Below are 243,793 nucleotides of genomic sequence, written 5' to 3'. Positions count from 1 at the left end.
AGTTCATTTTCAGGTTATATATATTAATATATATTTCAAAGATTTATAATAGCATTTAAATTAAATTTCAGAATGAGAAATCTCAAAGAACATCAATTTTATGCAGGTTTAAAGAGGATTTAATAATAATGATAGAGGAGTCAGCAATTAACTCAAGATATAATAAAGATCCTCCATCATCAGAAAATCAGGCTTCAAAATTAAGCATGTCTGTTACTAGGATACCAAAAAAATTCTATAGAATAAAATGAGTAATATTATACTCTAAGGAATTAAAATAGTATGGATAATAGTTTGAAAGAAGAGAAAATCAAGAAAGTTTTTTTTTCATTATGTTTGTATCTTGAAACATACATAAAGTTCATATTCTTTGAGAGTTTAGATACTATTATAAATGTTTGAAAAAGTATATATTACTATGTATTGAACATTGAGCAATTTTAAATTGATAATAATAGATAAGCAACTTAAACTAAATTAAGTAGAATTGGCTCTCTTCCAAAATTGCTCCATATTAAAAAGCAAAACAAAAAATTAAAAAAAAAGTATAATGTATGTACCAATGACGAAATGAAATATATTCTAAAATCATGTAAATTAATCAAGTAGTTTTATTTTTGTAAAGAAAATCATTTTAAGCGATTAATGGAAATTTGTAGACATTACAGCATAAATCTTACAGGTTTGAATTATGTTATTTACCTTTGCTTTTTTTTTTTTTTAGATTCCTATCAAAATTGCAAGCAAGACAGCTGCTCTTTTCTTACTCAGAAAATTTGATTTTATTATTTAAAAATAAAACTACTTAATCAATTTATGATTTTTTGGAACATAATATTTTTGTTTTGACATGGGTACATACATCATACAGATTTTTCTTTATTTTTTTGTTTTTTTTAATATGGAAGAATTCTGGACAAGAACCATAGAATTTTCTCTGTGTGTGCGTGTGTGCAGGGTAAAAGTGTAAAAATTTATGATAGAATAGAAATTCCCTTTCACCCGAAGAGAGAAAAAAAAAAAAAAAAAGAAAAAATAAGAAAAAAAAAATTATCACACAATCATTTTTCCTGGTAATAAAATTGTTGCCAAACTATGACCAAAGCTTAGAAGACTTCTATAAAATGGAGGCAAGATTTGTAAAAGCTTAGTGTAGAGAAGACTAGGATCTGATCACACTAATTGGAAAAGAAAATAGCATGTTGAAAGATCTGAAATTTTCATGGAAGTCAGGAAAATGACAAAGCTGATAATTCTTTTTTTCTCTCTCTCATCGAAAAATCTTTTGCATTTTGCAAAATATTGTAAGCATAAAAATTAACACTTCCTTTTAATTGGTCAGATGATCATTAATTTTAAGAAATAAAAATAAAAAGGAAAGAAAATATGTGCATCATCCGTGACATGTCAATTGGAGACAAGCAGCTACAGGTGCTTTATTTACGACTTTCGCTAACAATACGGAGAATGTAGAGGAAGAGGTTGATGATATCCAAGTAGAGATTGATGGAAGCAACAATATATTCCTCAGGTGACAGCTTATGCATCATCATGTGAGTGTCATAAACGATGAAGAGTGAGAAGATGATGGCACCACCAATGGCTATCAAACGGTCCATCATGACGGTTGGGAAAAACATCTGTGAAAAAAAAAAAAAAATGATAAAAAGTTGATAGCAAAGTAAACAAAAACGCATTTTTATTTTGGAAATTGTGGAGAAGCAAGATATTAGATTAGGTAGTAGTGATAGGATGATTCTAATATTTTCTCCCCGCTCCCCCAATTCCAATGCAATTACCGATTCTGTTCTAAATGCCTGCTTCTGATACAATTTCAGATCCTTTTAAAATTTCTAAATATTTAATTATAAAGTAGTTTTTGTTTTCAGATTACCATTAAAAAAAAAAGACACGTAATATGTGTATATATTTTTGCAAATATAAAAATACACTTGTATCGAGGGATATATAGATCTTAGTTTTACTGATAGTTTAAAATCAATACTTAACATTTTATCATTAGTACCAGTTCCATCCTGAGCCCAATTTCATTCTTGATCTTTGTCCAAATCACATTCTTAGATCATTCGTAGACATTTATGCAGACGACACTACATTCTATGGCAACACTTCAAAGGCCAGCAATGACCAAAATCTTTCTGATTCTCTCTTTTCTGATCATGAGCATGTGGTGCAATGAGGAAAAAGGTGGCAGGTTAATTTTAATGCATCTAAAACGAAGCTTCTTTCTTTTCATCATAATTGCTCTCACCCCATCTTGCCCCCAATTAAAATGAATGGCTCTTGTCATGAGGAAACATGTATTGACAAGCTTCTGGAACTGACCTTCACTCCTAATCTGAAATGGAACACATGCATCAAATGTGTTGCCAAGATTGCTGGAAAAATGATTGGATCATTCTACCGCTCCAGTAGGTCTCTCACTGCTGATGTAATGTCCCAAACTTTCACAAAACACCCAACTAGCCACAACCATTATCAACAATTTCCCTCACTCTCTATCTGTGCTTAAATCTAAACGCAGATTCTATGAACAAAGCTTCTTTTCTGGAACTGCTTACCTGTGGAACACTGTTCCACTGACCTGCTTCCTATCCGATTACAATATGGTAGCCTTCAAGTCCAATGTAAACAAGTTCTTGTTGAGTCCATTTAAATAATCCAAATTCTACCCAATCTACACCATTAACAATTACTACACTATCACCTTTCATTCATTAAACTTTATCTTTGAGTGGCCCTTGGGTTTTGATAAGTGGTGACTCCTTTGTGAAGAAAAAAAAAATTAAGTTAAAAAAAATTGTTTTTAGCATCAAAAATATGCACCAATTTTTCCAATTCCGATAGCAGAAAATGTTCTGATTTTTTCGATTCATGATCACACTTAATAATCCTAGCAGTAATAGATTGTGTCCGCGAGCTTGTTAATGCCAAACTTTTTTCTGACAAACAATATGGATTTAGGTGAGCCCGTTCTATTGAGGGTATTCTAAAGATCATCTCTAAACATCTATACCCTACACAACACAAGGCTGGTGAAGCTAGAGTGGGAGACCTTAATATACTCGGAATCGGAGTCAGATAAAAAATTCCGACTCCTAGTACTCTTAGAAATCTGACTCCAACTGACTACAGCTAAAACCTCCAACTCTGCAACCCTGATTACTAGACAAATAATCAGATCATTCTTAGCAAAAAAAAAAAAAAAAAAAAAAAAAAAAAAAAAAGAGCCAGTTTAATAAACACTCTTCCTAATTCAATTGTGTCCAAGATAGGTATATTTGGTGATGACACCACTATTCCCAACATGTAGGCAAAACAAACATGCACATATCCCAAACAATGACTGAAGAATCCTTAGAAAATGACCTTTAAGTTTTAGTGGAATGGAGACATAAATGAATGGTAACATCCATTGCCACAAAGACAAAGCTCTTTCCCATTAACAATTCTAATACACCTTCTCATTCACTGATTGCCATGGCTAATAGCACCTACCTGAGAGTTTATCATTCAAACTCCTTGGTTTAACATTTACTAGTAACATGAATTGGAACATATACATAGAAAACATTGTCAATGCTGCTGCAAAAGAAGGTGAGCTCCCTTTAATGTGCTAGAAAATTTATCCCTCCTGCCTGTATCTTATGTTTTTACAAGGATACCATTCGCCTATATCTATATATCTATAAAAGTGAACGTGTCTGTCTGTCTGTGTGCGTGTATATTTCCCTACGCAATAACTGTCAATTTTAAGTCTACAGACTCGAAATTTGATATACAGGGTACTGAGATTTGGGAAAATCTTTGTAATCCGTTTTCGGACAGAAATTTAGCTGTTAAGGGGTCAAAGTTCAACGATTTGACCTTTGAAAACGCTACCAAACTCCTCTGACAATTTTAGGTATAAACACTTGAAATTTTAGATATAGGTTCCTTGGACATGAATGTAACTTAATAACTTGATTTGAGCCCAAAACAATAAATGTTAAGGGATCATAATAGAGGTGAAAGTTAAAAAAAATTTGACCTCTGCGGTCTCTACCAAATTACTAAAACAATTTCTGGTCTAAACATTTGAAATTTTACATAAAGGGTATTCAGAGATAGGGCAAGCTTTTTAATTGGTTTGGGTTGAAAATTTTTAGTTACCAATATATAAATGTATGTATGTATGTTTGCATGTCTGCCTAAAACTTTCGACAGAGGCGATGGATTTTTACAACATCAGTATCATTTTGAAGTTCGACCTTTCAGACGACAAATATTGAAAAATTGGCTAAAAACATTGATATCTTCACCTTCAACTGAGCACTTTTCTACAGGGGGGTGGGGTCTATTAAGGTGCAACATTATCTACTAAGCTCCAGGCCCCTGTCTTATTGTCACAGTGTTGTATTTTTATGGGTTTTTTTTTCAAGTATTTTAATGGAATGTGCTCCAATGAACTTATTGCACTAGTACCCCGTCAATATAAATACCCCCAGCAGACCTAACAATCAGCAAAATTCCACTCTCTCACAGTAGAGTTCCCCAGATGCCAGAAGGCTTTTTATTTTAATAGCTACTTTCATTAAACTGCCAGCCTTTGGAATTCCCTCCTTGCTTCGCTGATTGTACCAACATCTTGTTGCGCAACTTCCCACTTCAGATGCCCTTATATGTATGGCTCCTAATCTACAGTAACTCCTTTCGCTTCAGTGGTAATGAACTTTGTTTAGAGCAAATTAAAGTAGAAAGAAAAAAAAAACATATTACTGATAGACTACTGACTATGGAAACTCTCCTTCCCTATGGTGAATGTGTGTGGAGAAGGTGGCACAAAAAAATAAATAAATAAAAACAACTTGGCTGATAAATAGTACAAACATGTTTAAAATAATTTAATTAGTGAAATATTAATTTTGGTAAACAAAAAAATGAGCAAATTTACAAAGAAATTAATCGTTAAATTAATTGAACCGACTGATCAGTTTTTACCGAGAAAGTTAAAATTAAAAGAAAGACATTGAGTATGCATGTGGGGGGGGGGGGGGAATAGGATGTCATTCTTTGAAAAACAAGTTATCTAACTTCCCTATCTCCATCATGAATTGTTTGAAATCTTAGCCTTAACATTTTCGATTTTCAGAGAGAACTGTCATAACAACGTAAAAGAAAGCAAGTTCAGACAAGACAGAGAGATGAAGAGAAGAGGAAAAGAGAAAAAAAGAAAAAGAGAAGTAGTAAAAAAATACAGCAACCAAAAAGAGAAAAGATGGAAAGCAATTTGGTAGAAATGTTTTTTCCTGCAACAAAGAAAAAAAATAAATAAATAAAAATATATATAACTCGTGGCTCTATTAATTTAAATAGAAATATACATTTTCTGGCTTAAAAAAATGAACTCACATGCCTGCTTTTATTGTGTTTTTTTTTCATTAGTGAATTCAATCATTTATATCAATGAAAAAGATTTGTACAGATCTTTTCCAATAAAAAATATTCCACTTGAAACAAAACTGTTAAATTGGTAAAGCTGCATTCTATTGTTTTTAAACATTTTTTCTTCAAATTGTAGTTAATAATTTTCTCAGTTAAAAGTCATGTAATTAAATTAACTTGGAAATTAGTTGTTGTCTGCTTCGTTTACAATGTACAAAGAAAGTTGTATTAATAACTATATAAAAAAAAACAACTTTTATACCTGCAGAAAGCCAGCCAGAATCAAGACCCACAAAACTGCAAACAGGCTGAAAGGACAAAAAATGAATACTTAATTAAAACCACTTATAATACCTTCTTCAGTTAAAAATAAAGCACAAAGTCTTTACATTAATTACAAACAATTGTTCTCATTTACTTGCTGCTATTTTCAGGTTTCCACTATTATACAGGGTGACCCTAAAACAACGGGCTCCAACTCTAATTAGGCCCCGTTTCTTAGTATTTTGTCCGAATGAAATGAAACTTTGGTCATAACTAGTTTATTATATTCAAAACATCACATCAAAACACTAGGGTCTTTGGCCTTTTTTTTTTCTGTTCTACAGCATATGTTCTAGATGGCCTCCATTTAGCTTTTGTTTTTTTGGGGGTCACCCTGTATATATTTGTCTTCTTCAAGCATCTTTTAAAGTTGTCAGTTACTGTCTGGAAACTTTCCAGTTGAACACATTATTTAATCCAAACAGGGTAGACTATTCCCATGTCCAGTATCAATTCATTTTCCTTATGCTCCTTCATCAAGGATTTAACTAAGCCAGGTTACCAGTGAACAATCTATAGTGATTTTTCTTAGGGTTGAAGATACAACATATTGAAAAAAAAAGAAAAAAAAAAAAATTGGAATGTGCAATGACAATACCTCTGTAAAAGAGGCTGATTTAGAAACCCCAAAAATGTAATTAACAATGACAAAATAAATATGAAAAGTTCATCAAATGGAGTTATGCCTAGCCAAAATAATTCCTGTTTACAAATGTCCCTACCCTCCCTTTCTGACAATGGGAAGGTGGGAGACAGGGCGGCAGATAAATTAACTTTAAACCTACACAGAAAACTTAACTGCCTCTAAAAATTGAAAAATTTAATGTTAAATTGATATACATAATTGTTGTAGAGAAAGTACCGACACTCCTTTTAATTAACTATTTAGAATTATATAACAAAATCGATGATGCTAGCACAGTAGAAAGCATGGAGTCAGGCAGATATGTTTTATCTATAGAATTAAGTTGTCCATGTAGAAAGCAATAGTAAAGATGATTGTTCTGACACCATTCTGGTGAGATTGCAGAATAAAGGTCTCAGTGTGCATGAAGTATGGAATCAGCTAGACATAGACATCATGCACTACAATGGTTGTCACATTTTTTAATGCTGGTCCACAGGTGCAGCTACAGGATTTTCGATCTGTCAGCTGCTGCTACAAGACACTGCACATGTGATGCAGCAGCTAATCAGTGATTTTGCCACCTCTGGCCGATAATAATACTGCCCTGTTTAATCTGCAAATCAAACAGTTTATGGATGAATAGAGCATCCAATTCCAACTATACTATGCATACATGTCATCTGCAAATGTTATCATAGAGAAGTGTCATCAGACAGTAAAATCGATTGCTGCATAAAAGAGTTAGCCCATTATGGAAGCTGTGAATTGATATAATCTGCTCATTGATCTGCAAATCCGAAACGGCCTGAAGTTTCCTTCAGGGGACAGATGAAATTAATTTACACTCTGGAAGCTAATTGGATCAGTGTGTGACCTGATCAGCTTCCAGAGCATATTAATTTCATCTTTCCTCTGAAGGATTTCTCCAGCATGTTTTAGATTCAGAGATCAGTGAGCAGATTGTTCCCTGGCAAAAGCCAAGAGTTGATTTTAACAGCCGATGCCAAAACCAGAATCAATAATATGCATACATTTACATTATGACTACCTCACAAAATTAATACCATAAATATTTGAAGATATCAACAATTTAAAGCATAAAAACTTTTACTATAATGACTGGATTCAGAATTAAATAAACAGACGTGTTGTGATAAACAAAACTAAATTTTACTATAATGGTAATATGGTGTCTATTTATAACACTTTGTCAAAGTGTGCCTGCAGCAGTTTAATTTAGTGTTGCGCCTGAAACGTAAAAATAAATCTTATATACCTCAAGTTATGGGCTTAGAAAACATTTTAGGCCAAAATAAAAGGAATTGTATATAAGAATAGAAAAGCTAACAAGAGAAAAAGAGAAACATCTGGCCATAACTTACCTTGGTCCCCAACTGCTGAAATCTCTTTTACTCTGAAAGGTGTAGGCAGTAAGGCCGAGGGTGACAGCACATGTCAAAGCAAATGCTTCCATCACGGCTACTTTGTCATAAAAGGTCACTAGAAACAAGATGAAAAAATAAAAATTAAAACGTCCCTGCCAGAAATAAACTCAAGTGATTTTAGAGAGAGAGACTTTTCGTCAAATAAAATCTCCCTTTCCTAATGTGAGAGAAAAGCCAATACTTGGAACACAGGAATCAAACAATATCACCATGATCAACAACTTCTGGTGAACTCACCTTTTCCATCTGGGTTTTTTTTTTGTCAGTTGAGAATTGGTGATCGAACAACTGAGATCTCTTATATGTTATGAGACCCTTCTTTGGATTAAGAGTACGAGCCTTGGGAGTCTGATGCTTCAGCCTGTTCCTGTGACCTCATAATTGTAAGCTTGTTTTTGGATGAGGGCTTTATTGATGCTAGCCCCAAATGTTCTTACTTGAAACTTAACATTCAAAATTCATCACAGATGCTACATCATGCTACATCATATAGCTGCAACGTTGTATACAGGCCATACTTCTGCACCATGCTGCAGAGTAGTTACCTCCCTTACTTAATGAGAAAAGGTGATACCGTATTGAAAGGTGGAGATTGAAAAGTCAGCACACAAGAAGAGAGTTCATTCTGATCCACAAAACTTGCTTCAGTAGCCCCATCAGCATTTTCTGGTAGCAATAAATTAGTCCTTTCTCAAAAAGTAAACCCTGGGAGGTTGGATCTTTTAGAACTTAATAGAACCATACCTCGGCCTGACAAAAGCAAGGTTATCATTTACTCAAAAATAACCCAGACTGTCAGACTAATTGCCAAGGACATTCTTGACTGCAGAATTGGTATACTGTGCATTTGATTTCAAATGTTTGGTTTTTATTACATCATAATTTCTGTTGGAGTCAAAAACCTCACACATGATTGCCAGAATATAAAAATATTTATCCTTACAATATATATTAGAATACCCATGCTAGAGCAGGTAAAATTAATTCTCTAAACTAATTATGCTCTGCATGAGGTTTGAACGCATAGACTTTCTCTACGAACCACATGCTAAAGACCAAGTACAAGATAGTGCCGCTATTCATTCAATACATAAAGCAGATCCCAAATAAAGTTTGAACTTAAAACCTTTGTTTTTAAGTATGGTGTGCTAAAGACAAATGAAGAACTGTTTTCTCCTCTTTTTTAACCAGTGAAATTAAGAAAATTAAAATAATAGCCGGTGATAAGGGTGGCAGTATTAGGACTTCTGACTGTGAGGGGAAGAACTCCAACTCTTTATGATTAATAAAAAAAATATTTATCAGGATTAAATATTAAAATTTATGAAATCAGTTGAAAATAAAATTTTTTGTTTTAACAACATAAACTTATTTAAATAATAAATCACTGGAGAAGCAAATTTTATGTAGCTGGTAGTAAAATAAGCTATTGATGACAAAAATATAAGGAAAAAACATCTTTATTTCATGTATAAGATTTACATGTATGAATCACCTAAAATATAAAAAATAGTATGTATTTTATGTTTTCATAGTTTAAATAATACCTGTAATCTTATATAAGAAGTAATATTTAAATCAAAATTTATTTTTTGTTACTGAAAGGCACGGAGAACCTCAAAGTTCATGATAATTGTTGTAGCAAAATTAGATAAGTGTATGAAAAAATAGTGTTAAAAACTGTATTTTCCACATGAGATTAGATTAAGCAGAGAAATGGAAAATTCTATTAGAAGATAAAAGATTAGAATTAGGGCTACGTGCCATGGACAGAAAGTTCAAAGTGATGAAGACAGCAAAACTTTCCTATTTTGCAGGCAAGCTTATTAGATTTGAATACTCTCTTTTGGGGAGTGGGCAATGCATAATATTTAACTTTACAGTGCTGTAAAAAAGTTGAGCAAGTTATTTTCATCTTTTTTTTTGGTTGTTACCTTATTACTATGAAGCAAAAAATGGTGACAGTTTGTAAAACAAGAAAAAAAAAAGAGGAAGACAGAAAAAGTTCTGCTGCTCTATTGCAACTACAATGACCACCATTGCCACTTTTACCGAGATGTCAGTACCCATTGAGCTGACTACTTATAACATGTCAATGAGATGACACTGTTAAGCTGTTTATGATAGAGTCGAAGAATTGAGTTACCATTGTTATAGCCAGGCTAGAAATTGAATTATTTAAAAAATGATAAAATGTTTTTTTTTTCATAGTGGAGTGATTCCAAAGCAGTAAAAATCACTCAAAAGTGGATGATTGAATTAACAATGTTCAACAGAATTCAATAACCTATTATATTGTACTAAATGTCGTCAAAAGTATTGACACTGACATTTTGTTTATGTTTTGTACTGGTGTTTTTGATTATAAATTCAAGATTTTGATCTCCTCCATCTTTGTTGAATGGATTTTTAATATAACTATGTTTGATTCAATCTTAATTCTTTCCACCAATCTATATCTCATCTCTTGTTCTATTTTTTTTTTTTCTGTAAACATGTGAAATGCTGTATGTTTAATAAGATGCATAGTTGCAATGCATACACACAATAGACCTGCAATGAGAAATATTTAGCTAAGGGAGAGACCATCTAAGAAATGGATGACATCTTTGAAACAGTAATGTCCTCTTGAATACTGGGTTCCATGTGATATGACCCATTCGAGATTTTCCAAAGTAATATTAATACTAGATGATTGACCTGATGCTAAATTGTTTTTTTTTTACATCTATAGATTAACAGTTGATAATCTCAAGTGATCTTATAATGTAGTCCAAGTGATGTCTATATATATTCCAGCAGAAGGACAAAAATGATTTTTATGGATTTCACAGACAGATGGGCCTTTAGGTCCTAAGCTGAAGAACAACATTTGGTTGGCCTTGGGTTTTGATTTTGTCAGGCTAGGAGTTCTAATTGCAGGCCTGTAGCAACTGAGATCACATGATTAACACTGTGTCTGACGTTGGAATTAAGACAAAGAACAGACTCACAGCCTGTGCAATGAATAGACACAGACATGTTTACAGTTCTTTTTTCTTCTTCTAAACTACATATTGAGTATGATGAAATTCCTAAAAAGCCATTGTATGGTATGCAAAGTACAGAGCCATTTACCAGTGTTATTATATGGTATCGAAAGTGGTAGTGTTTATACTAGTGTTGCATCAAAGTTAAAATTCTATTATTGTAATAATCCTGCCTCGTACCTCAGGTTATAAAGTTACCCATCATTTCTTTTCAACAAAAATCAAGCAAATCTTAAGTGAGAATAAAAACTATTAAAATAAAAATTTAAAAAAAAAAAAAAAAAAGTTTTGTACCGATGACTCCAACTGTATAAGCTTCCATTGCAGTCTGAAAAGAAAGAAGAAAAAAAAAACGATTTTTAATCTTTTTATATTTTGCAGCAAATAATTCTTCATTCCTTGAATTCTTCAATAACTTTGGTAAAACATTCTTTAAATCATGTATTTTATACAGAATTAAATTTGTAAAAAATAACAATAAATCATTCCAATTTGTACCTTTGAAATTTTATAAAATTCTATGATATCATGATGAAGTCAAAGTTAAGGAAAGGATGTCCATAAAAAAAAAATGAGAGAGGCATGAAATCAATAACCTAAACACACATTCCAGCCTAAGATCAAGGTATATATGTTTAGCAAAAGTTATAGCCATTGGCTTAGAATGAGTGCTTTATGCCAAACTTAAGGTTGAATATGATTAAATTTGTGGTGGTGGTGAGAGGGATTATCTTAATGAAATTTTAATGAACAAAAAAAAAAAAAAAAGAACCTTTTTTTCTTTACTAAGTTTTTTATTTTTTTCAGCTACTTTAAGTTAGGTTACTATTTTTGCTGACAGGCAATTTATTTTTCCATGAAAGAAATGTTGGTGTTTTTTGAATTTAGTGTGCACTTTATTGTGTATATCTATACATATGTGACACTATATTCGACTGAGAAGTAGGAAAATAAAAAAAGATAAATGACAAAAGAAAAGGAAGTAGATTTAATGCAGTCAAAGAGAAGTAAGGGTAGTTGAAAACTTTAGTGAATTAAATACTGTAGGAAGTTTTTCCCTATCATGAAATTGTGGTTCTGTCTATTTAGTTCATGGTCCAAATCTGAATTCCTTTTTATTGATTTTTTATTTAAAAGAAAAATCTAGCTCAATTTCTAAAGTGTTATGAATTATTAAGAGTAAAGATGTTAGTTGATGAAATTAATCTTATATGAACAGTCAAAGTTGAACTTCAGTGTAATTTTTGCTTGTTTTTTTTTTTTGTTAGGGGTAAATCGGATTCTACCCAACATATAGGCTAGCTTCATCTAATGATTACTGCTTTGTTATTAATTTTAATTTACCACAAGATGACATTACATTTGTACAGATTTTTCACTTGTTCAAAGCCTATATTTTTAGTCAGATACCAGAAATTGACCTATAGATCCAATAGCACACAAATGTTTTAATTTCCAATGAACTTTGAATGGCAATAATTTAGTGGCTAATTGTACTAACAAAATAAATTTTGTGCCATTGTTTGTTTGGAAAATATTTATGTTCTGATATTAAAAGTTTTTTTTTCTTTTCTTTTTCTCTCTATAGATATGAAAATAAATTTTTATTACAGATACTTAGTGGTATCTGTGTCATCAGTTAAAACAGGAAAAATTCTTGACTGGGACAATTTTTATTTTTGTCTCAATCCAAAGAGCAAATTTATGAAAAATTAGAAATTCCTCCTTATTAAAAAATGATTTTGCATCTTACATTGTTCTTGTGGGCAGTAAGTCGACTTTGAATTTTAAACAGGTCCAATCTAAGAAATCTACCTTTTTTATTTTTACTAGTAGTAATTTATATATATCTATAAATATAAAAACGAAAATGTTTGTGTGTGTGTGTGTTTTCGTGTATGTCCAAGAACGGCTTTTTTCCAAGAACCGATCGGTCGCCTCACAACTTCTTAAAACTTTTTATATCGCACCTAAATGATAATATCTACAAGTTAACAACCGGGGTTAACTGTCTATTTAATTTACCCGACTTTCAAAAAGATAAATATTCAATAATTTTCGATCGCCGCATGTGCATTAAGCTTTTTCGTATAAAAAAAAGAAGCCAACAGACTCGCGGTAAATAAAACACTGTCCCGCACTCAAAGTTCACATCATTAACTTGACAACAAATGGGCACCTGCCAAGTCGCACGTTTTTTTTTTCACACTTTATTATTTTCCAACAGTGCGTCAAGGCTTCGTTTTTTTTTAAAACAACCAACGATTTCTGTTTTCATTTACCCAAAAACACACACACCTACAAACACCCGGGCAACGCCGGGTACTCCCCCCCCCCCGCTAGTCTATATATACGTAACTCGGGGGGGGGGGGAGTTTACTATGTCTTAGAAGTGTTTATATATCCCCTAGATCATAATATGTGCAATTTGCGAACGCGCGTTGCGTCTAGATTTATTTACGTCAATTTTTACAAAATTCTTGCTATTTCAGCCAGTCTTGTGTTCGTTCAGCTTTTTTGTATAAAACAGAAACTAATTCAAAGCTAAGGCACTGTTTCCGGCAATCGCACAGTGGAACGTCCAGTAGCAATCAGTTTTGATCAATGTGGGGCCAAACTCCTTATATCAGACAATTGCTATTCAATTTGGACAATCCCCTTTTTATGGGGAGCTGGTCCCCCCCCCCTCCCAACATCTTGGGGAAACAACCAGCCAAAGTTGGGTAAACAAACCCAAAAGCTGCCCTGCAGTAAAATTTAACTCTGCTACTTCTATTTGACCTCATTAATGAGGTCAAATAGAAGTAGCGGAGTTAACTTTTATTGCGGGCACGTGTCAATTCTGTTTTTAATACTTAAATAAATTCATAAGTGTCTAAGTTACTCTTTCCTGCTGGCTGAGCGGGTAACGTGTCAGGTTTTTTACACACTTTATTTTCCACCTTCACCTCAAGGCTTCGGGTTCGATCCTAACTACTTACCAAAACTGTTTTTTTTTTTAAGTCCCCCCCCCCCCCAACACAAACACCCGGGCAACAATTTTTTTTAAAGAAGTTTTAACATTGTTTTTTTTTTATATATATAATATTTAAACAGAGTTATTACTTTGCTTATTCTTTTGTTTTGATCCTCCCTCCCGCTCAACACACACACCTCTAAACACCCGGGCAACGCCGGGTACCCCCGTTAGTCTAATATACAAAGTAAAGTCAGTCTCTTCCTCGATTTTTATCATTTATAATATTCTTCTTACAAAGTCACTATATAATTCTCATTCGTTAGATCTTTTGGTGGGTTGTTAAGATAAAGTATAATTTGATTTAATTCCTTCTAGAAAATTCTTTGACTGGGTTAGAATTATTGTCATATTTTTATTGTCACTAAAAAGACTATTCGTCAATACAGAATTACTTCTTTTGTTTGGAACAGTAAAATAGTATAATTAAAAAAAAATTATAAATAAAAACACTAACAATAAATGCCATGTAGGTATAGCTATTACTATATAATACTTATACTATTTAGATTTTAAAGAAGATGAGGTTTTCAAGGCATCGTGAATTAAATGTTTTCAGGATTTTCGATGCGCAATGTTTAAAGAATTCAATAATATAAAAAAAAAAATTAAAACCTGCTTTTAAAATCAATTTGTAAATTGGTAAAACCCATTTAGTAATTCTCTAATAGAATAATAATTATAATAAGAAGTAGTTTAGTGTTTGCATTGACTAGCACCACATCAAATAGTTGAGAAGGGTCTAAGAGAATAGGAAGACCGAGAAAAGAAACCACTAACCAGATCTCCACTGGATGGGTGCAAAGGAGACGTGGACCTTGGGGAGGCTTATTGCTACCCAAATTCCAGTGAAGACTAGTGGTCATTGCTAGCAAGAAGTCAATAGCAAACAGCTGTTGCAATAATGCAAATTCATTTGCAAAGATTATCAAAATAGGTGGAGAGTACTGGAAACCTGGGGAGACTTGTCACCCAAACTCCAAGAAGCAGCACTGGTTGTTGCAGTGATTAATCTCTAATGATGAGATGTGAGAACTAATAATAATACATATTGTGCCTGTTTCAATATCTATATGCATAAATAGCCATTCCTTGTGTGCAACAACAAAGGAAGTAATCCAGTATATATTCAAGCAAATGAAACAAGGAAGAAAACAATATAACAAAAAAAAGAGGAAATAAGTTTACCAGCAGAACAATGAAGAGGAGGTTGTCCAATTCACAGAAAAGGAATCTTACAGAATTGTTTATCAAGGTGTGGCAGATGACTAGAACAAAGAACCAAATATACTCGTGCTGGTCAAAAAAATAGAACATCATGTTTTTTGGCGCTAAATTCTTATTGTGGACAATCTGTGAGATGTAATTGGTGCTAAAATATCCCTATCATGCTAAACTAACTGAAATAGTTGTTTTACGACATAATTTTTTTTTTCATATCAACTGCAATGTCGATTTTTGAATATTTCGTGTTTCAAAATAATAGAACAATGCAGGTAAGTAAACAAAATAGTTTTTTTATTAACACAAATACAAATAAAATTAATCAATATTTAGTAGCAGCACCTTTTGCCTTGATAACGGCATCAATTCGCCGGGGCATGGAATCAACAAGCTTCTCGCAATCATGTGTAGACACTGAATCCCATGTGTTCTGGATTGCAATCTTCATGGCTGCAAGGGTAGTAGGTTTTTCTTTTCGGAGCTTCCTCTTCATCTGGTCCCATAAGGCTTCAATAACGTTCAAATCTGGCGAGTTTGCCGGCCATTCAAGAACAGGGATTGATCGTTCTCGCAGCCAGGAAGACGTGGTCTTGGCAGAGTGTGCCGGTGCCAAGTCATGTTGAAAAATGATGTCTGTAGCCTCCCTGTCAAACTGGTTATCCAACACTGGCAATAAATTAGCTTCCAGTATATATTTGTATACTTTTGCGTTTACAGTTCCTTTGATGAAGCATAAATTACCAACACCTTTAGCACTCATACAGCCCCAAACCATGCAAGACTGCGGGAACTTCACAGACTTCTTAACGCATTCTTAGTTATACCGTTCCCCGTGGTTCTTCGCCAAACACGTGGCCCTTGGTCGCTGAAGGAGATACAAAATTGAGACTCATCTGAAAATATCACACGCCGCCATTCGTCTGCAGTCCAGGTTTGGTGAGCAGTTGCCCATCGCAGCTTCTTCAACATCTGCTTCTTGTTAAGGAGCGGTTTGGTGGCAGCTATACGATTTCGGTATCCTAGTTGCCGGAACCTTCGGTAGGTAGTACTTCTCAAAACGTCAGCACCAGAAGCCTGTTTCCACGCTTCAGTGATGTGACTTGTTGATTGGAATCGACTTTTCTTTGCCACCTTGTCCAATGCCCGCTCGTCTTTCGGTGGTGCCTTTCTTTCGTCCGCATTTCTTGCGATTGCTGTTGGAAACACCCTCAGTACCTTTCCGGAGCACTTTGGTCACCACTGATCTTGAACATCCTACCTTGATTACAATTTCCATGTGCGTCTTTCCTTCTGCCCGCAAATCAAAGATACGCTGCTTCTCAGGCAACGATATGTCTTTAAAGCGACCCATAATGATAAAGTATTATTAAATCGCTTTCAAAATCTTTTTAAACATGTAAAGCTCGCATAGAGCGAGAGCTTCTTTTTTTCTGACTTGGCAAAAAACAAATGGCGGCCTCCAATGTTTCAACTTGTAACCAGACTCAGGAAAAGTCACCCTCATTGGTATCTTTGCAAGAGGAGTCCATGCTACTATCATGATGTTTAAGGGGGGTAACTGGTTGGTCCTCTACAAAACAATAGTTGCATTTTTTTTTAGTTTAAGATTATTCAACGACAAAATGTTCTATTAAATTGAAACGTTGACTTTTCTAATGTGACAATAAAGTACTCATTGTCTGCCATATGCACCTCCTCAAATTATTAAAAATAGTTGCAATTGTTATTTACATAAGATATCTCGCCTGTACAATTTACAAGTCGAAAATTATCCCAAACGGAATGATTTTACAGTTTTATACATATGTTCTATTTTTTTGACCAGTACGAGTAAAGGTCAATGAATTTTGCAACAGTTAGGGATGGTTTGTGGGCAGTCTTCAGTTTGTAATGGTTGATGACAGAGTTAAGGACAGTTGCGAATTGGACACAATAAGAATGCAGATTTTTTTCAGAGTAGATAGGGAAATGAATTAATCAACTGATGATGAAGAGGCCTTGGCAGATGACTAAGATGTGGATCTTAGCATTCAGAGGTTTGATGGTGTCACACACACACTGCAAAATGTGTTGGAGTTTAAATTTTTTTGTGCTTTATTTTTTTATACTTGTGAACACAGGTGCATCCCCTTGACCATCGTTAATAGGAGAAATGATGACACGGCCAGAAGAAAAAAACGAAGGGGAAGACCAAATCACACAATGTTGGAGTTGGCGATCTTGTCGAGTAGGGGACCACCTGGTCTTATCACACTTCCATTAAGATTTGAAATATTTTTTTCTACACAATGAAATATCTGCATGACATAAAAAATTAGAATTGTATTTCTTGACCGAAGAGTTTTTTTTTGTTTTTTTCAAAAAGCACCAAAAATCATAAAAGACAACTTGTTTTATTTGTGAATTTTAAAAGAAAGGAATGAAAAGCAATTTTTAACTTACAAAAGCCATGAGGAGGATGTAATTTGTGGGTGTTTCCCTTTGCTTAAACATCAAAGCAAACATGATAAGCAATGTTCCAAACATGGCCACCATTAACATCCAGCTACTGAAGAAGATAAGACAAGTACAGGATTGTGATAATTTTGTTTGCATATTATATGTCAGTTTAGAGATTAGATGCAAATCATAAAAAAAAAAAATCAACTATTTTAAAATTATTTTTTTTTTAATTTGTGTTAACTGTTTATATATATTCTATATAAGATGTTTCATTTACATGTAAAGTGATAGAGCATTGTTATTGTTGTAATTTGAACAATCTTACATGGTTGATAAAATAAACAAATTTTACTATCAATATTTTATTTGCAAATACAGGTTTTGTACAATAAATTTTACTTGTTTGTTGATTTTGAAAGAATATATAAAAGGATATAAATAATAAACTTTATCATGTTATACAACAAGAATAAAACAAAATTAGAATTCAACAAAAAATAAAAAGGAAAAAGCAAATCAACAGATGTACAAACAGAAAGTGTTGCATTGATTCGCCTTTCTTTTCAATATTATTATCGACAGTTGATGTTAAATTTGCTATTGTAGTAACTAATAAGTTACTTGTAGCAATTTTTTTTTGTTCGGCAGAGTACATACTTGCTTTTAAATTGTCTGTCATTGGAATAAATCTTTCTCTTAAGAGTACTCTACTGAATCTCAACTGGAGTTAAGTCACGGCTCTTTAGTGGCCAGTCCATGTACGAATCCTTTTTTCTTGTAACCATGTTTTGAAGTATGACTTGGGGTGTTGTCTCGCATAAATATCAACAATTTCCATTTGGCTAAGGTTGATTATACAATCACTCAAAGAGATTTTACTTTAGAAAATCACAGTAACTTTCAGTTCATTTTCATTCCCTCCAAAACCAGCATTGTACAAAGGTTGAAAAATGGAGTTCTGCCAACAGCATTACAAATTTGCCAAGACTGCTGCAAAGAAGGTGGGTTCTCTCTACCATGCCAGAAAATTACTTACGTCTGAAAGTATCGTGTACCTCTATAAGGCCACCATTTGTCCATGTATGGAGTATTGCTGTCACATTTGGGCTGGTGCATCTGCTGCTTGTCTCCCACTCCTGGACAAGGTTCAAAAGAGAGTCGCCAATCTGATAGATCCTGAACTGTCATCTAAGCTTCAGCCTATGTCCCATCGACAAAATGTTGCATCCCTCTGCCTGATCTACAAATACTTTAATGGTGGCTGCTCTGACGAACTGCAAGCACTTGTACCTCCTCGACGTGACTACCCCCGACAAACCCGACAAGCAACTAAGTCCCACCCCTTTACAGTAGAGATCCCTAGGTGTAAGAAAGCCTTTTATTCCAATAGTTTCTTCCCCAGAACTGCAAGTCTTTGGAACTCCCTTCCGGGATACTGCTTTCCCAACTGTACTGATATGCAGAAGTTCAAGTGTAATGTGAACAAACATCTTTCTACTCATCTACCTTCATAATGCCCCCAAATTGTCCCCGATAGTAGCCCCCTACTTCAAAGTGGCACTTGCCTTGTTTGGGGTGAAGATTGAATAAAAAAAAAAAAAAAAATTGATTTTTTTTTTCATTTAGCTTATAGTAATTTTATTAACTTCGGTGAATAGAACTGTATAAAAGAAGTTCAAGCTCATTTGAATTATGCCAATATTATCAGTGGTTCAAAAGTTATAAGAATTTTAAGTGACAAAATTTGTTTTTCCTTGAATAAATCTAATTTATAAAACCCACTATGTCTGTCTGTCTCCATTTGTTCGAAGTAAATCTCCTTCGAGACGCGAGGTTATAAAGTGATGTGAGGCAGATCAAATGATTTCATTTTTTGTAGACCATTCTTTTATGGGTTTTCAGCTAGTAAAAACAGTTCATAAGGGGCCAAAATTGAAAAAAAAATTGTTGGAACTTGGCAGGTATAAGTCAACTTAAAGTGCTCTTGTACACATGTGCAAATATACATTTATGTTAAAGTTGGTTTATTTTTTAACTATTTCTTATTCATCTGATGATAGCTCAAATGGTAACAAATAAGGCTGAAGCACTAAATGTTTTGGTTTCGATTCTAGATGATGGCAGTAAAGTCAGTTTTTTTTTTAAACTTTTGGAATCACTACCATATATTGGGTACAATATAATAATTGATAGAAAATTCTCTTTATATATTGAATTCTGCATGAATTAAAATATCATATTTAAGTGTATTTTATGACCTGCAACCTACTAATATTTCGTTAAAATTTGAGCCAAAATATAAATCTCATCATTTTAAGAAATTTGATAATTTCTCTACCATTTATTCATTTTTGAAGCTATACTCATGAAATTTGATACTCTTATCTAAAATTATGTACCCTTTCTGATTATGCAGTTAGATTTTCTGTATCTCTTTACTTTAAGCTATGAATTATAAATAGAGATGTGTAGATTTCAAAGTGAAAGTGATGATCGGTAGTTGTAGTGTTGGAAAGTTCCCCTGCTTAGTTTATGAAAAGAAAATTGGTGCAATTCAATTTTTTTTTTATGGAGTCTGTAAGCATTAGGTACACAAGCGCAGCGGTTGAGAGAGAATAACCAGTTTATGTGCAAGAAGCGTAAAACAATGGAGATGGCTAAGAATTCAGATGTGGAGTAAGTATAGCTGAATAGTGAAGCTATTGAGGTTGTCAAGAAGTTTTACCTTGGTGATATCATTGGAGCACATGGTAGAGAAGATGTTAGTGTGGTTGCAAGAATTAAGAGTGAATGAAATAAATTCAGAAAACTTCTGCCATTACTAACCAGCAGAGTATTACCACTGCTGATAAAGGGAAGAATCTATCAAGTATAGTGATGCATGGAAGCTAAACCTGGCCAGTGAGGGTTGAGAACATACATTGTATGGAGAGAAAGGATATGAAAATTATATGATGAATGTGTAATAGGAGTCTTGAAGACAGGCTTAGGAAGATTAAATCTGGACAGTATAGGATGTGTGCAGAACATGAGACTTTGACGGTATGATTATGTTGCAAGAATGGCGCACAGTATTTGGGTTAGAAAATGTAAAACAAGGTAACAAATTCAGTTCGTAGGGGAGGGCCAAGGAAAACACAAGAAATGATAAAAACGGACTTAAGAGAAAGGTAAATAAAGATCTAGCCAGAGATAGGTTGGTTTGGAAATCAATTTCTTATAGCATGCAAGTATGTAAACTGGACATTAAACCGATGATGATGAAAGAGGTCGTAGTGAAGAACGAGAACTACATTAAGATTTAAATAAATTTTATATTGTTTTATTGATTTTTTTATGACCTGAAATTTTTGACAAACTTATATTCCTGTAAATGTTTTAAAATTTAAAAACAAAAGTTTTATTTCAAAATCTTTCAAAGGAGAATTGATAGTTTGTACTATTTGGACTATTATTCTCATCTTTACTGTTATTTTCACACTTCACATTGAATAAAGGCAGTTCTAAGTGATAATCTTCTAGAGGCTTAAGTTTCAATTTTTACTAAAAATGATAATATCCAAGAATAACTTAATATCTTTACCTAGTCAGGGCTAATAGAATGAGAATAATCTACCACTGGAGATTAAATAAAATTCTATGTAGATTCCAGTGTTTTAAAAGATACAACTGAAGAAGATCAAAGGTTAAATCAGCAGAAGCAATATGTAAATAACAACCAAAACGAGAAGAGTAGTCTTGTGATACTATCAGTATCACCCCCCCCCAAACACACTGTCAAGTGTTGAGATATAGGGGAAAAGAGGAAAAAAAGTATGACAAAAGAAATGGGAAATGGGCTTATCAGTAAAACAATGGAGAGGAAATTGTTCACCAGGTTAGACAAAGAAAGCTAAATGGGATTGTTAGTCAGGGTATGGCAAATAAAAGACGGGTAGATATATTTAGAGTTAATTGTTTGAAGTGTGGCCGTGAATTTTGCAAAAGTCTTTACGACAGTCTTGGGTGTGACGGTTAAGGATAGTTGCCAGTTACAGACAGTTGCGAGTTTGCCTTAGTGGAAGGCAGATCGTGGATGAGGAAATTAACTGATCAACTCACTGGCGAATACGGTATGGACAGATGTAGATGTGGACCTTAGCATGTAGAGGGTTAATGGTGTCTCTCACTCACACTCAGAGAATGCAACTAATATTTACAGAAAGTGTAGCAGCTTGCTTTTTTTTTTGAGTTTATGTTCTATTTTTTTTATGTTTGTGAACTCGTGTGCGCCCCCTTGACAGCCACCAATGTGAAAGATGATGACACAGCCAGAAGAAAAGACAAAGTAAAAGACCAAAGAAAACGTTGAGGTAAACGTTATTGTCAAGGGTGGAATACGTAGCATCACAGTCAGTTTAAAAACCTTCCTTTTCAATTATCAATTTGACTACATCTTTCTATTACAAGTGACCATTCACCACTCACAACATTAACGAATCAGCTAAAAATCTCTACTCTTACAAGGTTCACAATCATAATGGTTTAGTCTTTAATAACACTTAAAAAAATAAAAAAAATAAATACAATACTCAACAAATGAATTTAAAAAAAAAAAAAAAAAAAAAAAAATGATGGTACATACTTTTTCTGGACAAACATTTTGGTCGGTTCATGAAGGATGAAAAATGCTCCAGTCAGCGTTGTGATCAGGAGTTGTGTTGATAGAATGCCATACACTTTTCGCAGGAATCCTAAAATTTAGAAAGACAAGATATTGGATTAATTTTATTTTATTGCGGACTATTATCCTCATCTTTTCTTAGTTGTTTCCCAACGTTTCGGCCAACTATTCCTCTGGCCTTCGTCAGGTGGTAACCGCGACAGAGAGGAACCCTGAATCTCCTGACTGCATTCACTGCAATTATTGCCTTCCATGGTTGTTGTAGTCTCACCACATTTTTGGCCAAGTAAGCCTCTGGCCGGCTTTGGGTAAGATTGAAACCGCTATCATCAGATAATTCTCACCTGGAACCGTATTCCATGAATGAATTCCAATTAAAATAATAAGATATTAGATATTTTTTAAAGTAGAAGGATTTAATAATTACAAGAAACTCTTTCAACTACTAGTTGTCATGGCTAATGACACATTAGCTAAAAGTACTTAGTTCAAACTCCTTGGTTTAACATTCATAACCAATATGAATTGGCACAAATACATTGAGGTCATTGCCAAGAACATGGGCTCTCTCTACCATGCTAGAAGATTACTCACACCTAAAAGTATCTTGTATCTCTACAAGGGCACTCTTGCTTATCCACAGAGTACTGTTGGCGCATCTGTTACTAGTCTCTTGCTCTTAGACAGGGTTCAAAAAAAGTCACCAACCTAATAGGTCCCTCACAAGCAACCAAACTGTCCCATCGCTAAAATGTTGGATCTGTGTTTGTTTTATAAGTATTTTAATGGAATGTGTTCCAACGAACTCAAAGAACTTGTACCCCCTTAACGTAAATAATCCCAATTAACCCAAGAAGCAGCAAAAACCCACCCTTACACTGTGGAGATCCCTAGATGCCAGAAAACCTATTCAAATAGTTTCTTTCCTCAAACTGCTAGACTTTGGAATTCCCTCCCTGATCACTGAATCTCTGACTTCACTGACATTCAGAAATTCAAGTGTAATGTGAACAGATATCTTGCTGCTCAACTCCTTACATAGTATCCCTGTAAATTTGCTCCAAAATAGTAACCCTTTATGTCAAAGTGGCTCTGTAACTTGTTTGGTACTTCTGCACTTCAGTGCATGTTTTTCCATGATTCTCGCTCGGCAACATCCATCGAATGGGATCATAATGAGCAAGCAAAAAAGAGATGCGAGCTAACAGTAAAAATTGGAAGAAAAAAAGAAAGGAAAAAAGTTTAAAAGGAAAAGAAAAGAAGGCAGCATACCATTGTGCTTCTTCAAGCATAAAAAAGAAAAAAAAAAAAAAAAAGCCAAAGAAAATGCATCAATCCAGGCTGGAAATAATTTGTAAATCTACAGAAACCATCCTCGCATTTTGTCAGGAAAACCAGCTGCTGGCAATGGAGAGGAGGTGCAAAACATGTCGTCGAAAGTGCATCATGAAAAAAACGGAGCGTAACCAATGGTTTCAGCTGGAGGTGCAGTAATGGTCACTGTAGACATTGAACCTCCTTGTGCCATGGCACCTTTTTGGAAAAGTCCCATGTCCGGCTACCTATGATTATACAATTTATATATTTGTAGGCATACAAAGTGGCTACACACAAAAACCAATGGTGAGAATGTGATATCGAGTCAGATCACACTCACCGACAAGAAAACTTCCTGAAGAATATTTCCTTAGGAATCCCCAGCAGATCGGAGGCCCAGGGCACACAGTGGAAGTTGACAAGTTCATTTTAATAGACGGAAACAATGTCAGGAGGGTTGTCGAACTGCTCTGGGTCTTCGGAGGATACAACTCTACTGAGAAGGAGGGTTTTCTTATCACAGTCCCAAATAAAGCGAAATAAAAGAGAGTGTGGAACCAACTGCAATCTGTTTTACAGTTATTTTAGTGACTTTAAGTGGAGACAAAAATTCGGAAAAAATTTTTTTGTCTATCATAAAGCATATAGAGGAAAGCTACCCGGTTCAAGAACTTCCTCCTTCTACATTCTCTAACAACCTTTCTCAGCCTACTTTGCCATTGTCGGCTACTTTACTTCAACCGGTAGAAAATACTATCCTTAAGGAAATAGTCTATCCTCAGGAAACCACATGTTGCCCAAAAAAGTATAAGCCTAACCTATAATAAATAACAAATGTTAATACAAAAAATTTTTTAAAAACAAAAACCATGAAATCACAGTTATTTCCAGGAAAATCTTTATTTTTGCTGAAAAATTCATGAAAAAAAAAAAAAAATTTTTTTTAAATGCCGTCGTCAGTTGCCCCAAACTTTTCTTTGGATAAAAAAAAAAAAAAAAAATTTTTGTTAAAACAAAAAGTACACCTGTTTCATTGAAAACAAATATTTAACAAAAAATATTTATATACCCCCAAAGCAAACAAATGTGTAAATACTTTTTCATTAATTTAATGAATACAATACCAAATTAACTTTCCATACACAAACAAAACAAAAAAATATATTTGTTCACTAATTCAAAGAAACAAAACTTTTATTACTCCCACCAAAACAAAAACAGAAATAAGCACAGTTGCCATAAAAAAATAGTAAAATGTATGAAATTATTATGTTAGGTTTTATTTCCTTTTTTTTTTTTTTTTTTTACTTCCGTTCGCTTGTTATAATCCGCCAGTTTCTGCTGTTCGCCGGGCGTTGCTGAGCGAGACACACTGAAAAACAGACACTAAAGTGCAGAAGTACTACTTGTTTGTGGTGAATTAAGAAAAAAAAAAAATCAACAGAGAGATAAGTGATGAAAAATATTGCTGTGTTTGTTATGCTCTCTCTAACATGAAGCCAACTTTTATAAAATACAGGAAGAGTCGCATATTAAGTTTAGATGTTTCATGCAGAGTTAAAATTTAACTCCTGTGAGTTAAGGAATCAACATTTGATTATTCGTGATTTTTACATTTTAAATTCACTTTCATTTAAAATTCTCAATGGCCAAGAGGAAGAACTCTAGTTTATAAAGTCATGGTTAGCTTTGTTGACTGGGTTTGAATCTCCGGACCAGCAGTATCCTGCACCAATGATTGTGTAAGCATGAAACACTAGTGTCTGTAGGTGGAAAAAAAATATAGTTTTTATATATATACTTAAGAATAAAGTAATGCAATAGATCTGCTGGTATGGAAATCTAGTGATTATTGGTCTTATAAAATATTATTGGCTGTAATATAATTATGATTTTCTATGTCTATTGTTTTTAGCAAATTAGGTATAAACCATTATAATATTTGCTAATATTTTCTCCTCTGAGGAGATGGGTAGACATAGAAAACCTATAGGTCAAGAAGATATACTTATTGAAATGTATTCTTTGTCTTGCATATAATAAAAATTCTAGATTTAAAATTTAACCATTTCACGTCATAAAATTTAAATTACTAAATTTTGAGATATCTCTATACAAATAAAATGAACTCATTTTTTCCCGTCGGATTTTGACATTAATAGGATTAAAAATCAAGATATTTCATGCAAATATAATATGCACAAACGGCAGAACAATATCTGAGGTGTGTTATAGGCTTATTATTTCTCAAATTCCTCGATAATCTTAGATTTCTATACTTTTTCTGCTGAGAAGTCACGGCCAAAATCAGTTAAGATCAATGGAAGTGGTAAAATATTTTCTCTCTAATAAATTCCTCCTCCCCCTGCCACCACTTAACACCGTTTGGGGATCGTTCACAAGGAACAGTTGAGAAGAGAACACCGGTTTGGCTTCGTAGTTCTTTCATGTGAAGTTATTTAAAATCACTAAACTAAGCTGCAGTGCTCTGTGGCGTAGTGGTTAGCGTGCTGGACAATTCACATTATATTTTCGCGTTTGCGCCTACCTACCGTAGTCGTTTTTTTTTTTTTTTTTCTAAACAACTGGAATGGACTTTTCTTGGTGGCCGAACTGTTAACGTTGCAGATGTTTTTTTTTGTTTTTTTTTTCACACTTTATTTTCCTACTTTTACTCATGAGTCCGGGTTTGATCCTTCCTACTTACCTACCATAACATTTTTTAAAACTCACCCCCCCCCCCCGTCCCGGAAACAAACACTCGGGCAACGCCGGGTACCCCCGCTAGTATATATATATATATATATATATATATATATATATATATATATATATATATTGTGAACTTTACTATTTAGGACATGTTCTCCTAAAACTGTACCCCACCCCAATAAAAAGGGAAAAAATTAAAATCAGAAACTAATGTTTTTGTCACAGAGTGTATAAATACTCAAAGGCTGATTGAGATGTCTTTAGATTTTCCATCTCTAAAATTTAGAGGAATTTATTTTCAGAATATTTTTGTGTTACTTCCAATATCTTTGATTGATTAATCACTGTGATTTTTCTCTCACAGTAAGAAATGGGACACAAGGGTTGGAAAGTGATATTGAAAAATCAACAACTCCTGTAAAAGATGCCTGGGCAGACAGTCGGCATTCCCCAGTATAGGTGCTTCAAGCGATTAGCAATAAACTAACCCCTTCTCAAAGAGAGAAGGCAAAACCTGGGAAGGTGGACCTCTTAGAATTGTACAGGACCAGCGTTAAACCACAGTCAACAGGGAAAAGGTTATTATAAGGATGATCAAAACTATTGATTTTGAGTCTCCAAGGGGGGGAAAAAAATTTCTGATATTTAAAGTTTTATACCCTCCATTAACAAAGAACAAACATCAGCCATAGTACAGTTTTGAGTGGTCTATTGCCATTGTTCACAAAACCTACCATTCCAATAGTTGTCAAAAGAAGATGGCTTAAAACCAAATTTGTCTTTAGAATTGCCCACAACCTACCACAAATGTGTTATAGGAAATGCCAAAAAATACTATCCCTAATTTGTTAAGTTGAGATTTTGTTTTAGAAATTTTTAGAGAATAACAAACTACGTAGGATTTCTATTCTATCTTCTATTAATAGGCCAGAGCCGATTTCCTTTTGGCAAAGAGATTTGCTTCAAATTCCACCCTTTATGACCAAGGCCATCTACTTCCAGAATTTCCCCCTATGACTAAAAATACTAAGTTATATTCCTTTTTTTTTTTTTTTTTTTTTTTTTATTACATTTTCACCCCAAACAAGGCAAATTGCCACTTTGGTGTAGGGGGCTACTATCAGGGGCAACAACTACTGGGGTACTATGTAGGGATTTGGGCAGCAAGGTGTCGGTTCACGTTACACTTGAACTTCTGCACGTCAGTACTGTTGGGGAAGCAGGGACCTGGAATGGAATTCCAGAGTCTTGCGGTTCTGGGGAAGAAACTATTGGAGTAAAAAGATCTTTTACATCTAGGGACCTCTACAGTGTGGGGGGTGGGATCTAGTAGCCTGTCGGGTTTGTCGAGGGTGCTCGCGTCGTGGGGGCACAAGTGATTGCAGTTCATCAGAGCATTCACCACTAAAATACTTGTAGAACAGGCAGAGGGATGCAACATTTCGTCGATGGGACAGAGGCTGAAGCTTAGATGCCAGTTCAGGGCCTATCAGATTTGCGACTCTCTTTTGAACCTTGTCAAGGAGCGAGAGACTAGTAGCAGTCTGTCTGTAATGTTGCCAAACTTAACATTGATGCCAGCAAGGCAGTTGATCCTGACAACATTCCAACCATTGACCTAGGAATCTACTGCTGGAAACAAACTTGCTAGGTATGGAATATCTGGCAATATCGTCTTGACCATCAAATCTTTTCTAAGTAGCTGTTGATGGGCAGAAGTCTGAAGCACATTTGTTCTTTTTGTGGTCATGTTCACCTAAACCAAGGCATATTGCAATGTAAACATAAGGGGCTACTATTTAAGACCATGGTCAGAAGAGATGAGTGAGATGTTGGTTTACATTACATTTAAACTTCTGCATGTTAATACAATTAGGGAAGCAGTTAACGGTGGAGGAGAAATCCTTTACGACTAAGACAATTTTTATTTTTGTACCTTTTCTCCACGTTAAAAAACGACCCTGGTGTCTAACTCTGTCCCGTGGGGAGGCATAGTAAATAGGTACATAATAATAGTATCCAATATTTGTAGCCTATAGCAATAGTGTTTTTTTTTTACTAATAACACAATAGCAGTTGTTCAACTTGATGAATTTTCATAATTTTTGGATATGTTACTATTTTTGACAACAAAGTTATATTGCTTTTGCGTACAATGATATACTGAAAAGAAATTGATAATGCAATTAAAAAGATGTTGACTATTGCAAGTACTATTTCAAAACAGACAACATGGCCACCAATACGTCATGTGACTTGTGTATGTGTAAATATGACATTGGGAAAAATGAAACAAAATATGTTTTAATAGTTTTTCCATCTTGCTTCAATTTTGACTTATACTTTGTTTTAGATTAAAAAACTGAGACAGGACAACTTTATTTTTCCGACATTTAGATAAAAAAATTTTTTTTTACTTGGGAGTCACCACTTATCAGGCCTAAAGACCACTAGAGGATCAAGGTTAATGAATGTAAGGTGGTAGTGTAGTAATCATTAATGATGTAAATTGGTTAGAACTTGATAATTTATGCGGACGGCTCAACAAGAACTTGTTTACATTGGATTTGAAGGCTACTATGTTGTGTTCAACTAGGAAGCAGGCCAGTAAAACAAGGTTTTTTGGGTTTTTTTTTTTTTTTTTTACACGGTGGTCACCACTTCTCAAGGCCCGGAAGCTACTCAGGAATAAGGGTTATTGCAAGTACAGTACGTTAGTGTGGAGATTTGATGAAGTGTTTACTTAAGGGGCGGTTCATTAGGAATTTGTTAACGTTGGACTTGAACACATCCAAGTTGTAGTCCAGTGGGAAGCAGGCAGACGGAACAGAGTTCCACAGGCGTGCAGTTCTAAGAAAGAAGCTTTGTTCATGGAATCCACGTTTTGATTTAGGCACAGATAAAGAGTGGGGGAAATTTTTCACAGTGGATTCAGCTAGACGGGTGTTTTTCGTGAAAGATTGGCGAGGAGGGACCAGAGATTGGAGCTCAGACGAGCACCTACCATGGAAATAACGATAAAACAAGGATAGACTCGCAACGTCTCTTCTGTGAGAGAGAGGTTGCAGGGTAGAGAAAAGAGCATCCCCACTAAGCCACGAAGTCTATTTTGTACTCTGTCAAGGCAGGATAGGCTGTTTTTAGCAGCACCTGCCCAGATATGGCAGCAGTATTCCATCCTTGGACATACTTGGCTTTTATATAGATAGAGAATTGCATCAGTAGTGAGATATCTTCTGGAGCGGTAGAAGGATCCCACCATCTTTCCAGCGACCTTGGCAACAGACTTGATGTAAGTGTTCAATTTCAGATCAGGAGTAAAGGTCAAACCCAGAAGCTTGTCAAAACACGGGGCTTCTCCTAGACGAGAGCCATCCATTTCAATTGATGCCAGATGGGGATCAGAGCGTTGATGATGTAAGGATAGGAGTTTGGTTTTAGATGCATTAAAGGTAACCAGCCACGTCTTCCCCCACTGAACCATGCGCTCGAGATCAGAGGAGAGAGAATCAGAGAGAACTTTGTCATTTACAGCCTTTGATGTGTTGCCGTAGATGGTCGTGTCATCAGCACAGATGTCAACGAATGATTTAAGTATGTGTTTAGGGAGGTCATTGATGTAGATCAGGAAGAGAGTTGGGCCCAGGATTGACCCTTGAGGGACTCCAGCATTAATACTGCAGGCCTCTGATTTTTGTCCATCGACCACTACTCTTATGAGCCTATCGGAGAGAAATGATTTAATGATTGAGAAAACATTTCCAGTTATACCGTAGCTGGAAATCTTGTGAAGTAGACCCTTATGCCATACCTTGTCGAAGGCCTTTGATATGTCAAGAGCAATTGCCCTAGAAAGGAAGCCTTTGTCAAGAGATTCACTAATACTGTGAGATATAACCATTAGCACATCTGCTGTAGATCTTGCAGAATGGAAACCATATTGTGTGTCACTAAGAAGGTTGTTTCTGCTGAGGTGGTTGACTATTTCTCTATTTAATATGGATTCCAGCAACTTACTCATAACACACAGGAGACATTGGTCTGTACTGAGAGGGAGATGACTTATCACCTGAATTCTTAAATACAGGGCAAACTGATGAGGTTTTCCAGGGAGTCGGAAAGCACTTCTCCTTAAGGCAACGCTTAAACAGTTTCCTAAGTATGGAAGCAAGTTCTGGTTGAAGCTTTTTTAACACTATAATTGGGATGCCGTCAGGGCCAGTTGCTTTACTGGAATCAAGGTTCTTGATTAGCTTGGCGACCTCATGCACAGATAGCGTGTTCTGTGTTATGGGAGGAAATATGGGGAGTTGATGACCTTCGTCGCATAGGGTAGAATTAGCTGCAAAGTTCTTTGCAAATAGTTTGGCCTTGTCTGATGCTGACGAGATGACCTCTGGTCAATTGATAATGATTGGGATAGAACGCACACTTCTGTTCAGGATCCTATTTGTTATTTGCCAAAACTGGTGGGATCCAAGCCGCTGATCAGCTACTTTGGATTGACAGACTGGGCATATAGCTCTCTTGCATTTTTTATTACTCTTTTACAGTGGTTGTTAGCGTTCCTGAAAGCAGCTTTAGTCTCAGTGCATCTATTACGTTGGTAGTTATGGAAAAAGTGATTTCTGTGCGCAATAGTAGCAGCACATTCTGGGGAAGTTTTTGTTGGAATTTTTTAGATGGTATGAATTGGTCTATGCCTACAATTAACCATTCGGTCAGATCTGATACTATAGAGGACACATCCTTTTTAAACATGGAATGCAGAGGTAAATCAGATATGAATGTACGGAAACTATCCCAGTCAGCCATAGAGTATCGGTATACAGTACGGTGGAGGGGTACGTCTGGGGACTTATTACATCTCATTTTTATCTTAACTGATACGACGGAGTGGTCGGAGGATCATAGAGGAGAATGAACGGAACATGAACATAGCTCAGGGGAAGTTGAGAGAAAAAGGTCTAGGAGGCTTGCATATTGACCAGGTGTATCGGGTACACTGGTGGGTTCGCGAACAATCTGAGTGAGGTCATAAGCAATGGCAAAATCATGACAAAACCTCCCCTCATCGTCTGTCTTATTTGAATGGGTCAGCCATTCCACGTTATGGATGTTGAAGTCACCACAGATGTGGATGTTAGCCGAGGAATGTGCAGACAGGATGTGGTCTATTTTCTCAGATATGCTCTTAAAGATAGTAATTCCGCTGTTGTGGGGCCAATAGAGGGCAAATATAAATGCAGTGGTGTTAGCAAGTGCAACCCGGAAGCACATATAGGGTAAATTAGGATCTTCTCTAGAGATAGCCCTGCCACTCGGGAAGCTATTTTTAATGTAGGCACATATTCCATGCCCATGGCGATCGTGGGGGTCAGATTCAGCTGTTAAGTTAGAGTATCCGTTAATTATGAACTCATCTAGGGAAGTGGTCAGCCCTATTCCAGTTTCGTTTAGAAATAAAACAGTGTTCCATAGGTGGGCAGTTCTAGGAAAGAAACTTTGTTCATGGAATCTGCATTTAGATTTAGGCATAGATATAGAGTATATAATAGTTGTAGTTAGTTGATTCTGTTTTGTGAAAGTTTGGCAAGGGGGTGGGAACCATAGATTGTAGTTCAGTCAAGCACACACCATGAAAATAACAATAGAGCAGAGACAGGCTCGCAATGTCTCTTCTGTAGGAAAGAGGTTGCAGTGAAGAGCAAAGGGCATCACTTAGTAGGTTTCGAAGCCAGTTTTGAACTCTCTCAAAATTAGGGTGTATTGAGCAGTTCCTGCCCAGATGTGGCAACAGTACTTTATTTTAGGATGTACTTGGCTCTTATACAGATAGAGGATTGCATCGGTAATGAAATACCTGCTCGAACAGTAGAGTGATCCAACAATTTTGCCAGTGATCTTGGCAACAGATTTGATGTATGTGAACCTTTTCATATCAGGCGTGAAGGTCAGTCCAAGAAGCTTGTAAAGACATTAAGCTTCCCCAAGATGAGAGCCATTCATTTCGATTGAAGTCTGATGGGGATCAAAGCAATTATGATGAAAGAAGAGAAGCTTGGTTTTTTATGCATTAAAATTAACCAGCCATGTTTTTCCCCATTGCACCATGTTCTCAAGATCAGAAGAGAGAATGAGAAAGATCTTGGTGATTGTTGGCCTTTCAAGTGTTGTCATAGATTGTGGTGTCGGTCGTCTGCATAAATGCCTACGAATGATCTAAGAATGTAGTCATTGATGAAGATCAGGAAGAGAGTTGGTCCAGGATGGAATCTTGAGAGACACCAGTGTTAATACTATGAGTTTCTGATTTCTGCCCATCAACAACTACTCTTATAAGCCTTTCAGAGAGAAAGGATTTAATAATTGAGAAGACATTCTCAACTAATTTATAGCTGGCGATCTTATGAAGTAGACCTTTATGCCATACTCTATCAAAAAAGCCTTTGATATATCAAGAGCCATTGCTCTAGAATCAAAGCCCCTGTCGAGAGATTCCCTAATCCTGTGTGATATAACAGTACATCAGCTGTAGATCTCACAGAACAGAAACCATATTGCATGTCAATGAGCAGGTTATTTTTGCTGAGGTGACTGACCACTTCTGTTTCTCATGGATTCCAGCAACTTACTCATAATACACAGGAGACTGTAATGAGAAGGAGAGGACAGATTTCCGGAATTTTTAAATAAGGGCAGACTGATGAAGTTTTCTAGGGTGTTGAGAAGTATTTCTCCTTAAGACAAGGCTTAAGCAGCTTTGTAAGTATGAGAGCTAGTTCCGATTGAAGCTTTTTGAGCACTATGATTGGAATGCCATCAGAGCCAATTGCTTTACTGGAATCAAGGTTTTCGATAAGTTTGGCAACACCATGTATAGATATTTGTATGTTGTATAGTGTTTTCAGTTACAGAAGAAAATACAGGGACAGGCAGCCCAGATCGCAATGAGTAGAATTTGCTGCAAAGTGCTTGGCAAAGAGATTTGCTTTGTCAGATGCTGACGAAATTACCTCAGGTCCATTGATGATGATAGAGGGTACACTTCTGTTCAGGACCCTGGTTGTTATTCATCAAAACTGCTGGGAACCTAGCTGCTGCTCAGCTACTTTAAACTTTTAATGATTTCATTGTTATTTTATGTCACTAAATCTAATATTGAGTTGATTGAGAGAAAAAAATCTGTAGGCATTAAAAAATCTTTTTATGTTAAATATTATTACATGAGAAGTCATTTTGAGTTAATATTTATTTTATTTCAAACATCTAAACACAAGAAATATACCATTTAAATATGTAAACATTACTAAAAAAAAATGGGCATACTTAATTGTCATCGAAAATAGTAATATATCCAAAAATTACGAAACTTCGAGTAGAACAACCGATAGTGTTTTTAGTATAAAAAGTTTATCATTATAGACAACAAACAAGTAATCTACAATTTTCATTCCGAGTTATGTCCCCTCTTCAGTTTACTTTAAAATGTCTAAGAAAAACGCAATTTTATCACAGCCTATATCTATTTTACCCAATTTTCTGTAAAAATTACTTTTACTCAATGACTTTTTATAATTTTTAGATATATTACTATTTTCGACATGAAAATAAAGTATGTGATGTGTTTGTTTAAAAAAAAACGATCTGTCGACTCCATTTTAACAAGTACCAAAAAAAAAAAAAAATTAACGCTTCTACAGAATTGGGATAAGATTTTGTAGCCGATAAATGAAATTTTCAGATAAAAAACAATCGTTTCAACTGATTTTTTTTTTGTCAATTTTAATAAGTAATAATAGTAGCTTCCAAATTATTCAGTCGGAATTACCTGAATATTACTGAATTGTTAAACAAATTAACTTTAATCATATTAGCAGGTGAAAAACTGTGGTCATCTTGTTTAAATCGAAACGGAAAATTACCTCCCTTTTGGATTATGTTTTACGATCGTTTTCACCAAATTCTATTATTTATTATTTTAATAAATAATTTTCTACCTTATCGATTTTCGTAATTTTGGGATATAATCACCTTAAAAATATGAGGAGTATGTTGATACCATTGTTTTCATGTAAAATTCAGTATTACGATATCCGAAATTTCGTCCCAATAGTGCAGAAGCATCAAATTAACTAATGCGGACATCTTGTAAACGCTTCCTATCGAAACTAACAGCCTTGACCTTCTCGAGCAAAAAGACAAAACGGCCTCATTTGAAACAGGGCTGACGTACACGAGTGAGGCCCCCATAGTGAAATACACATCGGCTCCAATATTGTACGCAATGTGTTCTAGGGATCTCTCATCAATCTGAAAAGAAAGGAAAGAATTTTGGCGTGTGTGGCCTTGTTTTTTTTATTATTATTTTGGCTTGGACTTTGCGCTTTTCGGATTATTTTATTATTATGTTTTTTGTTTTTTTTGCTGGAGATTATAGTCATAGGTAATTATTAACAGGAAAATTGGTGCAAGATCAGATTAGCACTTGTAGCGATAAACAAAAATAAACAAAAACCTTGTTTGTCAAACCAAATTTATATTTCAATGTCATCGCTGTTTTTTCTCATATCGAAAAACCGTGAAATTTTATTTTGTGCTAGTGCACTTATTGATCTGCGCTATTTTTTTAAATAGTTTTACAATATGTTTTTATTAAATTGTTAGGGGTAAGTACAGAATAGGAACACAACACCCTCCTGTCCCCATGTTAAGAATGGCCTTCTAAATAACATTATTTCAGCACAGATCAATAATAAATATTTTCTTAAATAAAAAAAAAATACTCTATGAGAACACGACTGTTTTTGTTTTAATAATCATTTTTTATTAAAAAATAATTAAAAATTTCAATTGTTCAAAACATGTTTTTTCCCCAAAGCTTATTGGGATTTTTTTGATTTTTTTTTTTTTAATTACTATATTTTTCATGAACATGCTCTAAAAATGTTTCAAAATTATCTAGTATTTTTTCGCTTTTCAGGTTTCATTTCTAGTGCTCTCTCTCTGCTCTGCTGCTGATCTCGATATGTATTTTCAGTGTTTACCGCCCCAAGTGCTGAGCACTTGAAGTGCTCATCTGGACTTGCACCAATTTTCCTGTTAATGATTACCTATAATTATAATCTCCAGAAAAAAAAAACATAAAACAATCCAAAAAGCGCAAAGTTCAAGCCATAATAATAATAAAAACAAGGCCACACACGCCAAAAAATCTTTCATTTCTTTTCTAATTAATAAAAGCTACCAAGAACACGCTCCTGCGACGCTGGCTGCGTACAACATCGCTATGGGGTGCCTTTCACTCGTGTACGTCCGCCATAAAATAAAGTTGTTTAATTTATTATTTCTGATACACAATAAGTGGTTGTGTGGCTTCAGATTTTATTGTTGCTTCAAGTTTTCAATTTTGGCTTGGCTCATATTCCGTTTTGTCTTCTCGCTCGAGAAGGTCAAGGCTGTTCGTTTCAATAAGAAGTTTCTACAAGACGGCCATGTTAGTTAATTTTAAAGCAATATTTACATATCGAAATCGTTTATTTCTCGTGTTTAAATGTTTAAAATAAAATAAATATTAACTCTAAATGATTTCTAATAATATTTAACATTAAAAAAAAAAAAAAAAAATTTTAATGCCCACACAGATTTTTTTTTCTCGCAATCAGCTCAATGCTAGATTTTCTTTTTGGACTCAAAAAATGTTCAGATCGATAATAAAAAATAATATATATATATATATATATATATATATATATATATATATATATATATATATATATATATATATATATATATTAATGATTTCATTGTTATCAATAACTTTACTTTTCGGCTTAAAAAAAAGGGGGGGTTGTATTACTGTACACATAGATTCGAAAAAGTTGTCAAAAAACAAATATATAACAAATATTATCAAAGGCAAGATAAGTTACTTTTCTACCAAGCTGGATATATTTTTTGTTTTTATTCAATGTAACATGTTTATTCAGCTCGAAAAACATACATTGTTTACCGATGTATTGGAAAATTCAAAATGGCGCCCGACACTCTTTAACATGGTAAGTTTGGGAAAAGGTGTTATAAATAATAAACTAGATAAAATACTATTTAAAAAACACCGAATATATGTCAACTTATGTCACGGTAACATATAATGAGGGAATTTCTAACAGTATTTTGTGTAGTTTATTATTTATAACATCTTTTCTTGAACTTACCGTGTTAAAGAGAGTGTCGGACGCCATTTTGAATTTTCCAATACATCGGTAAAAACTGTATGCTTTTCGAGCTGAATAAACATGTTACATTGAATAAAAACACGAAGAATATATCCAGCTTGGTAGAAAAGTAACTTATATTGCCTTTAATAACATTTATTTGTTATATATTTGTTTGTTTTTTTTACAACTTTTTCGAATCTATGTGTACAGTAATACAAACACCAAGGATCGTTTTTTAACGTGGAGAAAAGGAACAAATTTTTTAAATTGTCTCAGTCGTGAAGGATTTCAAAGAGAACACGAAATTAAAGTGTAGCATCTGAAGAACAGATACTACACTTTGAGATATAAGGCCAAAGCGAAACGTTGTAAAAATGGCACTCATTGATGAGAACAGTAGTCCGAGGATTCCAAATAATACGAATAACCAATCCTCATCTCAAAAAATTAAAAAATGTCATGGAGAAAAAAAACCTTTAAAATGGGCGTTTTAAACTTTAAACTATCCTTTTTTTTTTTTAAATACATAATTCACGACAAACATTATCAATCTCATAACTAAATTATTTAAGGAACAGAAATATAAGCATTTTAAAAGAAACTTCCATGTTTTAATTAATGACTCACTCACCCATGCGAATATAAATATGTGCTGTGGCAACATTCGATCCATACATGAAATCATCGACAATTGATCCTTTATGATCCGTCGAAGGGTCCGATTTAAACGGACTCCCAACTGTCGTCATTCTGACTGCGATTGAGAAATAATTAAGAGAACAAAAATAAGCAACGAGTTGTCTGGTATATTACGACTTCTAATACGGACACGAAACAATGAAACTATTCTTCCTCCTTTATCAAAAATGTGAGAGAGCGTCACTTCTCGAAAAGGGAGGTCACTCTGAACGACTTCTCAAATCTTCAAGGAAACAAAAACTTTAAATTTTAGTATTTTTTAGAGGAATCTATTTATTGATTAATATAGGACTATTTTATCGTTTTTGTCCCAATCCAGAAGAACTTTAAGGAGTTCTGTATATTTTCACATTAAAAACTAATCGCGTCGAACTTTGCTTTCGTGGGAAGGCAAGTAAATAGAAACTTCATTAATTTATATACTATTTTTTATTCAATATTTTTGATATTTAATGTACATTTGTTAAAATAGAAGAAAAGGTTTTCTGATATGACGGGTGCGTACTGCGTCTCTCTAAATTAATATTTTCTTTTGGTTTTGGAACAATATTCAGTGGAATAATAGCATATTTCAGTTTTACTTTTGAATTTGTAATAAAAATATAGCTGACATCTTTTTATTTGATTACGTAGAATTTCTGCTGATATACATTTTTTTTTTTTTTTCTTAATCAACTTTTTTTTCTTTTCAAGAAGCGGCCCCTGGATCCGTTTACTACATTTAAAGGTAATTTTATAAAACCACTCCCGTCTCCAATTGGGAGTTTTTAATTTTAATCATATATTTTTTTCCCCCTGGTGCAATTGCGGTTCCGACTATGAACGGAGAAAGCCGAATCAAGTTCTGTCGTTTTAAATTTTACCGAAATATAAAATATTTTCTTTTTTCTTTTTTTCTACCTGACGATTTTAATTAATCAAAACGATCAATTTCTTACTTTAATACTTCTAACACTATTCATTTTACATATCACTTACATGTATTTTTTTTTTTTTTTTTTTTTAGATACTTTCGCTTGCATCTTTAAGATTTTTGTTTGTATTCCCAATTTTACCTTCCCTTTGCACACTGAATAAGATTTTGTGAAGTTCCGACTGATTTCGCTATGCATCAACCTTAATCATTTTTTAATCCATTTTTTTTTTTTTTTTTTTACACTTAACAGTTAAGTCTAAAACGTCAGTACTCAAAGATAATGCACTGGAAGTGGACTCTGTTACCTAAATATGAAACTGAAGTCACTAAACATTAAACGGAACATTTCATGCAGTAAAAAGTTAAAAAGTTTTGGTGCTTAACCGAAAATAGCTGTTGCGTAGGTTCGCAAGAATTATGATACATTTGGGTAGTAGTAGTAGTAGTACTACTATGATATAGTGAAGTAAGTTTGTCGTACTGCGAGTGCTTCGCCAGCGGCGAGGGGGGGGGGATACGCCCACTTTTAGTTGTGATTGATGAGCGGGGATATTGTACTTATCCTATTTTCTGTTCAATTTGATTTATTTTTGTTCTTAAATTAGAAATTGGGTATTTTACATATATCTCTACCAAATAAAATATAGTCAAAACGATAAATAATATATAAACAGATTAATTACGGTATTAATAAAGGCGAATCTTGTCAGCCGAAATAGCTCAGTTGGGAGAGCGTTAGACTGAAGATCTAAAGGTCCCTGGTTCAATCCCGGGTTTCGGCATCCTGGAGGCTGACCCTCATTTTTTTTTTTTTTTAAAATTAAAGCTGTTTATTGCTTAAAAAAAAAACGAATTTCGATGTTTTAAAATCAAAAGAAATGAAAGAACTCTGTGAATCTCCTACACAATCATACTTACATATGTATCATTTTTTGACTAAAAAAATAGTTTTATTTATTTACTATAAATTAAGCTCTAAATTGCAAGATTATAAAAAGAATTATGAATTTTTTTTTCAAACTTATGAAAAAGGGAGGGGGGGATTACGAAGGTTCAGATCAGTCTGCCATGTAAATTTCTTGTAAAATGCTCCTCAACTAATTTCAAGGGAAAGCAGTATGAGGAAATAAATTATTAGAGTAAACTGTAATCTCTGAACGTATATACCATTCACTATGCGGTAGCTCTAGATATATCTAAGGCTTTTGACAGGGTATGGCATCAGGGTCTCCTCAGGAAAATTAGATCATACGGTATCACTGGCAGAATACTTAACATAATTAAATCCTTCTTAGATAAGAGAAAAATCCAGGTTGTCCTCGACGGTTGTACATCTAAACAATATGATATAAATGCGGGGGTGCCCCAGGGTTCTATCTTTAGACCTCTATTGTTCCTGATATTCATAAATGACCTCCCCGACAAAATTGCCTCTAAGATGGGTATATATGCTGATGACACTACACTCTATGGCAGGCACGACAGGAAGACGAATGAACACATTTCTAAAGAAATGGCAGAAACACTAGAGGAAGACCTCCAATCTGTGGTGGAATGGGGACAAAAGTGGTTGGTCGCGTTCAATGCCCCCAAGACTAAACTAGTTTCATTCAATAATTACAAGAAACCCTCTCTACCACCTATAGCAATGGCCAACGACTCTTTATCTGAGAGTACATCTTTCAAACTCCTTGGCCTAACATTCACAGAAAACATGAGTGGGAATAATTACATTGAAGGCATTGCCAGGGCCGCTGCAAGAAAGGTGGGCTCTCTCTACTGTGCTAGACAACTACTAACACCCGAAAGTGTCCTGTACCTCTATAGGGCCACCATTTGCCCATGTATGGAGTATTGCTGTCACATCTGGGCTGGTGCATCTGCTACTAGTCTCTCGCTCCTTGACAAGGTCAAAAGAGAGTCGCAAACCTGATAGGCCCTGGGCTGGCATCTAAGCTTCAGCCTCTGTCCCATCGACGAAATGTTGCATCCCTCTGCCTTTTCTACAATCTGCAGTGAAAGGATGGCGTGTTGCTGCTTATCGCATTGGTCTGTAGTATTGAAGACGTTGAAGAGATGCAGTAAGTTTGTTGGAAAAGCCAGTTAGGGATTTTTATCCTCGGGTTCCAAAACCAACAGAAATTAGACCATTCCTGTAATGACCTGGTTCCTGTTGATTGCGGTGTAAATGCTGGTTCTCTGCAGTTTTAGGAGGTCCATCCTCCCAGGCTTTGCCTTCTGTTTTTGAAAAAGGATTATTTTATTACTAATTGCCTGATGTGCTCTTACTGGGGAATGCCGAAGGGATTGTCCAGACACTTTTTGCAGGTCAGTGTGCCCCTCCTGTGCAATCGTCCGTCAAGTTGAGGCAGCGATTTTGGAAGATCGGCGCATTACTATTCGCCAAGTAGCCCAAGATGTCAAGATTAGTACAGGGTCTGTGGAAACTATCATTCATGACCATTTGCATATATTGCGTATAATTGGTCATGATTGATAGTTTCCACAGACCTTTTACTAATCTTGACATCTTGGGCTTGTTGGCGAATAGTAATGCGCGAATCTTCAAAAATGGCTACCTCAACTTGACGGACAGATGCCTCATCAATGGCAGAAGGGGGGCGACCAGGTCTGGGAGCTGTTTCCACAGACTTCCGGCCATGTTTGAATTCACGATGCCAGCATTTTACAAGGTCATATGATGGGGCCTTATCACCAGAAGTTTCTTTCATTACATCTAAAGTCTCCTGTGGTGTGCGTCCTTTCAAATACAAATCGGAATCACTGCTCGACATTCAACAGGCTCCATTTCACACCTGACTCAGTTCAAACACCTATAAAACAGAGACCACAATTAGTTCAGAGCTGTAATTTGACACATAACCCGTAGAGATAGAAATCATTGCACATGCAAAATTTCAGCTAGATCAGACAACTGGAAGTGGGTCAGGAGCATTACTTATTGCACACCCCTCGTATTATTCAAACACGGTGGTATTTGAATATATGGTTAAATGGCAGTTTTAGTCATTTAGAACTGCTTTAACTGAGTATTTTTTAAATGCTCACTCATTTTTTGACCAAATTTCAAACAATTATTACAGTTTATAGATCACCTTCTCAACTATATTATGAAAAAAAAATTTTCAATTTTCATTCAGTAAAACAAATATTATGTTCAAAATCATAAGAATATGTAAGGAGATGAGCAACGTTTTTTATGATTGGTTTCCATAGCAACCACGTTGCTTCAGCGACTACTATTGCTACTGATTCACTGCTGTCATGAAAAGAGAAGTAATAAATGAAACAGAGAGAATGAAAGCATGAAAGAGAGATAATTGGGGGAATTTTATTGAAAGCAGACGAGTGCCATACATTGTTATTACATATGTGTTTATGGGGGCAAAAAAATAAGATTGAAATTAAACAACAAGTGAATTTACTGAAAGCCTGGAAAATCATGGATTACAATAGAAAAATACGAGCATGAAAAGTAATATTGTTAAGCTTAAACATGGAAAAGTAAAGGACTAGTTGTTAAAACTGGAAAAGAAAAGGACAAGATATTCTCGTAAAAAGTATTGTAATAGCTTATATTTAACAAAATAAAGATTGTGTAATTACAATGTTTTAATATTGGGATAAAACTGAATAATAGCCCGGTTGTAAAATATGCTTAAATATGATATTTTAATTTATATAGATTTCATATATATTATTATAGAGTTAATGTTCTATCGATTTTTATATATTATAAAGTTGCAATTTCAAAAATAAAAATATATATCCATATGACTTGGGTTCATCAGTTTGAATTGAAACTGAAACCAAAACTTATGAAAAAATATATGCCTATATATATAACTTGAGTGCCGTCAGCTATAATTGAAACTGAAACCAAAACTTATGAAGAATTCTTGATAAAATTATTCATAAAAAATGATTACTAGAGTGCCATCAGCATAATCGAAACTGAAACTTATGAAGAATTCTTGGTAAAATTATTTATTACAAGAAATGGAAGTCCATCTATTATATAAATCTCACCTGTCTGTTTAAATGTATGTCTGCCTAAAACTTTTGACAGAAGCGACCGATTTTCATGAGATCGGTATCATTTTGAGCTCGACCATTTGGACGACAAATATCAAAAAATTAATTCTTCACCTTCAACTGGCCACTTTTCTACAGGAAAGGGTCGCTTTTTCAACGATATTTTCAAAAGTGATCCCCTCTTTTCAGTTGACTAGTCTTAATTTAAACCTTCGCCACGTCCGGTTTGATGATGGACGCATCGGCAAAGACATCATGTTTTTTTTTCCACATTCTTTTTTTCCTTCACGGTACAGATTCGAGCCTACCTGCCTACTACCACTTTTTTTTTTTTTTTTTGCTCAACACACACCTCCAAACACCCGGGCAATGTCAAGCATCCAGGCTAGTCTATATATATAAAAGGCAAAATTAGCTGAGCGTTTGTGTATGTCCAGGAAAGGCTTTTCAGATCGGGGTTCCGCTGTCGGTTAAATTCAGCGAAAAGCTTTCTTATATTTTCAAGATCATAATATCTGAGATTCGCAAACAGACACTGTTTCTTTCCTTTTTTTGATTGAGTTAAAAAAAATTCCCACCGTGTCGTCATCTCGGGTGTTTGTCGTTTGCATTCAAATAGATTTGCTTTATTGCAAATCTATTTGAATGCAAACGACAGGCCGGGCTGATGCTGCACTTCGCTTAAGTTAATTGGTTCTCAGTCAATGTAGGAGGAAACCCTTTATACTGAGATAATTACTATTTTTTGGGATACTGCCAGAGTGCCCCCACATTAAAAATGACCTCGTGTCTAATTTGCTTTTGTGGGGAAGCAAATAAATAAAATGTCAGGAAGCTTACCTGGCCCCCGGCCAGTTTTAAAAGTAATGTTCATTTCTGCGCATGCGTGGTGACTCCTATGATTCTTAAGTTAATTATCGACTCTCTGAATTCACTATCCTTTTTGGCCTAATGGTTAGTGAGGAAGACTAATTATCCAACATTTTCAAGTTCAATCCCACCTCTCTCTCTATCTTTTTAAAAAAATTTTTTATTTCATCCTTGTGCCAATATCCTCCACCCAGGCAAAAGTTAATAACTAACTCATTGAATTCACTATCCTCTTTGGCCTAATAGTTAGCATGGAAAACTATTTACTCACCTCTCTCACTATCTTTTTTATTTTAACTATGTGGAAGCCATTCTTAACATTGCTTCGTCCTTGTGCCAATATCCTCCACCCGGGCAATGCCAGGTACTCCTCACTAGTTACTATTAGACAACAGTCACTTGGATGTAAGTATGACACAAAAAATAAATAACACATATGCTATGTATATATATATATATGTATAATATATAGATTATTATTAGAAATCTATTCTTAATATGTGGAGGGAAGGCTTTTTTTTATTTTGTACTTTGGCCTAACAATTTAATAAACAAAAGATAGCGTAAAAATTGAATTTAACTTGAAAATCCCATATAAAAAAATACCACCGTCTGTAAACTGCATAAGCATCTCAATTATATATAAAACATATGTACAGTTTTGGCATAAAATAGTCAAATAACAGTTGATATACAGCAACCAACCAAGATACAAAACATTTTTTCTTTCAGCATCAACCACTCATCGCACTGCTTTGCATTTATTAAGTGGGAGTTTAAAACTTGTTGGTCTGGATGAAGAGTAATGAAAAGAGACAATAACATGCTAAGGGAGTGGTGATGGGAAGTGACCCCGGGTAACCATATTGGAGGGCGGGAGACATCCAATCATATTCAAATTATCTCCCTTTCTCATAATACTTCTCAATACTAGGACTTATACTTGAGTCTTTGGGACATACAATCAAGGATTATTAGACCATCACTAGACATATGTAGCGGAAACAAATGGAACTTTTTTCTTTTAACGAATCAATGCCGCTCCCCTGTGCTATTTGGCCACATACTGACCAATTAGGGGTACGGCACATTGATCCTTTCTATCCCCTAAGGAATTCGGCCAGCATCTGGTTTGAGAAATAAGAACTCGTCCTTACTGAGAGAGACACCAAACAGAACGGACCTCCCTTTTTTTCTCTCTCTCCACCTCGGCGATTTCTAACGGTATCGACGATTCCACGGGGAATAACTACCGTGATAGCACCACGTAGCTGGAGTCCAGCTTTTGACAAAGAACATACCACATTCTCCTTAATAAACCTTTTCTTTGTTACATTTTTGAAGTTGTTGCGTTCATCATTTCAGAAGCTTGTATTGAATTATTTATTTTATTAGGTTGTGCCCTAAAAGCATTTAAAACCCTAAACATCTATACGTGAATGTCTAGATGGAATTACAGTGACTTCTTTGGGCATAAAACGTCCATGACCTGTAAAAATTCCCTTTTTACCCATAATACTGACCCTAGATTTATCATTATAGTATTTTAAGATTGTTAAAAAATAAATATCCGTCTTTGGCAGATAAATATATTTTCTTCTGCATATCCGTAGAGATGTCAGACATTTTATGTCAGAGGACTGCTCTTATTAAAAGTGTTGAGCAGCCAAATCTAGAAGTGTTGATAAGATAAAGAGGCTATTACTAGAGGATCCTTTTCTCTTTTTGCCATACTCCAGTGAAATCACTTTTTCGTTATTCTGTCAAGCCTACAAGGCAAAACATGAGAAATTGAAAGATAACTTGATCTGTAATAAGTATCCATTGAAAACAACAGAAAGGAGAAACGTTAAAGTACAAGCCAACATTGAAACGACTAAACACAATGCCAGATTTGCAAACAACAATTTATTATTACACCGCTTTGGGCAGATCTTCCTTTTTAAATATTTCTTCAATTCAACCTTTAAAGAAGTAGACAATAAATTGGATAAAACTTTCTCATGACGAAAAAAATATTGAATTTTGTTACAACTGTTAAAACTCTCACTTCTCTTATTTTATCCTTTAGTTCTCAAATTTCATGAGCATTGTTTCTGACAAAGGAGAATTGCTGTTTTCTGATCATTGGCTATTTTTTACCTTGAAGTAGTATTTTATTTTTTAGCTCCTTACATCAAGTGGCTTCATGCCTTGTCTGGAGTGATTTCCATAAAAAAATTAATTCTTTGGATTTCAAGCATTCAAATTTTTTGCATCAAGATAAAGTAATATCTGAAATACCGAATTTTCTGATAACTTTTCACCTGCAATATTTGGGCTGAATGTTCATTGACAAACCAGATGTGGGGAGGCAAGTTTTGAGGTGCAACAAATTCAGTCTCTCAAGGTTCTTCAGGTATTGACTCATATTTTTGTTTTCTCCTCCTTTCATGATCTTAGTACTCTCAGCTGATGGCCTTGTGCCATCCAGTTAAGGAAGTTGACTTCTTCAATAATTCCATAGGTTTCTTGCCATGTCATTTAACTGACACATTTTCATGCCTGCTATTGTTGAACACAAATCAAGAAGTGACAGAAATCATTTTTTTTCCCCTTTCAGGTTCCCACGTGGTGCATGGGTGGTATGTCAAACTCCAGCAGGTCTTTGCCTACATGATTCAATCGCCTCTTGTAATGGTGGCTGACACTTTCCACCTCAAGCCTCTTTGCTTTCGTCTGGCGCATGCGCATGACTATAACAAGGGTCAGGGGAGGACACTAAGTGGAACTTATGATTTCCAGGTGAGATCTTCTTTCCCTCTCTTAGTTGTTGAAACTTGAAGGAGAAATGATATGTTTATGTACTGTCTCCAAAATAGGGGCAGCAGACGTGAGGCAACTGGTAGAGTGAGACAGGCTATCTGTTGATCTATCTATCTCAACTTTTTCATTTTTACATGCATGCAAAGTTTCTTTTTCTCTCGTTTTATAAGCAAAATAAACATTTTATAAACAAAATAATGAATGTTAACATAAGTTTATTAATATTTATTTATAAACTACCTGGACTTATAACAATGAGTGGGCCAACAACAGTAACTGCACTGAGGATGGTATATATGTATTGGTATATAAGATAAGTTCTGATGACCAACAATTATGCAATGATCTCATTTTGGTCTATAATCTTCTCAATAGCCATTACGATCTCCTTCAGAACCTATTATTCGTTCCTGCACTAGAAAGGGGTTTACAGAAACTGCTTCACCACCAATTTTGATTAAAATGAAGATGGGTTGCTTTCTCAATCAGGATCCCAGAACCTTGAAATGAACTTACAGTAGATGTGATAAATGCACCAATAAAGTAACCCTGTAATGGACTATTGTGAATTAACCACTTATGTTGATGCATTCACTGGTGATGCAAATTTCTGCACAGTAAAAATGCAAGAATGGAAACAGCAAGGAACAAATGTATCCATTCTGCACCTCAGGAAGGCATATCTTTAGATCCATGTTGAATGATTCTTTTGGCATTACCAAATAGTGATATTTAAAGGACAAAGATATTGTCATACTAGGTTAGGGTTTGGCTTAAATATGGCACCTCTGCTAATGCAGACTGTGTTAGCCCAGAATGAGAAGATAAATAGTGCAGCATCAGTGTATATTGATGATGTGGCATGGGCACCTGTATGGACTCACAAGTAAGGATTCAGAAAAGTTTCAAAATGGTGCAAGAGTACTAAGATTAGAAGTTTGAGTGGAGCATGGGCGACTGTGATTTTATCTAGATAAAAAAACAGGACAGTCATGTGATCATTGTAAAAGCAAATGAACACGGACAACTGGAGTAGGGTCTAAGAGCATTTATTTAACACGTGCATGCTGCTCGCGCTATATATTTCGAAAGTTCTTTTTACACCGTTTCTGGTAGGGAAGTTAACTCTCTGTTGTGGAGAGTGTTCAAAGGGACATAACTGGGTAAAATTAACAATACTTCCCCCTTTTTCTTATCTTTTAGATGACCACTGAAAAAGAAAGAAAAAAAAATTATTTTTAAATATCAGTTTCTTTGGGTTCAGATACAAACTCAAGTATCTTAAATGAAGGGACTGCCTTCTTGGTTAAGCAGTCAGCTACCTGTCTATTGGTAGGTAACCAAGAGAACTCTGCTATTTCTTTTCTTTCCAGCATTTCTCTCAAAATAGCCATCTCAATACGAAGCCTTTTATCTAGTATTTGAGTGGACGAATGCATGGAGTCAAAGAGACAGGAATTGTCTGTTTTGCAGATTATTTTTATATTTTCGGGTTCATCCTTTAATTGCAGTATTTCTAATAGTAGTTTCTTATAAAATAGACAGGCCTTCGACATGTCAACCATGGCTAGGGTTTCAGCAGCCAGTGTGCTTTTGACCACTCTTCTAATGCGCTTGGACTGCCAGATTATTGGTGTATATTTGTGGTTATTGCCAACTAAAAAGATTATGTAACCACCTTGAGATTCTCTGTCTGTCAGGTTGGCGAATGAGGCATCACTGTAGGCAACAATCTTGAGATGATTGAGATCTCCTAAGTCAGGAATATCTACCTGGGAATTTTCTTTCTTGGCTTTCTTTACTACTCTATTGGCATGTTTTATACATTCCACATTGCTTTGTTTGAGGATGGAACTTAATGCACTGACATCGTAGCTGAGATCAGGTCTGATCTGGGGAACCAGCCAATTGTTGGCTGATAACTTGCCTGATTTCAGAAATTTCCGCTGTGGATATTTTGTCGTTAATATTCCTGCCAGTTTCCACTGGGATATATTTCAATTTCTTTACTCATTCTGTCCGAGTTTAATATTTTCCCCATTCTGTTTGATGTCTAATCCTATGTACTGAAAATCTGCAATTTCTTCAGATTTAACTGCAAATACTTGATAGATTTTGCCAATAACTTTTCTATGAAAAATTTCTGACCCTGCAAAGCAAAAATCATCTACATGGGTAGCAATACCTTGCAATTTGTTTTCGAAATGCCATGTAAATATAGCCTGATCATATTTTGAAGCTATAGCTCCTGACTTCATCAATTCCTCCCTGAGTGTGAGATACCAGGACCTAGAGGCATCGGTCAAGCCATATACACATTTGCCTTGGGGTATATTAGCTTCTTTGGGAGGATTCAGATAAACCAGTCAGTCCAACTTCTTGCTTTGCAGAAATGCTGTTTTGATATCCATGGATTTACATACGCAATGGTTGGATGCCATTATAGCTAATGCTATGCATAAACCTTCTTTGGAGCATGTAGGAGAATCATTTCTTAGATTCTCAGCATCTTTATCCTGAAAACCTCGGGCAACGAGTCTGGCCTTGAATGTTTGTTAGTTATTGGAATTTTTGCTTGTGTAAATCCATCTGGTGGAGATTTTTGGTTGATCTTGATCCGGTACTAGAACATAGACTTTATTTTTAACCCAGCTCTGAAGTTCCTTTTGCTTAGCTTCCTCTAGTTCCAGGCTATCATTGACAGAGGTGATCATTACTTCTTTGTCAGTGCAAGAATCATAGTGCTCTTCATTTTCTTCAGTCTCATCAGTTTGTCAATCGGAAACTCCATGTTCAAAGTCCAACCAAAAAAGTTCACCCTGTTCCATAACTACATTCATCAAATGTTTATTTTTACCAGTGGCTTTGCCTGCTCTACTTATGATATTTAACTTCTTCCAGTCTGATTCTGTGTCATTCACAAGCTTGCATTTGATGATTTGTCCAGGTTTGGGAAGTTTGACTTTCCTGGTGGTAGTATCGCATTTATTGGTTATGTCTTGAGTTTCCACAATAGGGCATTGTTCAGTGTTGTCTGCTATTTCTAAATCTTCTTCTAAAATATTCTCTTCAAAGTTTGACACTCTTGGGGATCCTTCAAACTCTTGTGGAGTGCTCAATTCTTTGTTGTTACCCTCATTGTGATTTTGGTATGTTTCGGGGTAGAAAGCTAAACGAGACAGATGTACTCTAACATAGGTGCCGCCATGCTTGACAAGCACCTGTTTGTTCTCCCACCCTATGAAAATAGTACTTATAATATCGGAGCTCTCTTTACCCGGAATTTTAGCTGCAACACTGTACCTGGCACCATGATCAATAAGGTGTAATACTTTGTTACCATTAATTTCTTTCATGTCCATGGCAATGCTCTCATTAAAATATGTTCCCAGTGAAAACCCCACGACAGGTCTGGGTTCAACCCTTTTGTATCTCATGCAAATTTCACAAGAATTGGGAATTTCCTGAAGTATCTTAATGAATTGCTTGTCTTTCATTTTCATTCTGGTGCTCCTGACTAAGTCACATAGCTTTTTACCGGTAGGGTGACTAAATTGTCTATGAAATTTGGTGGCGATTTTTATTTTTTCTTGCCTATATTTTTGTTGGAAATTTCTTTGGTAAGCAAAATATGTTTGAACTTACCTCGGTCTGGTGTAGGTCTTGTTATGAGAATGTGGTAGTGCCCTAAAGAAGTACATTGCAGTGGGATTTTTTTTCCAAACATGGTGACACTGTCATTCTCGAAATTGAGGCTTGTGCTGGCTCTTTTCATTAACTTTTTGCTCAGTAAAAGCGGTATTTCGGTGTCCACCATGTCAGTGATAATACTGATTTTAATGCCAGCAATGACACATGGTAAAGTTGCTGTATGAGTGGATTTAATGGTGTTCCCATCACCATATTTGTAGCTTTTCCCTCCACCTCAAACTTTTATTTTTTGTTTTTCTGGCAGGGTTTCTAGAAAATACTCAAACCATTTTCTTCCACAAACTGTCCCAGACGCACCACTATCCAAGACAGCAGAGCCGAGCGTTTCTCCCAAAAATGTGCTGGTGCTGCCATATTCTTCACGCTCGTTCATGAGGACAATGTTGGAAACGAGCAAGTGGCCTCCTTTTTCGGTGTTGTCGATTTCGTCATACGGACAGTCGTGAACCCAGTGGTATTTACACTCACACTTGAAACAAACACTGCTGCTGCTGTTGCTTTCAACCTTGTGGTTTGAATTTCTTTTGATGTTGTTGTTGTTGTTGTTGTTGTAGTGTGTTGAATTTTGGTTGGGACCCATCTGCCAGCATCATGACTGGTGAGACTGGAATTTTTATCACCATGGCAGCGGCATAGACCATGACTACTGGTGTAGTAGGTTTTGTCAGTGGTGAAAATAATGTCAGATTCGGTTTTCACAGCAACCGGACGAGTTTTTGGCGAGGAATGAGCTTCAAAGTCATTAAGAATTTTTTTTAATTGTTTGGACATTTCTCCAAGTGTAAGTTCCCAAACGGTGCCTTTTGTTAAGCTTTCGTTTTCGGGGTTGAGGTTGGCGCTTTTGAGAGCTCTGAACGCCAGGACCGGATAGGGCAGAATTATGTTAAATTCTTTCAACTTGGCAATGTGACGTTTGAATTTGATTAGAAAAGTATCTATTTCCATGCCGCTCTTTCTTCAGTGACTTTTGAATGTCTTGTACGCCCTAAATGCTGCCTGATTTGCATCTTCTAAAAAGAGGATGTCCAGCTATTGATATAATATCTCCATTCCGTTTTCGGCATTGAGTGAGATAATATCCAATTCAAGCAGGGCTTCTCTCACTTTTCCCTCCAGGAACAAAAGCACGACGGGGGCCCATTTTCTTTCATCTAAAGTAGTGGCTAGTTCCCATATACGCATTTCTTTCTTCCAGGGATTGTATTTTTCCATGTTTAACGTTGGTAGGAGAATGTTTGTTTTTGTACACTCTGCTACCAATGTAAAAGCAAATAAATACAGACAACTGGAGTAGGTCCTGGATATGACCTTAAACTATATCCAGTGGTGAGGCCCCAGCTTGCGGCTTTGGGGAGTGTGGAGCCACCCTTTAATTACCAATGCTCCCAGGTCCACTCTGACCCAGAGTGGTAGTACCTGTTAGGGTCCCAACTATGGGTTAAATAGAAACCGATTTGAAAACAACAAATATATTCTATTAAAAACTTTTCTTCAAAATCTTTGGATTTGGCATTAAATAACCCAAAAAGGGTTGATATGCCGTAAAACAAACAACCAACCAACCAACAACTGGAGTAGGGTTGAAGAGCATTTATTTAACATGTGCATACCGCTCGCGCTATATATTTCAAAAGTTCTTTTTATACCGTTTCCAGTAGGGAAGTTAACTCTCTGTTGTGGAGAGTGTTCAAGGGACACAACTGGGTAAAGTTAACAATAATGATATGAAGATGTATCTTCTCCATGTGTGACAAACATAATACTACAACTATCACACAGAACTAGGATGACAAGGCTAGCAATGTTCCTTTGAAGTGTATGATAGTAGACACACTTGCCCAGTTGCATCATTCAGATCCTTTCCAAGGAAAGTGGCATGTGGGCATAAAGGAACTGGATGTTTGGGTGAACATAAGCTAGCTGACTGTAGGCATGGCTCTTGACACCTATGTAACATCATTGAGGATGCATGCTAGTTGAGGCCAACAAAGTATACACAGCATATAAACTGAAATAGAGCTGTATGGTATGCTAAAAGGACTAAACCTCATGTTTAAATGAAAGGTTAATGTGTTACACATAAAAACAGACTCCCTGTGTATGTGTGGCGTGATCGCCTCCGGGAGTGGTACAGCTCCTCATTGAGGAGAGATTAAGACTCCCGAAACACTGAAGAAGGTCGGGCAACTATGCTTATAATAATTGTTAAGCCTTATTGTGTGCCCGAGCAGCGGTGGCCGACTTTGCTGAAAGGAAGAGTTAAGTTAAGCATTTTATTGTGCTTTTGTAAAACAGACATATACTTTTATTGTTGGGTGAAAATTGACAATTCGATGTTGTTTTGAAATCATCACGAATATAATTTCGGTTCTGGGGTCAGATGAGGGGTCAAGGATGAACTTGCTTGGTCGTGGGAACTAAGAGCTGCAGAATCACCAGCACACACACACTGGGGATAACGTATTGATTGGCGATTGGTCTAGAGAATAACCTACCCTACCTATCACCTAACTATATAAGCGAATGCTCGTGCCAAAAATCAGTTAGTTGAAGTTGGATCTTGAGAGAATTTAACCCTTATCATCGTCACACCCCTTCCCCATCTGTTGCCACTGCAAAACATGGAGAGTAAGATTCAATAGTGTATTATGTAAGAAATCAACATTGGACATTTCTATATAAGTTTATATTTTGTAAATTTGAGTTGAATTAATTCATAGAATAGAGATATCTGAGTTTGTGTTTCATTTTTTTTTATTGTGCACCCCAAAAATTAAAGTAATTGAAAGGAATTGAAAGTTTAACATTCAATAGTCATTCTTTATATATATATATATATATATATATATATATATATATATATATATAGCAAAAGATCTAGTTTTGTTATAAAAATGAAATTCTATAAACAAAAATGAAGTAATTTAATTTGTAAACGGAAAAAAAAACATAAAGAAGCAGAAGTTTATTTATGAACAGAAACATGGAATCCTATCTTAATTAAATGTAACAAAATTCTTTCATGTATTTATCATTTATAAAATTTTTTGTATTAACTGCAATACTTGATGTCAATAAATTCACATATCACCATAAAAAAATAATAAAACCTAAACAGAAAACAAAAAAACAAATGGAGGTTTTTCGTTTCATTGTGATATATAAAAAAGCAAAACAAATCTCTCTCTCTCTCTCTCTCTCTCTCTCTCTCTCTCTCTCTCTGCCGATACAATAGGGATCAGAAATGTAAATAAACTAAGTCTGTGTTTAGAAAAAAAAAAAAGATGGGGGAAAAAATGTATAACTGAATGGAAAGTATGTAAATCTAAATATTCCCAGAAAAAAAAAGGAAAGAACAAAGCAAACTTTTGGACTGCGATAGTTGGCTATAATGTAAATATATGTATGTATGGGTAATGGCTGACATTAAGGTGCTGTAGTGTTTGTTAAGTAAAGGAAATGTAATGATTCAAATAATCCATGAATATCGGAATGGGTAGTGTCAGCCAATCACAACATGAGGATTCAGTTCTGTGGAGACGTTAGTATTTTTAATGTAGAAAAGGGAAGTGCAGTGCTATATGTAATAGGGAATAGTTCAATTACGTAGGAAGGGGTCTAAATTTAAGTCCTCTGTGAGTATAAATACGCAGTGTAAGTGGGTGATGATGGTAGTATTTAGCGATTAGGGTGTCAAATGGAAACTACTTCCTCTGTAGGTTATGATGATGATGATGATACTCCTAGGATTAAATCTAGTATTTTAATATTACGAATTAATGTGTCTAAAATTTCGCTTTATAGTTAAATAAGGTCATGGCTAATAGCATAAACATAATAAATTTGTATGTGCCATCTTTTATTATATATATATATATATATATATATATATATATATATATAAGGATAACAAGCACCGTTTTTAAAAATAAATTTAAATGAACGCTTATGATTGATGGCATACAAGAGAAGGATTAAGGTAGTAAGATGGGTCAAAAAATCTAGCCTCATTCTCAATTCAAGGAAAGGTAGGTCACGCGGTACTCTGTCACCGGTATCGAGGTCTATCCTATCCCCTTTGAAATAAGTTGTTAACTTTGAACAACAGAAAAACGGGGTAATTATAAATTACATTTTTTCCATTTTTGGTAATTGTGCATAAAGTGAGACCCTAACCTTCAAACATGCCGACAGGTGGTGTCCGCGTCTGTCCATTGAAGTATGGAAGCATAAAATGGATACAATACTTCCGCTGTTTCCCAAACTGCTTACTTATATATTTGGGCAAAATATTAAGATACTTTTTGTTAATATATTTTTTTCAAACATATTTACATTTTGTTTTTTGTTTTTTCAAATATAGTCACTTTTTTTTTTTTTTCAAATATACTTTAATTTGCAAACCTACACACAACCACCTACAGGAATTTCTGTAGCATTGCCAATTTAAAAATAGATGTTTCCACAATATCATCTACTGGATTCGTACTTATTATGTTGTTTGAATTTAATGTTTTTTTTTAACATATGTGAAATATTCACATTTTAAAGCTGTTAAACTATTTCCTTTTGCACATTCACCTTTCTGAAACATTCATTATTTTTTCATGTTTCTGTAAATAAATATATTTTTAAAATATCAAAATAGTTTGACAAAATGTATAACCTATTAACTTAAATAAACAGCGATTTGAAAAGATATGCGATAAAAAAATAAAAAATTAATTGATAAAAAAGTTTATTTATTTTTGTATATTTTTATTATAAGGGGGTGAAAAAAATAAACATAAATATATTTGAAATTGTACCCATTTTGTGCTTCCATACCTTAGTTGACAGACGCAGATGCCACCTGCCTTTGTGTTTGAAAGTTAGAATCTTGCTTTATGGGCAATTATCAAAAATGGAAAAGATGTAATATACAACAAATAAATGCTACCAAAGGCAAGATAAGTTAAAAGAAAAACAAGAAGCAATTCCAAGAATTAAAGAAAGAAGCAATTCAAAGAATTTTCGAGCATTTATTACTTTTTTTTTTTAAATGGGGGTCACCACTTATCAACGCCCAGGAGCCACTCAGGGATAAGGGTTATTGTCTGTACAGTAATCAATGGGATAGTATCGTAGTAATAGCATTGGGGATTTGATAAGGTGTCATTACTTAAGGGGGTGGTTCATCAGGAATTTCTTTGTGTTGGACTTGAAGACATCCAAATTGAATTCCGGGGGGGGGGGGACAGGCAAGTGGCAGAAAGTTCACAGCCATGCTGTTCTAAGAAAGAAGCTTTGTTCATGGAATCTACATTTTGATTTAGGCACAGATAAAGAGTGGGGAAAGTTACTGACAGTGGTTTCAGCTAGACGGGTGTTTTTCGTGAAAGATTGGCGATGGGGGACCAGAGACTGGAGCTTAGACGAGCACTTGCCATGGAAATAACAATAAATCAGAGACAGGCTCGTAACGTCTCTTCTGTGGGAGAGAGGTTGCAGGGAAGAGAAAAGGGCATCACCTACCAAGCACCGAAGTTTATTTTGCTCTGTCAAGGCAGGATAGGCTGTTTTTAGCAGCTCCTGCCCAGATTTGGCAGCAGTACTCCATCATTTTATATAGATAGAGAATTGCATCATTAGTGAGATATCTTCTGGAGCGGTAGAAGGATCCCACCATTTTCCCAGTGACCTTGGCCACAGACTTGATGTATGTGTTCCATTTCAGATCAGGAGTAAAGGTCAGACCCAGAAGCTTATCAAAACATGGGGCCTCCCCTAGATGAGAGCCATTCATTTCAATCAATGCCAGATGGGGATCAGAGCGTTTATGATGTAATGATGGGAGCTTGGTCTTAGATGCATTAAAGGTAACCAGCCACCTCTTCCCCCACTGAACCACACGCTCAAGATCTGAGGAGAGAGAATCAGAGAGAACGTTGTCATTTGCGTCTTTTGGTGTGTTGCCATAGATAGTCATGTCATCAGCATAGATGTCAACGAATGATTTAAATATGTGTTTTGGGAGATCATTGATGCAGATCAAGAAGAGAGTTGGGCCTAGGATGGACCCCTGAGGGACTCCAGCATTAATACTGTGGGCCTCTGATTTCTGCCCATCAACCACTACTCTTATGAGCCTATCAGAGAGAAATGATTTAATGATAGAGAAAACATTTCCAGTTATACCGTAGCTGGAAATCTTGTGAAGTAGGCCTTTATGCCATACCTTATCGAAGGCCTTTGATATGTCAAGAGCAATTACCCTAGAAATAAAGCCTTTGTCAAGAGATTCGGTAATTCTATGTGATATAACTGTTAGCACGTCTGCTGTAGATCTAGCAGAACTGAAACCATATTGTGTTTCACTGAGAAGGTTATTTCTGCTGAGGTGGTTGACTACTTCTCTATTTAATATGGATTCCAGCAACTTACTTATGACACTCAGGAGACTTATTGGTCTGTATTGAGAGGGAGATGACTTATCACCTGAATTCTTAAATACAGGGCATACTTATGAGGTTTTCCAGGGTGTTGGAAAGCACTTCTCCTTAAGGCAATGCTTAAAAATTTTGTAAATATGGGGGCAAGTTCTGGTTGTAGCTTTTTTAACACTATAATTGGAATACCGTCAAGGCCAGTTGCTTTACTGGAATCAAGGTTCTTGATTAGCTTGGCGACCTCATGCACAGATATTTGTATGTTACCTACCGTGTTGTGTGCTATAGGAGGAAATACGGGGAGTTGATGGCCTTCGTCGTATAGGGTAGAATTTGCTGCAAAGTTCTTGGCAAATAGTTTGGCCTTGTCGGATGCTGATGAGATGACCTCTGGACCATTGATAATGTTTGGGATAGAACACACGCTTCTGTTCAGGATCCTATTTGCTATTTGCCAGAACTGGTTGGAACCAAGCCGCTGCTCAGCTACTTTGGATTTAACGGACTGAGCATATAGCTGTCTTGCATTTTTTAGTACTCTTTTACAGTTGTTGATGGCGGTCCTGAAAGCAGCTTTAGTCTCAGTGTATCTATTACGTTGGTAGCTATGGAAAAAGTGATTTCTGTGTACAATGGTAGCAGCACATTCTGGGGAGAACCATGGCTGGCTGTTAGGTTTTTGTTGGAATTTTTTGGATAGTATGAATTGGTTTATGCCTATAAGTAACCATTCGGTCAGGTCTGATACTATAGAGGACACATCCTTTTTAAACATGGAATGAAGAGGTAGATCAGATATGAATGTACGGAAGCTATCCCAGTCAGCCATAGAGTATCGGTATACAGTACAGTGGAGAGGTACGTCTGTAGACTTATTATATTTCATTTTTATCTTAACTGATACAATGGAGTGGTTGGAGGATCCCAGAGAAGATAGAACGGCACATGAGCATAGCTCAGGGAAGTTGAGAGAAAAAGGTCTAGAAGGCTTGCGTACTGACCGGTAGTATTGGGCACATGAGTGGGCTCGCGAACAATCTGAGTGAGGTCATAGGCAATGACAAAATCATGACAAAACCTCCCCTCCTCATCAGTCTTATTTGAGTGGGTCAGCCATTCCACATTGTGGACATTGAAGTCACTGCAAATGTGAATGTTAGCCGTGGAATGAGCAGACAGGATGTGGTCAATTTTCTCAGATATACTCTTAAAGATAGTAACTCTGTTGTTGTGGGGGCGATAGAGGGCAAATATAAATGCGGTGGTGTAAGCAAGTGCAACCTGGAAGCACATATAAGGTAAATTAGAGTCTTCTCTGGAGATATCCCTGCAACACGGGAAGCCATCTTTAATGTAGGCACATATTCCATGCCCGTGGCAATCTTGGGGGTCAGATTTAGATGTTAGGTTAGAGTATCCATTAATTATGAACTCATCTAGGGAGGTGGTCGGCCCTATTCCAGTTTCGCTTAGAAAAAATATGTCTGGTTTTGTCTCCTGTAATTGGGTTTCAACCTCTGGAAGGTTGGAACGTAGACCTCTGACGTTGGAGAAGGAGACATGGTAGGGGTCTATGTTAGAGGATGGGGTTCTAGGTTTATTCATGTTTTTTTTTTTGAGATATTTCATGTTGAGGATTTTGGGATTTGTGGAACAGGTCAGCATACTTGGTTAGAGCAGTACAGAGAGGGAAAGTAAAAGAGAAAAGACAGGAAGATTCTTTTTTTGTAGCACATGATAAGGTAAAGCCGTAACAATTACCCATTAGTATGGCATCAAAAAGCCCCACCAGAGACTACTGCATGGTCCAGAATCCATTCACCAAATGGCAATACAGTAGCCCCAGTATTTTGCACCTGCTGATAGGACAACTTCCTTAATGGTTAATCCAAGGTTCGGGTCCCTGACTATCAGGCGGTTAACGTCAGCCCAGATGAAAACGTTTACCTCCAGCACCCTTACTAGTGACATGGCCGCAAGAATAGACATAGAGACAGAAAATTTCAGGCATAGACTACTGTTCACAAAGTACTACCGACCTAGGAAGCAGCTTTTTCTTCACCCTTTGTCAGAAACATCACTCATTGGAAATGAGGACTGGGGGACAAAAAAGGAGAAGCGAGAGTTACTGGAGCTGCCGATAACACATCCACTGTATTATCTACTTTCCATTAAAAAAAAAAAAGGTAAGAGGGACTTATTAATATCTATTTAGTCTAAGTCCTTTGCCCCATTCCCAGTTTAGGATAGTACTTGAAGATAGTTTCCCCTCCCATATTAATCCATGGAAGTTTTTTTTTTCTTCTTCTTTGCTTTAGATACCTCGAGGTAGAACCTTCTGGCTTCACCTTATAGTTAAGTTCCGTTAATGGGAATTGTGAAGTCGGCTTATGTTTTTTGTATTGGAGAATGTTATTTAAGTACTGGTTTAGGGTGGTACCAGGCATAATTGACAAAAAAGATTTAGAAACAAGAAAATTAGCAGAACAGGATAAGTAAGTAGAGTTAAGTTGTTTCGAGTTTTAAGTAAAAAATGCAATAAGAAAAAATAAAATAAAAAATAAAAATAAGCAAACAAATTATTTATATATATATATATATATATATATATATATATATATATATATATATATATATATATAGTGCAAAAGTGTAGGCATTATTAACAGTTATGGATAAGAATTGTTTAACTTAGCTCTGAAAACACCGACCCTGTCTTCTGAGGTCATCTCGAAAAAAAGGAAGCTAGCAGGTTTGTTCCTGGTACTTAAAGGGTATGTTGGGGGTGGGTAGAAGTGGGGAATTAATGCTTCTATTTATCTTTTTTTCTTTCTTTTTTTTTTTTACTATAGACAACATTTTAGAATTCATTTTTTTTTAATCAACAGAGTTTTACAGGGTTAATTAACCTCTTAGAACTGTTTAATTGTAAAAGAAAAATAAATAAATTCTCATTCTTTTAACTGTTTAATTATAAAAACAGACCTAATTATTTGAACTGTTTAATTGTTAAAGAAATTCTAATTATCTGAATTGTTGAATTAAATAAATTTTCTAATTTGGACTGTTGAATTTTTTTTTAATTCTAATTCTTTGAAATGTCGAATTTTTTAAATAATTCTAATTTTTTGATCCGTTGAATTAAAAAAAATTCTAATTCTTTGATGTGTTGAATTTAAAAAAAATTCTAATTCTTGGAACTGTTGAATTAAAAAATTCTAATTCCTTGAACTGTTTAATTTAAAAGAATTCTAATTCTTTTAACTGTTTAATAAAAAAAAAAATGAATTCTTTAACTTTATCTATAGTAATAAATGCTCAAAAATTCTTGGAACTGCTTCTTTCTTTACTTCTTTGAATTGCTTCTTGTTTTCCTTTTAGCTTATCTTGCTTTTGGAAAAATGACAAAATAGCAAATTAATTATCTATGAAAATTGCTTTTTAAATAAAAATCTGCTGTATATTACATGTTTTCCGTTTTTTTTCTGTTGTTCGAAGTTAACAACTCAGCACTTTATTCAAAGGGGACAGGTTCTGCCTTCATACTGATCACAGAGTACCGTGTGACCCACCTTTCGCCGAACTCAGAACGAGGCTGGACTTTTGGATCATGTCTTGTTAAACCTAAGAGAACTTAAGTTCATATTTTTATTTTCTTTTTTATCTATTTTATGTACTGACCCTAAAACAACTCTATGTTAGACAAGAAGTGGAAAATTGAAATGGTAGAACCAAGACAAAAATAAATGTTTGAAGCCAAACTTTTCAAGAAAAAGGCCAAAAAAGGCCAAGTTGGAAACTGAAGCCACACGTTTAGAAATAAAAAAGGCTAAATAGATGCCAAATGGAAAATTTCTTTATTAATGCTATATAAAGAGAAAAAATGGCTATGTTGAAGATGTTAACTTTGGGCTATATTGAAAACGTTAGCTCCCAAAATTTTGTATTTTAAAAAAAATTATTTCTAATGGACAGTGGTAGCTCTGACAGCTTTATTCATACCAAAGTAGTTGAGGATCTGGATTTAAAAATAACAGATTCAGACTTGAGAGTTTCGATGGCATCGTCTGACCTCTCATCCAAAGTGGTAGGTGCTTGTTTTCCTAACATACTTTTTAACAAACGTATGTATCCCAACCAGAAACTGTCAGTTTTAAATAACCTTTGTTGTGATGTGATTCTCAGACTGGATTTTCAAAGTAAACATGAAAGCGTTGCCTTCAAGTACGGTGGGAGTTCAACTCCTATTGAGATTTGTGGACTCGCTGTGGCTTCGGTGGAACCACCTGAACTTTTTTTGCTAATATAAATAAGAACTGCAAACCGGTTGCCACCAAGTCTAGATGTTATAGCTCAAGTGATAGCAAGTTCATTGACTCAGAATTAAGCGCCTTTTAAAGGAGGGGATCATCGAAACCTCAAACTCCCCCAGGAGGGCAGAAGTGGTCATGGTTAAATCCGATAATCAGAAAAAGAGAATGGTCATTGATTATTCTGAGACTGTGAATAAGTACACAAGCCTTGACGCCTACCCCCTACCCTGACTGGATGACGCAGTGAATAAGGTTGCTCATGTATTCAGCACAATCGACCTGAAAATGCATATCACCAGATCCCCATCAATGAGAATGACAATCCCTTCACTGCTTTTGAAGCTAACTCCAGTTGTATCAGTTCACCCGAATACCCTTTGAGGTTACAAACGAAGTTGCTTGTTTTCAGCGAATTGTTGATGAAATTATTAGTTCTGAGGACTTACACAACACCTTTGGATACCTGGACAATATCTGTGGAAAGGATCAGGAGCAACACCATGTGAATCTGGCAAAATTTATCAAAGTAACAGAAAAATGGAAAATAACGTGCAATAAAAAAAGTGTGTGTTTTCTGTGAATGAACTGAGCTCCATTGACCATTGGACCCAATGGTCAAATAAAACCCGACCCCGAGAGATTGAAGCCTTTAAAAAACTCCCTTATCCAACTGACGGCAAATCACTCAAGCGAGCCCTGGGTTTTTTCTCGTATTATTCAAAGTGGATCCATAGGTATATTGATGAGATTCAGCCTCTTATTAAGACCAATTTATTTTCCCTTTATCAGGAAGCTCGAAATGCATTTGACAGTCTCAAGCTAAATATTGAATCAGCTGTAATAAAAACTATCGACGAGAATGCTCCCCTTGAGTTGGAGACTGATGCCACTGATTGTGCTCTTTCTGGAGTCCTCAACCAAAATGGTAGACCAGTTGGTTTTTTCTCACAAACTCTACACGGCTCCGAACTAAACCATCCAGCTGTTGAAAAAGAAGCGGCTGCCATTATAGAAGTAGTTAGATATTGGCGCCATTACCTCTTGGGGAAGCACTTCAAACTTATTACTGATTAGAAATCAGTAAAATTTGTTTACGACCAAAGTCACCATAGTTGAATAAAAACGATAAATTGCTCCACTGGAGATTGGAGCTTTCATGCTTCAATTTCGACATTATCGCCCTGGTGAAAATAATCTTGTAGCTGATGCATTGACACATGCTTCTTGCGCTACTGTGAATAGTAGCAACAACCTCCTCAATTTGCATCAATTCTTGTGCCATCCTGGGATTACAAGGATGATGGTCTTCGTAAGGAGTAGAAACCTCCCTTACTCTCTTAAGGATATTCAGCAGATGACAAAGGACTGCATTGTTTGCAACAAGTGCAAACCAAGATTTTTCTGCCCTGTTGATGGGCATTTAATCAAATCAACTCAACCTTTCGAAAGGTTGAACCTCGATTTTAAAGGATCCCTACCTTCATCTACCCCAAATAAGTATATGTTGGTATTAGTTGATGAATACAGCCGCTTTCCATTTGTATACCCTTGTAAAGACACAAGTACCCAGAGTGTACTGCAATCTTGCTCCCACCTGTTTTCTATATTTGGCATGCCCAACGAAGTTCATTCAGATAATGGGAGTTGTTTCAAGAGTGCTAAGTACAAGAATTATATGCACGGCAAAGGGATCTCCACCAGCTACAGCACTCCATATCACCCGCAGGGGAATGGTCAAGTGGAGCGAATGAATGGAACAGTGTGAAAACTATTTCATTAACATTGGAAGACAAAGATTTGCCGACTGAACACTGGGAAGAGATTTTAGCAGACTCCCTCCATTCTATTCAGTCTTTAATATCCACAGCTACAAATGAGACACCTCATGAGCGCCTGTTTAAACAGCCAAGAAGATCAGTGTCCGGGACAGTGGTATTATCTTGGATGACCGAATCTGGTTTTGTTTTAATGCGGAGACACAACCGGTTAACTAAATATGAACCTCTAGTTGATAAGGTTGAACTGATAGATGCTAACCCCCATTATGCCTTTGTTCGATCTAACGAGGGAAGGCAGATGACTGTATCTACATGTGACTTGGTCTCATTGAAAGACTTCCAATTCACGGATCACTCACATGACTCGGAAAACTGGAATGATACACCAGAAGATCAGCAAGAGAAAAATTCACCCCTGCCAGTAGAACCACCTGTTTTGCGATGGTCAAAACGTAGTAGAAGACCACCAGATAATTTGAATTTGTGATTTTAGAGTTTAGTGAATCTTGATTAAACTTATTTTGCGCATCAGAACTATTAAATTGCACTCCTTGTGCTGGCTGAATTAGTGAGTTTTAACATTGCAAACTTGAACTATTAAACTACATTCCTTGTATTGGTTTTGATCAACCCACCTTCATACACTAATACTTGAATGAACTTTCCACCTACGACAGGAACTTTCTAATTTAATTGAGGGGAGAATGTTGTATTGTGTTTCATATGGATATGAAACTTCACAATAGCACTCTCCCTGACGAAGCGCTAGCTCTGTATACTACTCCAGTAGTGTCCGCCATGTTACTTTATAGTGTTGACATCGGACTCAACGTATCGTTCTTTTGTGCTAGTAAAAACCTTATTTAAAGGGTATACAGTATTTGTTTCACTTACAACAGCCATGTTTTTTATCAGTGAAATAAACACGTTTCCTGAACTGGAAATCATGATCTTTTTATATATGCTTTTGAGGGAAATTGGTTTATTTATACACTTGCAGTAAGAAACATTAATAATACATTCTACAGTTTACATACTTTTTAAAGCGTACCAGAGAACTTTAAAGAATTTTTGAAAATATTACATTTTAAATTAATTGTTGATAAACTTGTAGATGAATCAGCTAGATTTCACCCCCAAATAAAATTCTCTTTTTTTGGTAATTACCCATTGAAGGAAAAAAAACAGTTATTTCAGATTTTAGAGGGCATTATTAGTTTTGTATAGAAAACATTTATTTACATAAATTTATCATAATTTATTTATTTATTATTTTTATTTACATAAATGTATATAAAACATTTATTTACATAAATTTATCACACATTTCAGGTTGATCTGAATAGCCTTTTAAGTGTATATAATCACGGTCATCGAGAGTAAGAAGAAGGCCTGTTAACTGAAAAATGTCTGCAGGCAATGTAGGTAAGATTTGTCAGACTGTCAGTACTATATGAGGGCCATTTGAAAAAGATCAATAAAACATTTTTAAAAAGAAAAAGGAACACAGTTCGATTAATACTGAAACTGAACTTTATTCAGTATAAAATATAAATATTATCTATGTAAAATTAAGTAATTTTAAAGCAATATACAATTTAATACTAATAAAACTGAATTATGAATTTAGGGAACAAACAATTAAAGAAACATTAAACACAAATATTTTTTGGCCTTCGGAACAAGATCAGAGTGTAGTATCTGTTTCGATACTACACTTTACTTTTTCTGTCCTCGGTCGGTGGAGGAGAAATCTTTCATGACTGAGATTATTTTCGTTCCTATCCAGAGTGCCCCTTATTGGGAAGCTGGATTTTGCCCACAAGATTACATGTTGAAATATTTAAATAACTATTACTTTAAATACAGAAATTATATTTAAAGTTTTGGTTTTCTGTTCTTCTATGTCCATTTTTTTCCCATGTTTTTCATAAAAATTTATAGCATATTAGTTGTCTCACAGGCCATCATCAGTGATCGCTCACTGGCAGTAACCTGTGGTGTTCCCTGGAGACCAAGTGACAACAAGTCTCCCCAGATTTCCAGTGTTCTCCACCTCTTGACCACTTGTGCAGATGATTGCATGTTATCGCAACAGCCGTTGTCACTGATTTCTCGTTGGCATTGGCCATTAGTGTTTCCTGAGGGTTGGGTGACAAAATGCCTCCCCAAGGTACCAGATTTGAACTGCACACTTTCAGTAGAGATTTGGTTAGTACTCTCTCACCTTGGTCTTTCGATCCTCCCTAACTCTTCACAACTAGTTGGTATGGTGTCAGTCGATGTCATCCACTGACACCATGTCAGTTTTTTATTATTATTACTATTATTATTATGATAATAATAAGGGTGCTTGTGCAGTGTACGCATGTGTATTTTAAATATTATTTTCAAGTTAAATTAAATTTTGGGTTTGTATTACCATACACATAGATTCAAAAAAGTTGTCAAAAATCAAATATGTACCAAATAAATGTTATCAAAGGCAAGATAAGTTACTCTTCTACCTATCTGGAAAGGTTTTTAGTGGTTTTACTCACTTTTAAACGTGTAATCGCTTCAAAAATCATACAATGTTTATCGATATATTTTAAAAAGAAAAATGTCGGCATGCTTGCTCTTGAACTCGGTAAGTTTGGGAAAATGAGTTCAAACAAATAAATTATACAAAATACTGTTAGAAACCCACCGAATTATGTCCGCCTATGTCACAGTAACATATTGAGTGAGTTTCTAACAGTATTTTGTATAATTTTTTTGTTTAAACTCGTTTTCCCAAACTTACCGTGTGCAACAGCAAGCATGCCGCCATTTGCATTTTTCAAATACATCGGTAAACACTGTATGTTTTTCGAGCCAAATAAACACTTTACACTAAATAAAAACACTAAAAATTTATCCAGTTTGGTAGAAAAGTAACTTATCTTACCTTTGATAACATTTATTGTTATATATTTGTTTTTTGATAACTTTTTCGAATCTATGTGTATAGTAAAACAAACCCATCATGCAAATTATTTACAGTTAAAATGTTATAAAAAACAAAAACTTGAAGTTTTAAATATATTTCAAAGAAATAAATTACGCCCGGTGCTAAAATATTGGAAATTCACCGATCGTAAAAAAAACAAACAACAAAAACAACTGCCGTGAAAAATGCTAACTTTAAATTATTTGGAAATACTCAGTGAAAAGTTTTATTTATTATTAAAAGAACGGACTGAAAAATATTATATAAAAATTGTTTGTTTTGCAGTAAAAAAAAAAATGAATAAAATGAAATATTCGACTTTCTCCAATAGAAATAGAAGTTCAAAAACTAGTTCAATTACTATATTTTGTTAGATTAAAATTATCCCAATGTGCAATTATAATAATTATTATCCAAATGGAGAATTGTTATTTCTCTTTAGAATATACATGGATAATCGGTAACACATATTGGTAGCCATGGACAATTGGTAACACAATCAGTAGCCATATTTTTTATGCCTGTTAGCGTGATCACATGGTTTAATACCGGAAACTTTCTATCCCTACAAGTTGATCAGGAAGTGACGTTATGCTGTCATGTTCACTGGCCTACTCTCTCAGTGGTGGTGATATAACCAGATATTTTAGTTAAGGGAGATAAATTGTGTGTAATTTTCCCTACTCCAAAAAAAGAATCACATATATTTCCCACCGTACTAGTTATAATGTTTGAAGTAGCAGCAACAAGGAATGTTTATTAATTTATTTTTATTTCAGACTATTATTCTCATCTTTATTAGTTGTTGTTTTCATCTTTATTGCTATCTGTAGTTGTTGTCGTCTCACCACGTTTTTGGCCAAGTAAGCCTCTGGCCGGCTTTTGGGTAGGATTGAAACCACTATCTTCAATGCTCATCTGGAACCGTAGAGATCATTGTCTGAAGAGAGCGGTTTCAATCCTACCCAAAAGCCGGCCAGAGGCTTACTTGGCCAAAAACGTGGTAAGACGAAAACAACTACGGATGGCAGTGATTGCTGAGAATGCAGTTAGGAGATTCGAAGTTCCTATCCGTCACGGTTACCACCTGACAAAGGCCAGAGGAATAGTTGGCCGAAACGTTGTGAAAACAACAACTAATAAAGATGAGAATAATAGTCCGAAATAAAAATAAATTAATATATAATGCTCATCTCAAAAATGAATTCCAATTACAGAATAATATATATACCAATCGGTACGGACCCGACTATGGAAGATCAGATAATAAATAAACGTGGATTTATAAGATCAAAGAATCCAACCTTGATTGCCCTTCGGGGCCGTGGCGCAGTTGATAGAGACGTTGAATCTCTACGGTTCCAGATGAGCATTGTCTGAAGATAGCGGTTTCAATCCTACCCAAAAGCCGGCTAGAGACTTACTTGGTCAAAAACGTGGTGAGACGAAAACAACTACGGATGGCAGTGATTGCTGAGAATGCAGTTAGAAGATTCAAAGTTCCTATCCGTCGCGATTACCACCTGACGAAGACCAGAGGAATAGTTGGCCGAAACGTTGTGAAAACAACAACTAATAAAGATGAAAACAACAACTAATAAAGATGAAAATAATAGTCCGAAATAAAAATAAATTAATATATATAATGCTCATCTCAAAAATGAATTCCAATTAAGGAATAATATATATAACAAGGAATGTTGTTTGTAGGTGTCGTTTCTTGATCGTAAAAAAGCTCAAATCAGCAGTTTAACCCATCACTCAATAAGTCGTAGGTTTAATTTATAAAACAACTAATGTTAGCCAAACTTCAGGTTTATATATCAACTTCGTCTCCTTTAGCAGAGATACACTAATTCCAACATTTCTCTAACAATTTGAATCCTTTTTATAGAAGAATTTGCTTTTAAACTTAAAATATGTCTCAGTTTCCAATATCACTTTTTCATTGGAGCAAAATTTCTTTCCCTGGAGCATTCTTTCAAGATTTGTAAGCAACCAATTGTGACTGAGAAGGAAAGAGAAGATCTGGGTGTGGAAGCAATTTAATGTATACTTCATTGCCATTGTTGTGATTAAATTGTTACACAGTGTATTATCTTGGTAAAAAAATCACTTTTTCTTTATTTGTGACAATTCTTGGTGATTTCTTTCATCAAATATGCCTATTATTCTATACAATATTCTTTGTTAATGGCTCATCATTTTTAAGCTAATCAATGAATTAAATATCTTACACATCCCAAAATACAGAGGCCAAAATCTTATCTGCTGATGTTTGTGTTTTGGGTCAGCTTTCACTTGCTGACTAGTGCATTCTCATCAAATTATTGCTAGTGTTATTTCATCTTCATCACATTATTGATGCAGACAACATTTTTGTTGCATTGAAAAAGTTGCAAACAACACTTTGAATCATCAGCAGTTTTTTCTCAATTGTGAGCAAAAACGGCACCCACTTAGAACACAGCTTTCTTATTGCAAAATAGTAATATTCTTAACTCAACATGGCACGTGCTCATCTGAACTCCAATCTATGGTTACCACCCACTTGCCAGACTTTCATGAAAAACACTCGTTTAGCTGAAACCATTATCAATAATTTCCTTGCTCTTTTTATCCATGCCTATTCCATGGACAATGTTTCTTTCTCATGAAACTTCAATTTATAATTGGCCCAAAGGGATTTGTGGGTTTGTTCATATTGTTTTTAGAAAAGAATTGGCACAATCTGAGCATTCAGCATCATTTGTGTCTGTATAAACACATGTAAATTATAGCTATTCTTTCTGACAGAGTAAAGTCAAAATAACACTTATCAAGCCATTACTTTCCTTGAACAGTATTTTCCCTGTCAGAAAATAGGTTGATAGGTTACTTCAGAAGTCAATTTCTAAAAGTTGTCAAACACATGCCCACATATAAAATGTCCATTAAACCAATAATGATGATGATGATAAGAAAGCAATGCTTTATCAAACACAAATTCAATTTTTTTTTTCAAGCTTGCATAGTAGCTTAACTTAAATAACGGTATTTGTAAAGTAATAACCCGATTTAGTTTACATTTTGACATGTGTGCCATTTTACAAAATATAGATTATTTTAGTAGTAGCTCGATTTATATTCCAAACTGGGAACTTATTGTCTGATGTGTTAAAGCATGAGAAATTTATGTGCATCCTTTTATAAATTTTTGTACTGTCTGTCTGGGTGTGTGCATGTAATGCGGTTTGTCTCAGCCTACAAGCAATCCACTCAGGCAAGTTAGGTACCGAAATGAAGCTTATGACCCAGTGGATGTTTTAGTGATATTTATGTCCATGTTTTGTGCATTGAAATGCAAAAAAATAACGATTTACTAAACAATGTTTTATTTACTGGATACTTTTCCGGTATTCACCGGAAGTTATTATCTCCCTTAGTTAATTCGATTTATTGTGTGTGTGTGTGTGTGAGAGAGAAAGAAATAGAGAGAGAGAGAGAGTGAGTGAGTGATGCGGTTTGTCTCAGCCTACAGGCAATCCACCCAGGCAAGTTCGGTACCGAAATGAAGCTTATGACCCAGCGGATGTTTTAGTGATATTTATATCCGTGTTTGGTGTATGGAAATGCAAAAAACTAACGATTTACTAAACAACGTTTTATTTACTGGATATTTTTCCGGTATTCACCGGAAGTTATTATCTCCCTTAGTAAGTTTGATTTACTGTGTGAGTGAGTGAGAGAGAGAAACAGGAACAGGCAGGCAGGCGGTTCGAAATGAAGCTTATGACCCAGTGGATGTTTTAGTGATATTTATATCCATATTTGGTGTATGGAAATGCAAAAAAAAAAAGAAAAGAAAATAACGATTTACTAAACAACGTTTTATTTACTGGATATTTTTTCTGGGCAAACATGGGTGCTTGTTCTACAAAAACCCAAACAGCATTTTTCTTTCTCTTTCAAACAATAGACAGCCAAAACAAATATAGATACTCAATTTCTGCTTACAGAGAAAACACCTTTCTTTCACTAAAACATTGTCAGATTTTTTGAACTCTCATTCATTACAAACACTTTATTTTGTATTGTCCTAATAAAATTATCAATAAGAATTAATTATTTGATATGTGTAGAAATTGTCACTCTCCTTTCTTTTGATAAGATCCTATCTTCTACCATGTTGGTGGGTAATAGAGATAATGTTGCATGTTTGAATACTCGTATCAATCATTTCAACTTTTAATTTTGAAATGTGGATAGGCATTAAAAACTCTTTACAAATAGAAGTTTGAACATGAGTCAGATAGTTTTCAATGTATACATCTATAAACTGTGCTTGTACGTTTGTTAGGTGGCATGTATATGTTTTACTGGATACGGTATTTAGAAATCCATAACAGTTTTATTCATCTTCCAAGGCCCTTTTCACTAGGGACCGGAATTGTCTTTAAAAGACATACCTCCATGCATTGGTTAGGGGTAAAAAATAATGGGACAAAGAGAGTTTGGTTAGATGAATTGAATATTCCTGAGAAGCCTTTGGCCTCCAAAGTGGTACTGGCTGGATTTTTTTTTTTAAATAAATTTTCTTCATTTGAAGATTGTAATGTTGGGTATGGGATATAGGAGAGAAATGTTGTGCATTTCTCTCATAATATTACTTAAATAAACACAAGGCCAAACGACATTGCTTTTAACAAAACAATAATAAAGGGTTTATTTAGAAAAGGCGAGATTGTATCTCAGACTGAAGAGAAAGAGAGAAAGTGTAAATGTCTGTTTAAAGGTGTCGTCTGCCATCAGACTGCAGTCGTCAACAAGTAGCAGTGGGAGAAGTGAGTGAAAGAGGTCTGTATAGGCCGCTTGCTGGCGTCTCTCTGGTGATTGCAGCTGAGATCCCAAAGGGCTAAAAATAGTCCTTAAGGGGACAGCTCAAATCAATGCGCCCTGCCAACCGATTGGTCAGAGTGGCCGAATCACTTTGGCACCGGGCATTGATCCACTTATAGTAAATAGTTTGTTAACTGCTAGATCACCCCCTGCTTAGGCGAAAAGCCGATAAAGAAAAATAAAAAGATAGCAGTCTTTAGAAGAATACAGAACACAAGGCAACATAATGTCTGGAAGTTTATTTTGCCGAAGAAAGAATATATAAAGAGGTAATGAGAATAGAAAGTTCCAGCTAAAAATTCTTTCTTTTTTTTTTATTTTTATTTATTTATTTTTTTTTTTAAATAAACCGAATTTACAGGGGTTTGAATATACAAAGTTTTGCATAATTTTTTGGGGCCAATGTACACGGCGGCCACTACGTGTAGTAGTGACATAGTTGTCATTTTCAGTATTCACTTCAGGTGTTTGCTGTGTGAATGTAGGTGGGATATGTGTGTCTTGTGTTTCTGAGTCAAGAAAAGCTCTTTTCACTCTGTCAACAGATACTGTTTCATTTTTGCCCCTAATATCCACGGTGAAAAGTTTAGAAATGCGTGATAACACGCGATAAGGACCAGTATAAGGCGGTGTTAGAGGGGCTTTCACACAGTCTTTTCTAAGAAACACGTGTGTCCATGAAGGGGACCGAAGATTTTATGGTCTGTTCCCTGGGTTTCATGGGTGGGAGCTTACTAAAATAAGCTTGCAGTCTGTTTATAAACAGGGTTGGATCTGACAATCCTAGTTCTATCGGGATCAGCATCTGACCTGGCAGCGATAGAGGTACTCTATAGACAAGTTCGGCTGGAGAGTATCCGAGGTCCTCTTTGATAGCTGCACGACAACCAAGAAGAACAACAGGTATGTATTCGCTCCATCGCTGTTGGTCAGGGTAAGCACATAAGGCAGCTTTCAATTGTTGATGGAAGCGTTGTCTGATCCTGTTCGAAGCTGGGTGATAGCTTGTTGTTCGAATATGTTTGATCCATAAAATCCTGGAAAGTTCCTGGAACAGGTGGCATTCAAACTGTGCTCCATGGTCTGTGGTAATTGTTGTGGGGACTCCATAGCGCGATATCCAGCCCGATATAAGGGTTTGCGCTACAGATTCAGCCGAAATGTCCTTAAGGGGAATAGCTCCAGGCCACCATGTGAAACGGTCTATGCAGATAAGTGAATCCCTAGCTGACTGGCCATGGTCCAACGAAATCGATGTGAACATGGTTGAACCGAGCATCTGGGATGCTGAATGTTCCCAGGGGTGCACGGATATGGTTGTGCACCTTTGACTTCTGACAGAAAATGCAGGAACGTGTCCAGGCAGTGATGTCACGCCTCATATTAGGCCAGAAAAATCTAGCTGCAATCAGCTTCACTGTGGCTTTGTGCCCAGCGTGTGCCAGATTGTGTAGTGTGTCAAAGACAGCTCTATGATGAGTCATGGGAACAAACGGTCTAGGTGAATCTGTCGAAGTGTCACATATGATCTGCATGTCCGAAATAGGCACGGGCAGATACGCGAATTTGCAAGTTGCGAATTCAGGTGACGACAGATCCAACTTGTCCAGACTTTGCTGGTCTAAGGCCATTTGTTGTAAATCGATATCTGAAGGTGAGGACAGAGAATTAATAGGGAGATGGGATAAAGCGTCTGGCGCAGTGTTTTGTCCCCCAGAGATATGTCGGATATTGCTGGTAAATTGCAAAACAAAATCCAAGTGACAAGTTTCGTGAGGTGAATATTTGTCCGACTTAGCACGCAGTGCGAATGTAAGCAGACGGTGATCAGTGTAGATCACAAATTGTTGGCCCTCGAGTGAATGCTGAAAGTGTTTCATTGCGAGGTACATAGCCAGGAGTTCACGGGCAAACGTGCTATAATGTTGTTCTGCCAGTTTCAGCTGCCTCAAAAAATATGAGAGGGGTTGTAGTTGTTGTTGGTGCTGTTGTTGCAACACTGCACCTAAAGCTGTGCCCGATGCATCCACAACCAGTGAAACCTGGTCATCAGGCACAGGATGTGCAAGTAATGTGTGTGTTGCTAGTTCTTCCTTCACTTCTTTAAAGGCTTTCAGCTGAATATCATTCAGCGAAATCTGCTCATTTTTCTTCTTCCTGTTACGTTACAAATCAGAAAGAGGAGATAAGAGATCTGAACAGTTTGGGATGAAGCGCCTGTAGTAATTTAGCAGGCTGAGGAAGTGCCTTAGTTGGCGAAGTGAAGTGGGTGGTTTAAGGTCTTGTAGAACCTTAACCTTTTCAGGTAAGGGAGATATACACTCTGGGCTGATGATGTGGCCCAGGAAAACTAACTCTAAAGTACCAAAAACACATTTACCAGAGTTAATTCCAACCTGGTACTGTTGAAACCGTTCGAACACTAGGCGGAGGTGAGTGACATGTTCCTCAGGTGAGGCACTTGCCACTAGAATGTCTTATATGTAGTTATAGATGAAGTCTAAATCACGCACTACCTCGTCCATGAAGCGTTGAAAGATACTAGCCGCGTTTCACAAACCAAAAGGCATAGTTAAAACTTCAAATGCTCCAAACGGAGTTGTTACAGCAGTTTTTGGGATGTCGGCTGAATTCACTGGAATCTGATGGTATGCCTTAACCAAATCTAGTTTGGAGAAGGTCTTACAACCGTGCAGTGGAGAAGCGAAGTCCTGTATGTGTGAGATTGGGTAATGATCGGGTATCGTAGTGGCATTCAATCGTCGGTAGTCCTCAGTCAGACGCCAATCTCCGGAACGTTTTGGGACTATATGCAAAGGGGAAGCCCATGGACTGGGCAAGGGGCGTATGATTCCCAGTTGCAGCATATGGTTGAACTCTGCTTTCGCTGCTTTAAGTTTGTCAGCAGGGAGGCGTCGAGATCGTGAGAATACAGGAGCACCTGTGGTCTCAATTTGGTGAGCTGTTGAGTGAGGTGGTTCACTCACAACAAAATTCAAGTTAGTTAACTCTGGGTAGGAGTTTAATAATGTATGATATGGATCATCGGCAGAAGCGATGAAAAATACAGGACCGATAGATGTGAAGTTCGATTTTGAACCCATGACTGAAAGTTCCGTATTAGCATATATCAGCTGTTGTCTGTGTATGTCACCTAATATGTTGAAGTGATGCAGAAAGTCTGCACCTATAATGGGATAGGGCAAATCAGCTATCGTAAAAACCCACGTAAAGTCTCTATGTAATTCCAAGTCAAGGGAACAAGAAATTTGACCGTACATGGGAATAGACGAGTGATTTACCGCTTGCAGTGTGATGGGTAAAACTGGCGGTTTCTCGGTGAAGAGTTTCAGTGGCCAAATGCTGCAAGCTGCTCCTGTATCAACCAAGCAACGCACTTGGGATAAGGAGTCAGTGATAAAATAGGCACGGTTGTGGGAGGTCTGTGGAGAATGTGCCGTGCTCAGTTCTCCAGATGATCGTTTCCCTGGTCTAAATACGAACAGGATATTGTACAGCACCGTGCGTCCTTGCCAAAATGACTATGATAAAAGCATAGTCCTGGCTTGCTAGAATGACGGCAGTGATGTGGGGTTGGCGAAAGGCTCTTGTAGCGGCGTCTGGGTGATTGTGATCTGGCCACACTCAGCTTCCTCACCTCTCTGGTAAGCCACTCAAGAGCATCAAGTATAGCCAAGGAAGTGGCTTCTTGATTTGTGGCCCTAACTTTGGCTGAGAGCATAAAGACTTCAGCCGAAGTCTGGGGGATAGCTGCATTGATAGAACCCCTGGTAAAGTCCATAACTTTATCTGCTAATGCCGCTACAACATTGACAGTGTTTTTCTCCAACATAGGAGCTGAAATGGCTTTCACCTGTGTCGGCAGCCTCGAAAAGAAAAGCTGTTTTATAAGGGCACTGTCAGCAGGGACGTCTTCAGCTAACTCTCATTCACTGGAGTAGCTCACTAGGCAAAACAGTCTCCCAAGAGCTCATCGTGGACTAACATTTGGAAGTGTTTTTCCGCTGACACTGACGTCCGGAGCAGAACCTCCTGTTTTATTGAGTCGTATGTAGAGTTAGGAGGGGTGTCAGTGATCAAGTCTTTGACCACTGGCGTCAACGACGCAAAGAGTGCACTAAATAATATCAGCAATTGCTGATGCTCTTTAATGTCGTTTGTTGAAAAATACAACTCGAGTTGAACGAACCAAACTCGGATGTCACCCGCATAAGCAGGCAAGGCGGTAGACATTAGATTAATAAGTAAAATGAACAGACCAAAAAATCAAAAGTCGAAAAGTGAAAAAAAAAAACTTCTTCAAACAGACACGAATGAGAGATAGAAAAACGAAGGAAAATAAGTCAAAAGAATTACAAGTAAGATAAAAATAAATAATAGCAATAGTATGGATTGGAAAGGAAAGATTTAAGAATTTGTGTGTGTGTGTGTGTGTGTGTGTGTGTGTGTGTGTGTGTGTGTGTGTGTGTGTGAAAAATGAAGTTAATACTGTACTTACAGTGTAGTTGGCCATTATAAAATAAATAAATAAGTATTTTTGAAACAAAGTTCTTCAGTTTTTTTTTTCTTTTCTTGTTAATTTTTTTTTTTATAGAAGAGAGAGACAGGAAACCCGGAGTTTTTTTGTTATTGCTTTCTTCTTCGATTTTGAACGCGCTGTCGCTGTTTGTATTGGCGATGGCGACAAAAGGAAAACGAATAACTTTCTTGTTGTTTTCGTCAAAGTTCTTTTTGTGATAAAAAATATATCTCTTCCAGTCTTTCAGCCTTTGTGAGTTGGTCCCTTGTTTTTTTTATATATATTTTTTTTAAAATAAATTTTCTTTATTTGAAGATTGTAATGTTGGGTATGGGGTATAGGAGAGAAATGTTGTGCATTTCTCTCCTAATAATTACTGAAATAAACACAGGGCCAAACGACATTACTTTTAACAAAACAATAATCCTGTCTTAATCTTGCCAATTTTTGTGTATTATATATGTAGAAGTGTAAGCCACTTTGAGCTTCAGATGGTTCGCTGTTACACACAAGTCCTGGTAGGTGACTTGTTTGTAGTAGACAGTTCCACAGAACAAAATATTCTTACAAGTCCTGGTAGGTGACTTGTTTGTAGTAGACAGTTCCACAGAACAAAATATTCTTACCGTGTCGAAACCCGGGAAAGAACATGTGAAATTGCACCAGAAAAGGTTTAATATTTATGAAGCCATTCTGGTTTCTGATTGGTTTGTAGCAGAACGTGAATTAATTTGATTCGTCCGTTCTTAGCAGCATCGTTTATAAATAGAATCGTCCGACTGTGTGGGATCATACCCCATTATCACTCCAAAATATTGCAATTTATTTATTTATCTTTGTTCTCTTATTGCAGTCTTACTAAAACTTGAAACTCCTTAACATTACCTATCATGTCTTATTACTCGTGTTTTAAACTTTTTTTGTTAAATATGTCTGGTATTATCCTAAACTATTAATTAATAAAAAAAAAAAAACTTCCACGGATTAATATGGGAGGGGAGACTATCGGCAAATTCTATTCTAAACTGGGAATGGGCAAAGGACTTATACTAAGCGGATATAAATAAGTCCCTCTTACCGTTTTTTTTTTTTGTTTTTTTTTTTAATGGAGAGTAGATAATGCAGTGGATGTGTTATCGGCAGCTCCAGTAACTCTCACTTCTCCTTTTTTTGTCCCTCAGTCCTCATTTCTAATGAATGATGTTTCTGACAAAGGGTGAAGAAAAAGCTGCTTCCCAGGTTGATAGTACTTCGTGAACAGTAGTCTGAGATGCCGGAAATTTTCTGTCTCTATATCTATCCTTGCGGCCATGTCACTAGTAAGGGTGCTGGAGGTAAACGTTTTCATCTGGGCTGACGTTCACCGCCTAATAGTCAGGGACCCGAACCTTGGAATAACCACTAAGGAGGCTGTCCTATCAGCAGGTGCAAAGTACTGGGGCTGCTGTATTGCCATTTGGTGAATGGATTCTGGACCATGCAGTAGTCTCTGGTGGGGCCTCTCGATGCCATACTAGTGGGTAATTGTTACGGCTTTACCTTATCATGTGCTACAAAAAAAAAAAAAAAATTTTCCTGTCTTTCCTCTCTTACTTTCCCTCTCTGTTCTGCTCTAACCAAGTATGCTGACCTGTTCCACAAATCCCAAAATCCTCAACATGAAATATCTCAAAAAAGAAAACATGAATAAACCTAGAACCCCATCCTCCTACGTAGACCCCTACTACCATGTCTCCTTCTCCAACATCAGGGGTCTATGTTCTAACCTTCCAGAGGTTGAAACCCAATTACAGGAGATGAAACCTGACATATTCTTTCTAAGCGAAACTGGAATAGAGCCAACCACCTCCCTAGATGAGTTCATAAAAGGATACTCTAACCTAACATCTAAATCTGACCCCCAAGATCGCCACGGGCATGGAATATGTGCCTACATTAAAGATGGCTTCCCATGTGTCAGGGATATCTCCAGAGAAGACCCTAATCTACCTTATATGTGCTTCCGGGTTGCACTTGCTTACACCACCGCATTTATATTTGCCCTCTATCGCCCCCACAACAGTGGAGTTACTGTCTTTAAGAGTGTATCAGAAAAAATTGACCACATCCTGTCTGCTCATCCCTCGGCTAACATTCACATTTGCGGTGACTTCAATGTCCATAATGTGGCATAGCTGACCCACTCAAATAAGACTGATGAGGAGGGGAGGTTCTGTCATGATTTTGCCATTGCCTATGACCTCACTCAGATTGTCCGCGAGCCCACCCATATGCCCGATAGTACCGGTCAGTTCGCAAGCCTCCTAGACCTTTTTCTATCCACTTCCCCTGAGCTATGCTCATGTTCCGTTCTATCTCCTCTGGGATCCTCCGACCACTGCGTCGTATCATTTAAGATAAAAATGAAATATAATAAATCTACAGACGTACCTCTCCACTGTACTGTATACCGATACTCTATGGCGGACTGGGATAGCTTCCGTACATTCATATCTGATCTCCCTCTCCATTCCATGTTTAAAAAGGATGTGTCCTCTATAGTATCAGATCTGATCGAATGGTTAATTGTAGGCATAGGCCAATTCATACCATCCAAAAGATTCCAACAAAAACCTAACAGCCAGCCATGGTTCTTCCCTGAATGTGCTGCTGCCATTGCACACAGAAATCACTTTTTCCATAGCTACCAACGTAATAGATGCACTGAAACTAAAGCTTCTTTCAGAACCGCCAGCAACCACTGTAAAAGAGTAATAAAAAATGCAAGAGAACTATATGCGCAATCCGTTAAGTCCAAAGTAGCTGAGCAGCGGCTTGGTTCCCACCAGTTCTGGCAAATAGCAAATAGGATCTTGAACAGAAACGTGCGCTCTATCCCAACCATTATCAATGGACCAGAGGTCATCTCGACAGCATCCGACAAGGCCAAACTATTTGCCAAAAACTTTGCGGCAAATTCTACCCTGTGTGACGAAGGCCATCAACTCCCCATATTCCCTCCTATTACAGACAACACGCTATGCAACATACAAATATCTGTGCGTGAGGTTGCCAAGCTAATCAAGAACCTTGACTCCAGTAAAGCAACTGGTCCCGACGGTATTCCAATTATAGTGTTAAAAAAATTACAACCAGAACTTGCGCCCATACTTTCCAAACTGTTTAAGCGTTGCCTTAAGGAGAAGTGCTTTCCAACACCCTGGAAAACCTCATCAGTATTCCCTGTATTTAAGAATTCAGGTGATAAGTCATCCCCCTCTCAGTACAGACCAATAAGTCTCCTGTGTGTTATGAGTAAGTTGCTGGAATCCACAATAAATAGAGAAGTAGTCAACCACCTCAGCAGAAATAACCTTCTTAGTGACACGCAATATGGTTTCCGCTCTGCTAGATCTACAGCAGATGTGCTAACGGTTATATCTCATAGGATTAGCGAATCTCTCGACAAAGGCTTTATTTCTAGGGCAATTACTCTCGACATATCAAAGGCCTTTGATAAGGTTTGGTTGGCATAAAGGCCTACTACACAAGATTTCCAGCTACGGTATAACTGGAAATGTTTTCTCTATCATTAAGTCATTTCTCTCAGATAGGCTCATAAGAGTAATTGTTGATGGGCAGAAATCAAAGGCCCACAGTATTAATGCTGGAGTTCCTCAGGGGTCCATACCGGGCCCAACTCTCTTCCTGATCTACATGAATGATCTCCCAAAACACATACTAAAATCTTTCGTTGAAATCTATGCTGATGACACGACCATCTATGGCAACACATCAAAGGCTGTAAATGACAAAGTTCTCTCTGATTCTCTCTCCTCTGATCTTGACCGTGTGGTACAGTGGGGAAAGAGGTGGCTCGTTACCTTTAATGCATCTAAGACCAAGCTCCTATCTCTACATCATAAACGCTCTGATCCTCATCTGGCATCAATTGAAATGGATGGCTCTCGTCTAAGGGAGGCCCCAGGATTTGATAAGCTCCTGGGTTTGACCTTTACACCTGATCTTAAATAGAACACATACATCAAGTCTGTGGCCAAGGTCGCTGGGAAAATGGTGGGATCCTTCTACCGCTCCAGAAGATATCTCACTAATGATGCAATTCTCTATCTATATAAGAGCCAAGTACGTCCAAAGATGGAGTACTGCTGCCACATCTAAGCGAGGGCTGCAAAAAACAGCCTATTCTGCCTTGACGGAGTACAAAATAGACTCCGTGGCTTGGTCGGGGATGCTCTTTTCTCTACCCTGCAACCTCTTTCCCACAGAAGAGACGTAGCGAGCCTGTCATTGTTCTATCATTATTTCCATGGCAGGTGCTCGTCTGAGCTCCATTCTCTGGCCCCCCCCTCGCCAGTCTTTCTCAAAAAACACCCGACTAGCTGAAACCACTGTCAATAATTTTCCCCACTCCTTATCTGTGCCTAAATCAAAACATAGATACCATGAACAAAGCTTCTTTCTTAGAACTGTACGCCTGTGGAACTCTGTTCCGCTTGCCTGTTTCCCTCCCGACTTCAACCTGGATGTCTTCAAGTCCAACACAAACAAATTCCTGATGAACCGCCCCCCCCCAAGTAATGACACCTTACCAATTCTCCAATACTATTGCTACACTCTCCCTTTGATTACTGTACACACAATAACCCTTATCCCTGATTGGCCATTGGCCCTTGATAAGTGGCGAAGTCCATGTAAAAAAGAATAAAAAAATTTAAAAAAAATAATAATGGGTTTATTTAGAAAAGGCGACTGAAGAGAAAGTAAGAAAGTGTAAATGTCTGTTTGAAGGTGTCGTCTGCCATCAGACTGCAGTCGTCAACAAGTAGCAGTGGGAGGGGTGAGTGAGAGAGGTCTATATAGGTCGCTTGCTGGCGTCTCTCTGGCGATCGAAGCTGAGATCCCAAAGGGTAAAAATAGTCCTTAAGGGAACAGCTCAAATCAATGCGCCCTGCCAACCGATTGGTCAGTGTGGCCGAATCACTTTGGCATCGGGCATTGATCCACTTATAGTAAATAGTTTGTTAACTGCTACAGGGGCAGCCAAACCAGCTGCCAACATTGGCCTACATTTTATTAAAACCAGCCGATAGCTCTTTTTAGTATCCTCGTTGTTCCCTTAAGTGCAATTGTCTAGATCTCTTTTGCACTTGGTTCACCAGGAATATTAGTTAGGTAGGACTTCAGATGCTTCTTCATAAGCCCTGTAGCACCTATAATAACTAATATGATTGATATCTTCCTAAGATTCCTGTTTATTTTCATATCATGCATGAGACCCTGATATTTGGTCTGTTTCTCCCTTTCAGCTCTGTTCAGAGCTCCATCATTAGGGACACTGCGTGTTCTCTATGAAAGATTCAGAAAGATGTTGTGTTCAACTTTTTATACTACATACACACTAGCTTTCTCTGATTAGCTGAAAAAAACTAGTAAATGAACATTTTGTTCAATGAAGAGTGTAGGGGTGCAGAGGTTCAAGTGAAATTAAATCTCTTTGCCTCAAACAAAATAATAAAAAAAAAGAATGAAACAAAATGACACCTCCTTCGTATTTAAAATGCACTGCATTTATTTTTTAAACAAAAACAACAAGGTGAATAAACAGAAGTCCGATCGGCGGAAGTCCTTTCGAAGTCATTATGATTAGAATGTTAGATGAAAGTCCTTTGTGGAATCAAGGAGTTTAGAAAGTTAAAGTCCTTTGTGAAAATAATGAGATTATTTTAAAGTTTGTGTTTTATCTGGGGAAGTTCGCCTTAAAAGTCCCATAAGGAAAGTAATTCGTGAGGAAAGTAATTCATTGTTATTAATTAGAAAATGTGCAGAATGGATACATGTGTGCGTGGCCTGTGTAATCATGGTGTTGACGGCTTTGGCAGCGACGATGTTATGAAATCAAGAGGCATGCTCTCACATGTTGTCGAAGCAAGAAGAAAGGAAGAAAACTGAATTGACTGAATGAACTAATGAACTGAAACTAAACTTTAGAAGACTGATGCGTTTTTATACATTTTGGGTCGGCTCCAAAAACAAGATTGCTACTGCTGATATTTTGGTTTTTGGAAAAGCGTTAAAAAGACAATCTTCTGAATTTTCTCATTGGTCGCTTGTGTCACGTGATACTTCGCCAACTACGTCCACCAGAAATATGTTCATTTTACTTTTGTTGTTGTGAGAAAAGTGTGTGGGCGTATTTGATATTGTGCCGTTGCTGGAAGAACTTATTTTTGTGCAAAATGCGCCGGGAAATTGAAATGAATAAAGGTTCGTTTATTTGCGCACGAGCATGCGCGCGTGTGTGTGTGTGAGTGCACAACTGCACAAGAGTTATAAAAATATCATATTTACTGTGCTAGTCCTCTTACCGACATAAAAATATTTAATTACAACGTTTTCTTTAATAGTTACTACCAAATAAAGTTATATGTGAAACCGTTAATAAAAAAGTTAAAAATTAACAAAGGCAATAACATTTATGAAGCCTAAGTTGATTCAAGAATATTTACGTGTAACGTTTTCACTAACACTTGCTTTCAAATAGATATGGTTGTAAAATAGTAAAGAAAAAGACAAACTACAAAAGGCCTACACAATATTTGAAGATTAAACTGCTTAAAATATTAATTATAACTTAATTATAATTACTTTTAAATAAATATTTTGATAAAATAATTAGAAAAAAAAGCCAAACTGAAAGCCAAATTTTTAAAAAGGCCAAATTGTTTCAAAAAAGGCCAATCCTGTGGTAGAAAACAACCCTCTCCCTTCTCCTCGAAACTTATCGTCAAGGAAGATAACTCTGATTGCTTTACGCCATGCGTGATCACCGGAATAAAAAAAAAATATATCTACATTTTCTATAACTCTTTAAAAAAAACAGAGAGACATATATTTCTTTAATTTTATTTTTCTTTCCTCTTGAATTTCTTCATTAGTTAACATAGTGAATATTTTTAAAAGGATTTTATTTGCTTTTATGAACCAACAATGACCAAAGAAAAATAAAGTAACGGAAATGCAGTTTGCTAAAATTTGAAAAAGGTAAAATTAATAAGAAAAAACAATGTTTTGTTTGTTTTATTTTTAGTTTTCGTAAACACGAACTTTTGTGTGTGTGAAAAAAGAAATCTTTTTATTTTAAAGAAGAAAAAAAAGAAAACTGTTTAAAAATTATATTTCGATTTCAGTTATTTTCTTTGTTTTAAAATGTTCCAGCTGTTCAATTGGAGAAATATGCACCAAACATTTTGTTTGTTTTATTCAAATCTAAGATAAAATTATTTTAACCGAAAAATAAAAATGATTTTATTTTATTTTTCATGGGATTACACCTCAATAGAAAGAAATTTTATTTTTGTTTTTATGGAAAAGTTATTTGAAAAACAGCGTACTCTAGACTTATTTTACAATAATAAATTTAACGTAAAATGATCAGTTAAGTTTTAGGCAATGAATCGATTTTTTTACATTTTTTTTATTTTTTATTTTAATTTTCCACCTTTGTGTTGAGTTGTTTTTCAGGTTTAACGTAAATTTTAGCGAGAACGATGTTGTCTTTTTTTTTTTTTTCTTTCTTTTTAAACAATAAAACTGCTCGCTACTTGGTCGAATTCTTTTAAACTACATGAACGACCCTAGTGTATAAGTTATACACTGTATAACTCTGTCCCGTCGGGAGGCATAGTAAATAGGTACATGAATTTATACCCCCCTCCGACAAATCCTAAAAAGGCAAAAATTTATATTAAAAAAAAAATGAAATAATAATAATAATGTGTGAGTCCTTGGATACGATTTAATTTTTGTGTGTTTGTAAACTACTACAATCTCGTGGCGTCGCTAAAACTTGTATTTTTGCTATTTTCGACAGAGGATTCTGACTCTGTCCACTCCACTACCTTAGGGTAATCCTGTGGTTTTCCGACCCATGTAATTTTATCGAAAATATTTTGTAGGGGTTATTTTTTATTTTATTATTTATTTATTTTTTTGTTTGGGTTATTTTTATTTGGATGCTTCTGCATTTACTAACTCGACAAAGTTGACCCGAGATCACCCGGAAACACCGGAAAAGGTTTGAGCGTTCCTCAATTTTTAACGAACGCCCTGCCTGCTTTTTAGTTAATTCGAATCTAAGAAGGCTCCATTTTTATAAGCTTATTATAAGTCTAGATTATATATATTATTTGGGTGCTAGTGCAAGTGCACTTACTGATCCGCGCTATTTTTTAAATCGTATTTCCAAGTTTAATTAAAGTTTCATGATATGTTTTTTTATTCAAATGTAAGGTTTAAGTACAGAATAGGTACAAAACACCCTCCCCTCCCCATGTTAAGAATGGCTTTTTACGTTATTATTTCGGCACGGATCAATAAGTGCACTAGTACCATTATTTGCTTCCCCACGAAAGCAAAACGTGACACGAGGTCGTTTTTAATGTGGGGGAAAACCAGCTCCCCAAAAGAAGGGCAAAAGAGGCACTCTGGCAGTAGCCAAAAATAATAATTGTCTAAGTACAGAGGGTTTCCCCGCCATTGACCAAAGACAAATTAACTTAAATGTAACATCAGAACAGATACTACACTTTGATTCCGGTTCGAAGGTCAAGGACCTTTTTTCTTTTAGTCGGTTACCCGACTAGGGTATTAAGAACATATGTTGAGATTTTAACCCACTTCTGTCAAAGAATGTCAAGTAGCATTAGTAATTCACATAAAAAATATGTGAGGGTCCATAATAGATGATTCCAGGAAGTCAGTAATTTCTTGAGTACTTTAGTGCATCCTTCCAGTTAAAATCCAGCATAGTTTCCATGGCAGTGTAATTGTCCTTGTCATAGATGTAGCAGATCTTGCTAATAGGAGTATACTGATGGCCAAACGAGAGCTTTGATGAGATGCCCACGTGATTGCTGGCACCCAGCATCTCAAACTCATAAATACAAGATCATCACGTGTGAAGGTTTGGTTTTCCCCTGAACCTGGTGGATTAAGTTACATTGTGCCTTCAATAAGTTTTCAGGCTTTTTTTGTATGGACACTTTTATTGATGGTGCACACATGAAACTCTAGTCCCCTTAGGAGTAATTTCCTCCGGCTGCAATGCACTTTGTACCATTCCAACAACTGGAAGGCCCCATGGAAATCCTCTTGTGTGAGTGTATCAATGACCCTCGTCACAAGCTCTTTCATCTTCTCAATTGTCTCATAATGATAGCCTCTAAGGTTTTCCTTAAGCTTTGGGAATAAACAAAAGTCACAGGGAGCAAAGTCAGGACTATAGGGAGGATGAGGAATTGTCTTGATATCTATCTTGGTCAAATAGTCTGTGACAAGGATGAAGTTGTGGACTTGTGCATTCAAGCAAATCTTCCGCATCTTCAGTTCCTCATGAATAATTGTATGTACAGTTCCCATATTGATATCAAACTGTGTATTATAGACACACAATGGTCTTTATCCATGAAATTCTTTATTTGGCCAATCAACTCTGATCTTTTGACTTCCTTACTCCTCCCACACCTCTCACCATTCCTCACAGACTACCTGACTTCCTTAAATCTCTTATGCCACTCAAAAACTGATGGTCCAAAAGCAGTCTGAATACATTTCTGTGGCATTTTTTCCTAGTTTAAAACAGAATTTTATTGCATATTGTTCTTCTAAAGTGTCTTTGCATCCAGATTGCATTTTTGAAATTCACCCGCTGTGATAATCAGACTTTAGAAGGGTGTATTCTAATTTCAGCTGTAGCTGTTCATTTGAAATTGAAATCATAAAAATTAGTCAGTCATATTATAAGGTATATAGCAAAAACATTCATTAGTGTGAATAAGAATAGTGAGCTCATTGTACTTGCTCATCAAAGAGTTGTCTACATTAATATAGCATACTGAGAGGATTCTTATAAATTGGAAGAAATAAAAAATTAATTTTCATTGCGCAGGTTAGAGTTAGGATTGGATAGATACACGTTTGTAATTTTATTTATTGTATTTCCATGTTTTTCCTGTTTATCATAATTTTCTCATAGCAGTTTAAACGTTTTGCAATCAGCTGCTTCCAGTTATTCTTGTCAGCAGTTGGACAAACTTGAGAAACTTTGTGGAAAACCTTGAGTCGATAAATGCTGAAGTACTTTTATTTTTTTGTGCTTTTCCAGCTCGATCTCTGAGATAATTATGTGTATTTTTTACTTTCAGTGCAACTCAACATTTACCATTAAAGTGCAACTCAACATTTACCATTAAATTGATGACTTATAGAGATTTTTAGGTATGCTGAAAATAATTATCACATTTAAATTTGGGCTGGATATTAAGACTTTTATTATCCAATGTAATCTCTTATGTTTTCACTGACGGTCATGTTTTTTCCCAACTGAACAAGTACTAATACGTGTGTGTTACAAATCACCCCCTCCATATGTTAAGAATGGGGATGGCCACTGAAGTTCATTAATACATTAAAAAAACAAATATGTCCCTTCGTACCATGAGCGAGATGCATCATTTAATCCATAAATGTGATTTTCAACTTTCACACTAGTAATTCTCGACAGGTCAGTTGGTGACTTGTCTTGCATAAATGCTGAAGTAAAATTAAGTCTCCACCTGTCACATTAACCATAAACAAGACCATTAATATCAGACGCATAGCCACACAGTTGCATATTGGAGAATTTTCTTCATAGCCACATGCAACAATACAAAAACTTCATTATCTTTTTGTCATTTAGAAATTTTTCTGTCATCACCAATCTTATCCATATACATTTTTACCTGATGTCGGATACACATTCATATACTACATGAATTTGCATATTTTCCCATTCTCTATTTTTTTCATCAATCACATCTTGTCCTTGCTCAGAAGTAAAAAAAACTTGGTACTTGTGTAGATGAGTAATGTTTCAGGTGAAAACATTTTTACATACTTTTGTATCATGTCAAAATCAGTATAAATTCCAAAAATTACAAAAAATGATCCAGCAGAAAAATGATTACAAATAAAAATATAATACATCGAATTATCAAGTTTTACCATACGTTTTAATGTGAAAGAGTTGTGCAACCAATTCAGTATGACAAGCTGACTTAACTATTAAGGGTCCACCATTTTTAAACACAAAATGTCAGAACATAATTGTGGATAATTTTTTGTTAAAAATACATCTAGCACATCTGCTGGATCATTTTTTGTAATTTTTTGAATTTATACTAATTTCGACATGCCATGTAAGTACATTGTAATGCTTTCACCTGAAATGAGTTAGTTTAAAACATCACTAATTGACACAAGCACCCAAAACTGCATGTTACTGATAACTTACTCCTTCCATTACTTCAGGAAATTCTCTCAATTTATCAACATGAGGATTTTCATTCTCTGTTTTTGGTTTTATATTTAATACTCCATAAAGTTTACTCATAAAACAGAAAATTAACTCTGTATCATTTTTAGACATATCTATCTATATATATATATATATATATATATATATATATATATATATATCTCTCTCTCTCTCTCTCTATATATATATATATATATATATATATATATAAAGTAGTAGCATTCGTGTGTGTGTGTACAACTCTCCTACAGTTCCCACTGCTGGACTGATCATGATCAAACCTGGCATGGTGATGTACTCCAACCTAGGGATGGTACACCTTATTTTCCAAGGTAAAGGTCAAAGGTCAAGGTCATAGCCTATGTATATATACCCACCTACAACCCACAGCATTGGACCAATCATGACATGATGATAGTCTCTTACCTAGAGATGGTGCATACCATTTTCAAGGTCATATTTGGGGCAGCACAGCAAAGTCCTGTGCAAAGCGTGGGTATCTTTGCTATATATCTTTGATAAAAATGTGCTTGTGATACTAAACAAATGCTAACCATTGTGATTCTTTGTAATTGTTTCAATTTTTATGTGAAACAATATGTCAACTTGAATATAACCTATTTGCTTTAAAGTCCATAGTTGGATTTCAGTCACTTCAAGAGGTAGTTAAAAAATTTAAACACCTGAAGCAATAGTTGCTCTTAAAACATCTACTTACTGCAAGGGTGCCCACAAAGTGGGTACCTGAGTGTACAGCAAAGTCCTGCCTTTGTGCAGAATTTTGTTGTATGCTCTGTATCTTTGCTAGTATATATATATTTATTTATTTCTAAAGGAGAAGTTGGATTATTTGGTTTAAGACAAGTAATGGGCTATTTTATGTTAAACTTATATAGAAAAATAAATTAAGCTACATTCCTAAAACTTAGATCAAAGCTATTTTTTTTTTTAAATATTTTGGTAGTATTTAGAAAAATATTTTTGTGTGAGTGGGCAGATTGCATATATACCCAGTTTGTCATAACTAGAATTCACATGGGCCAAGTGTGATAATTTAATTTAAAACCTGCATGTACTTTTTTTATTCAAATCTCTAAAACTTGTTTGATAAGTTAAAAATAAAAATTTTCTTTTTTAAAATTTAATTTTAAGGGTTTTTTTTTTTTCATATTCCTTTCCTGAACTTAAGGTTAGTGTTTGGTTTTTTTTTTTCTGAATAAAATGATGGAAATGGCGCATGTATCTTACTGAATAGAGTTATCGCCCTTGATTGATGACAATAAACTTTTACGAAATGTTAGCTGGTCATTATAGTTAACTTGTGTATTATTTCTTATTTTCTTTCATTTCAGATTTAGCATAGATTATTCATCTACATCACGACAAAGAAAACTTGGATCCAATTATTTCCCACTAATACCACACCATACTGGAGCAACCAAATGTTTACCCAACAATCCTCCATTTTAATCAACTCCCTCAGAAACTCTGCCATTCAAGGCCAAAATGAACCATCTTCATCACTACCGAGTTGGCTTGACAACACTCGGACTCCAATGCAATATGAAGACGAGAAGGCAAACTCCTTCAGATCACAATCAACAATTCCAGCAGAAGGTTTTGGTGACAAAAATATTGATTCTAGGTATTATTCAGCATCCAATGTCACTGATACAGAATGTTTGAAAGACAGTTGGCGGCATGAAAACCTGGATGCGCCAAACCAACGTAATATAGATGTTGGTGGCAGATTGAACAGTGATAACTCATATTATCAGCGTCTTGATTATGGACATTGTAGACGGAGTCCGACAACATTTGACAATGCAACAGATCAACCTTTTCCAAAGGACTCTAATTCTGGATTACAAAGGAAGGAATATCTGACAAATATTCCTGCAATCAGTGACGATGAACTTTTCCGACTTTTCGAAGACGGATTGAATGTGATGGTCCAGACTAGTGATGGCATCCAGGCTTTCATGGATTTTGACCCCGAACTCAGATCTTTTTTCTTGCCAATATTTAAAGATCATGATCTCGATGCAGTAATTCAAGTTTTTGGTCAAGGGGAAGAAAGTGTGGCTGTAAAGAAACTCGAAGAGATGGTGTTGTTAATTAAAAATAAAATCCAACACTTATGTACTGAGATAGCTGAGACAATTTCAATTCGATCGGAAAAAGAAGCCGAACAAAAATCCAGGCGCTTTGGTAAGTCATCTTTTTGATAAATTCTGTCATTCTTAAAAAAAGTATTTTAGTTTTAACTTTTGAATATTCCAACAACTATTGTCACATAGTACAATGATTTGTTGGTATCAGAGGCAGGGGAGTCAGTAAATTGTTGTTGATTAAAAAAAAAATCAAATTGACTTAACTCATAAAATTAATTCTTTTTTTTCATATTTTAATCCAAACTAATTTAATTATTTAGTGTCTACAGAGGTAAAATATGGCAGTTTCAAATTAATTAACAGGAAAGCTCTTTGATATACTTACATATCAGGTAAAAGTAGGTATTTACACCAAAAAGTTGGGGGAAATTATTGAGTAGAATTTTAATTAAAAATATAAATCAGTTTTATCATATATTTCCGATTTTCCATTGGCATGAACACAGAAGGGAGAACTGAGGAGATAAGTCAGTAATATGTATTTATGTCAATCAATCGAGAATTAGAAAAATACAACAAAACTGATTTATATTTTTAATTAAATTTCTACTTGATAATTTGACTCTCTTCAGATGTCTTTTATCAAACTTGGGAATTTTTCTGTTTAAATTGGGAATTTGTCCAGAATTTCGAATGGAACCTTTTATTTAATCCACAGGGAGTGGTAACATGCTCTCATCAGCCATGATTGGTAGAAGTTTAAAGTATTTTGCAGTTGTATTCTGAGTATTACTTGCACTGAGGATTGAACCTTCAACTTCTAGAAGAGTGTCATTATTAACTAAATTTTACCTAGTACTTTATCTATTATGCAACAGATTATGGTAATAATCCAAATAATATAAATTATCAATCCTCGTCTCTAAAATTCAGAAATATTATTTTGAAGTTTTATAGTTCATCTGTGTATTTCTATCTACAAGCATCAATTATTTTTTTAATTGTCAATCTATTGACAAGTGTTCCTGATTAGTTCATTTATACAAATATATTCATTATAAGTTCAATCAATCACTGTTATATGATGTAGCAACTGGTTATTGCTGCTGCACATGTAATCAATTTTGTTGCTGTTATATAATTGGGTGATGTCTGTGATTGTTTTGTGTATGCATCTGAATTGATAGGTGTTTGATTCCCTTTTTTCGTTTTTTTAAATTTTTCTTGTCAATTTGTTCTAGCCGGAGATGGAGCATCCTACTGGATGCCAAACATTCACCCGCTAACTCAGATATTCCAACTGAGAGATCTTTTTAAGATTCTGATTGTCCATTTAAGTGCAGTTGTTTTAATGTCTCTTGCACTTGGTTCACCAGGTATATTTGACAGGTAGTTTTTAAAATTCTTTTTCATGAGTTCAGTTGCTCCTATAATAACTGGAATGGTAGTGATCTTAAGATTCTAGTTTCTTTTCATACAGTCAGTAATGACTAGTTAGAATAAAAGGTCTCATTCAGATGGAAGTATTAACAAGTAACAACTTTTATTATTTGAGTTAGTATTTCTTAGCACAATCCAGAGAATTTGTATTTTGTATCATTGAAAGATATTAATGAAAAGTTCATATTTCATTTGATTAAAAAAATGTGGAGTTCTTCGAATAGTGACTATCTCCATCTTTGCTCAGAGTCGCTACTCTCTACCCAGCTTAGATGTTAGACCCTCTCCTCCTATGGCTAACTAGAATCTATTTATTTCTTTTTTATTTATTTCAAAGTCCAGTAACCTATGTAGATATTATCCTCTGTTTAATAATCAAACCTAAAATCTTTCAGTCCTCATAAATCCCAGTGGACATCAAAGAAAAGAAAGGAAGATACTAATCTTAGCATAAGATTGTATTTTGAACATGAAAATATATCTTGGTGAGGTGCAGTTATTTGAACTGGACATGACTTTTTCGAGAAAGAATATTGTCTCCTATTTCAAGTTGTTATTTTCTGGATAGTAGTTTTCAAAGGTCCGGTGTTGAGTATATCACAAATAAGTATGACTTTTTAAAACAAAAATAATATTACTAATAATTTAAATAGAAAAAAGAAGCAAATCATATATTTAAGAAAATTATCATGCCGTGATAATGAAAAGATTTATTTTTAAAATGACTTAGTTTAACTGTTGTAGACCAGTTTGATCCACAAACGCAATGGATATAAACAATGAGATAAGTCATGAATCATTTTAAATGGAATAAGAATGAATTCAGGTTTGTTGGCCTGCAATATGGTTCTGTTCAGTTCTAGAAGGTTTATTCTCCCAGGTTTTATCTTCTCCCTGAGAAGTTAATTTATTGCTTATCACCTGATGTACTCTCTATCGGAAAATGCAAATGAAGCTGCTCAGGCATTTCTTGTAGGCCAGAGTGCACTTCGCCTAGTGCACTGGCTTTTTAAAACACAACCTCACCATGTGCTTAATATTCTGCAAAGGACATAAATAAATAAAAAATATATCCACGTAGCGGATATACAAATGTGGGCAGCATAGCATGCTCAAGCACATCCTATCACACTGTGAGCTTAGTCTAAAGGGTAGTAGGGTTCCATGGAGACACAACCAGGTTCTCAGAGTGATCAGTAATGCGTTGAAAAAGAAACTGGATGAGATCAATGACGGAAAGCTACCACAGAATGAAGTAGTGAAAGAGGTGAAATTTGAAAAAGCAGGAGAAAAGTCCAAAGAATCGCGAGGAGATCGAATGAAGCAAGCTGATAAAAGATGGAGTGGCAAGTGGGAAATTGCTTCAGATCTTGATGAATTTCTTGTTTTTCCCATTGTAGCTACACTGCAAAGACCTGACATTGTAATATTGAATGAGAAAAAGAAGGTGGTTCCCCTACTGGAGCTAACGGTACCTTTGGAGTCAAATTTTGATGCTACAGGGGAGAGGAAAGAAAGGAGATATGAGAGCTTGATTGAGAGATGTGAAGAGCAAGGGTAGAAAGTAAGTTTCAGTCACGTGGGGGTTGGAGCGAGAGGATATGTTGATCGGACATTTTTCTGCCTTTTCAAGCAAGAACTTGGTTTCTCTCATAACGAGATTAAACAATTGAAAGAAGACATGCAAAGAACAGCAGAGAAGGCGTCGCTATTTATATGGTTAAAGAAAGATGATGACACCTGGTTAGAAGGAAGTCTCTATAAGGAGATAATAGGTAAGTAGCAGTACTGCACACCATCAGGCGGTAAAACTCAAGTTTGCACCAGTGAAGAGAGGACTCCAAGAGAAGTGGGCTCCCCATGGCTATACACTCTAAGGAGGAGAGAGCGCGAAACGGTGTGCCGTGGTCCCCTCTGATGATCTCAGAAACACTGGATCCACCTGTGGAGCTGTGGACTTAAGAACACTGGAAGGTTCAGTGTTTATGCAAATTATTCATTATAGTGAAACATTGATAAATTTACATTTTAACTCTTTCGACTTGCAATTTCTCATTTCTATTCCAATCTTTAAAATAGTTATATGGTTTAATCTTTCTAAATATGTAAATTTTATGTGCTTTTATTGATTGAATTATTTTTTTACAGTGAGTTAAACTGGTATTTTGCTTCAAACAGCCAAAAATGTGGAATATAAATTTTTCTTTGAGGCTCAATTTTATGTTACTTCATTTTGTAAAGTTGGCTTGATAGAAGTTTCTCCAAAACTTATATAGTAAGCAAATAAAGAACAATTTTTCAGAATTATTTTAATATATGATGTGTGAAATTTTGATAATGTTTTAATGTCAAACTGTTTGTAAAGTTTTCAATTTTGGAAAAAAAGAAAAAACTTAAGAAGTACAAGTCATTAAAACACAAACAAAAGTTCAATAGATGCGACTGGGGGCCGCTTGTGAGTTTAATATTCTCTTAACACTTCCTCCTTTAGAGGAAGCTTTTTCAGTCTACCCAAGGAGAATGTCACACTAGGTGCAGTTAAATAAAGTTTACCATTTAACTGCAATAATGTAATCAGTCTAGTGGCTTTTTCGTTGTTTCTCTCACATCATTATTTTGTTTTTAATTTTTCTGTATGTTTTTACACATTGTCTATATACGAGGGGTGTGCAATAAGTAATGCCCCTGACCCACTTCCAGTTGTCTGATCTAGCTGAAATTTTGCATGTGCAATGATTTCTATCTCTACGGGTTATGTGGCAAATTACAGCTCTGAACTAATTGTGGTTTCTGTTTTACAGGTGTTTGAACTGAGTCAGGTGTGAAATGGAGCCTGTTGAATGTTGAGCAGTGATCCGGTTTTTGTATTTGAAAGGACGCACACCACAGGAGACTTTTGCTGAAATGAAAGAAACTTATGGTGATAATGCCCCATCATATGACCTTGTAAAACGCTGGCATCATGAATTCAAACATGGCCAGAAGTCTGTGGAAACAGCTCCCAGACCTGGTCGCCCTCCTTCTGCTATTGACGAGGCATCTGTCCATCAAGTTCAGGCTGCCATTTTGGAAGATCGGCACATTAGTATTCGCCAAATAGTCCAAGATGTCAAGATTAGTCTGTGGAAACTATCATTCATGGCCATTTCATATGCATAAGGGGTCTGCCAGATGGATTCCCAGGTTGCTCACACCATTCCAGAAGCGAGAACGCATCGAATGCTCGAGGATGAATTTGGAGATGTGCCAAGAAGATGAGTCAAAGTTTTTCAAAAGACTGATTACACAGGATGAAACCTGGGTCCATCACTATGATCCAGAGACCAAAGCCCAGTCAATGCAGTGGAAGCACTTGGACTCACCACCTCCAAAGAAGGCAAGGGTGCAGCCCTCTGCTGGCAAGGTCCTGCTCACAGTCTTCTGGGACCAGGACGGAGTAGTGATGACAGATTTCCTGGCAAAGGGTACCACAATTACAGGAGCCTATTATGCTTCACTTTTGAGGAAATTAAGGGAAGCTATCAAAATCAAGAGGCAGGGCAAGATCAGCAAAAGTACCCTCCTCCTGCAGGACAACGCTCCGGTCCACAACTCGCATGTCGCCAGATCAGAAGCATGGGCGTGTGATTATGAAATCCTTCCCCATCCTCCCTACTCTCCTGACCTTGCACCCTTTGACTTTCACCTCTTCCCAGCCATGAAGTTGTTTCTGAAAGGAAAGTGTTTCTTAGATGATGCAGCCTTGATTTCTGAAGTCACGTCGTGGTTGGAAGACCAACCTGGAGTGTTCTATAAAAACAGTCTCCAGAGTTGCATCGAACAATGGGAGAAATGCATAACTCTGGGTGGTTCCTATGTAGAGAAAGACTAATAACTGTGCCAAGTTTCGTTACTCTACTGCTATGGGAAGTGGGTCAGAGGCATTACTTATTGCACGCCCCTCGTACACTATTGGTATTAAAATGTTAAATTGTTTATCCAAAAATACATTTTTTTATGCGTCAAAATAAATTGCTACTTATGCAAATACCTCGTCACCGATTTCGGGTATGTTTATGTCATATCAGCTCAGATAGTAACCCGACCTGACACAGACAGATTTGGGTTGAAGTGGTGAGATCCTATTTAGGGGCTGGGGGAAATGTTGAGTTGCTCCCTTAGTTATCATTGCTTCCATGTCCAGAGTAGTAACCTGTTAGGGCATTTGGTGCTACCAGATCAGGCTGTCTGAAGATATTGGCTTCCTGAACAGAAATGCACCAAACATTGATGCTATTGTTTTTTTTTTTTCATTTCGATTTGCAAAACTCAATCCTGTTTTGCAAAATCAGAGTCAAAGCCAGCAATTTTCATTCTAAAAAACAATCAAACCAAATACCATGAATAAATATTTGAATAAAAATTTGAAGAATAGAACATGTTTTTTTTTCCAAAATTACTGGATTATTAAATAAAAAGAAAAGGGTTGGTATACTATAAAACAAAACTACCAAATCAAATTCTATTAATAAATATTTGAAGTTCTTTATACTTGTAGCATAAAAACTTTTTAAAAAATTACTAGATTCGACATTTAATAACCTAAAAGTGGGTTAATATGTCATAAAACAAAACAACTAAACCCAAATCTTTAAATACTACATATCTTGACATAAAAAAATTTTGATGCAAAAAGAGAAAAAAATGATACTGTTTATATTAATTTAAGCTCTAACTTCAGTCAATCAGAATACTCCATATACAATAGCAGTAATTGTTTACGTCATACTTTTAATCAGACTTATCTCTTATATTTTATTCATTAATATAAATGTTTTAACTTATGTCTCTTCTATTATTTATACTATGATCATAACTAATCTAAATATGTCATATCATCCTACATTTTGCAAAATTAGGGACTTGTAATTTTTAGGATACTAACTAGTTGACTCAAATTATGCTTAAAAACAAAATGCTATTTATTCTACTCCATAATTCTGGCATAATTTTGATATAATATTGAAGAAGAAAAAGAAGAATTAAAAACGAATAATGATTTAAAGTTCAGAGTGAGGCACTTAAAGTTGCATATAAAAAATAAGTCTTTCAAAATTTTACTATGCTAGTACTTAATGTTTGCCAAAGATATTGCTCTCAAAAATTAAATAAAATGATGAGTTATAGAGAATAGAAAAATTAATGAAAAGACAAAATGAGAATATACCTGTAAAAAATGCAATAATAATAGAAAAATTAATAGTAATAAAGAAAAATGTGTATTTATTTGTATATGTTAAATATCTAGGCTGTGTGTATTGAGAAATCATTTTGATAAAAGTGTAAACCTGGCCAAATGTAAAAACAACATAAAATACTTATCAAATATACCAAAAGGTTATTTGAACAAAAATTATGATCCTGCTCATGGCATCAAATCAAAAATGTATTTCTTCTGTGTTTAAAAGAATGTTGGCACACTGATATATGAAAATATAACAATATTTCTTTATTGTTGGTGACAGTGATGGATGGTTGGTTGATGATTTGGGTCCAAGAAGAATCAACTCATCAATGCATTTGCGGGCGGGTCTAAAAAATATCACATTATGTACAAATGTAATGGTTTTTAACAAACACTATAAAAATTGGTGAAATTCTTTATTTGATGGGCCATAATGAGCCACTATTGTGCCTCTTCAATAAAAAATGTCATTTGGTTAAAATAAAAAGTAATAAGCAGTTCCAGTAGATACTTAAAGAGTTTTAGCACTTTCCAAAGCTTGTAAAACCAAGAAGGAGAGCATAGGAAGAAGTTTGAGTTAAGAGAAAATTTAAAAAATTTGTAAATTAACCCATCATCCCTCACTGACCCATTATGCTCCACTCCACGATATCCTATAAATGCAGGGTAAACTTTTTGTTTTTTTTATGCAATGAAAAAACTTACAATTTTTAGATTGTTTGATGGTGGGGGTGGGGGCATTATAGATATATTGTAAGTAGATCTGATTAAGCCGACACTACAAATCTAATAAAGAAAAGTGAATTTTCTCTTGTTCAAGTTACCTCCATGGCAGGTCATTACATGCAAGAGTTCATGTGCACATCTGTTTCAGCATTTCACTAATACAACAAAAGAGAAACTATGAAACAATTATGCGAGTAAGAATAGCTTCTTTTTTTTTTTTCGTGCATGCATAGGAAAATTTTGGTGACCTCTTTTAACATTGTAGGGCCTGTGTTTGTGCCAAATTCTTTTCTAGGCTATGCTGGGACACAAGTCTGCTAGTTTTTAATAAGGAAAAGACATGTACGTTATATTTAAAGAATATTTTGCTGACAATTGTTTTCATTGAATTGTTTTTTTTTTTTTTTTTTTAATAAATGTATGTATGTATGTTTGCATGTCTGCCTAAAACTTTCGACAGAGGTGACGGATTTTACCAAGATCAGTATCGTTTTAAAGTCCGACCTTTCAGACGACAAATATCGAAAAATTGGCTAAAAACATTAATATCCTTACCTTCAACTGGGAACTTTTCAACGCCGGGGGCGGGGGGACTTTTTTCGCCAATATTTAAATAGCAAAACACGTTCATGGATAATTATGTTATAAATATAGATGCTTCCCATATCGGGTTATCACACTGGTGAGAGGGAACGTTTCTCTCTTAGCATTTAGGTAATGCTTCCTTAACATTTGTATATGTTTATTTGTTAGTATTGCAAAAACAACAACAAACCAAATGATTACGTTTATGAGCAATATATCTTCCTCTGCCATTGCCAATTTTCAGTGACACAGTAATAAAAGTGCAAGACTTCAGCCACTGTAGTCTAGGTTTTGAATCATGCTAGAATCAGCCATGCTGAAAATGGTGAAACATATCCCTAGATAATTATATTTTCTCTCTCTCTCTATCTATCTATCTTTTTTATATATATATATATATATATATATATATATATAAAGTGAACGTGTCTGTGTATCTGTCTGTTTGTGTGTCTGTCTGTGTGTGTACATTTCCCTACGCAATAACTCTGTCAATTTAAAGTCTACAGACTCAAAATTTGATATACAGGGTACTGAGATTTGGGAAAATCTATGTGATCGGTTTTCGGCCAGAAATTTGGCTGTTAAGGGGTCAAAGTTCAACGATTTGACCTTTGAGAACTCTATCAAACTCCTCCGACAATTTTAGATCTAAACACTTGAAATTTTAGATATAGGTTCCTTGGACATGAATCTAACTTAATAACTTGATTTGAGCCGAAGACAATAAATGTTAAGGGGTCATAATAGAGGTCAAAGTTTTTAAAAAATTGACTTTTGTGGTCTCTACCAAATTACTCAGACAATTTCTGGTCTAAACATTTGAAATTTTACATAAAGGGTATTCAGAGATAGGGCAAGCTTTTTAATCAGTTTGGGTTGAAAATTTTTAGTTACCAATATATAAATGTATGTATGTATGTTTGCATGTCTGCCTAAAACTTTCGACAAAGGCGACGGATTTTTACAAGATCAGTATCATTTTGAAGTTCGACCTTGCAGACGACAAATATCGAAAAATTGGCTAAAATCATTAATATCTTCACCTTCAAATGGGCACTTTTCTACAAGGGGGGGGGTCACTTTTTTCGCCGATATTTTCGAAAGTCATCCTCTCCTTTAAACCCATGTCACTTCCGGTTTGGCGGTGGTTGTAACGGCAAAGACGTTAGGTTTTTTCCCCATTCTTTTCCTTTTGCGGTACTGGTGTGAGCCTGCCTTCCTACTCACACTTCTTTTTTTTTGCTCAACATACACCTCCAAACACTCGCGCAACGCCAAGCTGAAATGCTAGTGTGTATGTATATATATATATATATATATATATATATATATATATATATATATATATTTTACTATAATAATTAAATACCTACAGACACTAGTGTTTCATCCTTTCGGGAATCTTCAGTGCAGGGTGTCACGATTAACAGCAGTCGACAGATTCGAACTTGGCAACACGAGCCATCTCTGGCTCGATTAGCAAAGACCGTATCCATTCGGCTACCATTAACCGCGTGAAATAATGTTGAATTTAAACATTTTAATTTAAATGTTCTTTTATACTAAATTGACCGACTTAATACAACTGAAGGTGCTCAACGATAAGATATATATATATAGTGTATGAATGACAAAAGTCTATATTCCAAAGTTCATGATGTTGGCCATCTTATAATTTATTCCTTTAATTCAGTTGACATTTACAATTCTTGACAGTATCTGTTTTGTAGCACAAAATCAATCATTTAATTATTATATCAATTAATGAATATATTTTGCCATCAGAAGAAATAGCAACAATCAATCCATCAATAGGAAGTAAAGTGCGTTTTGACATGATTAAAATCCAAAAATTGGAAGAGAAGCTATAAATAACTTATAATATGTTTCCATTACGCCATTTTGAATTTAGAAATCTAAATTCAAAATGGCGTAATAGAAACTTTTGCACTTTTGAATTTTATTATTATTATACTGAAAATACACAGTTTCTTTTGAATATATTGGGTTGGTGTAAAAATAATGTCATTTTTTGATGTCCAACTTCATGTTATATATGAGTGTAATCAGTCAGTAGAAATTCATAAGTACACAAGTGTGTGAAAAAATACTGATAAAATAAAAACTGAAACTGAATAAACAAATTAACATGCGACTTCCAATTTTGTGCTGAGTTAATTGGATGATTTTAGAAGCAAATTAAATCCTAATTTCTTTTTGTTTTTCTTTTGTGTTAGGATATTCTGTAGGAAATTTTCGGGAACCAATACAATAATACCAATGTATTTGTCGACTATCTTGGACACCAAGAAAAAGTACAAGGTGGAAACATTGGGATATTATTTCTCACTCCATAATACAACTATTCTAGAACTCCCCCACCCCAACTTATCATCGTTTAGTGTAGTGTTATATCTTTAAGAAGAGTGGTGAAGGTTTAACGTGCCAGCATATAAACAGAGTTTTGTGTAACTTTAATCGTAGATTCTATTGTTGGTGGTGATACTGTTCTCATCCAAGCTGATACAAAGAGACAATTGAAATAGCATTCAAACACGGTAGTGTTTGAACATATGGTTAAGTGGCAGTTTTAGTCATTTAAAACTGCTTTAAAGCTTCACCGCTCACTCACTTTTCGACCAAATTTCAAACAATTATTACAGTTCATAGATCACCTTCTCAACTATATTGTGAAAAAAATATTTTCAGTTTTCATTCAGTAAAACAAAAGTTATGATGAATTTTCTGGTATTCAAAATTGTAAAAATATGTAAGGAGGTAAGCGACACTTTTTATGACTGGTTTCCATAGCAACCAAGTTGCTTCAACAACTACTGTTGCTACTGATTCGAAAAGAGAAGTAACAAGTGAAACAGAGAATGAAAGCATGGAAGAGAGATAATTGGGGGGATTTTATTGAAAGCAGACGAGTGGCGTACATTGTTATTACATATGTGTTTATGGGGGGCAAAAAATTAAGATTGAAAGTAAACAAAGAATAAAATGAATTTATTGGAAACCTGGAAAAATCATGGATTACAATAGAAAAATACGAGCATGAAAAGTAATATGGTTAAGCTTAAACATGGAAAAGTAAAGCACTAGTTGTTAAAACTGGAAAAGAAAAGGATCAGATATTCTGGTAAAAAATATAAATTTATAACTTAAAATATTGCAGCATTAAGAATTTTTTTTTAATTCAATTTATAACATTATATAATCAATTCTTTTAACAACTAGTCCTTTACTTTTCCATGTTTAAGCTTAACCATATCACTTTTCATGCTTGCATTTTTATATCGTAATTATGTTTTTCTTTTATTTCACTTTAGTATGTTGTTGCAATCATGAACCACTTAGTGAATGTACAACTAGCTACTGCATGCATGTGTGTGTAGCATGATTGTATTGAGTTTTGCCCAAAGTAAATATATGGGTGTCACATGCTTAGTTTTTTTTGAGTGCATCAAAACTAACTTACTCTGAATGTGTATGGATTTCTTCTCTTATATAAACATTTTGTGTTGTGGTTCCTTTGTTTTGTTTTTGGAAAATTACTTTTTATTATGCATTCCAACACTATCATCAATGTTTTTTTCTCTCCCTAACCTAATTCTTACTTTTTGATCAGAATTTCCTTAAACATTTTATCTATATTTTGGGTTAAATTCCATAAATGTGTACCAACATAAATACATTTTTTTTTTTCATTTCTCTACCAACTTTTTTTTTTTATCATAATTTCCTTAAACATCTTATCTCTATTTTGGCTTAAATTCCTTAAACATAATTTCTTAAAACATCTTATCTCTATTTTGGCTTAAATTCAATAAATGTGTACCAACATAAATGTATTTTTTTAATTTATCCCTTATCTAATTCTTTCCATACAATCATTAATTTCCATCATTCTAAAATTGTGTTATAATTTTATTTTTAAATGTATAGTTTTTACATTTCTGTTTTTAGCTCTATTGTATTTGCTGCCTCTATTGCATTTGAAACAGTTATCCACATTTTTTTATTCTATCTTACAACATTACGTTAGTTCTAAGATGTTACCACATCTGGGTTGATGCCCCAACCACTAGATTTTTTCTCTTCAATGAGATACAAAAGAAAACTGTCAATAAATCCCATACTGTCTGCCAAACTCTAGCCCCTGTTGCATCACAGTACTTGTTTTACAAGTATTTTTATGGACTGTGCTCTGATAAACTTGCTGCACTTATATTCCCTCCACAAAAATACACCTTACTAGCAATAGATACCCAATCCTTCACTATAGAGGTCTTTACGCAGTGGAAGATTTCCTACTCTGATCTTTCCTTAGACCACTTTTGGAATTCCCTTCCTGTTCTCCATTTCCCCACACTGTATCAACTTGCAGAAATTTAAATGTAAACCGAACAACCATCTTGCTGACAATCTTCCCTCTCCATATAAATCTCACCCATATCACAGTAGTCCTTATGCTTCAATGGCAATATGCTTTGTTTTGGATTAATAAACGTTAAATAAAAAAGGTCAAATGATAATGTTCCTGAACTAATAGCTCCGAAACAATTGAACCATAACTTTGGTTGGGTAAGCTCTATTTTCAATTTTTGTTATAACAGTCAACGTTTTTGATTAATACTTTTAAGAGGTGATCGTTAGTGATGGAAATCCTATTTCAAACTTAAGCTTGACAAATCAAAGAAAATTAAAAAATTAAATTTTGAAAATATTACGTTATTTAGAAAATAATTACTTATTTCAGGAATAAACATTCATTCAATAAGCTCCTACACAACTTTTCTACTTCACCAATTTGCCTTAGCTGGTCAGACACCATTAAAATATTAATGTATTGACATTATGTGCTTTAAACATTTCTCTGACACTTTGATGTGGGTTTTGTTTGACAATCGCTTTAAATTTGGATTATGTAGACCACTATTCTCATCTTGAGTATTATTCGCATAACATTTTGGACAATGTAAAAGCGGACTTCTTCACATGTATCTTGTCAAACTCAGGAATCTGCACAGAATTCAGAACAGAACCTTTTATTTAATCCATAGTGTAACATGCTATCGTTTTGTCAGCTAAGACTCTGTAGAAATTTGCAATTATGTGGGTTTCGTTTGACAATTGCTTTCAAATGTTCAAGGTCAAGAGTGTATGGTCGTCCTCTACCTTCTTCATCTTCAAAGTTCTCAGTACCATTACATCATTTCTGAAACTAATTTTGTACTGTCTGATCACTTTTATCCCTGTGCTCTTTTCATATTTGCAGCTGTTTGGGAAGCATTATGACAGTTTAAACTTCTGCCAGAAAAGTATACACATTTCTTCTTCCATCTATTTTTTTCCCCCAATTTTCTTATTTTGATCTAGCTGGGGATGCGGCATCCTACCGCAATCTCATACATTCCAACTAAAAGATCTTTTTAAGATTCTAACCATCCCTTTAGGTTTGTATCTCTCTTGCACTTGATTCACTGGGTATATTTCCTAAGTAGATTTTGAAATTTTTTTCATAAGTCCGGTTGTTCCTACAATTACTGAAATGATGGAGATCTTCCTAAATTCCAGTTTCTTTTCATGTCATACGGAAAACCCAGGTATTTTGTTATCTTTATGATCTTATATACCTTATGCAATATAAAAATGTAAAAGACTGCAAAAATATCAATCTAAATTAACTATTAAAGGTAAGTCAAAACACGTGTGAGTATTTTCTGAGCAATATTTTAGTAAATCCAATACAGATTTTATATACATATTCATGTCACACGTGACACAAATTTTTATAAATTTTCATTGTGTATTTATTATTATTGGCTCACAAGGAGATTTCATACAGGTCTTCAGAGACTTTTCCCTGAAAACAGCCAAACAACCTGTGGTGTTCACTCGAAGCTAAGTGACAACAAGTCTCCTCAGGTTTCCAGTACTCTCCACCTCTTTCGATAACATTTGCAAATAAATTTGCATTATCACAACAGCTGCTTCCCATTGATTTCTCATTGGCAGCAGCTATTGGTCTTTGCTGGGATTTAAGTGGCACTAAGCCTCCCCAAGGTCCCAGTTCTCTTTGCACTTATTCGGCTGAGGTCTGGTCAGGGCCTTTGCAGCATTTTGTCTGGCCCACACTTGTTGCTCCTGTGTGTTAGTTTCGACATTCAAGGGTTTTTTCTTAATATTTCAGTTGTTTTCATGATTGTTGTTCATTGTATTTTTCCAGTCATTCCTTTGATTCCAATTTCTCCCATTCTTTTTTCAAAGTTTTTTGGGGATTGTTTCTAGTGCTCCTACTATTATAGGTATTATTTTGATTTTCTTCATCTTCCATATCCCTTTCAGCTCTCTGGCTAGCTCTGTGTATTTGCTCCGTTTCTCCTTTTCTTTGATATTCACCATGTGGTCAGCTGGAACAGCAAAGTCTACACTTTGACAGGATTTTTCTTTCTTGTTAATTATTATGACATCCAGTCTTCTTGCTTGGATGGGTTTATCAGTTTGTATGTCCATGTCCCATAGGACTTAGTGATTATCGTTTTCAAGTACTGTTGCTGGCTCATGTTTGTACCACTTGTCTGTGCATTCAAGATGCAGTTGTTTGCATAATTCCCAGTGTACTATCCTTCCCACTTGGTCGTGTCTGTTCTTGTATTCCTTTTGGGCCAGTTTGCTGCATTCACTTATTATATGGTTTATCGTCTCTTTGTCCACAGAGTCTGCATTTGCTGTTTTCTTGTGTTTTGTCGATTCCTTAGAGATGGGAGCTTTGTGTTTTCCTCGTTCACGAACTGTATTATTTTTCCTATTTCATCTGCTTCTTCCTCTGTTAGCTCTGTTTCATTGTTCTCAGTTCCCTTCTTTGTAGGGTCCAGTCTTCGCAGTTTCTCCGTCTGTGATGTTTTGACTTGTGTGGCTTCTACACATTGGGTTCCAGTATGGGGGGGGGGCTGCTCTATGCTCAGTTTTCTCATTTATTTTTTGTTGTATTTCTTTTAGTTCCAGTTTTGAGAGCCAGCCTCTCTTTAGTATCAGTCTTGCTTGGTCTACAAGTCTTTCTTCTGTTGTATGGTAATCAGTGTACTTGTCCCATAGTTCTTTCATTCGTTTTCGATAGGCTCCATATCTATATTTAGGATTACTTCTATAATAGCATTCCATTACGAGTCTGTTCTCTTTCATTGTCCATTTTTTCCTTCGGGTTTTTCTTTTTTGATGGTAATCTTGGCTGTGCTGTGTTTGGTTTGTATCATTTTGATCCCTGAGATTAAAGGTTATACTTACCTGCTCAGCGTCCGTGAAATGAGAAAATGAGCCAGCATTCGCAGGATTCTGACCGGGTCCCCCATGCTGGCTACTGAAGGAGCACCTGCCGATCATGACACCCAGATCTTTCTTCTGGGTCCCATTTTTCGTAATATTTGTATTAGTTTTTATTATTATTATTATTTATTGTGAGTTCACAAATTGTAGTGATCTAAAGGATATGTTAGCTCCAAACCTGAAATTCAAATATAGAAGGTTCTTAGACAGATACGCATTCTATTAAAGGTTGACACCACAAATAGATGGTATTAGATGACAACGTTCTGCTGCATAGATCAGGTGATGGATGTGAACTTGGTACAATCACAAGAATGAAGACGGCATAGGGTAAATTTTGTGAGCTGTTACCTCTGATTTCTCTCCCCCTTCTACAAGCAGCAGTGTCAGAAGAGGTATGTTATATTGTAGCGGATGCTAGACCATCACCCAGTTCTCTCTCATCCAACTAGTGTAATGACAGATCCATGATTATATGGATCTGCGATGTGAATCTGACCAGACCTACAACATCAAATTATAGGATTTGCTGAAAACACAATATTTATCCAGCTTAGAGGTTATCCTAAAGACAAATTGCTTACGCTGGCACAGTCATGTGAAGTGTTCGTTCTTTTGGATATACCATTGTTGAAACATGAATGACTTTAATCGCAAAAAGGTTGATCGACCAAGGAAAACTTGGAAGGAAATGATTAGACAAGACCGTACAATGGAATTTGAAAACAGTTGACCACTGAACTGTGAGGATTGGAGAATGAGCTTGCAAAATATCAAAAATAAATAAATAAATACTTGATATGTGGACAAAGGAAAAGTGATGTTAAATGAATATCAAGAAAGATTTAAAAAGGGATAAACATCCCAAAGAACTCCTCAGAGAGTAAAACGTATTTAGAATATATGATGAAACAAAATAATGTTCGGCTATGTTTCACGTCTTGATGTGCCGTCATATGTTTTAATTCAAATCTAGATTTGATCAGTTTGAAATTAGATTTAATTTGTCTTTAGTCAAAGTTTTTGATTTATTTAAATTTTATAAACATTCTTAAAAAAATTGAAAGTTGTATGGAGCTGTATTAAGTTTTTCTCTCTTAATTTATTTTCCATTTTCATGGGTTTTATATTTATTTAGATAAAGTGAACAGGCTGACATTTTATATCTTTATGTATATGGATATATGGAACATTAGTTTATGAAATAGTAGATAAGAAATGCATATTTAGGGAAGCTTGTGTTTATGCAAGCAAATATTATTAAATAACAGTTGTTTGTTTGATGAGAATTTTTTTCTTTTTTTTTTAAATAGTTCATTTATTATTTTAGCCAAATTGGTTCCATAAGTTTTTTTTTTATTTGATGAGACATTTTATTTTATATTTTTTTTTACAAAGGAGTCATCACTTATCAAAGCCTGACAGCCACTCAAGGATAAGGGTTAATAAGTGTATGGTAGTCAATAGGACAATATCGTAGTAATCGTTAGCAGTGGAAATTTGGTAAATTGAATTACTTAAGAGGACAACTCATCAAGAACTCATTCATGTCGGATTGAAGACGACCATATTGTAGTCAGTTGGAAAGCAGGAAAACGGAAGAGAGTTCCATAGGCATGCAGTTCTAAGAAAGCAACTTTGTTCATGGAATCTACATTTAGGTTTTTGCTGTGTTGGGTCATGCATTGTCCTGATGAAACATCACCTCTTTTCGATTCATAGAGCAGGTCTTTTTCCCCCTCAAAACTTAGTTCAAGCGCTTTAATAGCTGACAGTAAATTTGAGCATTAATTGTTGCATTAGGTGGTAACAATCCAAAGTGGAATATTTCTAGCTGGTTCGGCTGCTGAGTTTCCTTTCTTGAACTCATAAAGCATTATATGCCTCAAATGATTCTTAGGTACTTCCATGTTAGTCGGGTTGTAATCAAGCAAATTTAAATTTTATTGTTCTGAAAAAAAAAATAATCAGTTAAAATGCATCTAAACATAAAAATGTAAACAATTACACATTATTCATAATATTTTTTAAGTTTCATTCAATTTAAAAACAAAGGTACAAATTCGGACAGAACTTATGAAATGACCTGATATAAGTTCCATAAGTTTTTTTCTTTTTTTGAGTACTTTTCATCAAATCATAATCAAACGTTAGTTTTGATCTGTTTACAACTACTGTATATACTTGTGTATAAGTTGAATTTCTGGGAGACGATTTTAAGGTTATTTTTTAGAGGTCGACTTATACATATGCACTGTTTCTGGAAATGTTAAAGAGCAACTCAGCGCTTGATCATAAGATAAAAAACGTCATTTTGTTTATGCACTCTGTATATACCAGTAATTAATAGCACTCCTTCCAAACCCCACTGCAGTGTGTTTGCCAGCATGTAAGCACATGTGCGTTTTTTCAGTAGGCGACTTAATAATAATTGGAATAGCCCTCGCAATGTTCACTCTCTAGGCCTAAGTTCGATATATAGTATGTGATAAGGTGATATTGTTTTTTAGTAGGTTAGGAAATGTAGTGTTTATATGTCATTCTCCCTTAAGTTCACTATTAAAAATCCTATTAATGACAATATCAACTATTTATTAACAAGTTAATGACAACTATTTAATTGCACTTAACGCATGCGTTCACATTATTACTGTATATTACAGCTTGTGCAATGTATACATTTACATTATTATGATACATGACATGAATTATGTCTAAAAACAGCAACTACACCTGGAATCTGCAGCATGTCATTGATCAGAATATCTGATTAGCAACATTTGTGTTCGTTGCATATAAATTTGCAGTGGGATGTTGGGTCTATATTTGAAAATCGAATTGACCACACTTGCGTAAATGCACATACTATTGCTTGCGGATACCGAGAAACAATTTATATGTCTTACAAAAAAAAATACCAAAAAGGAAATTACCTGTGCAAGAAAGAGCCATGAGACGGACCATTTAACTTGTCTAGAATCTACAGTCGACATATACACAGGTAATACATAAAATAACACAATTTTTGGTCTTAAAATGCACATCGACTTATACATAAGTATATATAGTATGTCTTTTATCATCAATATAAAATAACAATGATAAATATTTATTAAACAGCACAAAACTAGTCTCTTCAACCAGAAAATCCTTTAATAAATTTCAAAAAATTAAACAACTTCTAATAAAGAATCAATTTCCCAATTATTTTGTTGATGAACAAATTAAAGTAATGATTAGAAACTCAATGCTAATAAAATTAACTTAATAGATTCTGCTATATTAATTGTAATTAAATGCATCTGAATTTTAAATTGGATGAAAAAAGCTCTAAAAATATGAAACAAGTATATATGCTTTATGCAATAGTAGAATAAGATATTTAAAAGAAATTTAAATATTAAACCTTATAGCTAATAACTCTTTTCAGGTGATAAAAAAAGCAGTAGAAAAAAAACACATTATACATCAGTTTCAGAATGTCTTTTGACATTAATAACAAGAATGGTGATTTTGGAACAGTAGTTTTACTACCACAACAATAGGCTTACTATGCATATCTTTGACACTAGCTTAATTTGCTAACACCTAGAAAAACAATTGCCTCTTTCTCAATACAGACATAGTTAATAACACAAACAATACACCAGGATACTAATGTAAATAGATTAAAAATTCTTGAAGCTATTTACATTAAAACTAGATTTCCCGCTATTAATAATATTAATTATAAAACTAGCCACACAATTTAAGTGTCTAACATAGTAATTAACATTAATAAATTCTTAGCCATTAAACAATATCCTTTTAAATTTTCTACTTGCATTACATGTAATCATGTTCACATGCAAGATGCTGATTTTAAAGTCATAAATTATTAGCTGTTAAAAGCTAAACAGTAAAAGACATAGTTGTAAACACACCAAGACCAACACCATCTGATGTTGATTGGATGTATCAAATCAAATTAAAGAAAAAAAAAATAAATGAAACAAGAAACCCACAGAACTTATATATACAAATTTGACCAAAATACTAAATGGGCTATTTGAAAAAATGGAACATCTCATCAAACAACAAAAAAAACTTATTTAATAACATTTGCCTGGATATATATAAAAACTAGCTCACTTGGTCTAATGGAAAGTGTGTTCACTAATGGGCTGCGAGAACGAGGTTCAATCCAAGGTTGAGTCATATCAAAGACTTAAATAATGGTACTTGTTGCCCCTTTAGTGGTAATAGGCCTTATTAAGGTTGAGCAGTTTACCACTACACCCACACAAAAGTTTGTGTATATGGTCAGGAATTGTGCTTTTTCAATATTCATTCTAGTGTTCGTTAAGGCTGCATTCTCTCACCCACACTCTTTAACGATACCATCGATTGAATCACATCCAAAGCCTTGGCCAATTTTCCCGGCATAACAGTCGGTTGAGGTTTCCGTTTCTCAGACTTTGACTATGCTGATGATATCACCATTCTGAGTGAAAGCTTCGCTGACATACAGTTCGCCATAAACGAGATGCAATCTTGCACATCAGTGATCGGCATGAAGATTAGCACCAATAAGACTAAGCTTCTGACTGTTGGTTTCCTTCCAACTGAAAGACAGTCGGTTCTCCTCGACACAGAAACCCCTGAAGAGGTCAATCAGTTTAAATACCTTGGCTCCATCATCACCGCGACAGACCAAACAACTGCATCAGCAATGTTCATCTCGTCTTCTGCCGACTGCGATCGCGATTCTGATTCCGGAAGGCAATAAAGCTCAACACAAAGATCAGGATTTACCAAGCTCAGTTTGCACTATTCTGCTTTATGGCTACGAAACGTAGCCTATAAGTGTAAGTGACCTTTGCAAGCTGGAGGTATTCGACCATCACTGTCAACGCTGTATCCTATGTGTCCGCTAGCAACAATTTATCTCCACCAACACGGTCCAGGCACGCTGCAAGATATTCTCCCTTCAACAATCCCTCCCTGCCAGACGCCTTCGCTGGCTCAGCCATGCACTTCGTCAAAACCCTGGTGATCTCAACCCAGCACCACCACCAGACTGGAAGAAACGCTGCAATGGCCAACTAAAAACCTGGCTCAGGATGGTGAAATAGGATACTGAAATGATCCTTGCCCCCCGGCCTCTATGGGCTCAGCCGATAAAACCACGAATGGCTTATGCTTGTAGCGGAAACAGCCTCTGACTGCTGCGCCTGATTGGTCATTATATGGGATGCAGTGAATTTGTTGGATGGAGTCGCCCCAACCGATCCAGGGTGAATGCCGCAACAACCAACTTGTTGCTCCGTTGCTAAACATTTAGCATTATAAAGGAAGGATGAAGGACAAGTAGAGTAATTATGGGAATGGAATGCCCCCCCCACACACACACACTTTGATGTAGCAGTTAATAAAAAGGAAGCCTTTGGGTCTCCCCTCAACTATTAAAGATTTCTGACAACATATGTGCATACATGTTTCAGCTAAAGTTTAGGATAAATAAACAAATGATTTTTAAAAATTCAGTTATAAACTGGTTTTAATGAAGTCATCCTTTTGATAATCGGTGCAATGTAACAAAAATTATTCTGATCCCATGAAAGAAAGATATAGAAAATAGTTTTGAGATGTAGTAAAAATTAATTTCCAAAGTGTCTAGCCATATTCTGGTCACATGACGATGACCTTTGCTTTCAAATAGGATTTTTTAAAAGTTATTATTTATTTTCAATTGAGTATTTTTCAAAGCAAGTCTTCAGTTGAAACCTGTATGTATATATGTAGCCAGAAATGTTTTTATGAATAAAAATTTCAACCAAATATACCACTCTACTTTTAATTGCTACCTAAAATATAAACTCAATAAAATTCATAAGATTATATATCAGATCTCTATGAACAAAACTACACGTAGAATGGATAGATGTATCAATGCGTCGATTACTGGTTTTCCACTAATGTTTTGTTTCTCAACTATTCATCATTGGGTAAAAATAACAGAATTTTATTTTATTTTCCAGCTAAACCAGTTCGATCGTTATATAATCGTGAAAAACCTGTTGATCAGAGAGAAGATGATTCAAATGAACGGTCTGAATTTTGCCAATCTTCTGATGATTCAGATAGTGACATATTAATGCAACAATGTCTCAAGCTCCCTCTGGATGACCATCAACCAGCAGGCTTGTTTCCTCAACCTAACTTTCCACAAACTCTTCAACCACTCAATCCTGTTAGAATGTTCCCAGCTCCCTTACATCCTTTAAAAATTCCGCTAATGCCTGTTCCTAATTTAGGCAGCAGGATGCCTTCCTTCATGGTAACCACTGCACAAGGTAACACCTTGTTGCCACCACCAGTAATACAACCCCTTCTTGGAATTCCTATAAGGCCATTTCAAAGTATGCCGGCAGCCAGCACAACATTGCTGCCCAAAGAAAGATCTCACCTAGTGGGGCCTGCTGTTAAAAGGCCCCAGAAGATTAGATATCCACCCTATCTTAGATCAGTCCCGCTATTGTCCAAATCTAATACAAAGACCCAAAGTTCAGATATATCTATAAGCAAAATCAGAAGTATAAGCCCTAAAAAAGAACCTGATCCCAAAAAGGCAAAAACAAGTAAAATTCCATCATTATTTGATACAGTTACCAAATTTTCAAAATATCATCCAGAGGGCGAAAGTAATTTTTTAAAAAAGATGAAAATACTGAGTGCCAGAGCAAAATCTTGTCCAGAGCAAAATCTGGAACTTGATGCTAAAAAGGCCAAAACAACTAACCTTCCATCATTAAGTAATTCAGTCACCCCATTGTCCAAATCTAATGAAAATACCAAAATTTCATATAATTCTGTAAACATGATTAAAAACATAAACACGAAAAAATCTGAAACCAAAATAAGACTGACAGACCTTTCTCCAAAAGAAAAAATTGTTTACCTCATAGAACAATTAAAAAATTCTGAAGAAAATGTACCATCAAAGAACATATTTCTGGACAAGTTATTTGACAAAATTGGTCGCCAATGGCTACAGATCAACTACATAGTGAAGCAGCAAGACGATTTTGTGTTTGGCAGCTTAAGCATTGCAGGTGTGTTTATCACACGGCAGAAAACCAAGCAAAAGACGTTGCTGAGGAAGACCATTCTTGAAAGAGCATACGATGTGTTACGACTTATATCTGTTGATGACATTATCGAGTTGGGAGATCCGAATGCTAACGATAAAACACCATTGAAAGAAGAAAAATTTGACTTGATCATTAATATAAAAAAAATTCAAAATTTCATTGATACCTGGAGTAAAAACAATAACCAACCCAATATTACATTGGCCGATATCAACAAGTCTGACATGGACACCTCACTTTTAGTTCAAGTCAATAAAATGAAAAAATCTCCCAAAACTAGTTTGCAGGTCATTGGCAAAGTAACGTTAGGCACATGCCAAATTGCATTAAAGTCTGCATCAACTGTTAAAACAGCTACTGATAAAGCTGTTGCCAATGCGATTCAAAGGTTTAAAAGTTTATCACCAGAAGAAATTGCTTATGAAAAAGGGATGGAAAGTTCTACAATGTAACAGATTTTACAGAATTGCCTGAAATTGTTGCTCTTTGGATTAAAGATTTAATGCCACTGAAAGAATCGCTGAAATTCAACAAATTGTTCCAGAGAGACAGTTATGAGACAAAAGTCTTCAGAAAATGGTAATACTTCACACTCACCCCTGAAAAAAGGTGCCATATTATCATTGAAATAGTCAAAGTTTTGGCATAAATATACATGAACTCTTAGAATCTCTGTTGAATTTTCATAAGAATCAAGTCATCTATATATTAATACCATAGTACCTTTAACATATGTACATGTGTCACAGTTTCCAGATTATAAATTATTCAATCGGAAGATGCTACTTATAAAAAAGGAGGATGGAAGGTTATAACATTCTACGAACATTAAATTACGCTAATTTAATCTATCTTCCTTTTTAATAAGGATTTCCTGATCACTGAAAATGCAATGTAAAAAAAAAAATTTTTTAAATATCGCTTTTGGGTCGTACATGAAACTAAAATATTCTTTCTTGGTCTTCTGGCTAGGATTCAAGTGTGATATTTGTTCTGTCTAAAGATGGTATAATGACATTGTGGGGTTTCCGTTCATGCCGGGTGTCCATACAATGGAAACATGTCACAAACTCCTATAACGCTATTGGAGATAAACCGTAATAACTAAATATATTCTGACACTACATTAACCAGATTACTTAGATAAATATTTTTACAGTTTTAACAAAATGGCTATAATATCATCGTGGGGTCTCTATTGATGCTGAATGTCTACAGAATGCCCAGCAGCAATATATTACATATGAAAGATGCCACCGTAGAATTTCCACAAGTCTCGCTAGTTTTATTTAATTTGAATTTGACTTCTCACATAATGTAATGATTGATTGCCAGCCATGTTTCTAGCTATTAAATCGGAGCGGCATAAAAGTGGCTATCCTTTTGTTTGGCAGTTTCATAAATGAAAAGGAAATCAGATCAGAAAATATCTAATAATTTTGTACAAAAAAAAGTAATGTGAAATTTTTCAGAAAATAAGAAACCTTAAAAGAAGTTATTTATAAATATATATATATAAATATTTGTTAATATCATTGAATTTTACGGTTTTGCAAAAAATAGGTTCACAAATCATTATCAAGTCTTGTCACCCAACATCACGTGCATTCTTTGTATTAATTCTGATTCGATATTTTTGTGAATATTTATTTATATTAAATTTCTAATGGCTTATCAAACCTACTTTAAAAACATAATTTGTTTTATTTTTCCATTGCCTATTGGCTTACACCATAACCCAAATCTTAACACAAAATTGCATTTCCAAAACTCACTGAAACTGCATTCTTTAGATTTTTATTTTTCATTGTATCTTTGTCAATAATTTATGCTAATGTATTTTAATCTGTTTATTGTGTTACATGCATCTAACATCACTCAAATGCCACGCCTTTGCAAACGCATTCAAAACATAAACTTTCAAATTTACATTTTCTATGTATAATATTTTTTCATTAAAAACCTCCAACATTAAGTATAAGTTATGAATCAAGGTTCTCTTCAATTATCTATGACCAGTCCTCATGACATCTGTCTTTCTTGGTCTGCTCCTCTTTCTTTTTCCTTGTTGATTTTAAAGTATTTTACAATACTAGATGAAGGCCTGTGTAGAGTGTAGCTATTCCATCTCCAACATTATTGCTCTCTTTCTCCCTCTATCAGTCACTGCACTTGTCTTTGCCACAGTTCCCTGTTGCCAGAATCTATACTATAATTTTTTTTTTTTATGTATTGATATTCATATTAAAAACCCTTTTTTTATTTATTTAAAAAGAAAATACTTTTATATATGGGTTGTGGAATTGCATTCATCAACAAAAGATCTAGCTAATTTGCATATTCTTTTAAATATTCATCTATATATTAATATGATAGTGTGTGTGTTATTTAATGTGTCACGTTTACTTTCGGGTCGTTTATTTGTTATGTACTTCCATTTTTTTGTAATAAATAATTTTATCAAGAATTCTTCATAAGTTTTGGTTTTGATTATAACTGATGGCACTCAGCTCAATTTTTTTAGGAATAATTTTACCAAGAATTCCTCATAAGTTTTTGTTTTGGTTTCAATTATAGCTAATCGTACTCCAATCTATTTTTTTTTAAATAATTTTATCAAGAATTTTTCATAAGTCTTGGTTTCGATTTTAGCTGATGATACCTTAGTAATCTATTTTTTTTATAAATAATTTTATCAAGAAGTTTTGGTTTCGATTATAGCTAAGGAAGTAATGTTTATGTTTTTATATATATATATATATATATATATATATATATATATAAGTTTCTGATTCAGTTTCAATCCAAGCTGACAAACCGAAGTTATATTTTTTATTTTTGAAATCACAACTTTATAATATATAAAAATCAATAGAACATTAACTTTATAATAATATATACAAAATCTGCAAGAATTAAATATCATATTTAAGCATATTTTACAATCTGTCTACACCAGGTATCCCTGCTAGCTTGGATAAATACTTTTGCAGTTTTAACAAAATAGCTACAATAATATCAGAGTGTCTCCATTTACGATGAATATCTACAGAATGCACACATCAGTATATTGCATATGAATGAGTCCCCTGTGGAATTTCAGCGTGTCCTGCTAGTTTTAATTAATTTCCTATAGTTTTCTTAAGGGATGATCATCTTTAGTTAACTATTACGTGTAATTATATTCATGCAGATATTCTACATGATTTATACTTGCGTAATATTTGCATAAAAAGGTTGTAGTAAACACAAACCTCTATATATATTTATGTATGCATATATATATTTGTTTAAAAAATGTTGCCTACCGAACTCCTCTGTCAGGTTTTGGTCTACAGACATGAAACTTAATATATAGGGTATTCAAACCCATGTAAAACTTTATATTTGGGTTTTAGCCAGGAAAAATTGGTGCAAAAGTGTGAAAATGAAAAAAACTGGAATTTGCCAGATGAAGGTCGAACAACGGCATTGTGAATATGCATGCATAACGTAATAGCTAATGGATCATGTTTTAATTTTTATCCTTGCAGCAAATATGTCTTTATAGCTAAGGCATTAACGGCAAAGGAAAAAGTAAATCGTAAGCTAAACGTTTTGGTTTCGATTCTCGTTGATGGTACATGAGTCATTTTTTTTTTTTTTATTAACTTTTTAAATCATGACTATATATTGGGTCCAATATAATATGATAATGAATACGAAATCTGCATTAATCAAAATATCATATTTAAGCATATTTTACAACCGGGTAATGCTGGGCGGCCTACAAGTGTCAAAATGAAACCTACTCTTTTACTGTTTATGATTATTGGAATATCCGTGCTCAAAATTGAACTATTTAAAAACTGTCACTTTTTATCATGATGGAATGCCAATCAAATTGCCACAATTCACAGAATTCAACACTTTCTAATTTACCAAAAGATTTGTCATAATGGTACAAAAGTTATTTATCATTTATATTGGATGAAAATATTTGTGGCTCACTGCCAGGGAGTTTTTCATGAATGCTCATTTATACGTCTACAAAAATGCTTGAAATATCCTTTGCATCAAATCATTCAGCTTCTTCAAATTCATAACCAAGAATTTGGATTGCTTACATCAAGAAGATCTTCAAACAGCAGTCAGGAGATTTTACTTGACAAACGTGGTTGTTTTCAAATTTAATGTAAATAAGTTTTTGTTGAGCTGTCCTCTTAAATAGCCAAACCCAACCATTATCAAGCATCACAGTGTTGTCTAACATTCTACTAGACCTTCATTAACCCTTATCCTCGTGTGACCCTTAGGCCTTGATAAGCCATGACCTAGTAAAAAAAAAAAAAAAAAAAATGAGTGTGGTACTTCCAAAAGAGCAGGTCCACAGCAAAATAAACCAATGTGTGTAAACATTATTTTTCCATTCTCTGGTTTACCAAAAAAGAAATATTTTTAAGACAAATTTAATTCCTTCAGACATTTGGAATGATTATCTCGGGATGTTTTTTAAAAAAAAAAAAAAAGAAAGAAAGATACCTGGAAAAATTATTTTGAACAGAATAATGAAAGCAGAAAGGAAACTAAAAAAAATGCATTTTACAAGTTTTTTTTAATTCTTTTTGTGTTCTTTTGAATATTTTTTGTTATTATTTTGTCTTTTCATTAATATAATAAGTTATAGAAATCTTATCTTCATGTGTCTTACTGTTATTTCATGCCATTTTCAATTGAAAATGTTGGCTTATACAAGCTGTGTATTTTCAAACCAATGTGAATGCAGATTTGAATACTATTTCAATATTCATTTCCTCAATACATTTTTGAAACAAAACAGGAGTCAGTCGAATGGCTGTATATCTACTTATTAGACTTGGGAACTTCCTTGTCATCTATATATATATATATATATATATATATATATATATATAAGCGAAAATGTATGTGTGTATGTGTGTGCACTTTTTGTGTATGTCCAGCAAAAACTTTGGGTGGGTCGGCTCGGTCGGGTCACTCCTTAAAACTTTTTATATACTGTCCAAATCAAAGTAACCTCTTGCGTTTCATTTTCCTCATTTAAAGGGAATACTATTAAAATTATATAAAAGCTTGCTGCAGTTTCACAATTATTCATTTGAAAATATGTGGTAGAACTTGAAAATTCTGAGAACCATATTACCATCCTGGTATGACCCATTATGTTGGTAAATAAATATTTATAATTAAAACTTATTGAAATCTTTCAATATTGTCATTCCTTTTACTCATCTTATTTCAAATCCAACAGTGTTATTTTTCTACAAGACTGCATTGATATAGCCTTCAAACACAACTCTTTTAACACTACGCACAATGCTTCAAGCAAACTACAGCATCATTCTCAAATATTTCGTATTTCCTCCGTTATTACTGAAACATATGAATTTTCATAAAAATTCAAATTATAGCTGTAACAGTAATATCAATATAACACCTAATCAATATATAATCGGTAAAATGGTATAAGTTTTTCACACAAATTATGTATTATTGTTATAAACCTACATTTGAAATGTATTAGGCCTTTTATATATATGAATGTCTATTGTATTGATCTGAGCAATTACAAAAACTTTTCGTGTTATTTATGTATATCACTTTACAAAGTAATGAAACATCTGCTTTTCGCGGACGTTTTAAAATTGGGTATAATCATGGTTCTCTAACATGGTTTTATTGGATACAAAATTGTTTTAACTGGTATTTTGCCTTTTTTGCTCAAAATGTATATATTTTGTGAAAAATTCATAGTTTTAAGATGTTTGTATTTAAAGTCACAAGAAATACCCATCTAGCAGAAAACACTATCAATAATTTCCCCTACTCTTTATCTGTGCCTAAACCTAAACGTAGATTCCATGAACAAAGTTTTTTTCTTAGAACTGCATGCCTATGGAATTGTCTTCCGTTTTCCTGCTTTCCAGCTGTCTACAATATGGTTGTTTTCAAGTCTAACATAAACAAGTTTTTGATGAGCCGTTCCATATAAGTTAACAAATTTACCGAATCCCCATTACTAACGATTACTATATTGTCCAATTGTCTACTATACACTCTTTAACCCTTATCCTCAAGTGGCCTCTAGGCCGTGATAAGTGGTGATGCCTATGTAAAAAAAAAAAAAAAATCATGATATCTACAAGTTATGAACGGGGGTCGCGTCTATCTTTAATTTGCCTGACTTTTACGCGCTATTTTTGAGATTTTTTTGATTGCCACGTCTTCTTTTCGCTTTTCAGTATAAAAAAGTGCAACTGTGAAAACGAATTTGTGTTCCCAGCACTCGTGCTGTGCTTGGCCTTTTGGCCAAGATCAAATCACTTTTGTGTAGTATCTGTTCCAGTAGATACTGCACTCTCTACATTAAAAAAACGGCCTTGTGCCTAATTTGCTCAGTGGAGAAGCAAATAAATATCGGCCCTATGTGCCAAGACGTCCAGAAAGCAAATAAGGTTTGATCAATACTAGGGAAAAAACCCGTCATATCAGTCAATTGCTGTTCATTTGACGGGGGAAACAAACAAATATGCAGAAACTGGCTTGCAATGCCAAACTTAAGTTGCGTGATGTTTGACCTTATTAAATTCTCGCACCTGTCAATTTCACTTTATAAATGTTAAATTAAGACAGTTCTCACTTCCTCTCCCCTCGTGGCCGAGCTGGTTAGGTGTCAGGGTTTTTTTCCCTTTCTTTTCCACCTTTGCGTCATGGCTTTGGGTTCGAGCCTACCTTCTTACCAAAACTTTTTTTTTTTCTTTTACACCTCCAAACACCTGGCCAACATTTATTTTTTTTAAACAGGGTTGTTTTGATCTAAACCCCCCACCCACCCAACACACACACCTTAAACACCCGGGCAATGCCGAGCACCCCCGCTAGTCTATAATATAAATCTCACCTGTCCATTTGAATGTATGTATGTCTCACATAAACTTTTGACAGAGGCAACGGATTTTCACGAGATCAGTATCATTTTTAAGCTTGGTCCTTCGGACGACAAATATCGAAAAATTGGCCAAAAACATTAATTCCTTCACCCTCAACTGGGTACTTTTCTACAAAAGGGTGTCACTTTTTTCACCGATATTTTCAGCAGTCATTGCCTCGTTTCAATTGTCTATAGCCTTAATTTGAATCTACGTCACTTCCGGTTTGTCGATGGGCACAGCAGCTAACACGTCACCTTTTTTTTTTTTCACTTTCCTTCATGGTACGGGTTCAAGCCTGCCTGCCTACTACAACTTTTTTAACTTTTTTTTTTTTTTTTTTGCTCAACACACACCTACGAACACCCAGGCAATGCTGGGCACCCAGGCTAGTGTGATATATAAGGCAAAGTATACCATCGTTTTTTATCTAAAGCCAGAGCCACAGCGTCCCTCAGTCTCATTGAAATCAAATTTCTCGGTTGTTTGCTTCCTGTTCATTTTTGTTTTTTGCTCTTCTTTTTTTCCATCAGAAGTTCATTGAAGTACTTGGTTGGCAATTCTCTCATTAAGTTACAATATTTTACTTTTGTTGCAGATTTTTTGAGCAAAAATTAAGCTTGGCTACATCATATCTTTGGCAACATTGTTTAAACAATCAAAATGTGTTTTGCTATGTTTGCGGGGAAATATGTTGCAATCCAATAGGAAAGGGATCAGTGAATTTATGAAATGTGCTTATCTTGCTTACTTAAAGTAATGCTGGGTGGTCAAGATAAGGCATGGGTACTCCATATTGCATGCAAACAATGTGTTGAGCATCTTTGATAATGGACAAAAGTAATAGAAGGTCACTCCACTCTGGTATTCCAATGGTCTGGCATGAATCAAAAAACTATTTCGATGACTGCTATTTCTGTGCAGTCAAAACGAAGGGAATCAACAGGAAGAACAGGAATTCATTAGTTTATCCAAACCTGAAGTCTGCACTTAGGCTAATTCCTCACTGCAAGGGAATTTCTGTTCTAGTGTTTAAAGGCTTGCTCAAATTGAAATTGCCTGATTCTGAAGAACAAGCCTCTGTTTTGTCCACTGACAGTAGTGAAGCCACTGTTTCAGATGTCAGTTTTCCTCTTTCTTCACTACCACAGCTTTTTCCTCAAGGAGAATTTAATCATCTGATTAGAGATCTCAGCCTTTCCAAAGAATCTTCTAAACTTTTAGCTTCAAGACTCAAAGAAAAAATCTACTTCAGCCTGGAACTTTCATAACCTTCTCTAGAAAATGTCATATTGAATTCTTGCTATATTTCACTCAGGAAAATGACATGATATATTGCAACAACGTTGCCAGCCTGCTACGGCAACTTGGTATCGAACAGTATCATTCTCAAGATTGGCACCTTTTTATAGACAGTTCCAAATGAAGTTTAAAATGTGTTCTTCACAATGGCAAGTCATATGGATCAGTTCCTCTAGGCTATTCATCGACTCTCAAAGAAAAATATGATGAAATCAAATTTGTTCTGGAAAAGATTTCATACAGCCAGCACCAAGGGATCATATGATTTGAAAATAGTTGGGTTTCTCCTCGAGCTACAAGGTGGCTACATAAAATTTCCTTGCTTCTTGTATTTGTGGGATAACAGGGCAAGAACAGAGCACTGAATAAAAAAAGATTGGCCTGTGCATAGTGAATCGATTCCTAGCTCTCAATGTTCTGGCTTCTCCTTTGGTGGAGTGTTCCAAAATTGTGTTTCCTCCTCTTCACATAAAGCTTGGCATCATGAAACAGTTTGTGAAGGCTCTTGAAAAAATGGTGACTGTTTCAAATATATTTGCATGAAATTTCCAGGGCTAACCATAGAGAAATTATAAGATGAAATTTTTAATGAACCCTAGATTCGAAATTTAATGAATGACGCAAATTTCTGTCAAATTTTATGAATCCTGCAGAATCCGGCGTTTACAAATGTAGTAAAATTCTTTTTGGAAAAAATTAAGACATCCAACTACAAAGAGCTTGTTGAAACATTACTCATATGTCTCCATCAACCGGGTGCAAATATGAACATCAAGCAGCTATCTTGCTCGTTTTCCAGAAATCTAGGTGATGTGAGTGACAAGCAAGGAGCACGCTTCCATTAAGGCATCAGCGACATGGAAGTTTGTTATCAAGGTCTTTGGAATGCCACCATGCTTGCAGACTACTGTTGGTCTATCAAGCACGATAATGGCAGAGCCCCTATTCTAGAAAATCAGTAAAATGTCAATTTATGGATGATGTCTATGTTTAACATTTTTTTACAACTTCAATCTTTATAATTGTGAATATTTTGGTGTGATTTCATGAATATGTGTCTTAAAGTTACTTAAAAATATTGTTTCTTTGATTTGCCTGTTTTTATTGTAATTATCAGCTTCTTGCAGAGGAGGTATACCATAGTAGAAAAACTACACCTGATAGAAAAAAAGTGAAAGCATTTCTGGAATCAATGCCCTGAAATTAGGTAAAAACAGTTGAAACATCTTAGGCACTATGAAATTTTTTTTTTTTTTTTTTTTTTTTTGTTGGCTAGTGTAATCGGATTACTCATTTTTGGTTTTTCCTTTTTAACTGATCTGCTGGTCTCTTCCACAATTTTTTTTTTCAATCTCAACATGAGGCTTGGTTCCCATGAGTTTTCACAAATAACAAACAGGACCCTGAATAAATGTATGACCTTTATTCCAACAATCATCAATGGATCAAAAGTGATCAACTCAGCATCTGATAAAGTCCAATTTTTTGCAAAGAATTTTGCATCAAATTCCACTATTTGAGACAGAATTAACTTCTAAATTTTCTCCTATGACTTTAAACACTAAGCAACAGTCATATATATATCTGTCTGGAATATCACAAATATTATCAAGAACCTTGATGCTAGCAACTGGTCCTGACAACATTCCGATCATATTGCTTAAAAAGCTGCAACTGGAACTAGCCCCCATAATTACAAAGCTGTTCAATCACTGCTTAAAGAAGAAATGCTTCTCTTGAAAAACTGCTCAGTATTTAAAAATACTGGAGATCTGTCTTCTGCATTTCGGTATAGACCAATTAGCCTCCTGTGCATTACGAGTAGCTAGTTTGAATTTGGAAAAATAAAGAAAATATCAACCACTTCAGCAAAAACAATCTACAGTATAGGTTACTACTTTCAGTGGTGGGCAAACAATATAGTTCTTCCTGAAAGATTAACAGCTGACATACTGACTGTAATATCACATAGGTCTGCTTCACAAACTTGCTATGCTTAGAATATCTAGAAATGTCTTCTCAACCATCAAATCCTTTCTCTTTGATAGATTTATAAAAGGAATTGTTGACAGGTAGAATTCTGATACACATAATATCAACACCAGTGTACTTCAAGGATCCATTCTGGATCCAACCCTTCGTGATATTCATAAATGATTTCACAAATTACATTTTAAGGTCATTTATTGATATCTTTGCAGATGACATCTGTCATCTATGTCAGCACTTCAAAGAGCATTAATGATCAAGATCTTTTTGATTCTCTTTTTGGGAGCTGTAGAATATGGTGCAATGAGGAAAAAAAGTGGCTGATTAGTTATAATACATTAAAAACTCCCCAATTTGTCCCAGTTGAAATGAATGGTGTACTCCTATTTTGATAAACTTCTAGGACTGACCTACACCCAATGTCCAAATGGGAAATTTAGATCAAGTTTGTTATTCAGATCATTGAAAAAATAGTTGAATCATTCTACTGTTTTAGAAAGTTTCTCACTTTTGATGCAATCCTCTATCTGTATAAGAACCAAATACTCCTGAGATGGAATACTGTTAACACATCTGGGGAGATGCTATGCAGAATATTCTTTCCTGCCTTGACAGAGTATAAATCAACTTAGAAATCTAGTGGGAAATGTTCTCTTCTCATCTTTACACTTTCTTTCTCACAGAAAAGATGTTTCTAGTTTTTCATTACTCTATCATTATTTTCATGGTCAACGCTCAACTAAATTCCAATCTCTAGTTCCTCCCTATAAAACATTCACAGCAAAAACTCGAGCTACAACTGCTGTAAATAATTTTCCTTTTTTTTCTCTACCTAAAGCTAAATGAAGCTTCCACGAGGAGAGTTTGGTTTTTTTTTTTCAAAGAGCTATCGTCTGTGGAACAGAATACAAGACTGCTTCACAACTAACTACAACATGGTAATTTTCAAATCTAATGTTAACAAATTATTGTTAAGCCGTCCTCTTAAATAATCAAATTCTGCCCAGTTTCAATTCTCTCGTACAATCAAGGTGTTTGTCTGACGATCCACCTGATAAGTCTTTGTGCCGTGATATGTAGTAACTTATTAAGACAAAAACCTTCTCTTGTGTCACGAATAGGTTTGTGTTACTTCCAGTTAGGTTACTACTTTCAGTGGTGGGCAATTTATTTTATGTCAGTGTTTTTCTATTTAATGTGCACAATATTGTGTGCCTCTATGCATATAAAAACAGTGCCATCTTTAAGAAGAAAATGACATTCAGCAATGTTATGGGCTTAATAAAGGATTTTAACTTGTCTTTCACAAAAACAAAAACAAAAAAAAAACAAATTAAAAACTTTAGTGACTTACATTTTTAGTCTATTATCAAATTGTTGCTGTCTGTTTTTACATGATCCAAATCTAAAGTTATTACTGAAATCTAGCTTGATTTTCACCATGATATGAATCATTAAGAAGATTCAATGTGTTAGCTGTTGGATTTTATATGTATAATAAAAATTGCATATATTTTTGTACATTTTTTTTTCGATGGGTAATGATGTTTTACTCAATATTTAGATTTGTTTGATATAATAATTATTGCTTTCTTTATGGTCAATTTCCATTTACTACAAGATGACATTACATTTCTAAGGATATTTTTTTACAAGGTAATCGCTGCTTCTCAAGGCCTGGGAGCAACTGGAGGATCAATAATCCCAGTGACCACCTTACACTCATTAACCCTTAATGAGTAAGGTGATCACTGAAACAACAGCTTAGTGATCGATGATGGTCAAAATTGGGTAGAATTCGATTATTTAAGAAGGTGAGACATCAAAAACTTGTTTACATTGAACTTTAAGATGACCATGTTGTAGATAGCTAAAAAGCATGCCAGCAAAACCGAGTTCCACAGGTGAGCAGTTCAAGGAAAGAAGCTTTGTTCATGGAATCTACATTCCAATTTAAATACAGATAGAGAGTAGTGGAAATTGTTGGTAGTGATTGTAGTTAGACGAGTGCATTTTATGAAAATTTGGCAAGAGGGAACCAAAGATTAAAATTCAGATGAGCACTTGCCATGAAAATAATGATAGAAAAGAGATAAGCTCACAACGTTTCTTTTGTGCGAAAGATATTGCAAGAAGGAGAAAAGGGCATTTGAAGTTCGTTCTGAACTCTGTCTTGGCAGAATAGGTGCACCAAGCAACTCTTGCTCAGATGTGGCAACAGTACTCCATTTTAGAGTATATTTGGCTCTTATACAGGTAGAGGATTGCGTCGAGAGTGTGATACTTTCTGAAGCAGTGAAATGACGCAACCATTTTTCCAGCAACCTTGACAAAAGATTTAATGTAAGCCTTCCAATTCAGGTCAGGGGTGAATGTTAGTACCAGAAGCTTGTTGAAACAAAGTGCTTCTTTGAGACTGGAGCTATTTATACCTATTGGGGCCAAGTGAGAATCAGAGCGTTGGTGGTGAAAAGATAAGAGCTTTGTTTTGGATGCATTAAAATTAACCAGCCACTTTTTGTCCTATTGCACCATATGCTCATGGTCGGAGGAGAGATTCAAGTAGATTTTGGTCATTGGTGGTCTTTGAAGTAGTAGATGGTAGTGTCGTCTGCGTATATGTCAGCAATGAACTCAGAATGTGATTTGGGAGATCATTGATAAAAATACGGAAGAGAGTTGGGCCCAAGATGGATGTCTGGGGCACACTAGTGTTGATACTTTGAGCTTTGGACTTCTGCCCATCAACAACTACTTATATAAACCTATCAGAGAGAAAGGGTTTTATGGTTGAGAAGATACTTGTATTCCATTGTGTCTTTAATGTTTATGATGATGATAGGATTGTTACTTTAGTTCTATTTTTTAAAAATATTTTACTTGTTTAAAGACTGTATTTTTAGCTATGCAATGTGAAAGTTGGCTTTTGGAAGCACAAGATTGCAAAAAGTTTCTGATTTCCAACAAACTTTAAAGAGTCATGATTTGGTTGTTAACTGGTACCAAAAACAAGTGAAGCATGCATGGTCCTCTGTGAGTGCATAGTGAACGAGATATGAAAAAAATCACTAAGTTCAGCATTTGCCCCACCTCCACCCAGCCCCAAAAATCCCCATAGGATGTCAAATCCTGGTGAAAATGAACAAACAGTGCCGTTTTAGGCCCTAACATATGTAACTTTGAGTTTTGCACCATGCAAAAAAAGAAATGACTAAGTTCGTCATTGCCCCCCCCTCCATTTAACCCCAAAAGTCTCCAAGGCCTTAACATATTTAAATTTGAGCTTTTTTTATTATTCAATTTTCACCCCAAACAAGGCACAGTGACACTTTGAAGTAGGGGGCTACTATCTGGGACATAAGTTGCAAGATGTATGTTCACATTACACTTGAACTTCTGCATGTCAGTACAGTTGGTGAAGCAGAATCCCGGAAGGGAGTTCCAAAGTCTAGTAGTTCTGGGGAAGAAAATATTGGAGTAGATGGCTTTCTTAAACCTAGGGATCTCTACTGTGTAGGGGTGAGATTTAGCTGCTTGTCGGGTTTGTCGAGTATTTACATCGAGAAGGTACAAGTGCTTGTAGTTTGTCAGAGCATTCACCATTAAAATACTTGTAGAACTGCAGAGAAATGCAACATCTCGTTCAGGACCTATCAGGTTGGCAACTCTCTTTTGAACCCTGTCCAGAAGTGAGAGACTAGTAGCAGATGCACCAGCCCAAATGTGACAACAGTACTCCATACATGAGTGAATGGTGGCCTTATAGAAGTACAGGATACTTTCAGGCATAAGTAGCTTTCTAGTACGATAGAGAGAACCACCTTCTTCACAGCAGCCTTGTTCAGCACCATGCAAAACTGCTAAATAGACATATACAGAAAATTTTGGACAAATGTGGTAAAATAGTCCCAAAAATGAAGTGTTTTTATTAGCCCTAAAAGAACCCCTGGGGCACACCCAAGAGTTATTGCAGAGTATACACAAACAAAATTATACAGAAATCAGTTAGTTACAACTTTTTAGAAAGTTTTATAAAAATCCAAGGCATCAATTTTTTTTTAATAAGCATATAAGTATCAATTTTAGCCATTTTAACCCGAAAGGCACCCCTAGGGGGTAACTGGAGGTTTCTCGGAAAATCCGTCCTGTTACATTTTTACTCATATCATGTTTAATGTTTGTGCAAAATTTAAAAAAATTCCAAGGCATAGTTATTGAGAAAAGTGCGGACGTACGAACAGACAAAGGTGAATTTACAGGTCCACCATCCTTTTGTCGGGGAACCAATAAATTTGGTACCATTGTTTATTTCTATGCAGCAAATTAACATATTTTTTTTTTAGATTTAATAAAAATAAAATTTTGGTTTTTAGATACCTACCCTAAAGTTAATCTTTTTTTAGCTGTATAGTATTACTACTTTTTAATATTTATATAGAATTTTTTTTAATGTTGTTTTAATCTATTATTTGTTATTTGGATATCAATTTAATAATATTTTATTTATTAATAAGTGAAAGTTATGGTGCAGGTTCAGAGTTCAACCTAATTATGAGAAAACAAAAATGCAGAAAAATCTTTATCATATATGTGCCTGTTATAGAACAAAAATGTCATATTCTAATAATCACGTAGATTGATCAAGTTTTGTTTCTTTGTTTTTTTTTTTTTACTAAAAAAATCAAATTTTATGAGAAAGTGAGATGTTATGTTTTCATCTGCCATGTTTGATAAAGAGAGACAACTCAATTCAAACTACCGAGATCAAAATCAAATTTGTAATGGCTTCGATTTACTATAAAAATTGCTAAAAAAAATTGTGATCTATTAAAAAAAAAAAAACTAATTGATCAATTTACATGATTTTTGGAATATGACATTTTCATTCTATGACTGGTATGTACATCATAAAGATTGTTCTGTATTTTTATATATTTTTTTTAATTAGGTTGAACTCTGGACTTGTACCAAAGTTACAAATGAATTACATTTTTTTTATGCTTGATATTTAGTTACACATCACTGACCAAACTTTAACAGATTATTTGCATAAAAATTCAACAAATAATTATTCAGAAAATCTTCAAATTTATCACACAAAAAAAAACTAGAACTACAGTAACAATCCTATCATCATCATCATCATCATCATCATCATCATCATCATCATAATAATAATAATAATAATAATAATAATAAACATTAAAAACAATGAAATACAAACAAACTGCATGTTTTGAGACCATTCAAAGAGGGGAGGGAGATGGAAGGTGAAATATTTCCACTTATATTGTCCCTATGAAATAAACGTACTAAATCACAAATAAATATTCACAGGGGAAGGATGAATTAGATTAATTTGTTTTCTGTATATTATTTTGATCTTGAAAATAATAATTTGATTGCAGAAATTACCCTCTGGACTAAAATATTGTAGGTTTGCAACAACATATGCCACATACAAATTTATTATGTTTAGCCTATTAGTCACTATCTTATGTAACTTTATAAAGACTTTTCTGACACCTCCGAATGTTTAAATAAAATCCTAGATTACGTCCGAGGAGCTACAACAGCACTATTGCATTAACCTAAAGAGGAAGTAGTCCTGATTTTTTCCCCCCTATTATTAAAGTCCTATCACCGAACCCAGTAAACACCACAGGTTATTATACACATGGTGTGGATACTGTGGTTTCACTCTCTGTAACTGATACATAAATTGATAGTACAACTGTTAAATTCTCGTTCGCCGATTCAAAAAATAATAAATTCTGCCTTAAAACATTCCAGATATTCTTATTGGCTTACATCAGACTGATCCCTTATTTCAGACTAGCGAGGGTACCCGACGTTGCCTAGGTGTTTGGAGGTGTAAAAAAAAAAAGTATTAGTAGTCAGGCAGGCCTGAACCCGTGATGAACCGTGAGGTGAAGACGGAAAAGAAAGTGAAAGAAAACGTGACACCTTACCACTACGCTACAAGGCTATAGGAAGTAAAAAGTGTTCAAATTTAGTGATGTGAATCAAAAAGTTGACTTGCTAAGTGAATACGCAGGTGCAAAAATAAAGGTTGGCTGGAGGCTAATTCAGCTTTCTGCTGTTTCATTTATTTGTTTCCCCCACGATGTTGGGGAAAACCAGCTTCCAGTCTTTGGAGGGGGGGGGCTCTGACAGTGTCTTAATGAATACCAATTGTCTGATATGAAGGGTATTCTCCATATTGATCAAAGCTGATTGTCTTCAAGACATGCCAGCCACGAAGGCCAGCAAGCTGATTTGATTCGATTCAGTTTATTTATACGAAAAAGACAAACACTGGAAACCAGTGTTTTTTTAAAACTCACTCAAAATAAATGCATAGACGACTGTTCGCAACTCATAGATATTACAATCTAGGGAGTATATAAAAAGTTCTAAAATATAGTACCCCACCCAGGAGAACCCTTGCAGAAAGCCTTTGCTAGACATACAAAAACGCGTGTAGCCGTTTTGCCTTTTATATTACAATTTAGATTACAATTCTATAACCTTAAACAAATGGGCAAGAGACTATCCAATATGGCATCTACAAATACATGATGTCAGCGTTCTACATTAAATAAACCGATTTCTTAGCTGCTCAGAGTTATTTGCTTCTCTCTTCTTTTCTCTCTCTCTTTCTCTCTCCCTATCTCTTTCTCTCAATGTGTTTACCAAGACAGAGGGAGAGAGACAGACACAGAGACAGCAACAGATTTATATCTGTTTTGTTTACATTCGAACTGAGCAACACATAAACAGATAGACAAATATAAATAGATACATTGACAGACAGATGTGTGTATATATATATATATATATATATATATATATATATATATATATACATACAGAGAGAGGGAGACGAGCACTGTAACAAAAGAGAATTTCCATATTTAAAACTGTTCAATAAAACTTTTCCTGTTTTTCTTTATTGAATACACAACAAATTTAGTCCATCAAAACTTACAGACTCGGTCTCTCTCCCTCTCTCTTTCTCTCTTGACAGCTAAGTGGATGGTTTTCTTTTTTTCCTTCTTTTCACCCTTCACTTTACAGGTTCGAGCCTGTTGGCCTCCTGACTACATTTTTTTTTTTTTTTTTTTTTTTTTTTTCACATCTCTCCACCCAGCCTGACTACTGCTTCTATTTTTATTTTATTGATTTTTACCCTCGCTGCTATTTTTATTTTTTTATGGCTGGGGCTTGCTCAATATCTTTACTGCACCACCTCTCTTGACCCGTTCTTGACAAGGGGGGGGTATCTATTCTGATAGCCATTTTTATCATGAGGAGTTGGGGGTGTCTTGGGCAGCAGCAACAACAAAAACAACCGTACTTTTATTTTTTCGGGGGGGGGGGGCACGCTTCCACCTGGGAATGCTGGTTAGCGGGTACTGCTAGTTAATAATAAAACTATGATTAAATAATTTGCATACATGTTATGGACAGTCTGGAGAGTGGTCGAATCATGACAAAGAATTCTAGTTATTAATATTATTTAGATGCATTAGACTACTATTTTCATCTTGAGTGTCATTTACATAGTGTTTCGGTCAATGTAACCTCCAAACTTCTTCAGGTGTATAAGGTGTTTGCAGTGGTTAGAATACTTGGAAAAATCAATTGTAAAAGTGATCTTCTCCTGAAGGTTAAAGGTTCAATTCTAAGTGTGGGTGACTGAAAAATACAATTGCGAATTAATGGCAACAAAAAGATGAAAACTGGGGTGTACAATATATATATATATATATATATATATATATTGGACATAAGGGCTACTATTTGGGATAAAATCTACAAGAAACTATGTAGGGAGTTGAGAAGTGAGATGTCTGATATTTATTCACATTATGCTTAAACTTCTGCATGTAAGTAAAGTTAAAAAACCATGAGGGAATTCCAAAGTCTAGCAGTTTGAGAGAAAAAACTATTAGAGTAGAAGGCTTTCTGGCATCAAGGGATCTCTGCAGTGTAGGGATGAACTTTTGCTGCATTTCAGGTTATTTGGGGATATTTACGTCAAGGGAGGAAAAGTACCAAAAGTTTGTCAGAGCACATTCCATTAAAATACTTGTAGAACAGACACAGGAATGCAACATTTCAGTGATGTAGCATACTCAAAAGTAAGTACATCTGTAGCTGGTACTGTGGTACAGATGATAATGCCAATCATTTAGTGGACAATGACTTTCACCTGCATAAAAAAAAAAATCAAAGAGAATGATTACAGTAACAGCAACAACAACGATAACAACAAAAAATGATAAACTGGTGTGTACAATAATAAAGAGTTTCTATTTGATTAAAAATAAATATCTCTAGAAAAGTGCTGCTGATGATGATCATGCCAAGAGCAGGATAGTAAATTGCTGTTAATTGCAAGAGACAGAATCACTGTGGTTAGATGTGGATAGAAACAGAACTATTATAATAGATAATGGTAGTATTAGAACGTCACCAGCCATCTCAAAGTGAATTAAGGATCGGTTTGTTGCACTTTATGATGATCCATACAGCAGCGTTTAGAATGTATCAAAGGAAATGTGTCTTGGTGCTAGGAACAGAGCTGTTGCTAATAGACAAGGAGCTGCTACTGGTAGTAGTTTTCTGGGATAAACAAGATGATAATGATGGCATAACATTGTACACCATTGTTATAATAAACACAACGTCATTTGTGTCTGTCCGTTACATTTACATGTTGATATATGATAAGATTGAAAATGTGTTGATCCTCGATTACTGGTTGTAAGATAATGTTTTGTTGCCTTACTATTCAATGTTGATAAAAAATTAACAGAATTTTTCTTCTTTTCCAGCTAAACCTGTTCGATCGTTAGATAATCGTGCAAATCCTGTTGATCAAAGAGAAGATGATTTGAATAGGGATTCAGAATTTCACCAAGCTCCACTTCCAGCTATTTACGATGCTCCTAGAAGTGATACATTAATACCTAAGCATCTCAAGCATCCTTTGGATGACCATAGAACAGCAGGATTGTTACCTCAATCTGACTTAAAAAATTTTCCACAACCCCTTGTTCCACTCCATCCTTTACTTCCTTTAAGAATGGCATTACCACCTCTTCCTCATTTAGGCAACATGGTTCCTCCCTTCTTGGCAGCTGCTGCACAAGGTAATGGCATATTGCCATTACCATTAATGCAAGCTCTTCCTGGATTTCCTACAAGGCCACCCCAAAGTATGCCAGCAGCCAACACAATGTTGCTACCCAAAGAGAAACCTCGCCTGGTGGAACCTGCTTCTAAAAAGGGCCAGAAGCCTAAATACCCACCATGTCTTAGATCGATATCGCTATTGCCTACATCTAATACAAAGAACCAAAGTTCAAATAATTCTGAAAGCAAAATTAAAACTATGGATGCCAATAAGAAATCCAACCAAATGGTGCTGGCAGTTGACACAACTTTGCTTCCTGTAGTGAGGCTTTGCCCAGTGGAACCTGCTGCAAAAAAGGCCAGAACAACTAAGCTCCCATCATTACTTGATGTAATCACCCCATTGTCCAAATTTAATGCAAACAACAAAACTTCAAATAATTCTTTAAGCCAAACTAACAACAGCCAAAAAATTGTCATACAACCTATGACTGAAGCAAGTCATTCCATTGTTCAAAAAAATAAAATTATTTATGTTGCAAAACATTTGAATGCTGCTAAAAAATTGACAATATCTAGGGACGTATTTTTAGATAGGTGTTTTAACGAACTTGACCGCACATGGCTGCATGTCAATTATGCAGAGATAAAACAGGGCGAGTTTCTTTTTGGCAGCTTAAGCATTGATGGTGTGTTCATTACACGACAAAAAGCCCTAAGTAAGCTTATGCTGTGGAAACTCGTCCATGCAAAAGCATACGATGTGTTACGACACATCCCTGTTGACATGATTATCGAGTTAGGGGATCCGAATGCTGATGGTGATCCAGTACTGAGAGAAGAGAAGTTTGAGTTAATGATTACGCTAAAAAAAATAAAGGATTTCATTATTGCAAAGCATAAAGTTAATCATCAACCCAATATTCAGCTGACTTACATCAACAGATGTGTCAAGAAAGCGTTGCTGGTAGTTTCTGTGGAAAAAAAATTAAACTTTCCAGAAGAAGAATCTAATATGGCCAAAGTAATGCAAGCCCACTGCCACATTTCATTGGAGTTTGCATCGACTGCTGAATTGGCTACCAAAAAAGCTACTACCAGTGCAATTCAACGGTTTAAAAGCTTGTCACTGAAAGAAATTGCCTACGAAATAGGACTGAAAACTGAAAAAATGTGAACAGATTTTACAGAGTTGCCGTCAAGTATTGATTTGTTAGAGAAAGATTTAACATTGTTGAAATCCAAAAACTTGTTTTGAACCAAAGTCATCAGATGAAAGGCTTAAGAAAATGGTGATTCTGTAATACTCCCACAACCACCTTCACTCAGTCCATGACAAAAAACACCACATTATTGTCAAAATAATCAAATTTAGCATGGGTATCCAATATTCATAAGCTCTTAGAATATCTGTCCATTTTAATAAGAATCAAGTAATTTTTACTTAATTTTAATTTGACTTCTGATATGGTGCCATGATTGGTTTCTAGTCATGTCCTTTCTACTGTTGCACCAAATAACTCATCTTGTAAAAGTGATCAATATGTTGTTGTTTTGCAGCTTCGTAAACCTAATTCTTGGCTTCTTTACTTCACTTTACTTTAAATCAGATGAAGTTTATAATTAAAAAAACATGTGAAATCAAATAAGAAATAAGCTGTTTTATAAAAAAATTGTTTTCAAAAATAATTAAACAACCATCCAAGTTCTACTGGCTTCCAGCATAAACGCACCTCCACCAAGTGATTGCATATAGTTTTTTTTTTCTTCTTCTTTTTAAAGATGAGATGTACCTTGAAAATTTAGAAAACGACATGATGATACCATTCAGGTTCAACACATTGTTTGTAAATCAATATTTAAAAGTTGAAAATTAGTGAAATCTTTCAATATTGTCATTATCCTGTTTAGCTTGTGTCCAACAGTATTTTTCTACAAGACTGCAATGTCATAGCTTGCGAACATGACTTTTTTTGCATACTATGCACAATGCTTCAAACAAAATACATCCTCCTCCTTAATAATTAAAAAAAAATATAATTGAATTTTAAGATTTTGCTAAAAAATAAGTTCACCAACCATTATCTGATCTTATTACCCATTAAGCTTAGCTTGCAAAGTTTTTCTAATCTGTACAGCTAATGCTCATGACATCTGTCTTCAGCTTTAAAGTATCTTTTTTTGTCTGTCCCACTATCTTTTTTCCTTGTTGATCCTAAACAAAGGCCAAACTTGCTATACTAGATGGAGATCTGTGTAGAATCTGGCCAATCCATTTCTAACATCCTTTGTTGTATTCTTTCCCTCCATATTTGATGTCCATATGTCTTTGTTGCTAAGTGTCAAAATAAAATAAAACCTAATCTTGTATTGTTTATGATTATTAAAGTACCCATGCTAAAGATTGAACCATTTAAAAAAAAAAAAATTCACTTTTTAATCATGGTGAAGTGTCAATCAAATTGCTGCCAATCGCAGAATTCAGCATTGTTTTTTGTTTGGTTGTTTACCAAAAGATTTGCCATTATCGTACAAAAGTTGTTTACCATTTATATCATAAAAATGTTTCTGGTTCACAGCCAGGGAGTTTCAACTATGAATGCTCATTTCTCTATCTACAAAAATGCTTGGAACATGCTCTGCAGTAAATTATGTGGATTCTTCAAAATCATAACCAGCAATTGAGATAGTTTTATACTTTATACTTTAATTGAGATAGTTTTATACTTTAATTATAGTCAGAGTTTTCACAAACAGTCTGTTGGCTAACAAAAAGAGAGAACTGGAGAAAATGTTAGTGCAGTACTTCTAAAAGAACAAATCCACAACATGCAGAATAAACCAATATGTCTAAACATTATCTGGTTTAAAGAAATATTTTGGAGCCCAGTTTAATTCTTCACATATCTTGGAAAGATTTTCTTGGCGTGTAAGAAAAAAACATTCACAGAAAAATGTGAGTTGAAAGGAAATAAAAATGTTTTCTTTTTTATATTGTTTGTCATGTGTTTTATTTTTATTGTTTGATGCGTGTGTGGGGAGAGTGTGTTATCATTGTGTTTGTTCATTAAAACAATAAGTCAGAAACTTTATCTTCATTTGTCTTACTGTCATTTCATGCCAATTTTAAACTGATTTGAATGCAAAATTGAAAACTGTTTTCATATTAATTTCCATTTTTCCACACTTAAAACACCCCCTCGGCATATATACTCCCAATTAACTTGATCCTCAGCAAAATCCCACCCTTTCACGGTTAAGGTTTCTAGATTTCAGAATGCCTTATATTCTAATAGTTTCTTCTCCTGGACTGCTATCGTTTGGGATTTATTTCTTGTTTCCTGCTTCTCTGACTGTACTAACCTGCAAAAGTTTGATTATTACTGCTCAACTCAATATTTTCAAAATAAGAGTGTAATATTTGTATTTTCTGTTCTCAGAAGTTAGGATATACCTACATAGTTTCCTGTAGATATTATATGTATATATATATATATATATATATATATATATATATATATATATATATATATATATGCATATAATATATATATTTACTAGCATGGATACCCGGCATTGCCTCGGTTGAAATGAAGTTCCATCTTAACACACCTAAGAATATTAATCATTTTCATCATGATACCCCCACAAAAATTTAAAAACTAAAAGAATGGATAAAGACATGTAAATGTAATCGCCCCAAAAAAGAAGTATGTGATATCTTCTCCACCAGATATTTTGGCATAAGGGATACAAAGAGAAGAAACAATTCTCTGGATATTGAACACTTTTTGTTGCTCGTGCGTTAAAAAGAATAAATAAAAATAAATCCAAATAACTTTTGTTTCAATAAAAATAGCAGCGAGTGCCCTAACGACCGCAAAAAAAAAAAAAAAAAAAAAAAAAAAAATAGCAAATAAGAAGGCTCGAACCTGACACGCGAATGAAGGGAAAAAATAAGTTGGAATTTATTTTGCCCACTATACCAAGACGACTTATGACTTTATGAACCTGCAAAAATAATTTTATAAACATTAATGCATGCATGCGTAATATGTTTTTGGTTCATTTTTATTTTTTGTAAAGGCACTTTTTTTCTCAGGCTTTTTTTTTTTTAAATAAAGGAAATTTTCGATTTGCATTTTTTTTTTTTTATAGTGGGGTGCTTTTTCGATTTGCTATTTTTGAGAAGGGGGCATTTTTGTTTCTGAAAGTGTGGCTTAAGTTTGAATTTGAAGCAGTCAAAATTTCTTATAGCCGTTTCAAAAAACAAACAAATGAAATCTTTTCAATTTATTCGTAAGTGTTTTTTTTTTAAATTTTTTTTTTTCAATATTTAAAAAAAACAAAAAGCCCCAAACATTTTTCTGTCTACATAAAATTATTTTTTGAAGCTAGAAACTTATTGAGATTACCAATAGATTTTATTTTGTGAAGAGTTTGTTCTTTTTATGATTCAAAGTTTCTAAGGGGAAATAACTCTACATCTTTAAAAAAGTCGGTCGGAAATAATTCCAAATAAATTAAATATATTATCAATTAAGTTGTTATTTACTGTTTATTAAATAACAATCTTAAATAGAACAGTTAAAACAATTCTCTCACTAGAAATATTGACTAAAGTTCTGCTAGTTAGTAAAATCGATTTTCCTTAATGTAATATGCAAATGAGGTCGCCTCTGAATTTTATATTTTGCAAAAATCATGCAATATATAGAAATAAATGAAAGTGTAAAGTAACGGATCTTTTGTATATATTAATCAAATTGTGAACAAACAAACAAACAAACAGAATTACAAGTTTATATATATAGATTGGACATAAGGGCTACTATTTAGGATAAAATCTACAAGAAACTATGTAGGGAGTTGAGAAGTGAGATGTCTGATCACATAAAACTTGAACTTCTACATGTCAGTACAGTTAGGGAACCATGAGGAAATTCCAAAGTCTAGCAGTTTAAGAGAAAAAACTATTAGAGTAGAAGGCTTTCTGGCATCAAGGGATCTCTGCAGTGTAGGGATGAACTTTTGCTGCATTTCAGGTTATTTGGGGATATTTACGTCAAGGGAGGAAAAGTACCAAAAGTTTGTCAGAGCACATTCCATTAAAATACTTGTAAAACAGACACAGGAATGCAACATTTCAGTGATGTAGCATACTCAAAAGTAAGTACATCTGTAGCTGGTACTGTGGTACAGATGATAATGCCAATCATTTAGTGGACAATGACTTTCACCTGCATAAAAAAAAAAATCAAAGAGAATGATTACAGCAACAACAACGATAACAACAAAAAGTGATAAACTGGTGTGTACAATAATAAAGAGTTTCTATTTGATTAAAAATAAATATGTCTAGAAAAGTGCTGCTGATGATGATCATGCCAAGAGCAGGATAGTAAATTGCTGTTAATTGCAAGAGACAGAATCACTGTGGTTAGATGTAGATAGAAACAGAACTATTATAATAGATAATGGTAGTATTAGAACGTCACCAGCCATCTCAAAGTGAATTAAGGATCGGTTTGTTGCACTTTATGATGATCCATACAGCAGCGTTTAGAATGTATCAAAGGAAATGTGTCTTGGTGCTAGGAACAGAGCTGTTGCTAATAGACAAGGAGCTGCTACTGGTAGTAGTTTTCTGGGATAAACAAGATGATAATGATGGCATAACATTGTACACCATTGTTATAATAAACACAACGTCATTTGTGTCTGTCCGTTACATTTACATGTTGATATATGATAAGATTGAAAATGTGCTGATCCTCGATTACTGGTTGTAAGATAATGTTTTGTTGCCTTACTATTCAATGTTGGTAAAAAATTAACAGAATTTTTCTTCTTTTCCAGCTAAACCTGTTCGATCGTTAGATAATCGTGCAAATCCTGTTGATCAAAGAGAAGATGATTTGAATAGGGATTCAGAATTTCACCAAGCTCCACTTCCAGCTATTTACGATGCTCCTAGAAGTGATACATTAATACCTAAGCATCTCAAGCATCCTTTGGATGACCATAGAACAGCAGGATTGTTACCTCAATCTGACTTAAAAAATTTTCCACAACCCCTTGTTCCACTCCATCCTTTACTTCCTTTAAGAATGGCATTACCACCTCTTCCTCATTTAGGCAACATGGTTCCTCCCTTCTTGGCAGCTGCTGCACAAGGTAATGGCATATTGCCATTACCATTAATGCAAGCTCTTCCTGGATTTCCTACAAGGCCACCCCAAAGTATGCCAGCAGCCAACACAATGTTGCTACCCAAAGAGAAACCTCGCCTGGTGGAACCTGCTTCTAAAAAGGGCCAGAAGCCTAAATACCCACCATGTCTTAGATCGATATCGCTATTGCCTACATCTAATACAAAGAACCAAAGTTCAAATAATTCTGAAAGCAAAATTAAAACTATGGATGCCAAGAAGAAATCCGACCAAATAGTGCCGGCAGTTGACACAACTTTGCTTCCTGTAGTGAAGCCTTGCTCAGTGGAACCTGCTGCAAAAAAGGCCAGAACAACTAAGCTCCCATCATTACTTGATTCAATCACTCCATTGTCCAAATTTAATGCAAACAACAAAACTTCAAATAATTCTTTAAGCCAAACTAACAACGGCCAAAAAATTGTTACAAAACCTATAACCGATGTTCAAAAAAATAAAATTATCAATGTTGTAAAACATTTGAATGCTGCTAAAAAAATGACAACATCTAGGGACGTATTTTTAGATAGGTGTTTTGATGATATTGGGCGCACATTGCTGAATGTCAATTATGCAGAGATAAAACAGGGCGAGTTTCTTTTTGGCAGCTTAAGCATTGATGGTGTGTTCATTACACGACAAAAAGCTCAAACTAAGCATATGCTGTGGAAACTCGTCCATGCAAAAGCATACGATGTGTTACGAAACATCCCTGTTAACATGATTATCGAGTTTGGGGATCCGAATGCTGACGGTGAACCAGTACTGAGAGAAGAGAAGTTTGATTTAATGATTATTATAAAAAATATAAAGGATTTCATTATTATAAAGCATGAAGTCCATCACCAACCCAATATTAAGCTCAGCGACATCAACAGATGTGTTAGGAAAGCATTGCTGATAGTTTCTGTGAAAAAAGAATTAAACTTTGCTGAAGAAGAATCTTATATGGCCAAAGTAATGCAAGCCCACTGCCACATTTCATTGGAGTTTGCATCGACTGCTGAATTGGCTACCAAAAAAGCTACTACCAGTGCAATTCAACGGTTTAAAAGCTTGTCACTGAAAGAAATTGCCTACGAAATAGGACTGAAAACTGAAAAAATGTGAACAGATTTTACAGAGTTGCCGTCAAGTATTGATTTGTTAGAGAAAGATTTAACATTGTTGAAATCCAAAAACTTGTTTTGAACCAAAGTCATCAGATGAAAGGCTTAAGAAAATGGTGATTCTGTAATACTCCCACAACCACCTTCACTCAGTCTATGACAAAAAACACCACATTATTGTCAAAATAATCAAATTTAGTATGGGTATTCCAATATTCATAAGCTCTTAGAATATCTGTCCATTTTAATAAGAATCAAGTAATTTTTACTTAATTTTAATTTGACTTCTGATATGGTGCCATGATTGGTTTCTAGTCATGTCCTTTCTACTGCTGCACTGACATAAACATGATCACTATGTTGTTGTTTTGCAGCTTCGTAAACTTAATTTTCAGGTCTTCTTCACTTTTAGAAATGATAGTATAATAAAATCATATGAGGAAGTTTATAATTTTTAAAAAAATTTGAAAACTTTCATAAAATCAAATAAGAAATATCAAAATAAGCTGTTTTATTAAAAAAATTATTTTCAAAAATAATTTAACAACCATGCAAGTTTGTCCTACTGGCTTCCAGCATAAACGCACCTCCACCAAGTGGTTGCAATTTTTTCCCCCATTCTTTTTAAAGATTAGATGTTCCTTGAAAATTTATCAAACAATGCGAGTCTGTTGGCTGACAAAAAGAGAGCTGGAGAAAATGTTAGTGCAGTACTTCTAAAAGAACAAATCCACAACATGCAGAATAAACCAATATGTCTAAACATTATCTGGTTTAAAGAAATATTTTGGAGCCCAGTTTAATTCTTCACATGTCTTGGAAAGATTTTCAAGGCGTGTAAGAAAAAAACATTCACAGAAAAATGTTTTTGAATGGAACTGAAATAATGAGTTGAAAGGAAATAAAAATGTTTCCTTGTTTATATTGTTTGTCATGTGTTTTATTTTTTATTTTTTGATTTGTGTGTCGGGGGGGGGGGGTTATCATGTTTGTTCATTAAAACAATAAGTCAGAAACTTTATCTTCATTTGTCTTACTGTCATTTCATGCCAATTTTAAACTGATTTGAATGCAAAATTGAAAACTGTTTTTATATTAATTTCCATTTTTCCACATTTAAAACACCCCCTCGATGTATATACTCCCAACTAATTCGATCCTCAGCAAAAGCCCACCCTTTCAAGGTTAAGCTTTCTAGATTTCAGAAGCCTTCTATTCTAATAGTTTCTTCTCCTGGACTGCTATCATTTGAGATTTATTTCTTGTTTCCTGCTTCTCTGACTGTACTAACCTGCAAAAGTTTGATTGTCACTGCTTAACTCCTCATAGTCCTCCGCTAGACACAATCCCAAATATTAGCCTCTTACATCCAAGTGGTAATCTGCCTTGTTTGAGGTGTAAAAAAAAAAAACGATCATGAAACTGCATAACTAGAATGGACCAAAATCTTATCTTGGTCTTGCTTTTCCATATTGTATAAAGTATTCCCAAAGTCATACCATAGGAAAATTAATAACTAATAAAAATGTTGTTGTTGTTCATCATCATCATCATCATCATGACGGGTTTCTTGCCCGGACTAATGTGACTCTTCTTCTCCAGAGTTTCCTGTCTTCCATCAGTTGCCTCAGATCTTCAGGTTCACATTTGGCGTTGTGTGCTATCTGCTGGATTTACATGGATCTAGGTTGTCATTTGCTTGCGCGTCCGTGTCGTGGAGTCCATAGCAATACATCACACACTAATTCATGCTTGCTTCTCAAACAGTGATCAACAAATCGTAGGCGTCTCTCACTGATGGTATTAGATATGGCAGGTAGGTTGCCATAAAGTTGCTGCTTCATGGGATGATTTTGCCAAGATATATTTAATAATGTTCATAGCATATGGGTGTATGTGCCGTCTAGTTTTCTTTCCAATCTTTTGGTAAGTGCCCAAGCTGTAGCACTGTAAATAAGGACAGACTCTACCACTGCCCCGAAGAACTGCCTTTTCAGTTTGTCAGTTTCCATACTGAATGTAACCCATCCAATGCGGCCGATGCTTTTGAGATGCGAATTTCAATATCTCTCTCTGTTGCTGCTCAGATACGTAAACTTAGCGACTTCTTTCAGTGTTGTTCCAACCAGAGCCCTGATCTCTCCTTCCACATTGAAAGTCATAAACTTGTCTTATCCGCATTAATGTGGAGACCAATGTCATTTACGGACTTTTCCAGCTTGCGTAACAGTGTTTTTGCATCATGTTTATCTTATTAGGCTTAAATATTGTAGGGATGTTATTATTATCAAAAAGCATCAGATCCTTAGATCAAATTTCGAAAAACAATTTCATCAAAATCTCGACCATAATCAAAATTCTTAACATCAAAGGTTATATAAGATGTGGGACTTCATGAATGACAATATCGACCACATTAGAAGTCTCTATAATGAACGGAACCAAAGTTATTGTCAAAAGTGTGATTTTCACCTTTTTTGTGACTTTGACCTAGATACTCCAAAATTAAATCATTTTGACAATGGCCAGTAGTTTCACCAAATTTGGGTAGTTAGTCAAGCTAGGTTATACACATACAACCATAGTGACAAACCAATGAACAAACACAACTGAAAACATTACCTCTTTTAATTAATTATTATTTTCTTTCTTTATTTATTACTTATTAGTAGATTTAACTGGTATTGCCAATGAATGAAATCTATTAAAACATTTTGTTTAAATTTATACGGGGTGAAACAATAAAATTGTCGCCCCAGAAGACGATATGATTCCATTTCTGTTTGAAGAAAACCGATTTTCTTTTTTTGTTGCAGACCATCTACTAATTGGCCATTGTGTACAATTCCAAGAGCGATAGTAGCCTTCTATAATGTCTGAAAGTGTCAATGTTTAACTAGTGAGATCGGAGATGCGCCACTCTATAACTCATGCTCTCCATCAGCCCAAGTTATGACAACAGGATCATTGCTACCATCCTTAAAATGCAAATCTGGATGGTTCAACACTTGAGGGCACAGGTCAATGAAATTTCCGGTCATGGTTATGATCTTTGTGATAGTTTCAAGTGAAGGCCACATCATGCCACCACACATCTTTGAAGGCAACACCAAAGTATACCTGGATGTGCTGAAGAGTGGTGATGTTCTGGTGCAATCATATGTCCACTGGCAGACCCTGGGTGTAGTAGCAAAACTCAGCACTAGCCCACATGTCCAAAGATATTCAAACTTGGCTCCAAGAGTTCTACGACTTTGTACTCACTGTCCCCTCCCCTCCGAGCTGAACCTGTTGGACTACTTTATTTGGTCATACATCAAGAACATCACCAACATGACCTCCCACAACACCAAAGCCAGCCTGATTGTTGCCATGTGAGCTCTCACTAGTACTTGTGGAAAAGGCATGCTCCCAATTCCGGACCATATCCAGGTAGTGATTGAGGTTAAAGACAGCTACATTGAATAGATGTCAGCTTTACTTCATAATCAAGTTACCTGAATTTATTTTTTAAATAAAAATTTTAAAATAAAGCTGTTTTCTTAAGGGCGACAAATTTATCGTTTCAGCCTGTACGGGTATCATCTATATAATAATATACTAAGGCAATTTCATGTATGTTATCACCAATCCCCACAGAATGAAGAATATCTGTTCTCCATTATTTATATCCTACCTTATAAGGTAGATAACTTCTGCTCGTGTTTTGTGTAATGTTACATTACTCTCTTGTACTTGTTCCGGCATTCACTCTGGAGTGGTTAAGTTGGCTCCATCCAGAGAATTTACAAGAATTCTTTTTTTTTACACGGTGGTCACCACTTATCAAGGCCCGGAAGCCACTCAGGGATAAGGGTTATTGCAAGTACAGTACGTTAGTGTGGAGATTTGATGAAGTGTTTACTTAAGGGGGCGGTTCATTAGGAATTTGTTAACGTTGGACATGAAGACATCCAAGTTGTAGTCAGGCGGGAAGCAGGCAGACGGAACAGAGTTCCACAGGCGTGCAGTTCTAAGAAAGAAGCTTTATTCATGAAATCCACGTTTTGATTTAGGCACAGATAAAGAGTGGGGGAAATTTTTCACAGTGGATTCAGCTAGACGGGTGTTTTTCGTGAAAGATTGTGGGAGAGAGGTTGCAAGGTAGAGAAAAGGGCATCCCCCACTAAGCCACAAAGTCTATTTTGTACTCTGTCAAGGCAGGATAGGCTGTTTTTAGCAGCTCCTGCCCAGATATGGCAGCAGTATTCCATCCTTTGACATACTTGGCTTTTATATAGATAGAGAATTGCATCAATAGTGAGATATCTTCTGGAGCGGTAGAAGGATCCCACCATCTTTCCAGCGACCTTGGCAACAGACTTGATGTACGTGTTCCATTTCAGATCAGGAGTGAAGGTCAAGCCCAGAAGATTGTCAAAACATGGGGCTTCTCCTAGATGAGAACCATCCAGTTCAATTGATGCCAGATGGGGATCAGAGCGTTGATGATGTAAAGAGAGGAGTTTGCTTTTAGATGCCACGTCTTCCCCCACTGAACCACTCGTTCGAGATCAGAGGAGAGAGAATCAGAGAGAGCTTTGTCATTTACAGCCTTTGATGTGTTGCCGTAGATGGTCGTGTCATCAGCATAGATATCAACGAATGATTTATGTGTTTAGAGAGATCATTGATGTAGATCAGGAAGAGAGTTGGGCCCAGGATGGACCCTTGAGGGACTCCAGCATTAATACTGCAGGCCTCTGATTTTTGTCCATCGACCACTACCCTTATGAGCCTATCGGAGAGAAATGATTTAATGATTGAGAAAACATTTCCAGTTATACTGTAGCTGGAAATCTTGTGAAGTAGACCCTTATGCCATACCTTGTCGAAGGCCTTTGATATGTGAAGAGCAGTTGCCCCAGGAAGGAAGCCTTTGTCAAGAGATTCACTAATCCTGTGAGATATAACCGTTAGCACATCTGCTGTAGATCTTGCAGAATGGAAACCATATTGTGTGTCACTAAGAAGGTTGTTTCTGCTGAGGTGGTTGACTATTTGTCTATTTAATATGGATTCCAACAACTTACTCATGACACATAGGAGACTTATTGGTCTGTACTGAGAGGGAGATGACTTATCACCTGAATTCTTAAATACAGGGCAAACTGATGAGGTTTTCCAGGGAGTCGGAAAGCACTTTTCCTTAAGGCAACGTTTAAACAGTTTGGTAAGTATGGGAGCAAGTTCTGGTTGAAGCGTTTTTAACACTATAATTGGGATGCCGTCAGGGCCAGTAGCTTTACTGGAATCAAGGTTCTTGATTAGCTTGGCGACCTCCTGCACAGATATTTGTATGTTACATAGCGTGTTCTGTGTTATAGGAGGAAATATGGGGAGTTGATGGCCTTCGTCGCATAGGGTAGAATTAGCTGCAAAGTTCTTTGCAAATAGTTTGGCCTTGTCTGATGCTGACGAGATGACCTCTGGTCCATTGATAATGGTTGGGATAGAATGCACACTTCTGTTCAGGATCCTATTTGTTATTTGCCAAAACTGGTGAGAACCAAGCCGCTGATCAGCTACCTTGGATTTAACAGACTGGGCATATAGCTCTCTTGCATTTTTTATTACTCTTTTACAGTGGTTGCTGGCGCTCCTGAAAGCAGCTTTAGTCTCAGTGCATCTATTACGTTGGTAGTTATGGAAAAAGTGATTTCTGTGCGCGATAGCAGCAGCACATTCTGGGGAGAACCATGGCTGGCTGTTAGGTTTTTGTTGGAATTTTTTAGATGGTATGAATTGGTCTATGCCTACAATTAACCATTCAGTCAGATCTGATACTATAGAGGACACATCCTTTTTAAACATGGAATGTAGAGGTAAATCAGATATGAATGTACGGAAGATATCCCAGTCAGCCATAGAGTATCGGTATACAGTACGGTGGAGGGACTTATTACATTTCATTTTTATCTTAACTGATATAACGGAGTGGTCGGAGGATCCTAGAGGAGAATGAACGGAACATGAACATAGCGCAGGGGAAGTTCAAATGCTGACCAGAGGTGACAATCTAACACAGTAGAAGTAACAAGTGTTAGCCAATCACAGTTCCAGCAATAAACCCCACAAAGGGGAGGGCCTAGGATCAACTGAGTATTCTGCTTTACTGTTCTGAACCAGTTTTTCAGCCAGTGTCTGCATGTGTTTTGGGTTTTTTTTTCAACCCTAAGGAGAGGCATTATTGCAAGTACAGATAATTGTATGTTACCTAGCGTGTTCTGTGTTATAGGAGGAAATATGGGGAGTTGATGGCCTTCGTCGCATAGGGTAGAATTAGCTGCAAAGTTCTTTGCAAATAGTTTGGCCTTGCTGTCCCCTCCTCTCCACAGTTTTGTTGCTGAAATCATCTGAGTGATGATGAAGAGAGTGGTCAAACCAGTGAAGACGTCTAGAGAGGAGAGCTTGTAAAGAAGATATTTTGTGGCAAGAGTGAACAGTAGCATTTGAGATGAACTGTTGCCAGTGAACATGATGGGTGGAACATAAACATTAGTGATTGAACATCTTAATTTTTCGGAGGGCACTTGCTCTCATCAGCCAAGTTTCACAGGCATATATTAGCATTGTGCAGATGAGAGCTTGATATATGCAGATTTTAGTACCAAGTTGGATTTCAGGTCTGGACCAAAGCTGAGATCAAATATAGCAGGAAACAAAATGAGCATTGCTGATGCAATTGTTGATATTCTTCTTTACTTGACCTGTTGCAGTGATGATAAAACCAAGGTGTTTGAAACTATCAACCTCTTCAAGGACTTTTCTGTCAAGGGCGATTGGCTGTCTTTCATTTGGGAGGAAACTGACACTCAAAGTCTTTGTCTTTTGAGCTTTGATCTTCATATCAATCTTAAAAGTGTAAAAACTGCGTCACAGATTGGATGCCAGACAAACTTTCACTCTGTATGGCAATATCATTTGCATTGTTATGGTCTGACAGTCGAAAATTCTGGCCTCTAGTGACACTGGGAAAGTTTGCTAATGCCCCGGGAGATAATCCAATTGATGGCATACTTGAAATGTCCCCATAGATGTCTACCGCTGTATCACCAACTCTTGGCAAAATTCTGGAAACAACCAAGAAGCTCAAAAACAAAAGCAGCCGATAAAGATGCTCTTCCAATCAAAATCTTTTAGCATTCTTCCAACACTTTAATTCTACCAATGACTTCACCAAATTATTTTCCACATCTGGGAATCCGATAACCTTCCCCAGGATGCTATTCTCCTTCCTGTCTTCAAGAAAGGTAAAAAAATGTTGCTGCAGCAACTACCGCTAAAATCTTTGTTGCTATTTTGCTGAAGTAATTTTGATCCAGTGGATCCAGGACGAACCCATGTAGATTTCATCCTGGTCATGATGCACTGACCAAATTTTCACTGTTCGGCACATACTTTAGCATCGTTGGTGCTACCAGCAAAACACTCTTATCTGTTTCATTGACTTTGCGGCTGCATTTGATTCTGTCGACCGTGGAGCACTTTGGTAAATTTTGTAGGCAGGTAGTATTCATTCCAAACTCATTAATCTGCTTAAAGCCTACTACCACTCAACTCGGACAAGGGTTTGTGTTTATGATCAGGAATTACAATTTTTTTGACATTCAATCTGGTATATGTCAGGGATGTATTTTGTCACCAATTCTGTTCAATAAAGTTAAATTGCTGTATTCATAAATGTCAACTGTACATGAATGTGTTTAGGTTCCTCATATGTGCACCACAGAATTACCCACCTCTATATATAACGCCATGTAACTGTTATTTAATATTATCATCCTAACATTTTTACCATTTAAAACAAGCTTCAAATAAACTGTTAATATTTTTAAAAGATTTTTACAACATACGAAAATAATTAACATATGATACTAAAATCGTGTTTACATTATCGACACTTTAAAACAATGTTTCTTTGTAATGATTTTGAAGCCATAAACATACCCATGTTTAAAAAATCTAGCAAAAATCAACTTATGGTCAGATTTTCATGAAATTTTCAATACTTATTCATTTTTTAAATAACTTACATATTAAAAGTAGGTTTAGTTAAATATATGAAGGGAAATATATTTTTTAGGTGTTCTAGTCCCCCCCTCCTATATTTTATGTTACGAAAACTAAACAAAATTAATTTAGGCCCATAAAAATTGTAACATTTTGTAATCTGAAGAGTTTAAATAATTAAAAAATAGTTATATATATAAACACTCATTGTTTATTTAACTTACCTTAGAGTTAGAAATAAAATTGGACATAAAATCAATATTCACAGGTAAAAAAAAATCAACGCTTTTACTCATTAATATTTTTTTATCGATACTATAATTATTTGAATTACAACAAAAAAAAAAACAGAATTCTAAGAAATAATTATTTTTAAAAAGATTTAATTGATATTAAATTCCAGTATTCCACGGTATAAAGTTTAAATATAGAATTTTTTATAACAGGTTTTCCAATATTAAAAAATATATATTCATATAATCTATCTATCTATAAAAGTGAAATTGTCTGTGTGTGTACATTTCCCTACTAAACTACTCTGTCAATTTTCAGTCTACAGACTCGAGATTTGGCATAAGGAGTATTGAGATGTGGAAAAATCTTTTTAATCAGTTTTTGTCCAGAAATTAGGCTGTCAAGGGGTCAAAGTTCAACGATTTGACCTTTGAAACCTCCATCAAACTCCTCTGCCAATTTAAATTTTAGATGTAGGTTACTTGGACTTTTAATTTGATTTGAGCCTAAAACAATAAATGTTAAGGGGTCAAAATTGGGGTTAAAGTTAAAAAAAAGTTGACTTCTGCAGTCTCTACCAAATTACTCAGCCAATTTTTGGTCTAAACATTTGAAATTTTACATAAAGTATATTCAGAGATAGGGAAAGCTTTTTAATTGGTTATTGGCCGAAAATTTGGCTACCAAAGGATCAAAGTTCAAAAGATTTGACCTTTGCAGTCTCTAGCAAACTATTCAGCATAATTTTGAGTTTAAACATTTGAAATTTTACATAACGGGTTTCAGACATGCAACAAACTTTTTAATCAGTTTTTGAGCGAAAATTTTGCTGCCAAGAAGTCAAAGATGAAAGTGTTGACCTTTGCAGACTCTACAAAACCACAACTATCGTAATAGATGGCCAAGTAACTAATGAAATTTAGTCTGCTGATGTCATGAACCTTTGTCCTGTGAAATCTGGTCACGTGTCCCACAGCTTAACCGGAAGTAGGTATATATATATTGTTAATTTTCAACATATCTGCACGAATGCCAAGGGAGGCTAAAAAAAAAAACACAAAAAAAAACACGCATTATTTCAAATGTTTATCCCTTTCTTATTAATACATTTGTTTTTCTCAGAAAGTATTTTAAAAAAAAAAAAATGAAATTATGAATATAAAAAAATGATCTTGCATGTTATTTATGTGGCAATCTCCAAAAATACCTTAGGGCTTACAACATGGCCGCCAGAAGAGTCACGTGATCCGGTTGATCCAAAACATGAATCGCCGTATTACGAAACCGGAAAACGCAAATTTAAAGCAAACTTTGACAAACAAGCATAATAATTAAGTACAAAAACAGTTTTTCAATATCATAATAATAAATAATTTATTTAGAACGGTCATTTAATTTTTTGTTGAGAAACAATCACAGTTTGTTTGTTTTTTAAAACAGTGTTTATAAAAAATATTTTATTCAGAGTTTTTCATAAAAATGGTATTTAAAACAAGGTGTTCATTTTTTTTAAGATGTAATGTTATAAAAATATGATGTAAAAAAAAACAGTTTATATTTTTAATTTTCATTTTATAAATTTAGACAGAATAGATGGAGGCGATGCAACAAATTAGCTCACAAAATTTATTTGGGCCGACTCTTTCACGCCACATAAATTCATTTAAATATGAAGTGAAGAGAGCCCTTGATGTACCGAATTGACGACGAAGTTTTTTCTTCGCTCGCATCCACGTATTTTCAATAAGTTGAGTATTTATAGTCGCGTCGTTAGGCTCCACAAAATTTCTTTCGTGGACAACAACATCGTGGCTGTAAATACCAAAGTCAATGTCTGCTACGGTTGCATAAGCGTTCCACCCATCGCTTATTATACGAGTCCCGGGTAAGATCCATTGGCGAATTATAGGGACCAGAGTTTCACGTTTTCTGTCTGGAACCTCGATCAAAAGGCAATTCTTAGAGCCTCGTTCGATGGCGCCGAACACCCAATGGCTACGTCGGACAGTTCCTCTGTGATATTTCCAAGGGTAAAAATGGCTTTCATCAATTTCAACCTCTTTTGGGGTCCAGGTCTCATCTACACCCCCCAATTGAATTGGGTTTTGTTCAATGTACTGAGTGCACACTTCCCTCAAAAAGTTGCACCAGTCGCTCACTGTGTTGGCACTCACCTCACTTTCTGTTGCCATAGTTTTTTGTGGAAAATCCATGCTCCACATATACATAATTATTACAATGGTTCTTAGATTGAGGTTGCTTCTTTGAAAAAAAGAGTTCGTTCTAATTGTATTATGATATCCATCGTTTCGGCAACGCCATCTCCAACCATCCTTGGATTCGGAATATCGAGCCAACACGCATGGTGACCCACACATTTGACAATTGCATGAATTGGCTATCAGACGTCTCTGTGCAAGTCATGTCAATATGTGCACGTCATCTGGCATTGCTAACATTAGCCGAGACAATGTCATAGTTTCGCCAAGTATAGCGTTATTGTCATGAACACGAGGAACGAGGAACAAGGGTGATACGTTAAGGGCCATTGATATTTTTGTAATTCTCTGAGGTAGATAGCAGTTCCAATTTCAGGAATCGTCGTGGTTCAATTCCAAGAATTGTCATGGTTCAATTGCGTTCCGTCGACCGCGACCACTTGTTTGTTCTGAATAAAATACTTTTTATAAACACTGTTTTAACTAAAAACAACCTAAGATTGTTTCTCAAAGTTTGCCTATTTTTATAACAACATTATATCAACAAAAAATTAAATACAAACAAATTGTGATTGTTTGTCAAAGTTTGCCTTCGAGGCTGCGTTTTCCATTTGCACGATTCATGTTTTGGATCAACCGGATCACGTGACTCTTCTGGCGGCCATGTCGTAAGCCCTAACGGTATTTTTGGAGATTACCATTTATGTTATGTGCTGAAGTAATAAATTATTACTTAGAAACTTATTATTTAACATGGGGGGGGGGTAAATATTCTGTACTTTCCCCTAACAATTTAATAAAAACGATATCGTAAAACTTGAATTTCTTGATTAAATAATTCTATACAATGTACAGTTGTATCAAGACATTAAAAATTAAAATATCGAAAAAAAAGTTATACTGTACTGAAGATCTCCAAAAAGAAAATTTCACTTAATTTGATCGAGTAGTTTGTTTGTTTTTTTTTTAATGCGGAAACACACGTTTTTATGACAGCACGTTGAAGGTAGACATCTTTGAATTTTTTGAATTTTTGTTTGGATTTTTAGAAACGCCATGGTGAGATAACTCAATTTAAAGCGTCAACACTTCCTCCCCATCTGTAATACTAGCTTTTCTTCCTAAAAATCGAACCTTTTGCTAGGTATCATAACAAATTGCTTTTTCGGTGTAAAAAAAAAAATACGCAGGATAAGTGAATGTTTTTTTTTTTTCGGAGAACTTCATTCCATCACAGATACACATAGGTATGTACAATTTAAACTTTTTTTTATATTTTCATTTTTTAATGTCTTGATTAAACTGTACAAGTACCAAAAAAAAAAAAAAATTCATTGTTCGTTGTAATTAAAAAAAAAAAATGAATTTAATTTAATATTTGTTTATTGCCTTAATTCATATTTTATGTTTTGCAACATTTGATTGTCTTCTATTTCAAACATACGTAATCTCACATGCATAATTTTTATTTATTTATATTGAATAAACTTCAGTTTCACTACAAATCAAATCGTGTTCCTTCTTTTTCTTCTTAAATGTAATTTATAAGTAAATAAAGAACGTAATCTAATTTTTAAAATCCATAATACAACGAAATGTTCAATTGCTTTTAACGCATAAACAAACAATTTTCCAATTATTCGTTTTTATTATTAATATTGGATGAGTTGCAGTATAAATCATTGTGTTCTTTATTTATCTTTTTTTAAAATCCAATTTTGAAGTTTTCTAACGCTTTCTGTAAAAATTTCTCCTCATTTTCGACAATCTAAGTGTTCCACATATCTTGCTTGCTATGGCTCGGCGATGACGTCATTTTTCAACTGATAGGCCATCTTTTACGATGGCCATGACCAAACTCCTCTGCTAATTTTGGGTCTAAACACTTGAAATTTTAGTTGTAGGTTACCTGGACATGAGTCAAACTTTTTAATATATATATCTTCTATGTATCTATAAAAGTGAACGTGTCTGTGTATCTGTGAGTCTGTGTACATTTCCCTACGCAATAACTCTGTCAATTTTTAGTCTACAAACTCAAAATTTGGTATACAGGTTATTGATATTTGGAAAAATCGATGTGATTGGTTTTTGGCCAGAAATTTGACGATTAAGGGGTCAAAGTTCAACGATTTGACCTTTGAGAACTCTACCAAACTCCTCCGACAATTTTGGGTCTATGCACTTGAAATTTAGATATAGGTTCCTTGGACATGGATCTAACTTAATAACTTGATTTGAGCCCAAAACAATAAATTTTAAGGGGGTCATAATAGGGGTCAAAGTTTAAAAAAATTGACCTCTGCAGTCTCTTCCAAATTACTCAGACAATTTCTGGTCTAAATATTTGAAATTTTACATAAAGGGTATTCAGAGATAGGGCAAGCTTTTTAATCAGTTTGGGTTGAAAATTTTTAGTTACCAATATATAAATGTATGTATGTATGTCTGTTTGCATATCTGCCTTAAACTTTCAATAGAGACGACGGATTTTACCAAGATCAGTATCGTTTTAAAGTTCGATCTTTCCTACGATAAATATTGAAAAATTGGCTAAAAACATTAATATCTTCCCCTTCAACTAGGCACTTTTCTACAGGGGGGGGAGGTAACTTTTTTCGCCGATATTTTTGAAAGTTATCCTCTCCTTTAGATTGTCTAGCCTTAATTTAAAAAAATGTCGCTTCCGGTTTGGCGGTGGTCATAACAGCATAAACATTAGGTTTTACCCCATTCTTTTCCTCCTTTGTGGTACGGGTTCGAGCCTGCCTTCCTACTACCACTTTTTTTTTTTGCTCAACATACACCTCCAAACACCCGGGCAACGCCGGGCGCTCATGCTAGTATATATATATATATATATATATATATATATATATATATATATATATATATATATATATATGCACATGAAGTTATAAACAGTACAAAGCCGGTTTAGTTAAAATTGAAGACAAAGAAAGGAAGTCTCATTTTAATATTTAATAAACAACTTTATTTGTAATCCTTGTTAGTAGCATGTACAAAAGAGAAACGAATTAGTAGGTGGAAGTGTTCTTGTGTAAAGATAGATTTAATATATTGCCGGCTTGTTGAGGAGAGAAGAGTTCAGTCCACATGTGCCTGCAGCCAGCAGTCGTCAGGATAAAGGAGGTTGGTTAAAGGAGAAAGAAAGAGCAGGGTCTTCAGTGTATTTACATGTTGTAGTGTGTCAGTGTATCGATGAGAGCAGTTCTGTAGCATGATAAAAAAGTTCATTTGGGTACTGCACGTGGAAACAAATGTGAGTTTGAAGAGAGCCATGTTAGTTTGTTGTACTCACGTTAGACCTGGGGCCAAAACTCATGTGAGTTTGAAGAGAGCCATGTTAGTTTGTTGTACTCACGTTAGACCTGGGGCCAAAACTCATGAAGTAAAAAAAGAAGTGGCACATCTGCATTTTAGTTTTTGAGGACAATTTTTTTTTTTGTTTTTATTTTTAAAGATTTCCACTTGGAACAGGTGAAAACAATTCAAAAGATTTTCCAATGCTGACTATTTAAAACTATAAATTTTAATGATTATTTTTATAAAAAGGTGTTTTTGAAGGCTTACAATGCAAGAATGTACGGTCGTTATGAGCTGATAAATACATAGATAATAAATAATTCAAAGTTTTTTTTTTCATTTTTTTATTTACCTGAATGGTTTATATTTCTTTCTTTTTTTTCTCAACTGTGTATGGTATTTATTCCATAGGCCCTTTCGAGTGTATAACTCATCGTCAGTGGAGAAACATATCCATTCTCTAGGCTGTCAATTGCAAAATGGCTGTTTTACAATTGACAGCCTAAAGAATGGATGTTTCTCCACTGGTGATGAGTTATACACTTGAAAGGACCTATGGAATAAATACCATCCACAGTTGAAAAAAAAAAGAAAGAAAGAAAAACAAACCATTCAGGTAAATAAATTTTTTAAAAAATTGAATTATTTATTTATTTATTTATTTATTTATTTATCTGCTCATAACGACTGTACATTCCTACATTGTAAGCCTTCAAAACGCCTTTTATCCGTTAAACAATGCTTCAGTGAAGCAATGAAGCATTGCTCCAAGCAAACCATGCCATACTTCTTTGATTATTTTTATTTATGACTATGTTCAACTTTGTAAAAAAAGTTCGTTTTTTTAAGTCATACATTTTAATATAATGAGAACTTTTATTCATTTAAGAAATTGCCTTTTGTAATTCAATTTTGAAATTCTATTTTATAAAACCTAAAATGTGTTATTTTAATTCAATAAATGTTCAGATAATTAATGTTTTATTTTGTTAATTTAGTGTGTTTGTTTTGATTTTACCAAAACGTTTTTTGAGAAATTCTTTGAAGAACTTCTTGAATCGTCTCCGTCTGTTCTGAATAGAAGTCTTCAAAAATGAAAACAAAAAAATTGTTCTCAAAGACTAAAATGCACAAGTGTCAAGAAAGTTAATCCCCAGGTGTGTAGGTTGAATGAAGAACATATGTGTGAAACGCAAGTTACAAATTTTAACAGGTAATTTCTGTATTTCTTCAAGAATTAATTTCATATAAGTGAATATAAATACCCTTTTTTTTCAAATAAATTTTTAATAAGAAAAGAAAATTCTCAAATGAACAAAAGTTGTTATTATATTAAAACGGACTTTTTTTTTTTAAACTTAATAAATAAAAGTTTTAAAATTATATAGAAATCAGTTAGTTACAACTTCTCAGGACGTTTTCTAAAAATCCAAAGCATCAATTTTTTTTAATAAGCACAAAAGTATCAATTTTAGGCACCAGAATTTTCCTGGAAAATTCGTTCTGTTACTTTTTTACTCATATTATGTTTAATGTTTGTGCAAAATTTCGAATAATTCCAAGGCATGGTTATTGAGAAAGGTGTAGACAGATGAACAGACAAACGGACGAGGGTGAATTTACACTCCTTTTGTTAGGGTACCAAAAATATAATGTAAATTTATTTTATTTGTGCAAAAGAAAAATGGATTATTAGTTTCTCTGTCTGTTTACTAATTGTAACAAAGAATTTCTAAATCCATAAAAGGTAGATAGGGATGGAGAAAGTAGGCAATAAAATCAAAGACTAATAAAAATTATTCTTGCGTTGAATTTAAATTAAGACCGTTTGTAAGTTCAGTTCATTTTTCTTTCTCTGACAAGACACAAACACTGCTTTCAGACTATGTGAAAGACGGTGAAAATTTGCCTCTCAAAATAAAAATGTAAGTGCATTTTTTATAACTATTTTAAAGAAATTTAAAACATGCTTTAATTATGAATATGTTTTTATTAATTATATTTATATTTTAATGTTATGTGAACATTTTAATTGTTTTGTTTGTAGAAGTAGATTCGTTTACTATATAAGAACTTATTATTATTGTTGCTGTTGATAAAAATCCTCATCTATCCACACCCACCCAAAAATAAACTAACAAAAATGAGATTCTACTTTTCTTTTGGGTGATTACGTGTGAACACTCTAGAAAAACTTAGGTGGGAAGAATAAAAATTAGTTCTTTAAAGATGAAATTTTCAATGTGGAACATAACTGTTAGCCAGTTGCATGATCCAAGCCTCAGATACGAGTGGCTTTTAAACCAAATCGAAACACTTTAACCAATTGACCAGCTTCAACATCTATGCAACAACCCGAGAAATAAATACTATTTATCTTCTATAATATAAACTCACCTGTCTGTTTAAATGTATGTATGTTTGTATGTATGGCTAAAACTTTCGACAGAAGCGACGGATTTTCACAAGATCAGTATCATTTTGAAGCTCAACCCTTCGGACGACAAATATCGAAAAATTGGTCAAAAATATTAATTCCTTCACCAATATCTGGGCACTTTTGTACAGGGAGGGTCGATTTTTTCGCTGACATTTTTTGCAAGCCATTCAACCCTCGCGTTCACAACGTCATTTAAAAGACGTTATTTCAAACGCTCGTGACGTCACAACCACGGAACGCACATCGGTAAGACAGTTTTTTTTTTTTTTCACTTCTTTTTCCTTTGGCGCATTACAGCTTCGAGGTTGCTTACATTACAGCTTCGAGGTTGCCTATTTTTTTTTTTTTTTTTTTACACTCTCGCAATTTTCCTTTTTTCTTTTTGCTGAACCAACACCCTTACATACACCTCCACTTTCTTTTCTGCTTTCGCGTTACAGGTTCGAGCCTGCCTGCCTGCCTACTACAACTTTTTTTTTTTTTTTTTGCTCAATACACACCTCAAAACACCCGGGCAACGCCGGGCACCCAGGCTAGTTAGTTATTAAAATCAGAAATGCAGTAGAACCCCGGATACGGTGGCCCTAGGATATAATTTTTTTCAAGTTAGATGTCGAATACGATATTTTGGGCCTCTGGTTACGGTATTTGCCCCTCCTTACGGTGTTATTTATGATGTTATTTGATTATATACATGTGTATTATATACTGTACTGTATTTTGTTACTAATTTTTGGTCCCTCAACAAAAGGAGGTTGAACCTGTAAATTCACCCTTGTTTATTCGTCCGTTTGTCTGTCCGCACTTTTTTCAATAACTACGCTTTGGAATTTTTGGAAATTTTGCACACACATTAAACATGATATGAGTAAAAAAGTAATAGAACAGATTTTCCAGGAAAATTCTGGTTACCCCCCGTGGTGTGCGGTTCGGTTTAAAGTGGCTAAAATTGAGATTGGATTTTTAGAAAACGTCCTGAGAAGTTGTAACTAACTGATTTCTATATAATTTTGTCTATCTATACTGCGTGATAACTCTTAGGTGTGCCCCAAAGGCTCTTTTAGGGCTAATAAAACACTCCATTTTTGGGACTATTTTACCATATTTGTCCCAAATTTTCTGTGTGTGTCTATTTAGCAGTTTTGCATGGTGCTGAACTTAAATTTAAATATGTTAAGGCCTTGGGGACTTTTGGAGCTAAATGGAGAGGTGGGCAAATGATAGACTAAATCATTTCTTTTTTGCATGGTGCAGAACTCAAATTTACATATGTTAAGGCCTAAAATTGCACCGTTTGTTCATTTTTACCAGAATTTGATGTCCCCTGGGGACTTTTGTGGCTAAATGGGGGGGGGGGGCAAATGCTGAACTTAGTCATGTTTTTATGCCTTGTTCACTGTGCACTCACGGGGCACCATGAATGCTTCACTCGTTAATGCCATATCCCAAGGTTCTACTGTAAATAATTTTTATGTATGCCATTAGATTCTCTGTCAGAATCTACAATGACAATTGAAAACTTGTAATTTTTTAATTACTGTTCTCATCTAGGTTGTTATCTCTTAACATCAATTCATAACGTTTCTGAACGTATATACCGTTCATTGGATAAAACAGGGGAGGGTAGAGCGGTGGCCCTTGATATATCTAAGGCTTTTGACAGGGTATGGCACGATGGTCTTCTAAGGAAAATTAGATCATATGGAATCACTGGAAGAATTCATAACGAAATTAAATCCTTCTTAAGTAATAGAAAAATCAAAGTTGTCCTCGACGGACGTACATCCAAACAATATGACATAAATGCGGGAGTGCCTCAGGGGTCTATCCTTGGACCTCTATTGTTCCTGATATTCATAAACGACCTCCCTGATAATATTGTTTCGGAGATGGGTATATTTGCCGATGACACCACTCTCTATAACAGATATGAGGGGAAAACAAATGAACACATATCCAAGAAAATGGCAGAAACACTAGAGGATGACCTCCAATCCGTAGTGGAATGGGGACAAAAATGGTTGGTCTCATTCAATGCTGCTAAGACTAAGCTTGTTTCCTTCAATAACTACAAGAAACCTTCTCTACCACCAATAGCAATGGCCAAGAGCACATTGCCTGAAAGTACTTCTTTTAAACTCCTCGGCCTAACGTTTACAGGGAATATGAACTGGAATAGATACATTGAGAGCATTGCCAAGGCTGCTGCAAGGAAGGTTGGCTCCCTCTACCGTGCTAGAAAACTACTTACGCCTGCCAGTATCCTATACCTCTATAAGGCAACCATTCGCTCATGTATGGAGTACTGTTGTCACATCTGGGCTGGTGCATCTGCTGCTTGTCTCTCGCTCCTGGACAGGGTTCAAAAAAGAGTCGCCAACCTGATAGGTCCTGAACTGTCATCTAGGCTTCAACCTCTGTCCCATCGACGAGATGTTGCATCCCTCTGCCTGTTCTACAAATACTTTAATGGTGAATGCTCTGACGAACTGCAAACACTTGTACCTCCCCGACGTAACTACCCCCGACAAACCCGACAAGCTACTAAGTCTCATCCCTTTACAGTGGAGATCCCTAGGTGCAAGAAAGCCTTTTACTCCAATAGTTTCTTCCCCAGAACTGCGGGTCTTTGGAACTCCCTTCCGGGATTCTGCTTTCACAACTGCAATGATATGCAGAAGTTCAAGTGTAATGTTAACAAACATCTTTCTACTCTTCTCCCTTCATAATGACCCCGCTAATTAATTCCCTAATAGTAGCCCCCTGCTTCAAAGTGGCACTGTGCCTTGTTTGGGGTGAAAATTGAATAAAAAAAAATAAATAAATAAATAAATAAAATATCAACCTAAAGTACAAGACAGATTATGAGAAATTTAAAAAAATATGTATTTAAAAATAAAAAAATAATCATTTCATAACAATTTGAAAAACAAGAAAAAAATCTGAAATCCAATTACCAATACTATTACCATCAACATAGAAATTCAAGATAAGCTGAAATGTAAACAAAATTAGTGATGAGAACACTAGAGGAGAGACAAAGACCCTGAATATGAGATATCTGAGCTTGCATATCTTGTAAAATAAATGTACTATCAGAAATACCTATAGACCAAGGAAATAAAATGAAATCAATCTATTTGTATTTCTTTCTATGAATTTTTAGATGATGCATAAAACAATAATTATGTAAAGATGTACTGAGACTAAAGCTACTTTCAGGACTGCCAGCAACCACTGTAAAAGAGTAATAAAAAATGCAAGAGAGCTATATGCTCAGTCCGTTAAATCCAAAGTAGTTGAGCAGCGGCTTGGTTCCCACCAGTTTTGGCAAATAGCAAACAGGATCCTGAACAGAAGCGTGCGTTCTATCCGAACCATCATCAATGGACCTGAGGTTATCTCGTCAGCATCAGATAAGGCCAAACTATTTGGCAAGAACTTTGCAGCTAATTCTACCCTATGCGATGAAGGCGATCAACTCCCCGTATTTCCTCCTATAACAACACGCTATGCAACATACAAATATCTGTGCATGAGGCCGCCAAGCTAATCAAGAACCTAGATTCCAGTAAAGCAACAGGCCTGACGGCATTCCAGTTATAGTGCTGAAAAAGCTCCAACCAGAACTTGCCCCCATACTTACAAAACTGTTTACACATTGCCTTAAGGAGAAGTGCTTTCCAACACCCTGGAAACCCTCATCAGTATGCCCTGTATATAAAAATTCAGGTGAAAAGTCATCTCCCTCTCAGTACAGCCCAATAAGTCTCCTGTGTGTCATGAGTAAGTTGTTGGAATCCATATTAAATAAAGAAGTAGTCAACCACCTCAGCAGAAACAACCTTCTTAGTGACATGCAATATGGTTTCCGCTCCGCAAGATCTACAGCAGATGTGCTAATGGTTATATCTCATAGGATTAGCGAATCTCTTGACAAAGGCTTCTTTCCTAGGGCAATTGCTCTTTACATATCAAAGGCCTTCGATAAGGTATGGCATAAGGGTCTACTTCACAAGATTTCCAGCTATGGTATGACTCGAAATGTTTTCTCAATCATTAAATCATTTCTCTCCGATAGGTTCATAAGAGTAGTGGTTGATGGGCAGAAATCAGAAGCCCACAGTATTAATGCTGGGCCCAACTCTCTTCCTGATCTACATCAATGATCTCCCAAAACACACTTAAATCATTTGTTGACATCTATGCTGATGACATGACCATCTATGGAAACACATCAAAGGCCGTAAATGACAAGGTTCTCTCTAATTCTCTCTTTTCTGATCTTCTGTGCATGATACAGTGGAGGAAGAGGTGGCTTGTTACTTTTAATGCATCTAAAACCAAGCTTCTATCTTTACATCATCAACGCTCTGATCCCCATCTGGCATCAATTGAAATGGATGGTTCTCGTCTTGGGGAGGCTCCGTGTTTTGACAAGCTTTTGGGTTTGTCCTTTACTCCTGATCTGAAATGGAACATGTACATCAGGTCTGTTGCCAAGGTCACTGGGAAAATGGTGAGATCCTTCTACCGCTCCAGAAGATATCTCACTACTGATGCAATTCTCTATCTGTATAAAAGCCAAGTACGTCCAAGGATGGAGTACTGCTGCTACATCTGGGCAGCAGCTGCTAAAAACAGCTTATCCTACCTTGACAGAGTACAAAATAGACTTTGTGGTTTGGTGGCGGATGCCCTTTTCTCTTCCCTGCAACCTCTCTCCCACAGAAGAGACGTTGCGAGCCTGTCTTTGTTTTATTGTTATTTCCATGGCAAGTGCTCGTCTGAGTCCTATCTTCATCCCCCCTCGCCAATCTTTCACGAGAAACACCCGTCTGGCTGAAACTACTGTCAATAATTTTCCTCACTCTTTATCTGTGCCTAAATCAAAACGTAGATTCCATGAGCAGAGCTTCTTTCTCAGAAATGCACGATTGTGGAACTCTCTTCTGTTCGCTTGTTTCCCACCTGACTACAACTTGGATGTCTTCAAATCTAACATAAACAAATTCCTGACAAACCGCCCTCTTAAGTAAGACACTCTATCAAATCTCCAATACTAATGATTACTACAATACTATCTCATTGATTGCTGTACACGCAATAACCTTTATCCCTGAGTGGCCTCCGGGCCTTGATAAGTGATGACCCCCATGTAAAAAAAAACAAAAAAAAAAAACAAAGACTCCAAATTTTCGCTATTCATACACAAACTAAGACAGAACTTTTGTCACACAGACTCACCTCACACACACACACACACACACACACACACACACACACACACACACGTCAAACATTACTAAATACAGATTTTATTTCTCCGAAATAAATTTCATTTTTGTTTACGTGCTTACATATACTAGCAAAAGTATGCTCCCTTTTGGTTACACTTCTGTAATAAAAGTGCTGAATTTGCTAGTGAACAGTCGATTGTGACAACTTCTTATTGAAGTTGGCTATTTCACCCAAAAGCCGTGACAACATTTGATATGTAATATGAGTTTAAATGATTATTGTGAAATGAACAAGGTGAAAACATGATTAGAGATCCAAACGTATTGATAAAGTTAAAATTTACAAGATGTTTTGTAAGAGAAAATTGTTTGTGGCTGTGTTGAAACGTAATTGTTGTCGTTTACTCCCCTCCCTTCCACAACAGCATATTCCTTTTCTCTCTTGTAAATGACCACCTGATAAGCAAAACATGGCGGTCGCTTTGAACTCGGCAAATTCTCATCTCTATTATCTTACCAACCTAACATCTGTATTCATAAGATTGAGCTTAAACTGATTTGTAAGTATTTGAAGTTAAAGGTCAACAATGGGTATTATTTCCACCTAAGGAAATACGAATTGCAGTGCATTTATATTTTGCTGTGGGGTGCTCAGAGATAATAAAATAAAATAAAAAATACTTTGACTTTCTGTTGTGCTATCTTTGGTTAAAGGTCCAATGATTAATGCCGGAGCCAATCCTTTGCTGTTATGTAACTCAGACATCATAAAAAAAAAGGAAAAAAAAGAAAGAAAGAAAAGGTTTTGATAACAGCACAGTTGGTCACGGCAAGGAGTAAATCTGTTTCAGTTCCGGGGAAAGAAATCATGGCCACGATGGGTTTCAAAACGATCTTTTTTTGCTTGATCATTTCCCAAAGTTTCGCAGAGTCGCTATTTTCTTTGCCCCGCTATGATGAGCTGCTCTATCTGGCATCAGCAAAGAAAATCCAAGAACCAAATGCCCGTGCCAGAGCTCTGCTCTCAAAGTTCTACAACTCTGAGGGAAGAAACTATTTAGATGTGATGGCACATGAAGCATCCATGTCAAGGAATTCTGAAAATCCTAAGCTGATGGCCATGATCAGAAATAAATTGAAAAATTTGGTGTGTGACAAACTCAGTCCTAATATTTCAACTGAATGCTGCAGCGATGTGGAGGAAATGTTCATGGGGGTCCTCAGCAAGAAGCTGTGGGCTTTTAAGAGTAAGATATTTGTTTTTATTTATTTTTGTTATTTCAATTTAGATTGATACATTGCTATACGTTTTATTACATCGTTTGAATTCCTATCTCGGTTCTTTTCTAGAACAGTGGCTCCTCTAAGAAATACTGTTTTCCTTTGGTTTAAGAAAAGAAATCACTGTAATAACTTGATATTGCTCTATAAATGTTAACTCCGCTTTTAATCTGCCAATATAAAGATTTCAATATCACTTTCAAATAATGACGTTTACAACAAAAACGCTCATCACGATTATCTTTTTTTAATTGTATATAAAGAAATGATGCCTGTGCGAAATTCAAAATTTATTGTGATGCCTTTAAATTTTTATTTTAAAAGTAATTTCTGGCTAGAATTAAGATTTAAAGCATTACTATTTTGTTCTTACGACTCACCGCCACCAAAAAATGTTTATTGGAGAGGCCACTATTCTAATATATATATATATATATATATATATATATATATATATATATATATATATATATATATACGAGGGCCCTTCCAAAAGTAAAACCACTTCTTTTTTTTTTTAACTCAAAAAGTTGAAGAGATATGAAGACGGGAATGGTCCCATTAAAACGAGCCATATTTTGTCCTCTAGAATTTATTTTTCTACATAGTCACCACCATTCTCTATGCACTTTTGCCGGGAATTCAATGATGCATTTTTGCTTCTGATACATGTCCATGACAGAGGTTGCTTTCTTAGAGTCACACGCCATCAATATCTGCAATAGAGACTGAAACTTTTAGATCATGAATGCATAAGTTCTGTCATCATAACAATGCAATTTGCTATCCCTCTGATCCATTCGGGCAGAATACAAAAAATAGGAGGCATTACTTTTGGAACGCCCCTTATATATAAAACAAAAGAATTTTGCTTGTCTACCTGTCGTTTTTCACACTTTCTCCAACTAATGTGAATCTAAGATTCATCATCATGACTGCATACTTGTTAATCTGGTTAGTGTTATGCTGTTAACATGAGTTCTCAATTGACTACTGCCAGAACACCTAATTTTGAGGAGTTTAACTTATGTCATTTTCAAAATGGAAGTCTAATATTGATTTTATGTCTTTTATTACTTAGTTTAGCCATGTCATCTTTGGTTGTCCTGAAGGTCTTTTAGTAGACTTTATGAATTCTGGGTATGACCATAAACTACATCCGACAGTGAGGCTCTGGTATAAGAATACTACTGTTCTGGAGATAATATAACTACTCCTTAATTGTTGCTGTACTAGGTCGCCCTTGGACAAGGTGTAGCACCCAAAAGCTTCCCTTTTGGGTAACTGATGCAGATAGTGGACTGGCATTTCATTATCTGTATCTGTCACAGTCTGATCAGTGGTGTACTATAGGCAAAAGAGGATGCAAATCCCAACAGAAGAAATTATGGAACTTATCAACAAAAAGAAAATTTGCTGTTTCACAAGATACTAACTAGTAGATACACTAAAGTAACAAGAAACAAATACAAGAGTGTCAAATGTGAACTCCAAAAGAAATATGATGTACGAAAAACGACTGGTGGACCAAGAAAGAGACTGAAATCAAAAATCTGGCAAACCAAAATGACTCCAAAGCATTCTTACGTCTTTGAAGGAAGTATATGCTTGCTTGGACTTGGTGAAAAGTAGCAATGGAAGCGAGTTTTACACAGAGAAATACAATATTATGGAAAGAAGGTGAAGGTAAGGGTCAGTGGGGTGACATTTGGGTGGACCGTCCCGAGTGATGTTTACGCCACTGCTAAATACTCCCGACAACCCCGAATGGCAGCAAAAATCCTCAGATGTTGAAAACCTTTTACTCTAATAGTTCTTTCCTCAGATTGATTGCCATTAGAATTTCTTCTCATTTCCCGTTTTTCCAGACAACATTAACATAGAAAAATTTAAATGCAATGTGATCAAATCTCACTTCTAAAGTTTCCTTAGGAAAGAATCCCTTTAAATCTGATTCCAAGTCATAATAGCCCTGATGTCTGAGTGGCAATGCGCCTTTTTTAGGATAAATGACAGAAAAAGTATAGATGTTTAAATTAATGAATGTTCCATTTTAATAATTTTTTTTTTTCAAATTTTGAATTATTAAAATAATCACCAGAGACCAGCGTCAAAAAAGGTGCAACTTTTCACAACTACCTGTCGGGCATCACATGGACGAGCCACCAACTGCAGAAAAATTGAATATGGCCATCAGAAGAATGAAGTGTGAAAAAGCTGTGGAACCAGATGGTATACCACCGGAAGTCTGGAAACATGGCGGATCAGTGTTAAAAGATAAATTATTGCAACTATTCTGCAACATATGGTCAATGACAGTATAAATCCCTCAGAATTTTAAGGATGGTTCCATCATGAGGATATACAAAAGAAAATCATAGAGAATTTCATTTCTATGAGTAGCAGGAAAAATATTGGCAAAAATTCTACAATTTCGACTACAGTCCCTAGCTGAAGACATTCTTCCTGAAAGTCAGTGTGTATTCAGAGCAAATAGACATACTCACACTGCAGCAACTACAAGAAAAATCTGCTGAAAAATGTAAACTTCTTATAGTCACCTTTGTAAACTAGCCTTTGTAGCAGGGCTTTTGACATGGTTCAGAGAGAAACGCTTTGAAAAATATTGAGTCATTATGGTTGCCCAATAACCTTCATCAGAGTGCTACACAGCTTCCATGATAGCATGACCGCCAACATTTGCTATGGCGATGGATGCGCTGAACCATTCAATGTCAGACATGGCATAAAGCAAGGATGCATCCTATCACTGACTTTATTTACTATTTTCCTTGCTACAGTTCTGGCAAGCATGCTAGAAGAATTTGGTGATCTTTATGTTCGAACCAGAAATGATGGAGACCTTTTTAACCTAAGGCGCCTGAAAGCAAAGAACAAGACACAGAAACTACTGATAAGAGCTTCACTTTGTGGACGATTTGGCACTTGTGACTCACAATCTTCAGGTGATGCAAGATTTACTTACAACCTTTGCAGAAGAATCGAAACGATTCGGACTAATGATCAACATCAAGAAAACAGAAGTTCTAATCCAAGAAACGTAAGTAAACAAATTCATGTACTTGGGCAGTGCCATTTCCAATAATGGAACTATAACTGCGAAAATATCGAAAAGAATTCAAGCTGAAGCTTCAACATTTGTAGAACTGAGAAGTCTACTGACCAGACCAGAGAGGAATCCATCTGAAGACCAAGATAAAAGTGTCAGCTAAAGTGGAGGGAATACGTCATATGTATGGAGAGTAGCAGACTACCAAAAGTTATTTTCTATGGAGAGCTAAAAGAAGGCTCAATGAACACTGAAGCACCATGACTGCACTACAAAGATGTGTTAAAGAGATATCTAAAGAGCATCAATGAGTATGATAACTGAAGAGAAAAGGCCAAAAATCGTGTGTTTTGGAAGAAGGTGGTGTCTGGCACAGCAGACGCTGTTAGGAAAAGAAATGTACAGTTGTAGATAGACAAGAGATTGCACAAACTCGAGCCAGTGCCTCCACTTGCTGAGGTGGCCTACATATGTGACATGTGTAGTATGACTTTTAAGAGTGATTAGGTTGGCCTTACATTTACGCAAGTGTTAAGTATACTTCACTCATGTCATCATCGAAATACAACAGACTGCTGCTGCTGCTGCTTTTGATGATAATGATGAAGGCTTAAAATACAGATGTTTCTGACGACAGTCTCATTAAATATCCAAACCATAACAACTTTCTTTTCAATATAACAGTACTTCACGGTTTTGCTTTAGTGCAACTCATACCAAATATAAATCATTATTTAGATTAAAATAAATAATGTTAAATATTAAATAAATAAAATGTTCCTTGATATTCCATTCATTGATCTCCAACATAAGGACTTGTATATGGCATAATGATTTTATTACACTGGTTCTCATTAGTTAAACAACGTTGAGCCTTTCTCAGTACCAGATGGGTGACCATTTTAGAATACAAGACACTGTAGCTAGGAGAACGTCAATACCTCACTGCAAGAACTGCAAAACCCTAATGTCGTCATTTCCCTTGACTGCAATATGCATGCAATTGGGGACCGCTTATGAATTTCATACTCCTATGAAACTTCCTCCTATGGAGGAAGGTGGTTCAACCTGCTTAAGATTAGTGCAGCTTTGGTATGGTATAGTAACCTAAAGACTGACTTTCAGACCATTCACTAGCTTTTGAGTTGAATTGTTTATGAATGGATGCAATATTGAAAACTTATCACTGCAATAATAATTGTTAAATAAATATTTCATCAATCCTTTTTACATATATTTTATAATCCGCTTTCTTTGATGCTTGATCTGGGTGAAACGTTAAAACTTCATTGGCAGCCATGTTAATTCGATATGATATAGTCATCATGTTGGGTTTAACATCCATTTTACATGCTGGCATTGGACAGCTTTTCGAAATTGATTATAAACTAACATCGTTGATTATTTCTGGAATTAATTATCACAATGACATAATTTTGAAAAACTAGGATTGAATTAAAAAAAAACAAACAAAAAAACAATTAACTTAAACAATCAATAAGCTTCCATCAACTAATACCAGGATCTTCAGATGACAAAGAACATTCTTACCCTCCCTCCTTTAAATACATGGCAGTCCCTTGTGAACTGAACTTGCTACCTCAACTGTTCTGCATTTACTAACCAAAGAACTCTCATCCATACTTTCAATGTGATAATATCATCAAAGTCTCCTATTCTGCACACATCTTCCTATACTGTCTATATTTAATCTTCCTTTGAGGTCAGTAGATCTATGCATGTTTTAAGACTCGCATTATGCATCAATTATATCGTTCTCATATCATCTCTCTTTATGCAATGTATATCTTTAATCATCTTTTACTTTCATGTATCATCACACTTTAATAATTACAAGAAACCTTCTCAACCACTGATTGCCATGACTAATGATACACTGCCTGAAAGTACTTCTCTCAAGCTCCTATATATTTATCTTCCCGAAGTCGAGCAAATTAAATAGACAGGCGAGCTCCGTTGTAAACTCTGAGATATTACGATTTACATGTGATATAAAAAGTTTTAAGAAGTTGTGAACCGACTGACCGCTTCTCTGAAAAAAGCCTTTTGTAGACATACAGAAAAAGCGAACACACATACATACACACATACATATATATATACATACATACATACATACATACATGCATACATACATTTTAGCTTTTATATTTATAGATGTCACTTAAGTCATCTATATTTTTTTATTAATTTTATCAAGAATTCTTCATAAATCTTGCTTTCAGTTTCGATTTTAGCTGATGGCACCTTAGTAATCTATTTTTTTATAAATAATTTTATCAAGAAATCTTCATAAGTTTTGGTTTCGGTTTCAATTATAGCTGAAGGAACTAAAGTTATATATATATTTCTACAAGAAGAAAGAGTTCAAGAGAACAGTCAGTCGAGTTTTTGACAGCTGAAAGAGACAGAGAGCAAAGATGTTGAGAGTTGTGAATTGGCTTAAGAGGAGTTTGCAAGAAGGAGCTCTTACAACTTTTTTTTTTATTTTGCATAACAATTTATTTTGCATAACAATATAACAGAACTTAATCTGTTATATATATATACTAGCAAAAGTACCCGTCGTTGACTGGGTTCAAAAACAGCCTACAGAAAATGGACTCTGATTTATGAAAGTATGATAGGTTATTAAAAGGAAGGGTTGTAAAGACATAGCTCCGAATTAGGGGGTATCAAAACCAAAGCAAAATATGATGAAAGTAAAAATAAAATAGATAAACCCCATAATTTATTATACCATACATGTTCACACTGAACCACTTATCACAATATTCTGTGGATCTATATTAAAAAACCTTGTTAAACTTTGTGACGTATTTCCATTCTATGGAGGTCAGGTGCGAACGAACACCCCATAATTTTATTATACCATATTTCTTCAAACTGAAACATAATTATCAAAGTATACTTACGCAGATAGATATGAAAAGTCTTTATTAAAGTTTGTGCCTATTTCCATTCTATGGAGGTCAGGCGCGAACGCAGACTCCACAATTTTATTATACCATCACTATTTAAGTTAAAACATACTTATCAAAGTATTATTATGTACATCTATATCAAAAACACTTGTAAACGTTTTTTTTTAATTTTTACATTTTTTATTTCCATACTTTGTGGACCAGATGTGTACGCAGACCCTACAATTTTAATGAATCAACATTATGCCAGATCAAACATACCCATTCCTGTGTCTCGATACATCTATCATTATATGTGATCTACTTTTATAATAGTCAATCATATAAGACCCTATTCGTGACCAGACACACACACAGACGTTCAGCTTTATATAATATATATATACAGGGTGTCCACAAAGTCTGGCTACATTATGTAGCCAGACTTTGTGGGCACCCTCTTTATATATATATATACATACACACACACACATACATATATATATATATATATATATATATATATATATATATATATATATATATATATATATATATATACAGGATGCTTCCACAAAGTCTGGCTACATAATGTAGCCAAACTTTGTGGACACCCTATATATATATATATATATATATATATATATATATATATATAGAGAGAGAGAGAGAGAGAGAGAGAGAAAGAGAGAGAGAGAGAGAGAGAGAGAGAGAGAGATAAAGTTTGGGATTCGGTTTCGATTCAAGCTGATGAACCCACGTCATATAGATATATTTTTTATTTTTGAAAACGCAACTTTATAATGCATAAAAATCGATAGAATATCAACTCTATAATAATATATACGAAATCTGAAAGAATTAAAATATCATATTTAAGCATATTTTACAACCTCGCTACGCCGGGCGTCCCTGCTAGTTTGGATAAATACTTTTGCAGTTTTAACAGAATAGCTACAATAATATCAAAGCATCTCCATTTATTCTGAATATCTACAGAATGTCAACATCGATATATTACATATGAATCAGTCCATGTTTTTAAAATGGCTGCTATAATCTTTGGTGCAACATAAAATCCAAATCCTAATTGTGTCAGGCAATACGTTTTCTTTTACAGCAGACCCTCACCTTAACCTGTAGTGCCATAGTTCTTTTGCTACATGTAGCCGCATTTAGGTTGACAAGGTTCACAATCGTAATTCCTCCTACCAACCATCTCCACTTTCTCATCATTTCATCGCACACATCTAATATGTTGTTCCCGGTAAGTAGACAGAAAGCACATCTCCATTTAGAAAAAGTAAAATAAAACTAGCAAGATCTTGCACTTTTTGTGGCTTAGCTACCAATTTTACTTTCTTGATTTAGCCGACTACATCACCTTCTCCACTAAAAGGTGGCATTACATCTTTACCCAATCTCAGTAGCTTTGATTTCATCATCTCTTTTAGCCGAAATAGCTTGTTACATTGTTATACAAAATAAAAATAAATTGTCATAACACTTTCTCATCAACTTTGCAATTCGTACAAACTCCTTTTAACTTAATTCCGAATTCTCCACTGTTCTCTTTCTCTTAGCTGTTTAAAACTCGACTGACTGTCCTTTCCAACTTGTTCTTCTTGTAATCACTGTTCTTTTCCCATATGTGAATCAAGGCAACATGTATATAAAAAATCCACAAACTCACGTTTTTCTTTTTTCTTCTCCTGGTGGTCAAAACAGACACAATCTCGCTTGTAAGTAGTTTATTATATTACAGCATAATTATTTGCTTTTACATTTTAGATCACACGTTCATAAGGGAACGCAAAGGAAAACATGGAAAGAAGTGATAAAAATTGACCTCAGAGAAAGAGGGATAAATAAAGACTTGGCCAGAGATTGATTACTTTGGAAGCCAATTTCTTAAAGCTATTTAACACATGTTTAACCCTAACCTATCCAACACATACCAGCATGTAAAACGGGCATTAAAACGATAATCATAATGATGATGATGATTATTATTTTATCTTTTTATCTTTCTTCTTTAACGTTGTAGAAGAGTTGAGGTGTTAGATAAGGTATCTTTATTTATAGCGGAGATAATTAAGCTAATTATCATACATGTTGATTGAATAGGAGGATGATTACATTTTGGTACAATCTTTAGAGATAAATAAAGGAAGATAAATAATCCATAAAAATTGAAAACAAATTTCGTCATAGGGTTGGAAAAAGCAAGGTTAGATAATAGGATCAATGTCGAAAGATTAGAAAAAAAGAAAAGAAAAGAAGAAAAAAGACATTTTACCATCAATCATAAAGTAGACGATGATGCATGAAAACCATATCTTATTTTGATGGATATTTTATGTATGTCTGTAACCAAAGATATGTCACATTTTTCAAAGATCTTTTGTTGAGTTGACAACTAAGTTGCTACCGTTTTTTTTTTGTTTGTTTTTTGTTTTTTGTTTGTTTAATTTAAATATGTCACGTTAAAACATCGCTTTATCGTCAGCCACATAACCAGTTTAGGAGTAGACTTTTTGTTGGCTAACTGAGTAACCCCTTTCCTCCTTATTGTTTTTTTTTTGTTTTTTATCAAGTCTATTTGGAGTTCAGAGGATTGAATGCTGGTGTTAGGGTCTCATTCAAGCTTTTTTTTGTTTTGAAGTGATTCTACCTTTATTTTCCTTTTCATTATCATGCCTTCTACTAATCCTCACAACAATCATCATTTTTTATATTAACATCAGAGATCTCAGGATGAATTTTTCCGATGCCTAGTCTTTTATCTGTCTTGGATTGTCTTTGCTATATTCTACTTCCTATTTATTCTTTTGTAGCGTTCATCTTTTGACAATGATTGCTCAGTTGTTTATGCCATATCTAGCAGTATTGATAATGCACTGCAACTTCACCTATCAAACTCCATCTTTGTTTTTGGTGACTTTGATGTCCATCATTCTGTCTGGTTCTTCCATTCTAATCACATCTGTTTTAACTTTCCTCTGTCTCATGACTTGTCCCAAATTGTAACTTTCCCTACACGCTTTCCTAATAATGACTATCATCAACCAGCCTTACTTGATCTTTTTCTCACTTCTATTTCTCAATTTCGTTGTTTCCTCTTTTCCTTCATTCAGTTCTTTGGATCATGCTGTTGTTGATGCTGAGATTGATTTTTCTGTTAAGTCTTCAATTGGTTATCTCTTCCATAGGAAGATGTTTAACTACTGGAGGGCTGATTGGGATGGACTTCACAGTCAATAATTTCCCCCACTCTTTATCTGTGCCTAAATCAAAATGTAGATTCCATGAACAAAGTTTCTTTTTTAGAAGTGCACGCCTGTGGAACTCACTTCCATTTGTCTGTTTCCAACCTGACTACAACTTGGATGTCTTCAAGTCCAACATAAACAAATTCCTGATAAACCGCTCCCTTAAGTAATCCAATTTATCAAATCGTCATTACTAATGATTACTACGATATTATCCCACTGATTACTGTACAATAACCCTTATCTCCGAGTGGCCTCCGGGCCTTGATAAGTCGTGGCTATTATGTAAAAAAGAAACTTCCTATGTGACGTTCCATAAGGTCCTTTACTTTAGTATGTCTCCGAATGATGCTACAAAGCGGTTACTTTATGGTTTCTTGTTGGAATTGACAATTTCATTCATCATCGTAAGTTTCAATCCAAACCTCATTCTCCTCCCTGGTTTTCATCTAACTGTGCTTCCGCCATTGCCCATCGTAATCATTACTTCAATCAGTGTTGTCGGAATGATTATAGAAGAACTATTACAGAAAAAGTAGCAATGGCTGCAAGAGAGCAATTTCTGAGGTTAAGTCTAGCTACTCTCAAAAGATTTGTAACTCTATATCATCTCTAAAAGGTTGGCTCTCTGGATTTGTGGAGAATCTATAATAGTGTGATTAATAGTGACAAGTCTGCTATTCCTCTGTTTAATGGTCATCAGGTTATTTCATCTTCTCAGGATAAAGCTGATCTCTTTGGTCATATTTTTGCTAACAATTCTTTTATTGATAATTCTGGTGATGTTCATCCTGATTTTCCTTTGAAAACCATGTCTTTTGATTCTATAATTATTACTCCAAAGACGGTTGCTAAGGTTCTTTCCGATTTCGACTAGTCTAAGGCTTCTGGTCCTGATTTAATACCTGTTGTCATTCTCAAACGTTGTGCTCACGAATTTTCTTCTATTCTCTCCAAATTATTCAATCAAAATCATGTTTCCCTTCTATTGGAAAGAGTCCTCTGTTGTCTCTATCTTTAAAAATGCTGATGATTGATTTCACTCAACTAAGTATTATCATGTTAGTCTTCTCTCTGTCAGCAAAGTTTTTGAAAGGTGAGTCAACAGTAAGCTTGTTGATTTTCTGGAAAATCTAAGCCTCTTTAGTAATGTTCATGGTTTTCATTCAACTGCTGTTCTTTTGACTGTTGTAACTGAGTGGACTTTTGGTTTATGAAAAATTCAGAAGAGGGAAAGGCCATTGTGCTTAACATTTCAAAGGCGTTTGACAGAGTGCAGCATTCTGATTTTCTGCATAAACTTTGAGATTATGATATTGGTCGTTAAGTTCTTGACATTATTAGGTCTTTTTTTTTCTGATCAAAGCTTGGGAGTAACCTTCATTCTCTTTTCCTAATAATGCTCTCTTCTAGGACTATTCCTGTTTCTTCTCTATACCAATGATCTTCCAGATAATATTGTTCAGAAAATTAATATCTATGCTGATGATATCATTCTTTTTTCTAGCCCTGTTGGTGGGGCATTAGAATACGCCGACTGTCCCCCTGCAGAGGGTAAAAGTCCCTCAATGGGGGTCCTGGATATGACCTTAAACTATATCCAGTGGTGAAGCCCCAGCTTGTGAGCTTTGAGGAGTGTGGAGCCACCCTTTAATTACCATTGCTCCCAGGTTCACTCTGACCCAGAGTGGTAATACCTGTTAGAGTCCCAACTATGGGTTAAATAGAAACCGACATGAAAACAACAAATATATTCTATTAAAAAAAATTTTCTTCAAAATCTTTGGATTCGGCATTAAATAACCCGAAAAGGGTTGATATGCCGTAAAACAAAAACAACCAACCAACCAACCATTCTTTTTTCTGGTGTTACTTCTCACCAATCTCCCTCAGATCAGTTAAAATATGCAGCTAATCTAGAAGTTGAATTGGGTTCAGTTCTAGAAATTGCTTGTTTCGTTTAATCCTGTTAAGACTCAGATTGTGTCTTTCAATCGTAGGTGTGTCCCTTTTCTTCCTGAGATTCTCATGAATGACTCTGCTCTTGAGGAAAAATCGACTCTAAAACTTCTTGGTTTTTCTTTATCATCAAATCTTTCTTGGATTTCATGTATTAAATCCATTGCTATTTCTGCTTCTCATAAAGTAGATTCTCTATATCGTTCTAAACACTTTCTCATACCTGAGACTATTCTCTGACTCTACAAATCTACTCAGACCATGTATGGAGTATTATTGTCATATTTGGCCTGATAAATCTTTATCCCATTTCAGAGTTTTTGATAAGGTGCAGAAATGTATCTGCAATTTAATTGGCCTCACTCTATCTTTTTCTCTGCAACCTCTCTCACACAGACATGATATTGCTAGTCTCAATCTTTTCTATAAATACTATAGAAAGTTCTTGCGGTTTTTAACTTTAAAATTCAGATTAACATATTTCAGCTCAAACATAAATTTATTGATTGAAATAAACATCATCAGAATCAACACAGTTTTGCCAATGCAAAACAAGTGTATTTACGCCAGTAACGTAAAAATGTTGTGTTCTGGTGGTGATGAAATTGCTGAAGGCGTTTTTGATATTGCTTAGGTTTTTTAAGCAATTCTCATGCAGAAAGTTGTCGAGATGCTTGAAAAAGCGGTAGTCAATAGGTGAGAAGTCTGGAGAGTATGGTAGATGAGGCAGAGTTTTGTAGCCCAATTCATTCAACTTCTGCAGGATCAGTTTAGCAACACGTAGTCGGGCATTGTTGTGGAGGAGAATTGGGCCTCTTCTGTTGACTAATTGTCAAAGTTTCTGATGCATTTCATTCATTTGTTGACAGTACTTCTCCACCGTAATGGTTTCACCTGCATTAAAAAAAAAAAAACTGTAATGGATGAGACCGATCGCAGACTTCAAAACAGTCAGTATGACCGCCTTTTGGTACAACTCTAGCTTCGGGAAATGTCATGGAGCTTTGTCGTGGTTTAACTACTGAGCTGAGTGTCGCCACTTGTCATAAAGAACCCACTTTTCATTGAAAGTCACAACCTGGTCGAGAAATAGGTTGATTTTGTTGCATACAGTGGGAAGATGACACATCATAACAACGTTTCTTTTGGTTGTCGTTCAATTTATGAGGCACCTATTTATCAAGTTTTTTTTATCTTTCCAATTTCTCTCAAGTAGTTGGAAATTGTTGTGTACATTATATCTAATTCAGAAACATGTTCTCAAACAGTTGTGCATGGATTGGCTTCAACTAAGGCTCTTAATTAATATTATGGCATGTGTTCTTCAAAATTGTCTGATCTATTTCTTGTTCCAGCTCATATGACTCGTTGGTTTTGTGGTTTCCATTAATTTGCTGTTTTACAGCTTCTTATTCCAGTAGCTTTTTTTCCAAGAACCACAGGTTTTTGAAACTCTCCTCCTACTGCCTGTTTTCCCCTACTTTTAACCTGTATTTTTTTTTTTTCAGGAATAAGGTCTAATCATCTCCTGCCTTTGCGATAATCATCTTTTGTTCTTATTAGATCCTTAAATTAAGAGGCTCCATGCCTTGTCTGAAGTGATTTCCCCCAAAAAAAGGTTTAATAAAACATAACATCAATAATGTATTCTCCTTTGTAGTTTACAATTTATTCCCAACATTTAACAAGATTTTAATAACTAGTTGGTAGAAATAAAATAGCAAAAAAAGGAAATATTGAAAATGCTCATTTTTTTTAATTAACTTTCCATTTTAATGATAGGAAAATAAACAAAAATTAACTCGAAAAATACAAGCGAAATTGATTTTTTTTTTAATAAAGGAATCAACACTTATTAAGGCCCAGAGAACACTCGAGGATAAGGGTTATAGAGTGTACAGTGGTCAAAAGGGCAATATAGTAATCATTAGAAATGTAAATTTGATAAATTGGATTACTTAAGGAGAACGATTCATCAAGAACTTGTTTACATTGGACTTGAAGACAGCCATTTTGTAGTCAGCTGAAAAGCAGGTAAACAGAAGAGGGTTCCACAAGTTCTAAGAAAAAAGCTTTGTTCATGGAATCTATGTTTAGGTTTAGGCACAGATAAAAAGTGGGGGAAATTATTGATAGTGTTTACAGCCAAACGAGTGTTTCTCGGGAATGTTTGGCGAGAGGGGGCCATAGATTGGAGCTCAGAGGAGCACTTGCCATGAAAATAACGATAAAATAGAGACAGGCTCGCAACTTCTCTTCTGTGAGAAAGAGGTTGCAGGGAATAGAATAGGGCATTACTAAATTATTATAAAATAAAATTCTTCAAAAAAAAAATTAGATTCCAAAATTTGAAAATCCAATAAATTCCAAAATAAAAAATTTAAAAACACTGTAACTTATTAGGCAACCTAATACTTTGAATATATTTTTTAATGCATGCGTCATTAAAGAGCTCCCAGAAAGAGTTTAAAAGCCTACTAGACAAGACCCTCAATTGTTTTTGGTTTCTGCATACAAGGGTTTATCAAGACACCCCTACATGGAGATACTTCCACTAAGAAGTAAGCCCTGACCAAAGATTATGTTTTTTTTTGTTTTGTTTTTTAATTTTTATTCTCATCCTCAATCTTATTTTAATTCTATTGCTGTTATTTATATTTATTTTACTTTTATATTTTATCTTTGTACTGACGCTTATTTAAGTAAAAAATATATATTTATTTATTATGAGCTATCTCTGGACACCACTGACTGGAGAAGTTTGTCTGCATTCGTGCAGGCCTGATCTTATCTCCACTATACTTCATTTCTTCCTTCCCATAACGAGAGGGAAAAATTATGCCGGTAGGTAGAAAAGTAACTTTTATTGCCTTTAGTAACAGTTTTTGTTGAATGTTTGTTTTTTCCATCCTTTTTTTCCGTTGTTAACTATAATGCACCTTTGTTCATGTTTCATTTATTTGTTTTTAATTTGCTCTGAAGTGTTTGTTTCATATATTATTTATTAATCAAAACGTCACCGTGTTATCAGACAAAACTAAGTAGTTTATTTATTAAAAAAAAAAAAAAAAAAGCTGGGGCGGAGAAAGTCCTAAATTATTCATTTACGTTTTCTTTTTACTTTTTGCTTGTCTTGATAACATCACTTCCGGCTCGATGTTATCGCATGACATTGTTTTTTTTTTGTTTTTTGTTTTTTTTTTTGGGGGGGGTTATTTTGTTGTTGTTTTATGTATTTATTTATAATAAAAAAAAAATTAAAAAAAACGAAAAATAGAAACCATCACTTTTATTTAGTTATTATTATTTAAATCATTTTTTAGCTGGACTTAATTCTTGTAGTGGCGCAATTTACTCTTCAGTGCCCCAGAATGAATATGCTTAGTTTCTGCGCACACGACTTCACGCATGCATCTACTCGAGTCAATAAAAACGAATAACAGAGGATATATCTGAATTTATCATAATCGCTTTTTAATTTTATCCATCTCTTCCACACATAAGGCCAGATTTTTCCTTCAATTGAGTTGAGACAAAAAAAAAAAAAATTTTTAATCCCAAACTGTATCAACATTCATATTACACTCCATCTCCGTCGGTACTTTACTTGCCGAATATACTTCTCAATTCAAGGAAATACTATCATATACATACATACACACATTAAAAAAAAAATTTAAAAAAAAGGTCACACACACACACACACACACACACACACACACACACACACACACACTGCTTAACCCTTTCACACTTGATTCTCCCTGATTGTAAACAAATGGATAAATATAGTCAGTTTAACGTTCATTACATTTCGCACTGCACTTTTCTCCAATGAAAACAAATGAACATTGACTCTTATCAATAGGTCTGTGATAACAGAATATTCTTTTCATTGTTTTGACTCTTGGGTATATATCCGTTAATATCTTATATGTTTTTATATAGATTAATGTAGTTCTCCGTTGATTATCTGAGTCTAACTGTGTCGGATATATACTTGAGAGTCCAAAGAATGTAAAGAATATGCTGTTGTCACAGCCGTATTTATCGATAACTTTCAATAAAATGTAATTTTTGTAACTGAGTGGGAAAGTTTTAATTATGATTTTTTCACACCTGTAGATAACTCATAGCCCTTAGATATTTTGACCCAGGTTAATATCTCATCTAATGAGCACTCCTTGTTTTGCAAGGGCTCCCAAAATATCAAGAAACATTCTATGTTTTCCTTCATAAATGTTCAGTTTTAAACGCATAAAATATTCGTTTTAGGACAATTATGCTTTTATGTTTATCATTTTCTTTATGTAGCATTTCTCTTGTTCTATCACGTTTATGTATACTCTAAATATCAGAACAATAGTTGGAGTGAGACAAGGTTGTTTGCTTTCTCCCACATTATCTAACATCTTCCTGGAAAAGTTCATGGATGATGCCCTCGAAGACCATATTGGAACAGTCGGAGGTCAAACCATCATACGTCTAGTATTTGCTGATGGCATCGATGGCCTGACAGGATGTGAAACAGAACTAGCCAACCTAATTGAACATCTGGACAAAACCTCTACAATCTATGACATGCAGATCAGTACCAAAAGAACAAAGCTGATGACAAATGTCAATAATGGCATCACTACAAACATCAAGGTGAACGGTTAGAAACTTGCAGCTCTAAACAGTTTTAAATGTCTTGGGGTAATTGTCTCAGATGAAAGGTCCAAACCTGAGATATTATCCAGAATTGGCCAAACCACTATAGCCTTCATATGACTCAACCTAACATGGAAAGATAGAAAGTAAACACTTCATCAAATCTCCTCACTAACGTAATGTACTTGCAATAACCCTTATCCCTGAGTGGCTTCCGGGCCTTGATAAGTGGTGATCACTGTGTAAAAAAAAAAAAAAAAAAAAAAAATATATCAATCAAATCAGAGATCATGTTCATGCATTCATTAGTAACATTAATACTCCTGCATGCTTGTGAATTGTGAACCCTAACAGCAGAGAGTGAAAAAGATGAGATGCTACTACAGAATACTTGGTATTTCCTATAAAGATCATATTACAAATGGAAAAGTAACCAACCGCATAAAGCAAGCTTATGAACACTATGGAAATCTCTTATCCACTATAAGACTATGTAACAAGATCAACAGGACTTGCTAAAGCGATAATACGGGGTGGGGGGGGGCAGTAAAAAGAGGAAGAAGGTGTGGAGGACAGAGGAAAAGATCAAGGAATGAATGGGCCTGAGGTTTAGCAGCACCATCACAATAGCACAGGATAGGTCAGAGTAGAGAGTGAGCTGGTAAGAGTTTCTATCTATCTACTCCCGCAGTCTGGTGGACCAGACTGTGGGGTAAATAGATAGATAGATTATTTAAAACTGTTTTCTAAAAAAAATGTTTCCCCAAAGCCTCTCAAAAGATCCCCCCCGCAAAAAAAAAAACTATTATAACACTTGATTTTCCAAAATATTATCAAAGATTCCTTTATTCTTTTCTCTTTTTAGTGTTAGATGCATTTGGTAAACTATCCAGTGGTCTGATCGAAGGTAATGTTCATTTCTCGGGATCCGAAGATGAATGCTTGGATGCAGACGTATCCATCGACATTCCGGGTTCCAAACAGATGAAATCATACAAACCTTTTAATCCAAAATATTGTCAAGTTGGTTTCCCAATACAGCTTTTTGAACAAATGGCTTCAATGGTATGTTTCTTAAAAGTTTTTTTTTCTTTTGAAAGCATTTCTCAGAGGGTTCGATTTCTGATTTCGTTTCTTGATGATATAAAACTTCTTATGACGTTTCTATATTTTTGAGATGAGAATTGATTATTATTTGGATTCATCAAACTACTGTTCTCATGTTGAGTGTCATTTTCACGACGTTTTGGTCGATGTAACCTCCGACCCTCTTCAGGTGTATCGTCAAACTCTGGAATGTTTCTATCGAATTTAATACAATATGGGAACTGTTAATGATAGATAATATATACAGTAGTAAGTAAAACAATATATATATATCAGTGGCGACTCTAGCCTATTATTGCTTGTCGTGCCGCCCCCCCCTGCCCTTTGTCAACTTTAGTTCCCAATCCGTGGTCCGTGGACCCAAATAAGTAATCATAGTTGCTATTGCGTGATTCTCCATTGCATAGCACAGATTGACTAACGTACCTTGCATGGTGTTTGTTTTTGTTTTTTTGTGAACAATCAAGATACTATATAATTTGTGGTCTTGTTGATACAGTAGATAAGATATTTTTTCCCTTTCAAAAGTATAGAAGAAAAGAGATATTCATTACTATGAGTAGAAAAATATGTTTATTAGAATAAAGAAATTGATGACAATGACAACTAACCAGGTTAGCAATAGATACAAAGAATTCGTAAATAAAGTCCGTGGTAAAATTGAATGTAGTGAAGCGACTGAAATATTTCGGCAACTGAAGTAATGTTCTCCAAAAACGGCGATTAAATTTTCCCATAAAATAAAAGGTAATATTGATGAATAAAGTTGGGTTTAAATAGCTGTGAAATGATGGATGCAGCAAGAAAAGTTACATACAGGATTTTTATGAAAAAAAATTACAAAGTATTTACGTATCACTATGGAATTCTACGAAGGTTTATTGGATTAACGGGTTTTTTAGTATTAATATAAAATTACTTAAAACCCGTATTTTTTGTAGATTTCTATGATTCAAAATTCACAAAAAAAAAATTCCTCAAAAAAACAAATTCACTCTTATTCAAAACCTGTTCTTTATTAATTAATGAAACAATAACTTCATCACTGATATTTATTTACAATCTGATATACACGCGTGGTTATGTTTACACAGAACTATTCGTGCTACTACATATTGCAACAGTAGTAGTAATCGTTCTTCATATGTTTATGCGTATGTATGTGTCTAGAGATCTCTCTCTCCCCCCCTCTCTCTCTCGGTCCCTCATCCTCTTCCTAAAACAGACATCAGCAGGCTCGATCGTACTAAATATTTTAGGCACTATAAGTGGGCTTCACTTTGCGGGTGATTACAGAAAAATCCGGATTTCTCTAACATTATGATTATTACGAGTAAAGGTTTGGCTTGGCACGAATTACGGACGTTCAACGTCATAGCCGCTGTTATGGAGTTTTCAATGAATCTGGCGGTGGCCGGACAAAGACAACCCGTTCAAAACAGCATCCTTGTATTATTCCCAGATATATTTATGAATTTTTTGCTACTTAGTTATCGAAACTTGAATAGATATGTAATTTAATTGAGATCAGACTAAGTATGTTTGCTTGAAATTAATGGATGATTTTTTAATCCATTTTGAATAACATTAACCGAATTATTGGTCGTGCCGGGCACGAGTGGCACTAGTCCCATCTCCGCCCCTGATATATATATATATATATATATATATATATATATAGTAATAATAATTAGTAATAAATAGTGATATTTACAACTAGAATAAAAGTAAGTTTTTAAGCTCCTAAAATTCATACTAGAACTGTCTGCAAGAACCATGGGGCAGTAGTTACAGTACTTGGAAAAATCAATTGCAAAAGTGATATTCTCTTAAAGGTTGAAGCTTCAATATCAGTGTTGGCGATCAAAAAATACAATTGCGAATTACTTAGAACCTCTATCCAGTCGTGGCTGATGGCACGAGAGCATGCTACCCCCATGAAGTAAATAAAGGGTTTCGCTCGAAATTCTGTCCAAATTTCCTAGTTCGATAGAAACATTCCAGAGTTTGACAAGATATACCTAAAGAAGGTTAGAGGTTATAACATTTTATTTGTTTTTATATTTAAAACCTTTCATATTCGTAGTTAATGTTTCCTTCCATAATTAATGACATCATCATTGCCATTCTTATATAGTTTCTAACATTGCCATTTTGTGTGAAATAATGAAGAATGGTATTAAATATTTTATATATAGTAAAGTCAGAAAATTTCCTATTTCTTTTACTGTTATAGCTCCATAAACAAAATATCTTTGTAAAAATCTGCTTCATGTATGCTTTAGCCTGATTATTGATGCCTTTTTGTCATAAATTATAGCGTCATTTCATTGAAATTCAGCAGTTTTTTTAAATATTTTATTTGATCACCCGTTTTCTTTTCATTATGAGAGTAGGAGTGACTAACGCTACCACAGTCATAAGCCACTTCTCTCGACTTGGAACATTGTAACAGCAAGACATCATAAATCTAATTAACTCTGATTGTACTCTTAAACCTGATTTTTTCTTCGATCAGAAACCCGTGCCCATGTAACTTGTAGAACTAGAAGGCGATGGCTGAGGGTCAATAATACCAAAGCCACAAAAGCTTTGATCACTGCTTCATGTTGCTAAATATTAGTTTTTAGGTACTAATTCTGAAACTAACAGTGATCTAAATGTGAGTATACTGGTTGTGTGTCCTCAATCTAGGCATTTGGAATTTATGCTTTGTATACTCTCAACAGAAGTGAATGACAACGCACAAAACTAGTGAATAATTTTACTTTCTTTATTGAAAAGCAAATTAAAAAACAAAACAAAATGGCGGGTGTGGTATTTTAATTGCAGAGAAGTGGGTACATAAAGCGATTGAAGTTAATCATTTAAGTGTATCACACAGTTAAAATTGATGGTTGGAGAGAAAATTTTTATAGCTATTTATGCAACACAAAATGAAGATGCAAAAGAGGATTTTTATGACAGTTTATTACAGTAACTAATAAGGTTAATGAGGAAATACTTGCTGTGGGAGAATATGTGAATGGTCATTTTGGAAAGATCTCTGGTTTTGCAAATATTTATGAAAGAAATGGATTTGGTGATAGCGATACAGGAGACAATAATAAATATATTCTGCCAATTCCACCCATCGTTTCCAATATTGTCATGGTGTTATTCATTGTCTAACTGACAACTCTTATCCTCGAGTGGCCTACAAACCTTGATAAATGATAACCCATTAGTATTAAAAAAGTAAGAAAGAAAAGTAAAACTTTTGTTTTTCCTTTTTGCAGATGCCTGAAGACAGCATCGCTGGAGTTCTTTTTGGCACTTGCCTTCCTGATTCCTGTCACTCATCCGAAATCAAGTATTTCATTGAAACTGGTAAATAAATCAAATAGATCAGGCAGAATCAACAGAGAGAACTGACCAAGTGTAAATTCAGCACCCCAGTTATCAAGGTAGGTGAAAGGAACGAGTTTAGCATAGCTGATGTCACTCAAACATGCCATGATGTAAAAATGAAAATGATGACAAACAATGAAACAAGACTTTTTAGCCCGTAAAAAAGTGGCCAAAAGTTATAGCCATTGATTTAGAATGAATACCTAATGCCAAATTGATGGTTGAATATGCTTAACTTTGTGCTAATTTTTGCATTAAATACTTATCTTTTCTTTTTTTCACATAGGCATCACTACTTATCAAAGCCCAGAGGCCACTCGGGGATAAGAATTAAAGAGTGTACAGTAGTCAACTGGACAATATAATAATCGTTAGTAATGGAAATTCGGTAGATTTGTTAACTTAAGTGAAACGGCTCATCAAGAACTTGTTTACATTGGACTTGAAGACAACCATATTGTAGTCAACTGGAAGGCAGGAAAACGGAAGACAGTTCCACAGGCGTGCAGTTCTAAGAAAGAAACTTTGTTCATGGAATCTACGTTTAGGTCTAGGCACAGATAACGAGTAGGGGAAATTATTGATAGTATTTTCAACTAGACGAATGTTTTTCGTGAAAGTTTGGCGAGGGGAGACCATACATTGGAGCTCAGACGAGCACTTGCCATGAAAATAACGCTAAAGCAGAGACAGACTTGCAACATCTCTTCTGTGAAAAAGAGTTTGTAGGGAAGAGAAAAAGGCATCCCCTACTAAGCTACAAAGTTTATTTTGAACTCTGTCAAGGCAGGATAAGTCTTTTCTAGCAGCTCCTGCCCAGATGTGGCAACAGTACTCCATCCTTGGATGGCCCTGTTAATCCTAAATTGTGCATCGAACGGATACATAATACTTAATTCGTTGCACCTTATCATACTAAAGGTCTATGCAAAATTTCAGCCAGATCGACCCAGTAGTTTCTGATAAAAAAGTGGAACTTAAATATTACTCCCCATTAATTCCTAACTGTGCATTTAACGTATACCATAACACTTTGTTTGTTGCGCCATATCTTAACAACGATCTGTACAAAATTTCAAACATATCAGCCCAGTAGTTTCCCAGTAGTCGACTTTGAAGATGTGAGGTGACATGATGTGATTCTCACTTGAACCCACACCAAAGACCATAATAGTAGTCAGAAACTTTGTTTTCATCACTTTGGGCACGTTCCTGTTTTTGTGGCAATCCAGCGATGCATTTTGAGGATGCTGGCAATGGTCCTGTTGTCATAACTTGGATCGATAGAGAGCATGAATTGTACAGTGGCGCATCTCCGATCTCGTTCGTTGAACATTGTGTCACTTTCCAACATGATAGAAGGCTTCTATCACTTTTGGGATTTATACACAACTGGCCAACTAGTAGATGGTCTGCAACAAAAAACAAACAAAAAACCAGGTTTTCATCAAACGGAAATGAAATCATGTCGTCTTTTCTAGAACGACAATTTTATCGTTCGACCATGTATCATAAAATTATGTCAATAATTAAATTTTAACATCTGAGAATTCAAATCTTTGTACAAAGCAACACTTTCCTATTTTCCATTCTGTCTGCAATGCATTCACATTGGGTAGGGTAAGATTTATTGTGTAGCTTGAATCAGAAAGAGGGCTGGTTTGAGTAAACAATGAAATTATGCTTTTTTTTGTTAGGCTGTGATTGTAGGGGGAGCAATAGTATTTAATGGGTTTTCAGCTTGGCATAAATCATATTTTTGGAGTGAGCCTACGGCCTTTGTTGGATGTAGTCAGTTAACGTCCTTCCTACTTTTCTGCAGAGTGGTACCGGAAGTCGTGACAAGGCAAATCAATTCCTTCGCTTTTATTATGTATTGGTTACGTTTTTTTTATGATGTTTGAAATTTTGTTATTCTGATTTCAATAATTTCATTTGTTATTTTGATTTTAATAATTTTATTTTTATAAACATATATTTATTTTATATAAATTTAAAAAAAAAAGCTATTTTAAAAATTAAAAAAAATCAACTTCTGTTTTTATAATTTCATAAACATATATTTCTTATAAAATTTCAAATAAAATAAAAACTTTTATTTTTTAATGTTGTTATTAAAAGTGAAAATAAAGACTAAATGTGTAATTTTTATTTGAATATTTTTGTTAATTTTTATTGTATATCTTTCAATAATGTCCTTTTCTTATATTTTATTTCAATAAATCGCTTCTTCGCTTCGCTTCACAATAGAAATATTGAACAATAAAAATGAAGAAACTGATCACTTCCGGTAACGCTCCACAGAAAATTAGGAAGTACATTAGCTGACTTTCACCGTGTATTGGACAGAGGAACTTTGCTTTATAATTATTGTGTGACTGCTTATATAAAAATAAACTTGTTTTCGTAGACTTGCAAAGAGTGTCCGTTTCAACGAGCAGGAATCCCTCTTATTAGTTGAAAAATCTACAAATCACGCTTTTATGTGGAATAATGTTTTTTTTTTATTTCAGACATGCCTGTTGCATTTATGTGAGGCATCGGAGAATGCAATATATTTTAGTGCATCCTATTTCTACTTATATATATATATATATATATATATGTGTGTGTGTGTGTGTGTGTGTATATATATGTATGTATATATATATATATGTATGCATATATATACACATGCATTTATATATACATGCATACATATATATAAATATACACATACATATATATATACATACATATATATACATACATGCATATACATGTACACACACACATATGTATATATATATGTATGCATATATATACACATTCATTTATATATATATGCATACATATATATAAATATACACATACATATATATACATACATATATATACATACATGCATATACATGTACACACACACATATATATATATACATACATGCATATACATGTACACACATATATATATATACATACATGCATATACATGTACACACATATATATACATACATGCATATACATGTACACACACACATATATATATACATATATGCATATACATGTACACACACACACATATATATATATACATACATATACATGTACACTCATATATATATACATACATATATACACACATCTATATATACATACATATACATACATACGTATATATACACATATATATATACATACATATATGTACATACACACAGACATATATACACACATATATATACACACATATATATATAGAAGCTAGAAATAACGTTAAGAAAGAAATAGCGACAGCTAAGAGAGAATTTACGGAAACCACTAAAAAACGCATCAAGCACAAAAACTAGGAACTCGAGACTTCGGGAAAATCTACAACAGTGTAGTAAATAATGGGCAATCAACAATTCCCCCACTAACTAACAATCACGACGTTGTCTCCTCAGCAACCGACAAGGCTAACATGCTTGCCAGTCGGTTTGCCTCAAACTCCACACTGGACCCTTCCAACCACCCCCTACCTGACTTTCCTATGCGGACAGACGCCACGCTAGACGATCTGAAAAGCACCCCTGCTCAGGTGCATGCCATCATAAAAAACCTTGACACTTCAAAAGCATGTGGACCCGATCTTATCCCAGCTGTGCTATTAAAAAAGTGCTCAGCCGAAGTAGCTCCAGTTCTCTCCAAACTCTACAACAAGTGCCTTAATGAAGCTTGCTTTCCGGGCTGTTGGAAAACTGCTTCTGTTGTACCAGTATTCAAGAATTCTGGCGAAAGGACTGACCCATCAAATTATCGCCCCATTAGCCTCCTCCCACTTTTTGCCAAAATATTTGAGACCTTAATTAACCATGCTCTAGTCCATCACCTTACAGATGCTAAACTTCTGACTGACCAACAATATGGATTTAGACAAGCCCGTTCTACAGCAGACATCCTAACTGTAATCTCTGAACGTATATACCAATCACTGGACAAAGCGGGAGAGGGCAGAGCGGTAGCTCTAGATATATCTAAGACTTTTGACAGGGTATGGCATGAGGGTCTCCTTAGGAAAATTAGATCATACGGTATCACTGGTAGAATACTTAGCATAATTAAATCCTTCCTAGATAAGAGAAAAATCCAGGTTGTCCTCGATGGTCGTACATCTAAACAATATGATATAAATGCGGGAGTACCCCAGGGTTTTATCTTTGAACCTCTATTGTTCCTGATATTCATAAATGACCTCCCTGACAAAATTGCCTCTGAGATGGGTATATATGCTGATGACACTACACTCTATGGCAGGCACAACAGGAAGACAAATGAACAAATTTCTAAAGAAATGGCAGAAACACTAGAGGAAGACCTCCAATCCGTAGTGGAATGGGGACAAAAATGGTTGGTCACGTTCAATGCTGCCAAGACTAAACTAGTTTCATTCAATAATTATAAGAAACCCTCTTTACCACCTATAGCAATGGCCAGCGACTCTTTATCTGAGAGTACATCTTTCAAACTCCTTGGCCTAACGTTCACAGGAAACATGAGTTGGAACAATTACATTGAAAGTATTGCCAGGGCCGCTGCAAGAAAGGTGGGCTCTCTCTACCGTGCTAGACAACTACTAACACCCGAAAGTATCCTGTACCTCTATCAGGCCACCATTCGCCCATGTATGGAGTATTACTGTCACATTTGGGCTGGTGCATCTGCTACTAGTCTCTCGCTCCTTGACAAGGTTCAAAAGAGAGTCGCCAACCTGATAGGCCCTGAACTGGCATCTAAGCTTCAGCCTCTGTCCCATCGACGAAATGTTGCATCTCTCTGCCTTTTCTACAAGTATTTTAGTGGTGAATGCTCTGACGAACTGCAATCACTTGTGCCCCCACAACGTGAGCACCCTCGACAAACCCGACAAGCTGCTAAATCTCACCCCCACACTGTAGAGATCCCTAGATGTAAAAAATCTTTCTACTCTAATAGTTTCTTCCTCAGAACCGCTAGACTTTGGAATTCCATTCCAGGTCCCTGCTTCCCCAACTGTACTGATGTGCAGAAGTTCAAGTGTAACGTGAACCGACATCTTGCTGCCCAAATCCCTGCATAGTACTCCAGTAGTTGTTGCCCCTGATAGTAGCCCCCTACACCAAAGTGTCAGTTTGCCTTGTTTGGGGTGAAAATGTAATAATAAAAAAAAGTGTATACATACACACACACACACATATATATGCACACACATATATATACATACATATATATATGTACATACACACACACACACATATATACACACATATATATATACATACATATATATACATATACATACATTAATATATACACATACATATACATACATATATATATACACATACATATATATACACATCATATACGTAAATATACATACATATATATACATATATATACATACATATATATATACATGTATATATACATACATATACACATGCACATATATATTACATATATATATATACATACATATACACATACATACGTACACACACACACATACATATATATATATATATATATATATATTAATCACTTTATACCGATAGTAGAACAAATATAACATTATTATTATTATTATCTTTTTTTACATATTTTTTAATGCTACCAGTAAACTAAGAGAAATCTATTCTTTACAGAAGATTATTGCTTTACATTTAATGAAAACTGTTATGTCTTCTATCACAGCTCTCAACTAATAAGTAGAGATCATATATATATATATATATATATATATATATATATATATATATATATAGGATATGCATCAGTTTGAAAATATATGCCTAGATTTTCTTTATGTTGGAAAAAGCGTGGCACGTTTGAGTGATGTTAGATATAGTGCCATGCTAAACTCGTTCCTTTCATAAACCAGCAGAAATGGTGTGCTAAAATTATGCTTGATTCATATTTTCTAAAGATAATTAAGAAAAAAAAAGCTTAAAACAAAATAAAGAATCGTGAACATGTATTATCGGTCGAGCTGCATTGCAATCCAATTATTATAAATCTTTTTAATTATTCATAAATTTTTCAAATGCTTATTTCAGGGCTTCACCTCGTCCCATTCAATCTGACCGAGAATATCACAACGATTGTTCGTTGTCCTGAAGATTTAAAATTTGATACGAAAGCCATTGCTTCTTTGTAAGTTATTTTTCAAATAAACTAAATGTTTTAGAGCTGCAAGTACTCATTCATCTGTTCTGTTCTCGGTGAGGGAGAAATCCTCCAAGACTTGAGGCTTTTTGTATTTGTGCCTTAATCTAAAATTCCCTGGATGCTAGATTTTCCTCACATTAAACACCGACTTTGTTTCTAACTCTTCCCTCATAGGAGACAAATAGCGTAAATTACAGACTATTACAGACTTTGTGATGCTGTGCAGTGTTAGACTTTATTCTAAATGTAGGTCCATATATTCTTAGAACATCATTTTTTTAAATATATTTTAAAATTATGATTACCTTTTATTATTAATAGTTACAAATTGCTCAGTAGACGGAATCCCGATAGAATAGCATGCAGTACAAAGTAACTAATAGTGGAACCTTAATAGCATAAAGCACAGAGACACTAATAGTAGAACCTGGATGGGAGAACCTAGATAGCATAGACACAGAGCAAATAATGACAGAAGCTAGATAGCAGAAAGCGTGGCGTAACTAATGACGGAATAGCACAAAGCAATGAATGTAGATAGTATGGAGCAATTAATGATGGAACCTAGATAGCATAGAGCATAGTAATTGTCTGTATTTTTGATATGAGGTGTTTTCATTTATTGAAATTGTCAGACTGACTTCCTCATCTTGGTTGTTATAGTCACAACGTTTCAGCCGTTTTGCCCTCCGGCCTTCATCATTTGTTTTGTATCGGACTGGGGAACCGTTTGTTAGGAGTCTCGAACCCAACCCTTTATTATTATTACGGGGGTACCGTGTCCGGACTCTGGTACATAGTTACTTTTCACTGCCTTCGTTCAGGATTGAACTCAACACCTTTGGGTAACTGTAAAACTTTGATACAACGTCTAGGACCACTCGGCCATATGTCACTAGGACAATTCTTAGTTGGTTTTTGTTAAGGTTAAACCTATGTTGTTATTCAAGGTTTTCTCTCTCTATTAGAGGTGTCCAAATTGCATTCAGTTAGGTGCTGAGTTCAATCCTGAACGAAAGCAGAGAGTATGCTGTTCAAGCGAAGGTTGATGCCATGTTTCTAACGTTTAGTTTTATCTATTACTAATGGAGATTTGATATCTGTCTGTCTGAAACTGAGAATATGCTTCTATTAATTGTACTATTGTACCATCTTTTAATGTTTAATTCATTTTACCATATTATTTCAAACTAATGCACAATCCTTTAATCGTCAATTCGAGGGGTGGGTAAGTGTAGTATCTGTCCTGTGATTATGATACCATTTTCCTATGGATTGTTGTCTCCTTTTTTTGTGGAGAGGTGGTAGTATTGTGTTGTATTTGTTCTATTATCATGAGACCAGCCTCCCAGACATTACCTCCTCCTTTAGTAAGGGGGGAGGTCAATTCTGTTGTAATTATATCATCCTCCTTTGGAGTGAGACAAAATCATCACAATCGGCTGTTCAATAGCAAACAACACTTATATTATATATACTAGTAAAAATATATGACCATAAAGAGTGTATTATTACTAGTTTAAATAATGCTACTGAATATTTGCAAATTGTTCAGCAATTTAATGGGCGGCAAATAGACTATTAGTAAAAATAAAGAATCAGGAAAATGCAAAATTAAGTATATATATATATATATATATATATATATATATATATATATACTAGACTACCCGTGATCCGTTGGGTCAGTATGTTATATTAGCTATGGAATTAATGTATGAGCGTGATATTTGTGACGTAAAGAAAATAGTTTTTTGTGACATAACAGAAACATTTCTATGAAAGTATATTAAAATGAAAAAAGAATATAGATAGATTTCTATGCGTCATTCTGTTTATGATTGTTTATTTTTGAAGAAAAAAACTTACAGCCATTGAATTATAAGTGGTTTGCCATACTTATAGGTAAATGTGCACTGAAAAGATACCATAATACTTAAAGTTAAATTCAAATTTTGATATACTTAAATGCAAAAAAAAAAAAAAAAAAAACAATTGGGACACTACCATAATACTTAAAGTTAAATTAAAATTTTGATATTTTTAAATGCAAAAATAAACAAAAAAAAACAATTGGGATGCTGAAAACGTACACAGTAAAACAATACGTTTTATTGTCATGTTGCAATTAAAAAAACATTTTCGGGGTTATTTATTTATGTTGATAGTGTAGAAGAAAATGTATGAATGTTTTTTAAGAAAGGTGTATTAAAAAATGGAGAATAAATTAAAAAAAAAAGGAAGGCAGTGGATAAATCGCCGTTGTAAATGGCTCTTATGTTTGTTAACGAGTCAAAGTAGATATATTTGTAAGAAAATTGTATTAAAATAACTTAAACGTAATACAGAAATGAACAATGTAAAAAAAAAAGCAGAAAGTATTAACAATTGTTTATTTGAATAATTTAAACGCAAAAAAAAAATTGGGATGCTGAAAACATACACAGTAAAACGATACATTTTATTGTCGCATTGATTATTTGTAACGCAAATTAAAAAAAACATATTTTCGGGGTTATTTATTTATGTTGGTAGTGTAGAAGATAATGTATGAATGTTTTTAAGAAAAGTGTATTTAAAAATGGAGAATAAATTAAAAAAAAAAAAAAAGAAGGCGGATGGGAAATCGCCATTGTAAATTGTTCTTATCGCTGTCAACGGGTCAAAGTTGATTTATTTGTAAGAAAATTGCGACAGTATGGTTGTAATACGGAATAGTTGCAAAACATCCCCACCCTTCTCATGTTAAATAATAATTTCTAAATAATAATCTTAATATTTCAGTCCACAGGTCAAATTCTGCAAAAGTAGCGATTTGTGTTTATTTGTTTACGCTGTTATGGGTTTATGTTTATGTATGTATGCGCAACTGGAAGTCGTAAACTAGATGTGTGGTTACAACACCCATTACAAGGTCATTTGAGTTTTATAATAATATAGATATATATGTGTGTGTGATTTTCATGATGATAGTACAAGAAAAAAAGAAGTGATACAAATGAACTGAAAAAATATGATGATGGATTCTGAAAGAAAATAATAGATGGAAAAGAAAAAAACAAATCTTTAGAATACTTTTTGTATCTTTGTTTGAAAAGTGACCCTCAAAAAATGCTAAATCTATAATATAAAGGACAAATTCCTGCATGTATGTATGTATGTATGTATGTATGTATGTATGACCAAATAAAAGTAAAGAAACTACAAAACAAACACTAATAAAATTGGTATATTCTTAATTGCCATTGCCCGAGGTGAATAATATCTAAAAACATTTTTTAGTCATTCATTCTTTGAAGGTCAACTGGACCAGATTTCATCATCATTGGTTTTTTATCTACTAGAAATGCATGATTCTTGAAAGAAAATTAGAGCTGGAAAAGAAAAAAAAGTTTTTTTACTCTTTTTAACCCCAAACAACGCATATTGTGTACAACAGGAGGCTGTAGGGTGGGGGGGCAGCAGATGTCTGTTTACACTACACTTAAACTTCTGCAATTTTACAGTTAGGAAAGCAAGAAACAGGGATGGAATCCCAAAGTCTAGCAGTCCAAGGGAAGAAACTATTAGAGTAGAAACTTTTCTGGCATCTAATGAAGAGGTGGGATTTTGCTGCTTGTCGAGTTGGTCGAGGGTGCTTGTGTCGAGAGGGCACAAGTGCTATGAGTTCATCAAAGCACATTTCGTTCAAGTACTTGTAAAACAAGCACAGGGATGCAACATTGCGTTGATGAGATAGAGGTTGGAGCTTGGCCAATTGTGCAGGACCTACTAGATTTGAGACTCTTTTTTGGCCCCTGTTTAAGAATGGTTCAGCACTCTTTCTAGCATATGTAATATTAATACTTCTTGTTGTGTTTGTTCTGTAGGGTTAGTAATTGACATTCTTTCACCAGCTTATTTCAAAGTTTGCTTATTTTATCTCTTGTTCTTCATTTCAGGGTCATCATTGGAATCTTAGTTGGTCTAGTTGTTCTTGGAACTTTTGTTGACGTCTTTGTTTACCAATTACCAAAATTCCGACAACCACCAAATTCCGACATTGAATCGTCATTGTCATCATCATCGTCATCGGCATTGAAATCAATCTCAACGCAAGATCCTAATTTAAAAGTGGGAACACTCAAGAAAAAAGATGAATCCAGTAATGAAAATGAAAAAAATTATTTATCGAATTTTGAAATTTAACCAAAAAATATTTTCTTTATGTAAAATCTGCTCATTTTGACTGTAACAAATTTGGATTATTTGGATTATTTAGACTACTTTTCTCATGTCACAACGTTTTGGTCAATGTAACTTTCTTCAGGTGCATCTTGTCGAACTCGAGAATTTTTCTGTTGAACTCGGGAATCTGTATGGAATTATGAATAAAACTCTTTATTTAATCCACAGGAGTAGCATACTCTCATTCCATCAGCCATAACCGGATGGAAACCTTAAGTAATTTGCAAATGTATTCTTAGTATTCTGAGGATTGAATATTTAACCTGTAGTAGAATGCCACTTAGAACTGAATTTTACTGATTACTTTATCCGTTATGCCATGGAGGTTACATCAGCCAAAACGTTGTGAGGATAACACTCAAAACGAGAACAGTAGTCTAAATAGTATAAATTATGAGTCCTCATCTAAAACAATCAGAAACATTATAACAGCAATGCTTCATTTATTCCAGTGATTAAAAAGAAAATAATTTTTTTCAAAGCAAAAACCTCTAAATAATTTTTCTGGCATCTTACAGATCAAAGATGACCTTTTAAAACGTTTTATTGAATACTAGCAGCTGCGCCGCATCAGTACACACAATGCTGAGATAAACACAAGATCGAATGCACTGAACATCAAGTACGCTCAACATCGTCTTATCATCAACGCTTACCTTGTGAACTCAGAGTATGGGAAATTCCCATATGCACAAAACAAAAATGAAAAACCAAAATACCCTAAATAATGAATAAATGTTGGATAAAATGATGGCTAAAATTATTACGAACTTGCCAGGATTCGAACCTGGAATCTTCTAATCCGTAGTCAGACGCATTATCCATTGCGCCACAAGTCCTGTACATATGCTGAAAGATGTTACTGCGACTGTATATAGACAGTGCTAAATTCCGTTGACATGGGCAGGTAACTTTTTCGACAATTGCACGAAACGGACCAAAAACCCTTATTTTGAGCTTTTTGTGTGACTCAGCGTTGTTTGTTATGAACCATATATAAATAAGGACAATCTAGGGACTCACACCTTTCAGGGAAAAAACGAATTTTTCAATTCGGTGCATCTGTTCGAAAGTTTTATTGGTATATATACACACACACATAAACAAATAAATAAACATTTAGAATTTTATTAATAGTTGAATATAATATCAGATACTTTCTTATTAATTTTACAAATCCGAAGTTTTGTTATGTGAGGAGACAAGTAAATAAGAACAACAACTCTAACAAATCAAATTTAAAACAAATAATGTAACAGACATTCATTATAAGCTTTATGTAAATTAAATATCATCATTTCTGTTGTGAAAACTAATACAAGTGTACATATTAAAAGCATGAAAAAGTGGAATTAATATTTCAACATTGTAGGAATGAGAAGGAAACTTTAAAAGATTTGTCAGTTCATCGATGTTTCGTCTCTATTCAAGGGATTTCACATAGATGATCGAATTTCAAAGAAAATAAATTAAAACCACAAGTGAATTTGGAAATGTCTACTGAGTGTGATTTAAAACAGGTAGGACATGTTTTTTAGTGATAAATATATTCACTGTTCCTCTAAAGAACATGTCTCGTCTGTTGAAATTCAACTATCCTGATGAAGTCTCTTGAACAAGGACGTTAAAATCGATAAACTCACAGATGTTTTAGGTTTTTCTTCTTATTCTAATAATACTGACACATTTTATGCTTATACACATAATTATATGCTGAGCGCCACCCCCCACAAAAAATAATCCCACCCACAGAATTGTTAATAAAATTCACAACCCTTTCTGCGATCCAACCATCATTTTGGTGGGGAAGCACAGCACAAAGCTATGATGCACCGGAGACTGATTAGTCTATACTAAGACGAAGAAGATTGATTTCCAATATTTTAACATATTGAGCAGATTAAGCAGTGATAGGAAGCATTTCTCCTTTAAACAATGATGGAACAGCTTTATAAGAATAAGAGTTAGTTCCGGTTGTAGCTTCTTAAGCACTATGATTGGAATGTTATCAAAACTGATAGACTATATCCTGTTTCCATACTACAAAGAATAGAAGGAATGAATAGGAAAGAATAAATTCATGAATAGAGAAAGAAAGAGAGTAGCTTACATAAGCTAGTAACCTTTTTACGTTTGTTTGCATTGGATCCCACTTCCCTAAAGTCTGTAAATCTGCAATTACCAGTGTAATTGATCCTATATGAGAAATTGAATTTTTTTTTCTCTTCCAGGTTTTCTGGTAGAATTTTTCCTTTGCTTTTCTATCTACAAGAATGCCACCAAACTTTTCAACACAAACGTTCCAAAAGGAAACTTGACATCACTTCATGGAATTCGTTTTATATCAATGATGTGGGTGATTTTGGGCCACACCTATATCTTTGGAATTTCTGTTTGGAGTAAGTAATTTTATATGTTATTTGCCTTTGATACTGGTCCTCAAAGGGAATCAGGTACTAATGTGAGTGCAAGAGTTAGAAGTAAATTCAGGGAACTTCTAGCAGAGTATTGCTACTGTTGACCAAACGAAGTGCCTATTAGGGATGTATACAAATTGTGACGATATATGCAAATGAAATTCGAGCAGTGAGGGTTGAGGACATGTGTTGCATGGATAGAAATGATATGATATATGTGCAATATGAGTTTGAAAGACAGGCTTTGGGGAAGATTAAGTCTGGAGGGTATAGGAAAATATGTGCAGAATAGGAGACTTCGATAGTATAGCCACATTAAAAAAATAGATGAGGATTCTTTAGTCAGTAGCTATAGAACAGTTGAAGTCACAAGGGAAGGCTAAGCAAAACATGGGAGGATAAGGATGAACTTGAAAGAGAGAGGGATAAATAAAGACTTTTTTCAGATATAAGTTATTTTGGAAATTAATTTCTAAAAGTCATCCAACATTTTCCAAAACAGATGTTAAACTGACGATTCTTCTTCTTCTTCTTCTTCTTCTTCTTCTTATTATTATTATTATTATTATTATTATTATTATTATTATTATTCATTTATAGGTAGAGTGGTTGGCAAAATGAAAAGGCTTGTCTTCAGATTCAACTCTTATGCCCATGATATGAGAGCAGATTGATTGAATTTAATCATGTGATATGAATAAAAGGATTTGAAATGATACACAGTTCCAGTTTATAGCTTAGAAGAGAAGTGTCACTCTATTTATTTGCCTTCTCATAGAGACAGAATATAATACCCCATGAATAGAAGTCAGTGCTGACTTTGGACACCTCCAGAACCCGGATGTCCCAGGAGTCATAACTCCTGTAACACCCAATATTATCACCCTTTTATTGTTTGAGAACATTACAGAAAGATTTCTCCTTCACCGACCGAGGACAGAAAAAAATGAAGTGTAGTATCAGAACATATACTACACTTTGCTCCTAACCAAAAGAAAGGTCTGGATAGATAGTATGCTTTAATATTCCACTGAAGATAATCAGAAGTAACTCACAGATAAGGACATGGATCCATAACTAACATTATGAAAGTAGTTTTAGGTTTGAGTCTGCTTTTCTTATGAATATGGTAAGGTTAGATTTTGGTTTTTGTGAAATCAGTAGAGTTTTTAATAATGGGAGACTAAATCACTTTGACAAAAATATCTTCACAGGAAAATTGTCTTTGAGTCTAATATGTTTAAAATGAAAATAAATATATTGCTTAGTGTTGAATATGGTGTACCGGAAATGGCACTTAGTAGATATAAAGACAGACACACATTTGACTGGAAGAAATAAAATGCAGCTGAATGACATGCAAATGACTGTTTAGAAAATAAAAGATCTAGAGATTTGATACAAAAATACCTACAAAGGTTAACTGCAAAGGTCATCTACAGATGTAATATATTTTACTGTAAAATTAATATATTTTTTAGCACATTAGTTCATTGTAGATCAATAGATAATAGGAGCAATGAAGAAAAACTCATTACACTAATTCTTTTGATTCAAATTCTTTTCTTGCAGGAAATCTTGCTACTGTTCAGGCGCTTTTCCAAAGATTTACATTCCAAGTTGTAGCGAACGCACTTTTCTCTGTTGACACATTTTTCATGCTCAGGTAAGTTGATAAACAGAATCTTAGGAAACAAAATTTCAGGTATTCAGTTTCTCCCCTCATTAGATGTCATAAAATGATTGTTCAAGTTTCTTAAAATGGTCAAAATTTTGGAGGGTTTTAAGATGATCAACACTTGTTCAACTTTCATACTCACACCTAACAGTATCCTGTATCTTTACAAAGCCACTATTCGTCCATGCATGGAGTATTGCTGCCACATCTCTATTTTTTAGACAGAGGTTAAAAAACAGTCTCCAATCTAATAGGTCCTGCAACATAGTCGTTATAAGTCAACACTCAGAACCCACATGCAAGCAGACAGTCACAAAGAAACAAAGACAAGAACAGAATTTGACTCCCTGTTATTTTGCAGTTGACACAACAGACATTTATTTACACGTACTTCCAGAATAATGCCTTATCACTTGTTCAAAAGACTTCTCGTACTCCAATATGCTTAACAAGACTCTGCCGTATCAGACATGCGGTACTCTGTCTTTGTCCAGCCATGTTTAAGACACATCTTTCCCTATCACTTTTGGACCACATGTGTAACACGTTTATTTCTAGCCACATTTTTCTTTTTTTATAATCTTTTTCTTTCCTTCGGCTCAGTCATTTGTATACATTGGCTGTCGTATAGATACTGTTGCCACACACATGTCCGCGCTCTGCTACATATCAACCAAGCTCCAACCCCTGTCCCAACGCCACAATGTTGTATCTCTGTGTCTGTTTTACAAGTATTTTAATGGAATGTGCTCTGACGAACTTGTAGCACTTATGCTTCCTCGATGTAAATACCCTCAATTAACCTGACAAGAAGCAAAATCTCACCTTTTATTGTAAAGCTCACTAGATTCTGGAAAGCCTTCTCTACTTTAATAGTTTATTCCATCAAACTACTAGACTTTGGAATTCCGTCCCTGTTTTCTGCTTCCCTGACTGTACTAACATATTGAAATTTAAATGTAATGTGAATAGATATTTCATTACTCAACTCGCAACATAGTGCCCTTTAGATATGATCACAAATAGTAGCCCCTTAAGTTCAAATGGCAATATCCTTTGCTTGAAGTGAATAGAAGTATTAAAAAAAAATGTAGAATTTTATCCACTCCTCGTTCTCCTACTACAGCAAAGTTTGATATAAGGTCGATTTATAGTTGAGCATCCAACTCCTGCAAAAAGAGTGGATGGGTGTAAAATTTTTCGGTGATTGGCTTCATTGGCATTCCGCGATTTTAGCAATTATAAGAAACCTTGTCGACCACTGATAGCCATGATTAATAACATCCTATCTGAGAGCTCATCATTCAAACTCCTCAGCTTAACATTCATAAGCAACATGAATTGAAACAAATATATTGAGGACAATGCAGAGGCTGCTGTAAAGAAAGTTCCCGCTACCGTACTAGAAAATTACTCACACCTGAGAGTATCCTGTGTTTCTATAAAGCCATCATTCATCCATGCATGGAGTATTGTTGCTACATCTGGGCTGGTGTATCCACCACTAGTCTCTCCCTCTTGGACAGGATCCAAATGAGAGTTTCCAATCTAATAGGTTCCACACTGTCATTCAAGCTCCAGCCCCTATCCCATCGCTCTAATGTTGCATCCCTGCATCCGTTTTGCAAGTACCTCAATGGAACGTGCTCCGACGAACTCATTGCACCTGTAAAAGTCCCTCCCCCGATGTACATACATCTGACAAACCTGCTTAGTAGCAAAATCCCACCTCTTCACTCATGAGGTTTCTAGATACCAGAAAGCCTTCTATTTTAATAGCTTCTTCCCTCGGATTGGTAGACTTTGGAATGTTTCCTGCTTTTGTGAAGTTTAAATGCAATGTGAACAGATATCTTGCTCATGTCCATACATAATTTGTTGTATGCCTTGTTTGGAATGAACAAAAGTGAAAGAAAAAATCCTAATGCTCTTTTTGATTCTTCTATTTTCAGTGGATTGTTAGTGACTTATGGCATGATGAAGACACTGAAGAAACAAGAAGAAACAAAAAAAAGTCCATGGCTTTATTTCTATATCCATCGGTTCTGGAGGTAAGTGTTTGGATCTTCATATGGTGACATAATCCTTAGATTACATATCCAGACATCTAAATCCTGAAATTCTAATAATCAGTGCCGGATTTAGAAATGCGACTTTAGGATATTCCTCCTGAGAACCTTACCACAGTCAACCAAGAGAAGAGTCTATCAATATGATGATATATGGAACTGAAACCTGGCCAGTGAGGGTTGAGGAAATGTGTTGCATGAAGAGAAATGATATGAGAATGATATGATGACTGCATAATAAAAGTCTTAAAAACAGATTTAGATCTGATGACCTTAGAGGAAAATTAAATTTAGAGAGTGTAGGGAGATGTGTGGAGAACAAGAGACTTCTCTGGTATGGCCATAAATGAAATTTCTTGGGTTAGTTGATGTAGAGTAGTTGAGGTAACAGGTTCAGTTCACAGGGGATGGAAGGTATGGAAAACATGGGAGGAAGTGATAATAATGGATGAGAGAAGCAGGGATAAATAAAGACTTAGCCAAAGATAGGTTAGTCTGGAAATCCATTCCTAAAAGTTGGCCGACATGTAAAACAGGCATTAAATCAAATATGATAATGATGACGATGATGATGAACATGATGACAAGGACCATTCAAAAATTCATATCTAAAATCATCTACATCTGTCTACATCTAATCTAACTGATCCAGCCTCCATGATGCCAAATAAAACTTCTTGTTAGAAAGAAAATATATATATATATATATATATATATATATATATATATATTATAAACTAGCAGGACTCGTGCACAGTCATTGCCCATGAAAATCAAAGAATCCTAGAAGGTCATATTCCTCCCACTGAACCACACATAAATATTTTTTCTTGATTTCTTATTTTACTATAAATGTTAATTGTAGCATTGTGTAAGTATTAAATTTAGAAGTAATAATTAATATGTAAATGATTGTATTTACGAAAGAGCATCCTCATAGCAGTGTACTTATGTACAGACAAATAAGTTTACTTTGGATTGGTCGATGGATGGAAGGAAGGTTAAGTAATTGTGCCTAGACATAAACACTGGAAAGAAGGTACATTTCAGGTTCTAACACTTTGAGTCATAGTAAACCTAGGAGTAATGTAATATTTTCCATCGAGACTCTCTATCACCATTACGTTTTATCATAGCTCTGATGCCACTCGACAAGATAAAAGTAGAAGTGAAAGAGAGCCTCCCTGAAAAATTATACTCTGTACTCTTATCTCTGCCAGATGTTGTCTTCCTGCTGTCAGTTACATTGTTTTCTCCACAAAACTAGTAATTTTGTTAGATATTTTTTCCATCCTTAAGCATTCAGTTATATATGAACAATCCATGGAGATTGTGTCAAGCTTTCTTGTAGTCAATCCATTCCATGGCTATGTCCTTTTTTGATGTTTTTACTGTTCCACATTTTTTGATTGATTGATGTGTCCTTCTTATCATGCGTCCTTCTTGTTGCTTTCTGTTCCCCAAGGAGTACTTCACGAGTATTAAAAGAATAATAGACCTATTTGCACAGTTGTGTAATTAAAATTTTTCATACTATGTTAATATTATTTAGTCACTAAGAGTTTTCACACAAATCATCATCAGTGAGTGCTCATTGGCAATAACAAGTGGTATCGCCTGGAGTCTGATTGATAACAGATTTTCTAGATTTCCAGCACTCTGTTTTTTTCGATAATTCTTGTAAATCACTTTGTATTATCTCAACAGTGGTTTACCATTGATTTCTTGTTGATAATGACCGTCGGTTTTATCTGGAATATGAGTGACAATAAACCTCCCCACGAATCCAGTACTCTCTGCAACCTTTTAGTGGAAGTCTGTATGATGCTCTCCCTTCTTGGTATTTCTATACTTCTTAACCTTTTACAGCCATTTTGTGTGATTTACAGCCATTTTGTGTTGTGAGACTGATACCACCATTTTATTAACTTTTTTTCCAAAGAATGTTAGATAGTCATATAAATCTATTGTTTCTTAAAGACAAGCGAAACCCTTGTTTTTCTTCTCTTTTCATCTCTTTCAGGCTGACCCCACCATACATGTTGGTCATGATGGTGTACATTCCACTTTTCCAATACTGGGGCGATGGCCCTTACTGGCCACAGACTGGTATTGAAATCAACTACTGTCATGACACCTGGTGGTACAATTTATTGTACATCAATAATTTCTTGACAGACATCACAAAAGGAATGGTTAGTCTTTTGCTAAAAAGCATTTTTATATTTACTTGCAGATTAAAAATACTAACTTTGTAGATCTTTGTTGTGTATTTTTCAAGTTTTAGCTGGAAATAGAAACATACACACAGACATAAGGTAGGTTTTGCCCACATAGTTCATTTGGACGTATATAACAAGACATGACCTTCCGTGTTGTTAAAATCAAGATGATCAAGACAAGAATAAGGACCCCAATCGATGGAGAAAAACAAAAAGATAGATTTTCATTGACACCGGTTTGACCTTGACCTTTGCACACGGACATGGCTCCTGTAAACAAATATAAAATAACAGACTTGTTTGAATTTTCGTAATGAAGATTTATTTTTTATGTAGAGTGCGTTTATTTTTAATATATTTACAAAACATTTTAATAAAACTATTTAAATTAAACATTTTATGTTTTTAAATAAAGAAACAACAACTCACGGTGTTCCATTTTGGGAGGAACAAGCTCCTCAAAATGAGGTACTGCAGAAGTGTGATAGATTACCAACTAAAAACTTGCTTTTTAAAAGTTGACTTTTATAGATATCAGCTCTGTTTTGAACGAATATCATATTCAAAATTGTCGCCAACAAATAGTTTTTATCATCCAATGTATTCCCTATTGTTTTCACTTGTCGCTATATTTTTTTTGTGTGTGTTTTGGCTCGATCTAGTAGGACTACACTTCATTTTTATGAAAATAAAACTTATAAAGATATAAAAAGTTTAGTTTTAATAGTTTTATTAAAAAGTTTTGTAAATATATAAAAGAAATGCACTCTATGTAAAAAATAAATCTTGGTCGTGAAAATCTGCAAAATAATCGCAAAAATCGTTGTGAAGAGCAAGGTCAAGCCAGAGTCGATCGAAATGTGTCTTTTTATTTTTCTTGGTCGATTGGAGTCCTTATTCTTGTCTTGATCCAAATCAAGATTATATGGTTTTTGCAAAATACACAAAGGAGGTCTTCCACCAAGACTCATATTGTCTATGATAGTGTCTGCTAAACATTTTTAGTTCAATGGCCCCTAGAAATCTTTCAATTTGTGTGAGATTTATATGTACTATCTATCTGATTTCTGGCGGTTTGTTAACTGTCCACATGTGAATCTTTTTTAATTAACAATTTATAGAATATATAATGTAATGTTATGTGACACTAATAAACCATTTGTACAGTTCAATAGATGAATTCTTTTAACTCTTACAAGAATTTTAGCATTCTCCATATGTGTCAAGAATTTATTTAATTAAACCTAATGAAATAAAATATCAAATACTCTAAGACTATCTGTTTTTCTTAACACTATTGAGATTTGGTCAACGCTCGCCAGTGCCCTGTTAGATATATAATTAAATACAACTTGACTATTTCATTGTAAACAGAGCAAAGGACGTCATGTGCCAATTTATGAAATTCATATTTCACTTGAATATCGAATCAAGCATGTAATAAATAATGGAATTGTAGATTCAGTGCTTTCAATACTTATTAGAACATCATAAATATTGTAAACCTGAGAAAGAATTAAAAGCATCAAATTGACAAGTTTTGAACAGATTGAAGTATTACAAAAAAAAAATATGACTTTGAAATCTAGTGGAGGATGTGAGGAGAGATGTTCAAATACAAGCATTTACTAATGAAACCAAAATAACAACTTGAAAACAATGACATATACAAAAAAAAAAAAAAACATTCTTCAGGAACCTGACAGAGCTCGCTTTTAAATTGTATTAATGCAAATCTGTACAATAAAGTCTGAGAAGGATGTGTGTGTGTGCAAGCATGCACGTGTTGGTTAGTGTCTTTATCAGCAGTCAGATCAAACAAAAAAGAGAGGGTCTGATGAGATGTTGTCAGCAGTCAGTCTGAATGAAAAAGAGACTGAATTTCTCGTGTAACGTTTTTTATATCATGGATGGTAGCTCCATCTACAGTCACTAAAGGGAGATCATTAATTCAGATCACAAACGCCCCCTAGTGAGTGTATGTAAATGTGTTGAGAAGGTTAGATAATGCTACACTATAAAACCGGTGTTAAGCATGATTCTTTAGGCTTAGATAGAAACCGTATTTACTTACCTTATTTAAGTTTCTTTTTTGTGTAGTTTTCATATTCTTTTTTCATATTCTTTTTTTTTTGAACATTCTCTTTCAGTGTATGCCATGGACCTGGTATCTTTCAAATGATATGCAGTTCTACATCATTAGTCCTTTGATATTGTACCCTCTTTACAAGTAAGCATATCCATATTAAGAAATTCCTCCTCTCCCCCCCATTGGTAGTTTTAATTAATTGTTGAAGTTGAGGCTTCCAACTTTATGTTTCAAGTGCTTTTTACTAAAAATCATTAATTTAAAGAAAACATAATTTAAAATTTAACTTATTAAATCCCAGGGTATGTAAATTTTTTTTACTGTTGAGTTGAAATTTTGTGCAATGGGTTAGAATACATAAATTGGAAGAAAAAAGTTATTTATTTGATTTAAAAAACGAAATATTGTCTCTCCTATAAATAAGGCACCGGGTACATGTGGTATATTTTAAAAATCAAGAGACAATACATTCAACATAAAATTTACACGTAAGGAGCAAAGCAGTTTAAACAGTTATATTGCACTTTTGGCAATAAGTTACTGGCTTACTATTGCAAGATGCAAGACTCATTTATATAAGTTTATACGTCATCAAACAAATAGAATTTCAGCAAATTTCACAAGAATTTTTAAGAAGGTTCCAACGACCCTCGGAGAGAAGTTAATGACTGTAGATTGATGCAGTAAGCAGCACTATTTTTTAGATTTTAAAAGGAAAGTATTTGGTGTCCTATTAAGAGGAGAGTAGTACTTTATGGGTGAAACTTTAACTGCTATGCTTAGCGCTTTATTGATAACTATAATACAATATAAGAGCATGATATAGTTTATGAAGCTATATATAAACATAGATAACTATTTATAACTGGGGTGACATTATCTTGTAATTTGAACTTTGCCTCCATTTTTGTGTTCAGTTTATCTGAAAAAACATTGGGGAACGACTCTTTCAGGTCTTTCTTTAGTTTTCAGCTCCGGCTGTAAGATTATCCACTTTTTGACAAAAATCGCAAATGGGTGAGTCCCAGAGTTCAAATTTTTGGATCCAGTCCATACCAAAAAGGTTATTAGTGTTTTCTTAATTAGTTGTAACTTCTTTCTCCAGTGTCTGAGCAAGCAATATTCTGGGTTCTCAGCATCCTCGGGTTTCCAATTTTACACCAAGTATAGTGGTTTATAATGGACAAATCCGAACCAAAATGACAAAAAACAAATCATTTACCAATGTTGGTGGGAGGGATGACGCTTGGGAGGTGCTAACTCCCTTAATACATATTCGAAAACAAACATTTACAAATGAAATAAAGAAACAACATGGAAACAATAATGTATACAAAAAAAAAACGTTTCTTGCAAACTTAACAGATTGTATACAATAAAGTCTGCTATGTGTGTAAATTGAGGGAAATGTCTCACATACCGTAAATTGTGTGTGTGGAGTGCACACATGAAGCTTAGTGTATCTTCAGCAGCAGCCAAATAATTTTCTGTGTGTTTCTTTTTATATCCAATTGTAGCACCCTCTACTATTACAGAAGGGGGGATAATTCAGATCTGAAACGCCCTCTGATGGGTGTATGTGCAGATGTGTAAGAAAGGGTAGTTAATGTGTTACAATGTTCACATTAATGTGAATATTCATATAAAATAACGTCTGAATCAGTGAAGTTACAAAAGAGAAACAAGAAAGTAACATGACCTGGAAAGGGATATGTTTGCTTGAAGTAGCTCAGTAGTCTTGGGTACAATAATCGGGTGATACAATCTAGTAATTTACATTAATGAATGGTTGTTGTAGCTTGCAATATGTTTTAACTTTAGGCTTTTGGTATATCTTTCGACATCTCCCACAGACTGCCTATACCTGCCTGTATTTAAGGCTTATACCAACAAATCATATTCTTGTGTGAATGAACTGAGTTGTATTCATATTTGTTACACCAGAAAGAAAGAAAAAGTATCAAACTGAAGAGTTTTTGAAAAAAAAAGAAAAAAAAGAAGGAAAGAAAAACTGTAAATTGGTATAGAAAGCAGAAAGTAGCAAAATATGAAAAGTCTCTTTATGGAAATGAATTAAATTATCTGTTTTGTTATTTGTTTTCTCAATTCTGCTAAATGATACTTGCAATGAATTCGTCTGACATGTTTTTTACTTGCTTTTGTGTAACTCATGCCATTATTTCTTTTTATGACTACCTATTAAGAGTTACAGCATCTTATAAAATTTTTGCAAAAAAATAACAAACAATTTATTTTGGTTAAAAATAACTAGATGATATGTCCCAATTCACAAAAGTAAGAATTACAATAAAGTCGTTGCTTAGCAAAAAATACTTTTTATTTTGACAAAACTGGAAAGGAATTAAAAACATTGAATAGTAATCTTTACAAAAACTGAGGTGCCTGTGATGTTATGACCTAGTAATATCCCATAGTAGAACTCTTCAGTTAGGAAGGACTAAGAAAGTCATCTCCCCTTCCCTTTTCGGGGCATGGTGAAAACTCGATGTCATGTGTTTGATTTATTCTTTATATGTGTTGAGATACCATAATAGTGCCACCCATTCTGGCAGATTCCAATTCTAGGCTGGTGGGTTTTATGTGACTAACTTGTTTCCTTGTACAGCTTGTTTGATAGTGGGAAAGGACATTTGTGTGAGCTTGCTTCAAAGAACTAATTCAAATATTTTTTTGCGTTACGTTTTTAGGAAACCCAAACTTGGTGGCCTGGTTTTGCTTGTCTTTCTTCTGGTTCACTTCATTACATCAGGTGTGATTTCCACAGTACACGGCTTTGGACCGAGTATGTTCACTGCCTCCACTGAAACACCGTAAGCATTTTATCTCAAACAGTTGTGACTCATGATTTTTAGTTTCAGAAAATTCATGGAATTGAAAACTTAATTTCTTTTTTTTTTTAATAATCTGTTCAAATCTTTTAGTAAAAAAATAATAAATCTATGTAATGCAATATATAAAGTAAGTAATTCAACTGGCTAAAGATCAATGGTGGCTTAAGTTAAACTAAAAAGAAATAATTGTTTACTAATCGGTTCAAATCTTCCAGTGATGTAGTAAAATAATGTACTTGACTTGAGATCCACCAAAGGCCCAAGATCAGTGGCGACTTGTATCTTGCTATTTCAGAAAAGTTTAACATTAAAAATACATTATACCAATGTGTTCACACTTCAAGTAAAAAACGAAAAACAATTATTTTCAAATAAATATTTTTTTTTAAAGATTTTTCTACATTTTACTTTACCATTTTTGTTTATGCTCTAAACACTAAAAAATATTTGTGAGGAAACACAAAATATCTTTTCATATCCTGTTTACTAGTTATTCTTATTGCATACGGTTTTGCTGTGATCGTCTCAGACCAAGGAAATGTCTGTCCTATAATTAAAGTTTCTTGTTTTCCTCTTAGAATAACTCACCCAATACAAATTTTTGATGGAAGAATGCAAGATTTATTTAACATGATCTTTGTTCCAAATCACTCACCAATGTGGGAGGAAGACTGAAAGAAGAGATCAAAATCACTAGTTAGTTATATATTGTCAGCCCAAGTCATTATACGTCTGATGCACTTGCAGTCTCTGCTTGTTATCCCTTTCACTCTTTGAGCACTATATCATCATATCGGTTGTTAATACATTTCCACAGCAAAGGTCATGTTACACCCTGGGTTCAGTGACTTAACTTTTGCTGACCTTTTAACTGTCACATTTCTTGTTACTTTGTTTATAATTTAATTATATACTAGATGATCTATCCATTCAATATTTAATACTAAGATCTGCTGAAATCTGTATTTCATGCTATGTAGACTTGATATTGTGTAGAAAAGTAATATTTCGACGTTTAGAGAAAGCAAACGTGATTTATTTAAGATTTTCAAATGTTCTTAGAATGTAAATGAGATGTCTTACACTACAATATTTCTTTTTGGATTTACAAAGAAATTATCAAGGGCGATAACTAGTTAGAGCGTTTTAGTCCAATTAAATTATAGCCCTCAACGATTTCTGTGTAAATCTAAGAAAAAAATGATGGCGAAAGGCATTTTTTTGTTTTTGCTCAATAAAACATTGAAAATCTATATCAATTAAACAGTAGATGTATATATATATATATATGTGTGTGTTTGTCTCTGTGTAAATATTTAACCCCTAAACTCTTAAACTATTCGTCACATAACATTGAAATTAACAGGAAATAGTAATCATATACTAAGGATGGTTTATAATGAGTAAAATCTTTGTTTTGATGGATGAATAACATGTACAGTGGTCAGCAAAAATTGAAATGCAAAATGTTTATTTCAACTTGGGGACATTTCTATTATTTTGTGCATGTGTAAACTAATCATAGTTAAAAGTGGTTTGATTTTATAACTTTCTTATCTGTCGGTAGCGAACGTGGCTGGGGTGCTAAATGAGGGAATGTGACGCGCGCCAAAAATTCAGTTGTATAGTTACACTCTTCTAGAGGTTAAAGGTCCAAACCTCAGTGTAGGTGACACTCAAAATACAATTGCGAATTACTTAAGACTTCTACCCAATCATGGCTGATGGAACGAGAGTATGCTATCCCCGTTTACATTACAAAGAAAATTTTTCATTACAAAGAAAATAGAAGTTTATTCATAAGTGATAGAAAATCCTTGCTTGGGTTGTTAACTTAAAAATAAGCAAAATAGATTTTAAAAAAGGTAAAGTTTTAAAATTTTCTGAATCTCCAAGTTTATTTTACATTAAGTCATAGTCTACCATTGATAAATGCAATTATTTTTATTTTATCAATCAAAAATATAAAGTTTTAAATGATTTGAAATAGTTTACGCAAAAAGGTTTGCAGGTATAAATACGTCTTAGAGTTCGCTTTTATTCTGAATTTATTACAATCATTATTTTCCAGAGTTGATTACTTCAAGGATATCTACATAAAGCCATGGACAAGGATTGGACCTTATTTGATTGGAATGGTATATGGATTTCTTCTCCATCAAAACAAGTGCAGAGTTTACATAAATAAGGTGGGTCTCTGATTTCCTTAAGTGGGTTTCAAATTATTAAATATAAAACCGTAAAATTAGTAAAAGAAAGTTCCTGTAATAAAAATGCCTTTTTCGATGAATTTCTATAATGAAATTCCCTTTCTAATGTATCTCTATAATAAAATCACTTTTCTAATGCATCTCTATAATATCCTCTTTCCAATGCATTTCTATAATAAAATCCTCTTTATTATGCATTCCCAGAATAAAATCCATTTTCCAGTACATTCCTATAATAAAAACCTTCTTCCAATTAAAAAAAAATTTTTTTTTTTATTATTGCAATTTCACCCCAAACAAGGCACATTACCACTTTGCTGTAGGGGGCTACTATCAGGGACATAAGCTACAGGGGTAATATGTGGGGAGTTGGGCAGCAAGATGTCGGTTCCCATTACACTTGAACTTCTGCATGTCAGTACAGTTGGGGAAGCAGGAACTCGGAAGGAAATTCCAAAGTCCAGCGGTTCTGGGGAAGAAACTACTGGAGTAGAAGGCTCTCTTACATCTAGGAATCTCAACTGTGAAGGGGTGGGATTTTGTTGCTTGTAAAATTGGGGTACTTACATTGAGGGGGCACAAGTGCTTGCAGTTCGTCAGAGCATTCACTATTTACCATTGAAATACTTGTAGAACAGGCAGAGGGATGCTACATTACGTCGATGGGACAGAGGCTGAAGCTTAGATGACAGTTCAGAACCTATTAGGTTGGCGACTCTCTTTTGAACCCTGTGAGAGACTATTAGCAGATGCACCAGCCCAAATATGACAACAATACTCCATACATGGGCGAATGGTGGCCTTATAGAGATACAGGATACTTTCGGGCGTAAGTAGCTTTCTAGCACGGTAGATAGAACCTACCTTTTTCGCAGAGTTTCTGGCAATGCTCTCAATGTAATTTTTCCAACTCATGTTTCCTGTGAACGTTAGGCCGAGGAGTTTAAAGGATGTGTTTTCAGATAAAGAGTCTTTGGCCATTGCTATTGGTGGTAGAGAAGGTTTCTTGTAGTTACTGAAGGAAACAAATTTAGTTTTAGCAGCATTGAATGTGACCATCCATTTTTGTCCCCATTCCATTACAGATCGGAGGTCATCCTCTAGTGTTTTTGCCATTTCTCTAGATATGTGTTCATTTGTTTTCCTATCGTGTCGGTTATAGAGAGTGGTGTCATCAGCATATCAGAGAGGCAATTTATGAATATTAGAAATAATAGAGGTCCAAGGATAGACCCTTGAGGCATTCCCGCATTTATATCATATTGTTTAGATGTATGACCATCGATGACAACCTGGATTTTTCTCTTATCTAAGAAGGATTCAATTATGTTAAAGATTCTTCCAGTGATACCGTATGATCTGATTTTTCTGAGAAGCCCTTCATGCCATACCCTGTCAAAAGCCTTAGATACATCTAGAGCTACTGCTCTACCTTCCCCTGCTTTGTCAAGTGAATAGTATATATGCTCAGAGATTACAGTTAGGATCTCTGCCGTGGAACGGGCTAGCCTAAATCCGTATTGTTGGTCGGTCAGAAATTTAGCATCTGTAAGGTGATGGACTAGAGCTTGGTAATTTACTGGGTCAGTTCTTTCACCAGAATTCTTGAAAACTGGTATCACAGAAGCAGTTTTCCAGCAGGCAGGAAAGCAAGGTTCATTAAGGCATTTGTTGTAAAGTTTGGAGAGAACCGGCGCTACTTCGGCGGAGCACTTTTTTAATAGCACAGCTGGGATGAGATCAGGTCAACATGCTTTTGAAGTGTGAAGATTTTTTATGATGGCATGCACCTGAGATGGGATGATTTCCAGATCGTCTTGTGTGGCGTCTGTCCACAAAGGAAAGTCAGGGAAGGGGTGGTTTGCAGGGTCCAAGCATGTTAGCCTTCTCAGTTGCTGAGCAAACAACCTCATGATTGTTGGATAGTGGGGGAATTGTTGATTGCTCATTATTTACTACACTATTGTAGATTTTCCAGAAGTCACGGGTTCCTAATTTCTGTGCTTCGATGCATTTTTTGGTGGTTTCAGTAAATTCTCTCTTAGCTGTCGCTATTTCTTTCTTACAGTTATTTCTGGCTTCTATATACTTCTGTCTGTTTGAACTGGATTTATGTCGGTTAAATCTGTGGTATGCATGCTGCCTTTGCATGATGGCAGCTGCACAAGTAGAAGTAAACCATTGGGGAGAGTGGTGCTTGCTATAAAATTTCCGTGTAGGAACATGTGCTTCAATTGCTGTTTTGAACCACTCAGTGGTCTCATGTGCACACTCTTTAGCAGGAAGTGAGAAGATATTTCGCCATGGGGTGTCTCTGATGAAATCCTTGATGGCTTCCCAATCAGCCTTTTTATAATATCTCGTTGTTTTGAGTAATGGCTCTTCCGTTTTGGCTCTAGAGTTTAGTGCGATTTCAACTATTATCACTACATGATCAGCATTTCCAAATGGGCTGTGGGCATTCGTAACGCAATCATCGGGGACTGTGGTCAGAAACAGATCTAACAGTGATGCGTGTTGTTCTTGCTGGTCAGGGAAACGGGTTGGAATGAGATAATAAAATAACTTTCCAATGCATTTAAAAAAAATCCTCTTTCTAATTCATTCCTATAATACAATTCCTTTCAAATGCATTTCTATAAAAAAAGAAATCAATTTTCTTATGCATAACTCGAGTTAAATCTCCTTTTCAATGCATTTCTATAATCAAACTCACTTTTCTATGATAAATTCTCTTTCAAATACATTTCTACAAGAATCTCCTTTCTTACACATTCCTATGATAAAATCTTCCTTTCCATGCATTTCTTTAATAAAATCTCCCTTTTCAATTTATTTCTATAATAAAATCCTTTTTTTTTAAATGCATTATTATAATAACATCCCCTTTTCAATGCATTTCTATGATGTTCTTTTTCCAATGTATTTCTATAATAAAATTTCCATGCATTACTGTGATAAAATCCTATTTCTAATATATTAATAATTGTCATCTCCATCATATTTGGTTTAACATCTCTTTTACATGCTTTTATGTGTTGAGTGTGTTGAGAAATTGACTTTCAAATGAAACTATTACTGACTAGATCTTTATTTATCCCTCTTTATCCCAAGTACATCATTATCACTTCCTCTTATGTTTTCCTTGATCTTTTCCTGTGAACTAACCTTGCTACCTCAACTGTTCTACATCTACTAACCCAAAAATTCTCATCGATTTTTCTTGTTAAGGCTTTTAATATTCTGTTCTTTTTCCCTTTATTTGAAGTACATTGTTGGTATGATCTGGCTTTTCGGATCGGTCTGTGCTTTAGCTGTCATCTATGGACTTTACGATTATAGCAACGGGGATCCTGTATCACAAAGTTCGAGTTCATTTTATACGGCAGTAGCACGTACTGCTTGGGGCTTAAGTGTTGGCTGGGTGATTTATGCTTGCTCTACTGGTTACGGAGGTGAGACATTTTATTATTATTATTATTATTATTATTATTATTTTTTCAATAATTTGAAAATACAAAAAAAAAATAATCAAGTACTTTCCATTATATACTAGTTGGCTTTGCTGACTCTCTACAACTTCCCAAGGTTGATACACAAATTTTAATAATAAATATTTCATAACTTTATTGTAAACATTTCTTCATATATATAGATAAAGATTAACATTTTGATAAAGTTTTGATATAAAGTTATTTATCCTTTAAAACTTCTCAGAAATTTTTTCAGAAGGACTTGGATTTTGTTTTAAACCAAGTCAAAGTTCAAGTTAAAAGAAAATGTCATGTCAGTTTTCTGACCTAAAAGACTATTACCCTATGCGTCGTTAGAAGTCATTAGTAAGGAATTAGAATAACTAATCACTTGAGATGCCTCTGCCGGGAATTACCGACAGAGCTACATAGATACCTTCTGCAGGGTCAGAGTGCTCCTCTTAAGTGCTAAGTATTCAATCCCAGTTTCCAACTCTAGTGTCACATCTCTCGCACTGGAAGAGAAATAAATGCCAACAAGGTGTAATAAAGAAAACACACTACAACCTTTGGGCAGCGCCTATTGTGTATGTAAAGAAAAAATAATAATAAAATCGAAATTTGTGCTGATTCTTCTACCGGTTTTAATGATTGTTTGAAATAAATAAGTTATTCCCTTCCAACAGTGGAAGAATTTTTTACAAAACTAAATGGTGAAGAATTAATTTCTATATTAAATTTGTTAAATGCATATGCCTTTGAAAATTGCACTGGAAGAAAAGTGTGCCGAATTATTAATCATTAATACACATAAAAGATTATTGAAAATAAAAGACTACAGTATGGATTAAAGGTAGCACCCACCATTTTCCACCAAACGATGTATACAATGTCAATGCTAATGGACCTGGACTTCGCAACTGTTTATTTAGATGATATTCTAATAAAAAGCAAAAATCGTGAAGAACATGCGAAACATGGAATGGAAGTGTTCAAAATCATAAAAGAATTTGTTTTTAAATTGAGTATGGAAAAATGTGGATTTTATTTTACAAAAATATCAAATATTTAGGACAAAGAGTTGATGAAAACGGTAGGACATAATAAAATACATGCCCGCACCTACTAACATGACATCATCACAATCGTTTTGGAGTCTAGTTAATTAATACAATAGCTATATACTAAACGTTATATACCAAATGCTATATAGTTATTGTATTAATATTTTAAGAAAACTGTTAAATCATTTACTAAAAACGAATGTAAATTGGAATTAGACAATTGTCAAAAGGCGTTTGTTAAACTAAAAACTGCGTCAACATCAAACATGCAAGTGATTTTGGTTTGGGAGCAGTTTGTTACACAAAGAAGATAAACTAAAACCGATCCAACATGTTTCAAGGACGCTATTCCCGGTGGAAATGAGCTATTCACAAACAGAGAAGGAAGGATTAGCCATAATATTTGAAAGAAAAAATCCAACCATTGTTAGCAATGTTCGGTTAAACAAGAGTACCAACACACATTGCGAATCGTTTACAGAGATGAGCGACGATGTTGCTAAGCTATTCTTTCAAAATAGAATTTTTACCATCAAAACAGACCGCACATGTGAATAGTTTATCCAGAGTAATACCAAAAAATAGTGAACTGCTAGAAAAAAAAACAGTCATTGCTTTCTTAACGTTTGAGGCAAACGTAAAATACGTTCTAAATAATACAACAAAAGAACTGCCAGTTACTCTTGAGGAGATAAAATTTAAAATAAAATTTTATCAGTTCATAAAAGAAAAAAAAAAAAAGGAAGTTAAGATATCAGAAAAATAAAGCAAACAGTATATTTTTATTATATAATGACACATTAATGTATGGAGACTGGACGATTGTATCCACAGTGTTGACAAAGGAAAGTTTAAGAGATTTTCATACCGGACATACGGGAATTTGTAGAATGAAAGCATTTATGCAAAGTCTCATATACTGGTCAGGAATGGATGATGAAAACGTGCAAAAGCTGTGTGCCGATGGCAAAAGCATTGCCAATAAAATTCAGCCCTTGGCCTAAGACAGACAAACTAGGGTCTCATCCACAGATTGACTATGCTGAACTGATAAAAGCAACATCTTAGACAGGTTTATTAAATGGCCAAAAGTTTTCAAATGCACAATGTTGACAAGTAATAATATAATAAACATCTTCCAGGAATTGTTTTCAAGACTCGGCATATCGGAAACTATTGTATCTGACAGTGACATGCAATTTTCATTAAAAGAATTCGAAAATTTGTAATATACTTTCTATAAATCACCTTAAATCTGCACATTTTCATCCAGAATCAAACGACCTGGTTGAGAGATTTATCGAGATATCCAAAAGACCGATCAAAAAGGGAGATGGTGTTGAAGTGGAAAATAAAGAATTACAGAAATTCTAATGTTTAATGAATAACACTAACTGTTTACACTGACGCGAACATGTCCCTTACAGATTTAATGTTTGCTAGGAAACTACGTTGAGTTCTTGATAAATTGATCCCGTCGAAAACACAAACTCAGGTGAGAAATAATACCTTGAATAAAACTTATAATGTATTTCTTAAATTATTATTTAGGAAAAGTAAGCCAGTGTGAACTATAAGGCTTGATTAACAAAATAAGTTTACTCTTGGCTTCACCAGGAAAGGAACTCAAGAGCGTTTGCTCTATTCCCACCTCTGTTGCTTTTGGACTGAAGGAGGCGAAAAAGACTCAATGACTCACATACTAGCCTTATTTATATTTACACACGGGCAACAGTCAGGCGAACAGAAACGAAATACTACTCACAGCTATACAGGCACTAACAAAAACAAAGTAAACCAACGCACACATATACATAATGCCACACTGCCAAATACATACATATATTAGTAATTGTCTATATTTTGCATATGCATATTATTTACACTATGAACGTTTTGTTTTATAACTACTAACATAACTTCTTCACCAAACATGTGTTTTTACAAATGAACATTTACTGAAAGTAACTTTTATATTCTTATGTCTTTCATAAAAATGTTTTGTAATAAAATTTCGTTTTTCTCAAAATTTCATTTATAAAACTCTGTTCATGTTTTAAGCTAGCACTTGCTACCTGGTGACCCTTGTATTCTTTCAATATTTCGTTTATTTCCGTTTTTAATATGCATGCATATCCTTCATTTTCTTCCTTCACTGAGGCATAACTTTTATACCAAAATTATATTAAATGTCGGTGTGTTTCTTGCCCGTACTCAAAGACGCTATTGTCATCTAAAATGGTCTCTATCATGGCCAGGAGCCACACCACAACTACATACGTAAGTGGTTTTCATTTTAGTTATATTTAGCATGATTTCATTTATGGGATTACATTTTCACTAACCCAGCAAATATAACAGTTCAATTTTATGAAATATACATTTCATATTTTTTAGACGGTATGGCACCGGATGTAGGGGTGAGATATGTCGTAATTGTGAACACCACATCATCTCCACAAGTTGTTTTTTTATAAAAAAAAAGAACCATTAAACCGGTATACGTTGTAATCTTTGAAGAGAAAAAACATGGGAAGTTTTCTATCCTTTTTTTCTTTCTTTTCTTTTTGTCGTATTTTCAATTTTGAAATAAGTTATACTTTGTTCAATTGTTTATGAAAAAATTCAAATAACATTTTGTCAACTTACGATGCCTATATGTCTGCGCATCTTATAGAGTTCAGCTGCTGAATAATAGAAAAAAATGGAGACGTCCAGTTGAGTTTATCTTCAATGGTCGCGCGAACTAATGCATATTCTCGTCGATCGTATTAAAATTAGACGATTGTTAGTTGCATATAAGCAAACCGTTTGAAGAACAGAATCCGTTTCATGAGGAAGGCAAGCTGCACACATGTGCTACGCTGAGAGGTGATGTATTAGTTGAAGTTGACAGAAACAGTAAAGTTAAGAGGTGGTGCAAATTACGGTATCAATGAAAAGGGATATTGTCAATTTATTTATTAGAACACAGAATGATCTATTCATGTAATGTATGCCCCCTTCTTACACATGGGTATTTTTACTTTTGTGAAAATATATGCACACTTTACAACTCTTGTAATTAAATATTTAGAAAATTATCAGAATCGGAAATTGTATTGGAATTAGGAATTAAAAACGGCAACCTGGATTTTGTTTCATGTGAAAGTTATCTGAAAATGACAAATTGATTTATTCTAAGCATCGAACGCTATATTTATAAAAATCTAAATAGAACATTTTTATTATAAAACCAATTATATAATTAAAAAAAATAAAACAATACATAACTTAGTTTTCTCCTGGTGAATTCTTTTGGGAAATGTGTTCTGCTTTTGGAGAAGTTTTTTAACAACACAACTGAGATTATGAATATCTAATATTGTCAGGTTCCATGTAACATGGAGGGGTGTATGTTATGTACGTGTGCATAACTCATGCGTCGTCTTATGGTATAAAACTTACGAGAACAGATACATTTTAACAACGGACATGTAAAAAAAAGGGACAAATAACAGTTTTCTGGGGTCGTAACATCGAACCAATTGGAAAAACATGCCTGGTCCATCCCTGACCTTGTTTGACAAATCCTCGAGAACAGTTACAAAAAAGATTCATCCTGATGAATCAACAAATATCGGGTCGTCTTTTCAGCAACTTTTATTACCGTTGTTTCCCCATTGGAAAGCTGCCGCTGGTTCTAAACTAATACATTCTGATCTTCTATACTGGGAGCCATCACCATCTGACTCAATCTGCTCTCTCTCACTCCTGATTCTTGATACTTCTTTTTCCCCCAAACTCTACCTAAAGTCCATGTTACTGTAAAATTACCTCTATGTAAGACTACATCAGAATGTGGAGATCAATCCATTTTAAAATTATTGTTTGTGTTCTACATTCTTTTCTATAAAAACATCTTAACATAAATAATTTTCTCTGTAAATATTTATTTTGCTATGATAATATTCTATTGTTACAAATATTACAAGGATCATAACAATCGTTGACTAGCAATACCTTCGGCATTGCCCTGCTAATATCTAACAAATAAACTTGTAGTGAACGTAACGATACAGAACCTGAATCAAGTGTTGGAAATAATCTTGATTTACCTTATCACCATCATAAAAGAAGCCGTGTTTGCCTAACATGCGTAATTTTGATGTGCAAAACAACAAGTACACACTGAAATGAGAGTATTTATATGTATTAAGTACATGTGACTAGCATGCTTTGCTTTTGTAAAAGATGGACTTAATGGAAGTCGACAGAAAACATTTCAGCATTCAAAGGGCTAAAATCATTGAGAAATAAAAATCAGTATTGAAAACTCTTCATCTATCCAAGGATACTTTCAGTCTACTTTTGTATTACTATCACTTGCTGAAGAGTGTCTTGATTTTTTCCGTGTTATGTTTCTATGTGTTGTGTTTCTAGAACAGATGTTATGTCCTGGGCATGGTAACCAGCTCCCTGGTTAAAACAATAGTCACATCCCCCTTAGATCAAAGGGTTGATATGTCATTGGCTATGTCTGCTGGTGGGTCTTCCCTTTGAGTTCTCAAAGTCTGTATTGGCAGAGTTTTCACCCGAAACGGGTATCCTGTATAAAATGAGAGACAGATACATTTTCTTATAAAAATAGAAATTTTTTTTAACATTTAAGAAGCATTTTAACAACTCAAGAGTTGGCTAATCTGAGAACCAACCCATCCGTCACCGATTAAGATCAGATTCCAACTTATTTACAATTCTTCCCTCGTGGGCAAACGAGAGGAAGAGAGAGAAAGAGAGGGGGAGAAAGGAGAAAGATAGATAGATAAACAGAGAGACATTAAGGGACAGAAACAAAGAATACAGTATTTCCAGTTCAACATATCTCAGGTGATAGGTTCACAGGGTTCATTGCCTTCGACATTTTATCAGTAACTCTGGGCACCTGATTTTATAAATAATCTGCGATGTCACTGGAAAAGATTACTGTCTCTGCCATGTTTTTAATAGCATATGTTAAAATATACTTGTTTCCATTCAAGTACAAGGAAATTTCTGCAGGGTAATTTCTTGTAGTGTCGGGATGATTAATTGAAATTGGAAAAATCGGAACTTTTTGAGGTATCACAATTGGTATCAGAATTGCAAATTATGAGCTCCCAATCATTTTACCATTTTCAATGATGAGTGCATTGGCGTTAGGGTTTTATAGGAATTGGTATTCATGTAAATCTAAGTAGTTCCAAAATATCAATATATTCTTCTTTTAATTATTTTCTAGGTTTTGTGAATACGCTTCTATCTTGGAAAGCTTTCATCCCTCTGAGCCGGCTCACGTACAGTGCCTACCTTGTACATCCAGTCATTATTCAATCTTATTATCTCAGTCAACGATACACAATTTACCTTACAGACTTTGAAATAGTAAGTAAACTTTTAATCAACATATATGTTATCTTCATGAAACCACTATTACTTGATATGCATGGAGTATTGTTGACACATCTGAGTGGCTTGTTAACAGTTTTATGATTTTCGCCAACTGATTTTGTTAACGAATATCTAAGCTTAAATTACATTTTATTGACTCCAAGTATTATTTTAGCTGAAAAGGAGATTTTAATTGCTGAGTTGTAACGGACGTAGTTGAAAACATATCACATTATTTTTTATTTATTTATTTTTTTTTTACATGGGAGTCACCACTTATCAAGGCCCGGAGGCCACTCGGGGAAAAGGGTTATAGAGTGTATAGTAGTCAATGGGATGATATTGTAGTAATCGTTAGTAATAGAAATTGATAGCTACCTTTGTTTTTTTGTTTTTTGTTATTTTTATTTATATTTCTTTTTTTTTTTTTTTTTTTGCTAATATGGTTCTGGGAGTAAGTTTTTCTAAGATAAATCTCATTTCTAGTTTAGATGTTTTTGAGGGTGTGGTTTGTGTGATTGGCCAGCTATTATTAAAGAATTAGGATACATACCAATCCTATAAAGTTTTATCCAGTTTATAAGTTACATACTGTAAAACATGAAAGGTGTTGTTCTACAGTTCATTACTGAGTTCCACTAAAAAACAAAAAACAAAAAAACAAATGGTTGCTTCCATCTGTTCTATAAAGGGTGTATACCAGTATTTCTTGTACTAGGGGGAGATAACCCCATGTACTTTCTTCAGCAGGAACAGATAACTCTCTGGTACTATTTTAACACAAGAGTAGATAACTCTTTTACCTATACATATATAAATAGTTGTCCATGCATAAATATTTTGTGTTCGTTCATTGCACAATGTTTTCTTCTTTCATTCCACTTTCATGTTTTTCCCTGTTTTTATCTGCTTGTACTCTTTTTATAACATTTTAATAATGACTTAATTGTTTTGGCAGGTCCTTATGTTTTCTCTAAGATACAATTTCAGTTAACATCTTAACAAGCTAGAATACATGCTGCTGCAGCTTCATAGGTTATATTTCTTTATCATGCTTTTAGTACTGAAGTGGCATTCATCCTAGGCGGGTTAAACCAGCTTCCTCCAAAGGAGGAAGTTTTATGGGAATATCAAACCCACAAGCGGTCCCCAGTTGCTTGTATATCCCCATCAAGGGAGATGACAACATTAGGTTTTTTACAGCTCTTGCAAGGGGGGATCGATGTCCTCCTACATATACTGCCTGGTATTCCCAAATGATCATCTATCTGATATTCACCAGGCTTAACGTTGCTTAACTTTGATGATTTAATGAAAACCAATGTGTCAATGTGGTTGTACTGTATATATGCTTTTATTGAAATAATATTAGTGAATCAGAAGAACGGGTGACTTGAAGTCTGCAGCAAATGGTGTCAGATGAAAAACTCACTTTGATATTAAAATGTTTGGCATACTAAACTGGACGTCCTGTTTTTATAAAAAATAAATAATCAAACTAGCATAAAAGAAAATATGTAAAAATTTTGTATACATTTTTCTTTTTAAAAATATCTTTTACAAAAATAAGTAATACTTGATTATTTTTGCATGAAATAATGAATAAAATGTTATTGTTTCACTGTTTGGAATTTGTTTTTAGTATTAAAAAAATATATTACTTTATGAAATATTTATTGACTATATGGTACTGTTGCATATTGTGAACCAGACGTATCTCAGCATTCACTCAGTTTTGGCCGGAAGATGACGTCAGCAGCCGGATTATGCCGAGCATTGCCAATAAAATCATAACAACGCTATGTAAAAGAAAATAGCAAAATGAATAAATGTAAAATGCAGAAACTAAAAACAATAAAAACGACCTACCGTAATTTGGTATTTCATTATTCATTTTTTTTTTTTAATAATAACTGTCAAGAAAGGGTTAGACAAAGTAAATTTACTTTTTGGAAGGGGTCAAATAATTTTGAGGAAATGTTTTAAAAAAAGTTCAAAGAAAAATGTTTTTTGTTTCTCATATATATTTTAACATTTTTTTATGTTTTAAAGTTTTTTCTCAAGGAAAACTGGAAACAAAACTTTTCAAGTATTTTTTTTGTAAAAAAAAGTTGTTTTTTTAATTGGAAGAGGTTTTAAAGATGCATTATCTTAATACTGCCCATCATTTGCATGTAACAACTAGTATGATTTCTTGCTTTTTTTTCCTCTTCCAATATTTATCCAAAAATCATTTGCTAGGCGTGCTCCACATTGTGATTGGTTGATCAGTGTGTTACGACAGACAGCAGCTAAACCTGAGTTGTTGCTTAGCATAATCTGATTGTTGACATAATGTTATGGCCAAAGCCTAGCGAATGCTGAAATACGAATGGTTCATAATATACACCAGTACCAATTATATTAGTTTTTAGAAAAATAGAATGAAATGTTTTTTCTAGAGAAATATTTTTTCTAGAAAAATAAAATGTTTTGGAATTAATGTTCTTTTTGTATGATTATGATATATTATTTTTGAAAAAAAAAAAAACCCTTAACAAGCATAATACGGACCTGTAGATCTTATCAGATCATCCATCTAAGAGAAAGAAAATTCTGATAATAAAACTGGGGGAGGAACAACCTTCCTAGAGCTGGTGACTCAAACAAATTCCCGGTTTGCAAACCTAACTTGTAGAGTAGATATGCTCTGCCTATCACCAGCTGCCACACTCCTTTTTTGTTTCCAACTGGCCTACCAGACTTCTAGACCTATTTCTCACCACTGTACCTGAGGATTGTGTGACTAATGCCCACAGTCCACTAGAAAACGCAGACCACATAGTGGTATCAGTTGACATCACATTTAAATCCCAACCTCAAGGTGAGGAACCATTGCTTAAAACAACAAGCAACTATAACAGGGTTGACTGGGAATCATTAGAGAACACATCCGAGATGCCCCATGGACCAATATCTTCTCTGTTTCTGCTGAACAGTGTGCCAATGAGACAACTGAATGGTGCAAAACGGGCATTGAAGCACATGTTCCCACACGGAAGTATTATAGCGAGCCCCACTTGTCCCCATGGCTCACTACAGATTGTGCAGCTACCATTGCACAAAGACAGCATGTATTCTGCCGGTTTGTATGCCATAAGTTAAATACAAACTAGAAATCATTATAAGAGAGAAATAGTGACAGCCAAAAGAAAGCATGCTGAAATAATGAGGGAACGCATTGAATCGCAAAAGATAGGAACTCGTGATTTCTGGAAAATCTATAATAGTGTAGTGAATAAAGGACAATCAGTAATTCCCTCACTGAGCAACAACCAGAAGGTTGCATGCACGGCAATGGGGAAGGCAGAACTGCTTACCCGGCTATTCGCCTCCAACTCCATCTTAGAGTCAACAAACAATTCCCTCACAAATTTTCCTATTCGGACTGAAGCCACATTAGATAATGTAAAAATCACTCCTCCTTCTTGTATCCACAATATCATAACTCAAAGGCGTGTAGGCCTGATCTCATCCCTGCATTACTAATTAAGAAATGTTCAGCCAAGCTAGCCCCCATACTTTCTAAGCCCTACAATAAATGCCTTGCTGAATCTTGCTTCCCTAATAGCTGGAAGATGGCCTCTGTGGTACCAGTGTACAAGAATTCTGGTGAAAAAACACACCCTCTCAATTATCGCCCCATTAGTCTCCTCCCACTCTTCGCTAAAATCTTTGAGACCTTAATTAATCAAGCACTAGTTCACCACCTCGCAAAAGCAAATCTCTCTGACAAACAGTATGGATTCAGGCAATGTAGTTCTACTGCAGATATTTTAACAGTCATCTCTGAATGCATTTACCATATACTGGATAAGGTGAGCGAAGCCAGGGCTGTAGCCCTTGATATGTCCAAGGCCTTTGACAAAGTCTGGCATAAAGGGCTACTAATGAAAATTAAATCGTATGGTATAACTGGACATATACTAAATATAATTAGATCCTTCTTAGACAATAGAAGCAGAGAGGTTGTCATTGAGGGACGTGCATCCAAGCAGCATAACATTAATGCAGGAGTGCCTCAGGGGTCGATCCTTGGACCATTATTATTCCTGATATTTTATAAACGCCCTCCCTGATAATAGTGTGTCCGAGATGGGTATATTTGCTGATGATACAACACTCTATAATACGCATTAGGGAAGAACTGATGTACATAAATCTAAGACAATAGCAGAATTGTTAGAAAATTACTTCCAGACTATAGTGGAACGGGGCTGTAAATGGATGGTAACATTTAATGCTCTCCTTTAACACTTACAAGACGCCTCTCCAACCCCTTATATCCATGACAAACAGCACCCTACCTGAGAATTCTACCTTCAAACTCCTCAGCCTAACATTTGCGGGCAATATAAACTGGAACAAATACATAGAGGACATTGCAAAGGCTGCTGCAAAGAAGATGGGTTCCCTCTATTGAGCTAGAAGACTACTCATGCCTGAGAGTATCCTGTTCAATTACAAGCATGCATGGAGTATTGTTGCCACATCTGGGCTGGTGCATCTACCACTAGTCTTTCCCTCTTAGATAAAGTCCAAAAAAGAGTTGTTAATCTAATCGGTCCCACTTTATCAGCTAAGCTCCAGCCCCTGTCTCATCGTCGCAATGTTGAATCACTGTGCCTGTTTTACAAATATTTTAATGGAACGTGTTCTGATGAACTTGTTTCACTTGTACCCTCTTGACATACATATCCCTGACAAACCTGCTCAGCAATAAGATTTCACCCCTTCATTGTTGTTGTCCCTAAATGCCAGAAAGCTTTCTATTCTAATAGTTTCTTCCCTCGAACAGCTAGACTTTGGAATTCCCTTCCTGCTGCCTGCTTCCCTGGTTATACTGATATGCAGAAGTTTAAATGTAACATAAACAAATATCTTGTTAATTATTCCAAGACATGGCCCCAAATAGTAGCCCTTATATCCAAGTGGCGATATGCTTTATAAGAGGTGAACATGAGTATATAAAAAAATAATAATAATAATACATGAATAAAGTCTGGTTTAGTAAGTGCAACATTTTTATTTAAATGCAAATTTTTTATCTGATACCATTTACTGCAAACCTCGAATCGCATGTTCTTCTGATTCATCATAATATTAGTTGTTAGGAACTTTCATACAAAAATGACTCCAAGTAAAGTAAAAGGAATAGGAGTTACGAATTCATAATGACTTACACAAACTAATGTTTTCTTTGTATTTTTACAGATTTATCTATTTTTGGGGCACTTGGTGCTGTCATTTGCTGCAGCCTTTGTTGTGTCGATGATATTTGAGGCGCCAATGATTGCATTGGAATCGTTGCTAACTAAAAAGAATAAGAAAAACAAATAGTTTCCAGATTGTCTTTGGAAAATGCCATCTCAAAGAAGTGCAATGAAAAATGGAAGACTCGGGAAGAAGAAACAATGAAAACAAGGAAAGAAAATGAATTAACTATTTCTAAACTGTCAAAGCATAAACCAAGTAACTTGTTTTAACATTTCTAAGTTTTCAATGAAAAAACAATTTAAAATAACTGACATGCAATCTTATATATATATATATATATATATATATATATATATATATATATATATATATATATATATAATTAGCAGAGCTACTCTGAATTGCTAATGGGTTCTAATTTACAAAAAAATAAAAATAAAAGTGTAACTAAACATTTTGTTTAATATTTCAATTTCAAATGTCTAAGTTCATTTTTTAACAAAATCAGGAAAAAATTATTATATCTCGAGTGAAGATTGAAATTACAAAGTCTGTCTTTTAATCGATTGCCCCATAGCAGTAGGTACGAAATAATGATGTTATTAAATACATGAGCTAGACTTTTTAAAAGGTTTTTCTTTGCTCTCTCTCTCTCTCTCTCTCTCTCTCTCTCTCTCTCTCTCTCTCTCTCTCTCTCTCTCGTTGAAGGTCGGACAGCAATGATAAAGGAGGGAAAAAAGTTCATTCTTATTCACCAAGGAATATTCAAATATTTGTCTTTTATTAAATTAGTATGCAGTGATTTGAATAGTAGTATCAGGACTTTATAACTAATAAAAAAAATATTGATCAGGACTAAATATTAAAATCAATGAAATCTGTAAAAATAACATTATTTTTTTTTAAACACAGACCTATATTAACCCTATTTGACTAAAGAAAAATATTTTTTTATCTACATTTTGTGAATCCAGCTATTAACGTCAATGAAATAGATCTTTACTTTAAGCAAGAACAAAGAGAAAAAGGATATAAAATCAAAGATTAATTAAATCAATTAATCTATTATATACTAATGAATATTTTCTGTCAGTTTGTTTGTCCCTCCCATTAAAACATGTTATTTAGGGATTGAATTACTTCTTCATTCAATTTTAAAAACATTCTAACCGTTTTTAAACCCATTTTAATTTGCTGTAAAGTATTAAAGTCAGAATTCAAGTAAAGTATGAGAAATTAAAATAAATTTTAGTTCCTTATTTCTATATATAAAATTAGGTATGTGTATATGTTTATATATTTATACTGCCATTTCTAAACAAATAAATCAATCATTATGAATTTTGGAACATGGCTATTGTGCTAATGTAGGTTATGTTTAGTTTAATTTAGTTTAAGCAAAGGAGATAAATAGTGAGTGGAACTCAATCATGAAAATTCCTATACTTTCGAATTTTGTGAAATTCTAATACTAGTTATTAAACATCAGTTAATAAATATTCCTCACATTTCAGTTTCTTTAGAGAATTTTAAAGGTTTTATTTAATATAGATGTTTTTTTATATAGAGTCTTAAAACCTTTATTTGAAAATTCAAATATTTCAGATTTGCATTAAATTTTATCCATAGTCAATTAAGCAAGATTTCCTGGACTTCATTTTTGGTCCCCTAACAAAAGGAGGGCTTGTAAATTCACCCTTGTCCATTCTTCCATTCGTCCGTTTGTCTGTGCACACTTTTCTCAATACACCTTGGAATTTTTTGAAATTTTGCAGAAACATTAAACATGATATGATTAAAAAAGTAACAGAACGAATTTTCCAGGAAAACCCCGGTTGCTCCTCCTCCTCCTCCTCCTAGAGGTGTCTCTCGGGTTAACATTGACACCTTTGTGCTTATTAAAAAAATTAATGCCTTGGATTTTTATAAAACTTTCTGAGAAGTTGTAACTAACTGATTTCTATATAATTGTGTTTGTCTATACTTTGTGATAACTCTTGGGTGTGCCCCAGGGGCTCTTTTAGGGCTAATAAAAACACTCCATTTTTCGTTCACTGTGCACTCACAGGGGACCATGCATGCTTCACTTGTTTTTCTAAAGATCTCATTTGTTTAAATCTTAAATTTTAAACATTTTCTAGTATCAAAATCCATTACATGATTTTGATAAAAATTAGAATTAGGATTCTAGACACAGGGTTTGGTTATGATTATATCTTAATTTTAATCTTCATAAAAGGAGATAAAACATGGAAATAATTTTACCTGTTTTTGGGAACAGGTACTCTTCTAGTTACTTATATTTCCTAATTAAACTTAAAATCTACAAATTTTTCACATACACTTATTTTTTTGCATTTTTCCAAAATATAATACTGCATCTGTCATATAATTGTGATTCCCTCATCCCATTTAATATTAACACATTTGCCCCTTTCCCCTTCGGATTTTTTTTCTCTTTCCTTCTTATTGCTCCAATGCCAATAACCTTTCCTTATTCACTTGTTTTTTTCAAATTATTAACAGACTTTTTCTGTCTTGTTTTTCTTTTTACATATCATATTTTTTTTTTTTTTTTGCGAAAACGTTGTATGAATTGAATAAAATCTGTTTCACATAAAACTGGTTTTACAGCCATTGTTATATCTTGTGCGAAAACCCTGGAAAATCTTGATGAAGGAAACCTAATTATTTTAGAATTCAGAATGGGAGATGAGTTTGGCATATAATTTTCACATAAATTGATCATCTGTTTCTGAGCTAGTGTCTAACCAAAATAGCGTCTTAAGGGCATATAACCAGATTTTATTTATTTATTTATTTATTTATTTATATTTTGTTGAGATAAATATTGTTTGGGGGTAGAGGACTAAAAACAATAAATCTCCTTTAACCCTATCACTAATCCTAAGTCCAGTGCCCCCCTCCCCTGTAAAAAAACCTTAATCCTACAACTAACCCTAAGTTCAGATGGCAACAGAATGCTCCTTTCTCCAAAAAGAACAAAAACATAATGTTGTGACGTAACTATACCATATGATTTTCGGTCACCTGGAGATATGAAAGGAGGTGTGCAGACCATGTAAGAGAGCACATATTCCGGTAACATGGACTTGTGACTAACAACTACTATTGTAAATGCATCTTGTTCTTGTTATACTATTTAATAAAGTAGTTACATTTTTTTCTGTCTTATCATCCTTTTGCATGTGATATAATATGAACCAACAAGAAATTCAAGAATTATAACAAGAAAAAATTATGGAAGACTCCAGAATCTGCTTGATGGAATTTCTAAAATAAGAGAAATCATGACAGGAAAAGATGATAAAAAAACAACAACGTCTACAAGAAGTGAGAAGCCTTTGAAAAAACATCAAACTACAAGGAAAAAGAAAATATCCAACAGCAGGGGGAAAAAAAGTTTGAGAAATTACCAGAACAGTTTGGCAAAAAAGGAAATGATTCTGAAAACTCAAATACTTTTTCACGAGAGTTGATAATAAATTTAGTTGACAATTTTATTTACAAACCAGAAATCACATTCGAAGCACGCATTCGCAAGTATCAAGAAATTTTTGCAAAAAAAAACTGGAAAAACTGGGCCAACGAGAAACAAGTTTCCTATTAAGAGCACAGAAAATATGCAAGCTTTATGTTAATAACGTGCCCCGGTTAAGTGACGTTCCAAGAAACAATACAAATATTAACAAAGATATTTTGGGAACAAAGCTCTCTATTTAATACTTGCTGACAATGCCTAAATCTGATGAAAAAAGATTTGGAGGATTACACATTGTATGCAAGTTCATTAAATAGATGTTATATTAGGAATAAGCGTATGGTGGCAAGAAGGAACCAGACAAACAATATAGATTTAAAATTTAAATGATTGATTTTTTAATCGTTTATTTATAAAAACAAACTTAACGAAAAAGCAAAAATAAACAAAGTATTCAAAGCTCGTAAGCATGATGCGTACGAGAGTGTGTTTAATGTCGGGAAGAAAGCCAATAATTATCCCATGCTGGTTGACTTGCTGTGACTCTGGACGATTGCTGTTTGTCGCTCAGGCTGGCGTTTTTATAGTCATGACGCAGACGTAGGTGAAGGCAAAAAGAATTATGATTAGGCACCGCCAAAAATGGCCGCAAAATCAAGTTGTTGTTGTTTTTTAAAACTAAATTACATTTATTAAAATCCATTATTTCTGAGTAACTTTTTTTTCCAGAAAGATAAAACCCTGAATTTTATCATATAGAAAACAGAATAATGTAAAACTTTTTCTACTATTTTTAATTCAATTTTAAATGTTAAATTTTCCCAAAAAGTTAATTGATATTTTTTATCTTGCACAAAAAACGTACTTAAATATTTAAAAAAAAGGGTTTTTGAAATAATTTATTTATTCATTTATTGTCTAACTAAGATTTAGGATGATTTTCTAAGAGAATATGCAAAAATATTATAATATAAGTACCTGAATTTCAAATAATTCCACTTATTCATATAGGTAACCAGATATTTCGCGTCGCCGTAGAGTTCAGATCGACTCTGTTTACGTTTTCTTTTGATGAGACGAAAACTATGGAAGACCAAACAGGCCAAAAAAACTTATTTTTCAGTGACGAAAATTTCAATGTATTATTAAGCTGAGGCTGGCCAGTACCAGATGGGTGACCATTAATATGAGTTTGGTTTTTAATGTGTATGTGTGTGGGGGCCAGGCTCCCCAAAATGGGGGCAGGGGGCAATTTAAAGCAGAATAAAAAAAAATATTTCAGCGCGTTTGGTCCACCGTAGTCGAAAGGCGGCAAACGTTTTCAAACGAGACCGAAAAAAATGATGCTATTTTTAACACAAAGGGCACAATATTTATCGAATTTTTTTTTTTGTATCGATTATTCAAAGCATGCTCTGTTTAATAATGGTCATGCATTATTCGGCTCGCTAAAAAAAAATTGTTAATTTATTTATCAAAAATTTTAAAATGGCTTTTTTCGTATAAATATTAAAAAAATTTTTTTTTTGTTTTGCTTAAATTAAATTAATTATTTTACTTAACATATTCACCGAATTTCACACTTCAAAACTCAAAAGCGGGATAATTAAACACAATCGAAGTTCTGATATTCAGACGTCAAAATAAGGTATGCAAACAATTTTTTTTTTTTTTTTTTTTAATCTATAATTCTGTCCCTTACAACAACACAATATGTTGTGTTCAGTTTCAGATGATTATTTTAAGCATATTTGTTTCCACTTCAAAACAAGGGGGGGGTTGTAAGCAGAAATATATATATATATATATAAATATCGTTTATGAAAAATAAGTACACTGTTATAAAGTTCATTCTTCTCTTAATAATCGCTGAAAATTTCGTATTGATCGGATAATTACCTGATTTTTGGTAGATTTTTAAAAAGACGGTCCGTCAAAAAGTACTGACCTGCCCCCCCCCCCAGTTTTGGCGGTGCCTAATTATGATTATTGGCTTGAGATTTGCTTTTTAAATGTGTTTTATGTGGTTTAAAGCGTTGTAGGGAATCGTCTGTTTAGTGTATGTATGCATGTGTTATTTCGATTTAAAGCTGAGAAAGTTGTGAATGTAATCTAGTCGGTGTTGTATTGTTGCAGTGTTTCGTGGAATAGTTATTTGCATTTATATGCTGCCTGAGTTGCGTTTACTGCGATGTTTTTGTTTTGTATTTTGGTTTTTCTTTTGCTGTGTGGCCTTATCTGGCGGTTTTCTTGGTTGAAGTGATGTGCAAGCTATTCTATTAATATGTGTATGTGACAGAATGGGCTTTGAAGTTGCCGTGTGTATTTATTGAGTTCATGTGCATTGCATCGATGAACGGATTTTTCTTAGCATCGCCATTATTGTCGCTGTCGCAGCTGCTGCTGCTTTTCTGGTTTATTCATGTAAATATGGAGGGATATGCGAATATAACATAGATACTGTGAAAAGTTCCAATTAAAAGAGATAACATCTGACATGTTTAAATGCCTAATATTCATACAAGACTTAACCTCTGCATCTGAAAAAAAGAAATGAAAACTTGGTTACTAACAAAGATGGAGCAGAATCAAAACATTACTCACCAAAATTTAACAGAAAAATGCCAAAATATTCTAAACTTGTGACTGAACAATGCATAAATCGAAGAACTAGATATAAAACAATATTCACGTGATTAAAGAATAAGGAATAAAGTAGCTGTAACCTTTTCATGCAGCAGGACCCTATCTAATCGTTCCCATGGTCGCACCCAGTCAGTCTTCAATCGTGGTCGGGTGTTTCTCAGTCCTCCTTGAGTCGAGGGTTGATATGCCATTTGCTCTACAGGTTGATCGTACGCTGAAAAAGCCGTAGCTCAACAGATCGCCATCCGGCAGCAAAGAAAATTCAGTTCACAAACAGAAAAAAAAAAAAACTTCGTTTTTCTCTCTGTACTACTTATTAAGTCCAAAAAAAAAATATATATATAGAAGTTTTCTTTACAAATACAATGGTTAAACAAGTCCATGCAAGTCACGACATCTTGTAAGCCTGTGATTAAATCTTACACTCTTTTTCTGCTTAGCGGTGGGGTTGTGGCGAAACAGGGAATCACGGAGAAGCGGGGGTCGATTTACTCGTCGATAATTCAACCGACTCTTACTCTTGAAATACACACAATCTGTTACTTTGCGGCTCCACTTTCATTTATATATATTGGGGTGGGGTAGGCTGCATAGTTTCTGCAACCAATCACCCACAACAGTGTCAACTTCCAACATATTTCAATTGGTCCCTTCAGAATGCAGGAATTCTCCCATGAATTGCACCTGTGAACCTGCAAGCGGTTTTCTTATAACCCTTCAGTCATGTCTGTAACCTCAGGTCAGGAAACTGTACTCAAAATCCAAACATCTCTTCTCTAAACCTTGAGTCATCACTCATTTGCACCGACTCACAAAATATGTTTTTGTACAGCTCTCAAAATGACATTGTCGATTTATTAAATAAAATCATATATTATATTCTTTTTCTCAGCGAGGTTTTTTGCTGTCATCTGGGCACACCAATATTCAATAAAAATCACATCTGCCCGTTTTTCTTCAGTGAAGTTTGAGTTTTCGAACCCTTTTTGGAAAGCTCAACTGCCCCCTGGAACGGTCATCTCACAGTAACAAAAGAAATTATTTCCAAATTCATCCGTGTTATAGTTGTGGGGAATTACATTTATATCAAGACTGCCTATTTATAAACAAAAAATTGACATGCTTGTGAATTCAAAGAACATAAATTCTCCCTCTGTAGGTGCAAAGCAAAACTGGGAGGGAGGTAAAAAATAAAATAAAAAGTAAAAACGTTGTACAGTACATGACTGAACAAACAACAGAGAAAGGTATAAAAAAAAAAAAAAGAAGATAGATTAATATCGATTTCAATAATAAAATCACTAAAATTCGAGGCAGATACTTAATGCTGAGACTTGGGAAAAAAAGTCTAACGCTAATGGATTTTTTAAAAAATGTAAAGTGTTACCGGTAACAAGTTAACATTTATGGGTGACACTTGCTTAAATGTTTCCTTTAACAAAAAACGAAGGCATTAAAAGTTTTGTCATGTGAAATTCACAGAATTTATTAAAAACAAACTGAATAAAAGAATTAGACCTATTTAATATTCCAATAAATAATTTCTGCAATAAAATACATGGCATTATGACAAATTGAGACAACCTTAAATAAGAATTTTTAAAAATTCCAAGAAATTTCTTTAGAAGGACTTAGATTATGTTATAAAGCTAAGGCAAAGTTCGAGTTGAAAAAAAAATGTAGTACTAGTTTTCTGACATAAAAGACCAGTACTCTATGCTTAAGTAGAAATCATTGATAAGGAGCTAGAATGACTAGAAAAGCAAAGGGTAATAGAAAAAACTCACTACAGCCCTTGTATATGTAAAGAAAAAATAAATAAAATCAGAATTTGTGCTGATTCTTTTACCAGTCTTAATGATTGTTTAAAAAAAAACAAAAAAAAACGATTCCTTCCCAACAGTGGAAAGATTTTTGCAAGACTAAATGGTGAGTGAATATTTTCTTAATTAAATTTGTCAGGGGCATATTTGCAAATCCCAGTGAAAAAATGTGTGCCTAATTATTAACCATTAATACACATAAAAAATTATTTAAAATAAGACGACTACAATGTGGAATAAAACTGGCACCTGCTACCTTCCAACAAATGATAGATATAATGTTAGCGGACCTGGACTTCACAACTGCTTATTTAGATGATATTCTAATAAAAAGTGAAAATTGTGAAAAGCATATGAAACACGTAAGTGTTCAAAATAAGAAAAGAATTTGGTTTTAAACTGAGTATGAAAAACGTAAATTTTTCTATAAAAAAGCAAATATCTAAGACAGATAATTGACAAAAATGGTAAGACTCCTGATCCAAACCAGGCAGGCACAATAAAATACATACTTGAACTGACTAACGTCATCATACTTTTGAGGTTTAGCAAATTAATACAATAGCTATATACTGAATATCCATATTTTAAATCATTTACTAAAAAAAAGTGTAAAATTGAGGTCGACAAACGACTGTCAAAGGCATCAACATCAAACTTTATCAAACTCTAATGAAAGGAAATAAGTTGCAAGTAATTTTAGTTTGGGAGCAGTTTTGTTACACAAAGAAGATTATGGTAAACTAAAACCGATCTAACATGTTTCAAAGACGCCACTTCCGATGGAAAAGAACTAGTCATAATATTTACAATAAAAAAAATTTCATAAATACTTGCACGGTAGAGAATTTATATTGTAAATGGACCATCGACCATTGTTAGTAATATTTGGTTCAAAACAAGGAGTACAAATGCACACTGCAAATCGTTTACAGAAACGGACAATAGTGCTGCTAAATTATTCTTTCAAAATGGAATATTTATCCTCAAAACAGATCACACGTGCAGACGGTTTATCCAGATTAATACTAAAAAATAGTGAATCATTAGAGATCATTATTACTTCCTTAAGGTTTTAGCTGGACATAGAATATGTTCTAAATAATACAGTAAAAGAACTGCCAGTTACACTTGAGGAGATAAAATTTTAAAAAAATTTGATAAGTGATAAGTTCATAAATAAAACAGTTAAGGTATCAGAAAAATAAAGCATTATGTAATGGCATATTGATATATGAAGACCAAGTGATCGTATCTGCAGTGCTGATAAAGAAAATTTAAAAAGATTTTCACACTGGACCTCTAGGAATTCATAGAATGAAGACACTTATGCCGACTTTAATAAACTGGCCTGCAATAGATAAAGATATTGAAAATATGGTGAAAACATGCAAAAATTATGCATCTGTAGTAAAAACACTGCCAATAAAATTCAGCTCTTGGCCTAAGACAAACTGTGGTCTCGTCCGCACACTGACTATGCTAGGCTAATAAAAGGAACATACATTTTCATGTTAGTAAACAGTTTTACTAAATGGCCAAAAGTTGTCACATGCAAAACACTAACAAGTAAAAACACAATAAACAACTTATAGGAATTGTTCACATGATTTTTTCTAACCATGGCATGCAAAGAATTGGAAAATATTTGTAATATACTTTCAACAAATCACCTAAAAAATGCGCCTTATCACCCAAGATCAAACGGCCTAGTTGAGAGTTTTATTGACATAGTCAAAAGAGCGATCAAAAAGGCAAATGGTGTCAAAGAAGAAAATGAAGAACTACGAAAATCTTTACCTGTTTATAGAATAACATCAAATGTGTTGCACTGACGCGAACTGATGCAGATTTAATGTTTGCTGGGAAAGTATGTTCAGTTTTTGATAAATTGATTCCTTCGAAAATGGAAACTAAGGAAAGAAATAATACCTTGATTCAAAATTAAGGTTTTGGCAAAAAAAAAAAAACGCCTTGATCATTAAAAAAAAAAATGGATGAACAAATGAAAATGTACTCTGATGGAGACTATCGAAAAAGATCCCAAAAGGAAAAAATATGATGTTCAACAGACATAAAAATTTTAAGGGGGAAATATTGTGACATGGCTCATACCATATGATTTCCGGTCACCCAGAGATATAAAAGGAGGTGCGCAGAGCATACAAGAGAACGCCTATTCCAGTAACATGATTTATGACTAACACTTACTATTGTAAATATGGCTTGTTATTGTCCCATTACTTAATGAAATAGTTGTCTACATTTATTCTGTCTTATCATTCTTTTATGTGAGATACAAGATATAGTTACATCTAATATTTAACACAAAAACAAAAAATAAACTTTACTATTTTGTGTCCAATATTGGGTGCGTGGAGGGCTTATCCTCTATTTAAAAATATAGGGGAAGGAACCTAGCCCCCATAACTTAGATAAATCAATGTTATTTCCTTGAAAACAAGATAATAAATATTTATTTAAACATATTTATTTTAAAATAGGTGAGGAGGGGCTTAGTCCCTATTTACAACTATAGAAGTGGGAATCTAACCCCACTTCCACCAAAAAGAAACTTTTTTATTTGCTTGAAAACAACAACATTCATGTAAAAATATTTATTTGAAAATATTAAGGAGTCTTAGCCCCTATTTAAAACTACAGATGAGAGTCTCAGCCTCATCTCTAAACCAAATTTATTTGATTGAAAACAAAGGAATAAATACTTGTATTATTTAGATTATTAGGACTACTGTTCTCGGGTTGGATGTTATTCTTATATTTCAGTAACGTACGATCTTCTTTAAGTGGATTTTATCAAACTCAGGAATTTTTATGTTGAACCTTTTCCTATTTATTCATTTGTGACTTTTTTTTTTTTGCCATGCACCATTATTATGATAACATTAAAATATACTATAAATTTATTTTATTTTTGCATAAATTCGTTAGGTAAAAAAATGCAGTTGAATTTATAAGGTTCTGAAAAATATTAGGTTGGCGCAAAAACAATATCGGTTTCTCACATAGGTTATTTTTATATATGATTTCTGAATTAATTCATTGATATATATATATATATATATATATATATATATATATATATATATATATATATATATATATATAGCCATGTTAAATATTGTGCTAAAGTGCGTTTTTCGCACTATTGAATTGTGTTATACATTACCGTTTTCCATCTCTTCATTCATTTTTGTGCAGGTTTTTCAACAGCATGGACAAAATTCAAATCCACACGATTTTCTTGTTTCAGTTCAAACTAGGCCAAAAAGCTGCTGAGACAGTTTGTATATTAATGATGTGTTTGGCCCAGGAACCACTAATGAATGTGTGGCACAACGGTGGTTCAAGACATTTCACAATGGTGATGAGAGCCTGAAGGATGAAGATGGTCGCAGCCAGCCGACTGCGATTGATAACAAACATTTGAAAGCCTTAATTGAAGCTGATCCTCACAAAACCACACAAGAAGTTGCTGTTGAACTCGCGTTCGACCACTTAAAAGTCGTTTGCTATTTAAAGCAAATAGGGAAGTCAAAAAAGTTGGATAAATGGGTGCCACATGAATTTAACGATAATAAAAAAAAATTCTACGCTCCTTCTGCGTGAAAAAACGACCCATTTCTTGAGCGAATTGTGACGTATGATGAGAAGCGGATCCTCTATGACAACCAGTGACGTTCGGCACAGTGGTTGGATGCTAAAGAAGCTCTACAACACTTCACAAAGCCGAAATTGCACCAAAAAAGGTTATGGCGACTGTTTGGTGGTCTGTGACAGGTCTCGTCCATCACAGAATCCAGGAGAAATAATTACAGTAGAGAAGCACTGCTGACAAATTGAGGAAATGCACCAGAACCTCCAATGTATGTTTTTTTTTTATTGCATTTTCACCCCAAACAAGGCAAATTGCCACTTTGATGTAGGGGGGCTACTATCAGGGGCAACAACTACAGGGATACTATGTAGGGATTTGAGCAGCAAGATGTCAGTTCACGTTACACTTGAACTTCTGCATGTCAGTACAGTTGGGGAAGCAGGGACCTGGAATGGAATTCCAGAGTCTAGCGATTCTGGGGAAGAAACTACTGGAGTAGAAAGATCTTTTACATCTATGGATCTCTACTGTGTGGGGGTGGGATTTAGCTGCCTGTTGGGTTTGTTGACGGTGTCTACGTCGTGAAGGCACAAGTGTCTGCAGTTCGCCAGAGCATTCACCATTAAAATACTTGTAGAAGGGGCAGAGGGATGCAACATTTCGTCGATGGGACAGAGGCTGAAGCTTAGATGCCAGTTCAGGGCCTATCAGATTGGTGACTCTCTTTTGAACCTTGTCTAGGAGCGAGAGACTAGTAGCAGATGCACCAGCCCAAATGTGACAGCAATACTCCATACATGGGCGAATGGTGGCCTTATAGAGGTACAGGATACTTTCGGGTGTTAGTAGTTTTCTAGCATGGTAGAGAGAGTTTACCTTCTTCACAGCGGCCCTGGCAATGCTTCAATGTAATTTTTCCAAGTCATGTTTGCTGTGAACGTTAGGCCAAGGAGTTTGAAAGATGTACTCTCAGATAAAGAATCACTGGCCATTGCTATTGGTGGCAGAGAAGGTTTCTTGTAATTATTGAAGGAAACCAGTTTAGTCTTGGCCGCATTGAATGTGATCATCCATTTTTGTCCCCATTCCACTACAGATTGGAGGTCATCCTCTAGTGTTTCTGCCATTCCTTTAGATATGTATTCATTTGTTTCCTGTCATGCCTGTTATAGAGTGTGATGTCATCAGCATACCCATCTCAGAGGCAATTTTGTCAGGGAGGTCATTTATAAATATTAGGAACAATAGAGGTCCAGGATAGACCCTTGAGGCACTCCCGCATTTATATCATATTGTTTAGATGTATGACCGTCGAGGACAACTTGGATTTTTCTCTTATCTAAGAAGGATTTAATTATCTTAAGTATTCTACCAGTGATACCGTATGATCTAATTTTCCTGAAGAGACCCTCATGCCATACTCTGTCAAAAGCCTCTCCCGCTTTGTCCAGTGACTGGTATATACGTTCAGAGATTACAGTTAGGATGTCTGCTGTGGAACGGGCTTGTCTAAATCCATATTGTTGGTCAGTCAGAAGTTTAGCATCTGTAAGGTGATTGACTAGAGCATGGTTAATTATGGTCTCAAATATTTTGGCGAAAAGTGGGAGGAGGCTAATGGGGGCGATAATTTGATGGGTCAATTCTTTCGCCAGAATTCTTGAATACTGGTACCACAGAAGCAGGTTTCCAACAGTCCGGAAAGCAAGATTCATTAAGGCATTTGTTGTAGAGTTTGGAGAGAACTGGAGCTACTTCGGCTGAGCACTTTTTTAATAGCACAGCTGGGATGAGATCAGGTCCACATGCTTTTGAAGTGTCAAGGTTTTTTATGATAGCATGCACCTGAGCAGGGGTGATTTTCAGATCGTCTAGTGTGGCATCTGTTCACAAAGGAAAGTCAGGTAGGGGTGGTTGGTTGGAAGAGTCCAATGTGGAATTTGAGGCAAACCGACTGGCTAGCATGTTCGCCTTCTCGGTTGCTGAGCAAACAACCTTGTGATTGTTGGTTAGTGGGGGAATTGTTGATTGCCCATTATTTACTATACTGTTCCTAATTTTTGTGCTTCAATGCGTTTTATAGTGGTTTCAGTAAATTCTCTCTTAGCTGTCACTATTTCTTTCTTAACGTTACTTCTAGCTTCTATATACTTCTGTCTGTTTGAACTGGACATGTCAGTTAAATCTGCGATAGACATGCTGCCTTTGAGCAATGGCAGTTGTGCAAGTAGAAGTAAACCATTGGGGAGAGTGGGGGTTGCTATAAAATTTCCGCATGGGAACATGTGCTTCAGTTGCCGTTTTGAACCATTCAGTGGTCTCATTTGCACACTGTTCAGCAGGAAGAGAAAAACTATTTTCCCATGGGGCATCTCTGATAAGATCTTTGATGGCTTCCCAGTCTGTCTTTTTATAATATATCGTTGTTTTGAGCACTGGCTCTTCAGTTTTGGGTCTAGAGTTTAGGGTGATTTCGACCATTATCACTGCATGATCAGTGTTCCCAAGTGGGCTGTCAGCATCCGTTATACAATCATCGGGAACTGTGGTCAGAAACAAATCTAGAAGTGATGCATGTTATTCTTGCTGGTCAGGGAAACGGGTTGGAAATGTAACCATTTGTGATAGGGAGTGAGATATAGAGAAGCTATGTGTTGTGCTGCTTGCTGCATCTGTGTAAGTAGAGAATTCAAGTTTTTGTGGTGGACATTAAAGTCACCAAATACATGTACTTGTGTGCTAGTGTCGAGGGAGAGTGCTGTGTCTATGCTGTCAGAGACTTTGTTTATTATGGTGCAGTCCTGGGTCGAGGGGGAGCGGTAGAGAAAATAAAAGTAGCTAAAGTTATGTTGCATGTTTAGTCTAAAGCACATAAAGGCTTGATCGTCCGATTCTAGGTTTGTTTCTCTAGTCAAGGGAAGGGTGTTACGAATGTAGACTCCAAGTCCGTGCATATGTCTGTCAAAGTCCTTACAGCAGTGTGAGAAAGATCCAGTAATGTTAAAGTAGTTAGAAGGGATGGAAGAGTGTAGGTTAGTCTCACTTAGTGCTAAGATATCCGGGATATTTGTTAGGAGAAATGCTTCAACATCAGCTAAATTAGTTCTAAGCCCACGGATGTTCGTGAATGCAAGCCTTAAGGGAGGAGGCAAGTTGGATTTGTTTAACCCTAAGCCTGGTTTAAGCTTATTTTTTGATTGTACTGTCATGTTTTTATAGAGTTTCAGTTAGGTAAGGGGGAACTGAACAAGAGGTTATGCAGAGTATCAGACATGCATCACAAGTAGACCATCAGCTGACCTTTTTTCAACTAAGACTGTGGCCTCAGGTAAGCCCACTGGGGATGAGTGCAGGGTCCCTTTCCATGGCACTACAAACATCCTGATATCATACAACTGTTGATGGAGCAGCCGCTCTAAACGCTACCAAAGAGTTAGGGATCCTGTTCTACCAGTCGGAAACAACAGCCAGGAACTGTCAATCTGGTATCCTCAACCCATCAGAAGAAGGTCAACCCAATCTAATTGTACAGGCATATGTAGTACTCAAGCACTCCCAAGTGCCCAGTTTTGAGGGGGTGGGATGTGTCAGAGTGGGGAAACTGGCGTTCATTGCCCTAGACAAGAAACCAGATCTACCACTGAGTGTTTCTGTCGAATCTCTATGATAGCGTCTCTGCACCTGACTAAATAGGCAAAGAAGGAGTATGAAAGCCGGGCGATAGATAGAGCCTATCTACTCCTTACGCAGTTTAGGTTTGCAGACCAGTAATTTGTTTGAGTTACCAGCTTTAGGAAGGTTGTCATCCAAGACTGGAGAGGCCTCCCACCCCTTAGGTTTAGTTTCAGAGTTTTCCTTTTCCTAGACGGATGATCTGGGAAGATCTACTGGGTCCATCAGCACTGAGAGAGTTTGCTCTGTGCCTGGGTCCTAATCCAGGTATTTCTGCGACCCCACGTGGTTAGTTAATGTTACAGGGTTAGTTTGTAGAGGTTATATATCTACTGAATAGTTACACTCCTCGAAGTGATTTAGGGACATTGCTATTTCATTGTTACTCAAAAAAAAAAAAAAAGGCTCATGCAGTGGAAGCAATTATGTGAGCAGGCTTGTTAGAAAGGCATTAGTGTGGATTAAGATTTAGATTTTTAAATTTTTTATTTTATTTATATGTTAGATTAGGTACAGGATAACGTTATAGTATGAGTAGGTATTAGGAATTGTGCTAATAATTGTGCCCAATCTCTGTATATTTTAGATTACAGGAGGGTTAAGATGCAAGGGCAATACAGTACGGGTATAACTGGAGGTAAATTTTAAGTCATAGCGTGTTCCGTGTGTATAATTGAGTAAATAGATATTTGGGCAAGTTTTCAGTAGATACGAATAGATAGAAGTTGTAGGTGTTAGTGTGTTTCTACTATTGAAGGGAGATGATTTCAGTTGTCATTTAAGAGTCACGGAGTATTTTAATTGTTGCAAAGCCATCTAGGAAGAGGCATTGTTATGTAATGAAGATCGCTTTGCATCTGAGTACATACTTTGGCTGGTAAGTACCTAACTGGATAAGAATGAACACTAATGCATGTCTTAGAGGTAGAAATGTATAGATGTTTAGTGATGACTGTTAAGCGGTTAGAAATGTATAGATGGTTAGTGATGACTGTTAAGCGGTTAGCATGTGAAGATTAGGAGCTGGTAGCTAAGGATTCCACTACTAAGGCGTGTGTAATGTAGAGTTCTAGTACCAGCTTGGGGGGGGGGGTAGAGTAGATTGTTAGCTATCAAGAGACGTGTTATTAACTTACAGAATACAGTAGAGTTTCATTAGGATTTAGAGTTTCAAGTAATGTTTTAGTTTGGGAAACAGAACAAAAAAAAAAATTTTTAAATAAAAATTTTTTTTCTTCTTTTTCCCTATTTAGCATGCAGGTTAGACAAAGGCAGTCGTCTTGGGGGTAAAAAGAAACAATTATTACATGGTGATTCAGAATTCGTATTTATAGGCAGTCATTAAGGTCAGTGACAAAACATTGTATCTATTCAGAAAATAGTCCTAGTAACGCAGCTAAGATCACTGTACATTTCAGTTACAAATATAGTAAAAGTTAAATATAGGCTATATCCAGTGGTTTGGTATAGATATCAAGGAGGCCTCTTTATTAATACAAGCGAGCATATGGTAATTGTAGATATTAAGTATATTACTTAAATAAAGTTCTTCTGACTTCTACGGTAGGAAAAATAAATCCAAGTTTTTGTTAATTTCAGAAAATTTATCTTGCTTAAGCTATTTTTCTCGCTAGCTTTTTTTAGTTTAGGGCATGGAATTAATCATTTATTTATGCTGGAAGAGAACGTGGTTGGTGCTTTGCTAGGTTTGTAGGAGGCGGGGAATTTAAAACCAGGCAAGCCAAGAAAACATGTGAAACAAAGATAAAGACAATAAATACATATATAAATTAATATTAAAATACATATATAAATTAATATTAAAATACATATATAATTACAAATTACAAAATAAAATAAGAAATTTAAAAGAGAAAAAATAACAAAGTTAGCATTTTTTAGGATGAGGATGGATTAGGATAAAAACTTATCTTACTATGAGCACCTCGACATTCCAGCACCACGAGTAACCATATTTAGGTGGAGGGGTGGAGTGATTTCTTTGATCGGATATTGTACGTGATTGTAACTATTTATAGGCGATAAATTCATCTTTCGTATTCAAAACACATGCGTGTAAGATGTTAATTTTACTTGTTTTTTTTTAGCTTTAAGTTATTCTTCTGACTTGTACGGTAGGAAAATAAATCCACGTTTGTGTTAATATCAGAAAATTTATCTTGCCTAAGCTATTTTTATTGCTAGCTTTCTTTAGTTCAGGGCATGGAATTAATCATTTATGTGCCCGAGATTGGTCGATATGAAGGGACCAATTCTCCTCTATGACAAAGCTCCCCCGCATGTTGTTCAACTGACTCTGCAGAAGCTAAACGAATTGGGCTACGAGACTCTGCCTCATCCGATATATTCACCGGATCTCTCGCTCACCGATTATCACTTTTTCAAGCATCTTGACAACTTCCTGCAAATGCTTCAAAAGCCGAGATGATGCTGAATTGGCCTTCAATGACTTCATTGCTTCCAGAACTCTGGATTTCTATGCTACGAGTAATAGGATAAATAAACTTGTTTCTCGTTGGTAAAAATGTGTCGATTCTAATGATTTTATTTCGATTAATAAAGTTTATTATGAAAGGATTTATGATCTTTTGAAGTTGAACGTCAAAAAACAACATTATTTTTGCACTAACCTAATATTTAAAAATTAAATAAAATATTTTCATCAAGAAAAACAATATTGACAAATATTGATGATTAAATTGTAAAAAAAGTTAAATATAAAAAATATATTTATTTTTAAATTCACTTAATTCATGTTGTTGGGATTTTGTACATTTTGCATTATATAGTGGGCCTTTGTTCAGTAAGCTTTTGTCCGGTTTCTCAGCATTGGAAAACTTTTAAAAAAGGTCAGAAAATGAGTAGAAAAAGAAAACTTTGAATATTTTGGAAAACTTGGTGTGAAGTTCAGTTAGGTATAAATGAATTAGTGAATTTAAAGATGTTCATGTTTATATGTGGTGTTAATTCTTTTATTTAATTTTGAGTTTCCATGCTAGTGAAGTGGATGGAAAAAGAAATTTCAAAGGATATAAACACATTTGAACTCTTTTATTACACACAAATAACTTTTTGGCACAAAAATAATCTTTGAACATCTCTTTTTATATAAAAAGGAAGAAGTTTCAACAGATTTTTTTAGTTCTAATTTATTACCTGCCCAAGAGACCAAAGTTAAACACAGAAAATCCGACTGCCCAAAAAGAGAACTATAGATTGGGACGAAAATTAAAATTCTCCAATCTAGAAGAATTTCTCCTTAACTGAGGAAGGATAGAAAAGATGAAGTGCCAATGGGTAAGCATAAAAGTTCAACTTTATATACGTTCAAATAGAATTTTGCATTTGAACAAACAAAATATTTCATGTTATGCAGACTTGTTATTGTATGGAAACAATATTTCGATTTTTAAGGAAAACGAACGAGTACATATGTTTTAAGTCAAGATTTTTACGGACAGATTTGGGCATCCATTTTCAATTTTAGTTGAAATGAGTTTTAGATAGTTTTATCTTCAAATCATGATCTGTAACATGCATCCAGGAGATAAGCGCCCGCGTGTTTGCGTGTTGTGTGGGTACGTGGGAGAGACGGATGAGGGGAAAAAGACTTACCTCGAGACCAGCTCAGCGTTACCGACCAAAAATAGAAAAGAGGGACCAAGATGGCGACCGCCGTCTTTTGTAAAGTATGATGTCTCGCAAAGTCACACGAATTCTCGGAATATGCAAATTTAGCCGGCCTAGAACGACGATAAAAGCGGGTGAGGGGAAAGACGTGGGGAGTGACGATTGAGTTGGCTGGGGAATCGTGTGGCTGTTGCTTCTTGTGCCGTGTTGAGGATATCTTACCGTGTTAAAGAGAGAGTCGGGCGCCATCTTTAATTTTTCCTTACATTTTTTTTCTTACAAGCTATCTCGGCCATTTGGCCTCTAGGACTATGACCGAGTCGAAATTTGACTTAAAGCTCATACCCGAGTTTGACGGGTCCACGTCCATCGTCGACTGGGTTGAAAGGGTCGAGCTGACGTGCGACCTTTGTGAGGTGAAAAGGGTACACACTGTAATTCCCCTGAGATTGGCTGGGGGTGCCTTGAGTGTATATCAGCAACTCAGTGCTGCCGAAAAGGGAGATGTCACCGCAATTAAAGCTGCGCTGTACAAGGCATTTGCCATGGATCCTTGTATAGCCTATGAAAAATTTGCTTCCCGAAAACTTCTACCGGAAGAAAGTGTGGACGTTTTCTTCGCTGAGTTAAAGAAACTCGCAGTTCTGTTCGGTGGAGGGGTGTCGGAGCGGACGCTCGCGTACGCGTTTGTGGCGGGCCTTCCCACTCGGGTGAAGCAGCTACTGAGAGCCTCAACCAGCGTTTCAACAACGACCATGGAACACTTGATGGAACGTGCTCGAGCCATCATCAAAGATGAGGAGGACCTGGGGGAACCAGTTGTGATGGCGACACAGACAGGCCAGATTGGCGCTCGGGAGATTCCGAATCAGAACCCTGCAAGCAATGGGAAATGTTTTCGCTGCGGCCGACGCGGACATTTTGCAAGGAATTGCACCAACAGGGGGCGTGTGCGCTGTTTTAAGTGTGGCAGTTTGGGGCATCTAGCCCAAAACTGTGCGGGAAACATATCAGGGGAGAGGACGTCAGCGCCGCCCTGCTCCCCGAGCAAAATTTGAACAAGGCGCAACCAGTAATAACCGTCTACGTAAACAGGATACCCTGCTCAGCACTTCTCGACTCAGGCTGTTCGCATACTATAGTGAGCACCAGGCTGTGTCCAAGTTGGACTAAGAGGAAGATCAAAGTCACCACGATAGGAGGCGAGACCCAGACATGCTGTGGAGCTGGAACTGTCAAGATCTACACGGACACCGGTGCAGCCAGTAAGATCAATGTGCTCGTGACCCAAGGAAATCTCCTGGGGTTTGACCTGTTGCTCGGATACGATGCCATCAAGGCGCTGGGGGGAGTCGCAATTCATCGGGATGGAAAGGTGCGATTCTTAGAGGCCCCAGTGTGTGCAGCGCTCCATATCGATCGGCCGGATTTTACAGTGGACTACGACTCGCGCAAGAGGGCCTGGATTGCATCTTGGAAGTGGACCGAGGGAATGGCACCGACTAAACTCAAGAATGGGGTTGCAGAGTACCCTATACCCAGTGAGGCCCGAGCAGAATATGAAAGGGAACTAAAGGCGTGGATCCAAGATGGCTGGTTAATCCCCTACCCTGAGGACAAGCTTGGGCCTCCGAAGGGTCTAATACCCTTGATGGCAGTAGTCCAGCATAACAAGTCGAAAGTACGGCCCGTGCTGGACTATAGGGAGCTTAACAAGCATATTGAAGCCTACACTGCCGATGCTGACGTATGCGCCAGTAAGTTGAGGGAATGGCGTCAGAAAGGCACTAATGTCTCAATATTGGATTTACGAAAAGCCTATTTACAGGTGCGAGTTGATGAGACGTTGTGGCCGTTCCAGACAGTTTGGTTCCAGGGGCAGAGGTACTGCCTTACACGCCTTGGCTTCGGCCTAAATGTGGCACCACAGATCATGAAGACTATTGTCAACACAGTATTGTCCCAAGAAAAGCCCATGAGGGACTCAACGTCAGCTTACATTGATGACGTATACGTCAATGAAGATGTACAGCCTGCGTCGTGTGTTAAAGAAAAGTTGGCTCAGTTTGGTCTGGAATGCAAGAATCCCGAACGTTTAAGGGAAGGAGCACGTGTATTGGGATTGGATGTTTATGAAGAGGATGGCACCCTACAATGGAGGCGTGGCAGTGAAATTCCAAGCATCCCCAACCTCGTTACAAGGCGGACCGTTTTTTCTTGGTGTGGAAAACTTGTTGGTCACTTACCGGTCTGTGGCTGGCTCCGCGCAGCTGTTGGTGTGATTAAACGCAGAGCAAATTTAACAACCACGGGTTGGGATGACATATCCGATGATGTCCTACTAACTCTGATGATTAAAGAGACACTGGAGAGAGTGAACAAGAAGGACCCTGCCTGTGGGCGGTGGTGTGTTAACGGAGACAACGTAGGTGTGTGGGTTGATGCCAGTTCTTTGGCGTTGGGAGTATCGTTGGAGCAAGGAGGAAACGTGTTCGAGGATGCGTGTTGGCTGCGGCCCGTAACAGATTCTCAGCATATCAACCTGGCAGAGCTGGACGCTGTTGTAAAGGGGGTAAATCTGGCCCTGCAGTGGCAGTCTAAGAAGTTGACCTTGTACACAGATTCTCTCTGTGTCTACCACTGGGTGTCTGACACACTTTCAGGACGGACACGAATCCGTACCAAGGCAGCAAGCGAAATGTTAATACGGAGAAGGCTAGACACGCTAAAAAACCTGGTATCTGAGTATGGGCTATCACTGAGCGTCACTCTGGTGCCATCACATTGTAATCGTGCTGACCAACTGACCCGTGTACCTCACAAATGGTATGAAGCCGCGAAGATGGGAATGGAGATTACTGCTCGATCTTGTGCAGTTGCAATCGACCCATGTCAAATACAAAAAATTCATGCACAGAGCGGACATCCGGGTATCAAGAGGACCCTTTATTTTGTGAGGCGTGCATACCCAGCAGTGACCAAGATGGATGTCAGACAGATCGTCAGAAATTGTGAGGCTTGCCAGTCTATTGATCCTGCACCAGAGCGATGGCAGAAGGGTCGCTTGGAAGTTGAGAGTGTGTGGCAGCGGCTGGCCATGGATATTACCCATTACAGTGGCAAGCCCTTTCTAACTCTCATTGATTGCGGGCCTACGAGATTTGCGGTGTGGCGGCAGATGACCAGACAGGATTCAGCAAATGTTGTTCGCCACCTATCATCCATTTTTTTTGAGCGAGGTGCGCCGGAAGAGCTCCTGACTGACAATGATGCAGCGTTTTGTAGCCAGCAAGTCCGGCAGTTGTTAGATGAGTGGGGCGTCCGTCTACGGTTGCGATGTGCGCATGTGCCATCAGGAAATGGCATTGCTGAAAGAAGCCATCGCAGCATCAAGAGAATTGCTGCCAGGAAGCGATGTACTATTGCGGAAGCAACATATTGGTACAACATTACGCCAAAGGACGGGACGTCCCCTTCAACCGCACCTGCGAATGCTATTTACACGTACCGAGTTGGAGTGAAGGGAATCAA

General features: G+C 35.0%; 3 protein-coding genes, 1 long non-coding RNA gene and 2 other non-coding genes across 13 annotated transcripts in view; 3 read left to right on the top strand and 3 right to left on the bottom strand.

Annotated features, from left to right (window-relative positions):
• Positions 1-1,385: 1,385 nt before the first annotated feature.
• On the bottom strand, positions 1,386-37,386 carry LOC145292833 (protein lifeguard 4-like). The gene is made up of 7 exons (XM_080138879.1): positions 37,097-37,386; positions 22,178-22,286; positions 17,554-17,659; positions 11,166-11,199; positions 7,780-7,897; positions 5,708-5,753; positions 1,386-1,640 (listed from the first exon to the last, which is right to left on the bottom strand). The coding sequence occupies exons 1-7, from the start codon at positions 37,212-37,214 to the stop codon at positions 1,437-1,439; spliced, it is 735 nt and encodes a 244-aa protein (XP_079995005.1). The 5' UTR covers positions 37,215-37,386; the 3' UTR covers positions 1,386-1,436.
• A 28-nt stretch (positions 37,387-37,414) lies between these two features.
• Positions 37,415-132,717, top strand: LOC145292788 (uncharacterized). Of its 8 annotated transcripts, none has more exons than XM_080138858.1 (5): positions 37,415-37,554; positions 37,858-37,891; positions 45,609-45,790; positions 87,142-88,000; positions 129,425-132,717. In XM_080138858.1, the coding sequence occupies exons 4-5, from the start codon at positions 87,232-87,234 to the stop codon at positions 130,900-130,902; spliced, it is 2,247 nt and encodes a 748-aa protein (XP_079994984.1). In that variant the 5' UTR covers positions 37,415-37,554; positions 37,858-37,891; positions 45,609-45,790; positions 87,142-87,231; the 3' UTR covers positions 130,903-132,717. The 8 variants fall into 8 exon arrangements, with proteins under 8 accessions (XP_079994984.1, XP_079994960.1, XP_079994966.1 ...); XM_080138834.1 differs by lacking the exon at positions 129,425-132,717 and adding an exon at positions 109,231-111,244; XM_080138840.1 differs by lacking the exon at positions 129,425-132,717 and adding an exon at positions 109,231-111,244 and having other exon boundaries at positions 37,531-37,661.
• Trnaf-gaa (transfer RNA phenylalanine (anticodon GAA)) lies at positions 38,790-38,862 on the top strand. Its single transcript has one exon. It is a non-coding gene; the product is annotated as a tRNA-Phe (tRNA).
• Positions 132,718-159,266: 26,549 nt separating the features above from the next.
• LOC145292758 (nose resistant to fluoxetine protein 6-like) lies at positions 159,267-224,533 on the top strand. The gene is made up of 15 exons (XM_080138795.1): positions 159,267-159,805; positions 176,583-176,782; positions 180,103-180,193; positions 186,272-186,368; positions 190,325-190,527; positions 192,842-193,009; positions 194,600-194,693; positions 196,658-196,756; positions 198,798-198,969; positions 201,147-201,226; positions 203,794-203,916; positions 206,009-206,126; positions 209,416-209,602; positions 215,945-216,087; positions 221,347-224,533. The coding sequence occupies exons 1-15, from the start codon at positions 159,427-159,429 to the stop codon at positions 221,470-221,472; spliced, it is 2,280 nt and encodes a 759-aa protein (XP_079994921.1). The 5' UTR covers positions 159,267-159,426; the 3' UTR covers positions 221,473-224,533.
• On the bottom strand, positions 191,377-191,449 carry Trnar-acg (transfer RNA arginine (anticodon ACG)). Its single transcript has one exon. It is a non-coding gene; the product is annotated as a tRNA-Arg (tRNA).
• Positions 224,534-225,225: 692 nt separating the features above from the next.
• LOC145292783 (uncharacterized) overlaps positions 225,226-243,793 on the bottom strand; it is a 48,646-nt gene continuing 30,078 nt past the window's right edge. The window contains exon 2 of the long non-coding RNA XR_013869602.1: positions 225,226-227,391. This is a non-coding gene — a long non-coding RNA (uncharacterized LOC145292783). The remainder of the gene's footprint in view (positions 227,392-243,793) is intronic.

Source organism: Euprymna scolopes, chromosome 2 (assembly GCF_053919585.1).
Source record: "Euprymna scolopes isolate OS-2025 chromosome 2, ASM5391958v1, whole genome shotgun sequence".
NCBI classification, from domain to species: domain Eukaryota; kingdom Metazoa; phylum Mollusca; class Cephalopoda; order Sepiida; family Sepiolidae; genus Euprymna; species Euprymna scolopes.
This window is presented reverse-complemented; position numbering and strand designations above follow the sequence as displayed.

Excerpts from the sequence above, each read along its gene's own strand:
- LOC145292758 (XM_080138795.1), top strand. The coding sequence starts at position 159,427 with ATGGCCACGATGGGTTTCAAAACGATCTTTTTTTGCTTGATCATTTCC. Across the intron at positions 194,694-196,657 it reads GACACATTTTTCATGCTCAG|TGGATTGTTAGTGACTTATG; the intron begins GTAAGTTGATAA and ends TTCTATTTTCAG. Across the intron at positions 216,088-221,346 it reads ACCTTACAGACTTTGAAATA|ATTTATCTATTTTTGGGGCA; the intron begins GTAAGTAAACTT and ends GTATTTTTACAG.
- LOC145292788 (XM_080138834.1), top strand. The coding sequence starts at position 87,232 with ATGTTTACCCAACAATCCTCCATTTTAATCAACTCCCTCAGAAACTCT. Across the intron at positions 88,001-109,230 it reads ACAAAAATCCAGGCGCTTTG|CTAAACCAGTTCGATCGTTA; the intron begins GTAAGTCATCTT and ends TTTATTTTCCAG.
- LOC145292833 (XM_080138879.1), bottom strand. The coding sequence starts at position 37,214 with ATGACGACAGTTGGGAGTCCGTTTAAATCGGACCCTTCGACGGATCAT. Across the intron at positions 17,660-22,177 it reads AAAATGTTTGTCCAGAAAAA|TAGCTGGATGTTAATGGTGG; the intron begins GTATGTACCATC and ends TATCTTCTTCAG. Across the intron at positions 11,200-17,553 it reads ACATCCTCCTCATGGCTTTT|ACTGCAATGGAAGCTTATAC; the intron begins GTAAGTTAAAAA and ends CTTTCTTTTCAG.